The 288,358-nt window shown below is 44.9% G+C and overlaps 3 protein-coding genes and 2 long non-coding RNA genes across 9 annotated transcripts in view; 2 read left to right on the top strand and 3 right to left on the bottom strand.

The window, feature by feature from the left end:
* The window catches only part of CDH23 (cadherin related 23), a 402,434-nt gene extending 366,952 nt beyond the window's left edge, over positions 1-35,482 (bottom strand). The window contains exons 1-2 of the mRNA XM_082222023.1: positions 35,434-35,482; positions 12,382-12,453 (exon numbers count right to left, since the gene is read on the bottom strand). Coding sequence (XP_082078149.1) covers positions 12,382-12,448 — 67 coding nt within the window. The 5' untranslated portion in view covers positions 12,449-12,453; positions 35,434-35,482. The remainder of the gene's footprint in view (positions 1-12,381; positions 12,454-35,433) is intronic.
* Positions 35,483-54,334: 18,852 nt separating this feature from the next.
* Positions 54,335-271,072, bottom strand: UNC5B (unc-5 netrin receptor B). Of its 3 annotated transcripts, XR_014219592.1 has the most exons (18): positions 270,506-271,072; positions 156,381-156,602; positions 146,846-146,989; positions 144,289-144,392; positions 138,640-138,820; positions 137,632-137,799; positions 136,114-136,278; positions 131,272-131,304; positions 125,978-126,172; positions 125,015-125,404; positions 123,734-123,821; positions 122,243-122,411; positions 120,842-121,075; positions 116,719-116,868; positions 115,647-115,811; positions 114,520-114,698; positions 110,383-112,337; positions 54,335-54,506 (listed from the first exon to the last, which is right to left on the bottom strand). XR_014219592.1 is itself a non-coding variant. In XM_082222021.1 (17 exons), the coding sequence occupies exons 1-17, from the start codon at positions 270,600-270,602 to the stop codon at positions 112,172-112,174; spliced, it is 2,850 nt and encodes a 949-aa protein (XP_082078147.1). In that variant the 5' UTR covers positions 270,603-271,072; the 3' UTR covers positions 109,032-112,171. The 3 variants fall into 3 exon arrangements, 2 of the variants coding, with proteins under 2 accessions (XP_082078147.1, XP_082078148.1); XM_082222021.1 differs by lacking the exon at positions 54,335-54,506 and having other exon boundaries at positions 109,032-112,337; XM_082222022.1 differs by lacking the exons at positions 54,335-54,506; positions 131,272-131,304 and having other exon boundaries at positions 109,032-112,337.
* SLC29A3 (solute carrier family 29 member 3) lies at positions 64,220-97,186 on the bottom strand (the record flags this gene model as incomplete). 2 transcript variants are annotated; one of them, XM_082222100.1, is made up of 6 exons in its annotated part: positions 64,220-70,908; positions 72,716-72,878; positions 74,438-74,664; positions 79,252-79,334; positions 94,938-95,236; positions 97,087-97,186. In XM_082222100.1, coding segments are annotated over 6 exons (1,449 nt in total). In that variant the 3' UTR covers positions 64,220-70,232. The 2 variants fall into 2 exon arrangements, with proteins under 2 accessions (XP_082078226.1, XP_082078225.1); XM_082222099.1 differs by lacking the exon at positions 97,087-97,186 and having other exon boundaries at positions 94,938-95,288.
* LOC309532804 lies at positions 256,486-259,089 on the top strand. The gene is made up of 2 exons (XR_014220028.1): positions 256,486-256,912; positions 258,869-259,089. It is a non-coding gene; the product is annotated as an uncharacterized lncRNA (long non-coding RNA).
* Positions 269,305-279,570, top strand: LOC309532211. Of its 2 annotated transcripts, none has more exons than XR_014219655.1 (3): positions 269,305-269,761; positions 270,241-270,329; positions 279,212-279,570. It is a non-coding gene; the product is annotated as an uncharacterized lncRNA (long non-coding RNA). The 2 variants fall into 2 exon arrangements; XR_014219656.1 differs by lacking the exon at positions 269,305-269,761 and adding an exon at positions 270,054-270,093.
* Positions 279,571-288,358: the final 8,788 nt, after the last annotated feature.

Below are 288,358 nucleotides of genomic sequence, written 5' to 3'. Positions count from 1 at the left end.
GTTATGTGGTAAGAGATAGAGGGAGAATAAAGGACATATTATTATTATTATTTATTATTATTAATCAGCAGCATTGGGATTGGAAAAAGATGGGGAGCAGGGGGTGAAAACAAATCCTGCCACTGGAACGCCACCTTCCTTCAAGATATACTGTGGGCTTAACAGGTGGTGAAAGGCAATTGATAAAAGTGTCTGTCAGTAAAATAGTATCTTTATGGCAATGATCAACAATATTCACAACTTAAAATGCATAAGCATTTGAGCTGTGAGGAAGTTTTCATCCTCTTCCATGTTACTCAAGAAGTGAATTGAATTCTGTGAAACTTTACCATTTGGATTTAAGGCTTGGGAGTGGTCATTTTCCTTTTTTTATATAATTTTGTTTCTGAGTTTCAAAAGTTTACAAATGAATGCATACGTCGCTCAGCCTGGACACTGAGATCAAGCACTGAGGGCCTTCTGGTGGTTCCCTCACTGAGAGAAGTGAAGTTATAGGAACCAGGTAGAGGCGCCCACCCTTTGGAATACCCTCCCATAAAATGGCAAGGAAATAAGTAACTATACAACCTTTAGAAGACATCTGAAGGCAGCCCTGTTTAGGGAAGTTTTTAATGTCTGATGTTTTATCATGTTTTTAATATTCTGTTGGGAGCCACTCAGAGCGGTTGGGGAAACCCAGTCAGATGGGTAGCAACCAATAATCAATTTTTATTTTCATTTTCCAAATACACATTCATTTCACATTCACCTTCCCCTCCATCCCTCCATGGTTTCCCCCCATCATTTCTAAACATACTGCATTCTATACTTTATCTTTTCCACACCGTAATGGAAAACAGTGTGGGAAAGTGTGGGAGTGGACATTTTCCACCCTTCTCCCCTCTCCGCTAAACCTTCATATAAAACACCACTGGCTTATGAAAGTATTACTTAAAAAAAAAAAAATTTTTTTAAAGAATAACATTTATTATATATTAATTTTCATATGGTCAACCAGCTTGGCAGTCAGTTATGAGGTAAAAAAAAGTGGGATATAATAATAGTAATACATAACAGTGGCTCATCCTAATAAGGTACCCCCACCCCAACTTTTTTCTAATGGAGCAACATGGCCAAACTGATATTGTGAACAAAAGTGTGGTTCGTACAGATACCATATGGGAAGTCTCTGCAGATACCATATGGGAAGTCTCTGCAGAACTTGCAGTGATTGTCACGATGATTATGCTACAGAAGAGCCTTTCAGTTTCTTGAATAGCAGCATTCGGGGGTGGTGGGTGATGACTGTACTCCTGCCTCCTGAGTGGACGGTACCTGTGCCCATCTTTGAACAAATTCACCTTCATTTTATTCACTCTGCTCTTCATTCTCAGATTTCTATGGTGGCTCTTTTTTCCTAGAGAGCACACAGAGCTCATGGCAAAACGACCTGTCTGGAGACAGCCAGCAGCACAGATATCTATTATTGATGCTCCTGCAAGGCTAGGAGAGTGTTGCCAAACACATGTGTTCATCACAGGTTGCATTGTTTACTGCAGAGTGGTATTCAGCCACCTAATGCTATAAACTTCTCCAGCACCTAGGATTGCAATCCTACCAAAACTTTCTTGTTAATAAGGTTTGCCAAGTACATTGGGATTTTCTCCCAGTTAAGCATGCATAGTTTGGGACTCCATAGCGCAGCACCAATTGCTGTGTGGGTTGAACTAACAGTACAGATGCAGACGTACCTTGGATGAACTGTAATGGTCACCTTAAATTTGCCTCTTTTGGTTTGTTTTAGTAACAGGTCTAGATTTTTTTCTTTTTCTTTTTTTGTTGATCTAAATTCAAACTGAATTATGCAGTTGCTTGAATCAGACACTAGAGGGAAACAACACGATATGTTCAGTGGAACCTCGGAGCTGTAATTTCAGAAGAGGACTTGTTTAAGATAGTTGATTATTATTATTATTTTGCTTCCTTACTACACAACCCAATGCTTCCCAGCACTTTTCAAAAAGTCCCTCCCCAGTTGGAGGGTGGGGGTGGGGGTGGGGGTATGGGATCAGAGCTCTGTGCAACATGAAAATTCGCTCGTTGAGAATGCCACGCTTAATGGGGGGAATGCATTTAATTCTGGGACCTGTTTCATGTTGTTCTCTCGTTCAGCATCTAGAATGACAGCAGCAGCACAACCAATGCTGCACAGCTGGAAAAAACTCAATTTCTCCAGTTTTGGATCCCCCCCCCAACAGTCTGTTTGTACCCACCAAGCATGCTCAGTACTAATTGTTTTATATCTATTCCTACCCACCCCTTAATTTTTTGCACTTCTGCAAACCCTCTGGTTCCTTTGATCCTTCCGGTACCGTTTTGGCTACGTAAGGATCTACTAAAAAGGATGGAAACCAAACTAGTCCTGACCTATTTTCTGAATGTTTATTATTTTTACACCAACTACCCTTTTTTTAAAAAAAGCATAGGCCACATTTTTATTCATTTATCCCCATTAGAAACATCATTAACATTTTCCTTTTATAAATGTTGGCACAAGCAGATAGACTACTAGGAAGTTGATTAGCAATTAGTCCATTGCTGCATCTACAAATACTAGCCAATGCCCCCCACTTTGGTACACATTATGGTGTCATTCTGAAGGCGAGATGTTCAATTGCCCAATCTCCAGGCTTTAAAAAATAATAATAGTGTCTGGCTAGGCCTTTACCAAGTTTTAGTTTGCTCCTGAATGTGGAAACAACCACCACTTAAGGCTTGTTTTCAAAATGGGTGCCATTTTTTCCAGATGTTTCCAGCAATCTGGGTGTCTTGAACTATGAGTATATTAAACTTAAGTCATAGGAATGAATCTCAGTTTTGATGCTCAGCCAGTTAGTAAGCTCCTGTGCTGGCTCCTGGCACTTCTGAATTATGCTGGCTTGCTCCCTTCTTGGATATTCATTTATCCCAGTTTTGAACTTTTTGTTGTTGTTGTTGTTCCACCAGCTTTACCATCTCACTGCACCCCAAGGATAATGTCTTGTTGGGCCTGTAGCTGGTTCTATAATAAACTCAAGCTGCTGAACATAACCAGACATGGGCACAGAAAACTCTTTCATAAAACAACACCACATATAATTCTACTGTCCTCAACATACTAGCTTTCCCCAGACAGGGAGCTGTTGAGTACATGCCATTATTAAGTAACATGCTTATAGGAAAACTCCTATTAAAATCACTTGGCAGCAGCTGTCAATCTCCAACTACTTCTCATGCATACCAAAAAAATGCACCTGTAGCAGTGACTATAGGTGTGTGTTTGCATATGTGTTCCACTGCATACTGCCCTCAACTCATCTAGTTCTGTGTCACCCCCTTGGCACAGTCCCTGCCTTGGCTCAGCTGAGCTCAAATGAGGGATGAGTTTGAGCCAGTTCTCTAGGCTGAGATAGTGCAGGGCTTCACTCTGATTACTGCCCGTCCAACAACCACAGATCAAAGCCTAATGCAGGTGTGTTGCCTAGCAAATGTGCACATGTTGAACCCTAAGGCTGTATTTTGCGTGAACTTTTCCTAACCCCCTCCCTTTCAAGGCAGCAAAATGTTCCAAGAATACCGTAGCTGAGTAAGCCTGAAGGGGTTTGGTGTTTTTTTCCTTCCCCTTGCAAAGCCAGCCCGTCATGACTATCACCATAAATTGGTCTGCGTTCAAATATTCTCTTATATACACCGTATTGAAATCTAAGCACCTTAGCATTCAGGAGCTGGCAGAACAGTAACAATAATTCAAAGCATAATCTCATGGCTGTTTTTTTTTTTTAAAGTAATGCCAGTTCACTTTTCCAGAGGGTTAGACCATCATACAAAACTGGTTTATTTCCTTCAGCTTGGAAGCAAATGATGTTAAGATGCAGATTAGAGAGATGGAAAAGCATGAGACCGTGGGGGCAATATATTTACAAGACCAAAGAATAACACATTTCTGTGGCATGCTAAGTTTTGAAATCTTAGTTTAGAGCACCTGCCGATTACGATTACTGGATGCCCAAAGCACTATGAAACCTGCTGGGCAGCAGCTTTACTGAAAACTACCAGCCATATACAAAGCAGACTTTCGAATAACAAGGATTTTGTTGCAATACTTGATGTGCAGCCAGTTTTCCATGGGACAAATGACCTTCATTCTTGACAGCCACACTTTTCTCGATTAGCACAAAACCTGTGATATGTTAATGGCCGGATCTTCTTAAGCAGCCATTTTACAGTATTTGGTACAGCCCAGTTGCCAGGCTACCAAAAGCACACATGCTCCAGCTATGGGGTGTAGATTTCATTCCTATCTAGATCCCTGGAGGCAAGGGAAGGGCCCTAGCTCAGTGATACAGCACATGCAGAAGATTCCATGCTCAGTCCCTGCGCTGGGGGAAAACCTGTCTGAAGCCTTGGAAATCAACTTCCAGGCAATGTGCTTCATGGACTGACTATATAAGGCAGTGAGTTAGGCTGAGTGATATATAGTTTTCAACATTACGTTATATCACCAGCTAGACACTTCAATGTACTGATACATCACAATGGCTTAAATCAGGCATTCTAGAGGCATTGGCTGGTTTCATGGTTTCCCCCCACATTGTAATTTTTGCATAGCACACGCGCGCGTGCACACACACACACACATCATGTGAGAAACTCAGATATATAAACTAGGTGCCAAATGGCTTCTTAAACCAGCGTTATAGTCACCAACGCGAAATGCCTAGTTGCCATTAGGGGGGCCAGATGACTCGCAAGCCGTATTTTCCAACTTTTGGGTTCCTGAAATTTGTTCTGATTGTGCAGATAACATATCACAAATACAGTGGTGCCTCGCAAGACGGAAAACTCTCTAGACGAAAGGGTTTTCCGTTTTTGCGTTGCTTCGCTAGACAAATTTCCCTATGGGCTTGCTTCGCAAGACGAAAAAGTCTTGCGAGTCTTGCCATTTTTTTTCGCTTTCCCCCCCTTTTTCTAAGCTGCTAAGCCGCTAACAGCCTTTTAGCCGCTAAGCCGCTAAGCCTTTAATAGCCGCTAAACCGCTAAACCGCTAATAGCGTTAATCCACTAAGCCGCTAATAGGGTTGCTTCACAAGACAAAAAAACCGCTAGATGAAGAGACTCGTGGAACGGATTATTTTCGTCTTGCGAGGCACCACTGTAGAATTGTACAGGATGTGTTGCTAGTGTGTGAAAACAGGCAAGATCCAAGGATGCCCAAGCATGCATCTCCAGATGGTGGAGACATCAGACTCTATCCTGGCGTCTGGGCATCTTTACTTGATTGCAAGTGGCCGATATCTAAGGGCAAAATGCAGCTGGCGAATTTTGAATGCTGTTTGCAATATATTGCAGGTCAAAAATTATGAAACCAATATCATGATAGGGACTTCAAACTGGTTTTAGACGATATATGGATATATTGCCCAGCCCTACTCCTAAGCCACATTTCTATTCTTTGTCTCAATGAGCCCTTTGACATCTGAAGACAGCAGAGTTTGAAAGTCTTCCTACAAGGAACATATTTTTAAAAGCTACCTACTGGGGTGCTGTAATTTGGGAGGTGGGCTCTCTCTCACACACGCAAACATACACACCTGGGAGTTCACTAGTGCTAGGCTGTTAATGCCACCACATGGAAGTCTCTTGCCAGGTGGTGTTTTAGGCAGCTGCTGCTGCTGATCTTTTCAACACATTGTCGCTAACTTTAATGACTTGTTTTCTCCCCCCGCTCAGCAAATTACTATTTCAGGGGGATCAACAGCAGAGCAATAGAAGGAGAAAAAATGAGAAGCAGCCTCCTTTATCTGGCTGCCAGAATGCCATGAATTTTTAAGCATCCCAGTTGAAGACAGACACTTTATAGCTGAGACAGGGGTGTTATTTATTACAGGGCATATATTAAAAACTATTTGGGCTGGTAACATGAAGTCTGTTTGAAGCACGTGGGAAAGGGGTGCTGCTCTTTCCCATTTCTCCTCTCTCCTGATATGTTTCTCTGCTCTTATACAAGGCATTATCAGAGAAACTGTGACACTGGATAAATGGAGGCAACTTCTGATACTGCAAATGGAGTGTTCGGCTGCACTCCTTAGTTCATAGCTTCCCCCAGCATCCCCAGCTCACTTTGCAGCACCAGAAGTTGCCCTCGCCTTTATTCTGTGCTGCTAAGAAGCCAAAGCAGCTACAGATTCCTTCTCCAGTCAAGCACTAAGATAGTAAATAGTACAACTGGATAGGGTTCCCCCCCAACTCATGACTTGCATAGATTAAAAGGCATATACCTGGCTATGGCCAAGCTACTGCTGTGAAGATGAAAAAGAAGAGGAGGAGGAAGAAGAAGAAGGGACCCTAAAGCCTAGCATAAGATATGTGCCACTTCACTGGAGACTCAACTCTTGAGGTACTGAACTGAATCAGTGTGCATGCACAGCTTGGAAGAAAAGAAAAGATCTGTTTTGCTGCAGTTTATAGTGGGAAGGAAAATACAATAAGCTACACCAAACTGAAAACAGTCATCATTCATTCCTCCACTCCACTCCCCTCTCTCTCCCTCTCCCCCCCCACCACAGCTAGTGGTCTGTGGTCCTGCATTTCCAATATAGCAAGATTGCTATATAGCAAGAGTGCTATCATTGGAGTCCTGTCATGATGTGTACCCAACCAAGCTACTCGTTCTGTGTTTCAGAAGAGCATTCAGCATGGCAAGAACATCCCAAGAGAAGCCCTGCTGAATCATAGCAATGGCCCATCTATTTCAGCAACTCATTTCTCAGAGCGGCCAACTAGATGCCCCAAGAAAGTGTACAAGAAGGGCATGCAAACAACAGCGCTCTCCTATTTATTGCTCCCCAACAACTGGTTTTCAGTAGCATACTGCCTCTGAACCAGGAGGTTGCATCTGACCACCGTGGCAAATAGTTGCTGACAGACAAAATTCATGCACCTTCCTGTCTACTTATAGTCAGCTGCTCAGTGCAAGATTTCCAGGTCACCATCGCTATATAAAAGCAGTGAAGAAGCAGCTGCAGCCATTAAAAATAAATAAATCCAAAGACACAGTACCACGGACAGCGACAAAGAAATATTTGCCTGGCACTAAAAGGACCTCAAAGTTGGTGCCAGATGAGCTTCTCTGGGGAGTGCGTTCCAAGCGCAAGAGGCGGCAAGCAAGGCCCTCTCTCTCAGTCTCCACACCAAGTAGCAGAGGGTGGGGTAGAGTAGCAGTGCTTACCTGACCTCCTGATAGTGGAGTCACTGCTGATTACCAGAAAATAGAGTGGGAACAGCAGAGACCTCCAGCAGGTCTCAATGAACACGTCTCATTCTCCCAGGGTCAGATTCTACCAAATTCCCCATCTCTTTCCACTCCTCCCCACCAGACCTCTCTCTCCAAGATGTATCCACAAGGCTGATGAGTGACAGTCAGGTAAGCACCCCCACCCCAAGCCACCATTCACAACCATCCCACACCAGTCTGATCCCAAATGGCAAGAGGATCCAAGGGATTCTTCCTGAGCAAATGGTTTAGACAGGGTTATGTGAAGCCTTTTCTAGCTCTACAATATCCATTTTGAGACAGGGTGAACCATAGACCTGAAACATAGACAGTATGGCAGATGTGGCTGAATTGTACATTTCCATAAAGTCATTACAATTCTGGCAGCTTTATTTCCAATCTCTTTCCTAAGTACCCCTGGCATAGAATAGGCCATTTCCAAAAGCTACCATGCGCTGGATTGACGTTTTCATTGGGCTATCCACCATCTTCCCAAGATCTCTTTCCTGGTTAGCCAGTGCCAGCTCAGTTACTATTAGACAAGAAATGGTAAATGAGAAAATCAGAACATTTCTGATTCACACTGTTCATTTTTCATACAGATATGCCACCATAAGGCACTTTATGTGCAAAAAAAAAAAGAATAGATTTTATTGTATAATGGAAAATGCATGTTTCCCAGAATATGGTAAATAAATATAAATCTTCACACAAATGGATGATTTCGCAAGACACTTTCACTATGTGGAAAGCTCTCTTATTGGGGTTCTACTTCTCTAGCAGTGGCAATACCAACTAGCCTTTACTTCATTGTTGACAACTGCTAATTGGGTGACAGAGTTGTTCTGAATTTACTTACGCCTTATAGTGAGCCAGATCACGCCACCTTCATATCCAAGCAAAGAGTTTTCCCAGTTCCTACATTTGAAGTTAGGAATCTGAAGTCAACAACAATTGCCATCCTGGGACAATTATCACATTGCTCCCATTGCAGCTGGGAAAACCAGGAATCTTCTAGTTGTTACTAGATACAACAACTTCTGACCATTAATGCAATTGTATTGAAGTAACTAACACAAATAGCAGCTAAATCATCTCCAGAGAATCAAACTTTGAATTTCTTCCCTTAGTGTAAAGTTTGTTCTTAACTACAGAATTTTCCCACATGGGTGAGAAAGGATGATTAACTGAAGGGCATTAACTAGAGTTGTGCTCTTGTTGCTGTTGCTGTTATTTTAATCCTAAAAAGGTGGTACCTCAGGTTCCATACGCTTCAGTTTACAGACTCCGCTAACCCAGAAATAGTATCTCAGGTTAAGAACTTTGCCTCAGGCTGATAACAGAAATCACATGGTGGCGGTGCAGCGGCAGTGGGCAGCCCCATTAGCTAAAGTGGTACCTCAGGTTAAGAACAGTTTCAGGTTAAGAATGGACCTTCAGAATGAATTACCGTATTTTTCGCTCTATAACACGCACCTGACCATAACACGCACATCGTTTTTAGAGGAGGAAAACAAGGGAAAAAATATTCTGAATGAAACAGTGGACGTATCATTTTTGTGCTTCATGCTGTGGCCACAGACATGTGATCTGATGGTGAATTTGGGGTGACCCAATGCAAAAATCCTGAGAATCCCTGTGGATCCATGCTTTGTAACCACGTTTTTGCACCATTGCAGCCCCAGGCAACAGTGGGTGCGTGATTTTTTTGGGGGGGGGCAGGCTGTAGCCATGGACATGCTGTGTGCTCTGATGGTGAATTTGGGGTGACCCAATGCAAAGATCCTGAGGATCCATGTGGATCCATGCTTTGTAACCACATTTTAAGTGGGGAGGGAAGGAAAAACACAGAAGGCTAAGAATGCAGGAGAGGGCTATAACGTGAGGAAAGGAAGGCAAAAGTTTCCCCCCACCCACCCACACAAGCCAGCCAGCGTGTGCTCTCTCTCTCTCTCTCTCTCCCTCTTTAAATGGAAGAAAGCATATTTGAATGCTGTGTGTCTCCAAAAACAAAAAGCAGGAAGTCAAATCAGAATTTTAAGCCGAACCTGTAATCTCTCTTCCCTTCACAAACATTGTTCCTCCGGAGCAGGGAGAGGATAGAAGGACGGACGCTCTGCTTTCCCCTCTACTTGCCTGGAGGGGAGGGGCTTCCCCTGCTCTTTGTTCCGTTTGAGCAAACACAGTAACGAAACAGAGAGGGCGGGCAGTAAGACCCTGAGGCAGAATGCAGGAAAGCAACAGCTTCCTCTCTCACGGAGCTCCCTTCTCCCTGAAGCGCGGTTTGATTTTTGCCTCATTTTTCGGCTCCAGGGACCACACATTCGCTCCATAACACGTACAGACATTTCCCCTTCCTTTTTAGGAGAAAAAATCTGCGTGTTATAGAGCGAAAAATACGGTAAGTTCTTAACCTGAGGTACCACTGTATGGTGGTATGAACAAAATGGAAACCTTCTGAAAAATCCTGACAGGGGAGAATATCCATAAAATATTCAGGAGCAGTTGTTACCAACTTTACTTACCTCACGAAGTGGCCAAAGTCCCTTCCCCCCTTGCTTTTTCTATTTTATTTTATTTTATTCTTTTTAAGATGCAGGCTGCCTCTTTATGCCATTGCACTTCCCAGAATGCCTCGGGAGCATCAGCCTGCTGCGTCACATTGCTCTTAGGGCATTTAGGCAGGTGTGGCTTGTCGGAAGTGGCGTGGGGCTTCTCACAGGAGGGAGGGAAAAGCGCCAAGATCAGTGGAACAAAGAAGAGGCAGTCTCAGGTGCTTCCTAGAGCAAGATGCTTATTTAGCTCAGGACGCTTATTATTAGCTCAGCTTGTTTTGTCAGGAGGTGTGGACACTTGTAAACTTGCTGAAACTCAATAAAAACTTATTCTGTACAACTGATCTTTGAAAGCTTCAAAAAGGCTGTTATCTCTGCAACGAATAATCCTCCCACCACTTCCTGCACTTTCTGGCGAGAGCCAGTAAGGCAACCAACAAACCTCATCCATTAATTTCTCTCTCTCTCTCTCTCTCTCTCTCTCTCTCTGTGTGTGTGTGTTTGTGTGTGTGCGTTTAATTCAAAATTCCAGTAGTTCCACTGAAGGATGAATTCATACGGAGCCTTTTCTCACACATTAACCATATTAATCACTCAGCTGCCTGAATGTGGCAAAATGTTTCTCCTAGATCAGAGGTCGGCAACCCGCGGCTCCGGAGCCGCATGCGGCTCTTTTACACCTTTGCCGCGGCTCCGCAGATCCTTGGGGACCCTGAGCAGAAAAGCAGAAGCGCCAGAAAGAGGAGGGGGGTGGAGCTGGGCAGCCGAGCCGGAGAAGGGCTGCTGCTGCTGCTGCTGCTGCTTCTGCCGCCGGAGGGAAGTTCTGCCAGGCGGCTTCATGGCTCATAGCTTCCCCCGGGGTAGGACGGGCGGCGGCGGCAGTGAGGGGGAACGCTCTCCCAGGCCACGCTCTCCTCAGCCCCGCGCGAAGCACCTGAGGCGAGGGAGAGAGAGCGCGTGCGCGCTCGAGGGAAATGGCGGGACGGGGTGTGTGTGTGTGTGTGTGTGTGTGTGTGTGGTGTGGTGCTTCAGGATCCCTTTCCATGCCTTGCATCTCGGCCTCAGAGAGAAGTGGGGGAGCACGAGAGCAATTGCAGAGGGAGGGGGGGCTGTTAGGCACCGAAATCCTGCATGCGGGATTTCCCCCTTTCTCTCGTGCCTATGCAATTCCTGCCCTTCTCCCTCGAGATTTGCTGCAGAGACAAGCAAATGAAGAAGAAAGGGAAGAGTATTAGCTGACATGTCCCCGGATCCCATGGGAAGCACCACAGATTCCTTTGCTTACCAGCTATTTTTATTTTAAGTTGGCTTCAAACCTGTAATTGTGCAGCTGTATGTATGTATACATAAAGGTAAAGGTAAAGGTACCCCTGCCCGAACGGGCCAGTCTTGACAGACTGTGGGGTTTGTGCGCCCATCTCACATTTATTGGCCGGGGGCCAGCGCTGTCCGGGAACACTTCCGGGTCACGTGGCCAGCGTGACAAAGCTGCATCTGGCGAGCCAGAGCCGCACACGGAACGCCGTTTACCTTCCCGCTGGTAAGCGGTACCTATTTATCTACTTGCCCCCGGGGGTGCTTTCGAACTGCTAGGTGGGCAGGCGCTGGGACCGAACAGCGGGAGCGCACCCCGCCGCGGGGATTCGAACCGCCGACCTTTCGATCGGCAAGCCCTAGGCGTTGTATACATATACACATATAAATATTCATATCTCTTCCCTTTCACCTTCCTTTCACCCAGTTTCTCTGGCAGGTTTATAAATGCTGCTATGTAGAAATGATGAGAAAGTTGCACCAGCAGAAGGAATGGATATGTGCTGTTAGTAAAAAGAGAGGGAGTTGAACTGCAGGGAGGGACAGACACTTTTCTATGTACTAATTTGTATAATGCCCTCTATGCACACGGTGCTTTGCAAAAAATGGATATGAGAGGTACCATACCCCTCTTTGCTATCTGAAATAGACTCAGGGAAAAGAGAATGGGGGAAGGGGAAGAATGTGTGGTTATTTACATTTGGCTTGTTTTGCGGCTCCCAGTTTTTTTTTTCCCCTTCGGAAACGGGTCCAAGTGGCTCTTTTTGTCTTAAAGGTTGCAGACCCCTGTCCTAGATCATCAGCCAGGCACCATGCATGACCACAGAGTTCTAGAGTTGAAAGGGACCCAAGGGCCATCTAGTCCAACCCCCTGCAATGCAGGAATCTTTTGCCCAACGTGGGGCTTGAACCCATGACCCTGAAAAAAAGTGTCTCATGCTCTACCAATTTTGCTACTGCTGAACAGATTGAGTGAATTCTAGCATTATGGAAAGGAGAACTGAAAGTGAGACAACCTATTAAAGATTTTAAGATATAATAACCATCAGTGGAAAAACTTGTCCAGAGTATCACAGGCAGAAAAAAAGGCCTCAGATTCGGGCTAGTGAGGAAGTTAGCCAGGGATTACATCAACCCTTCTCTGGGAACCCACTGGTACTCAAGTAAGCAAAAAAGAAAGGGGAGAAGAAATAATAGTTGAGCAATGACCGAAAGACTTACCCAAGCAGACCCACTCCGAGAACAGAAGGGCAAGGAAAATGATCTTGGCAGAAAAGTGACACTCCATGGTTCCTAAAATAGGAGAACAGAGATCATTATCATTTCAGCCCTGCCTTATTTAATTAAATCAAAGTGCACTCATGCCATCAAGTGAAACTTAGGATCACACCTCGGAATGTATTGAGGCAGAAGAAAAATTGGACTCAAAAGTAGAGCACAAAATGCACATTAGTTATGTGGGGCAAGAGAAAGGCAAAACAGGACCCCCTTCCCCCCCCACAACTTTTCAATAAGATTTAGAATGAAGTATTGAAGTGCAAAGCCAGGCACTGATCCCAGTAGGTATGTTTACATGTGTGTACATCCTGCTTCCTTACCTGCCTCATGTTGCTGCATAAGAGGCATTGCAGCCATTACTCTTAAAACACACACACACACACACACACACACACACACACACTGCTGTGTCAGCAAGAGATATGTTTGCTGCTGAAAGGGGAATAAAAGCTTCTCACCCAACAACCAAATTTAGGGGATATGCACCAACCCACAGGGCAGTTCTCAAGAATCCATTAGAACACAGGGTAGAAATTGTTTGATTGAGGACCACTCTGTTATACACTGGAGTTTCATGATGGACTGTGGATGATAGCAAAATGTGCAAGGCATAGAACGCTGGCTGCTTTGGTAGCAAATATTGAAGAGTCTGAACTGATGCAGCTGTGAATAATGAATATTATAATTAAAATTGCATTTGCAGAAGAGTACAGCTAGCCTGGCTTCCAGCCTAGGCACAGACAGCACTGAAATTGTGCTTCCAGACTGTGTCAGTGATCTCCACCTAGAGATTGATAGGAGCAATCACACTTTATTAATCCTGTTAAATTGTTCTGAGGTCTTGAATACACAGATTATGAGGTGTAGGCAATGCAACCTTGCAGGATTACTCAAGTAGCTTTGCTTGTTCTCAATAGAAGTGGATAAATTGGTGGATGTCTTCCAGGGATCTTCCCTGCCTTTGTCTATTCATCCAGTTCAAGGTGTGTGTGAGGCCAGATAACAAAAGCACAAGCCTTACTAAATTCAATGAGCATTGAATAAACAGGAAGAAAAACCCATTCATTTCAATGGGGTTTGTGCAAAAGAAATCCTAGTGCACTGCACTCAGTAGAGGGTACATCATTAGTGCTAGCTGCTTCACAACCTGAGCACAGCTGTGATGTGCCGGGAAGAACATTAGCATGCAAAACAACACAAGCTTCCCACTATGGCTCCAGGAAAATCACAGGCATAGATTATTTGAGCACACATTTCCTTACACTGCTGGTGGTACAGGAGACAGAATGAATTATGGCAGCTCAATGTTTAGAAGCATCAAGTTGCCGTGGGTCTATGTTGTTTCCCCAACAATAAAAATCAGTCAAAAGCATCTCACTTCCAATAAAGAAAGAAAAGCAAGACTCGAAATCACAAGGAATTACTAGGTTTTTTGTTTTTGGTTTTTTTATTTTAAAAAATAGACTGAAATTATAATACAAGATCCATTTGGTAGACGTTGTGCCTATTATACACATACACTTATTCACTTACATAATATAGTTTTATTGAAACCATATGGTTTTATTTAATGGTCTGAGTCCCTCTTCCTGGTGTGGCCTCGACGTAGTTTTGTCATGAATCTGCACTCTCCATTTATACGTCCATATTACTGAATGGATGGGAAAGCATGACAAACTGGATGGGAAGGCATGACGAACAACTACTCATGCTTCACAAACTTCACATAATTCCCACCACCACCCCACATTCATTGATCTATTCTCCCCCTCCCCAGTTCTCTATATCCAATTGATACAACAATATTGGCATCAGCCATCACCATTTTGTTTTAGGGAATGGATTTTGTTAACATTGCGTACAGAACCAAGACCATCATGTTGTCTCTGGCTGTTATTTAGCACACCCTCCACACAATCGTAAAAATAGGGCATTAGTAAATAGATGTCTCTGTCACTTCCACAATGCTTTCAGATAGCATGGAGTTCTGTGTTGAACTCCTGTGGTTTAGGTCATTTTTATCTTACGGACCAGAAATTCCAGGCTCAAGCAGTTACCCAACAAATCGATTATTCACCCCAAATTCTAGTGTAACAGAGCTGCTCGTGAGTAAATGGGCTTCTGGGGAGCAGGGGCAATTAGTTGTCAGAACACTGGTCCTTGACAGAATCTGGGGCACCAGGCGACGTAAGCCCTCAGTTTAGGTCTCGTGGATGCTGGAACAACACAAGACTTTCTACTCCCAAGCTCTTATGAACAATCTTACATATTATGCTGTGCATTTTCACTGACTCATCATCCTACCCTGATTCTTGGACCATGCTTGCTTAGGCTTTATTGTGCTTTGACCCAGCTACACCTAGACCAATGCCATTGTGTTTCTGACCACAGGCTGCTGTTGAGAGTCCTGACACTGTCAGAGTACGAAAGGCAGACTCAACTTTGGATGCAAGAAACCATTTGGATGATAGAACTCTTCACCAAGGAGGTGCATTTGGTGCTCCAAAAAAAGCCAACTGTGTCTCCAGCACAGGAAGATGCTGAAAGCCCAGTCCTCAGTTACAGCTTGAAGGATTTGGAGAGAAAGGAAATCCCACTCTCCACCCTCGCCCCTTGGAGCATCCTTTAAAAGCAGTAAAAGCAGAAAAGCAATTTACATTATTTACAAAGACAGAACCAACAGCATCCCTTTTAGCCCTGCGTTGTCTATTCTAAACAAATTACTTACATTATGCAAGCAGTTCTTTAGAGTTGCTTGTGAATTCTGCGCTCATCAATGTTTCAGGTTTCCACCCAGGTGATGCTTCAATCTATAAAGCATCGTTCCTTTTTTTCTTTTTAATGGCATGGTGTTAGGAATGGGGATTGTTGGATGACATTTGTTATTACTGTGATTTCCCAAAACTATGGCAACAAGTCCTAAGAAACCTGAAATTAGGTACATGATGCCACAATAGCTTTAAGACTTTGTTCCCCACCCCGCAAGAAAGCACACCACAGCAACGGCACATACCCGAATGCTTTTGAATTGGGGGGTGTTGTCAAAAGTAGGTTATGATATGGCACACAGGGTGGGCAGGTCAGCTCTCCAAAGAAACAAGAAAAATCAGAAATTCAGCTTAAGCAAATGCAAGCCATTTATGTGAACTCAAGCAGCTTCATAGACCCCACTCCGCAAGTGGTATCTTTAGTCTGAATCTGAGATATTTACTAAATTCCGGAATAATATATTGAATTCCAAGGTTTCATAGCCCCTGCTCAGTCTTGGATATAAAGACACACTTGCCACCCATAAGATAGGTTTCCAATCCATATATATTTTTATTTATCATTTACAATTGCAATATTTTGACATAAAAATTGTATGCTGCTCATGTTACTACTGCGTCCTCCACCAGACGATGCCAATTACCAATTCAAAGGCCCGCTTGCCATGATGAAGTATTAAATCAGGCTAATCTGTCTTCTTTCTGACACCAAAAGGAAATAGTCTTCTTGTGGAACACTGTCAAATTGTTGTTGTTGTTTTTTGTTTTTTTTTACAATATGAGGGAGAAAGCGCAACATATGGTTAGGAAGCTATTATGAGATGATTCTAGCTTCAGGTTTTGCAATGACAGCCATCCGGGACAGTGTTTACAGAGGGTCTGACCAGAGAAGTTTAAAAGGCTTTAAAAGTAATTAAGCTGCCTCTCTTATTTTAAATGCTATTATTACTGAACCACCCATTTTTGAGATGGGTAAAAGACTTTTAGTTCATGCTGGATAATTCAGACAAAGATAGATAGATGATAGATAGATAGATAGATAGATAGATAGATGATAGATAGATAGATAGATGAATTTTGATCCCTGTACAAGGTGTGCTGTTACTACTAAGAAGTCCAGTAGAAGCCAGATAAACCCGGTATGTGAAATTTAAGTAATTCAACCAGTCACCTATGCAGGGGCAGCTTTTGTAATCCCCCCCATCCCTTATTACAGGGACACACTAGAATCAAAGGAGCCTTAACAAATGAGTGTGCCTTTAAATTTGCTGCTCCTCCAGTTAAAATAGACCCTTGCCAGTAAAAATGGGCTCAGACTGAGTAATAAAGTAAATCTATGGTAGATTAACCTATTTATTAAAGACGGCATGGAAATTATATGTGGACAAGGTCCTTCCTATGTATGGACTTCCCCCAACCTCTCCACTGTTGAGCATTGAGTTTACCATATACAGGATATAAAATTAAGGGAGAACTTAATTTCATGCCCATGTTATTATGGTGGGGGGGGGAACATGGTGGTGCAAGTTCACATCTGATGCACCACTAGTCTGAACCCATGCCTACTAATTGCCAGAGAGCATTCTGTTAGAGATTGTTTTACTTCTCGGTTGAATAGTGTAGCAAGGCCAGGATCAAGTATCAGTGTGACAAACTTTCTTCTGCAGAGATCAGTTTACCAATGTGTCCAATTACATCTAAGCCTCTGTTCTCTGCTTTCAGGTCTCTGCTACCAGATGTCAGCTCTCCTCTCAGGAAAATTCGGTCTCTTCAAGTAATAGAAACATGGCCATATAGAACACCCCTGGGGTTTTTTTAATACAGTCTTGGGTCAGCACATCTACCCGAGCCTGTGTAGGTCTGAGGATTGACCCACTGACTGTATTATTATGTTCCTTGCATGAGAACGATCAAGGTGATTGTAGATTACTAGTCTTAAATCTTTTATTACCACCTAAGGTTATATTAGCCACAATGGAAATCAGCAGTAATTCCAAAAGCCAAGGAATGGCTGATTTAAATTTACTTCATGCTTTGTAACATTTTAGTTAATGCTAATGAAGGTATTATAGTACTCTATGGTTACTTGGACCAACACAGCTACCTGTAATTTAAGGCAATACAGATTGTTTGGTAACTTGACCCATAACTGAATGTGGAGTAGGAAAATTATAGGGAATTTTGGAATGTTGTAATTATCTTACTTTTCCTTTATTGTAAATCCTGTTTCATGGTTCTTGCACATTTTGCACATTTATGCTAGATGCAGTATTTTACGCTAAAATGTTATGAATTGAGATTTAGGCTACAATCCTATGCATGTTTACTTGGAAAGAAGCTTCATTTAACTCAGACTTTCTTTTGAGTAAGCATAGATGGGATTGGGTTATTATAAGCATTTACTTATGTCTTTAACACTTTTTTAAAAAGAGATAGCTAAAATTGGAGAAAAATTGACACTTGTTTTATATTTATTATACATGGATAGAAACAAAATATTTTTGCAGTGTCAAGATTTTGAAAAAGTATCTCAAGACAAGAAATTTGGGGTGTAATTGGTTGTGTTGCTAAGATTTTGTGTCTTTTGTTGACATGTTACCTAGTTACCAACCATGATTTTCTACCTGCCTTAAAAGTAAGTAAATTTCAAAAGAAATTGAAACTAAGAGTCAGGAAAGACACTTTCATTTGGGTCTGAATGATACCCAAATCATAGTTCTTGGTAGTAACAAATTGCCATGCAGGGTAATCAGAAACAAAATTGATATTGATAAATAAGCTTTTCTTCCTCGCAGTAGGTGGTTTATTTTAATCTAATGAGTTTTGTATTTTCCGAGCCTTCATATTCCATGATGAAGAGCCGCCTGTACTGGAATTACGAAGTACTTTGAAATATTGTAATTTTATGGCTCATTTTGTAAGGACTCTTGGAAATGAGATTTGTTCCCAGTGAAGAATCTCACCTCCTACCCCCACCGCCCATAGTGATTAAAAACGGTCCCTTAATAAATATAGTTCACTGGCACTTCATATAGAGGATAAATATGATATTACAGAAGTATGACTACTATTCTGCAGCCATGGTGCCAAAAGCTATTACAGACTTGGAAATAGTCGCTCAGTAACTTTAAGGTGTTATTTGTGTGACAGAACTCTGCATTTAAGAAGCTTGGCACCTCCACTTCAAATGGATATCAGACATTTCTGTGTTGCAAAACGCCTGTCAGATACGCTGCCAGGTGAAATAGATAGTAGCTTTGGGCCAGATGAAACAATGGACCAGGTGGACTCAGTGTAAGGCAACTTCATGTTTGGCACAATGATCCTACAACTCCACAGGTGGTGTTACTTTTCTTGGGGAGTGTGCAGACTCCCACAAAGTTCCCAGCACCACCTTTTGGATTGCATATGCACACTGCCACTCTGGCTTCACTGAGTTGTGCATCTGCCTTATTGTCTACACTCTGAATGCAGTGATTCTCTCTCTCTCTCCTCTCTCTTTTTACCCCTAGGGCCCACTTGAGAGTACCGACAATGACTGAGGCCCTCCAATCACAAAATGGCCACACAGGAGATGACACTAATAACAAAATGGCAGCATACGGAGCCAGAGTTTACCATAACCAGATGGCAATTACTTGCACAATTTTATATTGTAATTTAACCCCTCTTTGGGAATTCTTTGCCACAGCAATTTCCATGGGTCAAGGAAATGGAGTTCCATAGTCCATTTTCCTCAAAGCTTAATGACTGACATAGTCTCTGGAGACATTGTGACTCAGCCTCCCCTTTCTCACCAGGATTTGCTGCACCAGAGGCTCTAAAGCAGGCTTTTTAAATTTTTCATTCCCCCTCCCCTGCACATGCTGCTCAAAATATTTTTGCTCATCTCCTGCCATTTCCTCTCTCCTCCTTTCACACTTGTACAGTGGTACCTTGGGTTACATACGCTTCAGGTTACAGACTCCGCTAACCCAGAAATATTACCTCGGGTTAAGAACTTTGCTTCAGGATGAGAACAGAAATCATGCAGCAGTGACGCAGCGGCAGCAGGAGGCCCCATTAGCTAAAGTGGTGCTTCAGGTTAAGAACCATTTCAGGTTAAGAACAGACCTCTGGAACGAATTAAGTACTTAACCTGAGGTACCACTGTATTCTGTTCCCCTCCGAACTGCCTCCTTCTCTCCTCCCTGCTTTTACATTCACTTCTTCCTCCTGTAACAGCTTTCTATTCCCATTTTCCATCTATTCTAGCCCCAGCTGTTTTTTGTTTTTATATTATTATTATTATTATTATTATTATTATTATTATTATTATTAATTTTACCTGACATTCAAAAGTTTCTCTGGCCCTTTCCCTTTAGAAAAGGAGGATCTCATTTTCTCTCCTCCCAACCCAAACTTCTGTTGTCTTCCGGATCATTTTATTTAGCATGTTGGGAGTTGCTGGTGCTACCAAGTTGGGGAAGCGAGGAAGCCCTGGATGATTCCTTGCCCACTGTTTGAGAAACACTCCTTTATTACAAAAGGAAGCCACCTTCCTAACACAAAAAGTCCACTCTTCTTTTCCCTTTATGGAACATTTTTAGGTTATAAGCAAAAATTCAGAGCGAAAAAGAAAATCCTATGAAACGGCATGTAATGGGGAAAAATGAGCAACGATGCATACTGCCTTACAAGTGCACTAATTTAGGGAAAAAATGTTCTGGTTTTGCTCTTGTAGTACTTTCCATGAATAAAGCCTCATTCAGTTGAAGTCAATGCTAACACTCCCATTGACTTCAAAGTGATAAGACTTTCCCTGCCACAATAGATTTGAGAGACTTCTGGTCAAAAAAGAAACCCCAAATCTATATAGGTTTTCAGGCAATGCAAGGAACATCAGCTTTTGTGTTGGGCTTATGAAAACAGATTTTGTAAGCCTCTGTGGGAACCCATCTTTTTAGGTCTAAAAGTCCTTAGTCCAATTCAATATATACATGTTGGGAATAGTGGCTGCCATGTTCCCTTTTAGCTATATATTCTTTGCTCAGACTCACAAAGGGAAACTAACTTCATAATGGTTTTGGAATAGCACAGGGTGGTTAAACAACCCATGAGTGATATCTGCCCCCAAGAGGATTCTGTGACCCTGCAAGACCCTTCCATAATTTGTCATTTTAATTTATTGTTATTATTATTATGAAAATGGCTGAGCCTATGGGTCCTCAGCTGTGATACTGTGGTGCCAAAAGGGTTTTCCACCTCATCTCCAAGGCAAATAAAATAAAATAAAAATCCATTTCTTTTACTTTACTTTTTTTTCTTACTAACTACATTCCCATACATTTCCAGCTGCGGTACTGTGATTCCAAAAGTTTTCCATGTTCCTCCGAACCCCCCACATTTGCCCACTTAACAAATACTAATTTTGGTTGGTTTTTGGTTGGTTAAGGGAGAGAGACCTCCTGCTGGCCATCAGGCAATGATGGCTCTTTCCACCTGCCTTGCCCAACCCTCCAGCTTCAGCAGTCTTCGTAGAAGATGGAGCCAGCTTGTTTCCTCCTGCTCCAGAGGGGAGGACCCGAAGGGCAAGAGCTATTCAACAGTGGAACAGACTCCCTTGGAAGGTTGAGGGCTCTCCCTCAGTGGAGGATTTTAAGCTGAAGTTGGGTGGCCAGCCGTCACAGATGCTTTTATTGTGATTCCTGCATTGCAGCTCTACTGCTCTATGACTCTATGAAATCCAAATTCTATGTTGCAGTCTATACACACACCAAGTATTAGCTGCATAGACAGGAAATACTTAATTCTTTCTCAGTGTCTAAATATTTTTAAATCAGGTTGATACTTGCATACCTTTTTGAAAAGAAAGTGGCACAGCTTTTTTTTTTTTACAGGAGCTTCTTCAAGGAGGTGAAAGACCACACGTTGACTTTAAAGGCGTGGGTGGGGGAGAGATACACAACAGCTTACCCTGGACAGCCTGAGCGATGAAAGCTCCACGTAAAATGTAATCTAAATCAAGAGGTTCCTTGCTGCTTTCGCACAAAGCTCACTTAACTCTTAGGGAGAGGCTCTTTGCTGCTGGAGGCTCTTCAAGGCTAATCAGGGTGATGGTCTGTCTGAAACAGGAACACCATGGGCATTCCATGGCTAATCAGCCACAGTCAAAATGAAATTGGGGGTTAGTGAAAAGGGACAACTGAGAAACCATCAAAAACTTAAAGTACCAAAGTCAGCATTGCTGGGATTCTTTGCAGCATATAGAGAGGCGTTTTAGCAAATAGAACAAATAGGTTCTGCAATTGCAATCAGGTAAATTTACATACAATGTGTGTGTCCTCTTTCCCACCCCAAACTCAGGAGGGAGAGTGTTGAGTCACAAAGATGCTGAAGGTATTGTGACCAGTGGAAGCAAAAAAAAGGGGAGCGGTTGGAAGTGGTGAAAAGCATATCAAATTAAGTGACCACTACAATGCCCCCCCCCCGTCCCAAAGTGAAAGCTAAAAATATAATCTGGAAAGGCAGCACTTCTGCAGGATTCTGCAGTAACATCCAGATTTTACTTTACAGGCTGTTTTCAAAACATGAAGGTGTGTGAATTCTTAGTGCGGCAGGCACGGTCATCAACAAGGCTGATGCCAACACTTTTTTCACTCCTTCACCACCTCATTCTTCAAAACCAGCCTGCCTCAGGCCCTGGCATGTCAGCTGCCTCCGTGCCAATGCATTGTCCTTCACCACCCTTACAATCAAAAGTCATGAGAAAAGTTGAAAACACTGGGGAGTTAGCTGCTGCTACGGCACAAGTATCAGCAAGGAGCCTCAGTGCATTTTGTTCCCAGAAGCAAAGGAGGTTAAGGGAAGAGATGGTTGCCATCCTTTAAGCATCAAGCACATTGTGTACCACAAGGTTGCTGTAGTAACATAAAAGGAGTGATGGACTGGAAAGGAGGCTGAACTCCAGACCATAGCATGGGAACTCTAAACTAGAAGGTAGGGCAGGTGAGAGATGTTACTTTGTGCCCCTTGTGAGACTCTGCTGCCCATTCAAAAACAATATTAAGTGTGTGTAGGGTTGTTGTTTTTGTTTTGGAGGGCAGTAATAGAAAAAAGAACTGAAAGTGTTTTGAGAAGTTGGAAGGAAACTGCAGAAAAATAATATAAAAGCAAAGAGTTAAAAACAGCAACAATCCAGAAGACAGAGAAAAGATGAAACAAAAAGGCAGGGGGAGCCAAAGCAATACGGAAGGAGGAAGTCTGAAAGCAGAACACATGCGGAAGAGACGGGTGTAAAAAAGATTTTAAGATGGGAAGGGGAAAACTAATTTACTCATTAAATTGCATAGTTAGAGATGTGAGCAAAAAAATGGTTCTGAAGTTTTTTTTGGTCCAATGTCCATCAGGGAAGCTCACTGTGAAAAATCTCAATAATTATTTATTGTCCATATTCCATGGCATACCTGCAGTCCCTTCCAGTCAATTGATCATCACACTTATTTCCAGTTACTTGATTAGTGCTCAGTAATAACCAGAATTTTAATGGCAGGTCATATTTTTGAGGCTGTTTGATGCCCCCAAACACCCCACAGCAACAAGCCACACATTAGAGCAAGTTGTGTCTCAAGGCAATTGGCTCTGTGGCTTGCAGCAATGAATTCAGCACTTCCAGTGGGGACAGCTCCTGTTGCAGTCCACTTTTTAAATCCGAGATGGGCAACGTTCACAACTTAATATTAATAGTTGCAAAACCTTCACACACAAGCAGACACATTTATAATTAGTCTTAATAAGAGTGCCTGCTTTACTCAATTAATGTGTCAGATCCACAGAGGTCATCCAAATACTCCCCACAGCTGATAAAGTATTGCATTATTTCTGTCAGTCCACCTGAAAATTTTCGTTCTCTCTACAGTTCTATGTCTTTCCTCTTTTCTAATAGCCTTCTTCAGCCCTCAATTCTTTCATTCATGAATCATTCAATTTTGACCAACCCTTTTACGGTAAGAGTAATTTCAGCTGTTGCATTTCCATAGCGTAACAGAATCCTGACTCACAGCTGGCATTTTTAACAACCAACTTCAACAATAAGGAGCCCAGCTAGACCACAGCCCTGTTCCTTAAGCTTACTTGTGACAGCCAGATATGCCATCTGAAACAGCTCAACTTTTCCCCTAGTAAGTGACAAATCAAAGAATACAAACTCTGAAAAGCTACCTCCCTTAAGCTTTTCAATTTCATGTTATTCATTCTTCAGATCACTCTGACATTTAGTTCCAAATTATAATGTGATTCAGATACCATCTGTGAAAAATATGAACCTCTTTTCTCAGGGAGTTTTCTTCTGACCAAATCACAGTGGTGTGTGCGTATTTGTGGCAACTGGGACAATGCCCCCTCAAGTTCAAACTCCTGGTGTATAGGGTTATATTCAACATAATAAATGGCTGGAGGACCACTGGGAGAAGATTTGGGGGCATGTGGGAGCTGAAGGGGGAAGGAGAGGAAGATGAGGTCTTTCTGCACTCGCAGAAGCCTACACAAAAAATTCTGAATTCTGACCATAGATTTTAAACAGTAAGTGAGTAGAAAGCCATCTGAGGCAGAGAGTTGGGCTGTGACTGGAGAGGTCCAAGTTCAAATCTCCATTCAGCCATGAGGGTCAGTGAATGACCTTTGGCTAGCCACCCACCCCCTCACCCTAAGTCCTCTCATAGGACTATTGTGAAGCTAGAATAGGAAAACTCCCATTGGCAATATCCTAAGCTCCTTAGAAAAAGGGCAGGATAGAACCATAAGTCGGGGAAACACTCAATGTTTGTTGAGGGTGAGAAAAAGGCAAATTGCAAACACGACATGGCTTTTACTACTTTTATTACTTTCTCCTTGGGTATAATCACAAACCTTTCCAGGATTCCCTTTGCAGCCCATGTGACTAACAAATTGCTTGAGAAGTATTACAAATAAGAATGGGTGCTCATGATTTCAGCAGTGTGGGGATCCTAAACTCTGAAAACTTGTTACACTGATTACCCAAATTAGTAATAAAAAAGTGACAAAAAGTTATTTTTATAATGACGAGTTTTGCGGCTCCCAGTTTTTTTTTCCTTCAGAAACGGGTCCAATTGGCTCTTTTTGTCTTAAAGGTTGCAGACCCCTGCCCTAGAGCTACTGAATTATTGAGGATGAAATTACTCTGGATCAATCAATTAAGAAAATATACAGGATGTGACTTTGTATCTGTAGCCCTGTTAACACAGGCTTTAGAACCTCTCTTACTTTTATTCTGTAGCAGTTACAATGCAATGTAAACAATTGTATCAGCTTGGTTTGAATTCTGCTCCTCAGCAGGTGCACACAGAGAGAGAGAGACTAGCTGCATATACCACTAGCAGTCCCACTTTGGGCTCCATTCGAATCTGCGGTGTTGTTTTTATTCTGCTCTTGTCCTCTCCTTAAATGTTCAGGAAACTTTAAGCAGGGCTTTTTCTTCCAGTACCACAGCAGTTAATCTAATATAGCCAGTAAATCACTCTGTTACTCTTAATCTTTTTATTCTGGTAAGTCACACTACCTCAGCTTGGCTGCTCTCTCTTATTTTTAACCTGTCAGTCTCTAGCTACAATTAAGTTTTCTACTATGAATAGAAGCCAGAGCAGCTGAGGTCTAAATCACATCTTTATTCCAGTGACAACACATGCTCTTTTTCCCCCTTTAAGGAGCAACTCTTTCTTTCTTTCTTTCTTTCTCTCTCTCTCTCTCTCTCTCTCTCTCTTCCTTTCTTTCTTCTTGCCTTGGGGAAGATCCACATGACAGGATCTACCTAATGCAACTATCTGCAAAAGCAAAAGTTGAAATCCCTGGTTCTCAGGCTCTCCCGCGTAATAGCCTCTAGCTCAGCAAATGTAAAAGGAGAGGGATTGTTGCCACATTCAGTAATGCTTAGAATCATTGAGTTCACTGGACGTTGCAGGTGATGAGCCTGTGGATCTGTAACCAGGCCTGTAAGCTTTTGTGATCCTTTGGCTGAGCCAATGACCACAAGGCAGATTTAGGCAGCTGCAGTCCAGGGCACTAAACACAGTTCCAGTCCCTGGTGACATCATCTGCTTGGACCTATGCCCTGCACCTGGCTAGAAATGAAGAGCCAATTACTTTCCATGTATCTCTCTGCTACTTCTGGAGTTTTATAGTAGCACAATGTACCACAACAGGTACTGCATGGTCGGAAGCAAGCCAACTTTTGAGACCATGGTTGTTGTGACCCCATGATAGGAACTTTCCCACATTTGCTGGATATGGGGGCCTCTACAATGCTATTTTCACATATACTGCCAACCTAGCAGTTCGAAAGCATGCCAGTGCAGGTAGATAGATAGGTACTACTGTGGCAGGAAGGTAAACAGTGTTTCCATGCGCTCTGGCTTCTGTCACGGTGTTCCGTTGCATCAGAAGCAGTTAAGTCATGCTGGCCACATGACCCAGAAAACTGTCTGCGAACAAACGCTGGCTCCCTCGGCCTGAAAGCGAGATGAGCGCTGCAACCCCATAGTCACCTTTGACTGGACTTAACTGTCCAGGGGTCCTTTACTTCCTTTATCTTTTTACCTATTTTCACATATAATGTGAAACTAGGTTTTGAACATTTTAGTAATTAGAACCCACGTGATGAATTAATGAAAACAGGGAAGGTATTCTGTTACACATGCAGAGATGTGTTGAGTAGCGACAGATGTACTTTTCAGCAGAAGAATGCCACAGTCTGTCTAGGGGCTATGATGAATCCTTCACACAGAAACCTGAATAAAACTTACCCAACCTATTCACTAGCAGAAGTTTACGCCATAAAGCATAAACCAAGCTATGTGTGCCATGAATAGCAGTGCAGTACCTACACTTCTGGAAGAGCCTCACAATTCAAGTGAATCAAACACATTGGTCAGAGGCGGCTTTTTCTACACTGTTTGTTCAACTGGTCAGCTATACAGCTTCACTAACTATTTTGCTTCTTTCAGTCTAACACCAAAGGGTATGAGCTTCTTTCTCAATCCAATACTCTGTCTAAGACCCTGAACAGAATGAGAGCCAAGGTGTAAGTTACCTTTCACCTGCTGAAAATGGCATGCCTGGGGTGACCTTACCACTGCACTGTAATGTTTACAATCTCATGCTGAATAGATAGATCTGTTCCCATCACAAATAAAGCACTGTGTTCCATAATATGGGGAGATAAGTATATATAGCACAATTAGAACTCCTGACCTGTATGGCACGTGTGTAAGACTAGCCATTTGTGCTATTTTTAGCCACCATTTTACTCTTTGTAGGCCCATTGAAATAAATCAGGGTTTCCCAAACTTGGGTCTCCAGGTGTTTTTTAGACTACAATTCCCATCATCCCTGACCACTGGACCTGTTAGCTAGGGATAATCGGAGTTGTAGTCCAAAGACAGCTGGAAACCCTGAAATAAATGAGCATGACTAAGTTAGGCCCATTAATTTCAGAGGGTCTACTCTGAGTAAAACTTACTTGACTACCACCCCATTTTTAAGAGCAATTATGTGGGCTTTCGTGCTTCATATCATACCAAAATCAGAAATCACTTTCTTTAAAATGTTAATTATAATAATAATGCTATAGCCATTTTTGTCATGTTAACATTGCTATAGCAATAATGATAGGGAAGAAGAAGAAAATGCCACACATTCTTTGTATACACTTTTGCAATATTATCTTGCACATATTCAAGACCAGGCCTTTAAACTTTACTAGAACTCCCTTACCGACCTCTCCAAATGAAATCAGAAATGGTGTCTCTTCCTTAAGTGTAGTGGGGTCAGAAGCACTAAAGATGATCGCCAAATCTCTTCGGTTTTGGGCATTTTAACATGATCTAAATGTACATCTTAACTCTACCTTTTGTGAGCTTTTTGGCATTATTCTATGAATAGAATTTTTTTAAAGGAAGATGTTTGCTAGCTGCGTCATGCATTGCAGCATCTGCTACCTATGCCTCTCATTGCAGGAGTTTATCTAAGAGGCTTGCTGGAAAACTAGGCACGAGAGAGAGAGAGAGAGAATGCAGGCTATTACACATTCACTGCCCACCAGTCTCTGTTAAGCTTGGATTCTAGTTATCTAGGCCAACCCGGCTGCTGCTTTGCAATGCTATGTAGTTATAGGCAATTTGGCCAACTGGCATATAGGCTCCCCCCTTGTGACAACAGAAACGTCCAAAAAAATCCCAGCTGTCTATATTATATGCAGGTGTGTGCCATTGCTTGAAGGGATGGCTAAGCAAGGGACTTATCACACTTGAACCTGTAGGGATTAAGTAGCAAAATATACTGCATTTGAGTGAAATGTGACCAAAAGAGAGCCTATTGACCATTCAATTGGATTTGAATGTGCCACAGTCCAAAAACTATGTTCACTGCTAATGCGCATTACCTTGCATGCTACAGATTTTCCAAACTGCTCCCTGGTATCCCTGCTGTCTACAAGTCATAAACCTGTGTGATGCGGGTACATCTTGTCGCAAAATCCTAATACAACTGTCATGCTGGAGTGATTTTACAAAACAACTCACATTCAAAGAAGGAAAGGATAAGATTGCTGTCTAATCATCTCCTTGAGCTAATCTTTACTTCATTTTTCTCTCCAGGAAGATCTCATAGAATGAGCTTATGACACTCAGTGAGAGATCCTGAGAGCCAGGGGAGCAGGCTAGGCATGACCAGACCTCATCTTGTTCCACTGAGTCAACATTCCAAGTACCTTTGAGGGGAGAAAAATGGCCTCATGCAATAGTAATAGCAGATTGATTATTCCATTACTGTCAGTGCCTAGGGGAAGAATTCCTCTACATTTTCTACTCTGCACCAGGAAGACTTGAAACATTCAGAGGAAGGGTTTCCTCATAAGGCCTTGGCAATCTCAGAACAGGCAAGGGGGGGGGGACCCCTTAAATTGCCTTCTTCCTGAAGGGAGAGAGGTATATGTGTGTTTTATGTCAAAACCAGCCTTGCAAATATGTATGCAAGAGTTACTAGTCCACAAGAATTTACAATATCCTGTCTATACATTTGTATGTTAGTAATTTGTGCCACACTGAAAACACTAAAGAAAGAAAAATAGTACACTTCCATTTGCATAGAAAATTCCTTGGCTGGTTACCTAGAGGAAATTTTTGCTCATCCCCTCCCCTTTCACTTGATGAAACCAAGCTATTTGTCTGATCAGCTATGTCCACCAGCACAGCTTATCACAAGTCTGGAGCGCTGGGATCTGACATGGTGTTTCAATGTCCACAGCTGGTCCCCACTTAGAAGTCCCTTAGAAGTCTCACCCACCCAGTTCAAAGCCACAAGGTGGTTATCAGTTCCGTATTCAAATGAGTGGTTCAAATGCAGCTCGAACAAGGAATTCAACAGAAAACAGGGTTTCAATCTGGGCATCAGCATTTATCAATTGACAAGGTAGCATGGGCAAATGATCTAGGGTGGTCTAAAGATTATGTTAGAATGCAGAGATGTTCTAATCCAAATTCCTAATTCATGCTCCATTCAAGTCTCTGAACTGAATGAGAAACTGAAACCAGTAAACCAACTCTAGGATTTGAAATTATATGAAATTATATGAAGAAATGATAACCATATCTGTCTTCTCCCTCTTACCTAGATATGCTGTACCTTCCTAGTGACAGACGTAGCATCCATACTCAAGACTGAATTTTTGCACTATCACACAGACTTGAATCAGGGTCTTTCCCCAACTTTGATGGTCTTAATCCAGTGGACTGGCCCTGCAGGTTTTCCCCATGAAATAACAAAATGGGAAAGTGTAAGAGATAGACCCATGTATTGCCTAGTGAAATGGTGCAACCAGGTAATTTTACACTTAGGACTATGGAAACACCATACGATTTTTTAAAAACCAGCTCAGGTTTGCAACTATTTGCAGAATCAAGACCCATGGAAGAGGATGCATGCTGCCTTGAGAATGTTTATGCACTAAGAACCATGAAAATTAGACAAAGGTACAACCAAACAGCAAGTATAGCATATAATAAATTCAGACAGGTAAATTAGAAAAGCCAACCAAAATGGAATTCCAATTCCATATAATAATTTGTACTACTGAGTGAGGGTCAAAGTGCACTGCTTTGCAGAAATGCTACACAAGCTACACACAGCCTCTCCCCTACCCCCAGTAACCAATAATACATCACACATTAAGGGGGGGATGTTTTCCTACACCATTTAGGGGGTACATCAGAAATCTACATATCCAGGAAGCTTGCTATTTTCAGCAAAAAGTATCACCCAAGCCATTATGGAACCCATGCCTCTTAACATCAAAATGCACTAACAGCCTCATACTCAACATATTCATTCAGAAGTACACCCTAATCTTATTTGGCTTGCTTCTTGGAAAGTGTGTTTAGGATTACAATCTCAAGAAAGCAACAACATTATTATTTAAGTGTCTGCTATGAGACTGGAAGGGTCAAAGCAGATTTGCAGGCAAGCGAAAACATCACCATTAGCACTATACCTTGCCAGGCAACAACCACAGCCCAACCTGGTTGCATATCAAGCTCTTAACTAAAGAAGGTTAAACACAACAGCAAGCAGGGAGATCCAGAACTCCCTCAAAGAAGAGGCTCTCTCTCTCGCATTGCCACCTCACCAATCCAACTGATCCAAAAGTTTTTCATGAGCACCACTTCAGGTCCACTTTCCACCTCTATTTTCTCACACTCCCCCAAAACATAATGAGAACGTGAGAGGGAAACCCTCTTTATTACCCATTCCCAAGGACTATATAACACCCAGGAAAGGTGGCAGGCAAGAAAACATCCTTCCGCTTTGTGAAAATCAGGACTTTGTTATCTGTGCCACAAAGCCCATTCCTACCTGCTTAAGAACTTGTTAAAATGTTAAAAGGCTAGTTCACTTCCAGTTCAAACCACCACTTTGCCTGCCATTTGTGGCATCTCTTCAACCATGCAAAGTAAGGCCGCTGACAGATGTTCTCCTTGAGGGAGATTAAGCTGAAAATCGAGCCTTCAGAGAGATCAAAGCAATGTTTACCTGCTTCTAACCCAAGTCCTCCTTCCCTTCACCGAACCCACTGCAGTTTTCAAATGAGCAGGTGGAAGAAGAGGCTGGGTAGCTACTGTAACTGGGAATGCTCTTTAAACAGGCTCTTCCCTGCCCCCTCCACCAGTGTGAAGCTGATTCCTAGTTCTATATTTGCAGTTCCTGGGACCCTATTTGATTCAAAGGTGCAGATGCTGGATGAATAAGTACTTCAGATCTGAATACCACATTCACCAGCCCTTTCATATCTTCCAAGCTTCCTTCATCACAAAGGATATAAGAGGGAGCACTTTGGGGAGCAGAGAGCATCAGCTGGTTGTGGCATGGCCTCCTTTGCTGGGCAGGTTCGTTTGCCTGTAATGCACAACTGAATACTAGCAAAGGCCAGTAAGTCAAAGCTGGTCCTTCTGAATTTTTTTTTCCTTTGTAAAGAAAAGGGGAAAAAAACATAGGAGATTGCTTCTGAGGAGAAAGGGTGCCAGTGCCCCCATTTGCCTAACCTATACAACAAAATCCCAGTTGATCTTTGGGGCTATGTATGCAGCTCAGGATCAAATAAGGATCTAGCAAAGAGGAACATCAGGCTCAGGTGGGTAAAACTCTCTTTCTCTATGAGCTGGGGAAATGGAGCGTGCACACAGGTAGGCATCCTTCTGCCACCTGTCAAGAAGATGCCCTTTTCTTTGCGTTTTATCTCTTTGCTTTGATAACTGCTTGGCTCAATCACTTAGGTTTCAATAAGTAGATGAAGGCGGGTGGGCAAAAGGATGTTGCTGGACATTGTTGGCGTCAGTGTGCAAAGCTACTAGCCGCCAGAAATACAATGGTTTTTAATCTAGAGGTATGTTGTGGAATATATAATGTATACTAATTCTGAGTCTAGGTCACCACTCCTGGCTGTGATTAAAACACCTACCACAGTTGTTCTCCATGCCTTACTTATTTTTATTATCTCTCCAACTTTTTTTTGGTTCTCTTTTATGTTCTCTCTAACTCCCCCCCCCCCCAATTTCATCCTTGCCTGAATAAAGTCTGTCTTTGGACACCACTAAAACAATAGCATGTGATCAAGAAAGAAGTATATTTGCCCTTCACCTAATTAACATTTAAATCAGATTCTGCAAAAGTGGGCATCTTTAAGTGGGGTATGAGCCATAACTCACATGAACAAGTTACTAAGTTCGTAGTTATGGCTGGTACAAAAAGCAGAAGAGCAACATAAATTAGTAAATTGTTCCTGCAGACAGTGCTTTTCTTTATAGAATATTAAGATAAGACAATTCTTGAACTATGCCCATCTACAACTCATCCACCTCATTGTGAAAAATACTCAAGCACTGAATACTTGCTGGCTCTCTCTTCTTCTTCCCATCCCTTGGCCAAGATGCCAATAAGTAGCCGGTCAGCTAAAAATAGTACAGGTTGCCTCCAGATCCCATCCCTTCCTGCTTTTAACACCTTTAACCCTGAATATATGCAGTTAAAGATGCCAAGAGGGGGAAAGGGAGAAGCTATGAATTAAAAAAAAGTACTTCATGTAGAGTGGAAAGAGAAACAAGAAAGAATAGGAGATCCCTGGAACAATTGCAGCAGGATACATTAATGTGTTAAAACACAGGGCAGCACTTTTGTGGCAGTGCATTGTTGCTTTTTTGGGTAGGGGTAGGAATCCACCCAGAGGATTCCCCAGGCTACATTTGAAAATAGACAGTGTCAGAGGGAGAAGGGTCAGAAGGAAACCCCTCTAGGTATAGGATGCCAGTACATACTGCAGCTTGTGCCACTTCCCTGCCCACCCCCTCAGTTGCTGGATCCCTGTAGTTACTTGAAGGAAAGACACTTTTCCACACACAGATTATAAGTGAATCAAATTGCAAATCAAATTAAGGCTGCAATCCTTGAGTACTCAAAGTTTCAACGGAGTCAATAGGACTTGCTTGGGAGAAAACACATTTAGAATGTGATCATTCATACGAAGCACTGTATAGCATCGTTTCTCTTTCATGTACCGTATTTTTCGCTCTATAACACGCACCCGACCATAACACGCACGTAGTTTTTAGAGGAGGAAAATCCGTAGGCATGCCACCCGTAGGAATTCCCTCCATAACACACACAGACTTACTTTCTAGGAGGAAAAAAGTGAGTGTTATGGTGCAAAAAATACGGTAATTTTTTCTAACATATGGGGGAAGGCATGTTACTCCCCAGCCCCCCCCCCCAATGAACTATGCTCTTCTTTGGTCATCACCCATGCAGAAAGTTTTTTTTCCTGGTTTACGTCAGACAAGATTACTTCACAAAATTACACTGAAACAATGGGAGGTGTGCTTCCAGTAAACTATGACTCATTCAGAACACAGGGTTTTTAGATGGGACCCATTCAACCAACCCCACCACAGAGGGAGAGCTTGCTCAATCATCTGCCCACCCTTGAGGACACTTGCTGAGTCTTACGTAGACCCTTCAAAAGGCAACACACGGGGGTTTTAAGTACAGGGTATTCCAAGTGATCCCCGCTGCTTGCAAAGTAAACCTAAGCACAGCTGCATAGGACATCTCTGGAGGGATGGGGCTTTATAGGTGAAGGAATTTGATAAGTCAGGAGGTGCTTGCTGGAAGAAAGTTAACATTTAGCTTCACATTCAAGGGATGGAGGTCCCTGCTTAGTCTGTCAAACAGCTTTGGACAGCCTGAATGTGCTGCTTTCTAGGACTAGGCTCAACAGCCTCCTTTGTGTTAAGGTTTTCATGCATTAGCACACTTATCTGGGGCTTTGGGGTATGACAAGAAAGTGGTTAGAAGAGCTGACTAACATTACTGTACAAAAGCTGCCTTGAACTATATGATGAAAGGCAGGGTATAGATATTCTAAACAGAGAAGCATTTCAGGTGTTGCAGCCCCCACCCCACTCTGATGCATCTGCCGAGTCAAGTTCCATGCTTTTAAAGAAGCTCTACATGTATGTAACAGTCACTGAAATTAAAAGAACTTAATGCCAAATAGGAGCAGTGCAATGTTAGATGCTGTTTGGGGAGTACGACTGCCAAACAGACGAGCACTTTAAAAAGGACTGCAGGCGACCTGAACACATTTAGTAAGGAATAAATCCCGCAGAATTCAGTCTGAGTAGTTTCCAAAAATGGGATTGCACTGCCCAGATGCAGTCGTATGGGCAGCCCCCAGACAGTGATTACTGGGTAAAACAACTTGTCAGCAAAATTGCATTCCCATCCAACAAGTGCGTCCAAAGTAGCGATCAGTGCATGTTTGTGTGCCTTCATTACCATGCAACCTGGTCATTCCAAAGGACTAAGGAAGCTTTGCTGGTTTGGAATATCTATATGATTAGGCAGCAGACACCGAGAGCTGCCCCACCTTCCTGCTTGGTGCCCTAGGTGGGCGTCAGGTGTCAGATTTCTATTAATTTGCCAGAGAAGCTCTGGGGGTTGCCAGCTCTTAATTGTCCTCCTGCCTGGTGTCTTTAACAGCTTAAACTTTCCCCAGCACTGAGCTGGAGTGGTAGGGAAAGCTTTGTTTTTATGTACTTATTTAGCCTTTTGCAAGGTACACGTAATTTCAAAAGCTCTGCAATAAAGGGAGGGGAGAGAACAGAAGTTGCCAGCCCTATACGCTCTCTATTATACACTTGGAGTCTAACTGATCTTCAAATTTCATGCTCCTTTTCACCGTATTTCCAAGCTCTCAGTGCAATTATACACACACTTACTGGGAGAAAGTCCTGTTTAATTCTAAGTAAATATGCACAAGGTAATGCTGTAAGTTGCCTTCATTGCAGAAACTACATCAGAACAGGTGGTCAAAGAGAAAAAAGCAACTGCGTCTGGGGAACCCAATCCTATAGATGTTTACTCAGAAGTAAGTCCTGGCGAGTTTAGTGGGGCTTTCTCCTAAGCAAGTATGCATAGGGTTGCAGCACCATCTATCATCTATCTATCTATGTAATCTATCATCTATAGCTGCTTAGATTGTCATTACAGTATTTTATGTTATGGCTTCTTTCACTGTTCATTTTTGCACGATTGGATTCAACACTCTTAGAGGCTGCATTTAAAAAGACACTTGAACATGCTCTTAGTATTAAAATTGCTCTTTTTTAAAAAAAGCAAAACCCTATTTTACTTTATTATTAAGGCTGATCCTATATTCCAATTTGTTTTAGTTCACTACACAGTTGTCATAGGGTTTTCCTACTGCATTTTGCTTGGCTGGGGTGGTTAGAAAAGTCAACTCAGAAGTATCATCAATAAAGAAGACCCTGGCAACACAATCCCATGCATGTTGACTCAGAAACAAGTCCCACTGTTTTCAGTGGTGCTTATTCCCTTGCAAGAGTGTTCAAGATGAAAACCCAAAGAGGAGGATGCTTCTCTCCTCCCCCCCCCCATTTTCTACCTGTCATCTGGTGGATAAAAGAGTAGCTAGCAAGCCTAGCCAGATCCTATGCATGTTTACTCAGAAGTAAGTCCTCGTGTTCTATGTGGCTTATGCGTAACTGCAAGAATCTTAGCACCATTACAGTGGTTCTGCACCCTCCTACTCAAGTCAGAAGAAAGACCCATTCATTCAGCTTGCTTCCCAGGTCCGTGGATACAGAATCGCAGCCTCAGAATATTTAAGGCTGGAATCCTAAGCACTCGTATCTTGAGGTGAGAACTTTCTGACAAGAAACACGCAGCGGGAGCAGCGCACCTTCTCAGCCCCCCTTCCGCCTTATCGACGCCTTCGGGGAAACACACAAACCCGGAGCGCGTGCGGGAGCTGCTTTTTACAAAACGATTTTTCTCCTTCACAAAAAACAAAACAAAACCCTGCTTAGAATTGCAACCTCTCTCTGTTCACCTGAGCTGCCGGCTTCTCTCGCTCAGCTGCCACCCGCCATAAACCTCTGGAACCAGGCAGGCTATATATATAAAAAACCCCCGACTAAAACCATTAAAGCGCTCCGAGTTCCGACGTCGCCAAGTTAACGGAAACCGGGAGCTGGGGCGGCGAAGGACTTTGCCAGCTCGGTCTTCGCGCGGAGCGTCCAAGAATCCAAGAAAGAAGAAGAAGAAGCGCCCCGCAAAGTTCCGGCGGAGAGAAAACGCGGGGGGGGGGCTCGAAACTTCGCCTTACCTGTGGGCGGCGGAGGGGGAGCGAGCGGTGCGCTTGCCCAGGCTGGCGTCGGCGAGGGAAGAGCCTGCGAAGGAATTCCTCTGGGCAGCCACAGCTCGCGGAGGGGAAGAGGGGGAGAGCGCGCGTCGTCGCCAAGTCACCTCCTGCCGTCCCTCGCTCGCCGACCTTCCCAGCCCAGCGCCGGCTCTGCCATGGCCCGCCGACCGTAATCCAGTCGCTTTCCTCGGCCGGGAGCCTCCTCCTGTGCCGCAGAGCGCCGCCTTCCCAACCTCGCGCTCCTCGCAGGAGTCCAGCAAAGGAGCGCGGGCGCCGCCTCTTTCTCCGGCTGCTGCTGCTGCTGCTGCTGCTGCTGTTGCTGCCCGGCGGCGCTTCGCTCGCCTGAGGAGCCGAGCAACTTTGGGCGCTTCCCCCTCCTGAGGGATGCGCGTGGTAGTTGGGGGGGGGGAGGGGCGCGGCAGCAGCAGCTCCCTCGAGGTTGGTGGCGGCGGGAGAGAAGAGGAGGAGGAGATATATACCCCAGCGCAAGCGCGCGCTCTCTCTTTCTCTCCTCCGCCCGCGGAAGCAGCCAGGAGTCGTCGGAGAAGCAGCAGCAGCAGCAGCAGCGCAGCTGGCGCGCGCGCGCGGACGGAGGAAGGAGCAGCACGAGCGGCCGCGGGCGAGCGGTGAAGATTTCAGCTGATGTCACGGGACCCGCTGCTTTGGCGACTCCGGCAATCCTTCCCTCCGCCCCCCCCCCCGCGGGAGAAGCCGGAGCGCACGAAAGCCACCGCGCGCTCCTCTGTGGCTGCGAAACGTCGCCGAGCACAGCTCACCACAGTCGGCTCGCTTTCGCGCGTCTGGTTTCAGAAAGGACGGGAGAAATTGGAAGGCATCCGCGTGCTTGAACTTCTTTGTAGGCGCGGGCCTTAAGCGCCCCCTTCCTGCTTTGGGGATCAGGGGCGGGACACAAATCCCCACAAAGGTGGAACCAAGGAATGCAGTGCGACCTTGCAGTTAGCGAAATCGGCCTCCCTCTTTTTTTCCTGACAAAGGTTGTGCACTCGAGTTGCCGACTTTTCTTTATACTGGTCCTGCTGAGCCTTCCTTAGCAAAATCATGCCCTGCAGAAATTCACCAGGTGACGCTCTCTCCGGCGTGGAAATAAAGTGATATGGTGGGGAGGCTCTATGTTCAGTCAGGTCCATGTCAAAAGCATGAGAACAGGGCCAGTAAGAGAGACAGACTGAATGCATCCAAACGGACAGCTTTCCCTATTGCTGCTTTCTTGGCATGGGGATGCAGCACCTGTTGAATTTCAGCCTGCCAAGCACCCCTGATTAAGAAGTATAGAGCCTCCATCGCGAAAAAATATAGCATGTACTAAAAAAACATAGCATGCACTCAAGCCTTCACGTTAGGCAGGTCTTGGACCAAGGATGTGTGAGGTAAAGGAGATAGGATCTCTGACCATGTGCAGAGTCCTTCTTTGCTACCAGTGAGTAACCACAGCTTTAATACACACATCTGGAATGCGGGGGACAAGGCCTGCAAACAAATTTGCAGTTCTCATTTTATAAATTAAACACAGCTTGATTCTTTTCCTGTGATAATGACTACACTGTGACTACTTGGTTTCTGTTCTTTCCTAATGTAAGAGTCCATTGACCTTTGAAAAACTATTTCTATTTTACCCCCTTTGCCTAAATTGCGCTGCGGAAAGAATCTCGGGTTATCTCCTCTGCTCTCCATTTGAATCTGTTTGAAAAGGATGCTCTGCTTAACTATTTGTCACTTGGGAGAACAACCATAGCTGTTCAGAATCATGGAACTTTCCCACACCATTACTTAAACAGGCTTTTCCCCTGGGATGCTCAGAAGATGAACTTATTTATTTTGTATGTGGTCTTGAAAAAGCCCTTACAAAATGTAAAGATTTAACACAAAGCAGCCATCAACAGCACTTTGAAAATTCATTAAATTGCAACCATTAAAACTATAGTAAACAATACAAGTCTGAAGGGCAGAAAATAAAACCTGTTTCACCTTCTGAACATCCTCAGGGGAAAAAATGGGTCAAAATTTCCAGAAAGCCTGGTGGGCTTCTCTAGGACAAGAAGAGAGAGTGCTGCAATTGAGAAAGACTTGCTCATGGCCAGCATCCTGAATTCAGTCAAGAAGAAACAAAATAAGGCAGCTTCTTAGTAGCTTTGTGACCTCCTTTAGTGGGTTCTGTGCGTGTTAGTGCTTGTTTTGACCTTTAAAGCCTTTGACCTATTGGCTCAGGACCACAATATGTCAAGGACTGCCCTCTCTCTGAGCCAGACCCTGCAGTCATCATCTGAGACCCTTCTTCATGTGCCTCCTCTATGAGAGTTTCAGAGGGTGGCAACACAAGAACAGGCCTTTTTTGCGGTGGCGCCCCATTTGTGGAATGCTCTCCACTGGGAGGTTTGCCTGTTGCCTTCATTTTGTATCTTAAGGCACCAGAGGAAAACATTCCTCTTCTCCCAGGCACTTCAGCTTATTAAACAATCTATGGCCTTTTAAACTTGGTGTGTGTGTTGTTTTTAATTGTTACAATGGTATGTGGTTTTATGTTGTAAACTGCCCTGTGATCCTTTCTAGTTTGTTTTGGTTTTTGTATTTACATTGTAAGATGCTCTGAGTTTACTTTTCATTTGTTTAAAAAAGTGACTAATGAGTGCAATAAATAATAACATACGGGGATCCTGATAAGGAAACAAAGATCTTCCTTTAAGTTATGTTTTTGCAAGGACTGGAGGCTGGTCCATTAGGACATATGGGGCAAGGTCAAGTCTTCCCTCAGCCAGACCCTACCTGTCTCTTCTCCCATTTACAACTAGCCCAGGGGATGGTCCTGGCTGTCAGGTTCCTTAGTCTCTCAGCATTGCCCTTGTAGGTCTCAACAGGAAGTAGGGTGGAGACAAAACAATAATTCATTGGCTCTGCCTATCATTGGCTCTGGCTATTGTTGTCTCACTGAGTTCCACCCTACCGGTCCTAATGGATAACAGCCACCACTGGCTTAAGGATATGAAAGGCTAGACTAAACCCAGCACTTGGTTTACTGTTTTTAACACCAGTGCCTTATGCTCTCTTCTGAAAATTAGATGGGTGGTGGCTACATGATGAACCAACTGAAGGTTCAGGACAACCTTCAAAGGTAACTCCACTGAATAGCCCAGCCTGAAGGTTACCAAACCATGAAACTCAATGGCATGCAACAACACAGTCACTTTAAATGGCTGTAGATGGAGAACCAACCTGCTTGAAGCCACTGCTGGCCACAGCTGCTGTCTGGGAATTCAAGAGCAATACTAAGTCCCACAGCAACTCCAGACTACATACCTGCTTTCAGGGATGGTCTAAGGGTAGCCAATGTGGTACCTTTCAGATATAGTTGAATTACAATTCCCATTATCCCTGGCATGTGGTCATGCTGATTAGCATTGATGGGAACTGCAGTACTTTTGGAGAGCACTGCATTGGCTGCCCCTGGTTTAACACCACCCAAAACAGGGAGACCAGTGACTCCTTGATGAAGCATAGCCCCTGCCATAGAAGGTTTGGAGGACATACCAGTCAGGCAGTAAGGCAAGAATGTTATTGTCTCTTTCAGAGAACAAGACAGCCACCCAGGTACAACCAAGCCTGGTGCCGTGTCGTAACTACACAGTCCACACCTGTTTTGTATGTATTCAGCTTCAGCTTATTCACCTTCATCTAGTCCAGCGGTTCTCAACCTGTGAGTCCCCAGATGTTATTGGACCACAACTCCCATCATCCCTGCTCAGCTGGGTTCCGACACCTCCCTGGAGCAAGGTGTCAGCTCAGAGCTGTCCAAGGTGCTGCAACCCCAGCTTGACCTACTACAGACTATGTTTAGGTCAGTGTTTCCCAACCGGTGTTCCGCGGCACACGAGTGTGCCGTGAGACGTTGCCTCGTGTGCCGCGAGATGCCTGGAGGGAGGCGGGCGAGTCGGGCGGCGAGAGGCGGGGCGGCGGCGGCGAGGAGAGGCCGCGCCTCCTGCTGCTGCCTGGCGCTCCTCGCAGCCGGCAGCGCTGCCTGGGCGCCTCCGCGCGACTCTGCCTCGCTGGGTTTGGTCTCCCAGCAGAGACGGGGCACACGCGCACCTCCCTCCCTCCCTCAGCCTGCGCGGAGGGAGAGCCAGAGAGAGGCATCGCTCCTGCGCGGCGGGAGAGGGAGCAGCCGGAGCGATGCCCCAAACGAAGGCATGGGACCGGAGGGGAAATCCTCTCCGAGGAGGATTGAGCGCAGCTGAGAGAAGCCTTTCGAGGAGCTGCCGTGTCCCCTGGAAACCCCCTTCCCAGCTCTGCCTGCCTGCCTGCCTGCCCAAAGCTTGGAGGTTCCCCGGCAAGGGGGAGGGAAAAAACTTTCACTTTTGTGCGTCCCTCCCGGCGTGACGCTGTGCGCTGACGTCACGGGGCGGGGCTTTAATGGTGGTGTGCCGCGAGATTTTTTTTCAGTAAACAGGTGTGCCGTTGCCCAAAAACGTTTGGGAAACACTGGTTTAGGTCAGCTCTGGTCTTGCTAGTTAGGGATGATGGGAGTTGTAGTCAACAACATCTGGGGACCCACAGGTTGAGAACCGCTGATCTAGTCCATCACTGCCTCCTGTCAAGGTTCAGAATTCCTACCGCTTCACCTGCTTCTGCATTGACAAGGGTGGAAGGTGGGGGGAGTACCAATCAACACACCAACAACGCTTCACCACAAATCTCTAGCCATCATCTTCCAGGGTGCTGGTGTTGAAGAAGCAGAGGGGGACGAGATAGAATCTTGCAAAACTTCATAAGACAAGTCCTAACAGGCAGAGCAGCATCTCCAGCGCTATCTTCTGGGACCCACCTTGCAAGTAGGTGTAGAACTGCTGCGATGCGGTGCCTCCTTTACTCAAACTAGCAAGGTGTCCCAGGAGGATACCCTGGCTGATAGTAATGTAAGCCACCAAGAGGTCCATGAGAACCAAGAAGATATGACTTCATGAGAGCGACCAAGTTTCCATTCAGAAGCCCAGAAGGAGCAGCACTGGTGCCTCCTGGGACGATGCAGGGGCAAGGCAGGGCAGCGTCGAGACTGGGGTGGCATGAAGATGTTGCTGCCAAGAAATCTCAGTTGGATTGTTACAAGCATATTATATTTAATGTATACGCAAGTTTCAGCAATGCACTTCTGTTGACAGACAGTCTCTCAGTGGTTCTTTTCTTTGCAACACACGCATTTGCAGAAGTTCTACAGCCCTTTTGTTTTGTTTTGTTTTAAAAATGGAGTTATTCACATGTCAAAATATAGTCAAAACCCACCTCCCATTCTCCTGACTCCCCCCTTCCTCGGTTGTGTCTGTCTCCATAAAATTAGCATGTATGTTTAAAAGCTGGTTTTCTCTCTGGTGGAACCTGGCATCCAAAATATTCTTTTAAAACTAATCAGGGCTGCTCGTTCTTTGGCTGATAGCTCCACACATAAAAGCCTTTAGAAAAGGCTTTTTTGGCAGCAGCATCAGCTGCTGTGGAAAACAATTGCCTGTTAGCGGAGAATTACCCCCACAATACTTAAACTACCAATTGTGCCTGGGCATAAAGTTCTCTTGGTTTTTATAGCACCGTCCTTTTATAGAACCACTATGATATTAAAAACAAATGAAAATGTTGGCTGAGCAATGTGGACTACATGAATCATACATGAATGTGGAACGGCTGCAACCGGCCAAGGCAGGCAGAGCGCTTGGCCCACCAGCTATGCTGTTAGAGGCACATGATGTGGCGGCACGGGTGCCATCCACGTCTTCCTTGCTCCCATTTGGGCACCTAGTGGCGCAGTTTCTATGGACAACGATTCCCCCCTCCCCTGAAACAGGCCTTTGTTTTGTCCTGCTTATTGCTAGCTGTTAAGAACTTGGCACCTGGCTTCCACGAAGGAAGACAACTATTAAATGTTAGCTGCACCTGTTTTGCTCCACGAATGCCACACACAGTAAAAGTTATTTCCTTCCAGGGGCATGAAAACAGTCGCTTCAGCTGATGCAGGGATCCAAATTTTCCTGCTCCTCATTTAGTGGCCAGTTTGCATCTTGCTGTAACTCAGAACGGCATCCTCTAAATTTTAGGTGTCTAAAACAAAGGCTTATAGGCTATGGACGTAACCATTTACTGATGGGTGTCTTATTACCTGTGCTTCCAGACAGACTTGCATGTTAGTTGCACCTTTCAAGACAAGGGTGGCTTGACTGCCATTATGCAGAAGAAGAAGAGGAGTTTGGATTTGATATCCTGCTTTATCACTACCCTAAGGAGTCTCAAAGCGGCTAACATTCTCCTTTCCCTTCCTCTCCCACAGCAAACACTCTGTGAGGTGAGTGGGGCTGAGAGACTTCAGAGAAGTGTGACTAGTCCAAGGTCACCCAGCAGCTGCATGTGGAAGAGCGGGGACGCAAACCCGGTTCACCAGATTACGAGTCCAGCGCTCAACCACTACACCACGCTGGCTCTCCAGTTTAGACTCCCTTGTACCCCTGGTAAGGAGCTGTATTGCCCCTGCCTCTGGTCCCTTCCACTCCTCCACAGATGCACCCAGAGGAGGCTATGTGCCTTGCCTGATTGCCTAGACTAATGGAGGAGCAGCCCGGGGAGCAGGCAGGCAGACAGGTTCCTAGCCACTCTGCCACACAGGTTTTTTGGCATCCCCTGGGCCTTGGCAGGGGGGGGGCAACCTATCCAACCCCCAGGTACACCCCTGCCATTATTGGTGGTTGCTACTGCCCCTTCTCCCCCTCCACAAGTCTCCTGACCTAGGAGTCACCAGGAGCCAGTCTATATGGTCATACTAGGCTTCTGAGACTCCATTAAGCGGTGATAAACCAATCCCCTCCCTGCATGCCAACTTCTATGTATAACATGGAGGAAGGGCAGGTTCTGTCACTCCTACCCAGAATAAAGTGAGAGTCCCTTGTCAGCTCTGAGTTTTCTGCCAAGCACAGAGAACTTGGGGGAAGCAGGTGAGGTCCCTCAGGTTGTGCTGGGCAATCCGGGAGAGGTGATTGCCATAAAGAGACTGGTGGCAACCTGACAGCTTCCGTGGATTCCCACCTACTCACCCATGTTGATACGATGCAAGCGAGAGCTGCTGTTGTCAGCAAGCCTCAGCTTGCCAGCATTTAAATGGCTAAATACAATTGCTGGAAAATAGCAGTTTCTGACTCATCGAAAGTGCAGCTACCCATCACATCTTTGTGTATCAGGACCAGTGCACTAACTGAATGGGGTCTGTGGTTTCACAGCCAGGCACATCATAAGATTCTTCCACACTTAGCCATGCCAGTTTACTATTGCACACTCTCCCCCTCTTTCCCATCTACTTATTACCAGAATCTGTGCGACACAGTCTCCAGTTCTAGAATGCACATGCCCAGCTATTGCTAGCTGTTCCTCCTTCCAAGCTTGCCCAACAAATTGTGCGAAGCAGTGGATATTGCTTTTGGTTGAGTCTGGTGAGAATAAGGCACTGAGGGAGATAAATGCTTCACACAGTCTGGAAAGGTATATATGCATGCATGCTCTTTGCACGTAAACCAGACATACAAAATGACAGAAAGGTCTGTAGTCCTATTCTTATGTTCATGTACTGAGCCACGACAAGTCTCCCAAAGCCTGTTGTCAGCACACGGGAAGTTGGCCGTATTGAGTAAACTACTATATAAAATAAAAATTAAAAAAATGTTCAATTTTCCCCATTTGTAGTTGTGGGCACATATGAACAGCAGTTTTGTAAGTTCTGTTCAGTTGGGTATTGGAGTACCCAAGCAGAGGAATGCAGAGATGCCCCAGGGAGAGGCAGGCAGGCACTTTTCCCCTGGCAGCATGGCCATACAGGAAGCCAGCATGTGGACTGCACTGCATTGCTAGTCCTTGGCCGCTACATGGATGAGGAAGGGGTCAGACTTTGCCAAAGCACGAACGGCATAGTTCGAAAGCAGTCAAGGGTTGCAGGAGGCCATATAACAGGGGCAGAGTATCTGCTTTCATGCAGAATGTCCCAGGCATCTCCAAAGGAGGCTGGGAGAGACTCCTGCCTGAAATCCTTGGAGAGCCGTTGCCCATTTGGTGTAGACAATACAGAGCTAGGCAGATCAATAATGGTCTGACTCTCTATAATGTAACTTCCTATGTCCCTGCAAGGAGGAGTGCAAGAAACATATACAACCTCCACAGGTAGTGAGTGGAAGCAACAAGGAAGTCAGTTAATAACTTCCTACCTCTAAGTCCTATAAAGTTATACATTTGTATTTTATGCATGCCACTGACAGAGGGGCACACACTTCCCATGTGAACTATAGCATTCAGAGCACTTTGGGTACCCCTGAAGTCTGTTTTTACCTGCTAGAAATCTTAGCTACCTTTCCATCTAATTTTAGATTCTGATTGTCTCTTGTCAAAATTTGAACCAGGAAGAAAAAGGAAACAAACCTGCTTCCTCCATTTTGACACAAATCCCAGGGATTTAGAGTAGCCATCAGCTCTGATAAAAGCCATTAATAAGGATGATACTGCCCATTAACAAGTACAGAAAAGTGAGAGATTCTACATAATGAAGGAACATGCTACCAAAACCTTTGTCAGAGACGCAGTCAGTAGTTGCCTGCTACTTGTTGCAGAAAGAAAATGGAAGGTGATAAGACTTGCATGCATCATTGGTATTAAGCAGAGGTGCAAAAATCCACCCTCCTTCCTAGGCTCTCAGTAGCAGGAGAACCTTATCACTGGTGCAATTAATGCTGCCTTTGGCTCATTTCTCTCCCTTGATAAAGTTGCTAGGTCCTTCTACACATTTATATTTAAAACAGGCATTGCTGGCTGACAGATCCTCAATTCCCACCCATTAAACTTGAGTGAATTTCAATATTTATGCAATGAGAGTCTAATATGCCCAGCCTAAGGCAAATATAATGAGGGTAGGAAGTGGCCAAGTTCCCTGGTGTGGTCTTAGCAATGTACTTCCATACTAATCCACTATAGCTCTGCTATTTAAGAGACATGTCCCTTTCCATAACTCTGGGCATTTTCTCATGTATGGCTTAAATTGCTTCTGAGCCTCTCTTGCACTATTTATGGGAACATGTGATTGGTAATGCAAAGCGGAATTGAGAAGGGAGGGAGGGGCCATAATAGAGCACATGCTCTGGATACCAAATCTCCAAAGTTCAAATCAATCCCTGGCCTCTCTGGCAAGCAGCCATAGACCCGGGAAATGCCCTAGCCCAAGATGTTGCATAGCTGCCATCGGTCAGCATGGGCAACTCTCGGCCAGATACCTCAATGGCAGGGCCGGTCCACCCTTGAGGCAAGTTGAAGTGACTGCCTCAGGCAGCAGACTCCAAAGGGGCAGCAGATCCTGATGTTGATCTTCCTCCTCCTCTTGTCCCTGATGCAAATCTTCCCTCACCACATCTTCCCTGGTGGGCGGGGGGGGGGGCACAATTTTGGAGTCTGCCTCAGGTGTCAAAATATATTTGGCCGGTCCTGATCAATGGTATAAATCAGCATAAAATTATTCACTTTATAAAACACTCCCCCCACAAAAAAGACCCCAAATGTTCATTTGTAGAGGTATATTCTTGCTTAGAGATTTTTATATCAACCATGCAAAGTGCTTTATTCCTTTGTTGTTATTTTTAAATGCTACTCTTCCTCCTTTTTTATGCTACCCTTCTTCCAAAGAATTCAAGGTGGTGCGCAGTTTACCCCTTCCATTTTATCATCACAACAACCCCGCCAAGTGGGACTGAGGGAGAGAGAGAAATAGATAATAGCCAAAGGTTACTCATGGATGGATAAGGATTACAACACGAGTGCGGATCCTGAACTGCATGCTGCCTTTGGTCTAATTTCATGAAAGCGGGGGGAACCCAAAGGGGGAGACAGAAGGGAAATACTGGCACGGGGCGGGGGAGGCAAAGTGATGGATAGGGTTGCCAAACGTCTGGAATTTCGTGGACATAGCTGGAATACGGCAGTTGGAAGCAGTGTCCAAGTGGAAATCGCTGAAATGACCGGACGTATGCCAGCCTATGTTGGAATTCTAGATTTTGTTGAATTTCCTTAAAAATAGCTCAACAATTTTTTGTCCAGATATTCACCTTATGGCAACCCTAGTGATGGAAGGAAGGGGGTGGGAACCCTCTGCAAGTGGGCAGAAATGAAGGAGGGAGGGAGAGAGAGGGGGGGGAGAGATGTTCCTCATCTCTGGATTACAAATTCCACATGTGAAATGCCTTCTGCGTCACACATGCTATTCCATGCCTGAATGCCCATGTGGCTTATCTGGAACAATTCAAGGCTTTACATGATGCTAAATGCACAAAAGATGGCAAGTGCATGTTTAGGTCCCCTACTCCCCAGAACATCTCCCAGAACATAACCACGTTAACCACGTTAATGTCACTATATTCCCTCCCTCTTCCCCCACCACACACAATGGACTGACACTAGTGGAATGAGAGGCAGGAAAACACAGAATATTGTTATATGTTGGGACACCGGTTCTGTTGGTTGAGGAAAGGAATGAAATGCATGGTTGCTATTTTCAGTAACAGTGGCATATTTAGTATAACTCCAGTTCCCACCAGCCCCAGGCAGCATGGCTAATTGTTGAGAATGATGGGCATGGCAGTACAACAGCTATGGGTTACTCATCTGTGCAGCATAACGTCTTGTTTGGCCTGTACTTAAGCCATGGGTGCCAATGGTCAGTGCGACACATTAATGAACTGAAATTATTGCACGTTACCACCATGCAAATGCTGACACTATACCAATCTTCTAAAACCAGAGTTTTGATGCTATGATTGACTTCAGATAGGGATTTGTTGCTGCAATTCCACCCCTCTGCTTTCCAGACACTATAATCTAGATTACAAAGTCACCTGCATTTTTAACAATATGGCAGTTTAAAATCTCTCCAGTAAATGCAGTCAACAAAACAGAGCTGAAAGAATCAATACATCAATTTATCAATTCATCAAGGAATTAATTTATGAGCCAAGATCAATTAGTTACAGTAGCCCATTTATCTCAATAGAAGATAACGGAATCCATTGATCTCAAAACTGTGCATAAGACGAACTAATTAGAAGCACCTCTGCCTAATCAGGATTCTTCAAGGTAGAGGCCTTCCCAAGAGTCAAGTGTGCCAATTCAGTTTGCCCGACACCCACAAGTCACACACTGACAATACCAAATACTCCAAATGAAGAGGTTGCTTTAGTTACTATGTGTGTCTCAAATTGACAAAATAAAATATAAACAGATAAAATCAATTCAAAGCAAATTTAAAACCATATAAAAAACAAAATTCCTAAAACGCTCAACCAACAGTACAATAGGACAGACAAGTGCTATCCCACTCCATGGTAGAGCATAACTTCTTAAATTTTTGGTAGATAAAAAGGCCTTAGCCTGGTGCTTAAAACGCAACAGTGATGGAGACAGGCATTTCACAGATGAGGAGCCATCACTGAAAAAAAGCCTGTTCTTATGCAGTCACTCTCTGCACTTCCCTTCAGTGAGGCACACAGAAAACTGTTTCTGATGAAGAAAGACCACAGCATCTGGACTACTAGTAGGATCAGACCAGGTCGTAGCGCTGTCCAGAAGGAGTGACTCACACAAAAGCTCTGCTCTGCTTAGTGCCTCTTTCTTGAAGCTCCTTCCAATGATGAATTGCTGTTAATGTGTTTCCACAAGGAAGGCAGTGTCTGCAGACATAGTTGCCCTCCAGGTGAGCTGCAACCACCAGATCCCCTGCTTTCACTTTTTTTAAGTACTTTTACCACTCAAGATATGAAGCACATATTTGTTTTGTGAAAACACGAGCCTGTTCCCGCCTCTCGGTGATTTTAGCCAATGAATGAAGTCATAGCAATGGCAGGCATTAAGAAAGCAGAGCTAGCCAATTCAACCAAAAGGTGCCTATAGTGAAAAATCTCTCTACACAAGGAATTGCTTGGTTCGTTTTAAGCCTCCCCTCCCCCCGGTCTACCTTAGCAGATAAGTGACTGCTGCCCTGTAGTGTAGCTGTGGATTTTAGCATAGCTGTGATTGGGAAGCAATGTACCAGCTCAAAAGCAAAAGGTAGCAATGAAGACAGGAGTTTGTGATAGCTCTAACTCAGGTCTTATTTCACATAAGAAAATAAAACAAAAGTTTCCTGAATTACTCTACTAATGAAAGTAGAGCCCACCAGTATTGTGCCCATATTGCAGGAGGCAAGTCTCAGAATGAGCAAGACTTGGTTTATACCATTCCTGTAAAGTAACACAGGGTATCTATACTGTTCACATTTTACTGGAGAGAGTGGGGAGTTGGAGTAATGTATGGCAACTCTGAGGTACAGTCCAATGCTATTATCCTGGCATGTTGTTATTTTTAGGGGAAAGCGGGGTGGGTGGTGGGGAAGCTGACTGTGAAGCTGATTATAGCAGTGGTGCAAGCAATTATGGACTGCAGAGGATAACAGGAGCGAAGGAAAGAATCAAAGATTTCAGCAGCGAGTGGGAAGATGTCAGGATGCCAGGCCTACTCACAAATGAACAGCAGGTCTACCCGCTGAGAACTGAGGGGCAGACCCAGAATACACGTTTCTCAGAGGCAAAGCTCAGTCACCAGACCTACTAGAAATCTACCTGTCCTCTCCTGCTGTTTATATATTTGGAGAGTCTCCCCTACCCCAGAAAAATTCCACAAAGAATGAAGTTCCTACCACTAAAAGCCTTCAAACTTTAAAGTTTCATGACCGCTGGACAGGTTGGGTTGACTTGCTGGCACTATCAGTAGTTTGCAGCACCACATGGACTTGGTGATAGTAAATGTCCCACTTGCCATTACAATGCTCATTCTACTAAAGAAAAATAGTGCAGACTCGCTACTGATCACAGTTCCAGGGCCACTGGATAGCAAGTGATAATTTTACTTACACAGCTGCGCTGGGCCAGGGCAGGGCAGAACAATTGTCACTACAACAGCAGCAGAGACACCCCACTGGTGTCTAAACCCCCCCCCCCCCAAATCTGGTGTGGTACATCAGATCATTGGTACAGCCAGTGTACGTGTAAGGTCTTAGTTTCAGTCCCTTGTATCTTCAAGGATTCTCTGGAGAGCCATTGCCGGACAGGGCATACAATACTGAGCTAGACAGACAATGGTCTACCTCTCTCTAAGCAGCTCCCTGTGGTCCCCATCAGCTCTGAAGATTCAGACCCTAACTTCCTGGTATCACTAAGAAGGGAGACACTTAAGCGGTGGAAGTTCATGAATTAGGCAAGGATATAGTCGATTGCACAAATCAAGAAAAGTACCGCTGGTCTCATGAACTGGGCAGGAAATAGACTTCGCACATTACTTAGGCAGCAGTATCTGCAATTTCATGAATCAAGCCATGTTTTAATGAATGAAGCAGTTTCACAAGTTCGTTGGTAACATGCACACAGTTCAAAACACAACCCTCTGACAGATCTGAAGGAGTAAGTTGTGTTTGCAGTCGGTTTCCAATTTCTCAGGGCCAAATGATAATTGTAGGGATGCAGTTAAGTGCATTTTTATTTTTATTATTAGGCAAGTAGCCAGGGGGAAGCCTGAACAACCTCTGAACAATGAGGGTGGGGAAATATTTGTCTACCAGAAGCAGATGAGGAATTTCTCTCTCTTCTCACTTTTTATTTCCACATACCAGGATTGTTGAAAGGTATCAGAGCCCCACCTCTCCCTCTGTGTAGTGTTGAACAAGACATGTTACCAAGTGCCAGAACTCTGAAGTGTGTCCAAGCCCATGTGGCTATAAAGGTAAAGGGACCTCTGACCATCAGGTCCAGTTGTGACCGACTCTGGGGTTGCGGTGCTCATCTCGCTTTATTGGCCAAGGGAGCCGCCGTTTGTCTGCAGACAGCTTCCAGGTCATGTGGCCAGCATGACTAAGCTGCTTCTGGTGATCCAGAGCAGCACATGGAAATGCCATTTACCTTCCCACCGGAGTGCTACCTATTTATCTACTTGCACTTTGATGTGCTTTCGAACTGCTAGGTTGGCAGGATCAGGGACCGAGCAATGGGAGCTCACCCCGTCACGGGGATTCGAACCGCTGACCTTCTGATTGGCAAGTCCTAGGCTCTGTGGTTTAACCCACAGCGCCACCCGCGTCCCTACCCAGTGTTCTTTTTTCAGTAAAAAAAGAAAAGAAAAAAGTGCTGCATTCATATTGGTAAAAGTGCCATGGGAGCAAGCAGAAAATGTCCACTACACCTGAGGATATCAGGCTAGCTTAGGAGACATGACCCACCCACCTCCATTCTCCAACACCTTGCCACTGCTCTCCGACTCCCTACAACATCTGCTGCCTGAGGCACTGGCCTTGCTTTGTCTAATGGTAGGGCTGGTCCAGTGTACAGGCTAATATATCAGGATAAATGTGTCAGGTTGGAGTCAAGCAGTTTGACAAGTATCATGCTAGCTATGTTTGCCTGTGAGTAAACTGATTTCAGCGGGACTTAGTTCCAAATAGGTACGCTTAGGAGAATTATAGCCTCTATCAATTGACAGTTCTACAATTTTTCTTTTTAGGGGGAAAAACCACTTTTGAAAATGTAGGCCTATTTATTTATTTTTGAGTGCTTTGGAATTCCTCCTGGTGGGTTTTTGAAAACTATTTACTCTCCTTCCTCCTTTAAATGAAAAAGAATAGGATCGCTTTGCACTGAGTATTGAAATGAGAGGTCTGGAGCTATGACTAATTATAGTAGGGTTCTCATAAACAGCACCTGTCAGCTCCAACTGTATTATCAAACTGTGATATCCCTATTGATTTTCACGAGCCAAATATTTGCCATGGCTCATTCTGAGAGGAGATTTGGGACTGAAGTAAATGGCTAGAGCACAGGTTCATTCCTTAAACAAGGGACTATTACTATCTTGTCCATAAGAATGGCCACATTGAACCCATAACCTAGGTCAGATACTTTAACCCTCCATATTGCCCTTGATTCAAGAAAGAAGATCTAACCCAGCATTACCAAAATGATGGGTGCTGCTTCCCAGTGATGATGCCTCATGTGAGCACAGCATCCATCCATTTATCCCATCTGATCTATCTCAATCTGATCAGAGCATCCAAATCATTTCTTGAAAGATGTAGATGCTCAGAGGAGAGCATCAACACCAAAACAAACCAGATGGACATGCAAGATGTATGGGTATATTTAATGCATCTGATTTTTATTTTTGGTTTTCCTCTTGCTGTGTCTGTGTCTGTGTGAAAAGGTCAAGGGGCCTCAGCAAAGAGGCCTAACACTTCTCTCTGCACCATGATCCTTTCAAAAAAATTCCCTCCCTCCCAAGCTGCTGTTTGCTGGGGGTGGAGGAGTTGCCACTGGCACCACACCCTCCATTCTTACTCTTGCATTCAAGCACATATCTGGAATGTTAAGCCCATGCAGGGTGAAATGAAGACACAAAGCTTCCTTGCCTGCTGGGTGATTAGTGGAAGGTGCCATTTTTTTAGCAATGGAAGCATAAGCAACAAGACAGGCTCCAATGAAGGAGTGGTACCTAGACAATTAGATGTGATGTGGATGTTGCCTGTATTGGCTTTAAAGGTTTTGCTGGCTTTATCTGTGTTTTAATTACATATTTATAATTTTTGTGGGCATCAGCTGTTTTATCATGCACACCACTTAGAGAGAGCTCTTTGATTAAGCAGTTCAAATATGTAGGAGTCTGTGTGGTTGTGGTTTTAGGTTAAGGGTATCTATCCTGGATTTGAGATGCCTATTTTTGTGTATCCTATCATAAAATATTAACAAGAGTATAACATTTTTTAGTGTTCAAAGCACTTTCCATACATTATCTCAGTACGCCTTATGGCAAGTCTGCTGTTCAGTATTATTATTCTCATATTCTGTGTGTATGTGTGAGTAAGAGGCAGGGAGGGAGATGATTTCTAGTATATTCATAGCTGAAATGTGAACCAGCGACTTCATGGCTCACACACTTACTCAGAACATTATACCAGCTCTAAGATGTAACTACTTTAATAATCCTTAAATATAAAGACCATGGTTTTTAAAGAGAGTTGCAGGTGATTAGGACAGAGACATTATCCCCTGTGTGGTGCATATTCATTTGGTTAAGTCCTCCTAGCACCACCTCTGGTCCAACAGGCTGTGCAGATTTTCAAAAGAGAAAAAAAAATCTGAAAATTTCTGAACAGAGATTGTAGTGGGGCGAATGTTTATATAACCCAGGCAACAGTGCTTCTGTCACAGCATCTTAAACTTGCTAAACTTGTCTCCATGTCAATGTTTTCCTTTTTTTAAGGGAAATTCCCTTATTCTGAATAGGATTCCTCACAAGAAAAAGGAAAAGTTGACAGCTATGCTTGTCTCTAGTCTACGTGAGTAATCCTCACAAGTAACAGACAAAAATATGAACTTTCATAGAGAGACAAAAACACAAACTTTCACAGAGTTTTCTGTTAAAGGTTCAGACACCAGGTCTGTGGGCTTAGGTGTGTGTTTGGCAGGGGGAGGGCAACTTTCAGTACTGAAGAGGTGGTTTCACTTTTTTTTGCCAAGTCCTCTCCCCAACTGTGTCTCTTTACTAAACCTTGAGCTGTATTACTTGTACACACTTCCTGGGGAAAAGATCCAACAGAAACAACGGGAGCTGCTTCTAAGGAAACAGGCATGGGATAGGAAATATTATAATAGCCAAAGCCCCCACCCCCTGTAGAATAAAAACAACCCAAACCACCTACTTTATAAACACCAGTTTGGCTGTAGAAGAATGAAAATGATGGTGATATGTTTGCACGTGGTTTACTTTTGGGTACCAAGCCTTTTGCTTTGTTCGGTGCTCCAGAGCTAATTCTAGTCACCCTTCCTATAAGTCTTGCCTAAGCTTCTCCGTTACAAGGCTTATTAGACCTTGAATTATGGAAGTGATGCCATAAAGCATCCCCTCAAGAGCAGCTGTCTGCAACAAGAGAGCTCTTCATTACACACAAGAGAAAGAATGATAAGGTTTGAAATTACTCTCTGGCTCATTCAGCCCACCCCTCACCCACCTCTGACTCTTTCCCTCCATTAATCCTGATGAAGCTATTTGGTGTGTGTGTTTAGCGGTCTCCTTTAAGGAGATGAAAAGCAAGGATGGGGAACAGAAATCTGGCATGGAAGCATCCCTTAAAAACACTGACGAGAACCATTGGCTCACCAAACTTCTCCAGATTCATCAAATGGGATGCCAAAGTTAAAACACATTAAGTTAATATCAGACTTCAATATTTCACCAACACTAGTTTCAGTTTTACTTGGAAGGGCATGGAAAGCTATATATCCCCAGACTTTTCAGTGGAGGAAATAGACACAAACTAGATCAGCTCAAATTGTCCTTTGCTGTCAGTTGCCTGTGATGGTGACAGACTCAGCAGCAAAGGGGAGGAGGTTACCCCACCTGCTTTATTCCCAGCAAAAAATAATGCAGGAAAGAGGAAGAGCACTCAGCCACAACTGAAAAGGCCCTGAAAGTAATTAATTTGGAGCAGGATTTTGAGGGAAATTAACTGCGGGCAAATGAATGGAAAAGGAACTGATTTGAGGGGTCTTCCGAGGTGGGGTGCAAAATCAGTTGAAGAATATATCTGGGGGCTTGGTTAGGAAATATGTTGGCTTGCCTTCTAGGTCATTTAAAATCTCTCCCCCCCCCCAATCTATACATATAAATTAGGAATTGCAGTTTTAATGTAAAGTTGTGCCCAATAGCCTGTTCCCTGTACCCTGCAACACCCTCAGGTCACAATCTTAAGTATATGCGTAAACAACTGTCCAGCTGACAGTAATGGCACTTTATAAGTAATTAGCTGGGATTGGGAGCTATCGAAAAAGCATGCAGCAAGCATTCTAAACTGGTATAGAGTCCAAGGTTTGGGGCAAAGCATGGCTGGTATGCATTCTGTTTACACTAAGTGGGAATAAAAATGTTCCGTTTTATAGATGTTTTCTTTTGGCGATGTAAAAACTCAAGGGGAATATCTTTCTCTGCATGCACAGTGGGACTTTATTCTTGCTCTCAACCTTCTGACAGCCTCAGAATTCCAGTAATTGCCAGAGCTAACATCATTCTTCATGCAGTAGTGCTCCAGAGGAGATGTCTAATGTTTCAACCATGAACGTCCTTCTCCTGCCCCAATTCCAGTTTCTCACACCTGGGATAACAGCACCTTTTGCTATCACTGAGGCCAATTTCGATAAATTAATTTGCACTGGACTGGATTGATTGGCTCATGAATGCAAAAATATCCGAATGTTATGGTTGACAGTGATCCTTTCACCCAATGTGAAATTAATTTCTAGGTCTATTACACACAACATTTGGGAGACCAATACTGGGTTTGTGCTCTGTATATGGGAAATTAGAACTGGCTGTGACCAAGACTGAAACATTCCACTTCAGTCATGGAGGGGCATGCTTTTCCTCAATAGTTATGCTATTTGCCTGTGCTGGAAAGCAGTGTGCTTATTTGATAGTAACAGTGTTAAAAAGCATTAACACTAAATCAACTATTATGGAACGGCAACGGCCTTTTCTATTTTTCCGCCCGAGATTAAGATATAGCATGCAGAGAGTCAAAATGCATTTGGTATCTTGCTATTCCAATTGCTGGGGATATTAACCAATTATCATGTCATACAGTACTGTGACTTAAGACACTTGCACCAAGTCACCTTCAATTCCTTCACTTTGCAAGAGACGCTTACATGTATTGGCTGCTCAGCATCAGCAGCTGTTAAAAAATTACAGTGGTACCTCAGGTTAAGTACTTAATTTGTTCTGGAGGTCTGTTCTTAACCTGAAACTGTTCTTAACCTGAAGCACCACTTTAGCTAATGGGGCCTCCTGCTGCTGCCGCGCCGCCGGAGCACGATTTCTGTTCTCATCCTGAAGCAAAGTTCTTAACCTGAAGCACTATTTCTGGGTTAGCGGAGTCTGTAACCTGAAGCGTATGTAACCTGAAGCGTATGTAACCCGAGGTACCACTGTACTAGGATTGAAAATTGCATGGAAGCCTTTCCCCTAAGCAGGAAGCTGTCTTATACCAGGGCATACTATTTGGTCATCTAACTCAATATTGCATATGTCTGTCAGCCGATCTTCACAGTCTCAGGCAGAGAGGTCTTTCCCTTTGTCTGGAACCTGATCTTTTTACCTGCAGATGCTAGGAATTGAATCTGGGGTGTCAAGAAGATACTCTGCCCCCGAGTCACAGGCACTGGCTACAGTTCTGCACTGATGAATGGTTCTCCTCTTTGAGGAGAGTCATTCAGAACTCCAAACATGAAGATCTGGACAGGACCAGCCTTACTACGAATCAAGGTGCAGCAGATTTCAAAAGGCCACCATGTCCCAGTCTCCAGTTTCTCTTGCAGGAATCTCAGCTAAAGCATCCACAAAAGATGGCCATCCAACCTCTGCTTAAAAATCTCCATGGAAGGAGAGTCCATCACCCTCCATGGGAGTCCGTTCCACTGTCGAACCGCTCTTCCTGTCAGAAAGTTCTTCCTGATTCCATGAACCCATCCCTGTACTTCTTTGCAACATATGCAGTTCAGCAGCTCAGAAGCTTTGGGAGAACTAGGACTAAATCAAGAAGATTGGAGACTGGATTTGGAGACCTGCCTCCTAAAAGTTTGCACTCTTAGTTTCTGAAGAGGTATTTGTCTTATCTGCATGGCAGGGCATTTTGATTTTTGAGAAATGGAGAAACAGCCTGCTCACCTGGAAATAACCCTCAGCCCAGAATATCTTTTCTCACCCTAGCAGTGAAAAACCCAGCAGGCTTGCTGGGTTCACGCACACCTTTTCAACCACTAAATAGCAAACACGGCAAAAGCAGGTAGAATTGTGGGAAACACTTCCATGCCCTTTAGTTCTTGCACCGTATCTTGTAGTCCTGTTGTTTAGTGTAGCTTAGGAAGGTTTGCATCAAGGCAAGCAATTGCTGCAAAGATGATTTCCATTTGGCGACAGCAGTTTGACAGCTAGTGACTCTTCTCATTATACATTTTGTGTGTGTGTGTGTTGTTTAAGGAGAATTGTTTGTGCACTTGCCTAAAACAATTCCTGGGGTGGTGGAGAATCTGAATGGAGGTAGGTTGTTTTTTTCAGCAACTTTGCAGACACAAATTATGATGTGAAAGTGGTTTCCTCCCAACAGGTGCTAGACCAGTCATGTGAGCACAAACTTACATGTATAGTTTATAGTCTTTTTGAATTATGGTATACAGCCTTGAGACTGATGCTGGAGGAAGACTGATGCTTAGAAACATTTTAATAAATGACACATGAGGACACTTTACCAAATTTTTGTGCAAGGGCTTCAAATACTTAATTTACCTTGCTTATCTGGACAGAATGGTCTGTAAATATTTCTGGGTTTTGCCATCTAGTTTTTGTGTTGTTGTGAAAGATGCACAGAAATATTTCATCTACCTATGCAACCAGAATAGTGGTTATTAAGACACTTGCAGAACAATTCTTTTCATGCTTACTCAGAAGTAATTCCCATGGCATTCAATGGCGTTTACTCCCAGGCGAATGGCACCTAGACTTGCTCTTGATGCATTACACCCAAAGGCCACAACCTGCATAGAGTTAGGAACCCTTAACGTATCTGATTTCAGCAGGCTTCAACATGCCACACTCTGCTTTGGACCATGATCCAGCACAAAACTGCCTCCACCAGCTCCTCTAGAGTAAGTGTAACCTGGAAGTGTGTTGGGAAATTATGCGGTCCCTTATTTTTCAGGATCAGTTAGTTCAGCCTTGGGAAAGCAGGCACACATCCATCTACTGAGCAAACTACAACAGCTATAATGTTCCATGTGAATGTACTCTTGGTCTGTGTTGTTAGCTCTCCCTAAAACGTAAAACTAAAATAAAATGTCACTTTCAGCCACTGTGTTAGAGCATGAGGAAGAAAAGATGGAAGAGGCTCAGTACAAAGCGCCACCTGGAGGCTTAATTCAAATTCCACACCTGACAAAGTGGAGTTGTGAAAACTTGTTCCATAATTGGTTTGTGGGTCTTTTAAGATGCCATAGGACTCACTGTCATTGTCCTCCCCAACCACAGAACCTTTAGCACCCCCACACAGCACAGTTTAATTTCATTCAGACCTTTGTAATCTCGTTGCTGCCCTCTTGATTTACACAGGAATGCTGGGCAAAGTCCACAACAAAACATCACAGTATTCATTATAGGAAGTGCTATCTATCACACATTATCTGTACAATAATAATTACTTTTCAGTGGATCACTAAGAAATTTTTCTTTTCTTTTCTCATAACAAATTGTATGGAGGGAGACAATCTCTCTTATAGGGTACAGTGGTACCTTGGGTTAAGAACTTAATTCGTTCTGGAGGTCCGTTCTTAACCTGAAACTGTTCTTTACCTGAGGTACCACATTAGCTAATGGGGCCTCCTGCTGCCGCCGCCGCGCAATTTCTGTTCTCATCCTGAAGCAAAGTTCTTAACCTGAAGTACTATTTCTGGGTTAGCAGAGTCTGTAACCTGAAGCATCTGTAACCTGAGGTACTACTGTATTATATTTTCTGAAAGATTTCTCCCTCGATGAAGAGCCACAGTTAGAATCATAGAATTGTAGAGTTGGAAGGGGCCCCAATGGTAATCCAGTCCAACCCTCTGCAATGCAGGCATCTCAGCTGAAGCCTCCGTGACAGATGGCCATCCAATCTCTGATTAAAATCCTCTAATGGAGGAAGAGTCCGCACCCTGCCAAACAACTCTTGAATTGGAATCTCCTTTCTTGTAACTTGAAGCCATTAGTTTGGGTCCTGCCCTCTGTGACAGCCCTAAGATATCTGAAGACGGCTGTCATATCTCTTCTCAGCCTCCTCTTCTCCAGACCAAACATACTCAAGTCCCTCAGCCGTTCCAGACCCAGAACCCTTGATCATCTTGGTTGTACTCTGGGCACTCCAAGTGTGGTCTGACCAAGGCAGAATTTAGTGCCACTATTACTTCTTTTGATCTGGACACTAGACTTCTATTGATGCAGCCTAGAATTACATTAGCTTTTTGTATTGCTGTTGCATCACACTGTTGACATGTTAAGCCTGTGGTCTGCTAAGGCCCCCAGATCCTTTTCACATGTAATACTGGCAACCCATTGTATATATTTTTGTAGCTGGTTATTCTTGCCTTAGTGTAGAACCTGGCATTTGTCCCTATTGAAATTCATCTTACTAGTTTTGGCCCAGTTCTCCAGTCTGTTAAGCTCATCTTGAGCCCTGATTCTGCCTTCTCCCAGTTTGGTGTCATCTGCAGATTGGATGAGCATTCCCTCAACTCCCCACATCCACACACCCATAGATGTTCAAAAAGCTCATGAGGGGGCTGTAGAGCCTTTAAGGCTAACTCTGGCCTCTGAAGGACATGTGCACCTTCACCAGCAACTTCCTTTGCTAACCTCAACCTACCAAGTTCCACAGATTTCATACATGAATAACCACCGGTTTCCTTGCATGCATCACATTCCCGCACATATACCTTGACCAAATCCCATTCACACACAAGAGCATATGCCAGCTAACATCATCACAACCACCTCAAGGCCTTGTAATTGTGGGTTCACCTCAGCAGTAATTTGTGTGCTTGTTTAATGATAAAAGCACTTACAGAGCATCCTTCATGGGTACCAATACCAGGGAGGAGCACACGATAGCACTGCTTTAGGAGGCCACATTCCCTTGTAGAGGTTCCTCAAGGAGCTGCTTACCAGTGGTGGACAGGGGTCCAGAGACACAGGCTCTGCTGAGTTTCTCCTTTGCAATCATAGTTTTTGTTTATGGCTGCCAAATTCAATCAGTTTGTCTCAGAGGAGCCATCTTCTCAAGATGACTGAGGGGGCCCGACCCGACATCCTGACGTTGCAAGATGTTTTGACGTCACATGTGCAATGTTGGGAGGAGCCAGGGGCGGAGCCAAACGCCCTCTGAACATTGAGGGGGCCTGGCTGAAAGTGCCATGGCCCCTAGGAGCTGGCGCCTATGGTTTGTTTGATAGGTAGCAAAAAACCCAACTTATATGGGTTGGGTGTTAGCCATCTTGGGGAGCTTTTTTAAAAAATAAAAAATGACTGGATGCAAAATCTGAAAATGCATTAGGAAATAAAGAGCTTGCACCCGTCTTGGGAGCATTAGCAAATATGCTTGCCCACCTGCAGACTGAGATGGTACAGTCCCCAGGGGAAAGTACCACACACAGAGAGAGACCTCTCCTTGAGTTAATTAATTGGTTTAGATTTTTATCCCACGCTCTCCCAGAGGCACAGGGTGTCTTTCAATTTGAAAGCCAATTCTAGAGAGGGAGATAGAAAGAAACAAGCACGGTGTTTTCAATTCTTAAAACATTTTTCCCCTTAGGAAAAATAAATACAAAACCTAACCACAGAAACAACCCATTGAGAACGTTGAAAAGAGACTGCTGGATCAGGCCCGTGGCCCTTTCATCGTCCAGCAAGCAGGGCCTGAGAGCCACAGCCCTCTCCTCCTATGCAGTTCCCAGAGATTGACACTCAGAGGCCTGCTACCTCCAGCAGAGGAAGGAGCACATCCCCACCACAAACAGCAGCCATTGGTTGCCTGATTCTGCAGGCATCCATCTAATCCCCTTTCAAAGCCATCTGAGTTGGCGGCACCACTACATCTGGCGAGAATGGCCCCCATCGTTGTGACTTATGGGCCGCATGAAGGAGTACTTTCTTTGGTCTGTGCCGAATATCCCAACATCCAGCTTCATCGAATGCCTATGGGTTCTAGCATTGAGGGGTGAGAAAGGAAACCTTTCTCTAGCCACTTTCTCCATATTGCGCATATTATGTATACCTCTATCATTCCCCCCTTGCTCGTCTTTTCTCTAAAGTCCCCAATAGCTCAGTTGGTTAGAGCGCAGTGCTGATAATGCTAAGGTTGCATTTTCAACCCCCGTATGGGGCAGCTGCATATTCCTGCATTGGAGGGGGTTGGACTAGACAATCCTCAGGGCCACTTTGAATGCTACGGTTTTATGAAATGTTGTATGCTCTCCGGCTGCTTGGTCATTTTGGCTGCCTTTTCCCAAAACTTTTCCAGCTCCGAAACACCCTTTCTGCTCACTCCCATTCCTTTCCCAACAGCTTTTGGTCCCTCACTCCAATCATCTGCTTCAACCCGCTCAGGGAAGGAGATCGACACCTCCTCATCTGTCCCTTCCACAGGAGTGACATGTGTCCCTTCCCTCCGAGCTCAAGAATTTGATTGAGAGCAGCACAGGAGCAGGTGAGAGCACAACAATTAAGCCATCAATCAGCCTGTGACAAGCAGGGAAGGCAACGGCTGCAAACAGTCTGAACACCAGTGTTTTTATTCTATGTCGCCTGGGGCACGAACGCACCGCAGATAGATAGATCATCATTTGTAAGGACAACATCTGGGGTGCCTCCCAGACTGCCAGTGTTTTGCAGGAGGGATTCAAACGCATGTTGCAGCTTAATGGTTTGAGTATTTCTAAGCGGATTAAAGCATTCTGTCGCCTTCGTGAGGCAAATTCGCTTTTAAAAACCTGCTTTTTGAAAACTGGACTTTTTGCGGTTTGGAAAGTGGTGGAGAAATGCTTTGACGGGCAAATGTGTGACCACTCTTCAAGTCAGACAGGATGGGTGTCCATTATTATGTAGCCTCTCTATAAACAAATCAGAATAAATGGTCGGTGAAGACTAGCCGTAGTCTCACGGTAAAGGTAAAGGGTAAAGGGTAAAGGGACCCCTAACCATTAGGTCCAGTTGTGGACGACTCTGCGGTTGCGGCGCTCATCTCGCTTTACAGGCCGAGGGAGCCGGCGTACAGCTTCCGGGTCATGTGGCCAGCATGACTAAGCCGCTTCTGGCGAACCAGAGCAGCGCACGGAAACGCCGTTTACCTTCCTGCCGGAGCGGTACCTATTTATCTACTTGCACTTTGATGTGCTTTTGAACTGCTAGGTTGGCAGGAGCAGGGACCGAGCAACGGGAGCTCACCCCGTTGCGGGGATTCGAACCTCTGACCTTCTGATCAGCAAGTCCTAGGCTCTGTGGTTTAACCCACAGCGCCACCCGCGTCCCAAGTAGTCTCACGGTACCACTGCAAAAGCTTAGTGCAAGCAAATCAAGAGGGATGCTGATCTGGTCCCCCGCAAGAATCCTTGGCCTTTGCACCATTAAAAGGGAGACATTAATGTTTGTCAGTTGCTTAAGCATTATGCAGATTAGTTAACACGCCCTGGCATGCCGGCTTGGCCCACTCTTGCAAAAACACAGTTATATCCTCCTTCGCATAACTGTGTGATAAATTAGGCAACTTCCGAAGAGCTTTGTTCCTTTTTTCCAATGTAGTCCAGCAGAGCAAAAGCTTGCCTAATCGGGTGCTACACTCCTTCACCATCTGTTTGGGAGCTAATTACGGATGCAAAAAAGAAACGTGCTTTACAATTGCACCCGTAAAAAAGCTGTAAATGATTTAGGCGCATGCATATGCTCCCTGCAGAATTCAGCATGCATCTGCGGCTCCTTCTCCTCACGTTACAGACACAAATCAAGGGGAAAGTACCCAATGCTGACTAGCAGAATGTCCCTTGGATAGCGATTCCCTCCCTCCCCCCCCCAAATCCGCTCCGACTTTCGTCTTCTTGGGAATGGTAAACAGGGCTGCCTTGAAACGATCCACTTGACTGCATTTTCTTCACTTTGCTTTTCAAAACCGTTCACCAGCATCGTGTAAACATTGCCCAAATCATTCCATGGAGCAGACAAAAGGAAACCAGAACCTGGAAGGCTGAAGGTGACTCTGCAGCTGGGCCAGCGAGATTTCAAAGCAGTTCCCTTCACACATCCTTATTCCCAAGGCTGGAGAAGATAAGCAACAACATAGCAAGCGCCTGCTGCCCAGGGACACCCCCCACCTGCCTCTTCATGCTCATGGAAGCAGTTGCAGTATCTGTTTTCTGCTAAAACAGGTGGGAATAACTCACCCTACAGCTACCAGAGTTAATAGCTATAAGGCTTATTGTTTAGGTTGGTCCTGCAAAGCTTCTGAATGCCCAGCTGAAGGGAACCCATCAGAAACAGACAATGACCACTAAGGGCTCAAAATCTTTGGTTCTCCCTGGTTGTCTGGGGTTGCTAAGAGAGGACACACCACCAACCACTGTCCCTACCATACTACAGGCCAGGACGGTTTAGACTTGGCTTGGTGGATCTCAAGATGCATGTTTGTGGATCACGTAGACACAATGTGATTCCCAACTCCTGGCTAAAGTGTGAGCAACTTTAGCCACAGAAGGACCCTTCCAAGAATCACGTTCATTGCATCTCCTGCAAATGAGTGGATTTGATAATGGTCGAATGGTACACAAATGCTGGCAGGCTCTGCCAAGTAATCGAGCAACTGAGGATGCTCCTGGATGATGTTGCAGGACTCCAACTCCCAACAGACCCAGCCAGCACGACTAATAATCAGAGACAATGGGAACTGTAGTCCAGCCTTGCCCAAGATGGGAGGGGCTTCCCCTTCCCCTTTATTGTCAGGCATGTTCATTAAGCCAGCACAACAGCAACATCATGCCAATCCCAGGCTAAAAACGTTTAGAAGGCAGGTGGAGAAAGAAAGATAGGGTTAAGCATGATACTCTAGACAAGCACTTCTAAATTCCATTGGTTTCAGTGGGGCTGTTAAACACATGCTTAAAACTCCTTCCACGGAAATTGGTGGGAACTGAAAAGTGATGGACTTTCATAGATGGATCATATTTGGGATAGCTCAGTCGGTAGAGCTCAAGACTCTCAATATCAGGGTCGTAGGAGGAAAAGTTGGGCAAAAGATTCCTGTATTGCAGGGGGCTGGGCTCGATGACCCTTGTGGTCCCTTCTAACTTTATGATTCTATGACATTCTAAGATATCCAAAGTACTTTGAAATGTTGTGATTTTGAGGTCAGGGTCACCAGCTATTATCTACTGGTTTGAAAGTGGCCACCAATATTCTTTCTTCCACCTTGAAACTGCAGATAGACCTTGGAAGGGGATACAAGCCTGTCGGTCTCACTAAAAACCAGCTTGTTGTGAGCCATATCAATAGTAGGTAAAGTTTAGTTCAAAGTCACTATTCTTAAACAGAATAATGTGAGTTAGATATTGCATCATTAAGCAGCATGAAAAGGAGGGAAGAGGGAGCACTGACAAGGAAATTTATGCTGCCGTTTCAGGATTCTAGCATCACAGATGTGGTCTGAAAGACTGATGCAAAAATAAAATCAGAATATTTAATTTTCTCTCACATCTCAGTGCAGGAAGGAATGAGACTTGAATGTTTTCTTTAAAAAGGTTAGCAGGCTTGAAGCCATCTTGAACTTTTTACCTTGCTCTTCTGAAGGCTAGAAATAAGTACATATTTCAAGCAAATCAAATGTTTGTGTACATTGCCACTCAGTAATTCATTTCCTCTAACAGCCTGTGGAGTCTCAGAGGCAAGTGTTAACTTCTCCACCCAGCCACCCCGTCTCAGACATTTAGCCTTAAGACCTTTTCACTCTTGCGCAACACTTTTCCTAAGATGTTCAGTTGGGAAAGGATGGCAGAGCTCCGATACCTTCAACAGAGAGGCAGAAGAGTTTTGGCAGCTGCTGTTTTGACTTGAAGAGATGGGAAAAGCTGTGCCAAGATGACTTCCTCATCTCTGCAAAAGATGCAGGAGCCTTGCCTGTCTTTGCGCCAGGTTGTCTTAACTTGCTTTGTTTCTCTTTCCATTATCTGCCACTTGCATTTTGTATGCAGAAGAATATTTCTGTGGACACAGCCATCAACTTCCTATTTGCTAATTATCTGATCTTATTTACAATATAAGATTCTACCCCAAAAAGGCCACTAAACACTCAAGTCTACCTCTCAATTTCATATTAAGAGCAGTTCTCTATGAGTGAGATTCGACCAGCCGCTAAGGTTAGTTTGGGAAGCAAATTCAATGCCTTGCTACAAGCACTTTCTACGAAAGTACCTTATTACTGTAAGACCTTTATCTAAGGGGAGATGAACTATCCAACCTTTTGGGGATCCAGGCTTGCTGTAAAAGACCTCTTTCTTTCATGTATAGTTGTAAAAACTGAATTTGTGACCTGGAAACAGTGACAGGCTGGAAATGCTCAGAAGTAATCCAGAAGGTTGCTGCTGTGTTGGGAACCCCAACATCTAGAAAGCCACGGGTTCATCGCCCCTGGGCAAAGCCTCTTGACAGAATAAGGCCAATGGACCTTCTTTAGAAGGAGTTCCATGGTTAAGTCTCTACTACAGAAAAGGTCCTGTTCTTAGTAGAGACTGCAGGCAGTGGGGTACAGAAATGGCTCTTGTGGTGGGGTGGAGTTGCCCTCCCAACACTGGTATTGACACAGATTACCTTGCTGGTGTGGCAGAAGATTGGAGGCAAGGGTGGGGCTTCCTAGGTGCATCAGTGGGAGTGCGAGATCAGGGTTGCACAGCAAACCAATCTCACTGCTGCCCTGCCCTGGTATGTTGCAGGAAGGATGGCTCGACCTCACCACTTGGGCTGTCACTGGGGATTCCCCTCGGGCGATGCCACCTGCAGTATTCTCACCATCTAAGTTTAATGCAGACCAGACACCAAAATACACCAGCACTTAAAAAAATAATAATTCTCTTTTATTAGTATTACTAAAATGACAAGGTTGTGTTTTGAAAAAATGCTGTTCGTTTAGGTTTGACTAGTTCACAAAGAGTGGCTTGCAGTAGATCCCAAAAGACATGATTTACAAGCATATAGTGTTAAGGAAAACCTGGGTGTTTCAAGACAGAAAGTGCAAGAGGAAGAGCTAGTGGATTTGGCTTGTGTTGGGATGGGAGTGCCCATCACCTGCCAGGGATTGGGGGCAGGAGCTAAAAAACCCACCAAACACTTTCAAACACACAGAGACATGTATTGGGATATCTGTTCCAATTAAACATTGCAAAATGTTTCCAGGGTTGAGAGAAGGCTCTGTGGTGTGCAGGTGCCAATGCTGTCAGCGTTGGACATAGCTGCCTTCTGTGGCAAACTCACAGGACCAGTTTGTTAAATCCAGGAGAGAAAATGATATACACTCACAGAACACGGTCAACACATTTCCAGGGTAAGCCAACAGCTTAAATGATGGTTACTTTGCACGCAGTCAAACAGAACTGTAGGTCAACCAACCATTTATCTAGTCTTCACCATCTGGAAAGGAAATATTTCTAGTGTTTTAATTTCCTGAAAGTAGTGCAGTCAAGAAGGAGAGTCAAAGCAGCTCTATTTTCAAGGAGACCGGGCAACCACAAATGCTTGTTGCTGGCACTGTCCTCATACACAGGTCTCAATGCAACAGGTTGTAGAGGAAAGTGGTTTTGGCCACTGCTTGAGGGCTCAATAAGAACACTGAACAGGTTTGCAGACAGTCACATACTTGACAACCAGTGATAAACAAAACTATCTCCAAACAGTTAAGGTTGGTGGCTTTTTTGCCTCTTTCAGACCACAAATAACTAGCAGAGTTATACATGGACTGGTGGACTACTAAGAAGAATAAAAGGCTTATGGGCTTGTGACTTGTGAACATCTGTAAATATTTGCTAGGCTGATGTTAAGAGTAACATCCTTACTGACGGTTGATGTTAAGTGTAAGTACTAGAGAGAGTATCTGCTACCTTATGCCACTGCTGCAGGGATCAGGTGATTCACTGAGCATTCATCCTCATTTGTTTGCAGGGAGATCAGACTGACACAGGCTATGTAATGTGCATTCGCCCTAGTTTGTTTGCAGGGAGGTTACACAGCATCATGTCATATCCCAAACTTTCCATTGCTTTTTCCTGTCACTTTCCCTACTGCAAAGGGAAGTGGGTCTGTAGGCAAGACCTCCCAAACAACAACAAATATTGCAACCTAGGCTTTGCTGGTATGTTACCGAACCCCACCTGAAAACAGTGACAGTGTGGAAGTGCTCATAAGTTCTTTAGCACTGGCTGAATCTGCCAAGGTGCCACCTTCAATGGTCCAATTAGATCTGAGCTATGCTCTCCAGGAATGATTCTACTGTAGCCACACCAGAAATTTGGGGGAGCTGGGAAGGGCAGAGAGAAACTAATGGAGAAAACACAGCTTTGGTCTTGTTTATATATTTCTCCACACACACAAACACACAGCTCATTCCAAAATGGATGAATGTAGGGATGCCTCTGAACCTTTTATCTGTGCTATTTTCCAAGTGGAAAAGCGAACGGGAAGTGTGAGACTAATCAAAGCCAGTCAGCCTGTGTCATAAATCCATGCAGCAAAGACCCAAGGATTTCCTAATGGAACAAGTATTCACTTATGATTTCCAGAGTTTACACAATGGCATATCACAAACCATAAAAGCTGCAGCCCCTCCATCACATGCCTAGTAAATTTTCTGCTCACATCTGGTTTCATATTTATTTCTAAATCACCTATAAAGCTATACTTTGTGTGCATTACTAGTGATCCCAAGCTAAACACCGAATGCACACTTAGGGTGCTCCATCCTCAGTTACTGCTGTCAATCATGTCAGTTTACTATCTACTAGCTCTGTTCTTTCTTAGATCTAGTAATAAAAACCAGCAGGAGGGTGTGTGTTTTTGGATTTTTTGTTTTAAAGCACAGCTATCAGATCTCTTGAAACAACAACAAGAACAACTTTCCTGCTCGTAACAGATGCCATCAAGCCCACATTCCCACACATGATGCGCGATATGGTCTTTGGTGACGAGGTCAGATTATTTTCCAATTAGCATTCTGTCAAGTGTTAAATAACGGAGCCACAGAGAGCTGCGCTTTTAAGTCCTTCTCTAATTCATCCCCCAGACAGACCTAGCATTTGACAAATCTGCCACATCTAAAGCTGTGCCAGTGGTTCAGTTAGTTGTACAAACCTTGGAATCACACCCCCTGGGAATCTCTCCGTCGTGACTGACACCCTGTTGTTCTTGTGCAAGCTGAAACTAATTCTATGGACCTTGCACAGGGGAGGGTCTTGGGGGTGGGGGTGGGGACTCACAGTGCTTTAACTACACATACCCACCAGAAAGAGGATGCTGACTTCATGACCAATGTCCTAACATTTAAAAGTTATGCCTGGCACCCTCCTCAGTCCTCTATTTGCTTCCCAGCTCCCTATATGGAAATCACTTGAAGGCATCACAACATCTTTTGAGCAGACACATCTTTGCCCCACCCCCATTGCACGTGCAATGAAACAGATGTGTGTGGATTCCTCACGAGGACCAGTACACACACACACAGGGTTTGGGGGGGCATGTAAATGTCATGCATGCAAGAAATTCTAAGATGTGAAGAAGCGCGAGACAGTGAAACCCAAAGCAAGTATTTTCCCTGCTTAACGCTTTCATCGGGTGCTTACGAGTTGCATCTTTGCCTGAAAAAATAACCCTCTACAACGGCACACTGCCCGAGTTCAAATGAGTACATACTTCATGATGTTGAGGTATTAGACACAATTTTGAAGCCTGCTGAATTGTGCAAAGTCTCCTTCTAGTCTTCCCTTTTGGCTTATACATAGATTGGTAACTGTAGTTTTGCTTTCTCCCTCTCAAAGCTCAATCCTATACATGTCTACTCAAAAGTAAATCCAGATATTTTCAGCAGAGCTTACTCCCAGCAGGCCTGTACATTCTAGAGGACCACAGCCTGAAGCTAAACCAACCAATGATGACTGTGATTAAGATAAACTTCAAGACATTGAGCCATGTCTGTTCTATTCTATAATGCCTTTCTTTTTGCCCAAACATTTCCAAAGCCATACTCTTCAAAAGCATCCAGTCCTTTTAGCTAAAGAAACAGTGTTCACCAGCATGGGAACATTATTGTGGTATTTAACCACTGGCACCCTGTTGTGTGCTTTGAAGAAAACTTAATAACCATTTGCATTACTACTTTATACAAGTAAAAGTTAGCACTGAATTCAGTTCCAAAAGGTGTAGATCAGGCTTCCTCAAACTCAGCCCTCCAGATGTTTTTGGCCTACAACTCCCATGATCCCTAGCTAGCATGCCCAGTGGTCGGGGATGATGGGAATTGTAGTCTCAAAAACACCTGGAGGGCTGAGTTTGAGGAAACCTGGTTTAGATCAAAGATGGGAAAAGCTCCTGATGTTGGACTACAACTCCCATCATCCCTCACCACTGGACATGCTAGCTGTGGCTGATGGTATTTGGAGTCCAATGACATCTGGAGCGCTACAGGCTCCCTCCCCATCCCTGGTTTAGATGGAGCAGGATTAACCTATCAGCTACTGAAAGATCCTACAGAATTACTCAGAGTTCAATGGGACTTACTCCCAGGTAAGAGGGTACAGTATTGCTCTCTCAAGTCAAAGTAAAGGGATGCTGTCAGATAATATATGACACAGCCAAGACCTTGCTTCTTCACCGGTTGAAATAAAAAGCATGGGCTGTAGCGGCACGTCACTTTTGTCAGCTGCCATGCCATCCCTCTGTCAAATTTTGTTTGGAACAATAAACCTGGCAAGCTGCATCTCAAAGGAAAAGGTGCAATGCAAGTGCTAGGATGCCTTTTCTTGTTGAAAGCATTTACTTGGAAACTCTAGTTAGGCTTTTCTTCCTTATTAACCATATGCCACGAACACCTTTCTGCGAGCCAGCATTTGCCGAGATAATGTAAAGGAAGAATTGGAGAGTGGGAAAGAGCCTGAAACAATCTCCTGCTTGCTAAATTCTTCCTCTACAAATGCCTACAGAGGCCATTCGCCTGTTCCCTTTTGAGCTTTCTTCCAGTTTCAAAACCTTTCACGTGGGGAAAATGGGTTAAACATGGCAGTGGGTTTTGATAGGTGGGGACATTAGGAGTTGTTGTCCTAAACACCTGTAGGTCACCAGGATTTTTAATTTTTTTTTTTTTTTTTTTACAAAAGCCAACCAGTCTGGGTAACAAAGGATTATTATTTTCCATAAGTCAAGCAGTCTGGGTGGGTAGAACTGTTAAAACACCTCTCCCCTACCAGTTTCCTTCCCTTGCATTTACTTTGCAAAGTAAGCCTCTTCCATTTCCATTAAAACGGCTGGTTCTGCCCTCAACAAAGCAAGCTCAATGATGCAGTGTCACCCCCCATCCTCATGACACAAGGAACAATGGCGTCCTGGACTAATCCTGCATACTTCAAAGCTTTTGCCAGTGCTCAGAATGTAAGAAGAGCTGCTGGATCAGGCCAATAGCCCATCTAGTCTAGCACCCTGTTCTCACTGTGGACAAACAGAAAAACCCATGGCATGCCCACAGACAGGAGCCCAGCACAAGAGCAGCACTCTCCCTTCTCGCAGCTTCCAACAACTGTCGTTCAGAAGCCTACTGCCTTCAGCAATGCAGCTAGAACATAACCATCGTGGCTATTAGCTGCTGATGGCCTTAACCCATGAATTTTAAGCTTGATTTCCCTGCTTTAAATGGGGATTTCAATAGCAGCCATGATTTGGGTGCATTCTGAGAAGCTGGGATTGAGAGTGCATAATGGCTCTAAGGCCCCAGGCAATTAATAACCACACCTCTACAAGTAGACTCGGTGACATGAGCAATTCTTACCCTCATTTTGGCTCTCCTGTGCTTTTTAAAGTTCTGGTCCCAGGGTGAGGAGTCCTTGCACTCTCGGTTTCTGGATAATCAAGGTTCCTTGGCATTTGCCCTTCACTCTAGGGACTTGGCTAGAAGCACATGTTGAATGTTGCTTAATGACACCCTCTTTTCACCTGGCATCATTCCATGATTTCCCCTTATTAAAAGCAGCTGCTGAGAATTCTTCCCACCTGGTATGTATATTTGCTATTTGCTCCCATAGCATGAATACAACAGAACCTACTCAAAAGGCATATCCCCCCCCCCTCCGCGGGTTTGCATAAGATGCCTCTCAAGAAACATGCAGCAAGTTAACTGCTCCTTCGGAGAGTTTTTCCATAACAATTGCTATTATTATTATTTTTAACAATTTGTAGATTTTCTGCAATAAAAAAAGTCAAGAGTCCAGGATTTAATTTCCAAGTATCCTTGGCAAAATGTAAGCGGTTCCTTTTCCCATTGATCCTCTAAGGCAAAATATGTACAAGTACCAAAAACATTACGAACAAACACACTGTTAAACATGACACAGGAAATGGGGAAAGTCTCAGCGACGCATGGTAAGCGTGTGAATTTGGCCCCTGTATTTTGTGATATGTTTCTAAGCATTTTCCCCGCTGCTACAGTCAAGAGAGTTCTGATCACCTCCTGAAAAACAAGGAAATGGTTGCTTTCTGAACATGATTGAAAAATAAAAATAAATAAAATCCTTCTACAGCTGTACCTTGGAAGTCGAACAGAAACTGTTCCGGAAGTCCATTCGACTTCCAAAATGTTCGAAAACCAAAGAGTGGCTTCTGATTGGCTGCAGGAAGATTCTGCAGCCAATTGGAAGCCGTGAAAGCCCCATCGGACATTCAGCTTCCAAAAATCATTTGAAAACCAGAACACTCACTTCCGGGTTTGTGGCATTTGGGAGCCAACATGTTCGAGAACTGAGCTGTCTGAAAACCAAGGTACAACTGCACCCCAAAGCTCAGGGGATGGACTTGAATCTTCCCCTTGCTTGCTTCTACATGAGGTGGACAGCAAGAACCGAGAAGACGGATCCCAAAGCCAGCCCCAACTGCAAGAACATCATCATCAATACTCCGGCTGCCTCTGACAGCTCTTTTGGTGTGACTTTGGGGCCATACATCATGGCTAATGTATTCAGGTAGCCGTTGCTGAATCCGAGCAACACTGTGAAGACCACCGGATAGGCATCCTGGGTGAAGAAGACCTTCGCGATGTGTTTCCGAGGTTGGAAGTTGCACAGCATGAAGACCGGCACGAAGAAAGTTCTCAGCAGAACCAGAGCCGGCAGCAACTTGCTCTTTGGTCCAGGGGCCTGGATCCAGACGGTGATCTGCCGTCCGCACCAGTCGGCAAAATTGTACAGAAGGAAACTAGTGAGGGGCGTGAAGTACTTGTCCGTCCACAAGCTCCCTGGGACCTTGTTGACAGACTCTATGCTGGATGAGATTGCAGGGAAGATGATGATAGAGATGAAGTAGACGTAGAAGACGCAGAAGCCCAGCACGCCCATCTCCTTTAGGATGGATCCCAAGGGAGGGATTCTTCCTCTCTGGTTTCTGTCTGGGGGAAGCAGGCTGGTGTTGCCTGTGGCTGTATCGCCATCCTCCAAATAGTCACTAGGCAAGACACATGGTGGCTGCGTGCCGCCCTGTCGCCTTTCCATATAGTACCTGAAATAAGAGAGGCACAGAAAAAAGGCTAGCGTCAGGAAGCCCAACAAAGATGGCAAAACTAGGGACTGAAACGGAAAGGAGATAATCATCAAAGATGACAACAGTGCCAGAAGCCACGGTTTGCATATGGTGCGATTCTTTGGCAGCAGCTGAAGGATCTCAGGTGGCACAACAAATCTCTGGGTTGCCACTGCTAGTCAGAGAAGACTAATACTTTGTTTGTGTTGTGAGTCATTTATTCAAGCTCCTGTAGCTTGGGGAGCGTATGAATGAGTCAGGAGTGTCTGAGCAGAGGCGACAAAAGAGGAGGCTGGTGGACCCTATTCCAACGAACCCTGTTATGGAGCAGCATGGAGAGGGGAGGGCTGGATGTATGGGAGATCTAGACAGCCACAGACCATCTCTTCTACATCAGCCCCCTGCCAGCATGGTCAATGGTAAGGGATGGTGGGACCCATAGCAGAGCAACATCTGGAGAGCACAACTTTGGCTGCCCCTGCTTTAAAGGCACATTTGCATTCCTATCCCTACTTTGCAAATCTGTGGTGAGGACTCAAGAGATAGTGGCCTGCCAAGCAAGACCAGAAATCTGACAACTTGTCCCCTAAGCCACTACAGCACCAGCTGACAGTGAGTCTCTGGGTGGCAACAGCACTACCTCCCTAGCTGTCAGGTGGCTGCCAGCAACTCCCATGTGGCTGGTTGCCCAGGAATATACAAAGACAAGGAAATGATTCTTACCATCCGCTTTTTATTCAGTATTCACAGAGAGGCTTTGGAACCCAGCCTCTTGGATAACGGTGTTGTCCCGAGTGAATCTCCACCCTGCCCCCATCTCTCCCACTTCCTCATTTGTCATCCCTACGGGTGCTGACAAGTGCCCTCTACCTTTGAGCTCTTTGCTCTCCTACATTCAAGGCTCGCCGGGTTCTGGGAGAGGGGAGTCTGGAATGCTTTGTAAAGACAGTGTATCTGTCATCTGTTGCCCCCCTCCCCCAGTGTTTCCTCTATCTCTTCCCTCTCTCCCATTATTTCCCAACTTTCCCCCTCATCTGCCTGAGCTGTGACCTCCCTTAAACCCCTCTTCCTCTTCTCTGGAAGAGTCAGGCTGGGGAGGTGGTCTCCACCATTCCTTCTCTGCCCAGTCCCTGATAAAAGCAGAGGAAGGGAGGCGATATAGACAGGAGCAATTCTGCAGAGGTCCGATAAGAATCCACATAAAGCTCCTCACTAAGTATCCTGCATCATAGGAGACTACCTCTAAGGCAACAACGGCCTTAATTGGTACCAGGAAATTAGCAGGCAATGGCTCACAAGCTTGTTATTTTCAACCTACAGCTAGAAAACACACTGGGACTGGCCTGCGTCACTTAAGCGAGAGCTACGAACCACAGTGATTTCAAGAAGTCTCGTAGCAACAGCGTGAATGCTAGATTCAGAAGCAGCTCTGCCACAAGGTTGATACAGCTTGCTGGCCCCGGGGCGTTAGGGTTAGAAGCCGCAGTCACCAGCACTATCTAAGTGGTTCATAGCTTCTCAAGCAACCGTGTGTGTGTGTGTGTGTGTGTGTGTGTGTGTGTGTGTGCACAGTGGTAAATCCCACAGTTCCTGTCTGGTTTTCTTTGCAATCAAATCAGGAAGTTCAGCTGGAGAGAGCAAACAGGGGGAAAGAGTCAGCACATTTCCCACTTAGGGCAGAAGGGGACCTCCACAAAAAGGCAGGAAGCATCGAGAGGAAGCTGTTTTGGAACTCAGCCACTAAGGCACACGCTGCGTGGCAACCGGATGGTCCAAGGGGATTTACCTGGAATACTCCAGCTTGGGAAGGATCAAGTACATCCCAATACACAGAATAACGAAGAGGTCTGCTGTCAGGAAGTAGGCCAAAGCACTGTCTGTAACATCAGGTGCCGCTGCCAGATCCACCACCAGTGCCACGGCGCTCACTGTTCCTCCCATGGCCTGACCTACATGGCGAGGAAAGAGGGCGAGGAAGGAGAACAAAAGTCAACGAACTGTGAAATAAGCCCTGGCCTATACTGCGTCTGCCAGAGCCATACACTTGCAGTGGGGAGTGGCTCTGAATCAGACAAGCTGGAAGTGGGGAAAGCAACAAAAGCAGTAATTAGGGAAGTTCGCAGTTCAGCTGCATTTGCTCTGCAGTGTTATCTAGCCAGAGATCCTGCGATTTTGGTTTGTTATGCTCACAACGGGTTTACCTTTGGCCACTTGTGTCCTGGCTCTTGTTAACTTGTGGGGTTTTTTCCCATCCCAAGACCCTCTTCTCACATGAATGTCTTGGATTAACAATGGTAACATCCCATTGTGAGGTTTGGGAAGGGTTAGCTTTTGTTTCGCAGCAAAACCACACAGAGAGACACACAAGTGTTGAAGGATTTCTGCATTTGAGCAATGACACTCTTGCAAAAATCATCAGATTCCCTTTCCCCCACAAAAAACAAAACAAAACATTTATGTCAAGATGGCTTCATGTAATTGTTTTTTTCACACACAAAAAAGCAAGTAAACCAACAGGGAAATGTCACCAAGAGACTCTCATCTGCAATGCTTAAAAACCACCCCCGTTTCCAGAAGGGCTAAAGCTTAAATTGTTTTGACTGAGACTGGATGAAAAATGTATGGGCACAATTCCACCCCGACTTGCAATTCTGCGAAATAGCGTTTCTGTGGTCTGGTGGGTAAAGCCTTTTGGCCTCCTGGTTTTGTTGCCAAATTGTTTCTTTTATGCAGGCATAGTGTGGCTTTCTTGATCTGCACTAAAAATAAAGATATGCTCCAGTACTCTGCAAATACTGGGAGGTTTCCAACAGGAGGTCTGGTGAAAGTCTGCACAGTGGGTCAACCCCCCTAATAACATTCTTTGCTACGGCCTAGGAAAAAAAAGAAAACCTGAAACCTCTGTATTGATTTTAGCATCTCTCTTCCCACCTCGTCTCTCTCAAAGCACATTTCCAGTGTTATCAACGTCTGCTAAACCTCGAGGGGCCTCATCATTCATAGCTGCAAACTTGGAACTCATCAGTTATGGAAATGAATGTTAATGCTGAATATGAAATGAGACAATGCAAAGTTTCATATTTTTTTCCCTGAGATATAAACAAACACAGAGCTGAATGCAGATGTTTTCTTTCCGTACGAAAAGTTAACTCCGTTTTCCCAAACTGAAATACTGCAAGGCTGGACCTCTGAGGAAGAAATAAGAACCAAGGAAAGAGGGTGGAGGGGGAAAATCCACATAAACCAGAGAGTCAGCTTGCTTAATCTGCTGAGCTTCCTTCGGAACTTCCGTCCGACAACACTGTGCGGTTCTTTATTTTCAAAAAGTCATCTTCTGTTAACTTCGTTCAGAGTGAATGCATCGTCATGGGACTAGGCGCTGCCAAAACCTCAAGCCTAAGAGACAGCACATGCATCCTGCCCACGAAGAAAATTAAAAGCAATTGGAGTAGCCCTGTCTCACAAACTACAGTTTCCAGCCGGGGGGATCACAGGGAGGAGACTTAACCTGAAATCAGAGCTTGGGAATTCCGCATGGGAAAGCTTCCCGTCAGGCCGAAGACGCTGCTGCTGAAGATGGTGGCAGCGCTGCTGGAGACAACCACGCAGACGATGGTGATGACGAAGAACCCCGAAGTCCAGGTGGAGGTGTCCACTTTCACCAGCACCGTGATCACCACCAAGGCAGCCAGCATGGTGACCAAGGAGGAGAGAATGCGCACGCTGACGGAGACCCTGGAGGAGAAAGGCAAGCGGGGTTATAGCATGTGGCTTCTGTGCAAGAAGAGCCCCTGCTCTTTTCCTTCTCTCCTCCTGACTGGGTGTTGCACAGCAGCACCAAACAGAAGGACACACGAGGTACAGGAGACGTCCCAGGCAATGAGGAGGTGGGGAAAGGCAGAGGGAAGGGGAGGCACGTTGCACAAATCAAGAGAGAATACCAGTGGCAGAGGCAGGAACCAAGGAGCCCTGTTCTGGCTTCTCACAGCTGGGTGTGCAATGCGCCGTCTCCCCTAAGAGCCAAGTGCTCAGTCTAAACACGTCAATTTGTGCAGAAACCTACATTAAGAGGCAAATTTGCCAGTTAGCATTGAGATGTTACAATGAAAGGGCATGTTGAGCAGGTTCCCCAAGGGAAAACAGGGCTTTTGAGATCTTTCCTACATCCAAAATCAAAACGAGGCCAAGTGCATACCTGAATAAGACTGCTAATCTGTCCCCCCACAACTATCTGCTATAAACAAATGGGCCCTGTGTTTAACGCTAAGCCTTCCAGCTCTTTTCCGGCTGAAAGTGCCACAAGAGGTGACTCGCCTTTGCACCCAAGCCAAGAGAAGCAGCAGGCATGACGCTACCCTTCTCACATCAGTGTTGCTGCTGCTGGTGGAATGGGGGCAGTGACAGCAGAAGCACAGGACTGGCTGCTCTGTGCACCCACACAGCCCCAACCTCACCCCGCCCCATTGCCACACCATCCAGGTACGCAGAAAGGACTCTGGTGCTGGGGCCCTCACCTTAAAAGGGCCATTTTATAGATCAGCCCAGGTTTGCTAGTAATTGCACACTCACTGGGGGCTTCAGCCAACCACAATTCCATGAGGAGCATACCTAGACAATGCACATGTTCACATTTCAAAGAGTACTCTTCAGCATCACCCTTAAAAAGATAATGTGTGATATGCTTCACTCCACCTGTTGCCTATCAGTTTGCATTTTCCCCATGTGAATCTGAAGAGGCTTCTTCGTAGAATTGAGATTCTTCATATAATTCTTTATAGAACTGTAGTTGGAAGGGACCCCATGGATCATCTAGTCAAACCCCCTGCAATGCAGGAGCTTGCAGCTGTCCCTCCCATACAGGGATTGAACCGGCAACCCTGGCGTTATCAGCACCACACTCTAACCAAGGTGTGGTGTAAAGTTAGAGGGTAAAGTATTTTTTTAAAAAAAACAGGCAGGGCCTGCCTCTTAAACAGGGCTGCAGCACAGGGTGAAATGGACCAGTAGCTTTGTTTCTGGGATAGACTTTGGCTTTTATTTACCTTAATTATGGAGCATCTTATTATTACAGCGCCTGAACGCAGTCTTTTTGTGCAGGAAATTCAACATTCTGTCTCACGACAAATGGAAACTTCCTTATTTTCCACACTGCTTTGTCGAGTTGAAAAGAGTTGCCTGTAGTTCTCTCTGGCTGACTCCAAATCTGATACTCTCTTTAATCGGCGTTTAGTTGCAAAAGGGGGAAAACATGGCATTTCCTCCAAACCTCCCACAATGCCTTGCTACAAGCACTGTCCACCAGCCGCCTAGTTATGCCTCCTGTTCGTAAGGAAGGCTGCTGATACGAGAGCCCTGGGGAGTCCTCCAATGACTTAAAGGAAGCCAGGTAACTAGAGAGATGAACCAGAGTATGTGCGGCTGCTCTCAACTAAAGTTGCAGAGATGGCTGAACCACTTACAAAGAACTTAAGGCAAAAATGGGTGGGTGAGGAGGGGCTTGGAACAATAAGCATCCCCCCCCATTTATATCAAATGTACAGATTCTACTTTTCTCGCATCAGTCTTTTCTTGATCTACTGTCTCTATAAACCCTGCCAAGTTGGAAATGCCCAACAGAAATCACAACAGCAACAGGCAGCAATAACAGGAATGAAGCCTTCCTGGGGAATACTGCAGCCTGGGGAATAGCAATCGCATGCTTATCACTACAAGATAATTAGCTGCCTGAACAGGGAGGTTACTTATTATAGACACTGAAGACTTGACTGGCTCCCTTTCAGCAGAGAGGGCAGGGAAGGAGAAAAAAAAAAAGGCAGAAAATGACCATGATTCTAGCAGCGGATGGGCATTCTATTTCTTTTTTAGGGATAAGAGGCTGCAGTTCAAACATCCTCTTGTGATATACATCCTCCTTTTAAGAGGCTCCAGATGGGATACGCTTCATGCCACGTCACTGAACAAGTTAGAGATGTTGTCTGCCTGGCTCAGGGACTCCCTGAGAAATGCAACCTGTTTGCATGCAACAGTTCCAGAAAGACACAATAAGGAAGCAGAATAGATTGGGCAAAAAGAAGCACCACTTCTTGCACACTGAACATGCTAGTTTCTTCCTCGCTCTCTTCTCCCCACCCCCCAAAAAATGTCACCTTCACCCACACAGTCAGGAAATCCATTTCAAAAGCATCATCATATTTTAGCCACGAGAGCAGATGCCCTTAACAAGGGTGGAGCACAGAGTAGTCATAAGTTACTCTCTGGAGGCAACTGAACTACAGGGAACCGATTTGCTCAGGAGTTTCCATAAATGCAAGCCAGCCTCATGTGTATTTATGACGCCGAAAACTTAGCATAATAAAACACTTATTGATTATGGATGTGCCACTCAGCAGAATCAACAATGTGCCAAAGATAAATGAATGCTACATTTAAAATGTAATGCATTAAGCACATAATGGCTTTTGCGAAATGGTTTTCCAACCTGGAGAATATTTAAGAAGAGAAGGAGGAGCAGGCGTTTCTATCTCTGGGTGCCCTTCCTTTTTTGCCTTCTGCTTCTTCCCACTTCCAAGGCATAATTTGGAAAACAACTACCGTCGCCACCCGTGTTTTCTGTATTCTGCAATAAAACAGCGGTAGCAATGCAGAACATTTGGGCATTAACATTCAGAGAGCTCCATTTAAGCAAACGAGAGCTTTCTCCACTGGAAGATTCTGGAGAACAAGTCTCAGACGTACAGCAGGTGCATTGCGCGGCCACCCTTGGGATTTTCAGTGGCTTTCCACAGTTTCATTGCTGGAGTGCGCAAAGGATAAGGAAGATGAAAAAGCATCAGCATCCCTAGAACATCACAGGCACAGAAACTACAGCTCTTGCTCGGCAGGGAGCTGAGGAGCTCCAGCACTGGAGTCCTAGTGCAAAGATTTTGACCCAGGAGGTGGGAAGAACTACACAGTGTTGTTTCTCCAGTTTTCTTGGCAGGGGGTGGTGGATATGAAAGAGGAATATCCCTCTATGCCAGACCAAACCCTGGCCTCTGTTTACTAGACACAAGAAAGTCCACATGCAAGAGAAGTAGGCCTGATGTAGAAAAAAGGAATCACAGGAAGTGGTCCCTCGAGGGAATGCAATGAGCGAGATGCAAGCTTCTAGGCTATGTGAGAATTTGAGGTTTTAAGTTTGAATAGAAGGGCAAAAGCCTTGAAACTTTATGTGCAAACCTCTGTCTGTCTGTGTGTCTGTCGCTCTAGCTCTCTTCCACACCCACACCTGTGAACAGATGCTGAATAGACTGTACTGCATTGGTGTCCAAACATTTTTCAAAGAGGGCCAGATGTGATGAAGCGAAGGGCTGTGAGGGCAGACCAAGGGGCCAACCAAGGTTGTTAACCTTTTCTTAGGACTGAAGTTGTTGTTGAGCTTTTTTTAGGATTTTACCCCAGGAAAAAAGCTGCCACAGGGGCTGGATTAGGTCCCCAAAATGGACGTTGGACATGCCTGCTGTACTGCGATTGTCTCATCCTGGGATAGCTTGGCTGTCTGCAATATCCTGATTTAGTGGCAGGGGGAGCTTTTAATTACTGTATTTTTTGCTCTATAAGACTCACTTTTTCCCTCCTAAAAAGTAAGGGGAAATGTGTGTGCGTCTTATAGAGCGAATGCAGGCTGCGCAGCTATCACAGAAGCCAGAACAGCAAGAGGGATTGCTGCTTTCACTGTGCAGCGATCCCTCTTGCTGTTCTGGCTTCTGAGATTCAGAATATTTTTTTCCTTGTTTTCCTCCTCCAAAAACTAGGTGCGTCTTGTGGTCTGGTGCATCTTACAGAGCGAAAAATACGGTACCTATCAGTGTGTAGTTAAAGTGTAATACGTGGCAATGGTCAGCTGTACGAGCTCATTGCTTGGATGCTGATCTGACCATTGAATACAATCTCAAGCTGCTAAACGTTTATCTTCCCTTCCCCTTGAATGCCGCTACCCTGGCTCTTCTTCTCTTCCTACATTAGGCTACAGGCACATCTGTTCAGGATGAAGTGGCAGACTTGGAAGTCTGCTAGCCTCCCACAACTGGCATCGCTTGAACAATTTCGGATACTGCCTGCCATCGTCATGGGACTAAATTACAAGATGTGACCGCTCTGAGAAGCTTCTCTGCTTCTCAGGGTTTTCTGCCTAAACCGATTTGCCCATCAAGCGTTTCTTGACTTGTAGCCCACTGCTGTGCTAACGCTACAGCCTTGGGGGTGGGGGGTGGAGGGAGAGGTGGCGTGGCCAGGATTGCACAGAGGGGAGAAAATGGTCATGCCTAATGCAGTTGCACTTACTTGTTGACTAGCAGGAAGTTCCCAATCAAGCACAGCACAGAAGGCACAGTGGAAGCCATGGAAATGTAGCTTTCAAAGAAGTCCTAAGGAAAGGAGGAAAAGTGTGTCAAAGAGGGTTGCAAAAACTATGCTTCGGAAAGAACAAAAAGACATGACACGGCTTGTCCCCGAGTCTCCCTGTCACAAGTCGCAGGCACAGCAGCCCAAGGTCACGGCTTCGCAGCGCCCTGAAGCTTGCAGGGCTGCAGACTTTGCAAAGCGATTAACCCCACACCACTCAAGGAGCATGTCTGCTATTGGGAACCTCAAGACACCCCTTGCTGCATTACTGGCCACTTCACAGTGTGAATCACATTGTGACCTTTTTCTTAGTTCTCATTAAGGAAGGTTAAAAACACAAGAGGGGGGGAAAGGGCTCCTCCTCCTTTTTCTTCTATGAATTGTGCCAGCAGTCAAGATACACAATGTGAACCCTTTAATCTCCACATGGGGGAAAATTCTCCGCCACAGAAGGCCTGTAATTTAAGACGAAGCCTTTTGCCTGCGATAAGAAATGGCTGTCCCATGTGAGGGCAAATGTGGCATTTTTTTATGCAAGAGATTTCATGGGAGAACAAGAAATGAAATGAGGCAGTGGGGACAGGAGTCAATGTTACTTGGAATCTCTGTGTTCATTCAGAATACGCAAAGTTTTAGCACTTAGGAAGGTAGGCTTTAAACCATGTGGGCAAATGCCTACAGAAATCCCATAGTATCTTGCCTGCCTGCCCTGCATCCACACTTGTGCCTCTGTTAGTAATTTGTGGCATGCTAAATTGCTGTTTAGGGGATGCGGGTGGCGCTGTGAGTTAAACCACAGAGCCTAGGGCTTGCCGATCAGAAGGTTGGCGGTTCGAATCCCCGCGACGGGATGAGCTCCCGTTGTTCAGTCCCAGCTCCTGCCAACCTAGCAGTTCGAAAGCACATCAAAGTGCAAGTAGATAAATAGGTACCACTCCAGTGGGAAGGTAAACGGCGTTTCCATGCACTGCCCTGGTTCGCCAGATGCAGCTTAGTCATGCTGGCCACATGACCCAGAAGCTGTACGCCGGCTCCCTTGGCCAATAAAGCGAGATGAGCGCCGCAACCCCAGAGTCGGTCACGACTGGACCTAACGGTCAGGGGTCCCTTTACCTTTGAATTGCTGTTTACAAAGACTACCCTGTCTACTCATTTGGAAGTGACCAGGCAAGGAAGCTTTTACAGCCTGGGAAAAAGTTACCTCTCCTCACTTTCTCAGTCTTCCAGTCTCCCACAAATTACTAATGTGGGAATGTGTGGATACAGGCAGGTTGGCAAACACTTTTATATGCTAGTAACTTGTGTGGACTTATTTATAGGAAGTGATTCAGCTGGCCTGCAAATCAAGACGGTCTTCTATTTTACTGCTGCTTAATTCTCCCAAACTTCTCTTCTCTCCCCGCAGACGAGAGAACAGAGAATCCCGACCAGAGCTCATCACCTCGATGTGAGCTTGTGTGCACAGAATAGGCTCTGGAAAATTCCAGACAAGCTGGGTGCATTGATCTCAATTGCATTTTCAAGATGTATTTTCTTTGATCTCCTGTATCAGCCCAATAAGCCTTCTAAATCAATGAAACTGAGGTTCATAATGAGATGGTGGTTGGAGAGAGAATGGCCCAGTATTACCCACAAGCTTCTCCAGCACAATGCAATAATTTCAGGCAAAAATACTGGATACTTAAATATATACGTATCTGTCTTTTTTCTAAAGGGGGGAAAATTGCCCAGTGGTGTTAGCAAAAAGTCTGCCCCGTGCTGCCAAGATGCTTTTGCAAAGTGGCTTTTTATTCAGCTTAAACTCGGCAGCAGAAGCAGCTGGGTTCCTGCTGGGCTAAAAAAGCAGTTCAAGCCCTGGGTGACGGAGCAAGGCACTAGAGCGTTACCTGGATCACAGGGCATGAAATTAGCAGCAGCCAGCAGGTTGGAGCCAAGAATAGCTTGCAGTTGTGAGCTCATCTTCAGATAGCCGAGACCTGCTTCTAACGAGTCTGTGCGGGGCCAACGAACTCTCCCCCCGCTTTGCTGCTCACTCATCACACCCCAACACCGAACGCCCGGACAGAAGCTGACTCCCAAAGCAAGCTGCTCTGCTGGAAATTTCAATAGCTGTGAAAGGGCAACCGCGCCCATCAGTTGCCCAGATTCACAGTTCTGTCGGCCGGATTTTGAATGATGGAACATCCCTGTTTTGTTTCATTAGCGCTTTTTAGGAGGTGATTATAGTCAAAGAGGCAGAGCTATGCATGCCAAGGTTTGTTATTGGCTACAGATTGTGGTTAGCAAGGAAAGAGCTAAACCATGAGTCTGGGTTCAGGCAGCACGTGAAGTCAAACCTTGGCTTAGCTCAATCTGGCATGGGAGTAGAAAAGGCCGGGGAGGAGCAAAATGTCTGCGAGCTTCTCTCCAGGAGACCACCCACTCATGTGGTCCTGGTTTAAGTCACAGTTTGGCTTACTGTGTCTTGAGACCCTGCTCTCTGGCTGCCAGTTTGTTTCCAGGCAGAATTCAAACAGCAGGTCTGGGTCTCTAGAGCACTGAATGACCTGGGATCAGAGTAACCAAAGGTCTGTCTGCTTCCATAATATGAACCTCCCTAACTGATGAGATCTCCGTTCTTCTGTGTGGACCTTGTGGTGGAAAGGTGGGGTATAAAATATTTGTGTATATATATATTAAAAAGTGGGAATCTTATTCTCCAAGGCTTCCAATATTTTATACGGGCACCACCCACATATTTCCTAGCTTATCTTTGCATCCTTGAAAACAAAAGAGCTTAAGATATAGTCAAGACTCCCAGCCGGGTGATTTCTGCACACCATGTTCTATATATTTCTGTTCTGGCATGGAATCGGGAAAGACACACAGCCCTGATCACAAGGCAGGCTTAGATAAAGCAGGCCTTGTGCAGGAGGAGGTTCATGGCTCAGTGAAAAGGACACATGCACTGAATGCAGATGGCCCCAGGTTCAAAACACAGTAACTCCAAGGCTGGAAACGTCCCCTATCGGAAACCCTAAAAAGCCACTAGCAGACAGTGCAGGCAATACTGATGGGCCCCTGACCTGATTTCGCAAAACAGCATCTTCCTATGAGACCCTGCTCCTATCAGATGCACCATGATATACAGATACCCACAGAACACCCAGCGTGCTATGTGCACCTGCCGGCGTCACCTTTGCATTTCCTGATTCCAAGGTGTATCCAGCATTAGCCTAAGATGCACCTGTTAAGCACCTGCAGTGTGCAACCACTGGCAGTGAGAAGAAGGGAGGGTAAAAAGAACTGACTCCATCACCCATGGTGACCAATTTAGCTTACTGTACAGGCTGAAGGAAGTTAAGGAAACACTATGCAAGGATGCCATATAGCTTGTTTGGATGCACTCCAACACCCAAGTCATGACACTCTCCGTAAAAGGCCAATGGTGATGTGATCTAAAGCTCAGGGGTTGTCTGACACCAGGTTAGGTTGGATGTCCCACCTTGTTTCCTGATCAAAGCTTTAATCTCCCTGTGCCTTGATTTCTTCCTCTTTGTAGAACTGCGGCATTCGCACCAGTTCCCCACAGTCATTTGTTATTAGGAGAAATTACTGACTGTGCTGCACCCTGAGAAACCACCAGATGGAAGGAACTATAATTAAACAGCAGACTGCAGGAGATTGCTCTGCTTTGCAGGGCCTGGTTCCAACTGGTGCTTAATTTTTAGAAGAGGAGACAGAGATGCCAGGGCTCCAGCCTCTCCAGAAGCATCATGACTTTTTGATCTGGAAGCCCTCCTTCCTAGCAATGCGCAGCCTGAGGGGGCTCTCTGCACTTTCTGTAGTGCTGAGGTTACTCCATGCCTGCTCAGAGATCGTTTCAATTATTCTTTTGCCACGCGTTTCAGGGCCGAGCGGTTCAGAGGATGGTTAGAGACATGGGAAAGCAAGTCCTCTGAGGAAAAGGTGAAGGAACTGAGGTCGCTTCCACATCATACACCTGGGAGGTGTAGTTTGTTATGGGTGCTGACCTCACAGAGCTACAATTCCCAGTACTAGTAACGAACTACAGACCCCAGGATTCTCCATGAATGTGGTAGAAGAATGCTTTAAATATATGGCAATAGATGTGACCCAGGTATATTTAGCTGGGTCAAGAGAAGACTAAGGGGGAGGGGGATGTGATAGCCCTCTTAAAATCCCCGAAGGACTGCCACACAGAGGGGAAAGCCTTGTCCCCTAGGTACCTCAGAGGATAGAACTAGATTTAAGCTGTTCAACTACGGTAGATTAGGAAAGACCTCTTGAGAGTAAGAGGAGTTGGGCAAGGGAACCAATTCCCTAGAGAGGTGCTGGGCTCCTCCTCACTGCAGGCCTTCTGGCAGAGGCCCGACAGTCATTTCTTGGGCATGTTCTAGCTCTGTATTTCCTGCACCCAGCGGAGGATTGAACCAGATACCTACAAGGCCCTCTCCAACTCTATGATCCCATAAGTGAGAGTGGAATGGCTGGTGAGCCATTAAGATCAGGCTCTAGTCTTGGACTCCTGGAAACGGGTTATCCGTGGCACCAAATCTGGGCTGCTATGTCAATACATTAAAAGGCAACAACAAAATCTTCTGTGACTTTACTAGGCCATTAGTGCAAGCCAGTGCTTTCTCAAATAATAGGTCAGGCCTCCCCAGCAGGCTGCCAAGGCTTCTTGCTGTGCAATCAACTTGGCATGTTGGACATATATGCACATTAGGCCCCTTTTGCTGGCGTTTCATTTTGCTTGCGCATATCTGGTAATAACACCGGTGTTATTAAAATTCCAGTGCAATGGCAATTCAGCTACAACCATTCTTCAAAGTGTAAGTGCCGAGAAATATTTAAAGCCTCCATTTTCCATTGTTCTTTAGGAAGAGCAGACTCCTTTGGCTTGATCATTCATCCACTTCGAGGCAAATCATGCAAAGCAGAGCAGAGAACAAAGCTATGGGCTCTGGTACAGGGAGTTACTGAAAGGGCAGGCTTCCAGACCAGAAAAAAAATGCATGACGTTAAATGTTCTTCGTGCATTCCACTCAAGAAAGCATAAGAAAACGCAAAGACTCAAATGACGTGCAGGTGAGAAAGTGACCCATCCCTAGTACAAAATAGAAGTTCATGGCATAACCCAAATTCTGCATAAAGAAAAGCCACATTGTGCACTATTGCATTTATTTTATTGCTTGTTGCACGCAGTGCATTCTGCTTCTCCTTAGACCAGGGATGCTGTCCAAATGTCTGCCGGCTCCAAACAGCATGGACCCCAATGCTGAGACTTGGAAGGTGCCATGTCATTCATTTTTGTAGTGCACTGAATCCCTCATCCCCAGTGTAGCAGAAAACTTATTCAGGAATAAATTCAGCTTCTGTGATTTACTAGACACCACACCCTTCATTTCCAAGTCTAACCTATAAGGTTTAGAAACTTATTTTTGTCACACACACACACACCCCTCAAAGGTTTTGGAGATGCTTAACTCTACCTCCAATGACACAACCTGCACTCAAAAGAGTGTTACCAGCAGCGGCATACATATACATGCAACACCTCCAACAAGTCCCACCAAAGTGCACAGTACACTTCTCTAGGGGGAAACGAGGCAACATGCCTCTTCCTGACTCTGCAAAGCGATCCTGTCTCTTGCATCAGCTAAAAACCTGTTCCTTCCAAATGTCAAAGGGCAGGAGAGGAGAATAAGGGGTTGTGTCACTGCTGACTTAGCTGTTTATGTCGCATGGATAAAGCATTTCGTTTTTCAGGGTTAGCAAGCCAGCACTTTCCATAAGCAATAAAATTCACTTAGTGGTTTCCTTAGCTCATACTTCTCCCAGTCCAGCCCCCTCAATGCCCTTGTTTAAAGTAGGCCATGTTGCAAGACTGGCTGTATTATGTAAACCTGAGGCCGGGGTTCCATATGTAACTTTCAGCAACAGCATTTCAGATACATGACCACATTTACTTCTTCCTGCGTATAGCCATAAAAGCTCCCACACAGAAATAAGTCAATTTTACAAAGATGCCACTTGGGAACATTAAAAACAACCAACCAAGTCCACTTGTGCTACTTTAGCTCATTCTCCAAGGCAAGCGTTATATATTCAAGATTGCACTAAAACCTAAAGACCTTTTCTGCACTGGTAAGAGTTGCCCTAAATGCAATAATAAACTAACAAACCTGACGTCAGCCGTGCTGATTCACGCTAGCCTGCTGATTTCAATGGGACTTTCTAAGCAAGAATAGTTAACATTGCAACCTGGGTTGCCTTTCAAAACAAAACAACTTTCCAAACTTAACACCTCAAATTCTAGGGGAATCATTAACCGCCTGACTCACTCATTATTTGCATATCTTAGCATTCTGAGACGGAAAGCATTTAGACACATCTCTGCTTGCAAGACAGTCACGGGTATATGTCACGCAACTCCCAGGCGAAACATATTCCCATCTCTCTCTTCTCAGGCAGCATGCTAAATCCTCCTCACGGTGCCACTTCAGACACTGCGCTCTCCTGACCTGAGAACAATGAAGTGGGTTTCTTAGAAAATACTGAACTGGAACACAAAAGAGGACCATTCTGCGATGTGAGGAATCTGCACAGAGTAATTGTCAGTTTGTGCTGGGAAATTTTTCTGACGTCCCAGCAAGTGATCTAAATCAACAAGCTTATTTTGCTTGCATTTAATAAACAAAGATACAGTGGTACCTCTGGTTACATACTTAATTCGTTCCGGAGGTCCGTTCTTAACCTGAAACTGTTCTTAACCTGAAGCACCACTTTAGCTAATGGGGCCTCCTGCTGCCGCCGCACCACTACTGTATGATTTCTGTTCTCATCCTGAAGCAAAGTTCTTAACCCGAGGTACTATTTCTGGGTTAGTGGAGTCTGTAACCTGAAGCGTATGTAACCTGAAGTGTATGTAACCCGAAGTACCACTGTACAAACTTTGAAACTGTCTCATCTTGCTCAATAGCTATTTGCAGCCAGCATCCATTCATTTTTACTAATGAACTTGTGAAATAGATCCCACCCCCCAGTGGGAAAAAAATTAAGCACTGGAATGTTTTCCAGAAACTGTTCAGTCGCATGTCACTGCTTGAGAAAGTATTGTGGAAAATGATACCACTTAAGTTTCTAATTCTCTCCCTTCCCAAGCCCCCCCCCCCCGCCCCATTTGCTGTTTTGTAGAAATGGAGCCCTATCTACTATGAGCCAATCAGTGTTTTCTCAATCTTGCTCCATGCAGCAAACATGGATTAGACTGAATTAGAAACCTCTCATCTTGGATATAATTTAGTTGGGGACTCAGATATGTGGTCCTCACATACAAACAACATTACGTAAGAAGAATTCTGCTACATCAGGCTAAAAGCCCATGAGTCCAGAATTCTGTTCTCAGTGGCTACCTTATCTTTCTCCTAAACAGTTCAGTCATTCCTCAGCTTATCTTAATGGCCCATTTGAAGTACTAGCCAAGAGATCCTTTTAGGACACCCAAATCAGAATCTAATCTTGTTTCTGGGGAGTTCTGCTGGAAATTAGGTATGGGGCAATGAGCTAAACATTACATATTAATTGAGCCGAGCTCCAGATAAAAATAAGTTTATCATCCATCTGAACCTAGGAATCAGGTCAGCTTGCCACAGGAAACCACGAGTGGTGAGGTCACCTGTCTTTTGGAAGAAATATAAACATGAAAAAGGTTGGGTTTATTTTGATGTGGTGGGAACCGTCTTCTCCTCTCTTTGCTGATGAAAGACTGTCTTCTTGCTGTGAGGTCACAGAATGGGAGAGTCAGAAGGGACCCTGAGGTCTAGGTCCAACCTCCTAAAATTCAGGAATCTCAACTAGATAATACAGTGGTGCCCCGCAAGACGAAATTAATTCGTTCCGCAAGTTTTGTTGTCTAGCGAATTTTTCGTCTTGCGAATCACGAAATCCCATAGGAATGCATTGAAAATCAATTAATGCGTTCCTATGGTCAAAAAAAGTCCAAACAAAGCCAAATTTGGTACAACAACAGTTTATTAACTGCTCTTTAAAGTCACACATACTGTAAAGAGCAGTTCAAAAATTGAAGGGAAAATAAATTAACTTTATAAACAAAACATGTCTTTGTTTTTAGACAAAGGAAACAAAGTCGCGAGACGTTTTCGTCTTGCGAAGCAAGCCCATAGGTGAAATTCGTCTTGCGAGGCAAATTGAAAACGGAAAAACCTTTTGTCTAGCGAGTTTTTTGTCTTGCGAGGCATTCGTCTTGCGAGGTACCACTGTACATGGCAGGTGGCCATCCAACCTCTCCTTAAAAACCTCAAATGGTGGCAAGTCCACCACCTTCTGACAGTCCATTTCACTGTCAGACAGCTCTTACAGTCTAAAAGTTTCCCCTGTTTAGTCGGAATCTCCTTTCCTGTAACCTGAAGCCATTGGTTCGGGTTCTGCACTCCGGAGCAGGAGAAAAGAAGCTTGCTCCAACTTCCATGTGATAGGTCTTTAGATATTTGAAGATGGCTATCATGTCTCCTCTCAGTCTCTCCTATTTTCCAGGCTAAGCATACCCAATTCCCTCAACCATTCCTCATAAGGCTTAGCTTCCAGACCTGTTATCATTTGTGTTGCCCTCCTCTGCACAAGGTTCAGCTTGTTGATATCCTTCTTAAATTGTGGTGCCCAGAACTGGACACAGTACTCCAGGTGTGGTCTGACCAAGGCAGAATAGAGCTTGATCAGCACACCACACTTCTGCTGATGCAACCTAGAATAGCATTAGCCTTCTCTTTTTTTTTTTTTGGCTGTTGTTCCAGACTGTTGACTCATGTGAAGCTTGTGGCGTACTAAGACCAGGGGTCAGCAAACTTTTTCAGCAGGGGGCCAGTCCACTGTCCCTCAGACCTTGTGGTGGGGCTGGACTATTTTTGGGGAGGGGAGGGGGAATGAACAGATTCCTATGCCCCACAAATAACCCAGAGATGCATTTTAAATAAAAGCACACATTCTACTCATGTAAAAACATGCTGATTCCTGGACTGTCCATGGGCTGGATTTAGAAGGTGATTGGGCCAGATCCGGCCCCCAGGCCTTAGTTTGCCTACCCATGACTAAGACCACCAGAGGAGGTCAGGCAGCTGGTGGGGTGGGTCTCTGAAAGACAGCATTGCTAGGGGAGCATTTTACCTCAGAGAAGAGGTGTCCAGGGTTTCCAAACATGAAGCGGCTGTGGAAAATAAATGTTCAGTCTCACTATTAAAATAAGTAAAGAGAAACAGGTTCAGAAAAGTGAAACCAGGTCAAAATTCACAGCGCCAAACCCTTCAGTGTCAGATCTTTCCTTGAGGGCACCAGGAGACAGCCTGCTAGTGATCAAATACTTCTCACCTAAAGTGTTACGCGATATCACAGGAGTGGCTATATTTGATGGCTCAGTACATTAATCCCTGCATATACCCCCACATCAGCTTGTTAAATCTTCACGGTGCTTTGTGACCCTTCACGACGAAGAACAAATATCCCCAAGTTGTTGTTATGTCATGGAGAGATTGATGCAGTGTCTAGAGTAGGTAAACAGCAGCGTTTCTAGGCTGAATGAGCTGACGTTAGACCACCATTTCTGCACTTTGTTGGACTAATGGCAATATAGCATCACTGCGGGGTTTCCTCACCCCCCTTTTCTGCGCAAAAGGTGTTTCCCAATTAGGGAAACACTTCCCAATACTGTGATGCATTTATAACTGTGGCCAAGTATATGTCAGGGTTCTATCCCAAACAGCATTACAACGAATACTTTCCCCTCACACCTAATGGTAAGGAGCTTCCAGAAGAGTCACTCTCTGCATCACTTCCACTATTACTGGTAAAGAAGTCAGAGTGTTGACATCTTCCTACATGTCCAAGTCAACGGGGTGGCAATGGTGAGAGGTGGGTTAATAGGTGGGCAGCTCAATGGGGCGAGTTGTCTTCGGACATCCATGTCACTCCTAGCTAGCACCAGCATGACGTATCAGAGTTGTTGCTTTGAAGTCAGCTAAGGCTGCAAGCTTTTTAGCTAGGCAATTAGAATAAGATCCACTATTTGACTATTGATTCAAAACCCTAAAATGTATTTTATATAATTGACTTTTAAATTTTTATTCTTTGTATATCGTATTGTTGTTTTATTGCTATGGCCGATGGCTGACACAAATAAAGATTCATTCATTCATTCATTCCCTCACTCCTGTTTTTGCCTCATATGCTACACCAGCTTTCGTAAATAAGCTCACAAAAGTTACTAGCCTGCAACTGTTTTAACTAGCTTGCTGGTGGTTGGGCAGAAGAAAGTTGGAGAATTCTGTCCCTCCTCTGGCAACCTGTTTGGGTTTCCATGCTGGGCCCACCGCTACCAGCAGCCCTCTCACTCACGTACTCCATGCACTTGCCTGAACTCAGGTCCTGGTCACCCGTAGCTAAGAGGCTAGTTCTTAAAGTCATGGCTGGGCTCCAGCAATTTACATGGGTGAAGCAAGAGTTGCAAAGCGAGAGCTGCTTGCATTTCTGCAAGTCCTACATCAAATGTAATAATCAAAATTGGTCGTTAGAGTATACCTCTTTAGTTCTTCTGTCTGTGTAAACCACTCCATGCCAGAAGCAGCCATGAAACAGAAGTGGTAGCACTTCTAAAGAGAGGAACTGAAATTATTTCCTAATTTTGCTGGTGGAAATGGTTGAGTTTGTAGGAATAATTGTATCTTTGTTTGTTTTTGCGAATGCATCGGTTGCAATAATTCAAGCCTATGTTCTCCGGGAAGGGGAATCACCAGCAAGAAAAGAAAGTACAACTCAAACTGATCATGCATGAAGTTTGCTGGATTGCCTTAGGCAAATCAAATCAGTCTCAGCTCCCTATTTGAAATACGGAGATAGCAACACCGGCCTTACAGGGCTGTTGCAAAGATTGCAGATAAAAGTACTTAATATTTATATTTCAAACCCTTCTTATTATGGTTTTATAACTGCTTTTAATGGTGGCTTCACTGCTGCTGATTTTTAGGGTTTAATGTCTCCACTGAGTTATCTTAAATGTTTTGAAGGTACAAACTAACAGAGCATTGGTACTCAAGTCTCACTGGTCTAATCTCAGAGCAAGATCTACTAGCTACAGATGCCACATAAGCAGAGGACCACTGGCCACTTCATACTGGAAACTCCGGTGAATCATTTTGTTCTGCAATCCACTTATATGTAAACTTGGCCAGCGAAGGCTTTGTCGAGAAAGTGAGGATTTTCAGTGGAGCAGCAAAATCAAGCATGTTAATTTTATTCGTGCTGGAATTTCAGAAACTTAACACTTCAAAACAGAACCTTGCATTAAAAACAAACAAACAAACATGGGAAGCCCAGTAAAATTTGAAGTTGCCCATCACATGAGATGTGCCAATGTTCTCTTGGGAGAAGTTACCTACTTTGCTAAAGAGAAATAAAAAATCCAAGGGAAGGAAAGCAACTAGCAATTAAGGAGGAAAACAACAGTGCGGGACCAAGATGCCTAGGTGGCTTCCTCCACTGGAGCGTTCGCATCAAAACGCCAATCCCGTGAATCAAGAAGCAACAAACTTCTAAGCTTGCACGCCAAGACAAGAGGCTCCCTGCTGCAGCCGGCAGCCTGTTCACACCTGCCAGTGTTTTGGAAAAAGCCATAAAGTACAGCAGGCAGCTTGCAGAATTCCAAACAGGTGCTAAGAGGGTTTTCACTTTGGAAAAGCTGGACTATAATGGGCACCTGTAGACTTCTACTGCCATGCCTGCCTCTCCACTTTTCAAACACCTGCACCATTGGGGTTGTGGCAGCACGGAATCCTGAAGGAGGCAGACCTAGGAGGGCCATACATTTCAAATTACTTGTCAGTAATTACTGTTGATTGCCCACTGTGCCCTCCCCTTTCCTGAGCCCTCTAAGCACGCAACAGCAAAACAGCAAAACTAATCTTGCAGATAACATAGGCATGTTAAGTCTCTCACTTCATGCTGGGCTATGAAGAGGAAATGCAAGCACTGTAGTTCCCACTTTCTCCAAAACCCAAGCCAAACTGAGACAACACACACACTGTCTTCTCCTGAGTTCTCTGCCATGGCAGAAGCACTGGGGACAAGCAGGGCTTCCCCTCCCATTATGCAAAGTGTTGACAAAGGCAAGAAGAAGCAAGAGTGTTTTTCACTGCTTCTTCTAACAATCTCCAGTGTCTGGAATTAAGCAAGGCAGGCCAGTGTTGGGAAGGTGGTGCTAGGCTTTGAGAACAAAACAGAAGTTTGTCTATATTTTGTATGGTTCATTTCAATTCATTGAATCGTAGAATTGGAAAGGACCCAAGGGCCATCTAGTCCAACCCCCTGCAATGCAGGAATCTTTTGCCCAACGTGGGGCTCAAACCCACGACCCGGAGATTAAAGGGTCTCAGGCTCTACCGACTGAGCTATCCCAGCAGTCACCATTACCGCATTCATAACAAAATTAATGCAACTGTTGCATGACAGCATGGGGTTGTCATTGTTTTGCATGACAGGCAAAATTCGCAAAGAATTAGAACCGATTCTCAAAGCACTAGGGAAAAACCTCTGGCACTGAAAGAGCATGTATTGGGTTTGCTGCTCACCGTATTTCATTGAACATACCCCTGGGATGTCCTATCGATGAACAGTCCCTCCTTCCCCTTTCTCACACTGATCCCTCGTGCAGAAACACCTGCACACAGACTATAAATAGCTAATATTTTCAAGTGACATTTCGATCAGAAAGCGGAGTAGGCCTTCCTGCTTTTGCAATTTAAGGCCCTATGTTTACTCTGTTCCCTCTGGGGTCCCCTTTGCGAGATCAAGGTTTATTTATTTATTTTACACTTTTCTCAATGTAGTGTTTCCAACAGCCAGCCATCATCGCTCAGCCTGCCCTATCAGAACTCTGTTTTAATCCTCACTATAGTACTTTGCAATCTGACAGATAGGCTGGTAAGCCTCTGTTAGAGCTTGATAGCACTTGCGAAAATTGGTTTTCCCAGACAGCTGGTGCAGCCCATTCTGCAGGACCTAGGCTTGTAGCAAATGCTGGAATCATCGTGACATTCAGAAAGGACTGGGGGAGAAGCTGCTGCTATGCAGTGGCAAGGCAACTTTTTCAACTTTGAAGGTTACAAGGGAAACAAGTGATAAGCCCAAAACACACAGCTAATTTGCAGGTGCCTTTTCCCCCTTTGCATAGAAAAGATCCATAGTGTGTTGAGAGGCCTGTGATATCTTGTTCTATTTTGCTAATTTTTGCAGAGGTTTGTCTCTTAAGGTATGCCTTCTCTTTTATATGCAGGCTCCTTTGGTGCAAAAGATCTGTAGATCCACCTCCAGGATCTCCATTTAGGGCTGGGAAGGACTCCTGCCTGAAACCCTGGAGAGCTTCTACCGCTCAGTGCATATGACAAGAAGCTAGATGGATCAAGTGGCCTCACACTGAATAAGGAAGCTTCCTATTTTTATGTTACTTACCCTAAAGTGAGAAATGAGACAAGCGTCAGGCAAAGTGGGGAAGACACGTGTGATTTTGGATGGAAACTGGCATTAAAGCCGAAACTTGCTAGGCAGTTCTAAAGTTAAGGCAAACATCTTGGAGGCTATGCCTGTAGCAAAAATAATTATATGGGGAACAGTTCTTGACATTCACTGGAGCTGCAGGAAGCATCTTAGCCTGCAACACCCTAGCAAATGCTCATTGGGTCCCGTGAGAGGTTACGGTGCTAAAACCATTTTAAAAAATTTTTTTTACTTCACAGGCAAGTGTAAACGCCATCCATCCATCCATTTCTCATGTAGTACCAGAGTGAACCAGTTCTGGTTTTCCCTGATAGGAGACAAGTAAATACTGAGTCCATGCTAGCCCTTTTTACTTGATAGTTAATCAAACCTCCAGAATGTCATTCCTTCATCCTACTATTTCTGAGTTACAGTTTATAAAACATGGCAAAAGTCTTGGGAGTAGTATGCACTGGGCTGCCAAGAGATGCAACCATAATCCCATCTGTACCTTTTCAAAAAGGTGAAAAATTCCTAACTTGAGCTGCAATACTGTGATGTGTGTGGATCTTTCATTGGACACTAAACAGCAGCAACAATTATGCAGCTAGACAATTGTCATGCTATGCGCATTACAGTCAAAGTCCCTATACACCTGTGAGATTAATGCCATGAGATGCTGGCAAGTTTCGAAAGCAGCGTATTCTGTGTTATCACACACAGCCAAGCCTCTTATTTAGAGGTTCTGCAATTCATCCCCTTCCTTATTCCTCACATACCTTTACAACTATATGAATTAGAATTTCCTATGCAATGATGGAAAAGTTTATCAAATTTCCAACAAAACTATTTAAAACTTTTAGGAGGCTGGCTAATTTATTTAAGGAATAAATTAAGCTGCCTAATTTATTTTAAGCACTAAATTGAACTGATTGACTCATAAGTTCCAGTGCTAGCTTTTTAGGAGCCCGGACAAGTACACTCTCAGGGTTTCCAACCTGCCCCCAGTTATGAAAACAGACTATGAGTCCATCAGAGCACCTGGATAACAAAGGCCTTGAGAGAAATTGTGAAAAAACATTTGCTGCTCCCCTTGTGAGAGAAGTGTGAAATAGTCTCATCTCCCTCCAGTCCCAGCCTAGCCTGAGTGGGGGTGGGGAGGGGGGGGGAGAGGGAAAACCACACATAAAAGATCAGAGTGGCAGCGAAATCCAAAAATTACTTATGCACTGTGTGATGAAGTACTTTCTTTTGTCTCTCATGAGTCCTGCAAATCATCAGTTTCACTTATCAAACCAACAGACGGTTGGAAGTACTGGGATCCAACTCAGCTTGCACTGAAGGCTGACATGTGCATGGAATAGAGGAGAGTGAGGAAAAACCCTTAAAGTTTCCTAGACTGCCCTTTCTGACCTAACCTGTGCTGACCTTCCCTCCGGTACTAGACTGATACCCTTAGGGTTGCTGACCTCATTTCCTACTTCCTTCTCCTTCATCCTCACCTTGGAAAAGGAGACATCTACTTTCGGATCTCTCTGCATGCAAGATGCAAACATAGCTTGAGACGCAACAGCAAGCATAGCTCACTGCATCTCCCAGGTTAGGCAGAACTAGGATCTTTCCTGGTAATAAACGGAGCTTTCTTATTTTCCTAAACTCAGAATCTTAGTGTGACTATATCCAGGGTAAAGTGTGCTCCTCCAATAGGGATTCAGTATTAAGTTTGACTTCTGCTGAGTGTTTTAACTCCAAATGCCAAAATACTTAGAAACCTGATTCCCACACTGGACAACCACATGCCTCTGAGAAGCCCACAAACAGGACCAATATAATGCAAGAGGGATGAAAAGAAGATGTCCGTATCTCTTTTCTTCACTGTCATATTTTCTAAACTAAAAAAGCCCCAAATGCTGGATTATGGACACCACGTGCACAACGTATTTGCAAAAACAAACCAGACCTCTCTTCCATAAGTGAAAGTCTTGTCCTCCATAAGGATTAAGACATAAAATCCATGCACTAAGCTCACAGATAAAGAGAAGGGTTAACACAGCCGAGTTACAACCTGAATTCCCAACACTTACGCGAACATCCGAAGTTCCCTGCTCTGCTGGAGAGATTTCTTCTGAGCAGTTCTGAAGTTTGTACATCCAGTAATTCTTTGCAGTGATGATGAAGTTCAAAGGCAAGAGAGAGCTAGTCCCCAGAAGGAAGAAAATAATGTAGGTGCCATTGAAGTGATCTTTAGGCTTGTGAAAACCGTGTCTGTTTCCCTCTGGCTCCTCGAACAGGGGTGTCTCTTCTTGGGTAGTGACATCCACCGGTTTGTACAAAGAGTTCGCACTGTGGTGGTAGTCATCTTGCTCCTCCAAATCAACAGCCACTTTTAGGATAAATTGAAGATGTGTGAAAGTTATGGTCACATAGCATGACATTGTCACTAGCCCTTTGACCCCTATAATAATACCAGTCTCTCTTACAGGGATATGGTACACTGAGAGAATGTGTACCTGAACACTTCAAGCGAGCTTATTAATGCTTATTAAGAAATACAACCCATCGGGTTGCCACAGAAAGCTGCAGCAACAGTTGCAAGCATCCCAAATAAATCTGTGTTAAAAGGACAAGAGTTCCTGAATTCAAAGAAACTCCTTCAGTGTTCCAGAACAGAAGTAGTTAGTGTAGTTAATGCATAATGGAACAGTGAGGCCCACTGCAGCCTAAACAGGTCTTTAGAAGGGCCTGTGCAAAATGTTCTTATTTAAAACAATGTTAAATATATTCTGAAATATTCACATGGTTTTCAAACAGTATTCATGGAGTTTGCTTTTACTTTACTGTATGAAATAGTTGAACTGCTAGCTGCCGTGAGTCTTCAGGGAAGGCAGGGTGGAAGTTTGTTTAAAAGTTTGTAAGAGAGAGAACAAAGTGAAGGCACAGCATCATGTGGAAGTAGTTACCTTAGAATTAAATTTTTGATCAAATGACTCTTGTTAAGTTTTTAAGCAATCTCCATTCTTCTAAGCCCTCCTGTCCAGGTCATCAAAACAAGAATTAATGGACTGGGGAGAGAATAGAAGAGGTTCCCTTTTGAAATATGTGGCTGAAGCATGTTATTCCTAGGGGAGCTGGGGAATATTTTGAGGCCAACCCAAGGTGAAGAGAAATGGCAAAATGACATCTTTCATTGGGCCAATCAGTCACTCACTAAGATGTGGAAGCTTTTTAGTTACACAAAAGCGCTTTGCCAGAAAGCAATCGATGCTTATTGTATGCTTGGTATGATTAAAAGAAAAATAAGATATGCCACATGGGCAAATAAACTCTGGGAGCCAATCCAGGAATTTCCTTTCCTTTCAAGAAAGGTGGGCTTTCACGGAAAGTCCCACCTACAATACAAACCTAGCTTCACTGCCTAAAAAATATGAATTATGGAAGACATCTGTAGGTCATCTCAGGACTTGGGTTTTGCAAAACACAGCATTCTTCACACTTTTGGCCTTTTGACACTTGAGAAACTTATTTTTTTTAGGCCCCACTCTATTCTTGCGACTGCAATTTGCTTTAAAACGTTTTAAATACTGTATTTTTAAATTGCTGTCACCTGCCTTGGGACCTTATGGTAAAGGGTGGATAAGAAATGGAATTAGTATCATTAATACTCTGCCCAAACCCTTTGGGTACTCAGCACCCCTGACCAGCCTAGGAGACTGGGCAGCTGAGGAAGAGGCTATTTGCTGTTCTCTCAGAAAACACGTTTTGGCCTGGCTTTGAGGGGGACCCACAAAATGCATGTTGGGTCCCCTCAAGCCTTACAAACCCTGATAGGCAACACTAAGAAAGCCAAAAGTAAAAAAAAAAAGGTCTTGGTGAAGCCTCTCCGTAGGAAAAATCCTGGTCCCCCCCCCCAAGTGGCAAGACTGCAAAGGTGCGTCTTGCGACCGGGAAGCTGCCCGGGCCCCCAACTCCAGGAGTGCGCGGCAGGAAATGCACTCTGCACATGCTCCGTGCTGCCGCCGGCAAACACCCCAACCTCGGATTTCACGGCGAGTTTCCGAGACCGAAACAAAGTGCGGCGGGAGGAGGAGCAAAGGCCGGAGGAAGAGGAGGAGAAGCAGGAGGCGGAAAAGGAGTCGCAGGTAGAGAGCAAAGGCGAAGAGAGGCGCAGCCGCAAAACCCCCGGCGGAAAGGCCCCCGTGGCCTGAGAGCCCCGCGGAAGAAGGCGCCACTTACTGTCGCCGGCCCTGCGCGCCTCCCCATCTGCTCTGAGCCGGGCCTTCCCCAAGCACAGGCTCCGCCGGCCCTCGCGCCAAAGCCACGCCCGCCGCCGCCGCCGCGCAGCGCCGCCTCCTCCGCTGCTCCCTCCTCCTCCTCCTCCTGCGCGGGGGCTTCTGCGAGGGTCGAGCAAGCGCTGCTCCCTTCATCCCCCTTTCATCTCCCCCGGAAGGGGTTCCTTAGCCCTTCTTGGAAATAGGCTAAAAAAATATTTATAATACTACTAATAATAAGCATTCCTTTTGTGCGCAATGGGCACAGGTCACGACTGCTGCCCTGATTCAAGAATCTCTATCTGGATCTAAGTATATCAGATCAATTCCCCCTAAAATATTTCAGGGCACCCCAAAATTGGTGGGCATGATATTGCCATTCAAATAGGGTGCGCGTGTGTGTGCACTGTGTCATGTGATCATACCTACCCCACCCCTGATTCATTTCCAAAGCTCCTTCCCCACTTTCCCTCACTGTACCTAACACTCAGTTCAGGAATCCCATGTATTTACAGTGAGACTTCCGGATATACGACGATATAATAATAATAATAATAATAATAATAATAATAATAATAATAATAATAATAATAATTAATAAATAATAGTTGTTATGTACTGAGTTGAATAGGATCCAAACTGCAGCAGTCTGATTGGTCCTAGAACAATAGGATCCTAATTGCAGCAGTCTGATTGGTCCTAGAACAATAGGATTCAGAATGCAGCAGTCTGATTGGTCCAAGAACAATGCAGCAGTATGATTGGTTGGCAGGAACCACCCAATCATGCTCCAGATATAAGTGAATCCACAACCTGATTGGCTTACAGTAGAATTCCAGAATTAACCAATCATGTGCAGCCCATTGTGTAAATAATGTATATAAAGCAGATACTTTGAGGGGACATTCATTCATTCCTCCTCACCACTATGAGCTGAATAAAGAGCATGAAATCACTTTGCGACTCAGAGTATATTTCAGTAGTAGTAGTAGTAGTACTAGTAGTAGTAGTAATAATAATAGTAGTAGTAGTAATAATAATAATAATAATAATAATAATAATAATAATAATAATAATGAAAGAGGGGTCCCGCAGATGCCTGGTGCCAGACTCCGCCTATAGATTCTTGGATGCTGGGGCTTGTTTTTCTGCCAGGCAAAAAGGCAGAGGGAGGTGATGGCCCTGCCATTAAGTGACCTACAAGACAAAATGTGATTTGAAACGCAGCAGGGGAAAATAAGCTCCCTGCGCTTTGGGCCACTACTGTGTAGATAGCCTTAGTGTCACCATTTACTGCAATCAGTGGACTCTTCCAATACAGGCAATGTCCTGCCTTCCCCAACTCCTTCCTCTTTAATCTTTAAGGATCTTAATAATTTCTGGACAACCTGCTGTGTAGGGTAATTCTTTACACATACTCTTACATTGAGCCAAAATGGGGTTATAGATGTTAAGAAGAAATGTTTGTTATGTTTTGTTTTAAACCTATTTCTCCAGTCTAGTCCCCTTGGAGGTGGTAAAACTACATCTAGGCCATTATCACTTCAGATTGAATTTTTTTTTTTAATCACTGCACATAGAAAATTAGCATCTCAAGGGAAAGGTTGGACTAGAACCTTTCTTCCTGAAATCCAATTTTCTGTCTAGAGAGGATTTCTTAAAAATGCTGTGCCTGCAGTCTGATATAGTACAACCCAGACAGGTTTGCTCTGTGAGAATTAGGCCTCAGTCCACACTTTTTTTAAAAATAGCTGTTTCTCTTCCTCTTTAGGATAATTTCCCCTCTGCCGGTCAAATGATCTGAATCAGCACTGTCAGGAGGTATTAATATTTGTTCTAGATGGGTTGCCCAGCTGTGGGTTGATGAGGCTCTCTAATGGTACAAAAAGAGGTTTTGTTCAAATCGTTGGGTGTTGATGGTGTTGGCCGCAGCCAATAAGAGGAAGATTGTGACTTGCGTCTTGCTTGCAAACACTCCTAGGCAGTTCACTTGGAAATAAGTTGTTCTGATGTAACGAGACTGACTCCAGATTCTTTACAGACAGAAATTAAGGTTACAAACCTGACATATGCTTAAACCTACTGGTTTAAATGGGCTTGGGCGCCCCCTAATCTTCCATGAGATAGGACTGAAAATGAATGAAATTTCATGGCATAGAGATGCAATGATGGGGAAAATTTCCCGTTTTAAGTTTCAAATACGAAAGCAGACTTAAGGTCGATAAAGGCACACACAAAGTTTGATTGCGATTGACAGCATATTTTTGTATGAGATGATTATACATACAAAACTGCAAAGCTTGGAAACCAATATACTGTATATAAATGCTCTGTATATATTGTATATAAATGCACTGTTCTTTTGGAATTCCCCGAAGCCAAATATATCTAAATAGGTTCAGATATATCTGTGTCATGGTTATTATTGTTTTTCATTGATAATTAGGTAGGATGTCACAGTGTCCTTCTAACATCTGGAGCGTACATGTTGGGTAGCCAACATGGTGCCCCTCCAGATGTTGTGGACTACAACTCCCATCATGTCTGGTCATTCTACATGCTGGCTGGAGCTAACAGGAGTTGTAGCCCAAAGCAAGGAGTGAGAGCCATAGCTCAGTGGTGGATCATCTTCTGTGTGCCAAAGGTTCCATGCTCATTCCCTAGCCCTGACAGTGAGTACCGATTAGATGGACTCAGTATAAGGTAGCTTCTTATCTTCTTTTTCCTATCTGGAAGACACCAGGGTAAGAGACTGGGAGAAAAAAGGAATACTCCCAGGTGAGAGCTGCGAGGGCACACCACTTTCTGTGTGAGACCAGGGTTACCTTTAAGAGAGGACTCTGCATTTTCTCTTTCTATGTTTTGTTTTTATTTAGATTAGTTTCCTTTAACGTGCTGCATTTTGAAATAGCTTTAATTAAATCTTATTTTTTAAAAGTCTGTGTGTGTTGGTAGATTCTAACACTGAAAGCATCTGTGAACGACAAATACCAACATCCTCTGTGCTGTACGCAAATGCATAGTGGATCAATACCTGTGTAGAAAGGGTATAACTTGCCCTTAGACGCCTCCTTCTTTGTTGAAGAGATATCAGAATGATTGCCCTCCAGAGCTAACAAAAATAACTCAGCAAGGCTGCAAATGGTTTTTGTTTTCCATCAAACAGACAAAAGAGAAACTTCTGCATGCCCCTAAAGCAGGTTACCAAATGGAGACATGCGTAAAATTAGAAGAAATCCATAAGAGCACAGTGGCTTTCTTCAACGGCATGGCCAACCCAGGCCACGAGAGCACCCCAGGAAGAGATTGCTCAGCCTGTCTTGGCCTGTAAGCCATCAGCTCAGAAGGGACAAGCTTGATATTTCCAAGCTGCTGTGGTCGATCATGTCAGAAAAGGCACTGTTGAAAAAGCGCCTCAGATCAGATTAGCACAAGAGACTGTGACAGCCTGCCAGGGTAAACAATACAATTAGGGTGGGTAGCGGGGAAAACCTGCATTTAGCCCAAGCTGTTCTGGTCCATCAAGTAAATATTACCCATTAAAAACTGCTTAGAAAGCCAAAAGCTGGATGTATTCAATCAGTAATACAGATTTGTCTGGTGGCCTGTAACAGCTTTTGCAGGCTTTCATACACTTGTAATATGTATTTTCCCACTGATAATTTGCTTTGGTTTCCCTCACATTCTTTTCCTTAGCCAGCTATGGCCACTGTTCACAAAGTGTCAGTGTCTTTTCAGTCTTACTACTGATTTTGATTCATTTTGGGCTACTTTGAAAAAACCTCAAAACTTCCTGGTTTCCCCCTCAGCAGATCACACACATTATAAGGCTGAAAGCCCATACAGAGGTTCGATAATCTGTGCTAAGGTTCTGCACACAGAATAATGTTTGCCTAAGCAAACCCTATTTAGATGAGTGGGACTTACTCCAAATCAGGTAACTTGTGTTTCTCCTGAGAGCTGCATTCCCTTGTGGTGAACAAGGCCAGAGACACTGCAAATTCTACATTTCTACAGTACATTTCTACACCCTGCCCATTCCTGCCTTTCATTCAGACAAGCAAGAGGTGTTATCAGGTCTTAAAGACACATTCCAGCCAGGCAAAAATTCTTGAGATACATAGCAGGGCCAGTGAGGGGCGTGGCCTAGAGAGAAGGGGGGTGGCCTGGGGAAGAGTGCTGAGGGCCAGATGGAGGTCTGCATTTGTCTCCCAGGGCCTGACGTTTGCCACCTGGTATACAGTGGTACCTTGCTTTACAACCATAATCTGTTCTGGACGTCCGTTTGTAAACCAAAACAGGCTGTAACCAAAGGCGCGCTTTCACCAATGGGGCCTCCAATGTTCGTAATCCCAAATAAATGGGTTGCAATCCAAAAAAAGGTTGCAAACCGGGACACGCACTTCCGGGTTTGACGGGTTTGTAATCCAAAATGTATGCAAACCAAGATGTATGCAAACCAAGGTACCACTGCATACTATAGGCAGGTTAATAGGATTGCAGCCAAAATGGACAGATGCAGTGGCGGTCTGCACGCCAGTAGTACAAAACCGGCTGCTTCACTTAAATAACAGAAACAGGACGTGTCATGTGTGAATGACCTTGCTGTACCTGTTAGAAGGCATGTAAAGGAAGCCACTCATGGTTAGTGTCAAATGCACCAATGAATGCATCAATGAACCCCCTCCCAGAAATCTAAAATGGCACCCCAGCATGCATCAGAGACTTGTTTCCTTCCCTTTTGCCCAAGGACGTTAGTTTACTGCCAAAGCCCCCTATTGCACACCCAGTTCTCTGCCAGAAGAAAACAGGCAAATGCCATCCATTATTGCAAATGGAATTTGGCTATTTGGTCTAATAGTTCAACCAAGCTTAATTCATTAGGTGCCATTCATCAAAAGCGGACAATCTTCTCTCTTCCTGCTTAGGCCTACATAAGATGTTGTGTTCTCACCATATAGTTCATAGTACAGTGGTGCCCCGCAAGACGAATGCCTCGCAAGATGGAAAACTCGCTAGACAAAAGGGTTTTCCGTTTTTGAGCTGCTTCGCAAGACGAATTTCCCTATGGGCTTGCTTCGCAAGACGAAAACGTCTTGCAAGTTTGTTTCCTTTTTCTTAACACCGTTAATACAGTTGCGACTTGACTTCGAGGAGCAACTCATAGAACGCAGTGTACATAGTAACCTTTTTGAGGTTTTTAAAGACTTTGGTGATTTTTGAAGCTTTTCCAAAACTTCTTTTGCAGCCATTTGGTAAGTTAAGCTTTTAAAACTTTTTTTGGGGGGTTTGGATTTTGGGTTGGGGTGTTTGGAATTCAAGGACTTGGTGTTGGGAAGGGATTTGCAAGAATCTGGAAGCTTGTTTTTTTTCTGCATTTTGATGATTTTTGTGACCATTGGGCCACTCTGCTGTTTTTTTAAAAAAATATCTGGATTTGAATTTCTGTGTGCTGGGTGGCTGGGGGAACAGTTGGGGAGGGGTTTGCAAGAATCTGGAAGCTTGTGGTTTTTTCCCTGCATTTTTATGATTTTCCGTGACCATTGGGCCACTCTGCTGTTTTTTTTAAAAAAAAATCTGGGTTTGAATTTTGAAATGCTCTTTACCGTATGTGTGACTTTAAAGAGCACTTAATAAACTCTTGTTGTACCAAATTTGGCTTTGTTTTGACTTTTTTTGACCATAGGTCAGTCCCGGGATCAGCGCAGCTCTGCGCGGCCACCGGGAGCCAGGGGCGAAGCCCCGCCCCGCTCCCAATGGCCGCGCAGAGCTCCCTGCAGTCCTGGGATCAGCGCAGCTCTGCGCGGCCATCGGGAGCAGGGCGCGAAGTCCCGCCCCGCTCCGGATGGCGGCGCAGAGCTGCCTGCCGTCCCGGGATCAGCGCACTTCTCCCCATCACCAGCCCCATAAGCTCGGGGGACAGCGGGGAGGCAGAGCGTGCCTTCCCACTGTTTCCCGACCTGGTTCTTCCAGCCCCGCACCTGGGGGGGGGAAATATTTTTTTTCTTTATTTCCCCCCCCCAAAAAAAAAACTAGGTGCGTCCTATGGGCCGGAGTGTCCTATGGGGCGCAAAATACGGTATCTGTCACACTTTGCCATGCTTGCATCGTATCATTAAATATTGGTGCTTAAGGGACATTTGGGTATTGCTGAAGATTTAGCCACTGACATTTTTAGCCACACTGTGGTCCGTTGAGATACCAAATTTTTTTTGGCATTTTATTGTTCGTGGTCTAGACCACCCCGGAGGCCCAGGGTCTGGGCCTCAGCAATTTTGTAGTCGCCTACATGCAGAAGGCCTCAGGTTCAGTCTCTGGCATCTCCAAAAAGGACTGGAGGAGACTCCTAAACTGCGGCCAGTCAGTATAGACAGTACCAGTCTGGATGCACCCATGGCATACTGATGGTATGTGGCAGCTTGATGCTGCTCTCTGCCTCCCCAGTATCTGCTGCCTGAGGCAGCTGCCCCACTCTACTGAATGGCAAGGCAGGTGCTGGGTAATGGTTCAGATAGTCCCCAGGATCCTGCCCTTAGTGCTAGTAGTTAAAAGCAGTGCCTATAGCAACTTGTGGCTCAGAGGTTGTGAACCTGTAGCCCCTGCTCCAAATGCAGACTCCGTAATGGAGGCTGCCCCTAAGCTGCTGGTGCAGTGGAAAAAAAGAGGCTTACATTGTTCTGTAAAGCAAAACAGGGTTGCTCAAGAAGACAATAACCTTCTTGAACCACCATTCCCTGGGAGCTAATTTGAACTTTCCCCAAGAGCTTGCTGTGATATCTTTAACACAAGATCATTGCACTTAATATTGCAATAGTTGTGGCCATCTCTGATACATTAAGGAAGCAAATATGCTTCTCAGCCTCTGTTAAGAAATGTCAGACCACACCTAATGTTAGCCAAAGTATTAAGCAGCTGGGTAATATAATAAATATTTAATAGATCTATGGCTGTGACTTCTGATCAAGCAGGAGCGATGGAGTTAGCCCCCTTCACCCTATCCCAGCATAATAAACTCACTGCAACTGATCAGTGGCGGAAGAGCAATGCTGCCACCTTATGGACCGCTTGCATAATGGCAAACTGCAAAGTGTTTCAACTGGATCCTCCCTGTTTTATGAATTAGAAGGGGAACACCATAGGAGCTGAAGATGATATAGTCCAGTATTCGTGTCCAACAATACTTATGAGAAAACAGTAAAGGAAATTTTAAATTGCCTTGATTGAAGCATAAGTAAGAATGCCAAAGGAGAGAAAAGAAGGAAAGTTAGTTGGATTTCAATAGTTAAGCCGGTTTTATTTATTTAGAGCTAAGCTGAAATTGCTCGGTTTTTTTAAGCAAACAATTTCACCAGTGCTGAAAAACAATGTGTACAAGCAGAGTTTATTAGGAAGTTCCCTATTTGCAAAGTCTAGCTGATTTCAGGAGAGGGAGAGGACTTGCACACTATCAGAATTCATAGTTTGTCTTTCCCTGCCTCCTGGAAAATCAAAATGGAAAAGTACTCAGAACAGTTCTAATAATGCTATTAAAAAACTGCAGCCTTGAGGAAGTACCACTGCAATCCTGAGGTGACTTCATTGGAAACTACCTGTGAGAACGTTGGCTTCTGGGTAACTATGGCTTAGCTGATAATTATATTGAACACCAACAATATGATAGATGACCACTGAGGCTGTTTAGGTGCTAATATTTCCCTCTACCTAAACATATGGCTCCGGGGCTGGATCCCTCAGCCTACCTGTCAGCACTAAAAGTGCCACCCAAGTCCCAAATCTTACCTGTGTAGCAGAGAGCTTTCTTTTTTCTTTTATTTTGACAAAGTATTAAAAATAAATAAATAATAAAAATATGCACCCCACCCCCGAGACCATTCCATTGTAACTATCCAACCTCCCAAAATTTCAACACCTTTTGCGATGGTTTTGACCCCTTTCCATTTTAGCAGAACAAATTCTACAGACACCTTCCATATCTCCTCAAAATCATTTCTCCTGCATATTCCCCATCTTACCTTAATCGCACATGTTAATTTATTAGGGAGCTTTCCACTGAGAGCTAAACTAACGAGTCACACACAGTTGGTTTTAATTTTAAACTTTTTATTAGACTAGGAAATATAATTTATTGCATAAAAATTAATTTGTTACAATAGGAATGCTAAACCTTATTTACAGTTCTTAGTTTACAGAATAAACAGACACGTGTTTTGAGGATGCTTCCGGACCCCTCCCCCCACCAAAAAAACCCCCACCTGGACGTATAAATATGAAAACAGAATGGAGAGCAAGAGAATGAAGGACACTCTTGAGGGGAGAAAGGAAACCGTGGTTTGCTTTCACCCAAACGATGGCATAGGCTGCCCATGCCACAAAGCTCAGTGTGACCACAGAGAGCACCTTAAGAGACAGTGGGGGAGGGAGAAAGAGAGGCACAACCCTTCTTTGTGTGAGCACAGGGTGCTTTCCAGGCAAAAGGGCTCCCTGCTTGGTCAACATACACTCTTCTGAACAAGAAGCAAAGAGAAAGAGGGTGAACTCTGCACACTTCCTGACGCTGCTCCCTATTGCACACCCATGGATCCCTAATCTGTTATATAGTACTGATCTCTCTCTGTCACCCACCCACCCACACCAGATTTCTACTTCTGAATTCTCTCTCTTACACACCTGAATGCACATATCTGTACATCCAGTATCCCATTCACACAAAAGCAGTGAGTAAAGACTAGAGCAGGTTGGCCTCTTAACAGATCACTCTCTCACCACCAGCTCCCTCAATTTATATGGCAGGCCCACCCATGAGACCATGTGAGATGACTGCCTCAGGCAGTAAGACCCACAGGGGCAGCAGATCCTGATGTAGATCTTTATTCCTCCCCCTGTTCCTGATGTAGATCTTCATTCACTCCTTCTCCCCTGGCAAAGAGGGGGATATCTTTTTGTGGTTTGTCTCAGGTGCCAAAATGTCTTAGGCCAATATGAATTTACATCACTATGTGTACAACTGAGTTTCATATATCTTCAACTTCTGCACCCAGCCACACGATCGCATTGGCTTGCGGAAGATACACAGTAAGCAGGAGCTAAGCACATTCACCCCAGATATGCGTTAAAGGTCTTAAGGTACATTCAGACATATAGAGGAAGTGGCCTGCTTGCATGAACTGGTCTCTGGATTAATGCAGGGATATGCTCAGGCGACTGAGAAAATTGTGAATGGGCGGAAACCTTCACAGATTCCATGTGGCCACGTGACCAAAGCAAAACAGGGACAACAACAGAACATGAGAAGCAATATTGGGTGGGGGGTGGAGATGCACAGAGAGAGATGCACGCACTTTTAACACGCTCTGCTCCTGGAATCTAAAGGCAGGTAATTTTAAAACTTATCAGCCTATTTCTACAGAAAGTAGTAACGTTCACTTACTTAGCTAAACAATTCAAAGCCTAAGTGTCTAATTGTGTTTCCAGCCTGAACCTTTAACTTAATTGACTAAATGCAATTCTTAAACAAATCACTCTGAGATCAGGTTAAAGACTGGAGCCTTCTTTTTAAATTTCTCACAAATTCCTAATATAATCTCCCTTACGGCCTCACCTTTATAAGTGGAATGTGTAGATGAATTTATTCTATTCAATTTATCAGCAAGCAGTTCAGTCATATAATATATAATATTCCAGCTAGCTGAAAATGTTACAAAAAAATCTATCGTGCTCTCATCTGATGCCGTGTTGAAGGAAAGCAATGCCTGCAGCTCTCCCCAAATACCTTGTGGTTAAATGATTACAGTATCTATTTTTGATTGAGGATTGATTTTCTTTTCTTTTACTGCCACACAGGAAACAAGCACTAATAACTTCGCTCTAAAACAAACAAACACACAAAACAAAAAAAGCCCAGATGCAATTCTCAGAAAGTTCATCATTTGGTTCCAAAAATCTGGATATTTTTCCAGATTTGTATATTGCATGAGAGATCCCTGACAACTACGATGTGAGAAAGAAGAAAGTATGCCCTACCAATGGGTATATAAACTATACGAGAGAGTTACGGACCCTGCATCAAGCAGGTCTAGTCCTTTAAAAATATTTGTCAGGTACAAATAAAGATACCCATGGTCTCCAAATCCATGGTCACTAGAAGCGCCATCAAAACCCGCAAATACTGACATGATCTATCTTGTATAGATTGCACCATACTCTTGAGAGACCTGAGCTGCAACAGGCACGTTGCTTTGGTGTAAAAGAATTTGAAGAAGCGTATAGTTTGGACTAGGAGGTTCTGTGCACCTGAACCCTACAAATGACACAAATTCACAAAACATCCCAAAAGGTTAGAGAACAGGGCTGCAGAGCTAGCGAAAGTGACTTTTTGCCTGAGGAAGAGAATGAGTGAAGAAAACTTCACACCTTGAAAACAGGCCCTGCGTTTGCAGCGCTTCACAAAACACATACACACACACACCACCCTCCTCCATGGATTTGCCTTCTGTGTAAATGTCCAGGCTCCAAGCAACAAAAATGTCTTTTTGAATTAAGAGTCCACGTTTAGCATTCTATTTGTTTTCTTACTGTAAGTGACCTCTAAACATTGGGGCTATATATTCTGGTTAAGCAGGCATTGCCTGCAAACTATTTGCAGTCTCTGGGTTCCTGTATGAAATGTTTACTGTCATTACAGGAACACGAGGCAGCAACTAGCTTTCGGCGCCTTCCTTGGGCACGTAGATAAAAAATTGCATCCTGAGAAACGACTGCAGCGATGGGGAAGCTGCTGTTTTCATATGTTGTTTGGCCCTCTGTGCCAGGATAGGCAAAGGTCAGGGACCATGAGAGTCCAGCCACATCTGGAGGGTCACAGCTCCCCCTTCCTTGAACTACTGGTTGTCAAGCTGCCACATAAAGACATAACGTTCCAATCACGTTCCCGCTCCCTGAGTAGGTGTGCCATTCAATTTTTTGTTTGTCTTCAGCACTTGTCTTTCCCCAAGAGCATGCTACCGTTTAAGGAGAATGAGGTAATTGCGAGGGTCTTCTGGTGCAAGACTTGCTATGTCGTGCCATGTCTTTAAAGTTATTGCCTACGAACGTGTCCTCGTGGGAAGGAAGAAGAGTTAGGAATGAAAGGATCAGCATGAAGAGGCAGTACTGCTCTTGGTGCCATGCTATGCTTTATGGAAGAAGACAATCTTTTTAAGAGGTAGTGACTATAAGAAAAATACCCTGCAACTACACAGTGCTTGCAACAACCTGAAGAATAACGGATAACCAAAGGCCAATGCAAATAGAAATATGTACATATATAAATATATACGAAAGTAAGGTAATACGGGTGCATTTGCATTAGAATTTTACTGCTGGAACTACCCTTATACTGCAAGGTTTGTATCCCTTAATCTTGGTTCTGTACCAAATCTAATTTTCTCATGGTGGAAAGATCTGGCAAAATAGAATAGGCAGCAATGGCAAAACAGACCTACATTCCTACTGCCAGCTCAAAAAGCTGCTCCCTATTAGTTGTAATTCATATCCGAGTACACTGCAGACGTCTAGCAAACACTGCCAGCTGCTTTCTCCTGGGATAATGAGGGCTAGAAACCTCATTGAAAGGAAAGTATGAAGAACTACCTGAACTGGGCACTGTGTGCGCAGCAGCTGCAAATCTTTAAAAATACAGTGGTGCCCCGCAAGACGAATGCCTCGCAAGACAAAAAACTCGCTAGACGAAAGGTTTTTTCATTCGCGATTTGCCTCGCAAGACGAATTCTCCTATGGGCTTGCTTCGCAAGACGAAAACGTCTTGCGACTTTGTTAAACCGTTTAAACCGTGCTTCGCAAGAAGAAAAATTCGCTAGACAGCAAAAATTGCGGAACGAATTAATTTCGTCTTGCGGGGCACCACTGTATTTCCTGCTAAGAGGAAACGAACTTCTGCTGCATTTCCACCTAAGATCTTGTTGCCATACATTTAACAAGGTTTTTTTTTATCATTACGCCTGGTGGCTGAGTTTATTAATAACTTATTTCAATCTGGGGCTATTCAAACAATATCCTTTCCTCTTTTCAGTAAGCTATCACATACAAGGGAGCCATTTGCATTGCTCACAAATACTCATTTAACGTTTTTGCTGTTGTGTAATTTACTTCTCTTCTAATAGAACGCCTGCGATATAGAGAAAAAGGTAAGGCACTGCAAAGCATTACCGAAAGAAACAAAAATTATCACAACGCCACCCATTATTAGCTTTGAGTCCTTGTGGAATTCTGTAGCTAAACTGTCTGGAATGAGAGTCACCTATAACAAGCTCAGAGATTCCAAATCTCTCTCCTTCCTCCCCCCCCCCTCACACACAAACACACATGGGTGGGCTAACCACATACATTATTCCAACATGATAATATGACACTGTGGCTTCTAATCTTCAAGCAAATGTTCCCTCCTTCGATCATGAGGTCTAGGAACAAAAGAGAAAAGTGTGAAGAATTTAAAACTCAAGTGGCCTGGTGTGCACGTCACATCAAACTATAGTTAAAATAAACTATGGTTTAATGTAAATGAGTCAAAGTGTTCTCATGCTGCTGAAATTGCTGGCACTTTGCTCTTCTTCTCTGCCAGCAAGCCAACCACTGTCTGGCTTGTCATATCATCCAAACCTGGGACCACGGTTTGTTTCCCTCCTAGCAAATCACAGGCAGAAACCAAGATTTGTTCTTGGTGTACCTCTTGTGACTTGTTTGGGGGCAAGCAAACCATTATCCTGGGTTCCTATGTCAAAATTCAGACTGTGGCTTGTTTCTTGGCTATGTGGTGGTAGAAACAGCAGGGGTAGAACCAAGTGCCCACAATTTTAGCAGTGTAGGCTTGTTCACATTTAACTACGGCTGAATGTGGCATGCAAACCAGGTCTTTGAGATACTCCTGTGTAGCGGCTGAAACATTTTTCTCAGATTTTTTTTTAATGCCACTCGAAACACAGCTCAAAACAACACTGGTGGGAAGTTTCTGCTCCTCCAGTTTGAACCGTCACCATTAACATTTCTTATTCCTCTCAAAGAACTACACATTAGGGGTATCTTTATTCAGTCCTGGATCCTGTCCTGGTCCTATCACTCAAAAACAGTGGGACTTTTGCTCATGCTTTCAAAAATTCAAAATGGATGTGATGCAGACACTTGCGGATAACTTTACCCACGAGTGGAAGCGGTAGCACACATTCATCTCACCTAGCAGGTGTCATTTGCTTGATGCCTATTCAGACACTGCAGGGAAGTTAGTACTACCTTAAACAGATACTATCTTTCCTACGAAGAAACCTGGAAATAAAGTGCCTCCTATTAGGAACAGGTCTCAGGATGAGGCTCAGAACGCACAAGTTGTCTGCAGCTGGTTCTGGGGCATATGAGAACAATGGCGGACATTCCCCAAGGAAGTGCCCGTGCGCACTAAGAGCTGTTTGACAGAGGAGCGAACTCCCTTGAAAGATGGTGGACTCTCCTTTCTTGGAGGTTATTAAGCAGAGATTGGATGGATATCCATCACGAATGCTTTAGTTGAGATTCCTGCACTGCAGGCTAGATAACCCTTGGAGTCCCAACTCTATGATTCTATAATTTCATGACCTGGATATGGCATTATGTGGTGGAATCCCACCCAAAATTAGTGACAGATTGGACACACCCTTGATTGCTAAGCCTTCACCATCTCAGTTGGGATTTTTGAACTCCAGCTTCCTGGGCTGCATAGCATAGCAAGAGCCCTTGTCTCAACCCAACCCTTGGCCAAAAGTCATTCTGAGCAGAAGAAAACCTTTTACACATTCCTCAGTGGAGCTCCCTTGATTCTGGCCTGAGACTTGTTCCTGTACTAACTGGACTTCGTTCTACTGGAATGGCCCACACACGAGGACAAGTAGGTTATGCAAAGCAAGAGTGGCTCCAAACACAACTGAGACAAGACCAGGAGCAAATACAAGTAGATATTTGGTCAGGCATATCTGGGCACTTCACCAGATTCTGAGGTGGGCCAGAAAGAGTGTGAGGGGTTTGTATTGGTCTGTCAAGAAAGCTCCCCAAGAAATTTCTCTCAGCTTCTTTTCCAGAAACAGGTTAGTTCTCCTGTGAGTGAATTTTCAGACTTATTCCCATTCAGTCTGCTATAGTCAGAGAAAGAGATGCAAGCAAAATGTTAAAGAGAAGAAAAAGTTTTCCCTTTAAGACACATGTGAGGCTCAGGTCAAATCATCAATCCTACCTGATCAAATTTCATAGGTTACCACATTAATTGATATTGTTTAATTTTCACTAAAACATCATTGTGTTTTCTCTCTCCCTCTCCCTTTCTCTGAGTGTCATGATACTCTTGCTCTCACATACATGAAAGATTCTTATTGAATTTTTAAAAAGGATGCATCCAAAGATCTGGATAATAAATTACTTGCGTTTCCTAAGAAACTGTTTTCCTTTTTTTTCCTTTTCCATTTTTTAAATGTGTCTTAAAGCTGTTTGAAGCTTTTGACAGGAGTAAGCAGTCTTTTCTAGATTGTACTCGACTCTTCAAAGCATAAATTGCCAGCAAAGAAGAAATAAAGGGAGAACAAGGCAGGGAATGGGAAGAGGACAGGAAAAGAAAAACAAAACAAAACAAAACAACCCCAACCCAGATTCTTAGCAGCCCTCAGAAGCCACACGAGGCAGCAGAAGCTGAGGAGACCACAACTGCCACAGGCTGTGGTCACGGAGAGCAATGATACATTGCTTTTGTGCCCCGGTTCAAAGGCTTTGAGGAGAAGGAGGAAAGGAGTCTTTAACACTTGGATTGCTTGTAAACTGCGCAATATGGATCTCTAAGGCTGATTGTGATTTGAGGAGGGAGGAGTGCGAGAAGGGAGAAGGAACCCCATTCCAATCTCTTCAGAGTTACGCTACAGCTCTGCTTCTTCCTTGCAGCCCTTTCCCCATCAGTTCCCAAAAGGGCTGCTCCCGCCATTTTCTCTCCCTCTCTCACTCCACCTTCCGCTCGGCCATTGCCAGAAGTCTTCTCGAGAGCTGCATCAGCAGTCCCCCTCTGTTGCCATGACAACCAGCATCTCGCTCTTGCCCATCTCTTCCAAGGCACTGGCCAGTGTATTAAGATCCCCATCATCTTGGTGCTGGGCTTCCCATAAGTCCAGGATGACTCCTGTTGGGCTGGCTTTGGTGGCAAAGAAATTCAGATACCTGCGCAGGAAAGAAAACAAATGAGAGAGGGAAAGAGATGGTTGGCGTCAGTGTTTTCCCATTAGATCTCTGTGATATCACGGGGCTCATAATAAAACTTCTTGATGTATTCCCACACGTGAGTTTACAGATCCCATGAAAGCACATAAGGCAGGGATGTTGGGATTCCCATTAGCTCCAGCCAGCAGTCCATCAGCATCTAGAGAGCCACAGGTCCCCATCCCTGAACTAAGGGCTAGGCCTTTATGATGACTGGGTATGACCAGTGGAGGGACGACGACACAAATTCAGAACAGGACTTGAGGGGGAAACAGAGATGAAGTGCTTGATTTTGGTGAAGCAGCTCCTACCAAGTCTAAAGCATAACATGTAAACTCACACTTTTAAAAAGCTGTTTGGAGCAAGGTAGAGCACGGCATGATTGTCATTCACCTAAGGACACTGGCCAGAACACGGCTGAAGGAGGGATATTATGTACTTCTTTCTGAGTGGATAGCTCAGTTGGTAGAGGATGATACTCTTAGTCTCAGGGTTGTGGATTCAAGCCTCATGTTGGAGGGGAAAAAATCCTGCAGTGCAGGTTGTGATCCCTTCCAACTCTATGATCTGTGATTCTAAAATTAGGCACAACGCTTTTTTAAATAAAAAGAAAAGACAAACCTTTAGAGGAGCCTGGAATATACACGAGGAAACCAGGGGTCAGCAGGGTGGGGAAAAATAGATCTGCTACAAATTTTTACTGACATAGAGGAGCCCAGGGTTTCTGCTGACCTAGTTTCTTTGACCTTTTCTGTGATGGTACCCCAAGGGCCCCCGATATCTTTAAACCAAGGCCAATGACACTGACAAAGGCTCCACAGGAAAGCCGCTCAGCAAATGAAGGCTGCTGCTTTAACAGAAAATGGATTCTCTAAGTTGCAACAGTATGGAACTTACTGCTCATAGTGACCAGGGTGAAGCCAAGTGCCTTACCTAGGGGTCACTATGAGCAGTAAGTTCCATACTGTTGCAACTTAGAGAATCCATTTTCTCTACATGGTATAGAAGCCCTTGGCTTGGCAGCGGCTTCCCAGCTCCTACATCTTATTCTGGGGAACCTCCAACTGGCACCCTTTTCACTGTTTGAATGAAATATACATCCATGACAATGTTTCAGCAACTGCTCAGAACACCAGCAGACACCAGTCATTCAGGGAACTGGCAAGGCACCCAACTGTTTGGGCACACAACAAGTTCTATTTTATTTTCTTTCTGCTCTGAGCACCTGGGCCTGAAGACAAATGAGTGAATCAACCTGGGTGGCTTTCCTAAGAGAGTGGCTGGGCTCTGCCTCCCCAGCCAGAGACAGCAATGTTTCTGAATACTACTTGCTGGAAACCACAGCAGGGGAGAGTTGCTCCTGTGCTTGCTGTTTTCTCTCAGGCATCTGGTTGGCCACTGTGAGAACAGGATGCTAGATGGGCCATTGGCCCGATCTAGCTGGCCCTTCTTATGTTCTTCTATCCTGCCTGCTGGAAAACTCTTCTATATTTTTAGTAAAAGGTACCCCTGACCATTAGGTCCAGTTGCGGACGACTCTGGGTTTGTGTGCTCATCTTGCTCTATAAGCCGAGGGAGCCGGGGTTTGTATGTAGACAGCTTCTGGGTCATGTGGCCAGCATGACTAAGCCACTTCTGGTGAACCAGAGCAATGCACGGAAATGCTGTTTATCTTCCTGCCAGAGCGGTACCTATTTATGTACTTGCACTTTGACATGCTTTCGAACTGCTAGGTGGGCAGGAGCAGGGACCGAACAACGGGAGCTCACCCCATCGCGGGGATTCGAACCACCGACCTTCTGATTGGCAAACCCTAGGCTCTGTGGCTTAGACCACAGAGCCACCCACATCCCCTATATTTTTAGTAGGGCAGGAAAAAGGTTCCCCTTCTTACAGATATTCAATACAGGGAGCATTTGGCTGATAGTTAATGTTTAATGTTATTTATGTTTGCTGTTTTATGAGGTTTTCCCTCTCTCTTCTAATGTATTGCACTATTCATTGTCTTGAGCAAGGATTTTGATCCAAGAGGCAGCCCACAGATATCAGAATAAAGAATTAAATAAGTGCAAGCAAGCAGCTCCTTTGGCTCTTGTGTTTCCTGCAAGGATGGCTGATGGCAAAGCGCTGAAACAAAACCCACCGGTCCATGGAAAGTTTCTGAGCAAGGAGCCGCCAGTCGTTTCCTCTGGAGTTGGGGGCATCAAGGCTGTTGCAGATTTTCTGTCGTATCGACAGAGGGATCTTGAAGGCATACGGCCCCAGCTGAGTCGTCAGGGCACTGCCAGGATAGGAACGCAAGGCATCAAAGGAGTTGGAGTTCTGGAAAACAAAAAAGGGCGTAGGCTCTGGCATCTGTCAGATTTAGAGGCAATTTTTTTTTTACTAATTAAGCAAATAAGTTATAAGCTGCCTTTTAGGGCCCAATTCCCCTCCCCAATGTGTTGTAACAAAATGGCAAATATACAACATACAGATAATTAGGCAACCCGGCATGAATGGATGGTCAGAAATAGAAACAATGGGAAAGAGAAGGGTAAATATCATGCCTTTAAAATGTGTATCATTGACTTGCATAGTGGCATCACATTCTTCTGCTTCACTGAACCCAGAGAAAAATCACCCTTCGGATATCAACATGCATGCTTGAACAATAGCGGGTATTGGAGGGTCAGAGCATGTAACCAGGACAGAAGAATTAGGTTGTTTGCAGACTGTTGTTATTTTGTGGCTGGGATTCAGTGGCAAAATCACACTGTGCAATTAAAATAGTATCGGCAGTCTTGTTCTCTTGTGCAAAAGACCCCCTCCCCACAACTGAACTTTCTGTAGTAAGGGAAGTGATGGGAAAATTGAATAACGACTGCTTTATGCAACACTGTATAACCTCCCTGCAAACAAATCAAAATGAATGTTCCATAAGCAGCGGATGCCATATGGCTTCCTCACAAGTGGAAGGAAGGTTGCATTTTCCTGGGTAGGAAACTTAAAATGTGTGAGATAATAGGTTCTGCTCTACATATTCCTGCAGACTACAGTGCCACATCCATGTCAGAGAAAGCAGGCAAGAAGAATGTGGCCTTCCTTAGCAAGTTCTAGGAGTGAGCAATGGCTCACAATGTGTGTCAGGGAAGATTTTGCCAGTTAATTCTAGCCAATAGCTCAGAGAGGCCACTGGGATTCCTGTTAAATTTTATTCTGCTCCACTTGTCTTCTACCAACCAACCACACAGCCTGCTTGCTTCTGCAGCCTGGACCCCCTTGGCTCACCTCTCCAAGGGTAATGTGCAGCTGAAATATCTGCCCTTCTCCTTCCACTTGCCGGACACAAATCTTGCAGGTAAGTTCTGTGGAAGCTGGGCTGTGTCTCTCCAGAGTGAAGGTGCAGTGCAGTGCCCTCTGGCTGCCACTCCAGATGTGATAGAAGGGGATTTCCTGCAGCAAATAGTAATAACAATAAATTATTAATAAATAATAATAATAATAATGACATGTCAGCACACACTGGGATGCCATCACACTGGAAATGTGCCAGTTGGTCACTGTGGCAATGGAACAAGTCTACACAACCAGAAGAGGTCTGCATGCCTTTTGGTCCTTCAAGTGAAACGCAGCCCACCAGCCAGCTCCTCAACAAAGCACTGATGCATCAACAAACCAGTTCCAGGCTGGTGGGGAGAAAATGGATTAAGGCACTCCTGGTGGGCTGCATTTGTTTGGCTCGATGGTTCTTAAGTTACAGCCTTCAAGTCCTGCTTGTGGGTTTCATGCAAGCATGACTTCTGGTCCGGCACAGCAGGAGTCTTTCTATTCTCTTAAGATGTTCAGGCCTGTTCTGGAAAGCATTGTTGCTTAGTTACAATGATGTGTGCGTGTTTATGCAAAGAGGTCTGGCTGAGATGTTTGTGTTTGTGTGTGTTTGTGTGGAAGGCGCTGTGGTCTATAGGTGCTATTCATATCTTTTGTAGGACTCCTAAGCACAGTGCACCGAGGGATGGGCCCATTTAGGGTCTTCCATTCATAGGATAATTTGGGTCTCACACCTGCATGAGTTGGGTACCACAGGAGACTGGAGAAATGAAAGGACGCCCAACCTTCTGGTGGAAATCATGAAGTAAGGATGTGGGAGAGGACAGAGCAGTCACAAAGTCTTTCTAAGGTATATGAAATGTATCTTCCCCAAAAGCCAGTGACATAATTCTCTTGTGGTACCATTTCACCAAGGATAAATCTGCAGATGAAATATTCTGGAAGAGAACAGTGATGAACAAAAGCAGTTTTGCTGGTGGTCTCATCGAGGCACTCCCTCTGTTGTTGGTATGCTGGCAACCCAGCCACTCACCTGGTACTTGGCCAGGAGTTTGCTCCTCCAAAGTGAATGAGGGATATCATGGATGGAGAGGCGCAAGTTGTGATAACTGTCCTTAAACAGCAGGGGCTTGGGCTCTTCTAACAGGTAGCCACCAAGAGTCCTTTCTAATTCAAGTACTTCCTGTGAGACAAGAGGGGAGGGGAGGAGAGGAAGGACAGATGTGAGGCCCAAGGACAAATGATGGCAATTTAACCAGTGAGCATCTTCTATGCTCCCAGATTGTCATATGCTGCCAGATGGGGCACTGATAAGTCTCTATTTTGCACAGCAGCTCCTGAAGCAGAATTGCTCCTGGTCAGACACTGTATCTCTTCCTTTATCACATTTACCTTTACCACCATCACTGCCACCAGGGCTGCTTGACATGAAGGGGAGAAAATATCACAGGCACTTTAAGCTGCAATACTAAATAGCACAGGCAACTCATTCTGAAAGGAAGCGACTAGGTTCTCTCTGTTTCCAGGCCGCTTGCTGGTGGTGGCTCAAGCACTGGATTCCCCGACACTCATAGGTCTAATGCAGTTTACTGGTCATTTGTGGCACAACCCCAGATGTATCTTTCTGGCCATGGGAGCTGGACTTTGCCAGCATCTGGGCTTGGGTGCCTGGAAGCACCTCGTGCTTTCCTTGTGAACATCTCCTCTGCATCCCTCTAGACACTGTCAGTTGGAATTAGATGTAACATTGATTCAACCCAATGTACCGCTATTCCTTTGACTAGTGTCGTAACAGGTTGCGACTGATTGGTGCTATAATTCAAGCCAATCAACCAGAAAAAAAAATCCCATCTGGAAACTCATACTCTTTTGACTTAAGTCATATACTCATCTCCGTTTTGGAATTCCAGTATTTCCCCCCTGTATAGTTTTCTGCAGCGATCCAGTATTTCAGCAGACAAACCAGCTCAACAATCCTTTCAGCCCTCACAATGACATCTTGGGGGGAAAACAGCAACCCTCTACTTCCTGACAATAAACATGACAATGTGAGAAGCAGAAACGCAGAGTCTTCTTCCCTATGATTCACTGGTCATATCCTAAATCAAAACCTCAAAAAGCTGATTTCTAGAGTCCTCTTCTGGCTCTTTCAGTGTATGAAGAGAAGCTAGACACCAAGGTTAAAAACACACAATGCGGCAAGATCGGAAACACCAGCTTGATCACTGGAACTAATCACTCTTGTAGGATGAGGGCAGATGGAGATTTATACTTCATTAAGAATGATGGGTCGCTTTCATTAGTCATGTAAAGCAGCGCTACTATTATTGATAGGCTTTGGAAATAACCTGAAAAATAGATATTTTTCAGATTGAGAGTAAGCAGGCAGTTTTCCAGTGGGTCTTTAATCCCTCATATTTTAACTCTAATTGCAAGACAAGCCTTCATATGAAAAATAATGGGTAAGCCTCTAAGGCCTGCAGAATTTCTGACCCACTGTCAGAGCCAGGCAATGTCATGCCTGAACCCAGAGATGCTGTCCTGATGAGCAAGTGAAGGCCAAAGGCCCAGATCCTAGTACCTACAGGCTTTGTACTGCCTGCCAATCTGCAGGCTTTGTACTGCCTGCCAATCATAATGGGGAGCGTGAGCATATTGCACACCCTTGTCTGGTTGTGTGGGTGAGGAGGGCTCTGAATGTGCACAGCATGCTAACATGAAGGCTTCCTTGGAAATAAGCCCCACTGTGTTCAGTGTCTAAGAGTGCAGAGAGATCATTTGCCATAGCAGCAATTGTAGGGGGCGGGGGGAAGCCCTTGTGTTTTCTCTTCAAAACAGGGCATAGAACAGTCTCCTTCAGACACCCTTCCTTTCCCTCCGGGGACCTCCATTTAAAGCAAGGAGGCTGGTCTCTGAGGAATGGGTTAAGGGAACCTATTACTGAAACCAAACTGCAGGTCACTTTTCACGGCATTGCATCAGGCAGTTTTGCTCCCCAGAGCAACCCTTTTCCAAGTTGCATCGCACACTCCTTTGACTACCAGCACGGCCATTTTGGGCAGCAGCAGTCCAAAGTAACAACAAATGGGGAAGTCGGACAAGTAGTGGTGAACATGCAACTTCTGTGCAGTTTTTCCTACCCTCTCTGAGGTATGGCCCCAGGCATAGTCCCAGAGCAGGAAAACAAAGAGGTTGACATTTCCGTTAGCTGAAGCTTTATTCCTAGACACTTAAGAGGTACAGATTCCAAAAAGGTAGGTCATGTTAGGTCTGGTTCCTCAATGCCCTAGTGATGACTTGAATGCAAGGATGATACTATAGTACCAAAGCAAAGAATTTTCACACCACCTCAAACGCAACGCTTCTGAGTGGAGACAGTTCACATGTTCAGTTGCATGTCCCCAAGTGTATAGTCAGCACAGAGAAATCAAATGAATAAGGCTTTAGTCTGCCGCAGCAAAGAATTCCAACAGAGAATTAAAGATGAGCACACTTTTATTGTGAATTTAGTTTAATGTCTATGACAGCTTTTTTAAAGGTACCGTAGGATGTTCAGAGCAAATCTAGGCGTAAAATATAAAATAGGAAACTGCCGTATATGAATCAAACCACTGATTTAATCTAGCTCAGTACTGTATGCCCTGACGAGCAGCAAATCTCTAAGGTTTCAGAGAGTGATCTCTCCAAGCTCTGCCTGGAGACATCTGGGACCTTCTGCTTGAAAAGGATGCACCTACCATTGAGCTACGGCTACTACCATCATTCCAGGGAATTTCAAGAAACAAGGGTGGTTCAGACGTGTATGTATATCACTTAATGGCTTGCAGATGGATGCCTTAATAGCTCTCAGTGAAAAATACTGCTCTCAAAGAGCTATGGAAGCCTGGTCTACAATACTTATTTGGTGATGGCTATTTCACTTATGCAAGGCGCCACTTAACTGCATTACTGTCATCGAGTGGTGATTTCACCCTTAGACGTGCCAAAGGAGAAAAGTGCTTCTAGGAACCCTTTGTTGTTGACAACTCTGGAGCATACTAGAAACATGATGGGTGTAGCCAGGGCAATTGATGCTTAATTGGCCACAGGTCACCTTGTCTTTGCTGAAAAAAAGACTATAAAAAAATGGTGCTGATTGCATCGCTGCCTCATGTATGACCCTCAGTAGCCTATTCCTTTGAATGCAGTTGGTTGTAATTGGTTTTAATTTCTGAAAATTAAATTGCTTTAATTCACCCTGGGACCTGCTGGTGAATAACAGGTAGTAAATTTAGCAGAAATAATAATAATAATAATAATAATAATAATAATAATAATAATGATGATGATAAGAAGAAGAAGAAGAAGAAGAATACAAAAAAAGAAACATGATTTTTTTTTTAGTAAGTCTATGCCAAAGTCTCAGCTAAAGTGGAGTGATCACTGTGAATGTTAGGATGAGTGAATCAACATTCAGTGTCATGAAGGAAAACGCCTGGGAGATTTTCTTATTGGGGCCGTGGAGTGCAATCTAAAGTCAGATGCAGTTTGCATTCAAACCTATCAAATTTGCACCTCCCAAAATAATATATGAACTGAAATGCAGGCTTTCTTCAAGATTTGCACTTAACCGAGTTCTGTGCTGCACTTCTCCAACCAAACGATGTTTACAAAAATGCACATGTTAAGAGAAAGCATGCATAAAAACGAACATATTAATAAAAATTGGCATACAAAGATGCATTACATTAGGGGAAATGGCTTCCAAAAAAAAAAGTATATATAAAAATGTGCTTATAAGGAGAAACTCACACTGCTAGAGAAATGCGGAGAACTGAATTTAAGATTGGTAAAATTGATCTATTTATGAAATTTCTATGCTGCCCTTTGTCTGAGGATCACAGGGCAGTTTACCATTCAAATAAATAAAACTGAAATGAGGAACCGAGAGAACTGAAACGGACATATTCCATTTCAACCCTACAAGAATCCCGCCGAATTTTTAAGTTAGCTTCCAAATAGCTACTGGGATCACGGAGACTGTTCAGAATGGAAAGTTTTCCCATCAGAAAAAAACCTTACCTGCCTGATGAATGGTTTAATTGAGTAGCCAGAAAGAAGGAGGAGTGCAAGTCAAGTGCAAAGAAATGCAAGAGGGGCAAACTGAGCAATGTTACCTTCAGGGCATCCGGTGTGTCTTCCAGGCAGTATACTTTGACATTGTATTCCAGCGAAGTACAAAGGGTGGGGGCAAAGATGGCGAGCTGGAGTCTCTTGATGGCCGACCGGGAGTAGGACTCTCCCACGAGGACGTACGTCCCAAGCTGGTCCAGCAGAACATGGCAGCACTTAGGTTCCAACTGGCAGTAGCAGGGCGTGTTTAAAGTCTCTTCATCCAGAGTTACAACTTCCTAAAGGAGAAGAAAGGGGTGGGCAGAGCAAAAAAACAGAAGTAAATTTCTTCCTGGTGCCTACTTCCATTGGCTGGAGGCCAGTTGGTTAGCATGTCAGATTTTTATTGTCTGTATTCAATGTCCATTGCAACGTAACTCAGAAAAACAAAAACTATCCAAGAGTAAGTTAAACAAAAATAATAATTCAGAAATACAAGTTGTCAAAATTTTAAATAGTAAAAGTCCCCAAATCATTTACATAAAAAAGAAAGAAATCCCATTGGGCAGTCAACACTGTTTTGGGTCAAAAGACAGTGACTTTCTTGCTGCTGGTGCACATGAACCAAGCTGAAATTATTATTCAATAGATTTATCTGTCTGTTTACTAGCACCAGGGTTGAGGGTGCTCTGTTTAACAAGAAGAAAAACTACACTATGGTCACCTAAATTCTGCAATTCAAGGAAACTGAATCCTGCAGCTTGCATAAACTATGCCATTAAGCAAGATTGTTTATGGCTCTTTGGTCCCCCTCCCCACAATCTGTTCTGCAACGTTATTATTTAACATTTTCTGAAATCATTTTGCCCAATTTACTCTGCTATTGTCACTCATGGCAAGGAGGCGAAGAGTTACATAGGGCACTAAAGTCGTGCTCTCTTGACGACTGGAAATCCATTGCTCATGTGAGTTCATCAGGCCTTTTCCCCACATTTTCAAGTATATTTTCACAACCATAAGGGTTAACATATTTTTTTTGTGTGTGTGTGTGAATGGTGTGATTCTAAGCTAGTTGAATTCTGTGGCTGGTACAACATTCCAGGCTGCAGCTTTTCAGCAGAACTGCCATCACATACACACAACCCTGATTTATAATACTTCCAGGAGGGCAGCAATGCAATACCTGCAAGGTCTCACCTGCCTTGCATAAATCTGCTGCTGCACTGGCATATATTAGCTTTTTATCGACTTTAAAAATGCTGCTATCCTGACTTTTCACTTCTGCGTTGTGAGGGGTGGACGAGAAAAAACAACAACAGAAACTTATCTATCTCCTTACCTTAAAATGCTTTATAACTGATAAATAACCATACATTTTTAAGTAACTGGCTTGACCCACAGATTGCATGCGGTGCCTTCACCAACGAAACAGTTGATTCTGTTCCCAAATCATTATGCTGTCTTACCTCCCAGTTTCCTTGGTGGGACTGGGTTTTCAGTTGCAGCATCCAGTCTGGGGAACTGACTTCTGCACAGTGGGGGACGGTGAGGATGACAGGGCGGCATAAGAGGAGCCCGGTGGGGCCACAGGTCACCATGGGGCTCAGCACTGTCTGCGTACCTTCGGATGGAAAGCTAGAGAGGGCAAGGAGAAGAAAGCTAAGTTGTCTCCAGTGACATGAAGGAAGTCAAAGAACTGGGCTGTGGCATCTGTTATCTGCGCCTCAGAGGAAATGGGATGGCTTGAATGAAATGGAGAATGGCTTGAATCTAACCTGACGAAAGCAATATTTGCTGAATAAAGCCCCTGAATGCAGTCTGGCTAAATATTAAATTAGTTAGAATTATCCACCTGCCACAATCTCCCCTCCCTTTAACTTCAATGGGGTTTTAAGCAACCAAATGGTGTCCTGGATTGCTGCCCTTGACACATAAAGAAGAAATACTAGGAATATTTGGTGTTATGTTGAAGGGGATGCCAGAAAAACCAGGACTTATGGTTCACATGTGGTGGCGGTGTAATTATGTACTTTTTGTGTGTGTGTGGCAAAGGGTGTTTAAGGAGATAACAGAAATCACTCGGTTGAAGCTGATCGAAAGTCCAGAGGTAGCATTACTATCAATTTACGATGGGGTGGAAGGTTCACAGGCTATGAAGGACTTGCTCACAATTTTATTGACAGCTGCACAAGTTATTATAGCTAGGAAGTGGAAGGGGCAAGGTGAATATAAAATGGAAGAATGGCATAAAGAGGTGTGGGATACACTATTAATGACAAATTAACATGTGCTATTAAGGTAAGATGGGGAATGTGCAGTAGAAATGATTTTGAGGGTATTTGTAGAATTTGTACTGTTAAAACGGAAAGGGGCCAAACCATCGCAAGAGGTGTTGAAATTTTGGGAGGTTGGATAGTTACAATGGAATGGTCTCGGGGGTGGGTGCACATTTTTATTCTTATTTATTTATTTTTATTACTTTGTCAAAATAAAAAAATAAAATAAAAAAGAAGAAATACTAATGGTAAGTTGAGTGCAGGCAGAAGAGAAAATTAAAGGCCTTGGCTAAGATCCAAAGTAATACGCCCAAGGTGGATTTGGGTTGGATCCTGACTTACAGCAGAATCCTAACTGTGTCTACGTTGCTCTCTATGAAATCAATGAAATGCTTAAGTTGGTCATGACTATCATGACACAGTGACTTCAATCAGACGTTAGGTGCAATCAGTGGAGTCTGGATGCAAGTTTGTAATGTTTCTTGAACGAAACACAGTTTGCTGAAATCAAGGGGACTAACAAAAGCAGACTGTGGAATGAATGGGAGTGGGGTGGGGAGTGGGGAACATCTTACACTGGGCACGCTCAAGCCTTTGACCATGCCTAAAGCAGCTCTCCTGGATAACCTCTGATAATGCAGGCCAGATTGAAAAACACAGCACGTTTTCTGCTTTACTTACAGGGTGTTTTCTGCTTTGTTGATCATCAGGTACATTTCGTAGAATTTCCCTTGAGGAATTGCTCCGTGTGGCACCAAGAGACTCACCCCTATGGACCAGAAAGGGGTGGTGGATGAAAAGAGAATGAATAAAGGGTTTTACTAGATTTAAAAATGATACAACCCTCAGCTCTGCAGTACATCTTCCCTTCTCTCTGATCTCTCTTTCCCCAAGTCAGTATATTAGGCCGCAGGCACAGAGCTAATGAGAAGATGCAGTGGACTCACACTGCATCACCAGCAACCCTCTGCAAAGCTCCCAAGCAAGCTCATCACCTGGTTTCTCACCCATTACCTCGAAAGCTGTGCCTAATTATTCCAAAAAGAAAAGATGGCATCTCTGGACATTGTTTTAGTAACTGTCAATACAGTATATCACTGTATTGGTGCCCATTATCTGTTTCTGCCCAGACGATACCTGGGGAAGGTGCCCCTCTCACCCACTCTGGTTTTATTTAGCACCAGAGCTAAACCAAGAAGCTGCTTCTAGCAGTGTTCATTATGTGTTCCTTTTCGCTCCCTCTGCAAGAAAACCCATGGCACAGAAAGAGATGAGCCATCCCACAGCAGATGAGGCCCACAGTCAGGGATCTTCCCCTTGTAATAATTTAAGATGATTGAAAATTCCCAACCATTGCTCCCTGGAAGAACATCTAAGTGAACAGGAAGCCTCATTCCTGAACGACTGCTTGAGGTCAATAATAGCCTGGATGGGGGTGAATAACTTGAAACTCAATATAGGCAAAGATGGAGATGCTTGTGGTATGTGGACTATTGATTGCAATAAATATCTCTGCTCTACATGGAATGACACAAACACCCCTACAGGAGCAGGTTCAGTGTTTAGAGGATACTAATGGATCTGGGCCTCTTTCTGGAATTCTAGGTGATGGCAATGCTTTTTACCAGTTGTGCCCCTTTCTAAAGTGCCTGGCATGAACAAGTGGAGAGGCAACAGAGTGTGGTGCTCTAGGACAGATTTATATCCCTTTAAGGTTCTCCACTCACCAGTGAGGGGGAGAAACCTGGAAGAGACGGTCACAACTAGCGAGTACATAGGAGCTCACCTGGGTTCCGACACCTCCCTGGAGCAAGGTGTCAGCTCAGAGCTGTCCAAGGTGCTGCAACCCCAGCTTGACCTACTACAGACTATGCTTAGGTCAGCCTGCCCATAACCTCTTGGTTCAATAGACTCTCAGATAAAGTCAGGACAGTAGAAATTTCCCTTCATGCTGACATTTACCTGTGCCAGGGATGGTGAGCCTTCCTCCCAGGCAGCCGAACGTCCCAGTGGCGCTGTTCCCAGGCTCCCGAGGCAGAGTCAAGAGCTGCTGAGAGCCCATGGTCTTGTTCCTTAGGTTCATGAAGTGATTATCCCTGAGGTTCTCCCCTGGGAAGGTGCCTGAGGGCATGACTCCCAGCAGGTCTGTCCCCTCATGCATCCCAGGTGAGGATGATGTTGTGGAGGAATTGTACACTTTGATCTTGAGGTTAGGGAGCGGGTCAAGCAAGGGAGAGTTGGTCATGGGGATCTTGTCAGAGGAATCTTGCAAGGCATACATGGGGCCGCGGTACACGCCGGCATTGGCTGTCAGGTCGGGCTGCATTGAAGGGTGCAGCAATTGGGGGGTGTCTGCAAAAGAGAAGGTGGAAAATGCTTAATGGTATGTTTCTCATAGAAGGAAATAGACACAGACAGCACAGCTACTCCTTGAAAGCTTGTCTGAATGGTTAAAAACAAACTTTAACATACACCAGAAAACATGCAGGGAGATTTTATTCCAAAGCGTGGGCCTCCACTTGCAATCTGAACGGCTTACAGTTCTACCACCTCCTCCTGTTGGATAATGTGTCAGATTTTGACAAATGCCTGCAGGCTAGCTGATGTAGCTTTCTTCTGATTTTAAGCCACTTTCTTCTATTTATTTATTTATTTGAAACTTCTACAGTTTATTTCACACTTTCCATCTTGTTTAGTCTCACAAATGATTTAGTTAATTGAGAAAAAAGAAAGCACCCAGAGTGTTCCAGGCTAGCCAGGATTTGAACCCAGATTGCCTTGGACCAAGTCCACCCCTTTCTCCACAATGGGTTCTAGCGGCCTTCAGTTCAAATGCTTGGTTGTATCTGTTTTCTCCTTCTGCCTTGTGAGGTTCAAGGACGTACGAAAATGGATGTGAACCTTGTGAGTAAGCTGGGGTCTTACCATGTCTGGAGGTCTTGAAATTGACTGGGTGGAAGCCTCCTGTCAGAGCAGCGGAAGAGTCTGTTATGTCAGTGTCGAAGTCCCGGCAGCTACGCCTGTACACAACCACCCCGACAGCCATCAGGATAACAATGAACACAAAGATGGCAACCACAACACCAGCGTACAAGGCCACGTCACCGGTAGCCTCCAGTACTAGAGGGAAGAGAAAGATTAAAACAGAAATTGAAAAAAGAATTGCCACTTTCTGCTTGCTTCTTTATTTAAATGATGTTAGGATGCCTTTCAGAAATATTATCATGATGGGTACAACAAAGGCATGACTCTTCCATTCGGAATTCAAAACCAAAATGTTCTACCACATTTCCACCACCTATTCTGATTCCTCCCCCCTCTGTCTCAGGATTTTTGGAAAGGCAAGGAGGAAACAACAGAAAGTCCAGCTGAAGAGAACTTAGAAACAAAAGACAGAGATTGCCTTAATGTCTGAAGCCCTCTGGCCCTCAGGTTTTCCTTCAGTGAGTCTAGTTAGGAAAAGTTTGCTCAGGCAAGTCTTTGCTTTGAGGGACTTTTCATGCGACTGCCACTCAGGAATGTTATCTGTTAGTAGCATGTTCCCTACTGTCATTCTTTACAGCAAGGGTTGGACACACACACAAACCACCAAATGCCTTTCTCTTTAGGTTACGGAGATCCAAGCTGGAAGCTTGACTGATTTGTAAATGGAATACAACACTGGGACAAAAGTTATGATGACACCATAGAATTGTAAAGTTGGAAGGGACCCCAAGGGTCATCTAGCCCAACCCCCTGCAATGCAGGAAACTTTTGCCCAATGTGGGGCTCGAACCCACGGCACTGAGATTAAGAGTCTCATGCTCTACCAACTGAGCTATACCAGCTACAATAACCACAAGTCCTTTTTTTTCCTTTTTGAATTGCTGTGTTGGGCAAGCGGTGGGAAAATTGGGCTCCCTCCCAGACAAAGGCAAGCTTATTTTGGTGGTCTGGAGAGGAGAAGATAGGCAGAAGCCAGAAGGAAAAAAAGGTTAACAGCAAAGAGGGAATGGCAGGAAGCAAGAGCCATGGGCTTGCAAAGCTATAATCTGCTGTTCAGGAAAGAAATTTAGAGAAATTTATGGTATCCAGAGTCAGGAGCCAATGAGGAGAATAATTTTAATTGCATTACTCCTTAGACCATACTAGCACAAAGCAAAACAGGAGCCCCTGAACTAGGATGGGGCAATGGGGGGGGGTGCAATAAGGTTTATGGATCTTTGACTCAGTGATAAGGGAAATGATCACCAGCCACAAGGCTGCTGTTTCAAGATCAGCAAGCCTTAATAATAATAATAATAATAATAATAATAATAATAATAATAATAATAATAATTTTTATTTATACCCCGCCCTCCCCAGCCAAGGCCAGGCTCAGGGAGGCTATATTAATGCAATATTCTTAATGTACACCTGCCTATGCTTTAAATGACCTAGTCAGAAAACCTTGGACAACCTTGGCACAGTCGTGGACCCCTAATTAACATTGCCTCTGGAGCTATCTATTTATACATGATGCGTGCTGTGACTCCTTGGTCTCCCTTGGTGCGCAGAAAAGAGGACCGTGATAAAAGTCATCTACCTTGAACTTCTATAAATGTGCATACGCCTGAGGAAAAAACACCAACACTGCCGCTCTATGAGACTGGATGCACAGAGATGATCAACCGAGTCAATCTCTCCTGTAGGTTCGTTTTGGTAGCAAACAGGTCCTAGATTGCTCTGGACAACAAGGGACCATCAGCTCCTGAGTGGCTGAGCTCGCAAATGATGTTTGCTGCCTAGTGCTTTCCCCCTGCCCCCAACCTCTACTAACTATGTTGAGTTTCATCTTTAAGATCTCCTTGGCTTTATAAAGTTTATTTATGTCAAAAATGCTGGGCCTTGGATTCAACACTTCCAAAGTTCTGCAGATCAATTTGTTCAAACATGCCCAGGAAGACGTTTTTTTGGGCAGGGGGGTTGGCCACATAAGACTATAGAAATAACTGAAGCCTCATCCCATCACTGCCTCCAAAAGAAATGCTGTATGGATTTGCTAATAAAAGAGCATGACTTTTTTTCTTTAACATGCAATGTTTAGCTTATTTTTTTAAGTTGCTGCTTTGTTAACAGTGTTTTATAGATTGTAATTGTTCCACTAATGCTTTGTTAATTATTCTGTATGATTCATGTTGTATTTGTGATGTTCTATTCTGTTCTGTCATGATACTGATTATTTGTAAGCCGCTTTGGGATTCATTTGAATGGAAAGAGGCATAGAAATATATTCAATCAAATCGAGAATTACTCCAGATATGCCAAGAGACTGGCATTTACAATGATCTCCTCCCTCCACCCCTGTCTTTGATTTAACTGTTTCCCTCTTCTCCAAGCTCCCCCCATTACCGTGCCCTGTTGTCACAGGTTCCTTCTTTCTGAAGGGGACTATGTGGAACTGAATCAAGGTGTTTCCCCCCCCCCTCAAATACACATACACATATTGTATCACATTTTACATTTATACTTGCTTTTAAGGAGTTGTTGATTTTTTTAAAAAATTGTGATTATATCTGGACTATGGTCAGGGGTCCCTTTACTTTTACATGTATGATTGTGTGTGATCCCCTGGGAATTTCTTTCCTGAGGGTACTACCAGAAAAGGCACAAGGAAGAAATAACGGGGAATTTACAGGCTTTGAAGTATCCAATCAGTGCCATTTCCCAATCTATAGGGATTGCTAGAGTAGACAGAGGAATGTTCCATGCCAAGCTTCCATCATTGCTTGCTACAGAAGTAATTTCCCTCCCTCTGACTAGAAGGTGAAATACAACAGCAAGGAATACTGCTAAAATAGTTCAGGGCTTGGGAGGGTTGACTCCCATGCTAATGTTATTTATTAAGGTGTCACCATCAATATGCATGGCACTTCAGAGCAGGAGCAGGAGCAACAGGGAGCCCCAGGGAGCTTGCAGCCTCAAGTTTGACAATGGAAATAAAACAGAAGGGAGGCAACAGGCAAGGGATTTGCGTGACCAAGGCATGGAGGCTAAGGAGTTGAGATGCATAGGCTTGGCAAGAATAGTTTTGAAATAGCTTTAGAATTAAAGGGGGGTGGCGAGGTAGGATAGGGCATTCTGGGAGGTCATTGTGGGCATACGGAGAAGCAAGGGAGACTGAGCAAAGGTCCTTTAAAACAGCAAGAGAATTTTTAGGTGGCAGAGAACAGCAGAATTGGAAGAGTAGCAATTACTCTGCCACCTTTATCCTCCCTTTATTTGATTTTCAGTCTGCATTACAGAAGATAAGCTATCACTGATGAAGCTAATAAATATTCTGCACTGGATGCTACTCATGCAGAAACAGCTCTGCCTCCTATGCTTCAGGTTCACAGACATTATCACGTTTTATTGCCACGCAGTGCAGCAACTGATGGCACACTGCCGCAAGGAAAGGGGAGGGATGCACAACAAGGATACCCCCATCTCTGGCAAAATGAAAACAAAAACAAAACAAAACAACGTCACCGCTATAGCCCTATGTCAAGGAGTTACAGAAACGTCAACAAGTTACTTGAGGGTGAGAGAGAAAGAAAGCTGGGAGGGGAAGAACAATGCTTGCACTGAGCAAAAAACGAAAGCAAGGCGTTTCTCTTTCTCGCTCTTGCAGATGGATGAACTATAGCTTTAATTTCCATTGAAACTTTACACTGAATTTAGTCAAGGGAATAACAGGTGTTGGTGGAGTATAGTTTTTGATTTTATACAAAGAACTTTTATACAGAGAACTGATATTTTCATCATCTTCATCACCACCATTATTAATTCATTCCCACGACCCAAAATATTGTGTGTGTATGTGATATCCTAAGGTATACTGGGAGAGCTGTAATAATAGGTCAAGGCAAAACTGAGCAAAACAAAAATAAGAATGGCCTAATATTTATTTTCCTACAGTGGCACGTGGCTGTCAGCCATCCCAGTGCGTTTGCCGCTGCTATCCACAACACTAGAAGCAGGTTTGTTTTACTGGGAGCAATTGGGTAGAAAATGGCCAGCACGTTTTCTATTATATCTCTGTAAACAAAAAGGCTAGAGAGCTTTCTTTAAAAATAGAAAAAAGCAAGCAAGCTGATATGTTCAGGGAAGGAGTCCAGAACATCACATGCATCTCCTTCCTTCTGGAGGCTACAAAGCTTTATTACAGTGTTTCCCAACCTTTTTTGGCCAACGGCACACCTGTTTAATGAAAAAAATCTCGCGGCACACCACCATTACAGCCCCGTGACGTCAGCGCGCAGCGTCACGCCGGGAGGGATGCACGAAAGTGAAAGTTTTCAATTTTTTCCCCTCCCCCTTGCCGGGGAACCTCCAAGCTTTGGGGGGGGGGAGGAGGCAGCAGAGCGAGGGACTGAGGGACGGCGGCAGCTGAGGCGGCGGCGGCTGTTGTGGTGCTGGCGGCGATAGCGGGCGGAGGAGGGGGCGGCGGCGGGGCCGAGGTGGTCGGCGGCGGCGGGGGTGGCGGCGGCGGGTGGAGCAGGAGGGCAGCCGAGGCTGGTGAGGGAGTAGGGTTGCCCGGGGCTTGAGGAGCCGTCACCGGGAGTTGCTGCTGCTGTTGTTGCTGCTGCTGCCCGGACATGCCGGCCTCCTCCTCGTCCGCTGTCTCGTGCTCCTCCCTTTTGCACGCGCTGCCCCGCCGCCGCCCCATTGGCTGGGTCCTGTCAGCTGATCCTGTGTTATTTCCTGTGTGTGTGTGTGTGAGGGGAGAATGGAGAGAGAAACCTCGGCACCACCACCGCGGAGCCGCCCCCGGCTCGACGCGGATCCTCGCCGCCGCCGCCTCTCACCGCCCGACTCGCCCGCCTCCCTGCCACGGCACACCAGCCAATGTCTCACGGCACACTAGTGTGCCGCGGAACACCGGTTGGGAAACACTGCTTTATTATTTAAACCAGCACTGAACTAAAAACCACCACAGTATCTTTCCTACTGAATTGGAAATAAACCTGGTTTGATTCTAGTTTCTAAAACAAACCCAGTTTGCTTTTCAAGGTCCACCAGGCCTAACAATGTCTACATTCCCCCTCCCACTGGCTTCAGCTCCCTTGAGGCTGCTAGAGTCACACAGAGATGGTCCTCCAGGAATGTTTTAATACTGAGGTAGGGCAAATGTTCATGTATAGCAGACAAACCCGAACCAAACCAAAAGCTTAAATGTACAACAAATGAAAGAAAATGGCTATGAAATGGAGACTTACGGTGACTTTTGGGCTCGCTTACAAATCTTTTATCTGTCGGGGAAAACAAAGTTCAAAAACAAAGGTTGAAAAATGAGAATGGCAACAATGAAGATGGTAACAAAAGAAAACAAAGGGCAATTTAGCAGCTCTGGCAAACTGAGGACTTAAGGGTATGGTGAAAACGTAAGCACAATGGAACAATTTGTACTGAAGTTACATGCAAGACAAAGCTACGTAAACTGCAGTTGGAAGGGAGGAGGAGGAGGCTGGCATATTCACTCCATAAGCAGCACCTCTCAAATATCTGCACTGCTGTATCTGCCCACAGTATCAGGAGGGTGCCTGTGAAATGTAAAACCAACATCATGGTCTGGGATGCTGTGCTAACAGCAAGAGTCCATCTGGTCCAGCGGCCTGTTTCTTAGGATGGTTAGCCAGCTGCCTCCAGCAAGCCTGTAAGCAGGGCACAATGGTGATAGCCGTCTCCTGTGGTTGCTCCCCCCAACCACTGGTATTCATTGCCATACTTCCCATAACCATGGAAGCCCCCCACAGCTATGTGGCCAGTTGGTATGAACCACCCAACTGCACTACTATTGGTTCTTCACAATATGTGACCCACCAGTCCTCTCAGGCACAATCCTAGAACCAGTGCTTTTTCTGGGGGGACGCATACCCCTAAACATTTTGTGAATCTTTGTACTTTTGTCCATTTACTGTATTTATTCTACCCAATTTGAACTATAAAATGGTGATTTTCTTGAGTCAAAATGAGAGTACCCCTAAACATTTTTTTAGAAAAAAAAGCACTGCCTACAACTCATCTGGACAGAAGCAATGAGCTGCCATGTTTCTCAACTGTCCTGTCCTCTGTTAGCAGCAGTTAGTTACCCCAGTCACCACCAAAAACACCCCCTACCCTCCCAATCAACATAAGAAAGTGCTAGAAGAAGCAGTGACATCTAATTTATTTTCCGGTGGGGGAGCCATGCTTGTCTGTTGCAGTGAAACCCAACAGTGTTGTAGGACGTTAAGGACGAGCACATATATTACGGCGTAAGCCTTGAATGGTGCACTCCAGAGGTCAATGGACTCCAACTCCCATCATCTCCAACTCCTGACATTGCCTACTGCCAGGAATGATGGGAGTTGTAATCCACCAACACCTGAAAAGCACCACGTTGACTGGCAGAAGCTTTCATGGGCCTGTGTCCACATCATCAGATGAATGAAGTACAGTCCTTTTTTCTTTTCTTTTTAAAAAAAGTTTAGGGGATACTCTCATTTTCCTACTCCTACTGAAATACTGTCCCTCAATGAGGTCAAACTTAGAGTCACAAAATGTTTAGGGGTATACGTACCCCTGCGTCCCCCCAGAAAAAAAGCACTGATGAAGTATATGGTGATCCCAAAGTGGCAGGGACACATATATGGTTGGGATGGTGGAGGAGGAAGAGAGGAATGAGGGAGGCAAAATGCTAAAGAAGAAGAACAGACTAACTCCAATTCATCTTAAAGTTCTTCAAACTTGCTACATGTTGAACGTTCCCACACACTGGAAAGGTACTGATCCTTGTTAGGCAATGGGGAGGTACACAGAGCACAGTGTTCCTTGCCTCTCGGTGTGTTGCTGCTTGGTTTTCTTCTCAGTACCATTTGCCTGTTTAAGTGTTAACAGCCAGCAGCAGGCTGCCATGGTGCGCAGTTTGACTGTGCCTGCAAACTGCACCCGACCTCGGCTGTCATGATGCCTTAATTTTCCCCAGCAGTGAGCTTCTCCAGAGCCAGCAGCTACTGGAGGGAGGGGGAGATGCTTTTTCCCTTTTTCAAAAAATAAATTGCGTCTCTGTACAGGACACCCCCTCATCTCTGCTATCTGCCAACATGGATCAATCCAGTGATTCCATTTAAGATGACACACATACATTCTCATGCAGCAGCGGCATGAGGTTAGAATTATAGCATTGGGGGGGGGGTGAGCAGATTGCGGTGGGAGGACAGAATTCAGGCAGCAATATAAATTCGGGCAAAATAACGAGCCAGGAAGGTATCACAACGGAAATCAACATGACTACAGCAGGTGGCAGCACTGTCACAATTTTTTATTTTTTTTTAAAAAGCAGGGCTGCTCTTGTAGCAAAGTTTGCTTTTCTGCTCATTCAGGCAATTTATTTTGATGCTCTAAGCAGGCTTCTTCAATCTCGGCCCTCTAGATGTTTTGAGACTACAATTCCCAGCATCCCTGACCACTGGTCCTGCTAGCTAGGGATCATGGGAGTTGTAGGCCGAAAACATCTGGAGGGGCGAGTTTGAGGAAGCCTGCTCTAGAGAGATGTAAATACAGCAATTCTCCCCAGCCTTGCCTCAAGTTTAGAGTGAAAGGGTTAAAACCAAACATCTTCTGCCTCCTGCCTTCCTGTGACCACCCAACGAGCTTCAGATACTGGCTGAGCTACTGTGATGTCATGGAATGTTCATTAATGTACAAGCAGACTGGATTGAAGGTGTCGACAAGAGAATACTGGCAAAGCAACGTGCTTTCCTGAGCTGTCAATTATCCTAAAGGGCTGCAGGACAAGAGCTGTATTCTGTTGGCAAAATGACTCAGGCAAAGGTCCTTTGCAGGCTGCAGGACCGTTGAGCTAGAGAGCAGGTCACGTGGGGGTAGGGAAGAGGCTGATTGTTGTCATGTAGAGCCAAGGAAAATTAAATCTGCACTTGTCTAAATATATTTTTCTTCATTATTGCTTCTTGGCTTCTGGGGCTTAGTCCTAGCACTGAAAGTAACTTCTGTAGCCTGAGAGATCTGGATCAAGTTTAAGCCAGGTGTTCATGAAAAGCAAAAATCCCACTGAGATACCATCAGCACCCATTTCTTTGGGGGATCAAATTGTTGAAGAAAATTCACTGGATTGCTTTCCCCAACACTAAGACAACTGATGGATTTCTGAAGGAAATGTCAATGAAATATAAGATTTCTCCCTCATTTCAAAGGGAAATGACACTATCCACAATTGCTTTACCCTGCCCACCGTGTTCTCCTTTCTCATATGAAGAGGAGACCCCATTCCACTTCTCATAGTTTCACTCTTTGAGCTCTGCAGGTAGCAGAGGGATTCTGCCATCATGGGTTCTGAATGACAGTTCGTCCACCTTCTTCAGAAGATTCACATTCAAGATTAGGACTCAAACCTCATTAAGGAAAGGCTGGCATTTCACCCACTAACCTTACCATACACTTCTCAAAATAGTTCTCTTGATCTGTCTATCTATCTATCTATCTATCTATCTATCTATCTATCTATCTATCTACAAAGGCAGCCAGCAGTTCATACAGATAATCCTTCTACAGTGGTGCCTCGCAAGACGAAATTAATTCGTTCTGCGAGTTTTTACATCTTGCGAATTTTTCGTCTTGCGAAGCACGGTTTTAACGGTATTAGCGGTTTTAAGAAAAAGGAAACAAACTCGCAAGACGTTTTCGTCTTGCGAAGCAAGCCCAGTGGGAAATTCGTCTTGCGAAGCAACTCAAAAAACGAAAAACTCTTTCGTCTTGCGAGCTTTTCGTCTTGCGAGGTACCACTGTAACTGAAATATTCTGCTCTTCTGAATGACCTACATATCCTTTGAGTAATACAGGTGTCTACGTCAATCAGCAGTCTCAAGTCGACTGTTGGCTGGGCAGCAGCACAACTGGAACCCATTCAGGTGGGCTACAAGGATCTGTAGCCCATTACTCAGAAGTAGCTTGCACCTCAGTTGGGTTTGCTCGCCACTATGCCCTAGCATGCTGTCTCCATGTACCTCCAAGACTTGAAACCATTTACCTAGAAGGCTGATACCAACCAGAGGCAGAGGCAATGGGATGATCTACACATTACAGAGTGTCAAATGCAGGTTTGCTATGGAGTGTGCACTCAACAGGGAGTGAAAAATAATCACAGTTCTGTGACAAGTGTACCCAGTAATTATGTGTGCAACAATATGTTTGATCACATCCATACATCTTCGGTACGGAAGAAATATTTAAGAAATAAAGTTTATGGAAGGGAAGTTTTGTGTCTTTTCCTCCTCTCAGCAGCCCCTCTTGGTACTCCCTTCAACATGGTTCAAAAGGGAGCCCCAAGAGAGGCTTTCTGTGGGTCTCAGGTAACCACATTGGGGCAGAGCAGAGAGGAAACTTCCATTCCTTAAATGATCTTAAGTTAACTTAAGTTTCAAACTTCTGAATTTAGGTGGCCAGAGAACTTCATTGGGACTGGTAACAGATTTGGGTAAGGAGCTGAAAGGATGCAGCCAGTGTTCTCCCCCTGCCATATATAAGTTGGCAAAAACAAACCCCTGTGTTGCAATGAGAACCAATCACAGAAACAAAGACACAACAAGTAGGCTAATAACTGTTAGAGCATATGCAATAGAATAATGATATCATTCAAAAAGTAGGAATAAATCTATTAGAGTTCATATATACAAGGTAACAGACTAGTGGCACAGAAGGTCTTCTGTTGAAACCTTTGAATAACCATTGTGAGATTGACCTTTGATGCCTATCTTGAATGCATGGTCTACCACTAGTCTGTTACACCTCTAATAGTAATATATCTAATAGTAATAGTAATATATCACCTCTAATAGATTTATTCCTACTTTTTGAATGATATCATTACTCTATTATATATGCTCTAACAGTTATTAGCCTATGTGTTGTGTCTTTATTTCTGTGATAACTTTGCAACAGAAGTTTGTCACTGGGTCTTACATGCCCACCTGCAGAGCTTTTTCAGTACAACTGAAAAACCTGCCTCCCTTCTGTCTTCCCTTTCCCCTCTGCTTCTTATTAGGCACAGCAAATCGACTCACTTTGCATACAGAGCCCATCGGTGCAGTTTTTGGAGTCAAGCAGCACTCCGCTGCAGTCTTTGCCTCCATTCCTGGGCGAAGGGGCTGTGCATTCTCTGCTCCTCCAGTGCGTGCATTCTGTGCTGCAGGCTGACCACTTGCTCCATTCCGTCCAAGCTCCGTCTACTGCATTTCGGGAGGGAAAAGACAGTCAGGGACTAATCCATCACCAGAATCACCACCATAAAGGAAGGAAACTAATTAGAGACGCACAGGCAGAAGGGGGGGGGGCAGGGAGAGAGGAAACAATTTCTTGTAGGACTAGCTTACTAAATCCTGAAAAAAAACAGAATGCTGGGATGCCCTTGTGAAATCACCTACTGGCACCACCGGCCCCAAACCAAAAAGTAAAGTGATACTGGCTGGAAGGCAAGATCTGACTTAAAACACTGCAACCTTCCAACACAGGAAGCTATTCCTCATCGAAAACATGCACTATCTCCCACACGTAAGTGTTTTTACACCAAAATTTTGTTGTATTTTAAGTGTGCCTTAACGTGACGCATACTGATACAAGCAACTATTTTCAGGCGTGCATCTACAGTTAGAATTTCTATGCTGTGTTTTAGCAGTCCGCTGAACAAGCCTGCAATGTAGATCAGTATCATTACCCCCATAATGCAGCCGGTGAGCTGAGGCAAAAGACTGTGGCTTGTTAAAGGTCACCTACCAAAAAAATCAGGCGACATCTTGAAAGCTGTAGGTTCTAACTACTACAGCAGCTTCCTCTTTTTTAAAGCACCACCTGCTTTCTTGCCACAGCTGTCAGTTGTCATCCCAACCAAGCATAAAATGTAATTAAAAAAAACCTAAACTAAATGGAACAGATTTGACTAGCACATGCATTCCCAAATCTGCCTTTCTTAAGGTTCCAGCCTCCCATCATCATGTGTATGATTATTACTTTTCTGCTTTCTTTTGAAGTCTAAAAAGAGCAGCCAGACACAAAAGTGCATTGAATTCTCACAAAACAACCCGCTTCTTTATTGTTTATCCTGTTTCGTCCCTCCAGGCCGCAAGTGTTAAGAGCATTGTTATTTTCCTCAATTCCTTGCAATAACACATCTTGCTGCTAGCAGATGCTGTGATGTTAGCAGTTCTTCCTGTAAATTATGAGTCTCACTTCAGTTGTGACTCAACATAAATATCATTGCACTATAATGTACACAGAACTTTCGTACAAAATGGAATATTGGATGGCTTTCCCCAAACCCTTGATATTTAAAGGTAGTTCTAAATAAAGAATGAGCTGTTTTAATAAATGACATTTGGAAACTGGTGGATTGTTTTCTAAAGCAGTTATGGCTCCCAAATGCTCTGCTGCCTGGCTCCTGCTGCTTGAGATACTCTAACGCTCCGTACAGGGTACTGAGTCTAAGTCAAATGGCTACAGCAAGCTTTGCCACCAGATTCTGTGCTATACAAACAGAAACAGCTCACTGTGCAGAGTCCAGGAGTGGCTGTCCGAGATGCCCTTACCTGGGCACATAGTGCTGCAGGAGATCTTCTGCAAGGACTGTCCATCGCAAACAGAGCCACCGTTGAGAGGCGCAGGATTGGTGCAGGTCCGGGTGCGCTTTTGCCATCCACGACCACAGCGGTTGCTGCATGGGGACCATTCTGACCAAGTAGACCAGCCGCCATTCACTATGAGCAGGGAAGAGAAGCAAAGGATGTTAAAAACCATGAAAGAGCAGACAAGTGAGGCTATCTCCTCAATACCAACCTAGCTGACTTCTTTCTCCTGTAGCCACTTCTAGTGTTACAGCTGCCCACACGAAATATGCTGGGAAACACCCACATTGTGTTGGATTCCTGTGGCAGATGTAACATTCAATAAGTCCTCACCACCATGGCTGTCCCAATCATGCCAGTGTTGCACAGTCTTGGTGGAAGCTGGCACCAGACTGGACACTCTCCATGTGCAGTTACCACAAGAGGGAAGCCCAAATGCTACATCTTCTCCACCACCAATCAATAATAATAAAATATACCTTTGTAAGAACACATCTATTAAGGAATATCTGCAAAATTGTAGCACCTATGCATCAGAGACTGCACTGGTTGTCAATTAACTGTTCAAGGTGTTAACTATTGGCACTAAAAGCCCTGAACAGCTTGGGGCCTTACAATGAAGCAACCTATAACTTGTAAAAAATCAATCAATCAATTGATGGGGAAACTGCAGAGGTAGGGACTCTTACAACAACGGCAACTTATTATTTATACCCCACCCATCTGGCTGGGTTTCCCCAGCCACTCTGGGGGGCTTCCAACAAAATATTAATATACAATTGCAAGTGCTATTAAATTCAGTGGGACTTCCTTTTGAACAAATATGGTTAGAGGATCAGGTTGTTATTTGCATTCAATGCGGATGTTTACATACTGCATGAACCAAGTATTTAATTATACATGCACACACATCTTCTCCTTATCCACCATGTGAATAAGCCCCCTAACCTGCCGAAAGCAAAAAGTCTGTACCATAGACAATGACGGTGGCTGTGGTGCTCCTCCGTTTGGCGACAATGTTCTTGGCCACACAGGTGTAGTTGGCAGTGTCAGAAAGTCTGGCTTGCTTGATGATGAGGTTATGGTCAATGGTTATCAAGAAGTTGGTATCTTGGGCAGTGTCAACCACATCATCATTCCTCAGCCACTCCACCTAGAGAGAGCCACGGGGGGGGGGGGGGGGAGAAAAACAGGGAGGAAAGGAATAGGGAAAGAAGGTGTTGGGACAGGTTAAAAAAAAATGAAGGAAGGAAGGAAGGAAGGAGGAAGAGGGAGCCACTGTTAACTACTGTAACACACACAATACATGCAACGTGTGATCTTCATTCCAAAGCCAGATCTATAACATTTTTTAATAAAAAAGGTTATAGGCTTCCCCAGCAAGCCACGGGACTTTGTCATCCAGAGCCTGGAATTCTGTTGGATAACCCTCCAGGGGTGGAGTCAAACTGCAGGAGAATCACAGCACCTGCTGTGGCCGCAGAGACTGCTAATTCGTAACTGCTGCCTCCTGTGTTGTTTTTGCTGCATTAGCAGCACCGAAGCAACCTCTCCAGGAAGCAAGCCTGGGCAGTGTGTATGGAGGTAGCGGGCTGCCAAGATTACAAGACCCCCCCTCCCACTCTAGGCCTCACTGATGTAGTCCAAAAGAAAGCAGAGCAAAATTTGCCACAGGTACCCATGACAGAAAACTCCACTGGGTTCCTGTGGCATTTATACATTTGCCCACTTGCCTTGCACTGGTACATGCAATATCCTACGTAGAAGTAATACTGAGTAAGCATAAACAGGCCTTATTTATGAAGTATCCTGAATCTTGTGACGTTCAACCCATTTTTTTTAATAATAAACAACCCTGCCTGTCACCCCAGGAGGCCCTAGTACCATAATGCACCTGGGCTTTGCTCATTGTTCGAGAAAGGACAGACTTTCTTACAGAGAACCTTTCTATTTTTAATTTTGTTCCCATCTGCCACACCAGCTGGATGTGGAATGGCCCAGTTCAACCACCTCACTGTTTTGTTAGCAAAAAACACACACAAGGCCAGACAAATCACAGATTAATTTCTTACATTTGTATCCTGCCCCAAGTTGCTGAGACCAACAGTTTTAGCCCGACAACAACTCTGAAAAGTAAGTTACGCTCTGAGAGTGTGAGGCTGAAGGCTTCAAGCCTCGTCCACACAGGCAACAAAGTGAAATGGGAACGAGATGGTAGAATCCTTAAGTGATAGACTAGACTGCACCATTTTGGGCTGAAAGTGGTGTTTTGCCATTTCAGCAAAAAACACAAAACCTTGCACATAGAAAACTAGCTCTGAAGGGGCTGGACTAGGATATGCTAGCATCCCCCCTCCCGTTTCTAAAACTTGCCAAACAGGGTTGTTGTTAAAACATATGTGTGCACTCAAAACTAGTACAGTATTTTGCACCTGCAGCCTGAAGTAGAAATATCCATTCTGCCTCCTCATTCACCTGCATGCATGGACCAGGCCTCTTGGTCTTCTAGAGGCAGAAACCAGGTGCTACCCTACAGGACACTATGGTCTACCTGCCCTTAGCTTGGATTGACCTGTCTCTCCATCGGCACTCAGTCGCCAGGTATATGAATGTGTGTGCTTAACTGCCTGCACTCCATCTAGACTGAGCATCTTTACACCCCAGGCACCTAACGTTAGCTGCACAGCCATATGATGCTATGTTGGCAGCGGTGGCGGCATTACCCTGCCACTGCAGTCACTAGTCGCTGGAAGCTTCCTGTGGTAGCAGCAACAGCAGAAAATTTATGTCCCTGGGATGGTGCCACACACCCAAACAACTGCTCTGGTATGCGTGTTCATAAAGTGCCAGCAGGGAGGTGGCACTGCCCTCTGTTTGAAAGCATGCTGCACAACACCTGCAGAACCAGCAGATTTGGGGGCAGCTGTTTGCTACCACTTCTGTGATGCTCCCCATGGGCTGCCTGAAGATGCTGCCTCACTCTGCCTTGTGACAAGGCTGCGACACCCTGAGAGCCTCACGGAAGGGAGCCAGGGGCTGGAATTTCCCCAAACGCAAGCTAATATTCCAGCCGTTACACCAGTTGGGCCGTTTACACGGGAAGCACCGGGTCACGGGGTGTCAAAGGCTAAAGATGACCCCTGTGCGAAGCTCTGCCACTGTCAGGGGAATTCCAGGAATGTTGATACGTCCTAATTCTAATTGCTCTCCCCCTCACTGGAAAACAATTCGTTCTGTGTTTTCGTTGCTAAATCCTGCGAGGAGTTAATGGCTGATCAGCCCATGCGGGAGGGAGGGAAGGCAGGGCTGAACAGGTGTTGAGGTTAAGTACATTATTAGGTGTCAGAATAACAGATCCGCTGCCTAAAATAAACACTTCTGCTGAATAATGAAAGCAGACGGCCTTGGTGCGAGGCTATCCATCACGGCCCCGATCCGGCTCCGGGAGCCGACTCATTTACCTCATGCACACTTTTTTTCTCCTGGCTGTAAACTGGCAATCTGCTAAGGTGCCAACACTCCCAGCTGGAATTTTATGGCAGTTGCTTGGAAGAAGCAGGCAGATGTGTGTGTGTGTGTGTGTGTGTGTGTGCTTCTGAGGTGTGCATAGTGGGGAGAGGGTGGCTGGAAGTAACAGCTCCCCGTGATTTATTAATGGGCTGCAATGGGAAAAATTGCATCCTTGCCTACAATTATTCACATTCACGGTGTGCCTTCAGGGAAGGCGCAGATGTGCCCAGCTGTAGGAGGAAGGCAGGAAGTTTCTGGTTACCAACTGCCAGCAAATTTGGAGAGTGGTTGGTTGGTTGGTGGGTGGGTGGGGGACAGATATCTCAGCAACCACAATATATAAAACAAGTCTGCATGTCTGAGTTAGAATAACACCCTAAAATTGAAAAAGGAAAAAAAGCAGGAGACAGATATTTCAGGAGGCTTTTAAACATTTATTCCAGCATCTGTCTTATGGAAAAGTAATACATTTAATGGGAGGGCAGCAATCACCATTGGAGGCAATGCTACAGCCCTAGCTCATGAATCTCAAAGCATTCTGCCAGAACAAGCCTGGTAGGAAAAGATATATATCACTGTCAGGGAAAGTGCTCTAAGTCTCCAGGTGCAATCTCAAACCTGGGTCCTTTTGAGAGCTGGTCTTGCTTAGCAGCCATCTCTTTCCAAGCAGACCATGGACCTCCTGGGCACAAGTATTTATTTGTGACAGCTCCCTGTCACTCTTCCTGCCCCCAAGTAACTTCCCCTGCTTTCTTGCCTAAAGGTTTTGGGTGATTTCAGTTGGCCATTCACCACGTGATTTTATGCATGTTAAGTTGCACAGCATCTTCACCACCATCTAAGAAAACTTGGCAAGAAGGGGCAGGGTGATTTTTTGCCACTCCCTTGATTGTGTCTGATCAGGTGCAGAAGTGTGGTAAAGTTCTCCTCACCACCTAATAGGATACAGAGGGATGGCTTATTGAGGGGCTATGTCAGGTGTGGGGAACCCATTTGACCCTCCAGATGTTGCTGAACTCCAGCTCCCATTAGGCCCAGCAAGCATGGCCAATGATTATGGAAGTTGTAGTTCGGCGACACCTGGTGGGCCAAAATTTCCCAACACCTGGGTTATGTGTTGATAAATGAACTCACACTTTAGACTCCATTTCAAGATGTACCCACTGTTGTGGCTGCTTCCTCAGTTAGTCTACAGCAACCTTTGTCAACATAGTCCCCCCCCCAATGTTTTGTAGTACAACTCACTGCATCTCTAGATAGCATGGCTGCCCAAACCATCCATGGATCATCAACATCTCTAGATGTTGCCCTTTTGTCCGTTGCGGGAATATTTGTCCCCATCATCGGTTTGCACCTACAGTTTGTTTGTTTATTTATTGCATTCTTTCCTGCCCTTCTTCCAAGGAGTTTGGGTCAGCCTTCATAGTTCTCCCCTATATTTCATCCTCAGAACAACCCTCTGAGATACATTAGCAGAGAGAGTTGCCGAGGGTCACACATTGAGGTTTGTGGCTGTGTAAGGATGCAGGTCTCACCTGCCCTAGTTCGACTGTTTATACAGTCTCTCTCTCTCTCTCTCTCTCTCTCTCTCTCTCTCTCTCTCTCTCTCTCTGCTGTGGGCCTGAACTATAATTGTGGCAGCCAGCTTTCTGCTCTGCTCTGAGAGGCTTGCAGTGTATCTTCTCTCTGCTTGTTGAGCACTGTGATCCGGTTGCGCATGTTGATGAGGTGGAGGGCCTGATCTGCTGGATGGATGCTTCCACCTTGCAGCGGGAGGTTGGGAACAGGATGATATTTGGGTGCTTTCCAGCTCTGCGTCTATGCCCTAGCCTGATAGCGGTACTGTAAAATAAAATGAGGCTAAGAAGAGTTATCTTCTGTGGCTTTTTGCATGAGCAGCCTTATCCTAATGGGTATTAGCAGCGTCACACACTAATCCGTGTACTTCTTGGCAGCTCTGGCTATGTGCCCAGTCCACAGCTAGCACCACCAGTTTTGAGGAGATACATGGTGCCAAGCTGAAGCAACCTCTTCAGAAACAAGATTCGTCTGCCTGCCTCGCCGCAACCCTCACTGAAGAGATCAGAGCTGTCTACAAGGGCAATTCCTGATCAGAAGCCATGATGAGCAGCAGAAATGCCAGGCCATAGTTGTTGTTGCTATTATGTTTTGGTTTATTTTTTACAAAGCGGAATAAAGCTCACTCCACCAAGCTTCCTCCCCTTAGGAGAGACAAATATGTCACCAAAGCCTTGAAAACTGTGTGTAGGGAGTGCAAGCGAGAAGAGAATTGCAGCTGCCTGACCTCCATGTGACATGGATAAAACTGTCCAAAGTAACAGGGTATAAGAAATAGGGCCACCACTGAGGTTGGTGGCGACGGGGGTGGTGGTGGTGTAAAACAAATAAATCCAAGCTCAATGGCAGGAGTGCACTGGAAGGGTAAGATTCCTTTCTGCAGCTCAAAAAACTGGCTGACTAATGGAAGCTTAGTATTTTCACAACCAGGCAGTTGAAACAGGTTTGAGAACTCAAGCTTAGGCTTCTTCTGGGACCTGCGTGGGCCCAACTAAAGAAATACAGAAAGCAAAGAAAAATTAAAGCACCTGTTTTCCCCCTAAGGGTGTGTGGGGGTGGGTGGGTGTCAAAATGGCTAAAGTGTACAGTTCTCTAAATGGGGAACATCCCCAAAAGCCACGTAGCCTGGGCAGTGCAACCCTACACAGGCTTACTTGTGTAATGGTACTTTCTTTTGAGTAAACAACGCCCTACGCCTAGGACTGAAGTGTCAGTCTATTTTCTGCTAAGCAGGTACCTACAATGAGCCAAAGTGAAGGGAGACAGTTCACATTTATGGGCAGAGGAAGGAATTAAACAAGTATAGAATGTTCTCTTTTTCAGTGATCTGAGATAAACCCTGCACATCCCTTGGCACATGGGAAAGTGCTGCATGTGCGCTTTAATAACAGTGATGCTAATCACCACGCAGAAACACAACATGAGCATGCGTCGCCTTGTGGGAATAATCGCAATTCAGTCCCGCAGGCTCCTCCCAGCTGGCGGCTGCTGCCACCAACGCAACCCCCCCCCCCAGTGGCCTGCCTTGCTTACCTCGGCTGTTGGCACTCCTTCAGGAGGGCGGCACTGCAGAAGCACTTCGTGATCCAGAGGAACTTCCTTCCCCAAGGGCTCCTGGTCAAAATTCTTCCTCAGGTCTACGAATGGGAAACAAAACAAGCACCAGGCATCAGTCCAGGACTCACTTGCAGAGCTCAGTTGCCTTGTCATACCAGCTGAGAGAGGGCGGCATGTCAAGAGCTCAGCATGAACTTAGGCTGGGTACGCACCAGAGATTTAACGCACATTTTTCTCCCCTGCCCACAACCCTAGGAACTGCAGTTTACACTTTAACAGAGCTACAACTGCAAGCGCCCTTAACCAACTACGGTTCTCAGGCTTCTTTGGTGGGAGAAATCTGCTAAATGAGGTTCCTTATTTAGCAAGGCTGCCAATTCTTACCGAAATGAAGATGTGGAGATTTGTGGGGAAATGCACTGCTTAAAAGTCCTCGTGGTGCCATTCCGTTGGTCTCACGGGTTATCTCAATAAGGGTTTTCAGAAGCACTCAGATGATCCCATCGAGGTAGTTAAAGGAGGGATGGACATGCAGAGTTTGTATTTTACACTCACTCAGATATATTTACTTGGTGGTAAGCCACTTCTGCTTCCAAAGATGTATGGGCTTGCAATCAAATGGGTGAAACAGTTGAGAGAGGACAAGGTTTCAGAGCCCTGCATAGCTGTTCTCCATAAAATGTAGGACATGATATTTTTGTGTGTCTGCTCAGGGCCTGCCCTACCATTAGGTGGTGATGAGCTGCTTCAAGCGGTAGAATCTGGGTGGGTGGGTAGCAGTGGTGAAGTGCTGGACAACAGTGTTATGTCTGCTGTACATCATGCCTTCCAATATCTAACTAATCTAACCCAAATGCTGAAGTAGGAGACAACTACAAGTCCAGCTGGCTTTAGTATACGGTGTGCAAAGAGGAGATCACTTTGTGCTTGCTTCAGATGGCAAAATTACTTGATCTGCCTCTGCCTCTACTAACTCTACTCCCAAACAAAATATCTCAGTTCCCTACTATTCCTTCCCCGTGCATTAAAACCTTTGCTAAAATGTTCTGAATTCTGTACATCAACATTAGAGAATGATTGTATCGCTTGCAGCCACAGGGAACAGGAATATATTAGCAATATTAAGCGGCTTTTCTTAATACTTGAATATTGCATCAGTTTCAAAGAACTTTGTGTGCTTAACTAAACTGTATCACAAGTAAACAAGCCCCAGTATTAACCAGTAGGTGGCACTAAAACCCACCTAATTTCTCTCAAGCAGTTTTCACAAACTGTTCCAATGAAAATAAATGCTGTCCAAAGTAATTATTTTTGAGGATGATTACAATGATGACAATGATGATAATTTGCTGTCTTGTTTTATGAACAAGACTTGATCATTGTAGATCTTATCACAGCATGATCTGCTGGAACGAGAAAGTTCACTGGCTAGCATCCCTCAAACAACCACTGCTTCTAGAACTGCATATTGCAAGTTTATAGTGCCTGTTCGCACAAATTTATAATCCTTGCATTTCTAATCCTTGAGAATACATTTATTTTTATTTTTTTGTAGCATGGGAAGGGAGCCATGTAGAAAATAAAGCCACATATTTTGAAACTAGTGTGGAGTGCCCGGATATATAAGCACTGCATATTTTTTAGAAATAAAAATAACATTGTGCCATTTGTGAGATTGGATGTGCCACACCAAAAAATGGGTGGAGTCAACCCAAAGTCATGTTTAGTCCACCATCTTGATGCAAAATGACACCTGGCATCTGAACATTAACAAAAATTGCCACTCCCACTACAGGTGCCATCATGCCAAAATTGGAGATGATGTATTGAAAAGCAGCCAAATCTATTCTGTGCTGAAAGACAGGGGAAGTCATGCCAAAGGGACATTGCGGTCTGCCAGCTTGATTAAAAATGGCAGTGAGTGTCCAAATGTCAATGAAGAGCACTGCTCCCACCTCAAGAACTCTCGCGTCAAGTTTGGCAATATTTTTCCAAGCGGCATCCGAACATAAAGACAACAAACTTCCCCTGACATCAAAATACCTTGCCTCCATCCTCGATTATTAAACACACAGTAAGGCCTAATCTTTGCCATTCTGATCCCACCGTCAAGGGCTCTCATTTTCTTCCATGAGAATGGGGTCATAAATATATGAACATATGTGAAAAGCCCACTGAAATCCTTAAATCAAACAATCCAATAAACTATGATGAAATGAATTCTCTTTTGTCTTGTTCTGCTCATTAAAACAAATAACCCACAACCCTCACAAAGGAAAATGTAACATAAAATTATCCTTTCCAACAAAGGGTATCCCTCCTTCTTTCTCTTACACACACACTCACACCCCAACATGCCCAAAATGTATAGAGCGGCTCACATTTGAGCAAACGTGAACTGCTTACAATGTGGCTCTTGGGGGGGTATTCTGTCCATCTTTGTCCCTACATACAAATAGACTAAGTACCTGGGAGAAGTGCACAGTATGAAAAATACCTGTATGAAGGAAGGTTAAACACACTCAAGACCTACATGCTATCCTGACGTAAGCTCTTCGGCTTTTGGTGGTCCCAGCAGAGCTCCATGCCACACACTGGCACCAGTAGTCTTCTAAGCCAAAGAGTTCTTCCACTTGCTGACGAGAGACTTCAATCTGGACTTCTCTTACAAGGAGCCCTGGAAGAAGAGAAAACAAGGAGGAGGGTTAATGATGAGAGCCGGGGGGGGGATGAGAAGCTAGGACAGTAGACTCTCCTTCCTTGGAGGTTTCAAAGCAGAGCTTGGATGGCCATGGGCCATGGATGCTTTAGCTGAGATTCTTGCATTGCAGAGGGTTGGACTCGATGACCCTTGGGCCCCTTCCAACTCTATGATTTTATGATATGGGAGGATATAGAAAGAAACAACTGCATGGAAGTGAGAAATGCATACACAGGGCTGAAGCAAGGGTAGAAGGGGAAATGGTGGTCCTACACACCAGAAAGAAGGCATGGTTGAGTATAACATCCATGGTTTCCTCACTACCTACGAAAAGAGCTTCAATTGATTTCATGATAGCACTTGTCAAATATCTGAAGAGCTGTCCTGCAGAAAATGAAGCAGATTCCCCCCCTGTTGCTTTCAAGCTCCCCGCCTTGCATGAGACTTGACTTGTGCAATTACATATGGTTGGAATTAGGGTTGAATCACCATCACACAAGTCAAACAGGTGAGGGTTTACCGTAATGTAGAAGGCAGCTCCCTGTCTCTCTTTTGGGCTAGGTAGCAGATTTGGCAGGGTTGCCTCATGCGGCACTTCCTTGGGGTTGTAGGGTTGGAAGCAGAAGGTGTTGGAGGAGAGAGTTGTGTGTCCCCTCTGGCTCTGTGTCCCCTAAGATGGCCTGTTGCCCTCCAGTGGAGGATGCTGACCCACAGCTAGTGTTGAAGTAAGATTCAACTGTCAGTATGGTGGAATGCGAGTTTGGGCGCCATCTTGTCTTTTGCCTCAGGCAACAAAATGTCTTGAGCTGGTCCTGCCTCTTCCAGACAACGGCCAAAGATTCAGGAGCCCTTTCTCACTTTTTCATCTTTTACCTCCACCCCAACCGCCCACAGAGTGCTTCTTAAAATTAAGTTTGAATACCTGCTTTGCTTGAAGATTGCCCAAGGTTTAATTCCCAGAATCTCTGGCTAGGGGGCTGGGGAAGAGACTTCAATCTCAAACCCTGGAGACCTGCTGCCAGGCCATGTAGATGAGAGTGAGCTAGATGAACCAATGGTCTGACTTCAGTATAAAGCAGATCTCAATGTCCACATATACTTTCTTTAATTGGCTAGGGGGCATGTACAGTCCAGGACAAAAGCCTAATATCTTGATGGGGCTTTGCCCCCCTTTTAAGCTATCTACAGTTGGTACACAGTTTTCTTGGCCCTGCTAGGCCACATAAGGGGAGGGGGATCTGGTACTTTCATGTTATAGGGAAGATAAACTTCTACCAACCCAAGGGATAAAGTAGGGCAATAATGGTTGCTATGTCTGTCTGTCTGTCTCTCTGTGTGTTTGTGTGTGAAAAGAGGCAGTTGCAAAAAGAAAGAAGTGGAAGGAGGCGAGAATTTTAGACGATTAAGAACTGAGTACCAACAGGCTGAGCAAATGAAATATGTTTTGAAAGAAGCAGCTCCTCAAGTCATAAGGGAGTCTGTTTCTGGTCAAATGAACTTCCCATCGAGGGCAGAACTCTAGAGTCACCCAAGGGTGATAACTCTGATAGAGCCATTATCAACATTCAGCTGTTTTACGAAAGAGCCGCTATTACTACTGGCTAAGATATACCCCATTACTCCTCCTGTTTTAGTGCAACCTTAATCGCTTCACCGTCGCATTAAAAATCACAGCCTCAATTCAGCAAGGCACATAAGCATGTGCTTTAATCTTATTGCCTTAATATAGTAAAACCTCGCTGCCAATTGTCTACAAATGAAGAGCAGAGTGGATTCAGCAGCAGCTGAAGCAACTGCTTCTCTTGCCTTTCCCATTATGACAATTGTATTTCATTTGCTTATAAAACACACACACACACACACACAAAAACGGTGGTACTAAAGACATGCAACGTGAACTGAAGATGTTTATGCCCTCAATAAAGATGGCTGCTACTTTAATGAACATGGTAGGTAGAGACAGATAAAGGATTTGAGCCTGTTGTGGCTGACATTTCCAACTGCTTTCTGTGGGTCTGGGAAGCTGCCATCTTATTAATAAGAATAGGTCTCAGAAGCCTCTTTCTTTATACTTTAAGGCATCTGCTCAAATTCTAAACTACCAGGACTGACCCGTTCTATAAATAAATGGTATATTTGCACCATGACCTTCAAATCACTTCTGTTTTTCAAACCCAAACTTAATTACCTGTAGTGTTCATAAGCTGAAGGGTGACCATGCTTGAATTGTTATATCCATGGACAAAGTTTGTTTACCACAAACCCTTTCTGGTGCTCTTCCCTGGTTTTCTCACCAAAGAATATTGCAAATTGTAGCCTGCATGCATTAGTCTGTTCAGAGATCACTGAACACTCCTCACTGAATTCCCCGGGAAGAGGGCATGTCTGTTATAGCCTGGTGCTGCTACTGAGAATCAACGTCTGGAGATCTGGACCCTCTTCACCAAACTACAATTCCCAGAATTCTCTTGAAAGACAAGATTGCTTGTTAAACCCATTTAAATCTGCAGGATATATTCATAGTGTTCTCTCATTCTCTTCTTAGACTCAGCAACTAGCCCAAGTCCCAGCTTTTGGAAGAAAGTACTTGGGAAGCCTTTACCTTTACCTTGGGAAGCCTGGGCTCAAATCCCCATTCAGTCATGAAGTTCACTGGGTGATGTGGGACCAGTCACTATAGGGTTGTTGTGAGGATAAAATGGGAGTAGGGAAACCATGTATGTCATCTTGGAGGAACAGCTGGGCACAAATGTAATGAATGATGGAGGGGGAAACAGATTTATGGGCAGGGATAGAGGCAGGCAGGCAGTGGATAGGAAGTGGATCCTCAGAGGAAGCAAATAATAGTTAGGTAAGCTGAGAATGTGAGCAGCATGGGAAAGATACAGACAATCGTTTCTCATCTAGGCCGTCCACTGCCAGTCCTGCAGCTTATATGCCTCCCACATTGTTTTTTGACCTCTCTGGGATGCAAGCCTGGGCAGTGCATATGGAAGTCCTGGGCTGCCCAAACGACAAGACCTTGTTGATGTGGTCCAAAGGAAAGCAGAGTGATATGTCTGGCACCAGCTGGGCTGTAGGAGTTGCCAGAAGGAGGCATACAAAGTGCCACCCAACCATCTTAGGGATGCTGCCAGCTCGTCAACTGGAGAGTGGCAAATGGGTCAGTTTCAACTGATCTCTGACAAGAACACACTCTTGTGTGCTATTTGCACTAATAACGCATGCGTTTTTATTCATGCTTTGTCCTAATAGATGCATTTCTGTACACATTGCTTGGCTGGAGAACTGTGTTGCAAAATTTTGAGAAGCGTGCATTTTGAAGAAGGGTGGCAGCATTTCAGTCTGAGTAATGTTTAAACCACAGAGGCTAGGACTTGCCGATCAGAAGGTTGGCGGTTCGAATCCCTGTGATGGGGTTAGCTCCTGTTGCTCGGTCCCTGCTCCTGCCAACCTAGCAGTTTGAAAGCACACCAAAGTGCAAGTAGATAAATAGGTACCGCTCTGGTGGGAAGGTAAACTGTGTTTCCATGTGCTGCTCTGGTTTGCCAGAAGCGGCTTAGTCATGCTGGCCACATGACCCGGAAGCTGTACGCCGTCTCCCTCGGCCAATAAAGCGAGATGAGTGCCGCAACCCCAGAGTCGGCCACGACTGGACCTAATGGTCAGGGGTCCCTTTACCTTTACCTTTAATGTTTGGGAAACGGCAAGTTATGCAGGTTCACCTATAAATGCGGACAGAATTTAAATTCCCCTCCTTCCCTACCTGCAACCCGAGGACAAGACTTACTTATTTTTTTGACAATTAAGTGCTTCTTGAGTTCTGAATGTAAAGTAGAAATGGTATGATTGTGTGTGTGTGGCTCCCTACACCAAATCCTTTGAGAAGGATGGAATGGTAGTCAGTTAAAATATTTAAGAAATATTAATTCCTCCAACTTTCTCCTTTGCTGTACAGTGCCTGTGGATCACATCCTAACATGTCTCGCTCCTTTCGCTGGTGTGATGGCAGCGCAGGCGGGATGGCAGGAATGTGTGGCAAGTGGTCTCCTGGGACATTAAAGCCTCTTGCCCGCCTGTTGCAAATCCATTTGCTATTCATGCTGGCAACCTCAATCCTAATTAAATAATTTAGCCCTCGAAGGCATTTAATGTGGACTTTTTGCGTGAGTTCAACAGTGCAGCGCGGACTTGTTTAATGGAAGCTTTAATTACAGTTATATATTCATTTAAAATTGTTTTACAAAGAGAGATTGCACTGAGCAAATGGGAGAGCGAGAGAGAGAGAGAAAAAGAGAGAAAGGGGAAGAAAAGAAATATTTTCTGCCTGTTAATAATATACATTGCAACCACTTCTTGCTAATGAAAAAGAAGATGATGGGAGCCCAAGTCATACCATGGCTTTTTCAATACATACATACATACATACATACATACATACATACATACATACCCAATATAGGCAACCTCTTGCAAGATCCCTATCAGCATGACTAAGACTGGCTCAGTTCATACATAATACTACAGTTTGTTCTTGGCGTACCACTCATGATTTTTTGGGGGGTGAGACAAACCATAAACTTGGTTTCATACACAACACTAAGCCAAACCATGGCTTTTTGCTCTGGGTAATATGGGAACAGTAGGACTGAGGTGGGGGGGGGATTCTCATGCTGGGTACCCCATGCTTGCTCATTCATGCAAAACCACTGGTTGTTGGTGGGTTGGGACCCACTACAGTGGCCTGATCTAAGGTGGGTCACAACAGCAGCATCACCACCATGCAAACATATGGCAAAGGACAATCAACAAATGGGTCCCTCAAATGCATTTTTGGGCCCTGGCTCTGAAAGGATTGGGACTACTATGCTATGACAGTTTCCACAGTTAACAGGGGGGGTGTAGGGTAGGAGTCCTTGCTTACAGAGAACCAAATATTTTAAACCTCTGGTCCCACTACCCACTGCTATCCCAGAACCTCTTCCCCCCATGTTGGCCACTGCTGCTAATATACCTGCCACCACTGCTCTGCTTTTTTAAAATTTCAGCGTGGGTACATGCATTTGCAAGGTGCCACTTCAATACACAAAGAGGGCAGAACTCTAACAATTAAAGTACAGCACGCATAGAAGACCATTTTGTTTGATGCTTGCACGAACTTAGAAATAAAGGTGATGGCAGCTGATGTGCCAACGAAGGAGGATGCCCAATACTGAGTCTGAATGTTGCTACATCTAGCTCAGTGATGTCCACATGGACCGGCAGGATTCTTTCCCAGCCCTGTTTGGCGACGCCGGAGCCTGAACCTGGGACTGTTTGCCTGCAAGGTACGGGCTCCGCTGCTGAGCTACAGCACCTCCCAAACAAAAGGGTTGGGGAGCAGGAGTGAGGAAAAGCAAGAAGGCACCACAAGGATGAAGGATCATGTAATGGAATTAGCAACACCTCTCTGAAATTGCCAAGATGGCCACACCTGTTTAATCAAGCCTGTCCCCATGCACAGTCCTGGCAAGCATGCACACTCAGCAGTATCAGACATCTACCAATAAGTGCAACCAGCCACCCTCTCAGTCTCCTCCGCAAGTTGGCTGTTGGTACTTGTTTGCCATTTCCAAAATGGATCTTATCTAGGGCAACAGGGCAGGTTATATTTGCATCTTCAGCACAGCGCCCAGGTTCCATTGCTGAGAAGTAATGGGGGTGGGAAGCAGCTAAATGTGAAGCTGACTGTGTAGGTAGGTGAAGCTTTTTTGATATGTCAAAAGCCATCCTTCATTTCTAAGGGTGCAGGGATTGCTCATTGCTCACAGAAACTATCCTCTGACCAGAAAACATAGGCTGCGAAATCAGCCCTCAGAGATGATTTCATGAGATTTGAATTATGGTGGTGCAGGTCACACACTTTTCTGAACTGGTCATAAGTTGACTCTGTTTCTGACGTGTGTAAATTCAGTGCTTGGCCACAACGAACTGATCAGGCCTAGGTTGTCAAAGTGTCATCAGTACCCACACTAAGCACCTCAGAAGATTTACCATGTGCTATTACACTGCTGAAGCAATTAGCATACTAAGGAGCTTCTCTTACATTCTAAAGGAGCAGAAAATGCCCTCAGGTGGAAACCATACAATGAGCGACCTTGTAATGAGTTCTTGGAGTGAAACTGACAAGAGTAGTTTTAATGGGCAGAAGTTATAATGCTATTTATAAGTAGTTGGCACTGTATTAAAATCCATCCCAGATTATGCCACCCATTTAGCTACCTCTGTTGTTTAGAATATTTCCTCACTTAACAAAATGACCCAAACCCTAAAAACCTCACCTGGACCATTTTGTTTACAGGTCTGGCCCTTCTACTAGTGACTCCCTTTTCACAATGGATCTCGAAGACTCTTCCTCCATGACTGAGGAAAATCTAGAGAAGTGCTCTAAGCAGAACATGACTTAGGATCAAGCTGGGCTGAATATTCCCCTCTTTTGTGGAACCACTTGTCCACAATAATGGGGGGGGGGCATATTAAGCAACTTTAAGACGGGGTTGGGGAGAGAGAGGCAGGTGAATGTTAAGATATTTTCAGACCTGTTTTTAAACATGAGATGGCTGAGGGGTTATCAGCTGAAGTGGTGACAAGTGTTTTTTGTTACAAGAGAAAAGGCGAAGATTTTTGAAAGCTAAGATTAAATATTACTTAACATTTGCTCCATCGCCTGAAGTCAGAGAAAAATAGTACTTCAGCCCTGGATCGGTATGGAACAACTACTTAAACTGAGGCCTACCAGAATCTTTCACATCTGCCTAACCATGTCTAGTTTGCCCGTGTGTGTGGAAAGAGAGAGAGAGAGAGAGAGAGAGAGAGAGAGAGAGAGAGAGAAAGAAAGAAAGAAAGAAAGAAAGAAAGAAAGAAAGAAAGAAAGAAAGAAAGAAAGAGAAAGAGATCTCTCTCTCTAGATTTTAGTATGCTAGAATTGATCAGAAAAGTTGGTATGAAGATATAGACAATACAGGATCCCTTACTGTATTTCAAAAAGTATCAGAACATAAGACTGGCAATCCTGGATCAGATCAAAGGCCCACCTCGTCACATCATGTTTCTGGCAGTGGAAAGTCAGGTCCCTCTGGGAAGCCCACAAGCAGGTTACAGGGACAGTCAGTGCTAGTTTGGGGGTAAGCCAATTCCATGCACATATAGCCCATTTCCAGGGTTGTGCTAGGACTTCATGACTTAAATGATGAAGCTTGGTACTGGGACATCGCCTGATGAGCTTGTTTCAAACAAGACTAAGACGCAATTTCTCATGGCACTGATCAGGTGTGGGCACAATACCCTTGAACTGAATTTGAACCAGTGCGAGTTATCTGAGGATCTGTCTGTCACAAAGCCAAGGAGACCCGATTCTATGAAGTTCAATCGCAGCAAGACTTCTAACGTCCTGAGGCAACAATCTATAAATCATTCACTTTGGTGGGCTAGCCCCATTCAAGTTCACAACAGAAGGCTGCTGGAGGATGGCTGTAAAATCCTTGAAAATCCCCAGCAGCATCTCTGCATAAAACTGAACTTTCAGTCTGGATTCTTGTGGGGAACCTACTGCTAACCTCTTGCCACGGTAAAAATTGACTACGCTTCCCTACTGCTTGCTTTCTTGTTCTTAGCAAGTTTCTGATCCATGACAGAATTTTACCAACCCTTGCTTTTAAGATTATATGGTTTTCTTAAGAACCTCTTGTGAAACACTTTACTGGAAAATCTAATGAAAATATGCCTAAACAGTAGTTATTAAATACTAGCATGAATTTGCACGTTAAGAGTGGGACTTTGTTTCTTCCACCACAGACATGTTGATACAATTCGCCCTAATAGGATGTTGAAATTAATTACACCGTGATTCAGTGTTATCAAGGGCTTATCTAAACAATCGGGTGTAGTACATTACTACTACTCTGGCTTGCAGACATTTTACCTCCAGGAAAACCTTTCTATATCAGTCTGCTTTCAGAGAACCATGTGAACTGCAGACAATTCTGGGGGTTCCCTTTAGAGAGAGAGAGCTGGCCAGGCCAGTTCATGAGCTGAGTGTGTCCCCTAGAACAGTATCTGTCAATCTTTTCAGACCTGGGACCCACCTTTAACCCCAACAAACAATTGCAGATCCATCTGTGTCTATGTCTACATCTATCTCTCACTCCACATATTTCTATGGTGGTAGAGTTGCTCTGTGGTTTAACCGACAACGCCACCCACCACAGAGCCTAGGGCTTGTTGATCTGAAGGTTGGTGGTTCAAATCCCCGAGATGGGGTGAGCTCCTGTTGCTCGGTCCCAGCTCCTGCCAACCTAGCAGTTCGAAAGCATGTCAAGTGCAAGTAGATAAATAGGTACTGCTGTGGTGGGAAGGTAAACGGCGTTTTCATGCGCTGCTCTGGTTCGCCAGAAGCGGCTTAATCATGCTGGCCACATGACCTGGAAGCTGTACGCCGGCTCCCTCGGCCAATAAAGTGAGATGAACGCTGCAACCCTAGAGTTGTCCGCGACTGGACCTAATGGTCAGGGGTTCCTTTACCTTTACCTTTAGAGTTGCTCTGCTTTTGTGCTGTTCTACTTTAGATCAGGCTATGACCCAATGGCAGGTCTTGACCCACCAGCTGAAGACCACTACCCTGAAACACATCCAACATTATCAGGTGGCTGCTCATTTCATGGGGCAACACTGGTGCACAAGCTGATTGTCAGAAAGGCTTGGCCACCATGTCTGGTCTCCTCACTGAAGAACCTCTGCTGAGCTTTCATATAGACAGGAGTTTAAAGAGAGAGAAAAATCACTTGCTTTGGCCCAGTGCTCTTCCTCTGACCAAGCATCCCAGAACTGCTCCGAATGAAAGACAGGCTAGGAGAACTTTTGTCAGTTTTAATTCTCAGCTATCAAAAGAAGGCAAGTCAACGTATTTTTTTAAAAAAATATATTATATAACATATGGGGACGTGCTCTGCAGCATATGCCTCAATGGAGAAATAAAAATCTAAGATATAAAATATCATGCTTGAAGGGTAGAAAAGAAGAGAAGAGCTGACACATAGAGCCGGCCCAGGATATTTTGGTGTCTGAGGTGAAGGTATCTTTCTTCAGTACTGGCAAAGGAACAGTGCTCTCCTCTGCACCTGAAGGCAGCAGGCTAATCTAGGGGGCTAATTTAGGCTGGCTTATGGTGTAGGCAGGCCCTGTGGCAAACACAGTTCTGTCCTCTAACTTCCGCACTGCCACTCCCTGATCTCCAAAATGTGCTGTCTGAGGCAGCTGCCTAACTCTACCTAGTAGTAGGTCTGGTCCCAGATGGGCCTGAGAGATGGTTCGATCCTCTAAGCCTTCTCACCTGTAATTTCGTCCAAGCTCTCTGTGGTGATGTGATCATTCTGGTTCACCCACTCGCCGTTGCACTTGAAGTAAATCTGGGTGGCAGGGTTGGCTCTGCAGATCAGTTCCACTGGCTTGTTCTTCACAATGTAGGCATCTTGTGGCTCCAGTAGGAAATGGGGAAGGGACTCTGCAGGGGCTGATGGGAAGGAATCTGGAAGCACCTCTCCATACTCAATCCCTGCAATGAAAGAGGAGAAATGTGAGAAATTTAGCTCCACGTGCTTCAAGCAGCAATGCAGACCTCATAACCCGACATCAGTTCTTGGCTTTGAAAGAACGGTGTCTGATGGACAACAACCTGAATTTCATAACTTTTTGACTCCTTGTCAGTTGCAGCTTCCTTTATTCTTACCCCCACTTCGTAACTTAATATATTTGCATAGTCATTGGCCCAATTCAGATATATATACCGTGGTTTGAAAGCAAGGACTGTAGTCACTACCGTTTCCTGGTTTGGGATTCTTGCATTAAGGCATTCAAGGGATAAGAAAGGGAGGATAGAGAGTGCAAACACAACTATTGTTCTCAGTGCAATGCTGCATGGTTTATTGGGTCAAGAATATCATATCAGAACCAGTTCATTGTCACTTCCTTTCTCTAGGGACACCAATCCTTAACAGAGATGCAAGCAAGGAAGCATACTTATTAGTGGGACAATTTCTACAGAACCATCAGAGCGTACTATTTGAAGACCCATTTACATATGCTTGCTCATAACTAAATCCCATGGACTTCAATATAGGTTACTCATGGGCAAGTCATGAAAGCTACTATAACACTGTGGGAAAGAGATAGAATCTGGAAGTCTCTGGTTCTGCCATGGACCATATAGATGGCTTCAGACAAGACACTATTGCTCAGCCACCTTCCTCCTCCAATCAACAGTATGAGGATACCACCTTGCAGGATTAATGAGATATAAAGTATTTGGATGTCCTAAAGCACAGGTGGACAATCCAGAGCTATGGGGGTCAACTTTATTTTAGGTAACCCCCGATGTCCTTCTGTATCTGCCCTGGTAACTAGTTAAAGAACAGAAAACATAAAGTAGGGGTAAATGGACAGTTCTCAAAAAGGACATGGGTTCCTCCAAAGATCAGTGCTGGAACCTGTGGGGATTTTTTAAGTTCTTCATAAATGATGTAGAGTTATGAGTGAGCAGTGATAGTGCAAAGTTTGCTGATGACACCAATCTGTTTAGGGTGGTAAGAACAAAAACAGGTTGTGAAGTGCTCCAAAACGATCTCTCAAAACTGCGTAAACGTGCATTAAAATGGCAACTACTATTCAGCAAAAGCACAGTGTGCACTAGGGCAAAATTAAAATAAAACCCCAATGTCATATATATGTTTATGAGATATGAACTTGTGGTGCCTGACCAGGAAAGGGAGCAGATCGATAGCTTGATTGAAATGTTGACCCATCGCTGGCATGCGGCCCGTGTCAGATTACCCCTGAGAGAATGAGATCTTCAACAAAAGAAAAAGTTGCCTGCCCCTTTCCTAAAGCATCATACAGATGCTAAACATATTACTGCCAAATGGAGGTAGGATTGCATCCTTCATGTGTTACAGCCACATGGCAGGGATCTTGACTGCACTCCAGTCACTTAGCAATACAGTGAGAGTTGCATGATAAAACTGGAGCCAGACTGGCAAGCCCTGGGAGACAGAGGACACCCAAGTCTGGGTGCTTCGCTCCTGGCTTTGAGCCCTGAGGAGATATATGTACTCAGACTCTTGGGAAAGGGCAGCTGCATACACAGAAGAGAGTATGTAGGGGGAGATACATAATGTGTTTTCTGTTGGGGGAAAGACTCCAGGGGATATTCCTCTGAGATGGGCAGCCCTGAAGGATGAAGAGTGGGGAAAAGCCTCTTAAGTATAGAATATAGGACAGAATATAAGTAATAAGCATTTCATATTCAGAGAACATTCTCCACTAGCCTGTAGCAATTTTGAAAGGGATTACAACACAGATCGACCCTGCCTGCCAACTGCACCATATTTCTCTCTCTCTCTCTCTCTCTCTCTCTCTCTCTCTCTCTCTCACACACACACACACACACACACACACACACACACGGTAGGCACTGTGTGCTGCTATTAAACCCTCTGAGTACTGGCAGAGCTAAGGCAAGCATGGTGTTCCTATGATGTTTCATGATTCAAGCATGCTTTGTGTCCAGCCTGCTTGGCACTCCCAAGGGTCTTCCTGGGCACTGCAGGATAAAGACCAAAAGTAAACAAATAGTTGCAACGAAGCAAAAATATAGGCAGTCTTGGGGATGAGCTTCCAAGTTACAAAGAAGAAATGAGGTCTTGGATAATATATTGCCTTCAGCTGCTGGGTCATGCCACACAATTGAGCTGCACAATCATTCTCTCTCTCTCTCTCTCTCTCTCTCTCTCTCTCTCTCCCTCCCTCCCTCCCTCCCACACACACCTTTTTAAAAGGGGGGTTTATTATTAAGTAAAGAAAGAATTAAGTAAAGAAAGAAGAGAAAGTCAGAAAGGCAAGAATGGAAGAAAGAGAGCAGGAGAGAAGGAGAAGAAAGATGGGCATATATTGTAATAGCTGAAAAGTGGATCCCATGCTACAGATTGAACTTGTGAGATTGGACTAAAGGGAAATGCTTTTGGAGTAGGGTTGCCATATTTTGAAGAGCAAAAAAGAGGACACATTTGCCAATTTCTGCTTTTAACTATGGATCTCTATGACGACTCTTGTTTTACACACCCATGAAAAGGAGGACCTGCCCTGGAAAAGAGGACACATGGTAACCCTACAACCCAAATGAAGTACCAGCCAATCTTGAGATTGTCCACAAATCACCAGGGCCTGCCATTTTGAGTCCTTTAGAAAACAAACCCCGAAGGGAAATAGGCCCAAGGAAGCCAGATGCCAGAGATGTATCCTGGGGGGGGGGGGAAATCAGCCTGTGAAAATACACACACACAAACAAACACACACACATGGCTGGCCATTTAAAATCCATTTAGGAAAATTGACTTTCCATTTCCATTTTAACACAGCACTAGGGAAAGCAGTAGGACATTTGTCATAATCCATTAACTGCTCTTTTGGAAACAACGAATTAAACTCCAGGCTAATCTCTCGTTCTCTCTCATGCTCCCTGGTTTCTTTGCTGCTGCTGCTGCCAGGCATCCCCTTCCTAATTTCATTTGCAGGTCTGTAATTTTCTCAGCACCCGACCAATTGCACAGGGATGCAGAGTGTAATTAGGGCACACAATGTCCTCCTGGCGAGCCCTTGTGAGCCTTTGCACAGCTGCAGCCCAAAGCAGTTCGCCGGGTACCCAGGAGCATCCCAGAGCGGAACGGAGGAGGCAGGAAGTTGCAGGGCAGGCAAGATGATGGTTTTGTGATGAATGGGCCTTTCTGGAGCTAAAATTGAAAAAGGCTCAAGTCCAAGATGATCATTTGGAATAAAATGCCCTGCAGTGTAGGTCCCATAGCTTAAAGACAGCAGAGTGGTGATTACAGATTGTTCTCTCTGACCGCCTGTTGTTTGAGCTTTGAATAAAAACCATTCACACACAAACAAAAACAAAGACCACCCCCAAAACAGAAGAGAATGCCCTTAGCAGAGGAAATAACTAGCATTCAAGTTTGACAAAAGCCAAATTCTCTGGTCCAATGATAACAAGCATTTGGAGATGGGGAAGACATGTTAAGTTGTGAAGGTTTTGTTATAAATAAGGTGCCCCCCCCAAAAAAAAATTGCTTGTGAATATTCTGGCTCAAAGCAGCCTGTACTGCCATATCTCAAATATTTCCCAAGATATCATTTTGTTTAGTCATTTAGTCGTGACCGACTCTTCGTGAGCCCATGGACTAGAGCACGCCAGGCTCTGCAACCACAACTATCTAATAGCTGTATTTGGCAATTCGGCCTCAGACAATAAAATGGAACCAGATGGTGACGGAAATCCCAGGGTCTGGTCTGAAGGCATGGGAGTCTACCACCTTGCTGAAGCTAAGCAGGTCCAGGTCTGGTTAGGTCCTGGATGGGAGCCACATGTACACCACCTTGGGGACCATGGTGGATGAAAGGCAGGATATAACTGTGATAAAATACAATAATAAATAAACGTCCTCTGGCCCAGGGGAAAAGAGGAAAAAGTGGTTGTGGTCATCAAAGCAAGGGAACTCCGTAAGTGACTCTTGGCATATGTGGTTTCAGACATGCCACAGGCACCTATCAGGAAGTGGTGGTTGTGGGGAAAAGTCTCAGGGCCAACCCCAGAGACTGGTAACATACCTAAGCCTATGCGCCATCTCCCTGACTGCACCACGGAAACACAGATAAGGCCCATAAATATTGATTGCTCTCCACTCTGCCTCTCCTTCATCTGCCTGAGGAAAAAGGCATTTATGCTCTATGCCTGAGCTGCAGGCTGTTTTTATGACTTTGTTTTACAGCTATAATGCCACGATCATTTATAAAGCAGGTTTGTATATAAAGAATGTAAACATTAGAAATCCATTAGTCTCTTAAAGTGCGTCTGGCAAAGTTCTTCTCCCCCAAGTCACTCCTCTCCCTCCGCCCCTTTGGTAATCTCCACGTCCTCTCTCAGGCTGGGCTGAGGGGAATTTCAAAAGATTACAAGTACTTAAAGATATATTATCCCTGGCCAGGGTTGTAACACAGGCCTGAAGCTACCAATTAAGTTTTCTCGTTGCTGTTTGCTTGTGCTGATGTGTTTCTGTTGTTGGAGTTTTTATGTTGTTGCTGGCATGTGTGTGTGCGCGCGCGCACATAGCATCCAATTTAAAGCCCAGGATAGAGGACTAACCACACAGCCCTTTGCAAAGGAAAAATGCCAGCACCTCTGCCATGGAAGAGACATCTTGAAGGAGAGCACAATTCATCTTCCAGCTCCTGACATTCCTTCATTGTCAGCCTCTAACTCAGGGCACCTGAGCTCATGCTGAAAGATGCCCCTCAGCTAAAGGGATGTCCCTTATTCCTGAACATGACAGCTCCATTGGACATAATGGATGCCCCGTATTTCAGAAGCGCCTTGCTCAATACATGGCACTTCGCAGAGCAAACTCTTTGCTGCTTTTCTCAGTGTTAGCTGCTGTATTGGTGCCAGAGAACAAGGCTCGCAGAGCCTGGAATGTCAGGATGTGTCAGGATGGTGCTGGGGGCTGCTGTCGAAAACAGCAGCAACACCTTCCCACCCCATGTTAACATCTGGGTTACTCAATGCATGTTGCAACATCGTGGTGCTATAAATTTCCCTGAGTCTGTATCAGACAATCAATGAAGAGCAGACAACGCTTGCAGCATTGCAGTGTCATGACCCTAGATGTTATGGGACTGAGGAGAAGGAACCGCAGGGCTGCACCTCCACAACTTCTGTAATCTCTAGTTCTTGCCTGAGGTGGCACATTTTACTTACAGGGTTCAAAATGTTTGCACGAAACTTTGGAGTTACAATGAATTCACACTTTCTGCCCTCCAGATATTGTGGAACTAAGAATCTCAACAGCCCCAGCAAACAGGAGCAGTGGGCAGGGATGATGGAAGTGATGGCCTGGGTGAGGTTGACTTAGATGCTCAGATTGTGGGAGGGGAAGAGGGAAAGATGGATACTGCACTGCTAGACAGATGAAGTTTGAAAGAGAAGAATCCTACATTTACTACTATTTATAAAACATATAAGGTTAAGCTTTTACTACAACAGGGTGCTACAGAACTATAAGAACATAGAGCAAGTCATACACTCCTCACCTTTGCACTAACTAATGTTTAAAATTCAAGGTCTGGAATCATAAAAAGGAGTGCATTTAATTAGTCTGGGTTTCTTGCAGCTTCATAGCACCTCACTATTTTGGGACACTCGATCTGCCAATGCTATCATGAATGTCCACAGGACAACACCTCAGGTTGGTATGCAGCGCTCAAAAGCCTACTTTCCCCCAGCAAAATAGTTTAACAATACTGGGTAACTGCCCACACTCTCTGTTTTATAGGTATAATAATCATAGGCTTAATCTGCATTGGCACTGACAAGGTAATTTTTTTAAAATGTATACAAACTCAACTACTCTAGAATTCTGGATGTCTGAATTGTTTTTTTTATTAGGGAGCAATCACTTCTCCACTAGGCAGCGCAGCATCAAAGGCTTAAAAATTAACCAAGAAGTTCCTTCTATAGACAAGGGATGTTTCACTCTAGGCTTCTCTTTGGCTAATCAGCTTTTCTAAATGTCAGTAATTACTATGAATTCTTTCACTGGCTAAGGAAATCAGCCCTGAGTGCTCACTGGAAGGACAGATCCTGAAGCAGAGGCTCCAGTACTTTGGCCACCTCATGAGAAGAGAAGACTCTCTGGAAAAGACCCTGATGTTGGGAAAGATGGAGGGCACAAGGAGAAGGGGACAACAAAGGAGGAAATGGATGGACAGTGTTCTTGAAGCTACCAGCATGAGTTTGACCAAACTGTGGGAGGCAGTAGAAGACAGGAGTGCCTGGCGTACTCTGGTCCATGGGGTCACGAAGAGTCGGACACAACTAAACGACTAAACAACAGCAACACACTGAAAGGAAGGAGCAAGCTGGTTTCTCACAAACAAATGAGCAGAACAGTGCCTCCATATTTTGCCATATATATTGGGTTCTACAAGGGCTAAATGCTTCTGAAAGAAAGAAAGAAAGAAAGAAAGAAAGAAAGAAAGAAAGAAAGAAAGAAAACGTAATCTAGAGACTATAGTTTATGGTGTTTGTGTGGGCTGTTCCTTCTTGCACCTATTCCTTGACAGTCATGAATACTCTCCTGAGACCTGTGGAAGAGAGGAGGCCCATTTGCAAACAAGAGTTTGTTCACATAGCTACCAGGGAAAAAATGTAGAATTTTCCTTAAATACTTTTATCTCCAAGGCCTGACGTCTTCAAAATGTAACAGCTTCCTGCATGTTGATGCTACCCCACAAAAGGACTAAAACTAGCACACACTGCCATGTCATATGGCTGCAGAAAGTCACTTGAAATAGCCTGCTCACTTGTTTTGCCTAGCAGGAAAAGAAAAAAAGAAGTAGGTGACAGACTACTCCACTTTTGCACAAGGCAATAAGAACAGCCTCCTGCGGGGGTATGTCAAATGCTCACTATTAATCTAAAGGAAATCAAGGCCATTTTCTTTAGCCAACTAGACACTTGCTGCTTCTTTGCTGATTATAATTAAGGCTATCTGGTCATCAGAAGTTGGGGTTCTGTGCTCTCTTTCTTTTTCGAATGGAGAAAATCACAGATGAGTCAGAGCTTAATTTGGAGAAAATTGTGGGCTTGTGGGTTCATTCCCAATTATGGTTTTCCTTCCCCCTTGGTGATCTGGATCCTTCTCTTAACATTTCTATCTGTCCAAAACTCCCTTTGGACCACAGGAAGGGAGAGAAAGCTCCTAAATAGGGATTGATAAGAATCTAGAATGGTTCCCCAGAAAGCATAGCATGGCCTCTTAGGATAAGGTATCATCTCTGCTCTGGGATGAGCACCAGACTTCTAAAGTGAGAACATAAAAGAGGATCAGACTCACTTATGGAGGACAAGGCTATCAATGTCTACTGAACATGGCATCTAGGTTCCACTCCACTGTTGGAAATCATATGCCTATGTTACACTAGTTGCTGGAACTCACAAGTGGGGAGAGCGGCGTTGCACTGAGGTTGTGCTTTGGGGCTTCCTATAGGTATCTGTCAGAACGGGAGGCTGTACCAAATGGGTCTTTGGGCTCTTCTCATGTGCCAATGCTATTAGCCCTTCACGCCCTTGCTCAGTTCAAAGCAAAGCTATTAAAAATCACTGCCAAACAGGGCAGTCAGCTCCCCAGGCTTTTTCGTTTAAAAACGTGCCCCTGTTAAAACAAAATAATAATTGGCTGCTGCTCAGGACCTTAAGCTGGCCAAAGGTTATCGAGGAGGCAGCAATGGTTGCCTTTTTTCTTCAAACAGAACAAAACAAACAACTAAAACACTAAATACTGCCTGGTCCAATAATGCTGTGTAAAACAGATGAAGCGCTAGATGGATAATAGAGCTGACAACGGGGGCAAGGGGGGGGGAATTGCCTCTGCCTTGCAGGTTGTGCAAGCTGGTGTTCAAGTGGATCACGGGCGGGGGGAGAGAAAGAGATGTTGGGCTAGAGAACGAAGGATGTTTTTTGGGGGGGAGAGGTGGGGGGAAGTTACACGCAGAGCACATTTATCATAAGTAATCAAAACAGTCTTTCAGACCCCTCGTTCCCAACCCTTGCTCATTCCAGCCTGACCACCCACCGCATGGGAAACCTCTTGCATATTCTCGACTCAGCTGATGCTCTCAGTGGGGGGAAAACCCCATTTATTATTTTGGAGTTGGGGGGGAGGGTTGCAACGCACACAAAACAGCCTCTTTCTCTTTCACACAAGTTGCATTGTAGGCAAAGGGATTGATGGTCTTGGCTTTTCTTCATGGGGGTGGGGGGAGAAAAAACAAAAAGCAATCTCTGTTAAGGAGGCCTTGCATGAAGGAAAAAATAAAACAAAATCCAGTATCAAAGAAAAGCTGATGGTGTGGGGTTTTATTTTTTTTGGGGGGGAGCAGTTGTCACAGTGGGCGACCCCTTATGAAAAGATGGAATCCGTCTCTCCCACCAACAGCAGATAGTTTATGGGTCCCATTCAGCAACCTGTTATTTTCAGCTGGTTTAGCAGGGAACATACCATTGCCCCATGCCTTTTAAAATAGCATGGAGGAGGAGAAGAGAGATTGTCAGAAGGAGTGGGGGAAAGGATGGCAAAACAGAAACGAAACAAAAAGCAGGGCAGGTGCAGGGCACCCAGACCACACCTGCACAGCTTGCAACCTAACAAGTCAAAGTGAGCCTATTAGTCACGTTTGCCCATAGCCCTACAAAGCCCTTGCCTGCTACCTGCTGGGAACTACAAAAGCAGGGATGTGGTCAAGTTCCTAGTCCGGCACAAGGCATAGCTGGTGGGTTGTGAGTTGGGTAGGCCAGGTCTGAAGCTGCATAGAGCAGAATCCGCAGTGCAGTGTTGGAGGAAGCGCAGAAATTTCTCACGAGAAAAAGATTTAAGGAACGCAGCAACAATGAAAAGATATTGGGGCTGGGGGGAGGAGATGTAGTCTGCACTGTAATCAATTGCAATTTCAACCTGAATTCATCCAAAGGATCGTCCTTTTAATCTTTCCATGAATCTGGCCCCCACATTGTCCCTCGACCAATGTGTGCACAGACACACATACATATATGCGCTGAGATATACTTTCACACAAACACACAGAGGGCTAGAATGCTGCCCTCCTGCTTGTGTTGCTCTCCTTGTGCTCTATTCCACGGCAATTGAGGTTGCAAAGAACATGCCTGGAGAATGAGAGAGATTCTCTCTCTCACACACACACACACCAAGCACTCCCTGTGCTTTTTCAGACGCACACCATAAAACTATTTGAGGCGACACACACTATCAAGTATTGTAGACCACAAAGGGCTGCGCTCATTCAGAGCGCTTCTGTCCTGATCTGAAGAAGTCACCGCAACATTCTGTAATTTCAGTCAGATAACCAAGAAAGTAATGTCTGCCTTGTCATCGTTCAGCCCTTGGAACTCTCTCTCTCTCTGTCTCCCCACACCCTCAAAATGGTGTAACTGCGTAAACACATAAATATGTCCTGAATCAACGACACCAAGAGTGAAGGGCAAAGTCCTGCAAGGACACAAGCCTGTGGCAGTCAGGGAAGCTGACTGTGGGTCACCTCATGACAGTGCAGTTCTGGGAGAATAAAAACACGTCCTTACCTCTATCAGGGCAATTCTGTGTTCTCAGGCTTAACTTTATGTTTTGTTTATTTAATTTATAAGTCGCTTTGCCTCTAAACATTTAATTTTTTTCCTGTTTCATAAAATGTATACACTACTTGATTGTAAAAAAAAATCCTCAAAGCAGTTTACAACGTCCCCCCAATAAAATGGGGGGGGGGGAATCACAGCCATACTTTGAAACATGCGAAAGCTAAAATACTAAAACAGATTAAAATTACCTTAACATTCTAAGCATCTGGAGACAGTTGGTAGAGCATGAGACTCTTATTCTTTGGGTCTTGGGTTTGAGTCCCATGTTGGGCAAAAGATTCCTGCATTGCAGGGGGTTGGTCTAAATCAGGCATCCCCAACCTTTGGCCCTCCAGATGTTTTGGACTACAATTCCCATCATCCCTGACCACTGGTCTATTTAGCTAGGGATCATGGGAGTTGTAGGCCAAAACATCTGGAGGGCCGCAGGTTGGGGATGCCAGGTCTAGATCAGTGTTTCCCAAACTTGGGTCTCCAGCTGTGTTTGGATTAGAACTCCCATCATCCCTAGCTAGCAGGACCAGAGGTCAGAGACGATGGGAACTGTAGTCCAAAAAACCCTGTTTGGGAAACACTGGTCTAGATGGACCTTGGGATATCTTCCAACTCTACAATTCTAAGTTTCTATGGGAAGGCTTGTCTAAACAATAATGTTTTTAGCAGGCACCAGAGAGAGTACTGTGAAGGTGACCTGCTTGATGTCAATAGGCAAGGGGTTCCAAAGTGTAGGTGCTACCACACAATGAGACACAGAGCAGGTAGTCTGTGTCACCTGCAGAAGTGCCAATTCCACCAACGTTCATAGTGGACGCATGTGGGTTAAAGCAACCTCATAGGTAAACTGCTTCCAAGTTGTTGAGGGCTTTATATGCTAATAGTAACACCTTTAATTTGACCCAGTAGCCAGGTGGCAACCCGTGTAGTTCTCTGAGCACAGGTGCTGCATGCTGGCAAGGCTTCACTCCTGTTAGCAATTGTACTGCAGCATTCTTGTGTTCCTATTGGACCTCCTTCCCTCCCTGGGCCACACTACAGTGGTACCTCGGGTTAAGTACTTAATTCGTTCTGGAGGTCCGTACTTAACCTGAAACTGTTCTTAACCTGAAGCACCACTTTAGCTAATGGGGCCTCCTCCTGCTGCTGTGCCACCGCCACGCGATTTCTGTTCTCATCCTGAAGCAAAGTTCTTAACCCGAGGTACTATTTCTGGGTTAGCGAAGTCTGTAACCTGAAGCGTATGTAACCTGAAGCGTCTGTAACCCGAGGTACCACTGTACTCACTTGCCCTGCTTCAAACCTGTAGTATTTCTGCCTGCCTGGAATGTGTCTTTGAATTCTGACAATGCCTCCTGCTTGCCTGGATGAAAGTTAGAGAGAAGAGTGCATGAGTCTTTATAGTCACCTTCATAGAGACTAAAGGTGACATTTATATTTGTTGCTCACCCCTTTTAGCCTCTAGCCCCACCCAGCCCTCAGAAAGTTGCCCCCAGGTAGCTCTGCTGGCAGCGCTCATCCATTCGCTGGAGAGATAAATGGACTTCCCTAGCAAGAGAACAACTTATAGGGTTAGCTAATGAACGCTAAATGCCGAATAGCGGGCTAAGCAGAAACGAAAGCACCGTGTTTGAACAACCTCTGACTCGAAGCAAATGCAGAGTTTAGAAGGAAAGACAAGTGGAACCAGGTTCCTACCCTATTTGAACTCGGTGGGATTTTCCTACTTAAATCCCGAGTGCAAAAACACAGCAGATCTATTTCTCAGCAACTGTCAGAAAAAAGACCCCTACACCACAGCCATGGGCCCCCTCTTCTCATTGTGCCGAAATAAAGCAACACCATGTGCTAGGGTTAATAACTTGAGTTTCCAAGATAATAAACCGTTCCGCTGAGTCAAAAGAAATTGTTCCCTCTCCTTGTCTTCCTTCAGGACTAGAACAATGACTGCCTAACATGACTAGGGCTTAATAATGTATGGGACTTAATAATGCACGACTCGGCAGACACCCTGCGATCGTGCTATTGAGCTCTTTTTCAGGCATCACCAGAAAGTGGATTCATGTGGCTTCCTATCTCCCAACTTTGAAAAGCCGCGGAAAAAGGGAGAAGTCTTTTTTTTTTTTTTAACCTTTGCTTGAATTTTTGGCGTCATTTCTTTGCAGATTAATAACGGGGTTAGGAGGGGAGAGGTGATAAAATAAGAATTAAAAAAACCAGAAAGTTATATTCTTCTCCCCCAACTCACCAAATCTTTCCACACTGGCTCGCTCTCATCACACGCACAGCTATTGAGCGAAAGCTAAACGATGACAAAAGGCCCTCTGTAGCTGTGAAGTGCTGATTGTTTTGCCCTACACTGTGTTTTTGCATGGCTAGCATCCATGGGTCAGGGCCTCCATCCCCCTTTCGCCTGGCCCTATTCAGCACATGGGACAATTCCCTCAGCAAGGGGTGTCATAGAAAAGAAAAGAGAGAGATAGAGAAAGCGGGGCATCTCCTTCAGGGGTGCTGACGGGTGGAGAAAGGAAATGAAAGAGAAAGAGAGAAAGAGAGAGAGAGAGAGAGCGCAACAGATGAGAAGCAGGGAGCCAGGAGTGAGGGAAGGAGAAAGTAGCTCAATACATGACACGTATCAAAAGACAACACAGCTCAGAGCTTTCTTCTACTTCTGGTGATTTGGGAGCTTTCTCTGTGACGACAAGCCCCTTCTTGCCTCACTAACATGTTCAGCGACCAGCTCTAAAGGACAAAAAGTGCAACACTCCCTTCCGCCAGATTACCTCCTCTGCACACTCCCATGCTTTCTCCTCTTTGCAATGGTTTCGACTTCACCATCACCCTGGTGCCATGAGCTTTCCAGGATGGGATGGAGAAACGCAACGCCGCCAGACACAATGCACTGCAAAACCAATACCAGACTGAGATGGAGCAAGAAGCAGGCTTGAGAAATAGTCCTGTCTCCGGTCTTCCCAGAATCAGTTTCTTAAGGTACCTACCCTTTGCGAAAGAAAGAAACTGGGAGCGCTGGAGGAAGGCTAACAAGTGCTTTTGCCCAGAACTGGGCAATGAGCTTTGCGTATTATGCAAATCACTTGCTAATAATGCAAACTGGGCACATTCATTGTTGCGCTGCCTACCAGTTGCTTTGTGTCTGCTCTTGGCAACCACCTCAAAAAGTTGGAGAAGGGTTCAGAGGAAGCATCTCATTCACCTGCCTAGTGGCTCCTGCCAGGATCTGCTTAGGCATTCTTCTCTGACAACAGTGAAGTGTTTGGGGGAGAGATGCAGCCAGACGATGTGTCCCATTGTCTCTGATGCGGTTGCTCCTGTATCACATGGGTATATACCCAATTAATGGGCAACTAGCAGTTACATGCCTGTGTGCTCAGAAGCAGGAGCAGGCTTGTTTTGACAGGGCACAACACAGCTTTCACATTTTTTGCTCCTATCTCCAAATCTGCAAGAGCTTTTATTTTAAGTGCATACTGAGACTCTGGGCCAGATAGCGTCCCAGATAGGCGGTACAACGCAAGCAAAATGTGGTGATTTGGGTCACATGGCAACCCTAGACATAGACAAGCATGAGCCCCCTTTCAGCAGATAACAAAGCAGTCAGTAATATAGTCACATAACAAGGAAGTTCGACTTAATTTTTTTGTTGCGGTCAAGTCCACTGTAGAGTTTACTTCTCCTTGACTTGGTCCCCTCTAAGCAGCATGTTATGGAGCTAGTCACTTCTGTGCCATCACTCTCTCAGCAGTTTGTGAAAGATGCCCTAGGTTTCCAGTAATACCTAGGACTCTCAAGACAATATAAATCTCAGAGAAAGATTGCCGCTCAGTGGGAGAGCATCTGCTTTGATTGCAGAAGGACCCAGCTTTGGTCCTCAGCATCTCTAGGCACAGCTGAAAGACACTCCTGAATAAAATTCTGGGAAGTTGCTGCCAGGTACTGTAGACCAGCCTTTCCGAAACTTGGGTCTCCAGCTGTCTTTGGACTACAACTCCCATCATACCTAGCTGGCGGGACAAGTGGTCATGGATGATGGGAATTGTAGTCCAAAGAAACAGCTGGAGACCCAAGTTTGGGAAACCTTGGTTTAGATTATACTGAGCCAGATGGCCTGACTGCATATAAGGCAAACCCCTTTGTTCCTATGATCAAGCTGTCATAAATGGGAGGCCGTGTCCTACATTCTTTTTCTGTTAGCGCTTTTCTTTTTGTTACAGCGTCTTGCTAACGAAGGATAGCTACAGAAGACAATGCTGCTAGGTCAGAAGACCATTCCTTAGCAGGGTGGGCAGGACAGAAAGGGAACTGAAAGAAGGGAAAGCCACTCTTCCTCCTCCCCACCCCACCCTCTTCCAGAGAGTCGCTTTTTTTCTCAGACTTGAAGCAGGAAAATGGTTAGTGCACAGCATATTTGATGGGATGCATTATTACACATTTTAATCTGATGTTCTTGATCCGGATTATTCCACAACATCTGTTTCCCAGTGACTTATTTGCAGATGTCTGCAGCTAGCTCTCTCGACTTGTAAAAGACGGAAGACGTAGAATGTAACAATGGGATAGAATGGATTTTTTTTTAAAAAAAGAAGAACCCAACAACAACAACAACACTGTTTAAAAATAAAGGCACCGACGTAAAGTATTTCTCCTCACTCAAATCCTTGGCCTATCTGTGGTACTATATTTATAGTAACTGTCACCTAGCCACAAGCCATATATCTGCAGAAGAGGCATTAAAAATCCCCTCTCCTGCAATTGTTTCCCATCAGAATGTCAGAGCATTAGTAACCAAAAGACTGGGAGTATTAGTAAGCATTAGAGACCAAGATGGGTGCTGGGGAGAATAAACAACACTCACTCCTCCATTCCTATGTACACAGCTTACATATACAAAGCACCCACAGGTCACATCCGTACCATACATTTAAACACACATTTAAAGCACTAGGCTTTGCTCAAAGAATCCCGAGAACCACAGCCTATTCCTCGCAGAGCTATAGTTCCCAACACCCTTAACAGTTCCCATATTTTCTGGCATGGGGGGCGGAGAGCCAAGTGCTTTAAACATGTGTTTAAATGTGCTGGAAATGTATTGTGTGGATGTGACCACAGAGAGAGCTGGGGTTCTGAGAATGCACCTAGCAGTCAAGGTAGGATGGAATTGCAGATTATAAACACACACATGCCATTTTCACTGGCAAGTAGAATAGAATAGAATAGAATAGAATAGAATAGAATAGAATAGAATAGAATAGAATAGAATAGAAGTGTCCCTGTTCTCTCCATAAAATTCTGTTCAATTTACCCCATGTTCAGGTGCCATTATGATTTACATTTGCTCACTCCTTTCAGTGGCAGCAGAAACATTCACCAGAATGCTGCTTTTTACAAAGGGGAAGGATTGGCAGAGTAGCTCCTTATTCCATCTAGCAGGCTGCCTGCTAAGGCCTTACATGCACCAAACTCGTAAGTTTGGGTTTCTGTGCCATGCTGGGGTCAGGGATGGTGCTACACATCATTCCCTCTATACCAGCAACTCGAAACCTGCTCAGTTATTATAAAGGCACAGGCAACAGGGGAGCCCAACTGAGCTGGTACTCTGGGGTAATATCTAAAGTGACATAATTTCAGGCTTGGGGGATCTCACCATGTTGACGTTACAGGGAAATGGTGTGGAAAGCAGAAGCTGGAGCTGGGCATTCCAACTGGAACTTGAAACCAGCAAGTAGAAACTGCCATTTGGCCCAATAACAGAAGTGTAAGACCTATTGCTCCCTGGGCATGCTATGTGTGAATGCAACTGATGTTTGAAAACATGTGTCCCAAGGAGGTGCATTGCATCCAATAGCCAGGGTTGGCTGCAGCTTCCTGCCATGCTTGCTGCTGTATACTGTGTGAATTGGCTCCATAAGCATCATCCTGGGGTTGGCAGGCACCCCAGAATGCATTTTTTTTCCACAGTGCATGCTGAAGGAAAGTCTGCAGCACAACTCTCACCTGTTCCCCTATGCTTCCTCTAGAAGAAACATATAAACAGGCTCATTTGTGGATTATTGCCTGCTGCCATACGTTTCACAGCTCGAGCAAATTATAGTGGGGAAACCACCCATTTCATGTCCCCTGCCTTCTCCGAGCTAAGCCATTGTCTCCGAGGGAGACAGAGACAGATAGAGCCTTCCTTATGACATCGCCTGGTGTTGCCACCACCATCATAACACAAAGAGACACTTTGCTGTGGAAAATAAAGGCACACTGTTCAGTGGGACTTGGGTTACAGGTCCAGATTAGCAGCATGGACTCAATACCAAAAGGGAGACCGCAGGGAGTCAAAGGAAGTAGGAACTGGAGTCTTTTGTATGCATATTTTGGGATGTTGCTCCAGACAACAGAGCCAAGGAATCCCATCAGGACCAGACCACACCCACAACTCTGCCAGTGTTCTCCAGGCTCCAGTTTTTCCCCACGGAGTTGCACACAACAAAACTGTGTGGTGGGAAGCGCATGTGTATTGCTAAAGCAAACTGTGCCATATCGAAAAATGGAATTTCCAAGAGCATAAAAGCACAGGCTTGTCATGCAAACTTTCCAAGGGCATCCTGCTTCCACACTGGGATAACGTACACCTGTTTCTTCATGCCAGCATGAACTCTGTCTGCTGACTACTCTGTCTGCTATTGCTTTGTGGAGGCTAGGGATTGAGGATAAATTTTATGCATTCAAAGCCAAAGCCAAATCTATCAAATCTGCAGGTTTCTGAAGCAATATGTAAACTGAAAATGGCTGTTCTTCGAACTTCACACTGATCTGAATTTAGCAACCGCTTTGGGTTTCTTTTTCTTTCTTTCTTTCTTTCTTTTTTATAGGGATGCAGTGTATAACTTTTATGAAATAGATAATAGTTAAAGACACAGTGTTTACCAAAAAGAATATATCTGAGGAAAGTATGCACAAAAACCAAACTGCATGCAAAAATGTGTTTATTAGGCGAAAGTTACGCTAAAATGCTGAGGAATTTTCATGATGATTTTAAAACAAGCAAATAAACGAACGACTGCAAATTGCTGCAAAATGTAGAGAACTGAATTTATGACTACCTTTCCCCATGTTTTCCACTCCATATTACCCCCCATAGCTTTCCTTTCTTTGGGGGGTTTCAAATGTGTGTATTTTCTCCGACATTTGAAATTGCACAGAGGGAGAAAACCCAAGCGGGTGATTTGGAGCATGGGAATAGCAGGGCACCTGTTTCCTCACCTCCCTTGCTAGAAGTGGCTGTTTCCTCTTCGACAATGGCCATTTAGCTACCAGTAGATGCATTTGTCCAGTGTGGGATTCAGAAACAGAATACAAACCAAAGTGATCCTAACTATGGTTGCCACACGCCGAAGGGAGAGGAACAGCCTGGTGCCTTTAATAGAAGCTTGACGTGCCGGAATTAGTAAGTGCAGCTTTTTTTTCTTCATGGCACAAACCTGCTGTTTGTTGCAGTTACTAAAGCAGGAAGCTGAGAAGTCCCCAGCTTTGACATATTTGCTTTTGGTGCTGCCCACTCCACCCAGCGCTGGAAATCCAGAGCGCAAGTTCCCAGCCTCCATGCGGAGCAAGGGTGATGTTGCCTACAGGTCTGATTTTAGGACCCCCTCTCTGCATTAAAGCCCCCTGCCTCCCATCATCTTCAGATTGTGTTAGAAACAGTAGCTAATTAATGCAGGCATCCCCATTCATCCCTCACCTTCCTCACAGGGGTGTTTTGAGGCTTAATTAATGTTTGTTCAGTGCTTTGAAATCCTCAGATGAAAGGCCTTATAGAATTGCAAAGTGGTGTTGTTAGACTCTGCTAACCCGCAATGTTCCCTGCCCCGTAGGCAACACCTATTATGATGCCATCCTGCTGAGACATGGCAGCGTGAAGTGGCTCCTGGGAAATTTTCTGAAGCTGAGCCCACAGCTGCTGGGAGATTTTATTTTTCAAACACACACAGAGAGAAGAGAGAGAATGCATGTGTGTATATAACATGCCAATAGGCAGCATATATAAAATGTTTATGGACATTTTCCTTGTTTATCGGTATAAGTTGTTGTTTTTTAATCGTATCCATACTTTGGAAACCCTGAATGCAAAACTGAGCTGTGTGAAGCTGCCTGCACACCATACAATGGGAGTGTTTGAGAGAGAGAATGCGTGCGTGCAAAAGCAAGGAGGCAATGTGTGTGGCATTTGGAAGATAAAGAAATTATTTCTTTAAGAAGAAATTGGAACTTTTAGGATAGGATGCCAGCTCTACAAACATTTTAAGAGACAGGGTGCCTCAAGAATGTTGCACACTAAAGGGGCAACTTGGCTTGGCTGTAAACTAAAGGGTGGAAATCAAAACTCAGCATGATGGCATTATTTTTTGTGCTTTTTGGCTGGGCACGGCCTCATCAAACTTTGACCACTGCCGGGCTGCGTCTTTCAGCTTCTATCTTTCTCATGCTGTTGCCTTAAGGGTGACTGCGAACTGTATCTATGCAACTCAAACTCAGAAGATACAGGCAGAGATTTATGTGCTTCTCAAAAGCAACTTGCCAGGAGGCCTTAAGCTGCTGTTGTTGAAACTGAAAGAAGAGAATTGGTCAAGGAATTGAGCTTTGGGAGTTGCAAGCAGACCACTACCTTGCATAGACTTGCAAAGCCCCATGCGTCAGTGTTGCCCAAAGTTGCAAAATCTCAACAAAAAAATTTTTTTTGACCTCTTTTTAAAGGAATTTCACCAAAATATACACTTCCGACATGGGTTGCCATACATCCAGATTTTCCTGGACATTTCAGCATTTTCACCCAGACACTGTTTCTGACCAAATCCTAGGAATGTCCGGAAAATTCTGGATGTATGCCAACCCTACCTGCCATCATGTCTGATTCCAGCAACAACGGTGTACTTCGCAGTGTCATCTGTAAGGAAACCTCAATGTATAAGCTTTGGGTGACTGGGCCACCCAGTTGTGTGTGCGCCATGATTGCACAGAGCCGCTGCATGCAATCAGGGCCCTTCACACAGCTGCCTTTTACAGACCACTGCAGAGGAGCAGTTGTGACATTGGGGGGTGAGGCAGTCAGCCCTGCTCCTGTCCTACACATGAGTAACACGTGCCTCAGGCTCGAGAGACTTGAAGCCAGAAAGTGTTTGCAGTTATTGGTAGCATAAACGTGAGCTGAGCATGCTTTAACATCAATCTCTATAAGTTGCATCGTAGCAGAATAAAGGAGGCGCTTACAAAAGTTTATTGCATTTGCAACTCTCCTGTGCCTCATTAGATTTCGTATTATTATACATCCATGATAATGCTTTGTTTGTTTGTTTGCTTTTAATTACTTTGCCCTTCGTGATTTGCACCAACGCATACATTTAAATGGGCAAGAATAAACGCTTTTGGTCAAATGTTGTAACGCACGCTTATTGACCTACTTTTTCATGCACCTCTGGGCGAGAGTCAACTCGGTTTACTCAGAGTAGACCCATTGAAATTAGTGGACTCAACTTAAGTCATGTCCATTAATTTCACCATGTCTCTTCTGAATAAAACTTAAGTTGAATACCACCTTCTGTTTCTGCTTCGTGGTTGGGTCACACATAGAATTTTTGCCTGCAAAAGGTATCCTTGAACTATGCTCTCTGTAGCCTTCAGGGTTCTGTCAGCGTTAGGGTGTGGTTTGGCAAGAATCCTTTTGCTACATGGTCTGGCGCCACTGAAGTGTTGCTAGCAGCGGAGCTCATGGAGCTATTCTTAGTTCTCACAGCCAGGGAGTATAAATAATGAGGGGAAGGTTTATTGATCTTCAGAAGAGCTTTGAGTGTCAAGAGGAACTTGAAGTGTAACTAAGAGTTTCAGTCCCTGATTGGAAAGAGAGTAGACAAGGAGGAGGAGGAGGAGGAATGGGAGTGGCAAGCACTGAGATCCCATCAAGATGCTATGCAGGTGTCATGAGGCTTGAAATGCAAGAGAGGAAGCGCCATAGCAAAGTTAAACTCCACAGATGTGCCTCTTCATGCAAAGTATAACTGTTTTGCATTGGACTGAATTTCCTTAGATTCTGACCCAACTGACAGGAGATGTGTGAATACAGCCCCTGAATGGTCCGAAATACTTTTGTTGCACTCTGTGGCAACAACAACAAAACCCTCCAGACTTTTCGCAGTTAGGAAAGTGACAGGGAAATGCATTTTTTTAAAAATGGGATAAATGACCGATTAATAGGCAAAAGTACAACCTCTACACAAGCAAATCGAGATGAGCGCTCATTTTCGTATAACCTCCCTGCAAACAAATCAGAACAAATGCTCCCTAAAAACCAGATATTGTACAGCCTCTGCATAAGCAAAACAGGACAAGTGCTCGATAAACATGGCATCTGGAGGAGGTGCCAAGTGGTGTGATGTCATCAGACATTGCCCAGCCCTGCTTCATTGGCTGCCACTTGCAGGTGGATGGAAAATGCTAATGCAGTGACATCATGTAATGTACCTGTTTCAAGCATGCATCAGGAGGGTTCACACAGAGTCATCTATGCACTGAAAAGAGCACAGGGCAGGACTGCACTATCTAGTATTGCCCACCACGGTTTGCAGTAACTCTGCTCCCTGTTGCATGGCTGCTCCTGGGTTAAACCCTCCTAATGTGAGGAAGTGGGGCTATAACATTAGCACAGCGTTAAGGTATTTAAAGGCAAAAATGCACTCTTTTGTTAAAGGTGCCACTGGCCCAGAGGAGGAGCTGCTAACAACCTTGGTGCTGTATAAGTAATGGCTTAAAGGTAAAGGTAAAGGTACCCCTGCCCGAGCGGGCCAGTCTTGACAGACTCTGGGGTTTGTGCGCCCATCTCACATCTATAGGCCGGGGGCCAGCGCTGTCCGGAGACACTTCCGGGTCACGTGGCCAGCGTGACAAAGCTGCATCTGGCGAGCCAGCGCAGCACACGGAACGCCGTTTACCTTCCCGCTGGTAAGCGGTACCTATTTATCTACTTGCACCCGGGGGTGCTTTCGAACTGCTAGGTTGGCAGGCGCTGGGACCGAGCAGCGGGAGCGCACCCCGCCGCGGGGATTCGAACCGCCGACCTCTCGATCGGCAAGCCCTAGGCGCTGAGGCTTTTACCCACAGCGCCACCCGCGCCCCAAGTAATGGCTTACTTCTGGGTAAATTCAGAGAAGCCTCTTCTATTTTCAAAAGCAAATGCAGGCATCAGGGGAAACCTGAAATCGAAGAACTGGCGTTTTACAACTAACTTTAAGAAGATTTTTTTTATTTAAAAAATGCAAAGTATAATATGCATATTTAGTAGAGCAGGTACAGTGCAGTGGTTAAGATGACTGGGGACTGACATGTACCTGCTTCAGTCTTACCTCAGCCACAAACTGACCAACTGGTAAGCCTCTCAACTCTCTGGGGATAGTACTAGCATACTATAGGATGCAGGTGGTGCTGTGGTCTAAACCACTGAGCCTCTTGGGCTTGCTGATCAGAAGGTCACCAGTTCGAATCCCTGCAGTGGGGGTGAGCTCCTGTTGCTCTGTCTTGAAAGCATGCCAGTGCAAGTAGATAAATAGGTACCATTGCAGTGGGAAGGTAAATGGCGTTTCCGTGTGCTCTGGTTTCCATCACCATGTTCCATTGCGCTAGAAGCACTTTAGTTATGCTACATGACATGGAAAGCTGTCTGTGGACAAATGCCAGTTCCCTTGGCCTGAAAGTGAGATGAGCACCAAAACCCAATAGTGGCCTTTGACTGGTCTTAACTGTCCAGGGGTCTTTTACCTTTTTTATTTTTAACCTTAGTACTAGCATACCATGCAAGGCTTTAGTAAGGACATCTGAGAAAATGGATAGAAGTGCTTTGAACACATGACAAGTGCTATAAAAAATAGATTTTTTTAAAAAAGTGCTATAAATATGCTAGTGAACAATGAATCATTTCTTGAAGTAGGATGCTGGAATATTTACTTCCTCGATTCTGCAAGTTCACTTTTTGCAAGAAATGTGCATGACAGCTCACCCAGTTGCCAGTTTTAATTTTAACAGCATTTAATATGCACAACCGAGGAGTGAAACAATACCTATTTAAACAATAGGTGCAGAAATGTTATGTTAAGAGACTCGCCGCGGTAAACTGTGAAAATACATAATGAAACAGAGTAAGCCAGAGTTGGCTGTGAAAATACACAAAGTAAACATTCTCAAACCAATGAATCCCACTCACATTTCCTATTCATTCAGTTTTAAACAATGCGGTAATATGTTCCTTGCAGAGGATTAATTACGTTACCTGTCATACATTTCCCTGATTTTCTATAGCCCTTTCCCTTTATGTTTGCCTTTGCAAGCTGATGCAATTGGCGTTTACTGGTAAAAGTAAAAAGTTAGAACTTCTCTTGTTGTTGTTATGGAAGAGGGATATTAGTGTATATATTTTAGTGCTGGCAATTTTCCTCTTTGAAATAAACACCTAGCAGATCTTGGAAATAGAAGGCAGACACGTAAGTACTCTGAAGGTGTGTCCACAACCATCTTATTTGGGGGCGGGGGGCTTTAGAGTTGTAGTGGTGTTTTTAAAACAAACAATGAAAGAGTTTTCATTTACAACACTTTGCACAGAATGAGAGAACCCCCCCCCCCAAAGAGCCAAAGAGAGCCCAAGTTACTTCCTCCTAGCATAGCATCACTAGTTATACCAGGGGAAAACAACATGTACCCAATTGTGCATGAATGATGGTGAGCCTGTCCTTTTTGGTACACTTCCCAATGCATATATCTGGACAAAAACTAGGCACCAGGAGTGGCCATTCACAAATCATGAGGCATGTCTTATTGTCGTTTTCTCTGAGGGAGAGGGCCGGGAGAGTGTGAAATTGCCATATGACCATCACAATGGAGAGTTTTCCCATTGGCCTGGGAAAGCGTTATCTGCTATGAATCCATGCTCTTATATTCACCATCATTTAATACTTGTTAAGTATTCATAACTGGCCGACATCGAAACACATTGCAGGTGCTGTCCTCCCCAGGAAGAGACCACAACAGTGGAAGAAGGAGCAACGAAGCTCCACTGTGGTTGGTTCCCATCTTGAATGACCCAGAAGCAATCTGGCCAGGGCTGATAGGCCTGCTATAAGAGAGGCACAATGAGATAAACTCCCTGCTTTTTCGTAAGTTGTAGTTGCGAAGAAAAGCTCAAGTGACCTGGCTTACTCTTTCTTTTACTTACGGCATTTCCACACACACACACACCCCACTGGGTGGTATTCAACTAGATTTTACTCAGAGTAAACCCGCTGAAATGAATGAACATGGCTAAGTTAGGTCCATTAATTTCAATGGGTCATACCCATTGTTGAATATCACCCACTGGGGAAAATAGATTCCATCTTCCTCCTCCACTTGCCAAGTCAAAAACATGAAGCTGTGAATATTCCCCCAACAGCAAGTGTTGCAATTTAATACCAACTGGCCTGCTCAGGTGACTCCACCTTTAAACTTTGATCTGGCTGCAAACCTGTTGGCATCTATGGTATGGATTTAAGCAGCCTTAATGCAGGCAGGATTGCTGCCTTTGTTGAACACCCTTTCAAATCGTTCAGGCCGCCCCTGAGAATGTTGACTCCTAAAAGCCCCATAGATTTCAAGAGGAGTTATTAGGGAGTTATTAGCCAGAGTTTATTTCACCAATGCAGCCTATGAAGCCAATATACCCCGCTTCAGTCGTGGTAGAATTCAGCGATGGTTCTGTGTCTACTTGCACCCCACCCCCCGAGTATGTGTGCCATCTCTCGCACACGAATCAGAAGCCATCCCAGTTCAAGAACGACTTGGCACAACTGTTGTCCTAAGGACTGGGAAGAGAGAACACCTCTCATTAGCAAGGCTGAAGTGGTTATAAAGCCGCCTCGCAACAGTAGATCACAAAGCAACAGAGCAACAAACCAGCCAATTCCTCTCTCTGTCCTGTGACTCCAGCTCTGCGGGAAGGTTGGGAAGCGAAAGATGCTAGGGGTTCGTTTTTCTGCCAGACTTGCATTTGGAAAGTCAAGCAGGGTGAGAAGTGGGTGAGGAGGCACGGTAAAGGAAAGGGCAGCAACTGGCAGGTTTGTTGGTGTGCCTTTCTTATCCTCCTGATAAAAATCAAGTTCTGCCAAAGACATGACAGCAATCTCTGAATGGGCAAAAGGGCCCAGGACAGACCTGTGTGTGTGTGTGTGTGAGAGAGAGAGAGAGAGAGAGGGGTGGGTGGCGCTTGACCCCGTTCATTGATGACAAGGAGCTGCAAAAGGCTGATGCAAGTTGGAAACAGTCGATGAAACCGAGACACAGAGGATATAATGGGGCCCTGTCAGCGGCCTCCTGGGACGGCTGCTGTTACTTACTAGCTGCTGTTTGCAGCTTGCTGATGTAATCCCTGGTCCTCATTAACTCAGTGCGCGGAGTACATTAACCTCTTTTTCTAAAGTGAGGAGTGGAAGGGCAGAGAAGGGGGGGTGCGCGCGGCAGTGACAACAGTGTCCTACTAGGGTAAACAGACAGGCCTGTATGACAACCGGGGTGGGGGGGTTGGGAACAGGAGAGTCACTGGAAGTTTGGCTGCCAGTCAGAACCACATGTGTACTGCAACTGGTAAGTTCTCAATGGAAGAGAATTAACAGGAGGGAAGGATGTGTGGGGGACAGGGGCAGAAGAGAATTGTTGCAAAAATGCTTGCAGAGTCATGGCTGACAGCGCATAAGAAGGTGTGTTTGTGTGTGTTGAAGGAGCTGTGCTTAGATCGCCCTGCATACATATTTATACCACACTTGTCACCATAGCACCTGAAATACCTTGGTGTATATAAATGTGTGTGCACATGTTGCACCAATTCCCAATGCTCATGAGGCCTCCATATTTAACAGGAAGGCAGCAGGGAAGGAGATAAGCTGGAAGCTGGGTTGAGTGTATTTCTGATGGCAGTCATCTCTCCTTTTAAGCTTTCGTAAAAGGAAGGTGGGAAAAAACGTTCCAACGAGACGTTGCCCTGCATGAATGTACTTTCGAGACCGCAGCACAAAGAGAACTGTATCGTTTTCTGTGGCATCAACAAATTGAGTTACGCTGGGGTGAATCAGGGATGAATCAAGGCAGAACCACATGTATTTAAAACTGGCCTTCAAAGTCTGTGGCCAGAGACTGGTGCCACAGAACAGATCTACAGACGTCTAGCAGGCCTAATAAGTAGGCCCTGTATGTCTCTGCATGATCTGACGAATCCAATAAAAAGATGTCACAGCTTCGCTTCACAACTGGCGTGGGGGACAAGAAGATGCACCTTTTGTTTTCTGGATGCCCTCATCTTCTCTCAGCCATGAAGGTGAATTCCCATAACCACACGGCAACTTTTCTCAGTCGCCCTACAGTGAGATCCAATGGAAACGGGTTGTCTGCAAAGAGCTCAAATGGCTTTATTTCCACTGCGTAATAAGACTTTTAAACTGGATATCAGAATGCCGTATTACATTCAAACATGTTGGCCCACAGGCCACAGAGAGCAGGCAAAAATTGCACAGCAAGGGGGTGGAAATGTCATGTGAATCAGCTGCAAAAATATATAAAATAAAATAGCAACTTCACCAGGCAGTTTTGTTGTTGGAATTGCTACTGTGGGCAGAGTCGTGCAGAGAGAGTGGGGGATTTTTAGTGGACTCCTCTTCCTTCTAGCCCAAGAATCAAAAGAACCCCATTACATCAATTAGTTGCAATGCCTTTGCTTTCAAGGCTTTCCAGAGCTTCAGGGAATATTACTGGAGGTGTTCCATGTCTCAGGAAAGAATGCACAGGCAATCCTTCCCAGTAGACAGGGGTGGGAGCAATGAGAAACTTCAGGTAGTGCTATTTCTTTCTAAAACAGTTGCCATTGTTTATGTAGCCTGATCAATGCACACATAATTGACACAACACCATTAGGGTTAGAACAGTCTTACCCAAACCTGGTGGCCTCCAGATGTTTTGACTACAACTCCCATCAGCCCCAGTATTATAAGTTGTAGTCCAAAAACATACGGAGAGCATCAGGTTGAGACGAAGGCTGCTTTAGAGAGTAACATAAAGCTCCAGTTCGAAGAAGCTTACAACCTAAGTTTCCATTTGTAGTGGGATAAGAGAATCAACCTTGCTCCATACCAACCCGCATAGCTTTTTATAGTGGGTTCATCCAAACAATTTCCCCAAATGGCTTACAAAAATAGGGAGACGCTGAATTAGTTCATTGGTCTGTCTAGTTCAGTACAGTCTATACCAAGGGGTGGCCAATACGGAAACCTCCAGAAGTTGGATTGCAACTCCCAAAAGCCTCAGCAATTGTGGCCAATGGGCAGGGATGATGGGAGTTGTAGTCCAACAACTCCTGAAGAACCACAGGTTCTCCATCACTGTCATAAGCCTGGCCTTATAAGCTGCCCGATGTAGATTTGCGTGAATTGAAGTCTGCAGAGCACCTTAAGGATTCTACATCTGTGCAACAATAGCTATTTCTTTATTCAGGTTTCCCCCCTTCCTGCAGGCACTTCTGCATCAACAGTATCTACTCAGAAGCGGTAGTTATGGGAAATACAACTGCCAGGTCACACAGCGAAACTAGCAGGTAGGATCTTGCACAATTCAGCCACTCAAAGTAAAATGTTTCAGCTTCGCTGAGATTAAACATTCTGAAATTTCACTCTCTCAAGCACATGTGTTCGTCATTTTGTAAAAGCTAGATAGAGCCACACAGAAGTGACTTTGTTCATAAATGTGGGTTTGCAGATAAATACATGATATCATAAGCCTCAGATACTATTACATACTCTCCAGAAATATCACATTTCCTTATCTTCAAGGCTAACTCACTCAGTATCCTGAATAATGTCCAAGAGGGTTTTGTGTGTTGTTGTTTTTTTAAAGAAAACAACACCATATTTGATTTAAGGATGAAACACTACCCCAGAACACTGTTCCTTACACATTGGCTAGTTTTGTGTCCATCAGTTGCCTTTCTCCTGTGTTGCATTTCTTTTCTTGTCAATGGCTGATTCTTCTAGCTATCTAACAAGTTCCCGGGTATATTAACAACTTGGGTCCAGGGTACCTCAAGGACTGCCTAATCCCTTGTATCCTTACCTGAGGTCTTTAGGGAGGAGAGACTCAAATGCATGGCTACTAGAAGAAGAAGAGGAGTTTGGATTTGATATCCAGCTTTATCACTACCCTAAGGAGTCTCAAAGCGGCTAACAGTCTCCTTCCCCCTCCTCCCCCAGAACAAACACTCTGTGAGGTGAGTGAGGCTGAGAGACTTCAGACTCTAGCCCAAGGTCACCCAGCAGCTGCATGTGGAGGAGTGGGGAATCAAGCCTGGTTCACCGGATTATGAGTCCACCACTCTTGACCACTACACCACATCTGATCCTTCCATGAGAATCTGCGTGGCACCATCCAGTACGACGGCTCATCCTTGGACACCTTCCCTCCAAAGAATGGAGGGAAGTACCCATCAGGAGCCATGTGTGTGCCCCATTTCATGGCAACCCTTCCAGTTGAGGTTAGACAGGCTCTCTTCCCATCCTCAAAGCAGGAATCTCTCCCCCAACCTCTTAGCCGTGGCTAGAAGATCAGCAGCATTATAACTGCAATGGGCAACTGCTCAATGGTAGAACACCAAAGCTCTGCATGCAGAAGGTCCAAGGGTCTGGTCCCTGGTGGCTAACAAGGCTCCTGCCTAAAGCCCTAGGGGGCCATTGCTAATGGCCTGATCTGGTGGAAGGCATCTTCCTGTGATCCTACATTTATATTGGGGTGGGACACAGGGTATTTTATTTCATCCTACCTCCTATCTTCTTTCAAATACTTTCCCTAAAATATTTGAGGAAACATTTTCTTCTTCTCCTGTACCTTGCTGACATCAAATAATATGACCGTAATAGCAATGAAATAATCCTAAGCAGCTGTTGCTAGGCTTTCCCCTCTTTGCTCTGGGTCATTTGGGGCCCACCACAGCTACAAGTGTGGGGTGATGTGAACCAACACTCCCCTAAGGCAGAGCTTTCCAAACCTTTTGTGTTGGTGACAGACTTTTTGGACATGCATCATTTTACAACACAGTAATTCAGTTTAACTAGCAAACCGGAGGTTAAGCTAACCCCTTTCCAGCTCCGGGAGGAGCGTGGGGAGCGTTCGCACAACACACCTACACACTGCAGCCAACACACTAACGTGTCGCAACACACAGTTTGGAAAGCTCTGCACTAAGGTTTTCTTGGCAGTCTATTTGGAGCTGATTAGAGCAGCAAAGGGTCCCAAGGACACCTAGTTATTCCATGGCTAAACTGGAATTTGAGTGCACATGAAGGTCAACGCTGGATCTCCATTTCAGGCATTATCCAACTTGTGCAGAAACCTCATTGGGCTGTCTTTGGTTTCTCAATAGTGCAAGAGGCCTTTCGCACCAACTCATTCCACTATGGCACCTTGATAATGCACTAGTGACAATTTGCCCACACTGTAGCTTGAGGAAACTGCAAACGGAGAGCTCCTGTCTGAACCCCATGCTTTTCTTTATTTAGGGTTGCCATATTTCAAACGGTGAAAATCCAGACAGAAAAGTTGTTGGGTGTTGGGGGTTTTTTTGGGGGGGGCACTGCCGACATGGGCTGCCATACACCTGGATTTCCATGGATATTTTACTGATTTCCGCCTGGACACCGCTGCCAACTGCAGTATTCCAGATATGTCCAGGAAGTTCCAGACGTATGACAACCCTACTTTTATTCCTTTCCTTTCATGCTGGGCTCTAAGAAAACTATGGTTGCTGTTAGTGGCCTTTCTGTTGATGGAGAACTTACTCTGGGATACATTATTTTCACCAGTGTGGAGAGTCATCTCACAGCTGGAAAGTGTATGTTCTCAATAACATCTGAAAGGCTTTCCCTTTCCTTTAGCCCATGCTTTGGGGACTCTGGGGGCTTTGCTATTTGATACATATTTGCTATTTAACTTCCCGTGTTACTGAAGAAGACTCAGGAATAAGAACTCTAGGGTACGGTACTCTGAGAGATCACGGTAAAAGGATCTATTACCATCACAGTATGTTCCAAATTTGCCACATTGCAAGTTCCCTGCTGAAATATGGTCTCAGCAGAAAACATGGGCATGTGTGTAGATAGTTTGCCAGTAATAAATGTGCTCAGGATTTGTTTTTTTTCTATGATCCAGTTGGCTGAGAACTGAGGGAATACTCACCTCCTTTTTTTCAGTAGATGATCCTCTGGCTTTTGAGACCCAAGAGCAACAGATCCCTTCCCTTTGCCCTCGCCTGCCTCCCCCCTCCCCGCAGCTCTCCCTCCCTGCAGCAGACAAATGCTGTAATTACACAGCATTCCTTCCAGGCTCCGGTAATGAGGGGGTGCTTTGAGCCAGCAGTAATTATACAGTTTTAAAATAAGCAGATTCTTCTCCAAGCAAAATTAAAAGTCTGCAGACGGACTCCCTTGCTGTGCACCTTTATTAAACAGGGACTGAGATGCAGAGGAGGAAAAAAATAGAAAAGGGAAGTCTATACAAAGAGTGAGGGGGAGAAGCGGGGGTGGGGGTGGGGTGGGGGAGAAACTTTCATCAGCCAAGCAGGGTGGGATTTGGGGCTTAGCAATGCCGGCTTGTGTGGTGGCCTCTGTTATTTTATTGGGTTGAGCTCTCCCCATCTCACTTACTTTTAAGAGTTTAATGCTGAGCTAAGCGAAGTGTAGATAATAAGAATTGCAGTGGAGCTTGGGGGGGGGGTTGTCTTATCCCCTCCTCACTTGCAACAGGCTTTTGTGCATGTAAACACTGTGCTAACTGAGGAATGCGGTGGAAATGTCTCCCAAGAAAGAGGCTAACACAACCTAACACATGCTAAGACACACACACACATACAACATGATTCACTCTAAGTACTGTCAAGGACACACTCCCTGCTCAATAGAAAGTAAAGGTAAAGGGTAAAGGGGACCCCTGACCATTAGGTCCAGTCATGGCCGACTCTGGGGTTGCGGCGCTCATCTTGCTTTATTGGCCGAGGGAGCCAGCGTACAGCTTCTAGGTCATGTGGCAGCATGACCAAGCCGCTTCTGGTGAACCAGAGCAGCACACGGAAACACCGTTTACCTTCCCGCCAGAGCAGTACCTATTTATCTACTTGCTCTTTGACGTGCTTTCAAACTGCTAGGTTGGCAGGAGCAGGGACCGAGCAATAGGAGCTCACCCCGTTGCGAGGATTTGAACCACCAACCTTCTGATCAGCAAGTCCTAGGCTCTGTGGTTTAACCCACAGAGCCACCCGCATCCCAATGGTAAAAAAGTGAGAGGTTTGATTCTGAGGCATTAGCAGTTCTCCTCCTTTCCCAGCCCTGATGCCTACTCATTTCACATCTCTGCATTAATATCTTTGAGTCCCCCTCCTGCTGTGATTTTCTAAAAACAAACACCTCCTTTAGCAATTCAAATGGCACCTTCCAATCTCCAGCTGCTCCATTTTCTAGAAACTCTTTCATCGTCGTCCCCATCATTCTCCTTTCCCGCAAGTGGTGTATTAAGTTTCACTGAAGTATGAACCAGCCCAGTAACCAGCTTTCCTCCCACACCCAGCTTCTATATTATCCATTTCCTCAGCTCTCCTCTTTGTACACTTGCCTCCCATCCTTCCCTGCACTGCTTTCTGGATTTCTCAGGTGTGCCTTCAGGTAAATTGTAAGTCAAATGCAACACACAGGGGAGGGAATTCTGCTTCCTGCCAAGACTTCTCCCATGATGCCACTCTTACAGAATCAAGGGAGCGAAAGAGAGAGAGAGCAATAATTACAGGCAGCTGAGAGGAGATGGAAACCATGACTTGCAAAAGGAGGTAGTATTCATATTTACATATGCACAGTAACACAGTTAAAAGCTTTTTCTATGTGATGAGCAAAAACAGCCTCTTCTTACATGAACAGCCCAAACAGTAGTTAAATAAAACACGCCATGGCTTAATCCCTTTCACTGCAGCATTGCCCTGCTGAATTGTAGGAACTTGGACTGCTCCAGATTATACAGCGTGGGGGCCGCAGCCAAATATTTCTCTGTAATAGTAGCCATCGTAAGACAGTAGATTAAGCTTGGATTCCAAGCATGTTGTAAAACTCTCCAGCTGCCTTGAATGCCCATACGGAACAAGAGTAATAAACATGGCAGAAATACTACTGCTGTTATTAATCAGCACAGAACATTTGTGCAGTTCTCGGTACACAGTAAAGAAGGCTGCCCAGAGATCTCTCCTCTCTGACTCCCTCTCCTCCTTGACGTTCCAGCTTTTCTAAACAAGTCAGTCTAGCAAGCATCTGTGTCCGAGGTTTTAGGAACAAAATAAAAATAGGGAAACAGGAAAAAAAACAAGGTAGGTTGATGAGATTGATCCTGGCTTTCAAGACCCAGTAGTAATGGGAAATGTGCAAAGGTAGGGAGAAAAGTCTTGCAGAGATCGTTTATCTAAATTATAAGCTGGGCTGTTCAAGATGGCCCTATGAGTCATCATCCCTGGTCAAGGTGAAATTGGAGTAAGCTGGCACCAGGATTGATTGGTCAAAAACCTACAGAAGTTGGGGAGATGATGGAGCTGCAGAGTCTTCTTTCCAGAATTCTACAGAGCTAGTCAAAGGAATACCTACAGCTCCCGAACTCTTACAAAGTGTGGTTTTCGACCCAAAACCTAGATCAGTGTTCTTCAACTTCAATCCCCAGAAGCTGCTGGGACTACAATTCCTATCTTCACTGACAACTAGCTAAGATGGCTGGGGATGATGGGAGTAGTAGCCTAACAACATCTGGATACCCAAGGTTGAAAAACACTGGTCCAGACTATATAAACCAGGAAAAGGTGGACTTTTCTTACAGGATCTACCTTTGCTTTTTGCAAAACAAAAAACAAAAAACCCCACAACAAGCAGTTTCTGGTGGAAAAGATGTAAACACAATTAAGGAATTATGAGCCCATAGACTAGGTGTTTTTTTGTGTGTGTGTGTGTGTGTGTTTTGTTTGCTTAACTTTTTCATTTCTTTCCCATGTGATGTGTACAAGTAAATCACTGATATCCAGTGCGGGAAAGTTATGCAATGAGCATATAGCTGTAAATGCTTTTATGGAAGCAAACATATACTGTTGATATTTTTTTTATTAACTCTGTTTTATCTTATGCTCTTCAGCATTTTATCTTATGCTCTTCAGGCTGGTTTTTCCGGCTGGGTTGTTATGGCGGTCTGCTAACATAAAAATAAACTTTCATGTGACGTTGTGGTTTACTTCTCCCACATACAGGGTTTGCCCACAAAGTTTCTCAGCATGGGAAGTTTGAAATGTTGTACATATACAGATAGCTTGGGGCAAAAAAGAGAGTTTAATATGAGAATAAACAATTCTTGTTGGTGCAAGTAAGACACATGAGCAGGTGTGTCCAGAAAAAAAAGGCAGATGTAAGAAAGTCTGGCTCGGGAACCAAAAGCGAAGGGATTGCAATATCCAGCTCTCAAACGGTGGAAGGTCTTTCTCCTACATGTGACCAATTTAAGCCTAGAGTCTGACCTTGTTTTGATTTCATCCTGGGCAGGAAGAATAAGCAGTGGCTGTCTGAGAGCCTTTTGTGTTAATGAAAGGGGTATATTGATTACGTATCATCCGCTGTGCCCTTTTATCTCACCTTCCCCCTCCCCGGCAAGCCATTAGCTATTAACCTCTCCAGTAGCAAAGAAGTACCTCTGCATCCCCCCCCGCCCACCCACCACAACCCAATTGCTGTAGTTCTAGCCAACTTTCCCATGACGCTCTTCTGCAAACATCAACGTGGGGCTTTAAAGATACCGGGATAGGGGGTTGCTCCCAGAAATAGCATACACCTGTACCTTTCACACTCATAATAAAGAACGCAACATGGTTATGAATGGCCAAAGAGGGTATACACCTCTCTTGGTCCTCACCTACAAAGCAATCAAAGTGGACAGAGAGATTAACATTGCAACTCCTAACCATGCCTACTCAGAGACAAGTCCCCATTGAACTCAAACTGGTTTTACTTCTGAACAGAAAAGCAAAGGATTCCGCTCTGCCAATACTGAGCAGAGCTATATGATAGCACCGCTTCCTTTCATTTGCCTTTGCTTTTGAAGCAGTCTAGGCATAAACATTTACCAATCCGTAGCACTGATTAAACAGGAAGCACTGTCCAACTGATGTGATCAACTAAGCATGAGTTGAATATCTGTGGGCAACCAAAACAGGGATCCTACAGCAGGGCATGATTACTGGCGCAATCATCTTATTAGAGTCAGAAAAACTCTATAACGGTATTGACCAAAACCCCAATTGAAACCCTGTACCATGGCAATTAAAATTCCTCCAAGAAACCTGAATTGCAATGACTTTTATATCATCGTGCAAATCTGAAGCAAACTTGGTTTTATTTACATGGTTTATTTTGCAATTTTTACTATTTACTTGAACTGGCACTAAAGCCCTGCTTCAATCATGGGAAATATTACTCCACTATCCTGCTGGCTTCTGGGGTTTCAGCAGAACTGTAGAGTTGGAAGGGACCATGAGGTTCATCTAGTCTAACCATCCGCAGTGCGGTAATCTATTTGCTCCATGTGGGGCTCGAACACACAACCTTGAGATTAAGAGTCTCAGGATCTATTCACTGAGCTATCATCATCCTGGAAAAGCAGTATGGAGACGTGCAAGTGGCCTCACCCCCATTCTCCCATTCACCCAGTTGCTCTGAATTCCTGAAGATCGTGTCTGTGATTGTACTAAGTGAATGTCCTGCAGCAGTATGGACAATTCCCACAAACCTAGAGTGGGTGCTTTTAGAGAAGGGGTGGCTAACCTGTAGCCCTGCAGTTTCAAACTCCCAGCAGCCCCAGCCAGCATGACCAACGATGAGCAGCAACTGTAGCCTAAGATCTGGTCAGCCATCCCTGATTTACTGCCGGGTAAGGTTACCAGATAGGGATGCGGGTGGCGCTGTGGGTTAAACCACAGAGCCTAGGACTTGCCAATCAGAAGGTTGGTGGTTCGAATCCCTGCGACGGGGTGAGCTCCTGTTGCTCAGTCCCTGCTCCTGCCAACCTAGCAGTTTGAAAGCATGTCAAAGTGCAAGTAGATAAATAGGTACCGCGGGAAGGTAAACGGCGTTTCCGTGCGCTGCTCTGGTTTGCCAGAAGCGGCTTGGTCATGCTGGCCACATGACCCGGAAGCTGTATGCCGGCTCCCTCGGCCAATAAAGTGAGATGAGCGCCGCAACCCCAGAGTCAGTCACGACCAGACCTAATGCTCAGGGGTCCCTTTACCTTTACGGTTACCAGATATAAATGCTCAACTCTACAATGCTGGAATTATTGTTCTGTTTTTAAGGATGGACTGGGGAAGACAAAGGCAAAATATGCACCAAAATCTGAAGCCTTTGGAGCCTCTTGTTATTTCTGGTGCTCAACTTCTCTCTCTTGGGAATGAACCCAATGACCAGCTTGCATTATGCATTCTGTCATTGCAGACCTTTTTGCAGCCCATGCCCACACTACAGCTGCCACATCTTACGGCAGCTGTCAGGGGTGGCCCCAGCTGTTTTGGCACTTGAGGCGAAACACAAAATGGCCCACACGACCCTGCCAGGGAGGAAGGGATGAGTGAAATATACATCATGAACAAGCAGGGGAGTGAAATCAACCTTACCTAATGGTTGAAGTGGGAATCAAAAGTTGTTGTATGTGGAGGAGCCTGTTCTAAATCATGCTAGGTGGGTGTAGAGCCCAGAAGGCAGCCTCCACCATTTCATCCCTAGGGGTGGGAGGAGTCTTGTAATGCCTCCTATTCACCAAGAGAACACTATAGAGGTGGCCGTGGGGCGGTGGCTTCTGAGGAGGCAGCAGATCTCACCTTCAAGGAGCATGCGGCAGCAGGCAATGCATTCCTTGGAAGCTGGATCTGCTGCCTCTATGGATCCCGCCGCCCGAAGCAGTTGCTTCACCTTGCCTCATGGGCAAGCTAGCCCTGACAGCTGTGGAACTGGATAAAATATGCTGGTCTTATAAACTCTCCAGCCTTGCTGCCATCCATAGGCACTGAAGTGCCTCCAAGCATATATTCCCAGTGCCTACTGTTTAACATCCTGAAGTGACATGCTAGGTTCTATGAGATACAAGAATTGGCAAACGGCATCCCTAGCAAGACTCTTGAGAGGAATCTTGGCAGGAATTGGAAGATGACTGCATAGCCGAGAGACCATATAATGGTCTTGCCGCTACTTTAAAAAAAAAACCTCCCAACTCTTCTTTGGACTGGAATCGACTTCACCTTGCAACTTTGTCCTTCCAAGCTTCTATGTGCCAAGCCAAAATAATATCCAACTGGGGATCCCCCCCAACCTCCTCCTACCTACAGCTTTGACCTTCATTGTTCCAGGGCTTCCAAGCTAGACTGAAGGACAATGACAACACAATAAACTGAAGAACTCAAATATATGTTTCCCCAAAGATTTGCGGGGGTGGGGTGGGGAGAACGGAAACCAGAAACTTATTCAGCATGTGATTTCTTTTTACCAAGCAAGTAAGATGCTTTCCTGTGATGAGCAAACAAGATACAGCAGTTTTGAGCAATCCCCAAAGGACCTTTTTCTTGGCTGATCCCAGCTTGTTGGTGCATCCATCTGTATAACACATGTTTAATACCTTGTATTTTCTTGCGCTTTCTTCACGTGTTGAAATTACACAAGCACTTTTTTTTGCCACATTAGGAACATGAATCAGATCGCAAATCCATGTAGCTCAGTATCAACTACACCAGATGTAGCAAACCTTGTGTCCTCCATATGTTGTGGCCTACAATTCCCATCAGCCCCAGTTCACATGGCCGGTGGCCAGAGAGGTATAGTTAGATGTGGCTAGTGTCCATTAGGACGGCAGGGCAGAAGTCAGGGAGACCAACAGCAGTTGGTCAGAGTCAACAAATGGAAGAACCAACTAATTTAATTTTGCCCCCATCTTCTACCCTGCCGAGTTCTACAAGGGTGACATTGAGACTAAGAAGGTGAAGCTGACAAGCAGTGCCACCCTCTGTGGTTGGTGGGGGGCATGTAAGGATCAGTGTATACCAACCTGGGTGGTTTTAAGGATGAATTCATGGAAGGTGGGGTTATCAGTGGCTACTAGTCACAATGGCTATGTTCTACCTCCACTTTCTGAGGACCAGCTGCTGAGAATCTTTAAGTGAGGAGAGAGCTGTTGCTCTTAGGTCCAGATGCAGACTTCCCTCAGGCATCTGTGAGAACAGGACATGGGACTAGATGTGCTGATGTCTGATCCAACAGAGCTCATCTTATGTCTACAGTTCCCTATAGCACCCAAAATGGGGAACGGTGGCTTCATGTTGGGTTTATAAACCAGGATTAAACTGTGCTTTCAGAGACTGGTTAGTCAACTGACATTAATCTGCAGTTCCCCAGTTTGGATGTAATGGGAAGCTGTGGCTTAGACTCCAGAATCACAGGACCGAAGTCAATGTGTGATAGGGAGGAGCAAGAACCCCGGCACCCTCTCTCAGGACTGCGAATGACCCTGTGGGTTAATCTAGTGAAAATATTCCTCTATAGTTCCATATTGACACACTGGGAGCTAATAAATGTGATAAAGGAATGCATTTCATCTCCCATCCTACCTCCAAGGAGCTCACGAAAGTTAACAGATTTTAGCCTAAGTGTTCCACAAACTAGATTAGATTCAGAATGTTACTTGTCGTTGTTATTAAATTTATATACTGCTTACACCTCAAAATGGTTTTTTTAAAAACACCTGAAGTCAGCCCTGAATAGAGAATTTTTTAGTGTTTGATGTTTTATTGTGCTTAATGTTTTTATCTGTTGGAAGCCACCCAGTCAGATGGACGGAATAATAATAATAATAATAATAATAATAATAATAGGAAGTGTATGAACCTGCCATTCAATCCTGACTTCATGGTTTTAGAATAAAGTTGCTGTGTTTTGGGGGCAGAAGGGAACTCCAATTTCTTTTCATCTCCTCTTCACTTTCCCAACTATATCCCTCCCTCCCTCCCACTTTTACCTTTCATGTTTTCTGCTGTCATCCAACACGCCTTGATGGGAATTATCTCCTCATGGCTCTGTGCAGCTTGCCCATTATAACATAAATATACATCTGGATGGCACCAGTGGGGAATAAAAGACATCAATAAATCACAGCAATTCTATATTTCCTCCACCACCACTATTGATAACATGAGCAACTGCACTGATAGCAAAAGAAGGTTTATCCCTGTAGGTGCTCTTCTGCAGCCCAGCTCTCTGGTGTGGAATAAATGGAACACGTGACACTGGGCAGCACGACAGTCTGCTAACTCTGCTGATTTTAACAGCTACCTCTAACACAGTGTTTCCTAAACCTCTTTCAGCCAAGCTGTCCTTCCCCACCCCTTTCCAAAATTAACAACAGAGGCACACTTCACTCTTGCAGGTTTTACTTTTAGGACACATAGGGGAAAGAAATTATCCTCCATCAGAGAAGCAACCCCTTATGTTTATGTACGCATTGCTGTTCTGGAGCTATCTCCTGAATTGAAGGTGTGCAGTCCAGATCAGCAACTCATGCAGAGAGGCAGCTCCCCTAGAGGACAGACGAGTCTGCTCATCTGAAGCGACTGAGTTATTTCATCCCACCTGATGCTGACATGTAACAGAATAATCTGTTTGCATGCACTGCCATGCACAGGATCTGACTTTCAGCACATTTCACCCAGTGCTTGAAAAAAATAATCAATGTTTACCCTGCCAGACAAAACATTCTAGCCTTCATATCATTCTGTGTGGATGCACACGACCAGCTCACCACAGGTTCTTCCAGATTTTATCCTGTGGTTACCATGTGCCTAACTGATGTGTGAACAGGCCCTGAAAGGGGCATAAATGTGACAGTGATGATGCAGCATTCTTTCTACATATTATTAAACAGAGAAGATTGTCCAGTACATAACAAATGCTTTTGCAGAGTTTCATGCTGCACCTCCCATCTTTCATGGAAGTCCCCTTGTTTCTCAGTCCTTCATAACTGGTCAATGGGATCAATCAGTTCTGATGGATTTATGTGCCAAGAAAGAAAAGAAGGAAGGAAGGAAGGAAGGAAGGAAGGAAGGAAGGAAGGAAGGAAACTGCTTGGCAGGTGCTAAACCTCCTAAGGTGCTGTTCCTAGTGGACATTTTTTCAGGCCTACCTGTAAACATTTAGTAACAATCTTTGAGGATGGCTTATGCTGAATGACTTAACCCAGGGGTCGGGGTTTTTCAGCAGGGGCCACCTTGTGGGGGGCTAGAATATTTTTTTTTTGGGGGGGGGAATGAATGAGGGACAATGAGCTCCAGAGGGGGACTACTTCAAAAGGGCTCCAGAGAGGGGCTGCTTTAAATGGTGGCCGCATGAGGGGGCTCTCAGCCAACCACGGCTCCTGTGTCTTGCGAGCAGCAGGGGCTAGTGGCGGCGGTAGGGGGACGATGAGCGGCGCGCAAAAGGGCTCCAGAGAGGGGCTGGCACCAACAAAGCCCAGCCCCCTTCCTCCTCTAGGCAGGGTGGGGAGAATTCAGGAGGAGGGAGGGAGGAGGCGCCATTGCGGTCTATGGGGGGGGGGGGGATGGCACAGCCTGAACGATCAGAATCAGATTCACGCCGAAGCACCCGGCAATTCCTGGACTGTCCGTAAGCCAGATCCAGAAGGCAATTGGGCCGGATCCGGCCCCTGGGCCTTAGTTTGCTGACCCATGACTTAACTGGTATTCAGTGCTGGTGAGACTCAAACAAGCTAAGAGGGAAACTCAGCTGAAATTGAAATGGTTCAAATTTCAAGGTTGACTCATGGAGTTCGAATATTAAAAAGACACAGAATTCAGCACAGTTGGCACAGTTCTAGTTTAAATGACAATACAGGCTTCTGAAAACTGAGCATTTAAAAAGAAAGCCCACAATGTCAAGGTGACCCCACCCTCATCTTTCCTGATGTAGGTGCAATACTCCCAGGCTATCATTTAGAAATTAAGAACTAGCTGTTACGTTATAATATGCTGACAATGTTAATATTTGGTCTATATCACATGTACTAGCAGAATATTTTCTTTGGCATATATATATATATATATATATATATATATATATATATGAAATTTTTTATTTAAAAAAAACTAAAATGAATCAGGAGGCAGCCACATTAATCCCACAAGTTCCAGGAGACATAATGTAAACCACGGCTAAAATTGGTGCAGATGTAATCTTTAATCACGCTTAAGGCTGCAGGGAAAAGGATGGGGAGGGATTAATATGCGAGAGGGCGAAGAACGTATGACCCCGAGGACCACCCCCAAGCTGTTGAATCACGGCCTGCCCTGGACCCCCCTCTGACTGAAACAGGGGTGGTTAATCTGTGGTCTTCTCAATGCTCCTGGTCTCCAACGTCCATCAGCTCCAGCCAGAATACCCAATAGCCAAAAGTGACAGGGGATGGGAGTCCCAAGAACTGTAGAGTTGGAAGGGACCCCGAGGGTCATCTAGTCCAACCCCCGCAATGCAGGAATCTCAACTACATGACAGATGGCCATTCAACCTCTGCTTACAAGCCTCCAAGGAAAGAGAGTCCACCAGTCCGGGAGCAATACATTGACCGAATTACTGTGCAGTCTATAAACATGTGCATTACTTTTCCTGGAACTACTGTGTTTCCCATGTTATACCACTGTTCCTTAGAAATTTTCTGAACAGCAGAGTATTCTAAATAGCAGAATGCTTATCCTGCTTATCACCCACCTCCCCCTCTGGGCACTCAGTTACACACACACACACACACACCCCTGACTCTGGGGCTGGCTTCATCCCCTTCTCTTGGCTACCCCATACATTCTGCCGAAAAAGCTGGTTTCTGAGAGAGCCCAGTTGCACCTGCCGCTGGAAATCTCATGCCTTGCTGTTATTGATGTTTTCTGTTTGTTTGCAAGACAGAGGAAGCGGATGAGAAAACCCAAGCGTTTCAAAAGGAAAGGAAATCGACATTGAAAACCTGACCCCTTGCCTCCCCTTCCATGCCCATTCACTAGGAGCCAGTCACATCCTCCGATTCTCCCGTGTTTGGTGGGAAACCTTGCAGATCTCTCCCCACCATCCCCTCCGTTCCCGCTGCTGTCACACTGCGTTGCCTGGATCCTGCTAAGTTTCCTCTGGGAGTTTCCTCAAATTGTTCAGGTTGGGTTTGCGGTAGGCGACTCTCCCCTCCACTCCTTCTCACCCTCCCTGGGAGCAGCTGGGCGATACGTGGCGTCTATGCTTTCACCATGTATTATTAACACTTACAAACAGGATCTGACTCCAGGCAGTGCTTGTGCCACTGGATTACTTCCTAATCCAAGCAGTAAAGGGATACCCCTGTCTGCTTGCCCTATTTTATTATTATTTTTGACAGAGGAAGCTGGTGTGTTTTAATTGGTGATTTTCCAAATGACTGCCTCTATTCCTAGCCTGCAAAAGAAACATGCCTCTTTAACCAGTATCAATAACCCTGGGTCCGGCTGCAATCCTAACCCCAATTTACCTCAGGTTGAACCCAGCTGAATTAAACAGGATTTACTTCTGAGTAAAACATGGTTAGGATTGCACTGTTATTGCTCTCTTGAGTTTTCCTTCAGGAAAACAAACAACAACACACACACACCTTTTTCCCCCCTCCAAAATACCTTACACTTTTCCTCTGTCGATTCTTTTTCAGTATTCCCTAAACTATTTCTGGTATCTATGAAACTATTTCTTCTTTTAAAGTAGCTTTTTCCCTGAGCTTTTATGAAACACATTTCCACTTCGACTTTTTGAAAAGAGCTGCAACGGATATTGCCACAATGTGAAATGACAGCAACCACAATGAGGATTGTGATGATGATGATGATGATGATGATGATGATGATAATAATAATAATAATAATAATAATAATAATAATAATAATAATAATAAATAAAAATAAATAATCTCCACTGTGGATTGGGAAGGGGAGGGAAGACAGTGATATTCCTGGGAGAAATTAGGCAGTGAGAACCAGGAACCTGCAGACAGCATCCCCAGCTGCAAAAGAGAAGCATGTGCCAACAAGACAAGAGCGTACACACACACACACACACACACACACACACACACACCCTATCACTGCACCATGAAAAATGTCATCTCCATTTGTATATTGCAGCACAGGGTGTTTGGGGTGTCATTCAATATGAGGCAGCACCAGAAGCAGATAACACCCCCCCAGCTATTCATTTTATGGGGCAAAGCTACTGTGTAGCCTCGATGTGAAACTATAATCCAGTTCACATAAGATTCTCATGCGTGCTTACGGAGGATAAGGCTATCCCACATGGATTTGCACTGCTTGTGAAACACACACACATACCAATCCATTCTTCAAGGAATTTAAGATGAATTATGCCCTGAAAGGTATGGCACCGCTGCCACCACAATGTGCAGGAGTTCTAGCAAGTACAGTGGTACCTCGGGTTACAGACACTTCAGGCTACAGACTCTGCTAACCCAGAAATAGTACCTGGGGTTAAGAACTTCGCTTTCGGATGAGAACAGAAATCGTGTGCTGGCAGCGGGAGGCCCCATTAGCTAAAGTGGTACCTCAGGTTAAGAATAGTTTCCGGTTAAGAACGGACCTCCAGAACAAATTAAGTTCTTAACCCGAGGTACCACTGTATATGGAAGTGCCATGCATCACCACTGCCACGAACTCCTGTGGAATTATTAAACACGCCTGCCCTTGAACCATAGCACCAAATAATCTCCACGTGCAAATACAAGAGCAGCAAAGTTCCTGCCGGTACCGATCAGCCATGCAAAATGCATCTTCCACCATCCATCGCCACCACCCCGCCGGGGGCTGTAATAGTGTTCTTTAATAGAGCACTCTGTACATAAAACAGCAGGAGCCCTTTTACTTCCTAGAGGTGCACTGTAGGTAATGAAGCTTTTGGAACCCCATGCCTGCTGGGCTCAAATCTATGCCAGCTCTGAGGAATGACACTCCAGAGAGTGACTGAGGACAGGAAATGCAGGCTCTGGCTTTCATCCATGTCATTGCAAGGAATGAACATGATGGCATGACCATGTTGCACTTGCGCCCAATAATTCTTCTGCACACCCACCCACCCACCCACCCTTGTTCTCAATCAGGTTTCTACACTCTGATGCTTAAATGCTTCCAAGCTTATAAAACATGAAGTAGCGCTGGCTATTGTAATATAACATAATGGCAGCAATCACAGCTTGGGGAACGTGAGTTAAGAGGTTTCTGAAGGGCCCATCAAGCTGGCGAGGTTGCTATTTTCACACTACGCACAAGGTTACCAGGAAAAACAAAAGCAGGCCTGCTCTGGCCTTCTCAGGAGCCTAGCATAACACGAAAGCAACCTTCCTCCAACTCCCTTAGGAGTGCACAGAGAACAGGGGAGATGGGGTGAGATTTCTCCCACCCCACTGGGAAACTGGGAGATTGCAGGAGTGTGGTGCAAAGGTGGGGAAGGGTGCTGGGACACCTGGAAGGGATAAATAAATGTCCTCTCTCCCTACTATCTTTCACTGGGTAAGGGACTCACTGATGGATCTTACACGATGCCCCCCACCCCCCCAAAAAGAATCCTGGAACCAGCCTTTCAGTTTCATAAAGGCAGAACAACATACTCCAAAGCCAAGGACTGAGAAGCCAGCAGATTCCTGGACAGTTTGGGCACAATCAAGGCTTTCCTTTTCCTTGGCAGTTTGAGTGTTATTCGGCTTCCCAGCCCATGGTAATAAAGCCAGCATTTGGAAACCTACATGATCAGGAGATACATAGCCATACCTTCAGCAGAGACTGAAGTAACATAAAATAAAATACACACAGTAAAAGGGGAAGCAAAGCTGCCTGTTTGCTGCAACCGGTCTCACTGGCCGACGCCTGCATTTGGAGCCTTTTACGTTACTGTTGCAGATATTGCCTGCACCAAGGGAAGAAAACCAGGCTGCCAAGCTGGCTTCTGCCCATCGTTACTCCACGTTGCATCAGTAGCTACACCTCCCAGAAGGGACCGTTTCACGCTACCAAAACCACACAAGTCTGGTCCAAGGGATTTACTAAAGGGTGCAGATTCCCGTTTCAAATATTGCGACTGTATACAAAGTGGAATGGGGTGTGTGTGAAGGATACAGGTGAGAGGTGGCAGAATTGTGGGGGAATAGAATGGATATCTACCTCATGGCATAAACTGGTGCAGAAACATCCAAACCTTTTATCTAGGGTTCCATCCCAAGAGCTTCTTAGCATCACAGAGCAATTGCAAGGTATATGGCACATGCCCTTCCCACTAAACACACCAACATTTTTATTGTGTTCTGCATGAGTTTACTGCTGCTCCATGAAATCTGCATGCTATATGTTATGTACTGAGTTGAATAGGATCCAAAATGCAGCAATCTGATTGGTCCTACAACAATAGGCTTCAGAATGCAGCAGTCTGATTGGTCCTAGAAAAATAGGATCCACAATGCAGCAGTCTGATTGGTCCACAGGAGCCACCCAATCCAGCTCCAGGTGGAAGTGAATCCGCAACCTGATTGGCCTACAGGAGAATCCCAGAATTAGGGATCACGTGGGGCCCATTCTGTAAATAATGTATATAAAGCAGACATTCTGGGGGGAAATTCCATTCCTCCTCACCACTGTGAGCTGAATAAAGAGCATGAAATCCACTTTTACTATACTAGCAGAGGGTGCACGGGCATCTTAATTTGACATGGCAAGTTAGCAGTTGTCCATGATGGGTGGGGTTGCATCTATGATGCGACATTAGCGAAGAGCAAGGCCGAACATTTTTTCATCTTGGATACAGATAAGGGGGAAGCAGGTATGAACTAATTAGAGAACACTTTGATTAAATGAACACCCCCCATGTTTTGTAATTATTATTTTTAAATGAGAAGGCCAGGCTTCCCATTTGAATCTTGGAGCATTGCTAAGCCATCTGTCTGCATTTATCCAAGGCGCTGCTGACTCAGTGCCTGCCACTCTTGATGCTTCCCGTTATCTGCCTGCCTACCCAGCTTCACTTACACGAGTCAAAATTAAAACGGGTAAGTGTCCCAGAATGAAAAGGAGGAAAGACAAGCCTGATGACAGACGCATTCCTACATACAAGCCTTATCTGGTGCTTGCATCCTCTCCCCCAGTATGCATGATGTCCTTCCCATTAGCACTTAATAATAATAATAATCCAGAGGTGGAAGTGTGGGGTGGAGGAGGAAGGGGTGGAGAATGGGAAGAACAAAACGTAGAGATGCCAGATGTCCCGTAATGCATTGGGCCAGATAACTTGGCAAAAGCAACAAGAAGAAAACAAAAAAAAGGGGAGGATGGTAGATCCTAGTCCAAGAGAGAGAATAGCATCCTTGTATTGCAGTCTGTGGGTACCTAGCAGTTCGAAAGCACATCAAAATGCAAGTAGATAAATAGGTACCACTCTGGCGGGAAGGTAAACGGCGTTTCCGTGCGCTGCTCTGGTTCACAAGAAGCGGCATAGTCATGCTGGCCACATGACCCGGAAGCTGTACGAGGCTCCCTCGGCCAATAAAGCAAGATGAGCGCCGCAACCCCAGAGTCGGCCACGACTGGACCTATGGGTCAGGGGTCCCTTTACCTTTTTTAATGCAGTCTGTGGGTACATCTATGCATTACTTGACCATCTGTTCTGATAGGGTGGCACAGGGAATCTGTGCTACTGGACAACAACATACCGTCATTCCAGACCACTGGCCATTTTGGCTAGAGGATGATGAGAGCTGGAGTCCAACAACATCGGGAGGTCCACAGTTTCCCCATCCCTGCAAACTAGATATGCGAAAGTGTTTTTCCAACCTAGCCTTCTCCTTGACATGCTAGTTTTCTGAAAGTGAGGACTGATTTTATTTTATTTTTTGTATGGAGCAGGGATGGCTGGTTCTGGCAATTTCTAGTCCATGTAAATTTTGCATCGTAAGTTCTGTTCCTGCATTAAACTGCATTTTAAAAAATCCAAACAGAAAATAATATTTAAATACTTGTCTATCTCAATTTATTAGTTTCAAACTTAATTTATCCTAAAATATGTGGGTTAGGATGTTAAACACATGCCTGCATATGTTTTTGAATGGAGAACTGTATTGCAGACAAATGTGAAACCCAAAGGATAATTGTGCTTCAGTCTGCAGATTAGGAGGTGGAGATCATGCCAGCTTGCCTTGGAATTCACAGAAAAGTATTTTCTCAAGCATCCCCAATGTAGAGGAGCATGGGGAAGCATGTGAGCTCCCACCCGCCTGAAGTGACTTACATTTCACACTTGGGGCAAAGGTTTTGCAGAATTTTTAATAGCCACTCAAGCATTATTGATTCAATAGTGGGGGTTGTTGTTTTGTTTGTTACTATGGTATGCATTTATGTGTTTTTATATTGTACGCAACCCCGTGATCCTCAGATGCAGGTTAGTATAAAAATTTAATAAATAAGTAAATTTCAAATGCAACAAAATTGCATACATATCTGATTTGTTTTTTTACCACCTTCAGATCAAAGTGATCATGATAAGTTGATCAACAACTTGTTATGATTTTATTTTATTTTCAGAACTATAAACAAACTGGAAAGTGATCACTTTTGCAGTAAAGTATCAGGAAGAGCAGAAATGGGGCTTGTAGAATAGGTTCAGGTATTTATCATTGAAGAGCTAAAAAATACCTGGGACACGGTCCAGACAACCTTCCCCCACCTTGATATTTTCCAAATCCTTCAGCCTACAATGTCCAGCAGTTCCAGCCAACATGGGCAGGGATGGTGGAGTTTATGCATTTTCAAACATTTTTGGTAACTGCATCTACGCACATCATTTAGTTGAGAACTGAAAACGGTAATACAGTTGTACCTCGGAAGTCGAATGGAATCTGTTCTGGAAGTTTGTTCGACTTTCAAAATGTTCGGAAGCCAAGGTGCGGCTTCTGATTGGCTGCAGGAAGGTCCTGCAGCCAATCAAAACCCATGGAACCCGAGTCGGACGTTCAGGTTCCAAAGAACATTCGCAAACCAGAACACTAACTTCTGGGTTTGTAGTGTTTGGGAGCCAAAACGTTTGACTCGCAAGGCGTTCGACTTCTGTTGTACGACTGTACACTCATTCTCCTAAAATACAGAATGCTGTGATTTAACTTTCTCAGGCTCATGTCTCTGGATTCAGTTTTAGCTCCCACGTGAATTCAGGCATGTGTGTGCCCCTTCTCTAACAGGAAACCTAATTTGGACCAGTCTGCCTGCTCAGATTACACCCTGTGCCTGCGAGTACGACAATAATGAAAAGCCAGCAATGGTTGTCATTTTCTAGTGGACATTAGCCATTAAAAGCTAATAAAAGGTGATTTGCCAAGCTAAATCTGCCTCCATAGAGACAGAAGTCTCTGTAGCAATGAAATAATGGGTGACTGGCAAGTCATGAAATTGGGTGTTAGTCCGTGACAGCGAGGAGCCTGTCAAACTAGGACTTCATCTCACAATCATTCATATAGTGAAGAAGTCAGGTTAGGAACTAGATAACATAGATGATTTTTTTAACACAAGTTAGCAAAATCTCTCCAAAGGAAAAGGAAAATTGACCCTGGCACTGGAGAACTCAGGAGAAGCAACATTTTGATTTGGTTTCATTCACAATGGCTGCAATTTCCAGCAAGCTGACATGTCTGCGCAATGCAACAGGATCTAACCGAGGGCAATTTTCTGATGTTCTATTCCATGCCAAACCTCGGTCTAAATCAGTTTTCCAAGCCTGGGCACTTTAAAAAAAAGCAGTGGATAAATGGGGACAAATCAACCAAGATGGATGCAGGGATATACAAAGTACCAAAAGAATCAATCTGCTCAAACAATGTTCTGATCTTTTTCTCTTTTTTTAACTGCCTGCTGCCCTAAGAACTAGAAATATATTTTTGGAAGTAAAAATAAAAGTGGAGGTTTTTCCAAAGCCCAACTTTGTGCCAGACACATGGGATGGATGTTTGTGGCCCAGTTCGGAACCTGCAAAGTTATCCCTGCTGAGCATCCCAGTGGAAGTGGTCGCAGGGAGGAAGCAATGTCTGACTCAGAATGACCACACTGATGGGTGTTTGGAAGACTCAGTATGGAAAACATTATAGCATCTGAAAGAGGCCTATGAACCAGACAGTTCAACTCCTGCCCCAAGGCAGGATACCCTCTATTTAAAGCAGCCATCTAACATTTACGGCCTCCCCCTGTTAAAGCCCACAATGGCCGATATTTGCTTTCTTCAGCATGGCACCCTTTGAAGCCTATAACTCTGCCGATCTGTTTTGAGACGGAACGCAAATGGCACCACAGAAACCTCATCCTATTTTAGCAGCCTCTCAAGGAATACACAAGGCCCCATTTCCTCTGTTAATGCTATAATCTGACTGTGGCTGTATGACATCGTATTGATGGCTCTTGATCCAGAATGCTGGGTTTTATTGGAAGCATAAATGCTGATTGGCTGGAGCTGAGGTTTATTTTGTGTGTGTGGCGATGAAACTATTACTGCTGGAGCTGAAAGCAGGGCCAGCACCATGACAAAATGGCCCAAGTCATAGGTTGTATATATACGTATATATTTATTACAGGCACACAAAGCTTCTATCAAAGGCCAAGTCAGTGCCAGTTCTGTCTGCATCATCTAAAACTGTTTGCAGCAAGAATATACCTATATATCAAAACACACATGCATAGCACCCCTTTGAAATATCATAGCCACAATTTTCCAGGCACATAATGCCCTATAGAAAGGAAATTCGGGGTGACTGTACACACAGACAAATAAGAAGTAGGAATGAGAATGGTCCTCAGTGTGCATGTGTGATCCCATTGTTTGGTTTATTCCCCCCCCCCCCCCGTTACAGTATTAGACACCTTTCTGCTAAATAAGCTTTTAAAGGGACTTACAAAAAACAATACAAAATATACATGCTCCTCCCATGTTAATTAACTTGGGCTCACGTTGCTACTTTTCAGAGGCCTCAGGAGGAGCAACCAGCTGTTCAAGGAGTGCCCTGACTTCCTAGCTCTTTTGGAAGGTGGCAGAACCCAGAGAGTCACTTGCAGTCTCTTCAGCTGCCTGAGGTTGAATGCCTGGCCATTAAACAGTCATGGAAGAGAAGCGCACATCGTCCTCAAATAAATAGTTCTCAGCTGCAGATGAGAAGAGACAGACTGGCAACCACTCTGGAATCTAATGAGCACGAACGAAATCACTTCACTGCTGATAACACAAGCAAGCAATTATATTAATGAACAAACCAAAAAGCCAGCCCCGACCTCCTGTGGTTTACACGGCACCGGAATCAGCTGTGTGTCACAAGCTGCATCGAGTAAGTCCCTGTCACACTCACAAAAAAACATTTCTGTTTATGGTTCCGTTTCCCAGTGTGCACGTCTCCTCTCCTCTGCTGACCTGCTTCTGTTCTATTCCATCTCCAGCTTTTCTTCTTCAGCTGATCTTCCAATTGTCTTCAACAGACCTCTTCTCCCTTTACGTTTTCATAACACACGTCCTACGATCTCCCATGAACATGCATTGTGTACCTCTTCATGTAAGAACATTCTGGATCCCTCGTAGATCAGACCAAAGGCCTATTTAGTTCTGCATCTTGTTCTCACAGTGGCCTATAAGATGCCTACAGGAAGCCCAAAATTAGAGCTTGAGTGCAACAGTGCCCAACAACTGCCTCTAATAACTTCCTTGACTTTGCTTGTTAACCATGCTGCCTTTTTCTTGGCCCCACAGAGACCTTTCCTGATCAGTGGTATACATTCCAGCTGAGTTTCAATAACTGTGGTTTTGAACAAGCATTCTGGAGATATAATACATGTCATCCTGGTAGTCAGTTCTAATGAGACCTTCCCCAATAATTACTTTCGGAGGTGGGACACCTTTACCCCAGTAAAGGTGTTTTCCACATCTCTCACATGGCCAAAGACTCTGTGGATTCGTTTGTTGGCCCCATTAGATGTTACTTCCTAGATGCCTCTTGTTCTATTGGCATTCCATCTTTTTCCATATTGGCATTCCACCTGAGGTCACCTTTTTCTGCAGGCTTCTCTCGCAATCCCTTTTGCAATTCACCAAGCTCCTCCAATGAACATCCATCAGTCGCCTTGCCCCTTTGCAGGCCATTCTGTACCATCTCCAGCTGCCTCTCTGCACTTTCCTCTCTGGTTCTTCTGCACAACTCAGTTTTAATTGTGTCGTATATTAGTTTGCCTGTTTTATTGACCCATTAGCTGTCCTGGGAACAGCAGTGCTGAAGGGCAGCATGTACATTTAATGCATAAAAAAACCCTGGCCTCTCCAAACTCTGACCCACCTCTGCAGCATCCAGCTGTCAGTGTGGGGATGAAACACCTCAATATGCCACCCACATGTAAAATCTACTGCATATAGGCCAGGAAAAGATCTGGTAATCAGCTCCCTCATTTTGGCCTATACAGATTGGATTTTGCAAGCAAGGCCACGTTTGAATGTGCTGCCCCCCTCCATGTTGGTAGCACGGATTGTGGAAGTGGGTCCAGTGTGCTGGTTAGGTGGGGGTGGGGTGCTTGTGATCCCCAACACACGATAGGTCCAATCAGGGTAAAGCACCATCCAATTCATCTCTGTTATATAAACAGAAGGATATACAGAGTTAAGTACTTAATTTGTTCCGGCGGTCCATTCTTAACCTGAAACTGTTCTTAACCTGAAGCACCACTTTAGCTAATGGGGCTTCCCGATGCTGCTGTGCCGCCGGAGCACGATTTCCGTTCTCATCCTGAAGCAAAGTTCTTAACCCGAGGTAATATTTCTGGGTTAGCGGAGTCTGTAACCTGAAGCCTATGTAACCTGAAGCGTATGTAACCCGAGGTACCACTGTACACAAAAGAATGCACAATCAGTTTCCTTGTTGTTAGCATAGAAACAAGGAGCCTGCAACAAGCAAGGACCTCATGTGCCCTGTGGAGACATTAAAGTTCTGAGGCTGAGTTTACACAAGGCCTGTACATGTGTTCTTCCTACCCCTGAAAGGGTGCCACTGTTTCCATGCTTAAAAAGCAGAGACCAAGACCCAGCTCTTGGCCAAGATTAGATAAGACAAGGGCATCCATTCAACTCATTGTTTTCTGTAAAGCTCACTGAAGAGCAAGGCACTCATATTTACACAGCAAAGGAGGGTGGGCCAAGATTGGGGTCAACAACACAGAACGCAATTTTCCCTACCTTATAGAAACAACTTAACATATAGGGATGTTTTTGCTTCCATTGCTAACCAAACTTTAAATCTCCAAATACAATTGGGATAGTATAGGACAAGGTTTGCTAACCTGGTGCCCTCCGGATGTTTTCGACTACAACTCCCATCATCTGGAGGGTGCAAGGCTGCTGAAGGCTGGTATAAAAGAATCAAGTCCAGTTCTCCAGTGAGAATTTGGTTGGCTTTCAATCCAGGCCTTTCCCCCAAGTACTTGAAAAGCTGCCATCTTTCTATGTGAAGATGAAGATAAGACTACTAGTCTGTTTTCTCTCCCACTGCCCCAACACACACACTTTCCCACTCCTCCTCTGCTGCTGCCGCTGCATGGAAAGAGCTTCTACAGGCAATTAGAGGAATCTCAAGTAAGACAGTGTCAAAAGCAGGCAGGCTTCCACTACATTACAGCTATAGAGTTGCTGTGGCAGAGATAGCAGATGACACACAGGCGGACAGGATGTCAAACAAGGACACTGCCCAGAATGAGGCTTCCTAAGAGCTATTTACCAAAAGCACAGGAGCCTCTGGGAGGCATTGGCAAAAGCAGTACCTGGAAGGCAGTTCTTAAAGGAGCAGCTTCAAGATTAGGATCCTCAGAATGAAAGAGGCAGGCATCCTCACCAGGGACCTGGAGAAGAGAGACACTGCTTCTTCAAATCTCACCTTCCCAGGCTAAAGTATCTTCACTGGATAGATTAACTTTATCCTAATCTGTTCAAGGGTCAGACAGGATGATAACACTGGCACAGTATCTGTGCCCTCAAGTGCAGGGTTTGGTGGTTGTTGTTCTTTTTTTTTTAAAAAAAAAACAACAACCTCAAATTGCCAGCACAAGTCCCGTGATCCGAATCAGGAACACAGTCCCACTAGGGTTCAGCGAATCAGTCCATTTCAGCTTCTGCCCATTTCTCGTTTTTGCAGTCTGAAGTTCGGTTCCCCACATACCCATGCCAATCTGAGAATTTGGTTTTTAAAAAGAAAGAAAGAAAAGAAGTCCTTGCGAAAATTCACCATACCTTTTGCAATTACCCCCAAATAATGCATTTTTGCATGATAGTGAAAACATGATTATTATTTTTTAATGGTCACTTTACCCAATTGACACACATTACTTGGCAATGTAGAATTGCATTGCAAAATTCAGAGAACTGCAAATTTTGAAGGATGGCTGTGTTTTGGTTGTATCGTGTGTGTTTTTATGGAACTATGAATGAAGTAGGTTGCCTTTAAAGATGAACTGAATTGAATTTCTCACACATCCCTATCTCCCCTACTGAGGCACTGATCTAAACCAGGCCTCTCACAATGGCAAATCAAGAGCGGAAGGGGGTGGAACCCTGAAGAACTTGTGTACCTTTAGCATCTCTTTACTGGTTTTATTTATTTTATTTTACTCCCAATAAAACCTGTTACCCGCTTTTCAAAATCCAAGATTTTATCCAAGGTGGCTTACAACATCTGGTAGCTATTGTTGATGGGACACTGTAGCATTATGGCAGAAAACCCCCTCATCTCTACACACAAAGGCCAAGGTATCCACCTTCAATCTGAAAGCAGACACTTTCCTCTGAAAAAACATACCCAGACCCAGAACTTCTTACTGTGAAAATTTAAACACCAAGAAAAGGCTTGCCACATGAAACTTCAGCTATCCTTGTTGGGCTGCCCTGCGAGAAAAGGAACGTGGAGGAGTTCTTCCATAAAGCAGGGGTTGGGGAATCTTTGGCCCTCCAAATGTTGGCCCATCTATCATTCCTGGCTATGGGCCATGATGGCTGGGGCAAACCACACCTGCTGAAATCTCTTCCACACAACCACATCTTTTTCACCTGATGACCCTTACCTGTAGTTCAAGCAAAACTAGATTGGATGGGCCTAGCAGACCACTGAAGCCTCCACCTTCACTGCGATTTAGATTCCTTTTTTTAAAAAAAAATACTGAAGAGGCAATAAATATCCTCTTCTTTGCTGCCCCTACTGCCAAGAGAATGATCTCAAGGCCTGCAGTGTGCTGATTAACAGGATGCGGTTGTCAGAATTTGCACATGAAATAGGCAGGTCGAGAAAGATGGGCTGCAGGCTTTCTAAAGGAAAAGTTGAGAAGGGGCCTTTTCTGTGCGGCACAGTTGAAAGAGCAGGCGACTGACGGCACGACACAGAACTTGAGAATATGAGTGTGAGAGAGTCAAGGGCTCTTCTGTGTTTCATTATTCTCCATGCACCCATTCGTGGAAGCAATAAGAATGCAACTGTGCATTTGCGTGGCACTGAGGACATGCAGCCCTGCACATGCTTTTTGATGCACAGGCTGGCGTGCATGTGCATGCGGCCGAGTGCCTATCTGTCTCGCTCTCTCTGTGTGTGCTTTAAAAAGCTATGAAGGTGTAAAGAAATGGATCATATTCCAGGAAAATGCACAGCAGTGTGGCTTCTGCCAGTCCACTGGGGCCCATTATACTAACAGCGTGTCCATTCAGTCTGATATATAAATTACTAATGTAAATTAATGGATAATTGAAGCCCTTTAGTCCTAAATATTTAAATAATTTAATGGGCAATTAAGAGAGGGGAGGGCAGGAGCAAGGGAGAAAGAGAATCTTTAACTCCATAAGTAGGAGATGCTGTCTTGGGGTTGGAGGAGAGAAAAACAGCTGTCGCATTTCTTGAACGGATCCTGTCTGTTGGCATGCTGATTGCTAGTTCTGGAAAAAGCATCTTGCACCAGGGTTGGAATTTTAAAAAATAAAATAAAATAAAAATATTTAGGAGCTATTCAGTGACACCACACCGAAAATAAAACTGTATGCTTTTCCTAGGCACCACCAGCAGAGTTTTAGAAGCCTACACAACCAGATACAGTGGTGCCCCGCAAGACGAATGCCTCGCAAGACGAAAAACCCGCTAGACGAAAGGGTTTTCCGTTTTTCGATGCACTTCGCAAGACGAATTTCCCTATGGGCTTGCTTCGCAAAACGAAAAAGTCTTGCGAGTCTTGCGATTTTTTTCTGCTTTCCCCCCTTTTCGAAGCTGCTAAGCCGCTAATAGCCTTTTAGCCGCTAAGCCGCTAAGCCTTTAATAGCCGCTAAACCGCTAATAGCACTAATCTGCTAAGCCGCTAATAGGGTTGCTTCACAAGACGAAAAAACCGCTAGACGAAGAGACTCGCAGAACAGATTATTTTCATCTTGCGAGGCACCACTGTAGTCGGGGTTTGTTTCTCTTGTGAATAATATTCCGCTCCCTCTGAATAATAGTAAAGATTCCATCCTGCATACAGAGAGAGGTTTGGCAGGTGCAACTTTCCTCACAACAGCAGCAGGATGCCGTGAGAAGATTCACCTGTGGCATTACCCTCCCTCTTCCTGCTTACATTGGAAGGTCTTTAAGAAATGGGAACTCTTTCTGGGACGGATCCAGTCCTCATTACACTTACTGCAGCTCTGTTCGCAGAACACATTTTTCATGTTGTTTGCTCCTTTTTATTATATTTTCCCCCACCTCCCTGTAATCTGCATCTAAATCAAAATAAATAGGCGGCAAATCATATTCAAAGCGCTACTGTGACTTGCGATTCATTTTCTGTATCATCCGCCCCCCCCTTCTGTTCACCACACACAAAAACGCACACATTCACTACCATGCTATGAGCATACAGCGGTCTGTTTTGAGCACTGTTAACCAAGCCATTCATTCATTCATTCAGAATATTCTAATGTCCTGGGCACATTTTTGTATACATAAGGCAGTGCTAGATACTGTACATGCTCATAACTGCACAACTACATAATTATAAATTATGAGTGTGTGTGTGGGGGGGGAGGTGTTTGTATAATATCAATCCACAGACCTCAAAGTGCTCTTTAAAGGGAGGAAATTTTGGTGAATGTGCATTCGTTTTGCACACACATACACGTGGGCTGGTCACGTACTTTCTAAAACTAAACCTGTCTCTATGAGGCTGCCATAATTTCAGAATTTGTTCCCAAAGATACAGCTCTTAAAACCCTGGGACACCCACAAAAGGACAAAAAGAAGCCCTGTGTTACCTTGACACTGAGTGAACAACAAGGCACTGTGTCTCTTTGTGCATTTCATACGCACCTGCACACCAACACAGATCGCTGCAATAGACGTGTCTTCGCTACCTACCTACCTATAGACCATGGGTAGGCAAACTAAGGCAAACTAAGGCCCGTGGGCCAGATTCGGCCCAATCGCCTTCTCATTCTGGCCTGTGGACGGTCCAGGAATCAGCATGTTTTTACATGAGTAGAATGTGCCCTTTTATTTAAAATACATCTCTGGGTTATTTGTGGTGCATAGGAATTCGTTCATCCCCCCAAAAATATATATATTTATATAGTCTGGCCCCCCACAATGTCTGAGGGACAGTGGACCAGCCCCCTGCTGAAAAAGTTTGCTGACCCCTGCTATAGACAAACACAGGCACGCACACACCCCTTGCCTGTCACTACGAATGGTATTTTCCCAGTAAACAACAACTAAAGCTTTTGTTGACTAATTAACTAGTTAATGCTTACTAATAATAATGCACAGGCATGTGCCATTGGGGGGGGGTGGCAGTGGTAGGATGCAGCAAAGTTGCTAAAGTTTCTGCAAACTCTGCTGTGAGTTTTTCGTTTGAGAAACGCTGCACTACGCCATTCCCAGCCTTTGACGGATGGCTGGAAGAGATCACAGCAAAGGCCTGGTGACACAATAAGAAAACATGTAATGGTGTTGTGGGGGGGGAGAACAGAAGACATTTAACAAAAGCAGGAGGAAAAGAAACAATAGTTCTTCAATAGCATACAATAGTGAATAGAGTTCAGATTGCATCCTGAACAACCTCCCTTGGGGAAAGGATTATAAAAGAAGTCACCCCCCTCGCTTTTTGTTTTTGTTGTTATTTTTTCTTTATTTGTAGTCCAAAGCAAACATGTTCATTTTTATATTCTAAAAAGGCTAAATGTGGAGGAGCCAGACAGGAAGCGAAAACCATATGGGAAACATCTGGCGCTGCTTTGCTGCAAGACATACAAGAGCAGTAGTTCTTGAGATACCTGCTGTTGTCTCTACAAATTAGGCAGGGAAACAGTATTGTCAAATGTTTGGTGTCCCTCGTCCCCCTCTCCCCTCCTTACTTTACTTTCTCTGAAAATGCTGCTTTACACAAGGCCCGTGGCTAATTTCCCTTTTTCTTTTTCAACAGGGACTATCCATGCTTGGCAGGGGGTTGGACTCGATGGCCCTTGTGGTCTATTCCAACTCTATGATTCTATATCCTAAGCTAAAGAGCAGAGCAATTTCCAAGAGAGCCCTGGAAGTGTACAAGGTTTCCCTTCCCATACTCTCCCCCCCAAAAAAAAAGCTCTCATTTTGCTGCACTAAACTGGAAAGCCTACTGGGCTATAAACACACACTTGCCTGCACCTGCAGAAACATTTTCATGCACAAATCAACAGCAGAGGTGAATGGCAACATCACTCCCCCCCCTCCCCGCCATATTGCTGCGGGAGCCAACGACAATGGATCCATTTTCCCCACCTCTAAAATAACTCATCCCAGCAACAGCCCACAGGAGACGAGAATGAAAGACATAGGGTATATCTGTAGCAACCAGAGGGACCCCTCAGGACGCTTCAGGCAATAGCGACAGCTCGGCGGTGGCCCAGCTGAGAGAGGCAAGCCACATGCATCGCCTTGACAAGCAGCCTTAAAATCATTGCAATGGTGCAGGTAATGGGATACAAGAAACATATGTGCCTCTGCGATAAACTGAGACAGCTCTAACTATGGCTTCTGAAGAACGCAAGGTTCGCACATGGCCTTTGTATTAGCACAATTTGTGCGCACCCATGAACGCAGGGCAAAGCACCTCAGTATTCTGTTTCCGTCATTCTCTAATGTGAGGCATACAAGGAACTGAGGAAACAGGAAGGAAGAGAAAGAAGGGCCAGGATGCATTTTGTATCCCCACTTTCATTAATTCCCACCGTGGTTCTTCTGTTCACATGCGACTGCAGCTGTGCGGGATTGGTTTTCCCTGGGGTGTCACAGAATCATAGAGTTGGAAGGGACCATGCGGGTTATCCAGTTCAACTCCCTGCAATGCAGGAATCTTTTGCCCAACGTGGGGCTCAAACCCACCACCCCGAGTCTCAGGCTCTACCGACTGAGCTATGCAAAGCAAAGCAATACTACAGCAGCTGTGGCTGGAATGAATTGCAAGAATCTTCCCTGCTTGCAGGGCCGTAGCTAGGGGATCGCGGGGTGGGCCCTGGCCAGGGGTGCAGACAATTGGGGGTGCAAAATTGGCTTAAAATATGTCCATAAATATAAATATTGATTATTGCCTCACAAGAAATGGTTTTAAATAGAGGGTGAATTGAATGGGTGGATGGGGGTGGGGTGTTGGAGGATAGGCAGAAGGAAAAGCTAATTTGTCTGTGGCTAAGGGATGCAATCTGCCAGGGGCACAAGATCACCTAGCTACAGCTCTGCCTTCTTGATCGCCACTCAGTCAGGAGGAAGAGTAACAACTGAGGGGAGAGAGATGCAAACAATTGGTTCCCACCAGCATGGTCCCAATATTCACATACATTCTACAGCACTGCGGAGCCGTACAACAAGGAAGGCAGAGCCTCTGTGTGTGTTTGTGTCTGAAGGAGGAACAAACTTCAGTTAGCATGTTAGGTAAACACATGGGGGGGCACCCAGGGACAGGTGTGCTGGCTCCACTCACACATCACTGTTCTGGTTGTCTCCCATCGTGTGGAGGATAACCACATGCAAGTGGGGACTGCCCTGTAATCACAGAGGTGTCTCACACTTCGCCAGGTCCCCTTCATTGGTTGGAAGGTGTCTGGAATGGGGAGCAGAGCTAGCGCACCAATCTCTGTAACTCCCCATCATGCACTCCCTGAAGATGCCAACAGAATGCCTGAAGCTGCTCTCAATTATGTGCAGAGCTACCACCCTCCTCGAAAACATCTCAGACAACAGACCCTGAAGACACAGGAAAATTGCTATTGGATGGGAGAGGAAGTGCCACAAGGGGAGCACCAACTTTTTAGGGAACAAGAAGGGGCGGGAAATCAGGCCTGCATACCCCCAAATTCCCACCAGAGTAGGATTCCTCTCCAGAATAAGCCTAATTTGCAGAGGCCTTAAGTCTCTTAAGTTGCCTCAGAAATCCTCCCTTCCCACGCAGCTACTCTCCTGGAATTTCTCTTTCAAAACTGTCCCCCATATGACCTTAATTTCTTAAGCTGTCCCTCAGTATTATCCTCACAGAATCCCATATTCTCCCTGATGAGCAGCCGGTTTGCCTGCAGCTGTGACTAATGGCTAATTGAGATGATTGTGCGGCCTGCCAAACCAGTAGCAAAGTGGTCTCCAGCCAACTACTGTTCTCCCCGCAGAGATCCAGGGAAGGGAGCAGCCTGGAAAAGACAGAGAGGAGGGAATCAAAGGGCACCTGTAGCACTGCGGTGGGGGAGGTGGGAAGGATCCAGTACCCGGCAGGTTTAGTCACCCAGTAGAACAACTGCCTGTGTTTAAGCTCAGAATTGGCCATCTTTCATTCCGTGGCACTGCAGTGACTCCACTTTGGAGCTCTGACGTTGTATACCCTCCACACCCTAGTAGGGCGTGTTGGATTTTTCAACACTCCAGTTCCAAAAAATGAGGGTTGGTAAGGAAAATGTGTGTGAAATTGCATAGACATCACTACAAACGATTGCCAGACTGTGGACAGAATGAGAATTAATTGCCTTTTCCTGCTGTTTGGCTCTGGCTCCAGAGAAACTGCACATACCCTCCAACATTTCTCTGATGAAAATAGGGGTGTCCAGTGCTATTTTTCTAGAAAAAGAGGTGCTGGAACTCACCATAAACACCTCCCTCGTTCTCTTAGAATGGCAATGGTGCCCACCTGAGATGTGCCGGAACTGAGTTCCAGTGAGTTCCTGCTGAAAAAAGCCCTGCCAATAACTTTTGAAAGGCAACATGTCCGATTCCACACCCTCCAACATTTCTCTGATGAAAATAGGGGCGTCCTAAGGAAAAGCGGGACATTCTGGGATCAAAACAGAAACCAGGACAGCTTCTATAAATGTGGGGTGTCCCTGGAAAATAGGGACACTTGGAAGGTCTAACTGCGCTCACTTCATGCTTCATAGTATAAAACTTCCATATTTCACACCTTCGTTGTGCTTTCAAAATCTTGAATTGTCAAACACTGTGCCATCAGGTTACTCTCCATAAAAGTCCTTAGCCCAGGGCAGGCAATGGCCACTTGGAAAGCTCTCTCCCAGACTGTCAGAACAACCAGCAAGTGGAAGTCAAGAGTTGGCTTGATGTCCCCTCTACTTTGCCTGCCCCCGACATCCTTCTTTGGAGGAGAAGATCCTGACCAGAAGGTCCGGGGGCAGAGCTTTAGGGTTTTGTTTGTTTTGCTAATCTCCATTAGCTCTTAACATTTAGACACACCATCAGAAATCTCTGGCTGCTGTGGAGATTACGGACCTGATTCTTGGGCCTGTTCCCAGCGGACAAAGCATCCAGCAAGCTGGTTTATCCGGCTGGCAGAGGATTCCCTTTCAGTAAGGGGAATCCCCAGGTGGCAGCCAGCCAGCTTACTGTCAGCGTTCAGAACATACGAGCTGCTCCACAGAGAGCGAGAGCCGAGATGGCCAAGTTGCCTTCAAAACAGGGGCCAATCTGTTCTCCTCAAGACTCAGGTTCCGAGACAAAGTCTACTGAGTTGTTTCACAATTCGAACCATGACGTAAAGCCAGGCTTGCCTCGTGTGAAGCCTCACAAATACACTTTATTTCCTACAGGAAGACATAACCCATTTATTCAAGTCAAGTCACAGGTCTGAAGTAGTTCTCAGGGCCTGGGGATTAGCAGCAACTGAAATCAACTGGGCCAGAATCTAGAATGGGGATAGCTGACATGGCATCCTCTCAAAGTTGCTGGACTACAACTACCATCATCCTTGGCCTTTGCCCATGCTGACAGGGGCTGATGGGAGTTTGAGTCCAACAACATCCGGAAGGCCACAGGTTCCCCATACCTAATCTAGAGAACCATTCCTGCCGCGCAGTCCTATTGACAATGGAAATGTATGTTATTATGTCCATGATGTCACTGACAAAATTACACACACACAATCTATCCAGTAGAAAGTAATAGGAAAGACCCTGGAGAGCTACTTTCAGTCAGAACATGACATCCACATCATATGTTTAAAGCATATGGCTCCCCCCAAAGAACTCTGGGAGTTGTGGTTTACTATTCACAGAGCTACCATTCCCAATACCCTTAAAAAAACCTACAGTTCCCATGATTCTTTTGGGGGGAAAGCTATGCACTTTAAATGCATGGTGTGGATGTGGCCAAAGCCCAGGTGGCCAAAGAGTCTGAACTGGTGGAAAACAGTTTCCGGTAGTAACAAGCAGTGTATAGACAACTGAGGCCAAGGACAGTGAGTGCAGCAGAGCAGCACAGAGGAGAATGGCACTGAAACAAACCTAACCCTGTTTGCAATGAGTGCAGGGGCAAGTTTCTGACAATTTTGAAAGTGAACAACGGGCCAAAGAAAGTAATGGGCCAAGCTGCCTACCCATGTATGTTGTTTCTTAACGTGTGTGGTGCATGATCACTGCTTGTGGCTTATGAGCACATCCCAATTATACAATCTGAGGCAAAGGAGAAAGTGGGGGATTTGTAATGCACTCTTTGCTTCGTTTAAATTGGAAACCAAATTACAAACAATTCAGCAGACAGATCGAACAAAGGACGAGATTATTTCAAATCAGCCTTGTTGGATCAATTCCCTAAAAGCATTTTAGAAATGAACCCCCCACCCCCATATCTATTTTCTGAAGTGGGAGAGGTTTTCCACTCCCTCTTAAATCTGGTAATTAGGGCTCTGCATTCCCTAACAGCGAAGGGGTTCTCTCTCTCCAGCTCCTTCAGCCACAGCTCTGCTGGACCCAACAGGTGTCAAACTGATAGCAGCTCTCCCGGACAACGGAACATCTGGTGTCCTGCTGTTCATTTGTTAATGCCTTGCATATGTGTGAGGGCAATGGCTACTTTAGGCTTCTGTTTACATTACTCAGAGTATTAGCACTGCAGGCTAGCTGGCAAGCTCTTCTAAGACAAAAGAGGTTTTATAGCTCTCTCCAAATCTTAGCAGCTGGCAAATCTGGGGGGAAATGCACATCATCAGACTCTCTGGCTGTATACACACCATACATTAAAAGCACCCCTCTCAAAAGAACCCTGGGAACTGTAGTTTGTCCCCTCACAGAGCTACCATTCCCAGCTCTCTTAAGAAACTACAAATCCATGGTTTCTTGGGGGGGGGTGCTTTAAGAAAACTGCATTGCAGATTGATTCTGTACACAATGGGAGAGGGGTATAACCCACACCTGACCCATAATGTTGTGAGTATGCTACAAGTACCACTTTGTTCTTCATTCACCTGGGCCATGCAATGGAACAAAAAGGCATGGACAATCTAATCAAGGGGATCATTTTCAAATGCATATGTAGTAACCTCATGCACTAGTTGGGGCGGCAGAACCTAGACTGAAAGAGGAATGTTGAGGGTGAGCATGAAATAATAATAATAATAATAATAATAATAATAATAATAATAATAATAATAATAATGTATTTATACCCCGCCCATCTGGCTGGGCTTCCCCAGCCACTCTAGGCGGCTTCCAACAGAATATTAAAATACAATAATCTATTAAACATTAAAAGCTTCCCTAAACAGGGCTGCCTTCAGATGTCTTCTAAAAGTCTGGTAGTTGTTTTTCTCTTTGACATCTGGTGGGAGGGCGTTCCACAGGGCGGGTGCCACTACTGAGAAGGCCCTCTGCCTGGTTCCCTGTAACTTGGCTTCTCCAAGTGAGGGAACCGCCAGAAGGCCCTTGGCGCTGGACCTCAGTGTCCGGCAGAACGATGGGGGTAGAGGCGCTCCTTCAGGTATACTGTACTGAGGCCGTTTCTAGCTTTAGATTCTAGCTTTAGAAAAACCACACATTTTCACTACAAATGAGCTAGTGTGTATGTACACAAGAAAGGATTTTTTTTGGGGGGGAGGGGCAGAATGAAGAAAGAGCTGCACCAGACTACAAATCAGAGAAGGAGGTTTAGCAAAACACAACAAATTGAAACAGTGACTGCTAACACACTACGGAGAGAACAGATGGATTACTGATGCTTTTAAAGACTTAAAGACCAGAATTTTCCAGGAGAAACTGGAGGGAGTGGATAGAGCACCATGTGAATGGGATTTCAATGTCTAAAGTCTGCAGGCACTTTGCAAATCCCTGCCTAAATATATGCATTTTATTTTTTTCCTCTAAAATGAAATGCCAAGCTGATTATAAAGAACAATGCAAGCCAGGAGACGGAGGCTGTTTCTTTTTAGCTCCATTGTAGAGAACCTTTCAATTTATTAGGTCACACATGTCTGTCAACGCACAATGGAAACGACCTCCACAGGAAGTGGTGCGAGCTCCTGGGACATGTAAAGCTAGCTGGGACAAAGCGCTAGAACAAATGTCTAATCCCACCAGAGGTAATGGAGACTCTCTAACAGGTCTTTTCTGATCCACCCTTTGCCACCCTTTCAAAAATACAGGCTTGTGGTCAGCGGTCCCTACAAAGTCACGGAAGGAAAAAGTTTGACTCGATTGACAAGTTGGAAGCTTAGTTAGAAGCCGGTTCTGACAAAACATTTCCACGATGGGAGTATTTCTGGGTCGATTCTTTTGGAAGAATTAACATCATGTTGCAAACTGAAAATCCACATGGATTGGGGCGGTGAGAATAGCTGAATACTATGTTTTCCAGCACTTGTTTATGGGATCTTTCCTGGGGTCAGTGTGTGTGTGGAGAAATCTATGTAGCCTGATATATTAAAAATAACTATCTAAATCCCACTGCCTGGGAGTTTTATAACAAAAGGAGTCTTAAGACCCAATCCCCCCACCCCCACCACCTGAAATTATTATTATTATTATTATTATTATTATTATTATTATTAATTTATATACCGCCCTATTTATTACACTTATATGCCACCTTTTTCTTCCAAAGATCTCAATGTGGTGTACGTGGTTCTCCTCCTCCCCATTTCATCTTCATGCCAACCCTGTGAAGTAGGTTAGGCTAAGAGATGGTGACTCACCCAAGGTCACCCAATGAATTTCATGGCTGAGTGGCGATTCAAACCCTGCTCTCCCAGGTCCTAGATCAACACTCTAACCCTTTTGCCACAGTGGCTCTCACTGTAGCATATTAGCAGTTTGAAAATCTTGTCTTGATTTGGGAGGGTATGCACAAGAAATAGTTTTCAACTATGTGAACAGTTTTAGCAGAACAACCCACGATTCATTATCCCAGGCTTTTTAATGTTTTGTTTTAACATGCTGTAACCAAATTATGACTTACTTTGATTCTTGAGTTTTATCTTAGTTTTCACAGCTGCCTTGGAAACATGAAGGGCAGAAGAGAAATATTTTAAATACAGTAAAGTGTTCTTTCCCTGTGGTTGCAAGATTGCATGGGAAGCTGCTGCAACTACAAAATCCCAACTTTATACAGAAGCCTACAGACCTAGTCCTTGTGATCATTTTTGATCACCAGGGGAAAACTTAAGACTTCCAGAGGCCCATTTCTGCACGGGTGCGGAAATATTAAAGAAGCAACACCTCTCTATTTCTTGTCACTGCACACCTGTTGCCATTGCAGAAAGAACAAACTAAAGTCCTGAACTCTGTGCAGTTAAGAAACTGGCCCCTTTTTACAGCCGTTTGCCAATTTCAGCATCCCAATTCAACAGTTGCCTTCTGCTTGTACTCCAATGTCCCTTTCTGTGGACCACTCCTGAGTTGTTGTCTTTTGCCTTTTTAAACCTGCTTCTTTTTGCAGGTAACAGCAGAGAGAGGAAGCGCCAGAACAGCTGTGCGAAGCAATCACTGCTGGCCTTCCTGGGGGAAAGTGTGCATGCATACACATGGGAGGAGGGAACCACGCAGCAGAAACCCCATCTCAGAGCACATCATCCTTAATTAAGTCATTTTACCTTTCCATTGCCGTGCATAAAATCAGTCTCTCTCCCCCTCCTCTTTCAGGTTAATAAAACAAGAGAAGCTTCAACTTATTTAGTTAGTTATTTTAATGTGATGCACATGATGGCCATTATTTGCTTTAGTGAGGCAGAGGACTTAATTGTGGGTACCTGAGCTTCCTGTTGCAGCACTTCTGTCTTGTCACCTCAGGAATACCATTACATCCAAGGAGTCACCCTGGCTTCCTTCACATCATTCTTTCAACATTTTCTACAGCCTAAATTGGCCTAGGATCTGGCTCTGAATGGCCTTGTGGCTGCTCACCTAGCACTGTTCATTATCTGCAAGTCAAATCGGTTGCCACCTAGACATTCCCCCCCCCCCAATTCCATGAAGCCTAGACACGTTATAGATGATTATGGATTCTCTCTCCCATAGCACTAGGACTTGGAGATGTCTGATGAACAGTAGAAGATGCGGCACAGACAAAAAGGATCTACTTCTTCACACAGTGAATATCTAAATCAGAGAATTCAGTTCCACAGGAGGTAGTGATGGACACCAACTTTAACAGAGGGCTAGACAACGCGGGTGGCGCTGTGGGCTAAAGCCTCAGCGCCTAGGGCTTGCCGATCGACAGGTCGGCGGTTCGAATCCCCGCGGCGGGGTGCGCTCCCGCTGCTCGGTCCCAGCGCCTGCCCACCTAGCAGTTCGAAAGCACCCCCGGGGGCAAGTAGATAAATAGGTACCGCTTACCAGCGGGAAGGTAAACGGCGTTCCGTGTGCGGCTCTGGCTCGCCAGAGCAGCGTTGTCACGCTGGCCACGTGACCCGGAAGTGTCTCCGGACAGCGCTGGCCCCCGGCCAATAGATGTGAGATGGGCGCACAAACCCCAGAGTCTGTCAAGACTGGCCCGTTCGGGCAGGGGTACCTTTACCTTTACCTTTAGACAATTTCATAGGAATTAAGGCTATCAATGGCTACCAGCCATGAAGGCACTGTTGTACCTCCACTGCTGGAGGCAGCATGCAGTTGCAGCAAATCACAGATGGGGAAGAGTGTTATTGCACTCAGGTCTAACGTTCAGGCTTCCTCTAGGCAACTGGTTGGCCACTGTGAGAGAGCAGGATGCTAGGCTAGATGGATCCTTGGGTTTGATCCAGCAGGCTCTTATATATTCTGGGGTGCACACTCAGATCAGAAGGAGCACTCCTCGGGCCTTGTTGAGCCTTGCCTCTGTCTTGCTCGAACTCAAAAGAGTGTGGCTTAGGAAGAATGGGAGTGCTTGGCAAGCTCTCTTCCCAGGAAAACCTGTCCATCATGCCAGCTATTCTCATTCAGCTACCCCTGCTATAAACCTCCAAGGCTGCCCAGGATTTATCAGAACACAGTTGGCAAATCGTAATTTTGTGGGCAATTACTCAGCAAAACCTGGAGTGATCATCTACACCTGTCCCTCCAGCTGCACATTTATCGCACCCTGCATTGCACACACAACCGCTTGCCAAGGGGCGAGAAGAATTTTAACACTCCACTGGTCCTCAGCATTTCTGATCTGGAGTGGAAGTCTGGTAAAAATTCTCCTTGTCACTTGGCATTTTTATCTCTTGGCACACAGCTGTCTATATTCATCCATCTTGTTTTGCATTTCTAGCATAGGGCAGATTGCTTTCAATGTCTCTTGAACACTTGGCCTTGCCTACGCCCAAAATCTACCCAAATCACCATCTGGCCACATGTCGTGTGGCTAATTAGTTACACTTTGGTCACATAATTTTGAGTTGTAGCCACTCCATCGTGAGCCAATCCAGGATCCAATGACTATAGCGTGGGAGGAGCCTTAAAATCTCTCCACGGGAAGCAGAGGAACTTCATTGCAAGATACCTGTAAATAATTAACCATTAAGTAGACAGGAAGATAATACCGCTTTGGCAAAACGTACAGACAGGCGGCAAGACAGAGCCCCACGGGAAGTTTTCCTTCGTCGCAAACACTTTATCAGTCTTCCTTATTTATCCGAATGGTTCCCTAATTTCCATATGTCAGAAAGTTATGAGCAGCAGAGCCAAGTTATTAGTAATAAACTTAATAATGCGCCGTGATGCCAGGATTCTGTGCCCTTCCTTTTGGTTCCCACCTCTCCTTGCACAGAATAAGTAAGTGAAGGCTGCCTGTCGTAATTACTTACAAGACCGTAAAAACCCTAAACAGATTCGGAAATCAAGTTCCCATTAAATGTTCCATCTTCTCAGCCTCTTCATCCCCCAGCTTCTCCCCCTGCTTGCTTGCATACATATAACCCAGAGCTCCAAACTCACTGTAATTAGGAAGAACTAATCTAATTTCAGTTTCTAGTATCCTTTATCACTCTAACACAGGCACTAAAAACTTTATTAAGAAAGCCAAAGCCATCATTACAGAGTGTAGGGAGGCAACAGCAGCCATAGAAATTTCTGAACCGATCACGAGGAGGAAAGGAACGGCGATAGGTAGGTGATGTTTCAATAGGCAATCTCTTTTAATTCAGCATGCAAGCACAACACTCACTGCGGCGGCAATCGTTACTTGCGAGTAAAGTCCACAGAAACATGCTCAGCATTGGGCTGCATGGTTGAAACCATATTGATTACATAGACAACTAATGAATCGTTACTGTAGGGCTGTAGGGCTGCAACCCAATCTAAAACGGGGTCTGGCTGCAATGACACTGCTATTTTTTGTGTTTTAATAAAAAGAGAAAGGAGAGGGAGGGAAAGTGAATGATAGATCTATTATTCCCCCCTATATTTGCAAACATGATAATTTTATGTGCAGACATGTTTGGCAGGAGAACATGGAACAACCACAAACCAGGAGGGTTTTCCTGCCTACAAGGCAGGAAAGAATCCCAAGTTGTGCGGGGGGGGGGGGTCAACAATTGCTCCTTATACAAGAGGCCTCAATCTCACAGAGAAAAGCATCCTGGAAACAAGTGCCACTCGGTTGCTTAACCTCAAGGACAGCCTGTCCCTTGAGCTAGTTGTTCTCTGCAAAGAAACCTCAGACCTTGCTCCTGCAGAGAGAAACATTAAGTACTATCCCTTAGCAATGCTTCAAGCCTATCTGGATTTCAGTACTCAGTGAAGCTTCAGATCATTGTGACTAAAAGTGTCAGTGCTAGAAGCTGCATCACAGAGTCATTACATGTTACAGACAAAGAAGTTGTGGCCCTTCATACAGATGGAAGTGGAAATGTAAACTGGAAGGGGGTGGTTGGGTCTTTATTGATAGATACAGCCAGTAACAAATATCCATTTTCCCTTTCTCCATTGGGAAGAGCTGGGCCTTTGAACAGCCTACTTGCCAAGAGCCAGGTCAGTGTTGCTTCCCATTTTTCAGATGGGGAACTGAAGATTAAGGGTTCAGACACTGATGTAACTCAAAATTAGTTCATAAGATTAATCTACTACACTGTTGCCCAGCTTTGGGTTCCCAGATGTTGTTCAACTGCAACTCCCATAATCCATGAGTCTGGGGGGAACTGTAGTCCAGCAAGATATGGGGACCCAAGGTTGAAGAACACAGATCTAAGTAGGTACATAATTCTCAAATGTACGACTAGCCCTGACTTTTGGTGAAACAAACTTTTAATTTTTTTTGCAATTCAAACCGAGATTAATTGTGAGTTATATTTCCTGTACTTGTGTGATGTGTATGGTGGGCAGGATTCAGCCGCCAAATTCTACCACCTTTGTGCATGCTTGCCTGTTTTCTGCTGTCTGAACGAAATTCAAAATGTACCATTTGCAAGGCATATGGAATGGTTTTACTTTAACCCTTTAGCCTTCTCAACAGCATCAGCAACATACAGATTCCTGCAATGAATAAACAGGCCTTTTTGTTGCTGACGTTCGGTCTGCTTCAGTAACCACTGCCTCCACCCATTGCTCCTGCTCCATGCGTATCAACTATTGTAAATAAAGCACATGTGATACCAGCCAGAAAAAGGATGTGCCATGATCGTATTATGACTGCCAAAATATTCTTAACATGCACTTTGGTGATGCTCAAATGCAGAGTTAGTTTGAAATTTTGTAGTAAAACAAGGGAATGAACTTTTTGTCCCAGTTGGACTTGTAACTTGACAAGGAAGTTGCTAATGATGACGGGGTCATCACTCGTCAAGAGAGATATTTTGTGGGGCTTTAGACAAGCAGCAACCCATCCATGGCAGTGGTGGAGCTCAACCGCAGCATCTGCTAGGTCCAAGTACCTCTCTCCATCCACTTGGCCTTGAAGGAAGATGCTACGGTTTTTTCCAGGATGCAGAGGCACCTAAAGCCCAGGGCCAAGGCAAAACTGCTGCTAAGGAGAAACATTTACGATCTTCTGAGCCGGAGCCTGCTGACAGCTTAATGACCATTTTGTTTTTCAAGCAGTGCTTTTATATTTACGACCTAAAAGGGGAGAGATATGTGGAGGCAGGCAATCAGAAGGCCATCAGCCCTTTGCTCCTGACCCACTGCTGTCCAACTGCATCCAACAGCAGCTCCAGGAAGTCATAAAAAACGATTTTGTTTCCATTTCCCCCCCAAACTTATTTTTTGGGGGGAGGGGGCAGGAGGAGATGGGGAGGACAGAGGGACTGTATATCTTGAATATTCATCCCAGGAAACAGTATCAAATATTAATGCCAGGAAGCGTCACAGGAAAGCACACCGGAAACCAGAGACCATGTATGTTTGCAGTCTGTCTCAGAGGAAGGTGTCCTGCCATAACACATAAGTTTTTCCCTACTATTTGGACAGAACGTAAGTTGTTTTCAAGAGGGATAAAAGGAGTAGTCTTTGACATGGGCTTGCAAGATGGGCTTGCAACAATGCTCTGCAGCCTAGGGTAAACTTGAAGGCCTCATTGGTGACTTTGGTGCTAAAAAGAAATATTCTTTCTGGGCAATAAGCAACAACATGGTGGGCAAATCAATAGGATTTAAGCTTTCTATATATATAAAAAAGCTTGGCCTCCAAATGAGTGAACTTAATAACTTGGGGGATTTTTTTTTTTTTAGGTGGTTGGTTGCAGAGTCTCATTCTGAGGATGCTCATCAAATAACGTTCCATTTAAAATATTCACATGTTGGGACATCTGTGTGAAACAGGCACCATGCGCTACAAACCCTCCAACTCCATAAATGCAATGTCCAGTCTTCATAAATGCTTCAGATAGGAAAAAGTTTATTTCACAGTAGGACATTATATTATAATTATGATTGATGCACAAAGTAACATTGTTTCTTTATTTCATATATATATATATATATATATGCAGGTTTTGGTGTCTTCGGGTGTCTTCCCGTGTAAGAGTCGGGGTGTCTGTGCGACGTTTCGACGAGGTCTCACTCGTCATCTTCAGGCTGGTGCTTTCGGCTTCTTGTTACTGGAACAGAGCTCTGTTCCAGTAACAAGAAGCCGAAAGCACCAGCCTGAAGATGACGAGTGAGACCTCGTCGAAACGTCGCACAGACACCCCGACTCTTACACGGGAAGACACCCGAAGACACCAAAACCTGCATTCCTATACCCGTGAAAATCTACGAAAGCATATATATATATATATATATATATATATATATATATATGCCACTTGGTTGTAAAAACAAACACGCAGACAAACTCAAAGTGTGTTTACAAAAGGATAAAACAATAAAATTGATGAAAAATTCACAGCCGCACTTGAAAACATACAAAAGTTAAAATAACTAAAAATGGATTAAAAATACCTCAACATAAGCAAAAGAGAAGGGAAAACCCTATCCCAAAGGAGCTTACAACCTCAAGTTAAACAATACAGACAACAACAGGAGAGAGGAAGAGGAGATGAGGATAAAGAAGGGATGAAAAAGAACAATTGTGTGCAGACCACATCACTTATTTAAGAACTTCAACGGTTATGGGCTCCCACAAAGAATCTTGGGAACTATCATTTGTTAAGAGGTGCTGACAACTGGAAGGAGATACCTCACAAAGCTACAGTTCCCAGAAGACAATTCCCAGCTCCTAGGACTCTTCAAGGAAAGCCATGGATGTAAATGTGCTTTAATTGCTTGGTGTGAGTGTGACCAAGTTGTGGATGAAGATGACTAAAAGGATGGAGAGTGGTCAAAGAAGTAGGCTTTGGGGATCAAAGGGAAAGAGAAAGAGCTGGCACCATGACTGTGTACTGGAAGCAGGTGTTCTAGGCCTAAAGGACAGGGAGGGAGAACGGGTCCAACCATTTAAGACCACCAGAGATTTGTAGCTGACGGTGGTAGGGCGAGTGGGGAGCAACAGTCATGGGGCAAAGATATGACATGAAAAGCTTTGAACTGAATGGCCAAAAGAGCTTTCTGTTGCTTGAAGAGGAATATGTGAGAGTCAGTATAGCAGGGATGGCACACTTACAGCCTTCTGGGTGTTGCTGGGTTCTAGCTTCCATCATCCCTGACCACTGGCTATACTAGCTGGGGCTGATGGGGAGCTGGAGTGCAAACATTTGTAGGGTCACCAGATCCTCATCCCTGTTAGTACAGGGGGCTTGAGGAGGTGTGGTACCCCCATTGTCTGAGAAGCCCAGAGGTACAAGTGATTGTGGCAAACAGTAAACAATAGGGATACCCTCAAAACCTGCTGCCCCCTCCAAACTTAGGCTACTGCCACACACTTTTGCTAGCAGGTTCTTTTGTGCACCAGCGGAACGGTGGCAATTTAAGCAAAAATATATATTCATCTTCACTACATAGGTACTTTGCAAAACTGCTTCAAGGCTTCGCTGGATGGAGCTGTATTGCAGGTGGAATAAGAAACTGAAAGAAGCTCAAGGCATTCTTTTTATCAAGGGTTACATAAATATTCATTTAAAGCAAAGAACGCTTAAGAATCAAAAATGAACAAACATTAAAACGGCATGCCCAGCATTTCTTTGCTACGACAACAACAACGTGGCTTCGAGACAATTTCCCGAATGTCACAGAGGTTTTCTCTGGGAAGCAAATTGCAACCATTAGAGGTGGGGTGGGCAGAGGGAAAATATCCTCCTCTCCCTTAGCTTGCGTTGTCGGTAGTCCGGGTGCAGGAGATGAAGACAGATGGCCTTCAAACACCCACGCTTCCCAAGATCCAGTGTGCCTACAAAGTGCTTCCATTGGTCCTCTTACCCGCCCACAAGGATTTGGAAATCTGAGCTGGATTTTGTCCATCTGCCACATCAAGAAGGGGCCAGGCTGAAAAGGGACAACACGCGATACCCAACCCACAAAGGCTCTTTCAGGGGAAAGGCAGTACAGCACACCCAGCCTTCACTAGAACATGGGGAGAGCACACCAACCCACAGTTGAAGGGGCGAACTGCATAGAGTTTAGAGCGCAGCTTGATGGCCGAGAGCTAAAATCTGAATAAGCAAGGTGTGGGGAAAATATTTCTACTGGAGCTTTTAAGGATTCATGCCACCCATTCCCACCTTTTCATCAAGAGATCGACATGCAGAGAGAGACTTAACAATAAATAATTTGACACTATTTCTTAAGCTATGCATGGGGCGGGGGGTAGAGATGGGGCTGTGACAACAACGGTTCAGATCATTCCTTGCAAGTTCCAATATTTACCATTGCAATGAAGTACTTGGAGCTGGAAAAGCATTCTGGTTATTAATATGCAAATTAGCAGCGGTGAGCGGTGGGTTGGGGGGGGGAGAGAAAGGCTCCCTTTGCTGCAGGGAACAGAACTGTATGGGCTTTAAATAGCACAGCACAGTTAATGGGTCAGGACTCTGCGCACAGCCAGGGCAAGGCCAGGGAAGGGCCTGCCAGCCTGGCTCAGCACTTTGCCCTACAGCAGATGATGCAGTGAAAATATATACAGACTGGCCTGGACTTGCAGCCTCTGTGCCTGGTGTTTATTTACCCAGCATGAATATGCGATTGCGTTTTACAACTCCTGGAAGCTGAATTACAATGTATTTAAAAACCAGCTCCACCTTGGCTTTGGTTAGAATGGCACTCTCTTCCTTGCCGGCAGTGCTAGCCCTGAATTTGGGGGGGGGGGGACAGGGGTTGGGAAAGATGCATGTTTTATGTGGTCTTTGAGAGGGAAATCTCAGGGGTGCTGGGCTCCTCTGGCTGCTGCCGGACTCTAGCACCCATCATCCTGAGCCACTGGTTGCGGATGATGAGAGGTGGAGCTCAGCCTCACTTGGAGAGTAATAGTTTTTGCAACTCTGACTTCGAAAGAACCATGAACAAAGAGAACAGACAGTATCGGGCTGGACTGACCAACAGTCTGACTCAACAAAAGACTCCTGTGTTCACACTATTCTCTCTCACACACAAAGAGAGAAAGAAAAGCCTCAGAGAAAGCCTAAATATTACATTGCTGGCTTCGTTTATTTTGGTCCGACTTCAAGAGAACCAAACCAAACCCACAAAACTGCAAACTGGTTTGAGCAGCTTTCACCACATTGTTGAGATTCGCCATTTGGAAGCCCCATGAGCAAGTGAGCAACTATTGCCTGTACAATCCTCTCTCCCTCTCGACTTCCCTGCTGCAACAACCTTGCATTCGCTCGCCAGGCTTTCCTCTCTGAGATTTACACCAAGCAATGGGGTGGGGTGGGGGTGGGGGTACCCAAAAGGCCCCTCTCGGCCCGACAGATCTGAAGTCCCTGCACTGACGGCAAGCAGCCCAGCAGCTGTCTCTCATTAGCACGTTGGTTTCCTCAGTTCCATCATGGAAGAAACGGCTCAGCAGAAGAAAACTGGACAGTGTTACACTTTTCTTCTGCCTTCATTCCACGACTTAATTTGATGAGGGAGGGGGAATGCTTCAAGGGACGTCTTTCGTGCTTAATAAAGGCATTCATCCCACCTAGGCCTTCCCCAGGATTGCTGCCCTCTCATTCCACCCCGTTTCGATCACCGCTGGTGAAGCCGGTTAAAACTGCTCCTTCTAACAGAGGTGAACTCCCCGCCCCTCACCACAGTAGTGGCATTAATACATCCCAGTAGGGTTTTGTCCTGCCCCAGCGAGCAGAGCAGACAGGCCATGGGGGGGGGGGGAGAGACTGGCTGTGGCTGTGGGCCTGAAGAATGCCTTCCTTCTCTCTTTATCTGTTGCCTCGGGCTCTTCTACCAGGGCGTCTGCAGATAATCAAGGAGCAGATTTGAAACCCAGGCGCCAGACAGGATCTTTATCTCCCTGTAAAGAGGAATTGGATCAAGGCAACAAGTACAACTCTCTCTCTCTCTCTTTTTTCAGAAGGAGAAACACACCCTCCAAACAAACAAAATGTAATAGGAGGAGGAGATGGAGGAGGGAAGCTGCTTTCTCAGTGGGTGAACATAGCCAAAGCTGTTCATGCTACTGGATAGGGAAATCAAAGGGGGGGGGGGCACTTAGCAAAGTTACCAGAGGTGGGCCAATATGGCAATTGCAGCAGCAAGGCTTCCTTCCATAACTCCACTCGCGCAGTATGGAGGGTTCTGCTGTAGGAAGCATATTACAACCAAGTAGTCTCCACTCAACAATTCCCCTACACTTCTCCCAAATCAAATGGATTCAGTTTCCTAATTAGGCATATCCCAATGCAAATGGCTTGTGGTACCAGTTTAATTAAACTGAACGGCAATTTGTTGGCAATATATATTCTGCACATATAAGTCCACTCTCCCACAAGGTCTTCTGCCTTGTCCCTGAGGGTTTTCTCTTTATTTCCATCATCTCCCGGTCTTCATAAGGTTTGCAGGGACATACATTGCACAAGTCCCAGTGCCTAAACATCCAAGGTTGCACAGGGAGCATCGTGAATCCCAAGTAATGCATCTGGTCACAGTATAAAATTCCCTGGACTCTTTGAGCAGCTATTTTGCTACCTCGAAGAGGTGTCCCTCCAGTATTCCAGATGTCAAAAGGTGTCCCTGCAGTACTGAGCCCAGTTGGTAGAGCATGAGACTCTTAATCTCAAGGTCATGGGTTCGAGACCCTGTAGGGCAAAATATTCTTGCTGCAGGGAGTTGGATTAGATTCTCCTCGTGGTCCCTTCCAACTCAACAGTTCTGTGATAGGAAGCTGCCTTTCACTGGTCCACCTAGCTCAGTAATGTTTCCACTGACAGACAATGGCTCTCCAGGGCAGCAGTCTCTCCCAGTCCTACCTGGAGATGCTGGGGATTGAACCTGGGACATTCTGCATGAAAAACAGGTGTCCTGCTCCTTTGCTATGGCCTTTCCCCATGGCCTTGATGCACCATTCAGACACCAAACTCCCGCCTTCGTGCACCAAGCTTTACTCAAGCTTCTTCCTTTTAAATAGGTAAGTAAATTAAATCATCCAAGGTTTGTGTAGAAATGGGACAGACAGACTTACGGACACATGTGAAACTGGCATGGACTAGAAACAGGTGGAGCCATCCCTACTCCTGCATAAACATGCCCTGGGTGCCCTGTTGGAGATGGAGTAAATTAAACAGGTTTAAGGTGTCTGAGGGTAGAGAGGGAAGTTAAACAATCTGGGAAACTCAGCAGCTCGATGGAAGAGCACATGCTTTGCCTTTAGAAAGTTGTGTGTTCAGTCTCCCAGCATCTCCAGATAAGGATGGAAAAGACTGCCTGAAACCCTGAAGAGATGCTGCCAGCCAGCGTAGGCCAAAGGGTAAAGCATCCTTTTTCAGCTTGTGGACCACTTACCTTCATGGTTAATGATAGCGGTGGGCGGGGACAGTGGCAAAAGCTGGTGGAGCATCAGATGAGACTCTTGGTTTAGGCAGTAAGCTACATACAGTTGCAGTCTATAGGACAGGTAATAATGATAATACTGGTAATAGTTGACTTTGACTAGTGGGACCAAGCCAAAGAGTTGGAGGTGGCGCTGTAGAGTTGGGGGCTTTCTTCCCATTCCAAATTGTAAGCGCAAGGTGAGGTGGGGACCTTCTGGTCAGGACTGTGGGGGTGGCAAAGGGTTAAACCTCTCCTGCCCACTGTGCCTTGGTCCCCATATAATTCAGGGTACCCTGTGCTAGATTTTGGTTGAAGAAAATCCCAGTACTCAAAGGCAAACTATGACACTCCAGCATAGTGCTAGGCTAGATGGACCAGCAGTGTGATACTCTGCAGAAACTTCCCACGCTCCTTCTGAGTCCCTGGCTTGGTGTGTTTAATGCAGAGACGGCAGAGGCAGAAATGAAGAGCTGGAAGTATTCTGGCAGAGGAGTACGTGACTAAGTTCAGAGGTAGAAAACCTCATCGACTGGTTCAGAGACTCGCATGCCTGTACATGCCCAATGGGTGTGAATTAGGAAACTGAGCATTTTTGGATGTATGCAAAGTCACGTGAAACGAGGGCAAGGAACATCCAGAATCTCATATTAATGCTCTATGCAAACACTTTTGCAGAGAGAGTGTAAAATTCTAAACAATTTCTGCAGCTTAACCTTTTTGGCACCTCAATTCAAACCCAATTTATACATGGAGCGAGAAAAGTCAGAGACACTTTTTTTTTTAATAACAAACTGGAAAATATGCGATGATTATTACTTTTAATTAGAAAGTGAGACCTTTAACCAGCTTTGCAGGAGCCCATCACTCTAACACATACAGAGTGTATTTATGCAGGTGATTCATTCATTTCCAGTGCTATGCAGAGGTATTTAGATACGCTGCTCCTGTTAACAAGACTATCTGTTGCCCAGTCCCAATTTGTGTTAGCAAATGACTGTGCAACAAATCTATGTGTTGTTGGGTTTTTTAAAAAAAAACAACACACACACACACAAAAGAAGCCAATAGACATGTTAGTGGATTTCATGCAAATCATTCTTTTAAAAAATGATTTAAAAAGAAAAAAAAAGGTTCTTATCTGTGCTTTGGGACTCAAAGGGATTTTGCATTCAATTAAAGGGGAATTTGCTGAAAGAATGGAAGGATGATGAAATTTGGCAACTTCAGATATACTCAGCATAGCAGGTGCTTCAGTAATGCTTTAGGTATGCAGCTAGTATATATAAATTGGAGAAAAGGGTGGGGGGAGAAAGTAGCCTGTTTTTGAAAACATTTCCTTTTTTTGAAACTAAACTCCAGTGAATTAAAGGAAGATGGAATCTTACTGCAGGATAAAAGGAAATTCCAGGGATTGAAAATAAAAGGTTTTCTTAAATGCACAAAGGTATAATGCTGGAAGGCCACAAATTGAGAAGTCCTTTATATAGGACCATACTCAACTTTCCACAGTGCTAGACAGACAGAAGAAAACAAACAAGATAAAAATGGACCAGTAGGTTCTTAGGCACACCTCAGTGAAATATGCTTTCTTGGCTAAATGCACTCCACTGAACACTCCTTATAAATTGAATTCTGGAAAAGGAAGTTAATATCCTATAAATAGCATCATAATCATCAGCCTACTACTACTATTATTTTCATTATTCATTCATCACCACGTATTCAAAAATGGTGATCTACAACAGGAGTCACAAATTGCACTCAGTTATATCTACAAGCGGTGGGACGTGGGTGGCGCTGTGGGTTAAACCACAGAGCCTAGGACTTGCCGATCAGAGGGTCGGCAGTTCGAATCCCCGCGACGAAGTGAGCTCCTGTTGCTCAATCCCAGCTCCTGCCAACCTAGCATTTCGAAAGCACGTCAAGTGCAAGTAGATAAATAGGTACTGCTCTGGCAGGAAGGTAAACGGCGTTTCCGTGTGCTGCTCTGGTTCGCCAGAAGTGGCTTAGTCATGCTGGCCACATGACCCGGACGCTGTACGCCAGCTCCCTTGGCCAATAAAGCGAGATGAGCGCTGCAACCCCAGAGTCGGTCACGACTGGACCTAATGGTCAGGGGTCCCTTTACCTTTACCTATATCTACAAGCAGGGCCCGTTTCTTATTACAGAACAGCATGGTTGGTGGTATCCCTGCATCTTGTAAGAACATAAGAAGAGCTCGCTAGATCAGGCCAGTAGCCCACCTAGTCCAGCATCCTATTCTCACAGCAGTCAACCAAGATGCCTGTGGGAAACCCTGCAAGCAGGACGTGAGCACAAGAGCACGGTTCACTCCTTGTTTCCAGCAGCTGCTATTCAAAAGCATCACTGCCTCCAACTGTGGTCATCACCTTCATGGTCCATGGAGGAAGAGCAAAGCCTCCATTGTGGGTAGCAGCCACTGATAGCCTATACGCTGTGCGAATTTGTCCAAACCTCTTTTGAAGCCATCCAAGTGGGTGGCCCATCACTGTTCCCTGTGGGAATGAGTTTCACAGGTTAACCACATGCTGCATGAAGATGTACTCTCTTTTATCCGTTTGGAATTTCCCAATGTTCAGCTTCTTCAGTTTAGGTATTCTTTTTTTTGTTTTTTTAAAAAAAGATATTTATTAAAGTTTCAACATATTACAAAAATAAGAAAAAAGAGAGAGAAGAAAAAAAGGGAAAAAAACAAAATGAAAATACAAGGTAAAAACAGTTAAAAACAGATCAGTCTTTCCATATCTTGTCCTTCATTTGCTTGTTTCCCTGACCTCCTCACACCTCCTTTTTTTGTATTCCAGTTCAATTAGTTAATTCAGCAAATCCTTCCCCTCTTTGATTTTATCTTAATCTTTTATCTTAATATATTTTAACTTTAGATTATCACCTGTTAACAATCCATTTTTACATATTCCTTTATAACATTGCTGCTAAAAACCACTTAACTTCAATCCAACATCATTCTAACATTCATTAATTTTACAATATTTCTGTAGATAGTCTTTAAATTTCTTCCAATCTTCTTCCACCGACTCTTCTCCCTGGTTTCGGATTCTGCCAGTCATTTCCGCCAATTCCATATAGTCCATCACCTTCATCTGCCATTCTTCCAGAGTGGGTAAATCTTGTGTCTTCCAGTACTTTGCAATAAGTATTCTTGCTGCTGTTGTAGCATACATAAAGAAAGTTCTATCCTTCTTTAACACCAATTGGCCAACCATGCCCAGGAGTAAGACCTCTGGTTTCTTCAGGAAGGTATATTTAAATACCTTTTTCATTTCATTATAAATCATCAGTTTAGGTATTCTGAGAGAGAAGCTTTGAATCTATCCATTCTGTCCAGTCTACTCTCTCAAGAAACTACAAGCATGCAGATTCCCAAACTGTGGGCTGGGGGCCCCAGGAGCGTATTTGTAACTAGTGAGGCTGAAATGCACCATTAAAATTGTGTGCCACTCATTTGGAGTTTAAGTCCACTGGAGTGGAAAGGCCCTGTGCAGAACTGATTCTACCATGCTACTGGCACCCTGCAATGGCATCCCCAATGGAAGAGGGATGAGCCAAGAGCCCTTGGCGTGGCCCAGGGTATGCCAAGACACACAGAAGACACACTCAGCTACCGCGAAAGGAGAGGTCAAAATGCTGGATACAGTATTAGCTGGGTTACCCTTTGGTGGCACAAACGATCACCATTGTTCTCTAGAAGATGATCAAGAAAATAGGATTTTATTTTCCTGAGTGTAGGAATAAGATCCGCACCCCAAGTTTTAATCGGGGGGCGGGGGTGCCCTTGGTTTGGGAAATGCTGACCTAGCTTTTCATCAGATGCCACTGTAGCTTCTTAGCTATGTCTTAAGATCATTTAACATCCCCAATTAAACCCGTTTTGCTAATTGCCATTTGTCCCAATTCTCTGCACTAACGTGAGCTAAAATAATGGTTGGGGGGCAGGGAGCCAAACAAACAGACAAGAAGTCAGCAGGGCACAATGGGCCTGCAGTGATTTTGTTTCTGACTTATTTATTGAAATGCGATTTACAGATTAACTTTCTTTGCTCGGCATTTATTATCTTTCCAGCAGCCTTGAAAATGGGAGCTGCAGGCACTTCAGTTAATGAAATAAAAGGCTGCTTTGTTTCTGCAGAAACATTATTTTGTACCAATGCCCAACGAACCGCAACAGCTATCACTCTGGTCTCCCATGGAGAGAGAGTCAGGTGTGTGTGCCAAGTCCCTCTGATGCACTGTTTCAGTTACCTCTAAAATAACACCAACAGGTGTTCTTACTTGGGCTTTTTGTGTTAAACAAATAGGCCAAATATGCTTAATTTTCTCTATCTTGTCTTCTTGGACGAACATTTCAAGACTCACTTTCTTGTCTCCTTTACTCTGCCCTTCCCATCTTCCACTGCTGCATTTTTAATGCTATTTTTTTTTTAAAAAAATGCCTTGTTTTTAATAAATCTTTGGTATTAGACATTTGGAAAAAACAATGCAAGCATCACTAAAGAGTATGAAAGCTTTCGTCATCATAAGCAATGTAGGTTCTCGACACTATTCCACATCAGGTGATTTTGCCATCAGCCTGAATAAGAATGCACCTAGCTAGGCTCGAAGAATTTTGTCAATGAAGCACAGCATAGCTACACACACACATTCTCAACAGGCAGAGTAATCCAAACTGCTTCAGCATGGCAACTCATGCCAGCTGTGGAAAGGAAGGTGGGGAGGCCAACTGGGTTTGATCCCTGTACCAATTTCAGGATGGTGCAGCAATCAGGTCTTCTGCTGGCTGGTACCAGCTGTAAGAACAGTCTAGGATTCACTGGCTCCCAGGCTTGCTCAGGCTCACTGGAAGACCCAATTTGGGGGTTTCCACTGGGCACTGCCAACAGAGATACCAATGGCAGGCCTTCCACTTGCCCATTCCACATGTAGAGGGGGTAGTTCTGTACTGGCAGAGCAAAGCAAGCCACTGGAGCCAGAAAAAGCGAGCGGAAGGATGCCTCTGTCCAATCCAAACTATCGACAGCCTGGCATATAAGAGGGGTTTGGATTGCAGCCCAAATTCCCCACCATAGGGAAAAAAGCAAACTTAAAAAAAAAATTCACAGCAGGAAACATGGAGGAAGGGAAGTCAGCTGAAACTGGAGACACTGCCACCCCCAAACCCCTTTTGCAAGAAGAAGTGTTTTCCAAGTGCATCCGACTTCTTGGGCTGAAGCCAATATTGTTTGCCACTTCAAAGAGTTTGAAAAGGAGACGGCACATGATGTTGAACTTTTGCGGACTATGTGTATCTCCCCCAAACTTTAAATTATACCTTTAGGCTTTGGGAAGCTCTGAAATCCCATTTCAGCCCAGAGTATGTGTTTTGGGAGAGCACTTGTTGTTCATTTACTGCTCTAGTTTCCCATTAACAATTTCAGATTGCAATTCTATCTTATCACTGGCGTTCCTATAATCAGGCCAGTGAAAAGGGGAGACCGATTTTCTCAGTAATTCCACAATGAACATCCATTCCTACCCTTTCTTCCCCGCCATTTCCTGGGCTTTAAGTAACAATTTTGTTTTGTCATTACTTCTCCATTTACCATAACTAGGCAAGCTACAGGGTTTTGGTGCCTTTTGTGTCCTGTCCCTACCAGCCTCTCTGCCTTTTCCATGCAATTTCAGCCAACAGCCATTGTTCTAAACACACACACACACAAAAGTCTAAGAGGTTTATATCGTGCTTTTCTTCCTCTGTCTCATTTCTGGAGTTATTTTTGGTCTAAACAAATCAAATCGGATTCTTCGCTGTTGTTTAAGAAATAACAGTGCTGGGTTTTTCTATGTCTTTATCTGCAGTATTAAGCCAAGTGAGAGAGGAAGGTTCAATGTTGGATGGGCCCATTTCTTTTCCCTTTTGAGTTCCTCTCAAGTATTTGTACACTGTGTTCCACGAATGCTTTACCAAGTCTTGCTTGCAAAACTGCTGAAATCAAAAAGTGTGTTGGTCATGAATGGTCCAAAAAAAAAAAGAAGGGGGGGAAAGAGGGAGACTCAATTTTCCATCGCTGTCCTTCCAGTGGTCCCAAGCAATTGAGAGGTTGTTTACAACAAGCCTGTACAAGCAACTATTCCATGGAAGCGGTGGCGTAGCGTGGGGGGTGCAGGGGGGGCCGGCCGCACCGGGCGCAACATCTGGGGGTTAGGGGGCACAAATCCACGGGTTAGGGGGCGCAAATCCATGGGTTAGGGGGCACAAATTACTTGCCTTGCCCCGGGTGCTGACAACCCACGCTACGCCACTGCATGGAAGCTCAGTGACACTTGCTTCTGAGTCGGAAGGGTCACAACTGAAAGGTAGCCGGACTTGCCATTTCATAAGCTGCAGCCAGTTAAGGGCAATTTGGAATTGCTGGTAGGAGACTGCTATTGTTTTTGTAGAATATCTTCAACCACAAGAACAAACAACCTTTTGTACTTATAAATTTGTGCCCCAGGCGCTTTTGCAAAGAAAGCACAATGTGTTAGCATAGTGAGCAGGGAAGAGCCTTTAGTCCCATAACAGTGAAAGGAGGGAGACTTGGCTCGTGGTCTTTGCTGAGAGAATAGGATTGTCACAAGTTACACATGAGCATCCCTCCAGCTATCCTTGTGCTGGGAGACGATGGAATAGCACAGTTTAAGCTCCAATGAATCTGCTATACGGTCTGCTTTACCAAGAAGCTACATGAAAGGCTCTCTCGTGCCATGGATTCTGGAGACAGCTCTTGCTTCTGCACCTTCAGGTCAACAGCTGTGTGCTCATGACATTTAGAGCAGTTCCAGTCCACAGCACATAGAAATAAATCACTGGAGGAAATGACAGTCTTGACTTATAGTTGTCTAGAGCAGTCTTCCCCAATCTGGTGCCCTCCGGACATTTTGGACGACAACACCTTTCAGCCTTGTCTGTTGGCCATGCTGATGAGAGTTGGAGTCCAAAGCATCTCAGCTGTACCTGGTTGAGAAAAAGCCTGATCTAGAGGATGAAGCCTCATTTCTGCCGGTAGTGTAGGTGCAGAGGCTACATTGACCATCTGGGAGAGAACACAAAAGAGTCATGAAAGAGCCATGGAAGTTGGGTTAGGAAGCAGAAGGCTGCCTTTGTAAGAGTTTTTGTGTTGGAAAAAGGTACTGCATTTGAGATGTTTTGAATGTTTGAGAAGGATCTGCCTCAAGAAGTCCCAGCTATCTCCTCATAACTAAAACCACCTCTGGAGAGCAGATGACAGTATTGTTGGAAGCTTTAAAGGGGGGTCGGGGTGGGGTCAGGGTCTCCATGGCTGTTGCCTGAAGACAGAAAAAAACCTAGAAGAAGTAAAAAAACAAAACCCTGAGAAATGTATCCCTCTTCAGAGAAGACTCAGTGTGAGCAAACAATCCATTTTTAAAGAGCCAGCAGAAAAGGTGGGCAAATTACCTGGAGTGAGAAGACAGCAGGATCAAGATAACTCATAAGGAACTCTCTCTCTGCTAAACAGAGATGGTGAACAGAAAGCTGAGATCCTAACCTTGCAGTGGTGGTTTCTAAAATCTCCAGATTGCAATTCTGGGTTGTGCCCTCAAACACATTCCAGACTGTGTGACCAAATATTTATTTGTTTTCTTTATTATAACTGGCATCTTCATACCTGGTGTTGCTCAGAAATTATGAGAGCATCCACACCCCTCCCCCAAAATCTGTGCAGTTATAAAACCAGCAGTGAAAATCAGTGCAGTTATGAAATCAGTCATTAAAACCAGTGCAGCTTCGAAAGGTTTGCAATTCAAAACTGCGTCCAGATGTGTTCAAACATCGATTAAAGCCTGCTCCTTGGTCTCAGGAACAATCATGCAAAGATTTGGCTCTGATATCGTAAGAGGTGTCCAAATGCATAGTGAACAGCCAAACAAACTTTCCAAAATATACAGCAAATTACATTTATACCCCACATTTCTTCCAAGGAGCTTCTCATGTCATCCTCACAACAACCCTGTGAAGCAAGTTAGGCTGAGAAATGATGATGTTGGGCCCAAGGTCAGCCAGTGGGCCATAGCTAGTGAGCTTAATGACTGATTGGGGATGAAAATCCTTGTCCCCCATGTCCTAGCCTAACACTCTAGCCCAGGCATAGGCAAACTAGACCCTCCAGATGTTTTTGGGACTACAACTCCCATCATCCCTGGCTAACAGGACCGGTGGTCAGGGATAATGGGAATTGCAGTCTCAAAAACATATGGAGGGCTGAGTTTGCCTATGCCTGCTATAGCACACTTGGAGGAGGAGAACACCCAGGTTGCTGTGCTACCACCTGGGTTGCTGGAGCAGCTCGCTTGAAAGAAACACAGCAGACTCTGAGACACCCAGGGGAAAAAGAAATAGCTCTTATACTGTAGTAATCTAGTTTCCTCTTTAACAGGCAGAAGAAGTAAAGATATGGTTGATGTTATACACCCTTGGCTTGAAAGCGGTGTGGCAAGTTGTCCAATCATAATTGGTTTCTTGTTTTTCAGGGGGCAATTAGGTCAGTGAGATGGGGGTGCAGGAAATCCTCACTCTCAATGAGCCTAGACCCTGGGTGGCCCAAGAGTTACATTCAGTGCAATATGAAACAGCGCACAATTAACTGAATCAGATTCTCCCTTAAGAACCATTGTTTACTTTGTGGCGGCAATAGGAAGATCCTCTAAGGAAGAGGTCATATACAACAAGATTCTGTTTCGTGTGATGTTTCCGTTTTCGGCAGTAATCGCAGCAGCAGCAGCGAGAGGCAGTAAAGATTTTTTATGTACTGAAAGAATTCTTCGCTCGCCCCGTCCTGAAGTCTTTGGGAAAGTAACAAGCGGAACAAATTTAACAGCCACCAACCAGTATTATCACCGTTATTCTCCAAATGCAAAGAAAGCATACCTCTGTGGAAAGCAAAAGGGAATAAGACAGGACTTGGTTTCATTTGCCAGCGGTTTTATGTTCATGCTGATTTCTTTCTAAACAGGCGTCCATGAAATTTAACTGCACCCCAAATGACATCAAATGTTTCTGGCAACACAAGCATAATTCTTTCCAACCTTACCTAATGTTTTTCAGCTTGCAAGTTGCTGGGGGTTTTTTTTGTGTGTGTTTTTTGTTCCCATTTCTGTCCAAGGGTAGTGCTGGGGAGGCAGAACAGGGGACTACAATTCTTGCTTCTACGCAAAAGGCACTGACCAACACAAAAATGAATGTTTATTACGGTAGCTATCCTACTTCAAAGCTCTACAGGTTTTGTCGTTGCTCACAACACCCCAGAATTATTCCATTCTATTTTGTTAACTGTTCCCCACCCTCTTTAAATTTGGGTCCAAATTCACTCTTGGTTTTCTCACTGCCTGAAGTGGGAAGAATCAGAACAAGCTCTTTACAGAAATCAACACAGCCAGAAATCTCAGCTTTAAAACACCTTGAGGTCGGCTCTCAAGAGTTACTGGCTCTCTCCCCTCCTCGTGGCTACACGCCATGCACTAAATAAATAGTATTTTAGCATTCTTTCCTTTAGACTTCATAACCTGGCATTCTTCTTAAAGAAGGTTTCTCAAAGAGTTGTAGAGCACGACCATTAACATGTCATCTGAACCAGACGATAAGCTTACAATTTAAAAGAATCTGATATACTCAGTTTTGTACTATAAGCAAGGACACTAAGTATTCTGCAGTAGAAATTTTGCTATCTCAGCACACAAACTCTTAAATTGTTTCTCCTTTCTCATATACGTATTAGGTATAAACATTATTTAAAGGGCTGGTTTTCTGCAAGTGCACACTCCAGTACATTTGAGACAGGTTAGTTTTTGAGATAGGTTAGTCTCCAAAACTGGTGGTCCTGAAAGGTCTGCCAAAGGTCCGAGACACCTGTGCTCTCTGCTCTGTCATAAGGCTATGATACAAGTAATCCTAGAAATCAAAAGGACCAAGGCCCCCATCCATTTTTCTAGAGTAAAATGGGAATTAGGTCAGTTGAGAGCTGTGTCTTCAATCACACCTATAAAAGTGATGGATCTGAAAAATGTGGTTGCCTTATACAGTGGTACCTTGGGTTAAGTACTTAATTTGTTCTGGAGGTCCATTCTTAACCTGAAACTGTTCTTAACCTGAAGAATCACTTTAGCTAATGGGGCCTCCTGCTGCCGCCGCATGATTTCTCTTCTCATCCTGAAGCGAAATTCTTAACCTGAAGCACTATTTCTGGGTTAGCGGAGTCTGTAATCTGAAGTGTATGTAACCTGAAGCATATGTAACCCAAGGTACCACTGTTCTCAAGCCAGACCACTGAGGCATCTAGCCCAATTGCTTTGCAAAAATATATATAGGGGGGAATCATACTAAAATGCTGGTGAATTTTCATGAGAACTCTAACTTTAATTCCTGCCCCCCCCCCAACTGATATGGGAATGTGGAGAATTGAATTTAAGACTGGAAAAACCAGAAATGGAAAGGGTCAGATTCATCCATCCTTATCCAGGATCCTTTTAACAATGGGAAGGAATCATACCTGGAGCTTTCAGAATACAGGCATGTGCTCCACATCCCTGAACTATGACCCTTCCCATTTTGGGGTGTGTGTGTGTGTGTGTGAGAGAGAGAGAGAGAGAGAGAGAGCGCGCGCGCTTTGGTGTCCAAAGCTAGACGACTGGAACCAGTCCATTGAAAAAATGCTGAAAATTACCTAGAGAGGTGGAGGACTGGATGACAATGCCGTAGTTGAAAACTAAATTCTATAGAGGTTGACAACACCCAGGTAGGTGTGTACAAGATTGCAGCCTAAATGTGGCAGCTTTGGTTTAAATATAGAATGAGATCATGAAAGGCAAGACAAGTTAGACAAAAGAATAATTTCCTAGAATTATCAGAACAGAGTGAAAAATTAGTCAAGCCTAGAAAAACATTTATGGATTTCTGTGACAAATACATGAGGGAAGGGAGGAGAAGCTATGAATGCCTGGTGTTGAAACATGGGTGGCATCCTTATTTGAACTACAGGAGAGACACACTGCAGCAGGTGCAACTTCTCAGCACAAACTGTGATTTTCTGGATCAGATGAATGGCCCTGAATAATTCTGACGGAAGTTTACATGACAAAAGCCTAATTCAAGAGACCCTCTGGCAGAACACTACTCTGATGATCCATTAACCACTCATACTTCCACAGAGATGCTAAAAAGAGATCATTTCATTGTATTACTTTCCCCTTCTTCGGTAGTAAGCCACTGAATATTGCTGAGCGTCAGGAGCAAGCCAGCAGTAAATCACACCGTTCACGCTGGAGATAACTCTTTATTAGCAAAAACACAATATGCACAGAGTAGGCGGAATGTCAGGTCTAATGGGCACAGCAGCTCATCCTCAGTAGGTCAGTTGCTGAGACCTCACCTCTCCACAGCCATCAAAGTTCCCTCCTCTCCAGGGCTTTTCCCAAGCAATCAGAGATTCTGCATGCATGAACCTCCCCTCTGCCCTTTTCATGCCTCTTCTGGTTCTGGGAGACCAGAGGGGAGAGGAGCTCATCACAGCAGGAAAGGGAGACACCCTTGACTCTTCACCAGCCTGACTCATCTCTGCCTCTTGACCTACCTCCTTCTTTACTCCTGCTTCAGCTTCTGCCTCTGATTCTAGACTTCTCTCTGCCACAGACTCTCCCAGCTCACGAAGCCCTGTTACCCTTCAGCTTCCAATACCACCTCTTCCCAATCTTTTCCCTGTGACCAGTCATCGTTGTCCCACCACCACTCCCCAGGCCTCTTCCCTTGGGGGTTCCCCAGCTGGTTCCTCCCACCATTCCTCTGCATCCAGCCAGTCCATGACACCAAGGCGCTTCAGGGTGTGCGGGCTCCCCAGTTCAGCTCAACTCCTACCCTGCTTCACCTAAGACAAATCCAAAACCCCTCCAGGCAACGTCCTCCACTTCTTCTTCATGGGATTCATGCAAACCCCTGAACACTCTTGACTTATTAGGTCATATTATGTCCCACCAAGCGCCAGTCCTGTTCTGCTGAGACTGTTCTGCTCCTGGCCACCTGCATCCCCTGTACTGATAAATGCAAAACCTGCATCAACTGATGTGTTAACACTTGATAACCAATGGGGATTCCTACTACAGGTTTGAATCTAAGTCATGGTGCACTTGTGAATGCACGCTGAAAAATGTATTTACCTCCTTTTTTAAAAAAGGTATGATATGCAGGCTGTACTCTGATTCATATTAACAGCTGGAACAGTATACGCAGCAGAGTGGTTATTCTGTATTAAAATTAACCTAATAACTTTCTCAGCATTTTTTCTTTCCAGTTTCCCTCCACTTAGTATCGACAACACATTATTTTTTGTTGTACTTAGTATTGGCAATATTTTGATTGCACATGCCTTCAGAAATGACAGGGGCTGCAGCACATCCATCAATATTTATGGTTACTTTTACAATAACCCAACATAAAGCAATGGAGCGCCATTGATCTTTTACCTATAAGTGGGTCTAAGAAGTGTATGTTGTACGGCTTCCAAGGATGGAAGATTCTTTCCACCGCACCCACATGATCCATGTCGTAAGTGGCAGTGTTTACTAAAAAATAAATAAATTCTTGCATGATTCAAACGTTTTCTTTCCTTCGATATTACTACTGTTTTATTTGAACATTTTGAACTCTAGTTTCGAGCAGAGTGTCTTTGCCTCATCCTGAGTTTCCTTTCTAGAGCCAGAAAGCAAAGCTTCAAAGCCTGGTGTGGCTTCCAGGTATGTTGACAACCCCAGTATCTTACACATTACAGAGCAATTCTAAACAGGTTTACTCAGAAGCAAGCTCCTAGTAAGAATGCTGGGAACTGCAGCCTTGGTGCATTAAAAAAATATTATGAACAATGGAGAGACTGTCTGCTTTTGCACATAACGATAAGCCAGACTTTGTGACTTACTGTGGTTTACTGTGAATGAGCTGTGTGTGCTTGAGTGCATGCTGCTTGAGTGCTACAGCTTCACTCTTCCTCTGGTGCAAGCAGGAGAAACAAGCCAGGAATCCTTGGATTCCCCTTTACATCTGAACTAACAATCATGGTTGTTGCCGCAACCAGCAAACCAACAACAAAGCATGGCCAAGGTTGGCTAACCACCATGCTTCATTAAGGGTAAACAAATTCACGGCACCTAGCTTGGAAGCAACAGAACTCAAATTGCCCTGGTTTGTTTATCCTGATTATACCAGGGGCATGAAGTGGGAGCAACGGGTCAGCATACACCAGCATGCTGTTTCTTTAAAGTAAAGTCTAGCTTACCATCAAGAGCTGCTAATAAAGAGAATACCTCTGATGCACGTGGAACGTTTTCACCAAACGCGCCAGCCACTCTTGAAAACCAATGGTGGGCAAGGAGGGAGCTGCTCACAAAGAAGCTGTCGAGATTATTCAAGCGTCCTTTATTCACCTATCCAGATCATGGCTGACCCTGTGCCTCTTTCACTTGCTGCTTACAGGAGGAGCTTTCTTGAACAGAACAGCATGTTCCTTGCTTCAGTGGCTCTCAAGTGGAGACTTTAGTCTTGCCATTATGAGAGCTTTGGCAGTGGGTCACTAGGTTGCCAACAAAGGTTGCGGAGATGAGAGAGACTTACGTCTCTTAAACTAGGACAGACTCCCTCCCTCTTCCTTTGGGGCTGGAGTATGTAATGGCAGAGGATGGGGGTGAGGAGGAAGAGAATCAGAGTGATTCTGACTAGGAGCCCTGTTCCAAAATAATTTAATAGCTGCGCCAAGAATGCACAACTATTTAGTGGGATCCAGCACGGCAAGGCAAATGCAATAAGCAGTTATGCAACAAAGGAGGCAGGCAGGGCTAACAGGCTATGAGGGGCTTCCTTCGGTAACCTATTGCTCAGAATAAAAAGCAGCAGGGATGCCTGGCATTTAAAGAGGGAGAATGGGAGGTGGGCTGCTGCTTTAGAACGCTGGGCTCTCTGGCTGCAAAAGGTCCTGGCCAGAAATTTACGTCCGCTGGCTTGAAGGCCTCTACCTCTCCACCCTGGCTCCATCCAGCTGTCCTGTGGCCAGCTGGAGCCAGCACCTGTCTCCATAGTACCTAACAAGCCATCCCAGTTTGCTCGAGTCCCAAGTTTCTCCAAAGATACCAGTATTTCCGTGTGACATACTTAACAACTGCAACACGTTGGAATATAAAAATGCATACATTGCTAAATATATCATGGCTCAGGGTAGCCTGGGCATGCAAGTCTAGCTAAGCAGCAGGAAGTGTCTCATTTTCTTTCCCTCTTTTAAACTGTGCAAGCAGAGCCTTGTGGGAGCCCTCTTTGCATCCCATCTTCGAGTCTATGTACACACCGATATATTTCTTCCCCGCGAAAATCATACACTCATCTCCTTATATCACTCTCCAAAGGCATAAGACAGACTGAGGCAGAATTAGATGGAGAGGCTGGCAGTAAAACTCCTCAGCTGAGACTACTAAGTGGTCTTGGCTATTGCATGGAGGGGTCATTAACAGCCAAGCTGGAAAGACTGCATTCCCTTACAGCTAGTACATAAATACTAATGAAAACAGACCCAATATGTCATTTGTATATACAGAAACAAGGACAGGCTAAGTGAATACCAGATGAAATACCTGACAGGCCAACATCTGCCCTGAACACTGAACTCCAGCTATTTACAAGTTCGCTAATATATTACTTTTTAAAAAATGTATGTGTACTTGTAGTTCTTGGGGGGAGGGAATAAAAGGCCCTGACCAATACCAATCTAGGACACAGATCGATCTCCCGAACTACCACCTGTAGAAGTTATATAACGATAGGAGGTTAAAGACTGCTATCTGCAATATTTGGACATTCAAGATATACAGAAGTGTAGGTTTTCATTTATTTACAGACTCACAAAGTGCAAGAAGCAACTGCTCAGAGTGCAGTCACTGCAACAATCTCTGCTTTCATATGCACAATTAAGGCCTGTATCCAGCACTGCTGTTCCACTAGTGCAGCAGGCTCCCACTTGCGCAATGGAATTTCCCCCTCCTTACTTCTGCAGCTCCCCTTGCACCCTCAAAATCTGATCCAAAGAGCTGATTTTGAGAACTCTTGGGAAGACAAAAGGAAGACGTCCTGTTGCACATACTCTGCTCATGAAGCACTGGGTAAAACTCCAAGGCTTCTTTTTAAATTTCTCTAAAGCCTTTTTGACTGAATTATTTTAATTACTGCCTGCTGGTCATATTCTGGTGTTGCCCTGTTACTTTAATTGTATTATTGTTGGTATAATAATAATAATAATAATAATTTATTTGTACCCCACCCATCTGACTGGATTGCCCCAATCACTCTGGGCGGCTTCCAGCACATATAAAAACATAGTAAAAAATTAAACCTTTTAAAAGCTTCCCTATACAGGGCTGCCTTCAGATGTTTCCTAAACGTTATATAATGACTCATCTGCTTAACATCTAATGGGAGAGCATTCCACAGAGTGGGCGCCACTACCGTTAATATTTTTTTTATACTTATATATTTTATACTTTTTTTCTGTGCACCACTCTGCTGCTTTATAATGTGTTTTATAAATATTTTAAAATAAATAAAACAGAAGAATTCAAAGCCAAGAAGCCTCCAGAGAGCTTTGACGTGCAAAATTTTCGTAGAACTAAACGACAGCCTATATTACAGTAGGCATATCCTTAAGCTGTACAATTACATCACTGCTGCATCATCGCTCAGATGTTACGCAGAGTGAAGTTAGCAACAACCTCCATTCCATTCCAGGCTTCTCTCCACTGCAGCTGTAACATGTAGCATTGGCCATTGGCCCATCCTGGTATCTGGCGTGGAGACATTCTGTGCTCATGATATTGGTAGTACTTCTGGTTGACAGGCAGCAAACACTGGCATGGAAAAATCATCAGTGCCCAGCACTGGAATGACAGGATGGCCAGCCCAGCACTGTACGGTAAGTTATGACCACAGCAGGTGGCGTTAAGCTATCCTGCCTATTCCCAAGCATCTGTGGTTGTATCTGCAGCACAGCCAAGCCAGCTGGGGGGGGGGACAGGGTGTGATGAAGGCTGGGTTAAAAGCATTTAAACAAACACGCTTAACCTGGCTACTTTTATTTTGGTGAAAAAGTGGCCTAGTGCAATTTAATGCCCAATGCTGGTTTACTGCTGAAAACTGCCCCATATTCTACTTACCCTTAAAGGGGCACTTTCAGAATCAAGCAACAAAAAACAGTACGGGACCCTAATCTGGACACACAAACATGAATGTTTTTACTACAAAATAGAAGCAGCCAGGTGAGAGCCAGCTGACATGCAAAAGTGAGGTGCAAATAGTCAATTAAGCTACACTGTATCTGGCAGTTGGAGAGAGGGGAGACTAAACAAATATTCCCCAAAGCAATTCATGATATACATATGAAAATCAACAAAACTTGCATAAGGCCACAATAAAGGACCAAACCCCAAAACAAGCATATCCAACCCACTTCCCAATGATCTGCTCCTTCCCAGATGTAGTGGTTCGAGAGTCGGATATAGATGCAACCAACCAGGAAACAGAAACAGGAAAGAGAAGATTGAAAGTGAGCTTAGGGAAGGGAACTGTGGCTAAAGCAGGGCAGCAGTTCCAAGTCTCTTATCCAACTAAGTCTAAAAATCACATCTAGATCCAAATCCAGGGTACCCCCATCTGAATTAAATATATTTATTTTATTTGTAGGTCAAATGAAAGTCCTCTGTTCCAAGTCCTGCTGTTGGGACTTTCTTAGGCATTCAGCGTTATGATTATACATTTAGCTACCAGGGCAGCTTTAAAATAGTATATTCTTCATCATATTCTGGGAGGCCCTAAACTGTGGGGATATGGCTCAGGATAAGGTGGTTGAAATGCAGAATTAGGTTAAGCTTAGGTCTGCTGCTGTGAGGCGGACTTCAGTGCTGACAATCATTTTCTAAAATCGTATTTGAACCTGAAATGTATTGGTCAATTGATTCAGCGGCTGAGTGGCAAAAAAAGAGCTCTCTGGTCCTGTTAGACTAGAGTATCATGTCACAGCATCAACTAAAGGCTACAAGTCAGTTCCCCCTTTGTGGGCAGGAATCCGGGTCCTTGCAGCAACCCTGAAGTGGGCAGAGTATTGCAGCAGGAACCCCGGCTGTGTCACGCCCCCTGGCCAGCCAATCGGGTTTGCCGGGAGTGTGGCTACGACAGCTAAAATTGTGGCACGGCCAGGTAAACAGCCTCTTTTGCCTCCATTCTTGGGATTTTGCTGCTTGCCTCCGAACTTGGCTGCATTGCTGCTGCTCGCTTTTGCTTCTGATGACCAAGAAGAGGAAAAGTATTTGCATTGCCTCACTTTACCCACACAGTGGTATTTTTGCACCTTGTTAAGAGAAGTATCTTCAAAAGCATGTGTGAACATCTTAGCCATCCCTTAGTCTTCTCTCATGGGACTTCAGCCATCTTCTTGCAAACTCCATCTTTTTGCAAACTCATCTTCTTGCAAACTTCAAAATCGTACACACAATTGCACAGATAAGCAGTAGTTTGAAAGGCTTAGAGGCAATTTCCAGCCTTTAAAAGTTAGTCACACCGCATGACCCATGGAATCATGGTTTTGTTTACACTGCAGCTTGGAAATCTTTCACCAAGAGGGGCATGCTGACAAGCTTAAAACATATGTCCCTTGATAAGACATAACAAACAGACATTGCTGTGTAACACTCATGGACAACATCCATACTACTTTGACATGCTATGGCTTTGGTCCTTTATCGTTTAGAATGAGACAGAGATCAATTCTGGGATGCCAAAAGGACTGGGAGCCCATGAGGGGCCAGCACAGAGGAGGACCCAGGAACCAAAAGCTGCCAAGTGAAAGCTGCCAGGGTAAATGAATGACCTGGGTACCATAGCTGCTTGCTGGGGATAGGGAAGAAAACTGGTACCTAATTTACACTTGCTCCAAAAAATATGCAACCCATGACCTATGAAATCCAAACTTCTCTGAATGTTGTGGCAGGAGTTTTCCAACCGAAAAATGTGTATTAGAGGAATTTGTATTAGAGGGAATTGTTTGTTAAATTGCATACAGAAATGCATTAGAGAAAACTGCTTGCAAAAATGTATATATAAGGGGGGGGAAATACTAACTAAAATGTTTCTAAATTTCCATGAGGACTTTTTTAAAAAGCAAGCAAGCAAGCAAGCAAACAAACACACAAACAAACAAACAAACAAACAAACAAACAGAAAGCTGAAGTGAAAAGATGATAAATGGATGAAGAGAAAAAATGAGAAGCTGGACATGACAGATTTATCTAGCCTTAATAGCTACAGTTCCAGACTGTTCTGAAGTCGCTACAGAATTTCATATGACTGTCTAAATTCTCTCACTTAGAATATCCCTAAGTCTCATGGTATTAATAGTTAGGGAATAAACTGATCACCCAGAAAGGTTATATTTTTAGTGTGCACTACATGTATATTAGAGACAGTGTGGTATAGCGAGTAGAGCAAATTACAGTGTCTGCTTAACTGAGAAGTTGCCTTGGGCAAGCCACAGCGTTACTGGGAGGAAAAAATTAAACAACCTCAGGCGTGATGGCATGGAAGAAAGGTGGGATATAAATGTGACAGGATGCATGATTTATTCAAGAGTGAATGAGGAGAGTAACCCAAAAATGCCAAGTGGTGAATAGGATGAAATCAGCAACTACCTTCAGACCAGCTCCCAATAGTAGATCATATGCCCACATTAGTGAACCCACCATCCAAATAGGAGTTAATTAGCATGCTAATTGGGAGCTTTAGCAAAGCGTGGTCTACCTCCTAACCCTACAGGTTGTCCCTCTTTGGGAAGTTTGTACAAAGGCTTGCTTGTGTTACAACCCCCCCCCCAACAGCTTGAGGGACACAATCTGCTACTTTCACAGGGCCAGGTACGCACTGTCCAGTTGTTTGCCTGAAGCACACATTCTGGTTTGTCACTGCCATTAACTTCACCAAGTAACCAATATTTTACAGCGAGCAGATTGCCATAGCCAACACTTGAGCAATCTTGCAACCCAGAGTATGTGTTGGCGGACAGGCTGGTATTCTCTCTACACACCTCTTCAAGGCTGTTTGTACGAAAACAAGCCGCCACATCTGCTGCCTAAGCCAATATTGTCTCCCCTGTTTTGTCAGTGTATGCTGGAGCTTAGTCAGGTTTAAAGTGCAATGGCCATGTGGATTTTGATTACGTTTGAACCCTACATACCTCCAAAGAGTGCAAAGTTGTATGCATGGGATTATCCCTTTGCATTCACACACTGGGCCTGTTAACTGTGTTAGCAGCTTGTGACCTGGAGAAACAGCTTTCTTCTTCTTCTTCTTCTTCTTCTTCTTCTTCTTCTTCTTCTTCTTCTTTACAGTTTGCAACTGCAGTGGGAGACAGTGCAGTGAGAGTGCCTCCTACCTAGTGCTTACTCCCTGGTTCTTCTCCCCACCTTTTTCCTTTGACTTCCCAGCAAGTGAGACACTCAAAAATGCCCTAGAGCAGGTAGCATGGTGAGTGGCGGAACTGGTTCTCCAAGCTGCAACATGGCAGCCATACCTGTGAAGTGGATTAGGCACAGCGAGCAATGGCGACTTGCCCAAGGCCACCTGGTGAGCTTCCTAGACGAGCAGGTAACTCAGCTTTAGAGCTGGCTCACATATAGTTTCAAAATCCCACACCTGAAACTGAATTTAAGAGCACATGCACAGGTTCCACCTCACACCCAGATGAATGGACTGAACCAGGGTATCCCAAACTTGGGTCTCCAGATGTTTTTGGACTACAATTCCCATCATCCCTAGCCACTGGTCCTGCTAGCTAGGGATGATGGGAGTTGTAGTCCAACAGCAGCTGGAGACCCAAGTTTGCGAAACCCTGGACCTAGATCCTTAGAGTGATCAGGTGAGAATACAAATGCCCCATAGGTTTGCTTATTTACAAGGTGGCACCAAATTCCATTCGCAGGTCATCTTTCTTGATCTAGTCTTTCCACAGCAGTTGCAACATCTTGGCTTATCTTGCCGACACTGGTGGCTGCCATTCGACACAATGGAATGACTGTCTTGGTACAGAACAAAGTCGCAGGATCTCTGACTCCCGCTTTGATAACAAAACAAAAAATCCTTGGCTCGACCAAGTGTTTATTTGCCCACCCATCCCAATCACCTGCACCCTGAAGTTTAGTACAATACTGCATTGAAGTCAGCAGTAGGTGGGAGAGGCAAACATTTTTATGACATCAGCGCCTTTAGTTTTCTGTATTGTTTGGAGACAATAATGTTCACCAAACATGGCCGTGTTCAGTTATTCGTCGGGAATAATGAAATCATGAGAAAAAAGCTCTCTCCCTGATCCCACCACCACCGCTACCTCATTTGGTTCCAAGAAGTGTCAAATGGAAGACCAAAAGGAAGAAAAAAGATGGAACAGAACTAGGTCAAATCAAATGAGAGGATAATTGGGGACAAGTGGAAAGGTGAACAATTGTTGCAAAGCTGAGTCAGTCACAAGCCCAGCACAGGGCGGGCAGGCAAGCTCAATATTGAGAGAGGGGGAGAAAGGGAGGGAGGGAATGCATACAGCTACAACGTTTAAGCATGCTTATAGAATCATAGAGTTGGATGGGATTCTGAGCGTCCAACGCCTATAATGCAGGGATCTCAAAAGAGGGCCATTCAACTTCCAATGGAAGAGAGTCCCCCACCTCATATCCACTGATCCATGCCTTTTACGATCAGAAAGTTCTTCCTGATGTTTAGAGAGCCAGTGTGGTGTAGTGGTTAAGAGCGGTGGACTCGTAATCTGGGGAACCGGGTTCGCGTCCCCGCTCCTCCACATGCAGCTGCTGGGTGACCTTGGGCCAGTCACACTTCTCTGAAGTCTCTCAGCCCCACTCACCTCACGGAGTGTTTGTTGTGGGGGAGGAAGGGAAAGGAGAATGTTAGCCGCTTTGAGACTCCTTAAAGGGAGTGAAAGACGGGATATCAAATCCAAACTCTTCTTCTTCTTCTTCTTCTTCTTCTTCTTCTAGTTGGAATCTCCCTTCTTGTAACTTGAAGTCGTTGGCTTGGGTCTTAGCCTCCGAAGCATTAGAAAACAAGCTTGCTACAATTCCAGGAGACTTGTAGCCAACCCAAAAAACCCAACCATGTTTGGAATATAAAACAAAATTTGATGTTGCTTGAAATATTCCGATGACAAGGGGTGTGGGGGTGTAGGTGGTGACCAAGTGAGAGAAATTAACAGGACTCACGTTTGGCACCTGACATCCTAGGTGTGAAAGCATGTTGCTTGGGACCTGAACACTGAGCCCAAATGCTTTATTTATTTTCACTTCAAGAACAATTATCTTGTGAACATCTTTAGCTCCTGTCATTGGGTGCTGGTTATGGAACGCTGCAGCCCCTATGCCCACCCCCAAAGGAGTAAGCCCAATTGAACATATGGATTGTTTGCTGTCAAGTACAAGAGTGGGCTGACAATCTTTTAATATATATATATATTTAGATTCAGTCTAACGTACCCCTTTCGTATACCTAGCTTTCTTCTGGGGTGACAACCACCTCCTAATCTATTAAGTATTCCACCTGCCAGATTCTGTTCTCAGATACAGAGTTCTACTTGAGCTCATGTGTTAACTGGCAACAATCAGAAAATGTTTGTGCTTTGATCACACCTTTCACCATACTTCTTATTAAATTATGGTGCAATATAATAGGTCAATTCTTGAGTAAGACCAAAACCTATGTATAATCCCGCCCCTTATGTGCAATAAGTATCAATTGATTATAAAATTACCTTTCTGGACAAATTGCTAATCTTATAATTTATAACTTTCTGATCAAATTATATAAAACATCTCACTATAGTAAACTCCAATGTGGACTATTCTTCAGATTTTTTCCTGAATATCACTTTACGGGAGGGATCGGGGTCATTTTTTAAAAAATATGTCATCCTTAAATGATTTCCCAAAATTTTTTTAACTTCCTTTAATGAATAACCAAGTTAATAAAGGAAATCAACTAACTATAATTGATTATCACCAGTAAATACTGGAAAGTTCTTGAATCAACATCTCTCTCTCGTATGAGAAAGTTATCAACCCTTAAAAACAGATTAAGGGAATCCTGTGGGATAGCTCAGTCGGTAGAGCATGAGTCTCTTTAACTAAGGGCCGTGGGTTCAAGCCCCACTTTGGGCAAAAGGATTCATGCAAAAGGTCCTCTCCAACTCTATGATACTCATCTATTACAATGTAAATGCAGTGTTCCTTGCACACACACACACATCATTAAAGAGAGATGAATAGCACAATCCTAACCATGCCTACTCCTAAGTAAATTCCACTGAATTCAACTCTCAGGCAAGTGGGACTAGGATTGCAGCCTCAGTTAATGAAACAATACTTTCCTACCCATAAATGGCATATATCTTTGTCTAAATACTGCTGTAGGGTTATGCTTTGAAAGACTCGTGGCAAATAAAGAGGCCTACTTCTCAGGAACTACAATTCACTTAAACCATTGTGAGATCTTTTGCCCACATCACCTCTCACTGAAGAGTGGTGTGTGTGTGTGTGAACATTTCCCCTGTCTCCATCTCAGCCCTGTGCCTGTGTCGGATTATTATTGTGCTGGATTCCGGAGGTCTCGCCTTCTCCTCTTTTCGTGGCCTCAGCACCAAAGAAAAAGAGAACTCGCCCTGGAGGCAGATGGGTCTAATAAGCATTAAACTTCTCCAAATGAGATTTTTCACGCTCTTTCACAAGGAAACAATCCCCTCAGTTTTGGTATTCATCAAATGCATGTGAGAAGAGGAACAGGGAAGAAAAGGATCCTTGACACATACATGCGCGCAAACACACTAAGAAAATAAAATAAAAAAACATACACCCCCCACCTCACCGCCCCGGAACACCTTCTGCCCTGGAAACCTGGCTCTTTGTTCCTGGAAGGATGGGGTGGTTTTTTTGTAATGGCCTTCCCTTCTGAGGGGGCTGATTTTTCTCTCCCAGCTCCTCCAGAGGGCTTGCTGCCATTAACATGCACACTCTGCTTTTAAGAACCGAACAACTAGCGTGAAAGTCAGCAGAGGAATCTTCCTGCAAGGGAGCCTTTGGAGAATGGAGTGGGGTGTTACCATCTGCAGAAGACAACCGATCATTTCCCACAGCAGGTTTTGCTCTGGATGGAAATGCCACCATTCATCCCAGAACAATGCATTCCCCCCAAAAAAACACACACACAACAACAACAGCTGGCCTGTTGGGTCGAAGCCTTCCCCAATCATGGATAATACAAAGGACAGGAGCACGGTGGCCCAGTTTTAAGAAGAAAAAAAACTTAGTTGGGGAGGAGAATGAACCCTCCCCTTCTCCACAGCTTGCCTTCCCCACAGTCCATTGTCTCTGACCTCTGCCAGGCTCCTTTCCAGCATCAGAGGCAAGATCAGAAACGGGTGGAGATGAATGTCATTCTAGTGATGGACTCTGAAAAAGAAAGCTGCACTACAGGGGAGATTTTAGATAAACTCTGGTCTGCACATCCTTTCTACACTTAAAGGCATTCCCCACCTGTTACTTTATATGGAAAGTGGCAAGCCTAGCTTGATACCAGGTGTGGTGAACCTGAGACCTTCCAGATGTTGTTGAATTCCAGTTTCCACCATGGCCAATGGGGTTTTCATATTGCATTTTGATGTTGTGAACTGCCCTGAGAGGGCCACAGAGTTCTCCACCATTTCCAACCAGTAAGTACTTAATGTCTCACTCTGTACCTTTGAGAAACCAATGGAAACGCTTCCTGTTTCATTGATTATATATAGTTTTTCTTTTGCTTGGCCTGCATCAGAGATCAGGCTCTAAGCAGCAGAGATGGGGGAAGAACTTCTTCCTTTCTTTTATACCTCTGCAGGTTTGATATTTGCTGACAAAAGAAGCAGAACTTGTCCTGGAAGAGACAGGGACAGCGCAGATGTGCTGTCAAACTTATTTCACAGCTTACAGAGTCATACATGCCAGAGGCATTTCAGATTTTTATAGCTAATATGCAGCTCGTTGTGCTACTTTTAAATATGTTTCAATCCACAAATCCTGCTGCCATCCAAAGTTTGAGCCCACCCACCTTACTGGAAAAAAACACCAGGGTTTAACTCTACTGTTCCAGTGGGTGGAATAAATTCAGTTGCCTGTCGGAGGGAGGAGAGGAGTGGGTTCAAAGTTCTGGTCTTTCTACGAATGCATACATAAGTTAAATATATTACCCCAACTGTGCTCACTGCATTTAACTAGCTGTCCCAGTGGTTTCCCGGGATATTAGCTGAGGATGCAGCAATATGGCAATCTGTCTTTGCGGTCTCCTCCCAAGTATTCTGTTCACCCTGCTTCTCAATGTACACCTGGCCAATTGGCCCTGACTTGGGGGACAGGCTACGTCACAAGTTCCCTTGCTTCCAGTGGCTTAACTGCTGTGATGTCATGAAAGGACCAACCAGGTAGGAGATTGAGGACTGTGAACATTCAATGAATTAACATGAGAATTTTAAAAATCTGGATTTCAATATTCAGAACCAAAGGTCTTATTATACATGCCTTCAGGTATCCGCAGATTCCTTTATAACAAAAACCCATCTCAAACTTATGAGGTTCTCAGAGTAGTTTTTCATGTTCTTTGTGAACAAATAATGTTTGCATTTTGCGTTCTGGCTTTCCAAAATGCACTTTAATAGTTCCTTCAATATTGAAAAGGTAGCATAAGAAGAGGAACAATAATTCCCATAGCTTAAGTAGGTTCACTGCAGGCCTATCAGAACATGATTTGGCAAAAGGAGATTGGCCTCTATTTAGAAAAGGGTCAGGGAGTGTTTTTTGTTTTTTCAAAAGCCTGCCAGTGATAAATAAAATAGGCTTCCCCAAAGAAAGAACACCCAGGAAACTAAAGTGACCAAACAGGATAGGATAGTGTGGATTCCCAGACTATAATATCAGTCTCACAGGACATTTGTCACAGTTAATGAGAGGGTGTGGATTTCCGAGGGTCAAAAATAATGGGATACCAAAATGGACAAGATTGTGCAAGGAAACATTTTAATACTCACATAAAACTTGCCCTTTCTTCCTAGTTCTCTGTTATTGAACTTGCCCAAACCCTGATTCTCTTTTGCCTAGCTTACAGACTTTCCCCCCATTCTGCCCGGGGGGGGGGGGGAATCCCACTAACGATCTCAGCCACTTTTTTCAGTCCTGCATATGGGATACCAAGTCATGTCTTTGGTAAAGGATGCAAAATCTCACCCAACCTGGCCTCCTTGTACAGCTAAATACACCCCCCCCCCAAGACTGACTCTGTACAAGGTGGTAGTGTTGGCAGCAGAAGGGCTGGGGGTGAGCATGCAATAAAAATCCCTTTGGACACCTTTGTAATGAATGATGCTAATCATAGGGAGGGGAGGTGACCTCACAGGAGGGGGTGTGTACCCTAAAACACCTGTTGGGGCAAGAAGCCGATCTGTCACGCAGGAAACTCGCCTGGCCTAACAGCACAGGGCGTGGGGTTCCGGAGGAGAGTAGCGAAGGCAGAAGAGAACAAGGGAAGGAATTTTAAAAGGCTTGCCGCGGCAGACGACGAAAAAAAGCACAGAGGATTAAAGTGACTCAGTAACATAGGGCGATATGGGACAGCCTGCAACAAACCCAGAATTAAAGGCTTAGTTTTATTCCTCCTCCCCCTGCTTCTTCCTCCACTGCACTTATACCACCCACCCCCGAGTTTAATCTTTTAGCTTCGCACTAGATCTTTAGGCCATAACATTAAGTGCTAGTGCACTAGTCCTCTTCAGCGGCAGGTCTTTGCCCGGCGCCCGTGCCCACGCATGCCCGGAATCCCCAAATGGAAGGGAAGGAGCTGCAACATATGGCTGGGGGAGAAGAGGTGGGAGACTTGTGTGTCGGCTGCTACCATGACCTATATCACAGCCAAGCAAGCTTTCCCCGTGTCTGGGTTAGCCAAGTCCTGCAAGAGCCGCAGAGGCAGGAGCAGTGCCAAAGGGAACCCGGATATTCCAGCAGCACCAGAGGTTGGCAGCAGTCCCTGGGTCAAGTGTGCTTTGTGCCCAGCCTCACCAGAACCAGTTGGGAAAACAGCGAGTCCTACAAAGCCCAAACTCCCTGCACCCAAAGCGATGATGGGTACTGTCATATTATATTTTATCATCTCAGGTAAGCAGCATCCCTGGCAGTTCTGCGTATTCCAGAGGCTAAAATATAAGGTCACTTCACTTCCTTCCCCTCCAAGTTATGGTCCATGGATATGTTTTACCCCTAAGGCATCTTTGATGGTTGTGGGCATCTTTAATCCCAAAAAGCGAAGAGAAAGGTGGGGGAGAAATACTAGAGGGGAAATGTCCAAATTAATGTATTTTGCCTTACCTTTTTTAAATATCTAAATTTTCTCTTTGCCCCCTCAAGTTCAGTTAAAGACCAGACAAGCCACCAGTCAGCAGAAGCCTAGTTCCGGCCATGTCAATGCAAATTACATTATTCATATGAAAATATTGCAGGTGAGATATGCAGGTGAAAGCTAGGGCTGCAACTTTGGCTAGTTGGCCTCTGGTGCCTTTGGCATGTTGATTTCTCGGTTTCTGCATCTCAGTGCCCTTAAAAGCCTGCATCTGCTGAACCTCTGCCATTCAAACAGCTGCTACAAAGCATAGGAGATCCAGGAGCAGGGGAGGGGATACATTAAGGCAGCACCCTAAGTAGGAAACAGTGCTTGAAAAGCTTATCTTCCCATATTATGAATAGGAGATCCCCTCTTAAACCAAACCCTAAATTTCTACAGCGCAAAGTAAAAAAAGCAAGGCCTCGTGGAGTTCATTGCAGGTGAGGGAATTTACAGAAGTCAGCGAGAACCACGAAGGGTGGGGAACTGCTTGGAAAACTTTATAATGATACTGAATTTTAAAAGCCAAAACTGAAAAGGGGACCTTTGGTCCCATTCCATCCACCTTCCTTTACTGCTGCATGTTCTCCTCCTGTGCTTTTATTTTATGGTTGTGGTCGGAATTTCCTGTCTCCTCTTTTTGCAGAAACTCAAGTGTGTGTGTGTGTGTGTGTGTGTGTGTGTGTGTGTTCTCCCTTGTGAGGGGTGTCAGTTTAATCATGGTGGAACCTAGAAAAGCCCTTGGGGAAAACAACCTTTTTTGGGGACACAAAACACAGGTTTTCATTAGCAATCAAATCAATGTGATAGCTCGGCCTTAAACAGGCAGAGTGAACAGAAATCAAGGTCTAGCAAGGAGGGTAGGGGAGAAGGGGAGAGAGAGAGAGAGAGAGAGAGAGAGAGAGAGAGAGAGAGAGAGAGAGACTCCTGCTTGCTCAATACCAATACTTCATTTCTGAAAAAAATGCCACTTTCAAAGTGCAACCCTCAACCTAAAAAGAAGCTGCCATCCCCTGGGGCTATACAAGTTCATTATTTTTTGTTTATGTTCATGTGTAATAAAACAGTTGTTGCCATCATGTTCAAAGCGAATGAGATACGTGAAACAGAGAAGGTGACATCTTTGAATGGGCTAACTTCTGTTGGCGATTGCAGCATCCATGCTGCTGTGTTCCTCAATGGCCCTTTGTTTAATGAAGAGTTCCATTGAACTAGAAAGCTTGCATACTCCTGCACACAGAAACACACACAAAACCAGCCCAATAAAAACTTGGCCTTAACAGTCTTATGCTGCCTGTTTTATGTGTGTGTGCGTTTGCCTTTTAGATTATGCGGTAGAGAATGACACAAGGAAATCCTATAATTGAAGATCAGAGCATAACATACTGTTAACACTAAATAATTAGTGAGGAGGAGCAGATTATAAAGAGGTGTGGTCATATGTAGGGAGGGGGTGGTGGCAAGACTATCTTTTCACACTAACATTTTACAAATTGTTTATGTAAGCACCCCACTCCCTTTGGATTAACATTTCTTGAAAGCAAGATTGGCGTCAAATCAAGTGGTGAAAGATAAAATGGTAGTTGTTTCCATACCAGGAGAGCTAACAGGAATAGAGAGCAGGAATGGTTCTGCAACAATTTTTGCAGTTGCCTGGAGCACCACTAATTTAACCCAGCATCCTTTAATACCAGGATGAAATAGTAATTCGCTACTTTAAAAAAAATCACCAGGCAGCGCATCATCATCATCATCCCACACTACTCCAAAGTTACAAGGATTGCACCACCAGATCTTAGAGGGAACAGAAATCTGCAAGTGTGCAATTCTGTGTGGTGCAAAGGAGTCTGCTTGGGAAGATGGGGCAGTGAGTGTCAAGAGGCAGAAAAAGCCTTGCAGAGTGTAACAAACTAGTGTTTGCTGATCCTCACTGAATTAAATCCACAGTGCTAAAGAGATGCTAATGAAGTCTCTTTTGTTTCAAGGAGGTTGGGGGGGGGGCAGAGAGAGGAATGTGCTGGGTTGCCAGTGATTCCCAAATGCTGTTCTATGGGAGTAAAGAAAATAGGCAAACAAAGTGAAAGATAGATAAGAGAAGGCAGACAAGGCATGTGGGGGAGGGGGGGAGACAAGAGGGAAAGAGGACTGTGATTTATGTCTCCACTTCAGCAAATGTTTTCACTAACATTAGCATTGCTAAAGCCTAAAGGATGTAAGTGAATAAGAAACAGCAGGAACCTGTGGCTTTATGGCACTAACATCTGCTCTAATGAACTCCTTGCAGACTATGTGCAGCCCTCTCCATCAGTGCCTCCATGCTCAGGGCTTCCTGCCAGTTCTCCAGACAGACTTCCAGCAAATCATGGAACCCAAATAATAGCAGTGTGGAAGGACCCTCCTGCTTAAAGGCATCAGCCCACCCAGTAAGCCAGGGAGACATTAAAATACAGAAGTGCTTGTGCCATATTGTTTCTAAAGACTACATGGGAACGGCTGTTGGGTTGAAATAAAAAACGCTCAACTTTTTCCCCCTCTCACTTTTAAACCATATTTCTAGCCATCCTTGCTGTGGGGTCAGGCGAATCGGAACTGCAATGTTTGAGCGTGTGTCCTTCAAATATCTGCTTCTCTCAACACCTCCAGTCATTATTCTTTACCAACTCAGCCCATGCAATCCATTTATCCTTTTGCAGCAAGCAGCATTGTTCCTTTCCTCCACCCACCCCAAAAGGGACCAAGGATCAGTGCCTACTCAAATGTCAGGTTCAGAATAAAGCCCTGAAACTGAGTAGCAAGTTTATCCATGTCCATTGAATCGAGTACAAGATAATCATTAGTAGGACCCTAACTGATAAGGAATCAGATCTCAATAATCTCCTCTGGATATGCTGAGACAAACCACTGCTAAGCTAGTGTCCTTCATAAAGCATTGTTCTAATCAAAAACGAATGTTGGGGTTCGTCCATTAAAGAAGTCACCATCTGCAAGAATGCCTGACCTATTACAGTCTAACAGAATGATTCCTGTGAGCCACTGGCTGCTTGTTCTGTAATACTGAAGAGAGTAGGTCTCCATCCAGTCAACCCTTGACAAACAAATTAATAAGACCATCTCTGAGGATTCATCTGCCGAAGCAATGTCATCTGATGGACCAGGTATACTCAAAATTACTTAAGAGCTGATCTATATATAGATCAGTTGTAAGTAGTCTTGAGTATACCTAGTCCGCATACGCATAGGGATTAGCATCCTTGTGTTTCATTTCACACACATACATAGCTATATTGTTTGGCACAAATCGCTACATATATGGGAGCTATCATAGCACAGTGAATTTCCTTGCACATGACATGCTCCATGGCAACATTATTTGCTAGTAGAGATAGGAAAACTCATTATGAGCAAGCTGCCCTAAATACTGTCAGGAGATACCAATTCCCAGGGTATGTGTTCAAGAGCTAGAGAAGCTCCTCCCCACCCTTGCTTTTCTCTAGTCTTAAAATGATTACATTGATTAGTTTCGCCAACTATGTCATGGACACAATAATGTGTGTCTCTGCAGCCAACAGAGTGAAGTGGCAGGAATGAATTGCTTCATTCCCTTGACCAGGGATGAGGAACTTGTGGTCCTCCAGATGCTGTTGGACTCTAGCTCATATCGTTTACTAGACAGCACTGTGAATGGCCAGGGATGATGGGCGTTGGAAGTCCAACAGACTCTCTGGAGGGCAACCATATTGGCACAAAGTACAAGAATAAAAACACAAGATAATGCATAAAATGTATAAGTTGTTGGAACGAATGCCCTTAATAAAGGTTCATTAAGTCAGAGGTAATTCAAGTTACAATGTTTAAGACAGCATACTGTTTGTCTAAAAGGATACAAGCATGGAAAAATACAATCAAAATGATACCAAAAGTTAGCTTTCCAACAAGAACACCCCACATTTTTAACCTTATGAAAATAAGAGTGAGTTCCATGTCTACAACTGGTTGTATTTTGTCTTGAAAATTATTATTCCAGGAATTTATAAACAAGGCCCCTTTTCAACAAAACAGTTAATCTGTTTCTTTAGACAGCAATTTGAGAAGTTAAGTCAATTTTCTTGATAATGCCATTCCCCAATTTCTTTTTATCCAGTCTGAAAGTGTTGGAACTGTGTAGATTTCCAGTATGTCACTACATAGCTTTTATCAGTGGTTAATTCCAGATCCACTGTCTCCATTATATTAAGATCAGTTCTTAGTGCAGATAGATAACCACCATAAGCTGTGCTTGTAGCAAGACTTACAAAAGGCTGATTTATGATGGATTTTACCCACCCTTAGCAGGTATGGTAATGAATACTCCAAGATTCTTGAGAGTCTGATGTTCAAGTCACACCTCAGCCATATTTTGAGAGTCATCAACCACCATCCTTGGTTCCCAGCTTGTAAAATGGGAGTAATAATGATTTCCTGCATAGGTTTATGGTGAGGGAAAAGCATAATAACGTGTATAAAGAACTCACCAAACTGAAACAAGTACCAGTGATTCCAAATATGGAACTATAGGGCATGAACAAATGAATCATGGAAGTCTCAAGGATGGTAAAAAGAGGCTTTGGCGCCTCAGATACAAAACCCTGCAAGCCAGGGCTGTCTGGGGATGTGTTGGCCATCCATCTTCAAATGCCAGTGAAGGATCCTGGGGCAAACATTTCTGATTCCACGCTGCTTTACCAGTGTCCCAGATATTGCTGTCACAGCTCCCAAGCAACTAGTTGAGTTTCGTGTGCAGTCACCAAGTCAGCCCTACTGCCAAAGCCACCTAGTGCAAGGGTGGAGAACTCTTGGCCCTCGAAGATGTTAATGAACTACAGTTCCCATCAGCCCCAGCCAGCATGGTCGAACGCCAGGGATGATATGAGTTGTAGTTTAGCAACATCTGGAGGGCCAAAGATTCCTCACATCTGATCCAGCCAGATGCAAGTTTCGCCTTTCAAAATAATCTATAGCTGGTGGCACAAAGACAAGCAGAATCTGTGCATCATTATTAATTAGTAGCAATGTATTATTATTACCGTTGTTGTGGTTAGAGCACGTTCCCAGAAGTGGTGAACAAGGAGAAAGTGGGCACATCTCCAGCAGCAACACATACCAGTGTGCAAGGAGTACTTTAAAGTTCTGACAATTATGGTATATAAGAAACTGTTTTATACTAAGTCAGACCCATTGCTCCATCTAGCTCAGCAGTCTACCCTGATGGACAACAGCTCTCAAAGGTTTCAGGCAGTGGACATTCCCAGCTCCACCTGGAGACACTGGTGATCAGACCTTGGACTTCTCTGAAGGCAAAGCATATGCTTCAGCACAAAGTTGCAGCCTTTGCCTAAGAAGTTCCCTTCTTGGGCCATTTCTGACCACGCAGGTCATTCTGGTTTCCTTTGCTGACATGACGGCAACATGAAGGGAGAGGCATCCCTGCTGGATTCACATGGATGGACCTAGGGTGCACTAAGAGGAGATTCCCTCACCAGTTAGTTAGAAATGAAGCTGGGAGTAGACCGTGGTAGGTTCCTTCCCTAGCCACTTGCTCACATGCTGATCTCTTTGCCCTGGGTTGCAGCACACTGCACCAACTTTCAAAACAAGCTGGTGATGTAGGGTGAAAAACAGCAAGTTCCTAAAAAGAAAGCTGTATCTGAAGTCACAAAAACAAGTTACCTCTTACTGCCATTTCAGCCCCAGCTCCCCTCTCCACACACACACCCCCAATTCCTCCTCAAGCAAGCCTTTTTTCCCCATTTTATTTTTAAGCCCACTGCACCAGCCCATATGTTCATCAAACACAAACAAGAGTACTGCTTTGTAATCAGCCATCGCAGGTTCACACTTCCTTTGGCAAGAGCATGTGCACTGCTAGTCACATTCACAGCAGCATCCCATCCCAGATTTTAACAGCTGCTCAGGCAGCCCACATGGCAGTTGCCAAGGTGGGGAGGGTGTGATGGGAGGGGAAGGCGAGAGAAGGCAAAAACATACCCAAGAGAGGCTGTGATCCTTGCACTGGGCTGCTTCGCATGCCACTTTTAATAAGAAACAAACATGTAATCTAATCAAACATGCAATCAAATCAGCAGCATGGCAGAATGGCCAGGGACTCAACTCAAGCACAAATCATATCCCAGGAGGTGAACCCCAAAGACTTCCCTGCTTCTAAACAGCATCCTGCCACACTACAGGCAAGACAAAGCCTAGGAGCCACCAAGCTTGGAAATCTGAAGTTTAAACACAGTGTTTGGGTAATAATACATATACATGTGTCCAAGGGATCAGACAACTTGACTACATCCCTGGGGTTTGTAGGTCTGAATCTCAAAGGGGTAGGGTCACATCACACAGGAGCCCAGCTGTTTGTTAATGGAAGTTGAGACCCCTTGTGTCAAGATGTTAATGAGACCCTTAGGTGGTAATTATTATTATGCTTTCTTGTTTGGCCTGATTTGTCTTCATGATTTATTTAATCTTTTTGTGGTTTTATAAATTTATATGTTGCCCAAGAGCCAAAGTATCTCACACTAGTTACAAAGTTGCTATGGTAAGTTATCAGTCTTCCTAGACTAGCTTTCCTTTCCAACTATCCTCTGCTGATATTGCTCCTAGCTATTCCTTATATAGTACCAGGCATGGAGAATCCATGAACCTCCATCTGACAATAGGTAGGGATGAAGGAATTTAGAGTCCAACATCACCTGTAAGGCCACAGGTGCGTCATTCCTGTTATATAACTTTCAAATCCACATCTCAAATCAAAAGAAGGTTACCATCTCCCCCCCTCTTCTAACAGCTGTGTAACAAGTGAAAATGCAGTTGGCACAGCTTACTCCATCCTGATATTTCCATGGCAGGGAAAACACTTTTGCTTGTCCCATAATTTCTGGAGGCATATAACCTCTGCCAGGAGAAAGGTGGCCGCCCAAATTTCACATCAGAATAACCCTATACAGCATTATTATTATTATTATTATTATTATTATTATTATTATTATGAAAGTGCCATTGACTTTTGCAACTTTAAGTACTCCCAAAGAAAGTCATTAACTTTTAAAACAGTCCCCTCCAGTTACTTGTCTCTCCAATTTCTTCCTACACAGAGAGAAGGATACCAATACTTCAATAACAGGCTCCTCACATGGAAAAATTATTTTCTGGTATCATCCTTAATAACAATTTATGGAGTGGATTCAGTTGTCAGCAAGTAAGGTAGCGATTTGGATGGACCGCCATGTTTGCAAGCTTAAAGCTACAGGAAACCAAGGAACTTCTTGCACACACAAAAACAGCATCCGAGGGGCAGACCAAACTAGGATCCCTTCGGTGTTCAGTCATTAAATGCTCAGCTTGTCCACTGAAGTAGTACACATGATTCCCCGGCATGTGTAAATCAGCCTCAAGACCCTGAACCTTATCCTTTTCGTACTCTGCACAGTACCTATCCCTATACTGACAAGCAGACGTAAGTAAAAACAATAGAACCAGCAGCATCGTGCCCCCAATGAGTGCTACAGACGTATACAAAAGTGAACAGTCCAGACCTATTAGCTCTTTTAAGTTCAACCAGCCAAGAAAGCAATTATCTCTTTGGTATCTCTACTGTCCCCTGCTTTCCTTACTAGGAAATGGCAGGAAGGAAGATAATTTTAGGATTAATCATTTCAGTAGCAACGGACTGCAAACTACAGGAGCTGAATTGGTAGCCGTGAACATTAAACATGGGAGGGAAAGATTCAGCAGTTGCCAGTTACTATTTCCACACTCTGGTGCACACCCAGTTTTGGGATAATACCTGTGCTGAAAGCATTTCCTAAGCAAAGCATGATATATAGCTAAAAATAAAACAAAACCATCCTTCCCATTACAACAAGAAGACAGACGATAGGAAGCTAGGAATGTGGAGCTGGGGGGGGGGACGCTGCTGATTGAGGCATGTCCTATAAGCTTTTCCTGAACTTTTAATTGCACTGTAAAAAAAAAATTGAATGCCTCCCTTCAACATGCTTGCAAGGCATGCTTGCTGCAAGACGCTTTTGGCATTGATCAAACAAACGCCACAGGCATGCCTGGTGACACATCCCCACACCTAGTGCATTACGCAGGCCCCCTCCAGCTTTACAAGGTGGAAAGAAAATGACCAGTTAAGTTAAAGAGGCTTCAAAGTCTTTTTAAAAGGAAAGCTTACAAGCAGACTTGCCTGTCACTGCCTGCCGGGGCACTCCAAGCCCCTAACAGTTTATAGCGATGATCTTTCCCAAACTCTGCAGCCATCAAACTTTATGGTTTCCTGACTTCTGAGATGCGCAGCTAAAGACATCTCTTTATAACTGCACTTAAAAGGGGGGGGGATGTCTCACCGGCATCTCCATGTCTCCCCTGCTGGAGCTTGACAATGGATATATGGGACAGTATCCTGGCTAAGAAGAAGGGAATTGGTCTGAAGCCATGAAAGAGTGCTTTATCTCCAGTGCTCTGCTTATTAATCCCAGACATGCATAAAGGTAAAGGGACCCCTGACCATTAGGTCCAGTCGTGGCCGACTCTGGGGTTGCGGCACTCATCTTGCTTTATTGGCCAAGGGAGCCAGTGTACAGCTTCCGGGTCATGTGGCCAGCATGACTAAGCCGCTTCTGGTGAACCAGAGCAGCGTACGGAAACGCCGTTTACCTTCCCGCCGGAGCGGTACCTATTTATCTACTTGCACTTTGATGTGCTTTCGAACTGCTAGGTTGGCAAGTACTAGGCTCTGTGGGTTAACCCACAGTGCAAGCAGGAAGAAAGAGAGAGAGAGAGAGAGAGAGAGAGAGAGAGAGAGAGAGCATTCTGCATGTGCTTCAGGAGCTCTGTTAGTAAAGTCACAGGGCTCAGCTGTGACACTGAAACTAGGTTCTCAGGTCATGTCTCGGCTGAAATAATAACTCTCCCCAACAGCGAGAAAGCTGGTGACGTTAGGAAAAAAGGTGTATGTGTCACCCCACCCCAATGCATGAATTTATGTGGGTGAGGCATGCTCTTTGGTTACAGCATGGAGTCACAATTGCACACCAGTTTGGAGTAGTGGAACCTCGAGTCCAGAGGTCAAATGTGGCCCAAGTCTCTCTCTATAGAACAGGCATCCCCAAACTTGGCCCTCCAGCTGTTTTGGGACTACAACTCCCATCATCCCTAGCTAACAGGACCAATGGTCAGAGGTGATGGGAGTTGTAGTCCCAAAACAGCTGGAGGGCTAAGTTTGGGGATGCCTGCTATAGAATCTTCCTGAGGTGGGATAGCTCAGTCTGTAGAACGTGACACTCTTAATCTTAGGGCAAAAGATTCCTGCGGTGCAGGGAATTGGGAATAGATGAGTCTCATGGTCCCTTTCCAACTCTTCAGCTCTATGAGTCTATAATTCTTTTCTCCCCACTCCTAACCCATCACCAGTCCTTCCTTGTGCCCTGAGTGCCTTTGCCTGGCTGGAATGTATCCTTGAACCGTGACGATGCCTCTTGCCTGCCTGGACAGAGGACAGACAGTGGTGTGTGTGTTTGTGTGGAGAAAATAATGCACCCTACCCTGCTCTGCCCACTTTTGCTCCTGGCTTCATGGCTGAGTTGGGATTCAAACCCTGGTCTCACAGGTCGTAGTCCAACACTCTAACCATTACGCAACCACTATGCATGCAGCCTTCTGAAGTTTGCCCAGAAGGGAATACAGTATGGCTCTTGGATGGGAAAAGGCTGCCCCACCCTTGGTGTAAAGGGTTTAAGCTTCCATATCACATGCTCACCATTACAGTTTCTCTTGGCTGCAGAAGGAAAACTGCTGGAAAAGGCTAAGGAGACCTACAAGCCTGTCCCTACATATTAGTTCACAAACTTGGAGGGAGAGCAGCATGGGGCGGATATAATTCAAGTCAGTGTTTGACGCAATGGCAGGGAACCAAAAGGTCTGCAATTAAAAGGTAATTCTCCGAGTTGAGATGATTATTACCTTCACTCATCCCATCATCCCCACAGTACGGAGCCCCCGCGCCTGAACTTTTAAGCCGCACTTCCAGCTATCATGGTTATTAAATGAAAGAATGGAATCCTCAACAGGGTTATCATTTGCTCAGCTAGCAAAAGAGAACATCAATAAGATTCAAATGCAGCGCAAAGCTGGAAGTAACAGCGGGGCCAGCTAACAGCTTCACTCCTATCCTCAGCTGGCTACCAAACTACACACACACACACACACACACACACACACACCACCCTCCCTCCCCGCTGCTGCCTATCTCTAAACCATCGCATTCAATGCAATACAAATTTGCTATAAATATTATTATTTTTGCAAGATGACAGTTCCTACTTCAAACCAGGGTCTCAACATATTTTCATTGCACTCTCAAACCTTCCTTTATTCCAGCAGATGTTCAGAATGCTTAAGGAATGCAAAACAGTGCCCCTGCTTTGGAAAATTCTGCTCCTTTGGTTGAGTCCTCTTTAATTTTGTAGCAAAGCATATCTATAAATGTACTCTCTGAGAAGCCCTTCAAGCAGCGCTCCTATTTCACATTCCAGAATCCCTTTAAACAATGTCCTCTGTTCACTATAGGCTCTTTCTCCCCTATCATTAACTGCAACTTCAAAATACATCTTTAAAGCACCAGACTCTGAGCAAATTATAATTTGATTCTGGTTAATTACAAGCAAGCTCTTTGGAATGAGAGCATACTGCACCCTAAAAACAATGCACTCAGTGTACTTATTAGTAGCTGCGCAACATACGGAGTTGCTATTAGCAATTATGAGCATTCTGATCCATCATCAGCTTTCACCCAAATCATCGGATACCAGGTTCTAAGGTTTTGGTTTTGCATTGAAAGGGCCACCCAAAATAAATCTTTGGTTTTATTTTTTAAAAAAACTCTTAGTTCAAATAGCACTGTCCTTTACAAATCTACACAGCCCCTGCTGAGTTTCAGGAGGACTTGCGGCAAGCAAGGATTACAGATCTCTGTCAAAACAGCCAGAGATAAACAGGAAAACATAAAGGTGCGTGGATCAGTTCACCCTGTCAGGCCTGGAATGCAGCAGGGGTCTGCTATGACAGACCCTAAAGCAAAAGGATATTAAAAGAGGATGGAGTACATGAAAACAAGTATCAGTCCAACAGAATATATTTAGGCCACAACTCTCCAGCCAAACCAACTGAACAGGAGACTCTTCCCAGGGAAGGCGGTGAGTGTGTTTTTCCAAGCAGAAATCTCTCCCTAATAAACACATGATTACGGCTGCACAGACCACAGAAATACTTAAGAATCCTGAAGAAAGACAGAAACCCACATTACCCTCCTCAAACCAGCTCAGATATCTTAAAACTTCAAGGGTGAGCCCCAAACACACATGCAGACCCCCTTGCAGTTTCTTGTTAGAGCCTATTTTGACAATTAGAAAGATTCTTCTTCTTTGACCTTTCAGCTTTATCCTGGAGAGAGAAAACCAGCCCGATAATCACTCTACACTTGACTCCCCCTTCCTAAATGCGCTACATAGATGTCCTGTTGAACTCTGTGGAACTTGTCTCCAAATAAGCTGGCCAGGAAGATAACCAACACCTCGCTCTGGCTTCCTCCTGCTGCAACAGATTACTACAACATATCCTAAAGTGATATGTGGAAACAGACAATCAACAGGACTTACTCCCCGATATAACCTATTTCAGATAGCAGCTTAACAGCACAAACACTATGGTGTTAAATTGGAAGCAAGCCCCACTGAGTTCAAAAAGACTTCCTGCTCAAGCGAAAGGGTGCATTAGGGATGGAGTCTAAAACAGTAAGGCTGTGGAAGAGAGTTCATGCAGGAGTCGCCTCAAATTAGCAACCTGGTTTGAAGTAGGTGATTTACTTTGAATTGCAGTCTCTCAGGCCAGCAACTTACTCAGATGCCACTCAGGGAGGGGCGGTTACATCCCAGTCAGTTAGTTCCTGTTGCAGGAGAGAATCCAGATTGCTTTTGCACAGATTTGATTTTTTTAAAGCATTGCTTTCCAAGGGGTAATTCATGCACAGTGACTATTCAATACAGATAGTCTCTGAAAGAGTCAGGCACATTGCTTCAGGGCTCTGACAATTTACTTTTTTAAAACGTTCAGATTTCCACCATGGGCACTCATGACAAAGATTCAGAGCAGTATCACCCACTTCTGCTTGAATTACGAGTGGAGTCATCAACCCCCATCACCTGGCAAAAAGTATAAGAGTTATTGCTGTCAATTAACCAGGAACCTGGATTTCAGGGGAATTGTGTGCAGTTACTTGCATATATATAACAGATAAGCGCATTTACTCAGGTGCAAGTGTAGGTTCCATGGGGTTTACTCCCAGGTAAGTGCACACTGGCTGCCAACCTAACGCCACAAACTTATGCACACATGAATCACGACCCTACAGAACTCACTCCTCCGAAGTGTGAATCCCAACGCTGCCTTCCTCGGAGTAAGTGAAACGAGTAGGCTTTATTCCCGAGTTAACCGTACACAGAGGACGAGCATCCTTCGCATGCACCTGCCCCGAGAGCGGGGATCCTGCGTCCCCCTTCCGAAGCAAACCCTTTTTTTGCAAGGTGAGCTGGGTTATATATTCACTTTTCTGGGAGGCAAGAAGAAGAAAGAAAAATCTTTCCTAAGGAAGGTTGGAAAACGCTCCTCCGAGGAAAAGCTGCGCCCTGAGCACCACGGCGGCTACTTCCGAGCATGGGGGGGGGGCTGTGTTTGGGAACGATTCCCGATGCACTTGTGGAAAACTCTCCTCTTTGGGTGCCCCTGACTCAGGCAGCACCACGACGACTTCTTTCCTCTGACCTTCCCCGTCCCTCAGACCGAGGCAACCGCGCCTCTCCGCCACCCTCTCTTCAAAACAGCGGGGGGAACCGTCCCGTCGTCCCAGCAGCGCGGGGTAAACTCGGCCCGCCGAGGCCCCCGCCCTCCCCCGCTACCGCTTACTAGCAACGTTGTTTGGGGTGTTCGATTACCAAAAGAGGGGTGGGGGAGAGCGAGAGAGAGCGCAAAGCAATTATTTTCGTTTCTTTACCCCCCCCCCAAGTAATCCAGCTCCCCTTCTCGACGACGCCGGAATAAGCGCGGGCAGAAGAATCCATACGCACAAGCGGCAAAGTGGGAAACGGGCTCGAGGTAGGGGGGGGGTGTTTGAAAGTCTAATGTAACTTTTAGGAAGCGGATGGGAAACCAGGAGAGGATACAAGTCTCTCTCCACCTCAGCAAAGTCCTGAAGAGACGAAGCAGCGCTACCCGCCTCCCCCCCCCCCCTCAGCCCCGCTGGCGTTCCCACGAGCCGCGCCGAGTCTTACCTGCGTGGCAAAGCCTCAGGTTGCCGATGCCCCCCAGCAGCAGGAGCAGGACGATCCCGCCGGGGCCAGAAACTCCCCGGCTCCAGGCAGGAGCCATCGCTGGGCGCGGACGAGGCTGCCGCGTCTGCCGCTCTCCTGCGCCTCCTCCTGCGCCGCCGCCTCCTCGCCCTCTCCAGAGGCGCCCTCCTCTTCTGCTTCTTCCCTCGGCAGCCCTTCCAAAGCTCCAGCCTCCCCGCCCGGCGCCCCAAGACTGCCCTGCTCCCGCCGCCTCTCGCAGCCACGCTGTGGGGACGGGGGGCCGCGCGACTCTTCCTCTGCCCACAGCCGGGAAAGGGGAGACCCGCCGCCGCGCGAGGAAGAGGGTCGCCGGTGCCGCCGAGCCGCTCCTGCGGTGCCAGGCTGGGCAGCTCCTCCCCGCTCTCCAAGTTGGTAGGAGCGGCGCTCAGAGGGGCAGCCACGGCTGCTGCTGCTGCGGGGCTCTCATCGCCGGAGGCTCCTGTCGCTGCTGCTGCTGCTGCTGCTGCCGGCGCGGCGCTGCTCCTCGCATCCTCCCCGCGTCCAGCCTCCTCCGACAGTGCCAAGGTGTCCCGCGCGCAGGGGAGCCCAGCCGCGAGAAGGGGACGGGCTGGCAGGAGGAGGAGGAGGAGGGAGAGGAGGAGGGCTCCGCGGGAGGGGGCGGGCGACAGCCGCAGCGACAGCCGGAGCCGGGCGAAGGAAGGGGGGCGCCAGGGAGCGAGCGACGGCCCACAGGCCGCGCAGAAAACACGGCGGCGGCGGCTGGAGCTGGAGCCTCTCCAGACGAGTTGGCGGAAGCCCGGAAGACGGACGAGCAGCAGCCCGATCTCGTGCACGTGTGTACCCAGAAGTTTCAGGCTGCTTTTCTCGCTCTTTGTAAACCGCTGTGGGGTTTTTAAGGTGCATAAATGTTATGAAATGGACGGATACGCGCTGCCTTGGTTGAAGAGCATTTCCCTTAACGCACGACATTCTTGCAGTCCAACACTTTCCCCCACTTTTAAGTTATTTCTGCAGCAAAGCTCCGGCGCCGTGGACCATAAACCACCGGCTCAGAGTCACTCGGGACACGGGTAATGTTTGGATTTGGCGCGTCAAAAGAGGTTCTCCGAAGGGTGGCGATTGGCGAGCCTCTCCACTGCGCCTGGGAAGCAATAGGTCCCGTTGGTACCTAAGGAATGGCTCCGTGTGCCAGGCTCTTCCCCTTCACCCTCCTCACAGGTAAGAGATCCAATTGAAAGTCAATTTCACTTCCAAGCATAGGTTGAGGATTTTGGTACTGTTAGTTTGGCCACTATCCTTCTGCACCTTCACTTGACTAGCTTTTCCTATTATCAACTCTGGTGCTAAGGTAAAAGAGAACTTATTCCCAGGTAAATTTAAGATGTGGGCTGTGAAGGTGACAACATGGAGATGGAATTACGATTTTTACCTTTGCATTCCTCCTCCCTGACTGAAATCACTGATTTTTTTTAAAAAAAACATTAAGGAAGCAGTGCCGATAATTCGTCCTGTGTAATATGAGGCAATGGTTTCCAAAAAATGTGATCCCTGGGCCAAATAGCTCAGTTGGTAGAGCATGGAACTCTTAATCTAAAGATCATGGGTTGGAGCCCCATACTGGGCAAAAGATTGGTGCATTGCAGAGGGTTGGATTAGATCAGTGTTTCCCAACCGGTGTTCCGCGGCACACTACTGTGCCGTGAGACATTGGCTGGTGTGCCGTGGGAGGGAGGCGGGCGAGTCGGGCAGTGAGAGGCGGCGGCGGCGAGGATCCGTGTCGAGCCGGGGGCGGCTCCGCGGTGGTGGTGCCGAGCGGCGGGGCAGCGCGTGCAAAAGGGAGGAGCGCGAGACAGCGGAGGAGGAGGAGGCCGGCATGTCCGGGCAGCAGCAGCAACAACAGCAGCAGCAACTCCCGGCGACGGCTCCTCAAGCCCCGCCGCCGCCCCCTCCTCCGCCCGCTATCGCCGCCACCACCACAACAGCCGCCGCCGCCTCAGTTGCCGCCGTCCCTCAGTCCCTCGCTCTGCTGCCTCCTCCCACCCCCAAAGCTTGGAGGTTCCCCGGCAAGGGGGAGGGAAAAAACTTTCACTTTCGTGCGTCCCTCCCGGCGTGACGCTGCGCGCTGACGTCACGGGGCTGTAATGGTGGTGTGCCGCGAGATTTTTTTCCTTAAACAGGTGTGCCGTTGCCCAAAAAAGGTTGGGAAACACTGGATTAGATGACCCTCATGATCCCTTCCAACTCTACAATTCTATGAATTCAATGATATACAAGTGTCTGGTACAGTTTCAAGGGGACCTTGAAACTATGCTGCAAACAAATGTTTCTTTGAATTTTCCACCACATGCTAAAGAGACAAGCCACTTTCCAGTTCCAACTTTATAGAGTGGTTTGTCTCTTCAGCTGTGCAAGTGACTGTACAGCCTTAAACTTCATTGATGCAACTCAATAACCCTGTGATGGTAAACACACTGAAAACTCTCCCTGATGTCAGCAATCCTTATTTCTAAGCAAACATAGGATTTCATTGCACACGGGTGCTATTGTCATTTGCCGTACACTTTATGAGCGGGTGGGTCGTAGAATCATAGAATTGTAGGGTTGGAAGGGACCATGAGAATCATCTAGTCAAACCCCCTGCAATGCAGGAATATTTTGCCTAACTTGAGGCTCAAACCCACAACCCTGAGATTAAGAGTATTGTGCTCTTCCAGTTGAGCTATCCCAGCTCCTGTCACTTCTGTTCTATGTACAGCACCTAACACAAGGATGGGGACAGGACCGTCTTAAGTATATTCAGCACCATGGTGCAAAGCTCCCTCCGGCGCCCAGCCCCTTGTTTCCCAGAGTTGTTTTTTATATATATATAATAATATTTATTAGTTTTCCAACAAATTGAACACAACACTACAAAAAACCAAAAAAGAAAAAACATACAATAATACAATACAATACAAAAAAACAAACAAACTGCAAAACACTAACATACAACTAGCAAAACAAAACAAAAACCACTTAAAACACAGTCCAATTTCAATATCTTATCTTTCTTTCACTAATTTCCACGACTCCCTCACACCTTCCTTTTTGTATTCCACTTCTATTAATTATTTCACCAATTCCTTTCCATCTTCCTCTGTTTTCTATCCTATAATTGTCTTAACACATTCTAACTTTATTTTTCCCTTTAATGCTCTAATAATCTATTTATACTTAATTCCTTATAACATTTCTACTAAAGCCATATAACTTCATTCCAACATCTTTCTAACATTCATTAATTTTACAGTATTTCTGTAAATAGTCTTTAAACTTTTTCCAGTCTTCTTCCACCGACTCTTCTCCCTGGTCTCGGATTCTGCCAGTCATTTCCGCCAATTCCATGTAGTCCATCAACTTCATCTGCCATTCTTCCTGGGTGGGTAAATCTTGTGTCTTCCAATATTTCGCAATGAGTATTCTTGCTGCTGTTGTTGCATACATAAAAAAAGATCTATCCTTCTTTAACACCAATTGGCCGACCATGCCCAGGAGAAAGGCCTCCGGTTTCTTAAGAGTTTTTTTAGGGAGGACGGCGCTGCCAGCGGGGCTGGAGGAGGCAGGCAGCAGCTGGAGGGCGGCTCCTCCAGTGGGGAAGAGGCAGAGGCTGGACGCGGCACCTCCCGGCTCAGCTGGCCACTTCGTGCCACGGTGGCCACGGCAGACTGAGGCTCCGGGCGTGGCGCTGCTTTGATGCGGCATGGCGAGGGCAGCGAGCTGATGTTGGGAAGCACCGCGTCCAGCCTCCGCCTCTTCCCTGGCGCCCTCCAGAACCTGGTGCCCTGGTGCCCCGCTCCACTAGCCTCTATGGGTAAGATGCCCCTGGATGGGGAACCTGCCCGTTGGTCATGCTGAGTGGAGCAGATAGGAGTTGGACTGCAACAGCAACAGAGGCACACAGCCCTCCACCCCTGATCTAGTATGCAGATGCTAAAATAAACATGAAATACTAGTCATTGTTCTTTGGCTTCACTGTACCAGTCTTCTTGAGGGCTGATCTATACATAACCTGAGCAACTGCTTCCACATGTGGCAATTTTCGACTATCTGTATAACATGTAATAGGAACTACTACCTACATTTAAGAACAAACAAACAGTGCAAGAAGTTTTTACGTCACTGCTGGGTGTACCGAGAAGAGTATGTCACTGGTGTGGAAACTTTTCTGGGTCATCGGGAGTTGTTGCCATGTGAGGAATGCTGTTGAACCACAGGGAAAATAGCTACTGCACAGATCAGGTACTATGTAGATCCGCCCTGCGATAATGACACAATCCTTAAATCAGTGAGACTTGTTTTTAAATGAAGTTGTAATCTTAAGCAAGTCAAGAAGGAAGTCACACCAACAGACCTAGCTGTGCTTAGAAGGGCAGCTTTTTTGTGCCTTTTGCTGCTGGAAACTGATAGGGTCAGGACAGAACTCTGTGTAACCTGGGAGCCTGCATGGTTTTCCTAGCGGCAGAAGTGGCTGTACCATTCTACCTCTTCTGTATGGAAGGCCTGTTTTTTATTAAAGAAGGGCAGGCCTACAAAATTAACTGCCTGCAGGGGACTGCTAACAGGGCTGCCTCACACAGGGCACATTTCCTTCAGCAATCTTAACGGCTGCATGCAGAAAAGCACCAGAAAATGTTCTTTGTTTGTCATATGTGGAAAAGGAGACAAGAGGACTATCTCAACCCATTAATGTTCAATATCCCTAAATAAACATTCCCCTCCTTCCCCTTCCCTTCTCAAAGATGAATTATGAGTACAGGGCTGAAAGTGTACACTTCGCTGGCTGCCCCCCCCATTCCCTGCTCCTTTTCTGGATGTTGGGCACCCCTCCCCCTCCATCCCAAGCAAGTGTGCGTGCTAAGGAAGGGGGATGCAGAGACCACAGAGGTCTCAAATGTCCAGGAAGCATCGCTGGTCTTTCTGATTTTTGTTTTGTCTGTGACAGATGAAAGCAGGCAAGATTAGCCTTAGAGGGGTGAATAAAGAAATAACCCCCTTCCTACCTCTCCACAGCACTGTTAACCCCCCCCCCAAAAAAAAAAACAGCAGCACCTGATAATCTCAAAGAGATAAGGAGAAAAGATGGACTGTTTGCACTCTGCTGACGGTTTTTAATGTGTCTTTCCTCCTGTCTAGAAAAAAAGGAATTATTGCATTTTTACAAAATGGGATTTGGACAGTGGAAGAGGCAACTCCACTCTCCACAGCTCTGCGCACACTTTTCCCACCTACTTCTGATGGTGGGTGGGTCAGAAAAGCATACAGCCTGCTCCATAATGTCCATTTGTTTCACCTATATATAACCCACTCTGTTTCCAGGAAGCTCAGGGCCAATCTATGTGGAAGATCCTCAAGAATGGTCTGTCTTGAAATGCAGCTACATGAAGGAGAGAGTGCCAGCAATTTTGGTCACAGTCTTGGCAGTGGTGTTGGTGTGTGTGTGTGTGATTTTATCCTTCCACTATGGCGCTTTCTCAAACACCTCCTCCCCAGCCCTCAAGCTGCAGTTAGCTTGCTGTTTATTTATTTGTTTGTTTGTTGCTTTCCTAGTCCACCTTTTTCTCCAAGGAGCTCACGGTGGTATACATGGTTCTCCTCATTTAATCTCCGCAAGAACCTTGTGAAGTAAAGTAGGCCGAGTAGCAGTGACTAGGCCAAGGCTTCATGGCCATCTGGAGATTGGAACCCTGGTCTCCCAGGTCTTAGTCTGACACTTTAACCACTACACCACACTGGCTCTGTGGGCTGCAGATTCCACTCTTTTATTAGCTCAGTCACATTGGCAACCCTCCCAGATGCATTTCAGTAAGATAGACTGAGAGGTCCAATCATGGATTTACTGCATGAAGCTTACTTTGGCTCACACAAGGCTCCCGTGGTCTCTCACTCGGGCAATGACCATGGCCACCATTTGCTTAAGAACAGCATGCACCAGTGCATTCTGGGTTGGCATTTGGGGCAAGGGTCTGTGGCCCTGTGCAGTAGAATGAACAGGAGGACCCCCAAACACAGCTTACCATTGAAAAGAGTGAAACAATATACATTCCTATCTAAACAAGTGGAGTCCTTCAGACCATCAAGTCCAGAGGCTTAAATTACCTTTATGCACCTTTCATGGATTGGTTGGATGCAGAGGAATGGTGGGAGGAACTAGCTGGGGAACCCCCAAGGGAAGAAGGCTCAGAGTCCAGGGATTGGGGGTGGGACAACAGTGAGAGGTCAGAGGGAGAAGACAGGGAAGAGGAGGTGGCAGAAGCTGAAGGGGTAACAGAGCTTAGTGATCTGGGAGAGTTTGTGGCAGAGAGGAATCCAGCTGCCATTACCCCTGGTAAAGACCATGCTGGCTGAGGCTAATGGGAACTTGAGTCCAATAACATCTGGGGGGCACTGTGTTGCCCATCCCTGCTTGACTATAGCTGACAATGAAATGTTTAGCCAGAAATTCACTTCCAAGGAGGGAGGGAGGCAGGGGGGAGAGAAACACACAACTCTATCAGCATAAAGTATGCAAGCTACCAACTCTCTTTCACTGCCCTGTCCTGAGATTTAGTAGTGACCAACTGGACTAGAGGCTTGCACTTCGTTGGGAGACAAGGGGGTCTTCAGATATGAGTTCCACCATCAAGTTCTCAACTCCACCACAAGCACATTTCTCTCATGTGATCAATGAGAAGTTATTCAGTGGCTGAGTCCTTGTTGCCCAATGACTAGTATTCAGCCATGAACAGCAGCAGCTAGAAGTCTGTCCTCCCCACCAAAAAGAGGGAGTCAATAATGAGCAACTTCACAGGGTTGTTTTCAGTTGACCAATCAGGGGTGGGAATCTCAGCCCAAAGGACACTTCAAGGGAAAACTTCAGCAATGTGACGGTGGTGGGCGGGGTCAGAAGCAAAAGTGGGCGGAGCCCTGGATGAGCCACGTTGGACATTCCAGCCATGCAAAAGGGCAGAGGTTGCTGCCCCCAGCCTCCATCTCCCTACCCTCCTCCAAAGCAAACGAAGCACTATCACAGTTCAAGAATACTCAGTCCAAGAGCAGAGGAAGATGAGCAGGTGCAGTCTGGAAGCACATGGGCTGGGAGAGCCCTGAGGGGCAGACAGAGAGGCCCGGAGGTCTGTATTCGGTCTCCAGGTTTCTCACCCCTGCAATAAGGCAAGCGTAGCACTGCGCAACGCTGAAGGTCCATGCAACCATATGAGTGAAGATAACCATATAATAATAATCTGGCAGGTGCAGCAACCACACCTGCCAGACGTCTCTGTTTTAATAGCCCCGTGATGATTAAAGAGGCCCTAGAATGCTTCAGGCCAGGAGAGCAGAGTTATCAGATCTGCACCGCCTAGGCCTCCTCCTCCGGGCACCAAAGATTGCACCGAGGCACCTTTCTTCCTGGGTGGCTGTATGACTTTAGTGGCTGGCAAGGGGATCACAACCATCCAGCTCTTTTGTTACGTGCAATCCAATGCCTTTCCTTGATATCCCTTCAGGCTTGACTATGGCTGCTTTTGAGCTGGCGCCAATGGGGCAAGCGGAAAGGGAAGCAGGCAAGCAGTCACTTGGCGATGTTGCTTTTTGACAGTCCAATTCATAGAGCGCTTCCACTCCCCACTCCTCTGTGCAGTCTTTGTGGATGGGGGGAACACCTTTCATTGTGTTGCTCAGGAAAACAACACCCTGCACCGACCTTGTGAAATTGAATCACCATCACCAGCATTATTTGTATACCTTTATGTGCTCAAATGGGACGCGGCTGGCGCTGTGGGTTAAACCACAGAGCCTAGGACTTGCTGATCAGAAGGTGAGCTCCCGTTGCTCGGTCCCTACTCCTGACAACCTCACAGTTCGAAAGCATGTCAAAGTGCCAGTAGATAAATAGGTACCACTTCAGCGGGAAGGTAAACAGCGTTTCTGTGCACTGCTCTGGTTCGCCAGAAGCAGCTTAGTCATGCTGGCCACATGACCCGGAAGCTGTACGCTGGCTCCCTCGGCCAATAAAGCGAGATGAGCGCCGCAACCCCAGAGTCGGTCACGACTGGTCAGGGGTCCCTTTACCTTTACCATGCGCGCAAATGTCATAGCAAGTTACAGTTGGGATGGGGAACCTGTGACCCTTCAGAGGTTGCTGCACTAAGTGTCCCTGGTCATTGGCCATGCTGGCTGGGGCTGATGGGAGTTGGAGTCCAGCAACATTTGAAGGATTCCTCAACCCAGCCTTACAACAAGCCTGCAAGGTATATATTCACTTGGAAACCCATGTTAGTTTGTTGCAGAAAACATCTGACAAAAGAGTCCCATGGCACCTTAAACACTAATTTTATTATGGCGTAAGCTTTAATGGACTAGACTCCGCTTCACAGATACAAGATGGTGTGGCTGCTGTTACATGCTGACAGCTTGCTTGTAGGAGCCACAGGTGAGAGCTGAGGGTGGGGACCAAAGGTGGACCAACTACCCCAGAAGGAGCATGATGTGTTCCCCACCAGAGGTACTACCCCTCCCCTAACACCCCAAACATTATAAAGTTCCAGTAAAATCTTTCCACAACTTCGGTACCAGTCTAACACCTGGAAAAGATGTAAACTGTCTTCATGCTGGCCCATACAAGGAAAAGAGCAACGTTAGCATCTAAGGCTCAGATTGCCTTTTTCTCAGGTGCTGTTTCTCGAACTTCTGAGCTATACCCTAGGGAAGAGAAAAGAAGGCACCTTCCACTGCCCCAAGGCTTTCCACTTGACTCCAGCACTGATCCTTCACATACTGTATATGAAGAATGGCAGCAGAGCACACTCTGAAGCTTGAGGGAGACTGGTATAGTTTGGTCTCTGAAGTAACAGCTATATGTTATGGTAGGTACATACCAAATCTGACCACCTTTATTCTTTTATGTGTGGGGAAATGCAGCCACGGCCCCCATGGCAGGAATATGCTCCTGATACAGCACTAGTTTCCTGCAGAAAGTCCTCCACCTGTCCCCAGATGTGCTGGTTATTGCAAACAGCACATTGAGGTGCAAGTAGCAGCCAGGCAGGGGGCAATTTGCACCAGGAAACTGGTGTGAGTTTCTCCATTCTAGATCAGGAGCACATTCTGGAGCAGGGCCCACAGCTTTTTTTTTCATGAAATGAAAAATGCCATTTTTAAAAAAATCATTATGAAATCTAAACCTAAATTGCTTCTATAAAAAAGGCACACCCACCACCATCCTGAAATGGAGCATCCTCTTAATCAAATTTATTCAAAATCTCCTTCGTACACCAGATTTGTTTCTTTGCTTAATGCCTGAGATCAAGGCTGTTGTGAGCAACAAACCAGGCTTTAAAATTGAATGTACGTATTATTTTGGCCCTCTTTTTTCAATCATGTCATGGTTCCCAAAGTGGAGTTCACTCAAAATACTTTAATAATGCAAATAGAATTCCAAGCAGAAAGACAGCATGAGGCCAGCATGATGAGCCTGGCACCAAAGATGGCCAAACATTAGCCACCAAAAGCCTCTCTGAATGTAAAGGCAATGGGGTGGGCTTATTTCTGGTTCTGTCACACAGAGCTAAGAAGCAAATAGAGAAGTTCAGGGGCCAGCACTGAAAAGGTCAGTTCAGTTGTAGCCACTACTTAATAGAAGGCCTTCCTAATCAGAAGCCTCTTATCCCTATATCTTGGTCTTCCTGAAAGTTCATCTGGAGCAGGGTTTCCCAACCTTGGGTTGCTAGCTGTTGTCAGACTACAACTCCCATCATCCCTAGCTAGCAGGATCAGTGGTCAGGGATGATGAGAATTGTAGTCCCAAAACAGCTGTAGACCAAAGTTTGGGAAATCCTGATGACTTTAAAAGCAGGAACTTCACTGCTAGACTACATTCCTGACTGCTGGGCCATGCTGACTGGGGCTGAGGAGAGTTGGAAACCAACAACTTCTGTTTCTTGCCCCTGCTTTACAGGAAAACGTAACTACCGTATTTTTCGCTCTATAACACGCACCCGGCCATAACACGCACATAGTTTTTAGAGGAGGAAAACAAGAAAAAAAATATTCTAAACGAAACAGCGGATGTATAATTTTTGTGGTTCATGCTGTGGCCACAGACATGTGATCTGACGGTGAGTTTGGGGTAGCCCAATGCAAAAATCCTGAGGATCCATGTGGATCCATGCTTTGTAACCACGTTTTTGCACCACTGCGGCCCCAGGCAACAGTGGGTGCGTGATTTTTGGGGGGCAAGACGTAGCCATGGACATGCTATGTGATCTGATGGTGAATTTGGGGTGACCCAGTGCAAAAATCCTGAGGATCCATGTGGATCCGTGCTTTGTAACCATGTTTTAAGTGGGGAGGGAAGGAAAAGCACTCAAGGGACAAGGGACACGCGTGGGGTGTGTGGAGAAGGATGCTGCTAATAATGCAGAAGAGGGGTTTAAGGGGAGAAGAAGCACGCGTGGGGTGGGTGGAGAAGGATGCTGCTAATAATGAAGAAGAGGGGTATAAGGGGAGAAGGCTCCTCTCCTCTCCCGCTTTGCTCCTTTAAAGCAAGCAGGCACTCTGTCCCTCTCTCCTCCCCACTCAGAAGCTCTTCTCCCGCTTTGCTGTTTCAAAGCAAGCCACGGAGGAGGGAAGGAAGGGGAACCATGGATCCTCTGCTCACGACTGCAGCAGATCCCCCCCCCCGCCACCCGCAGGCATTCGCTCCATAACACGCACAGACATTTCCCCTTACTTTCTAGGAGGAAAAAAGTGAGTGTTATGGTGCAAAAAATACGGTAATCGCTGTGACAATGGCTGACTGGACAAACGTCACTCTGAAATGCTGAAAGCTATCATAATGCTAGAAACAAATGCTGAAGGTTCTACGATTCCCATTTTTAAACAAAACCCTTGGCTACTTTACAGATTGAAAGATACTACTGCCATGAGCACCCACAGGAGTTTTTCTAGGGGGTGGGGGAAGTAAAACACTGAAAATGGGGAGCAGGCTGATCTCTCAGGGGGAAAAAATGAGAATAGTGCCTGTACGTTTTGTCTCATATTTCAGGTTCTACAAACGACAGAAATAAACTTTTTTTAAAAAAAGCTTCCTGCCCCCCCATGGGTGCCCATGATTCTCCCTAAATCTTGCTCAGATTCATTTTTTTAAAAAAATCCTATACACTATTAACAATCTCATTCTGCAAGTGTGGATCTTTACGTAGCCCAAACAGCACCATTTATGTATAAGAAGGAGGGATCAGGAGGTGGAATGCCAAGGTCTGCAGAAGTAAAAATAAAATAAAATAAACCAGCTCAGTTGGTTAGAGTGTGATGCTGATAACGGAAAGGTTGCAGGTTTGATCCCCATATGGGACCCCTGCATATTCCTGCATTGCAGGGGGTTGGACGATCCTCAGAAAACTTGTGGGGAGGGGAAGACCTCAAAACATGCCAGCGAGGACTGAGCATGCTCATTGGCCATAGAATGCTGAGTGATGAGGCCAAGGAAGAACACTGGGAGGTATGGAATGGAATGGAGTATTGGAGTGAGGGGAGAGACATGGCAGACTTCCTGGAACTACAGAGCAACATGTTGTTGCAGATCCTGCTTTCTTGTTAAAATCCCTTTTCTGCATTCTTAACAGCAAAACCCTCTTTCTATCCTCTGCCCAGTATTTCATGCTGCTGCAACGTTATGCAACGCAGTGGCGTAGCGCGGGGGGTGCAGGGGGGCCCGGCCGCACCGAGCGCAACATCTGAGGGTTAGGGTTAGGGGGCGCAAATCCACGGGTTAGGGGGCGCAAATTACTTGCCTTGCCCCGGGTGCTGACAACCCACGCTACGCCACTGATGCAACGTACAGATTTTCCAGCGCTTTAGAAATAAACATCTTCCCTCCTGTTTAAATTCTAGCTCCATAACATTTTGTTCTGATTGCATATGGGGTGGAAGTCGTTAGATTAGTTAACTGCCTAGAAACTCCCGGCGTCGATGGCTAGTTTGGCATCGCCGCTTCTCATTCATTGCTGTGTTGCAACAGGGGTGGGTGGGGCGGAATTCCAGCTCCCTTTTAAGCTTTTTGCTTTCCTCCGGGTTCTTTCCTGACACAGTTATTAACGAAACACAGAAAACAATGATGGACCTGAATGATCAATGGAGCGTGCAGGGCCAGCAGCCCCCCCTTACACACACACACACACACACACACACACACACACACACACACCGTGCTTTCTGTACTGTGCTACTTCAGTTTAGGCCGGCCTCAACTGCAGGAACAACGGAATTTACTGCTCAGTTAAAAATAAAGGGGATGGGGTGGGTAATTCGACAGAGGAAATAAATGCCGCTTTAAAGCTCCAGTTTCTCCCAAACTGTCCTACGGCAGTAAAACAAGTGAGCACAAGGGGGCGCTGTGCAACCTTAGCCTCAGCCAGGCTAGGGACACAGCAGCAGCTGCAGCAGCAGCAGCAGCACCCACAACCAGCGTCTAATTAAGATCTCTTGTTACAAAACGCACACTTGCTTCCTGGTGACCTCGGAGGAAAGTCAGGGGGTGGCTTGGCCGCGTAACCCTCAGATGCCCAGCAACGAAAGTCTTAATCAGCAGCAAGGCCAAGGCTTGGGATGAGGCTGCGGTCAAGCAGCGGCTCACGCTGTCAGGCTCCTAGGACGTGCGAGGAACACCAGCAGCCCGGAAGCAAAGGGTGTGAATGAGAGCCTGGGATTTGGGCAACGGGGAATCGGCCCATCAACAGGAGACATGGAAAAGCACTCCTAACACCCCACAGGTTTGCTTCCAGTTCCTCTTTTAAGAGCCTCGGTTTGGCTAGGACATGCCCTGGGGAGATGGCAGAAAGATGGTGCTCCCCCCACTACAGAACATTAATTTATTGCTTCATCCTCATGTATGCCTAGCAAAGTGCTTATGAAGGGGAAACACAATTGGTGGTGCGGTTTTTGGTTGTTTTTTTTTTTAACACATTAGACCACATCCGTCTCTCTCTCTCCCCCCCTCCTTTCCTGTCATTAGTTGATGTTAGCACCAATGGATTAGGGAACGGGCCATTAATTCTCCCAAGTTTTGAACATCCTGGCAGTTAAGCAAACAGAAGAGCCAAATCAGATGCACGAGGATGTAAGCAAGCCCAGTCTGTTTGCTCAGAAGCAAGCCCTTCCAAGTTCACTGGGACTCAACTCTCCAGTTGGTTTGCTAGGACTACACTTTGTATTTTCGGGTGCTATCACAGCACCCAACTGCAACTCTTCCACAGTTACCCCAAGGCCTTTTCTGAGACAGATCTCTCATGCCAAGAGACCGGGTAGCACAGATTGTAGGGCAGGGCTGCCAAATTACTGCTCCCTTTTTTCCTGCACCGGAGGATAAGTCCCTTCAGACCTGCCTGGCTCCTTTTTAGAATGCAATAAATACAGAGAATATTTCTTTCAAGGTTTCCTTTTAGGCCGCCCGGAATAAATGTCTCTGGTTGCTTCCATTCTCACAACCACGTGCGGCGGATAATAAACACAATCTGTAGCCTGCTTTCAAGCCCACTCTCCAGAAGTTAGTGTCCCTCAACACACTTGAACCATGCACTTGTCCTTTGGTAAAGATGAGAGTTTTGCACTCTCCCGATGAATATATAAATGGGGAGAGGCTTCACAATCCAGTTATGCTCTGTGTCATTTATTCTGAGCATATTAATTGTTCGCGTTCATAAAAGCCCAACAGAGAATTAGACTCTTTTTAATGGCTCTCTGAAAGACTGAAAAAAAAGAAAAGCCAGTTCTTTAATTGCTCTCTAGCAACACCAGCCCTGTTATTAGGCAGAGGAAGGCAGCTGCCTCACGCAGCAGGTGTTGAGGGTGGGAAGTGTCAACAGGTGTTGAAGGTCAGACCTGTGTGTGCCATTGGGTCTGCTCTGCATCACCCAGGTTCAGGTGAGCCTTGAGATGCTGCCCTGTCACCAGCTTCTATATGTGAACTGGATGGGGGAATGCGATCTTGTCCTTCATCTTAGCCAGCAAAAGGACTTGGACTGGCTTTGTTCTTTAGCCATCATGAATGGAGGGGGAGTATATTTTTGTTTATTGATTTAGCAATAATATTTACCACACACGCACACACAACTTGTTATAGAATAATATATGCTATTAGATATATAGAGGATAATGATCTATTATTATGCTATTATGAATTAAAAGTAATTTCTGCATCACCTTTTACACGTGTGCCAAGGCAACTTGCAAGCATATCAGAAACACAGCTAAAGTAGTTCTAAAAACACTACAGAAATAACCTTATGTTCATTCTGTTTTGTTTCTGTTTTGTTTTTTTTAAAGCTAAGGCAGAGATATTTTCTTCCAGCTGCTCTTATTTCTGGAAAGTAGAGATAGCGGGAACCTGCTGTTCCATAGAACCCCACTGAAAGCCCTGTTTTGAGTGACTGTGGAATGGCCTTCTGATATTTTGGGCGCTTGCTGAATAAACCACTTGCAGAATGTAGTGGTTCATGTGCAATGTGAAGGATAAGGTGGTCCCCCAAGCAACCTGACCTTGAGCTGTATAAGGCCTTAAATGTTAGTGAGAAAAACCTTGAACTTGGCCTAGTAGCGGATCGGCAGCCTCGGCGAATGCTGCAAACAAGCTGCTATATGCAACCTAGCAGTTGCGTTCTGCAGCCTCTGAACCACCCTCAAGGGTAGCCCTAGATAGGGCATATTTCAATGATCCAAGCTTGAGATTACCAGTGCATGGACAACTGTGGTGAAGCTAACCCAATCCAGGAACAACCATGTGTTAAAACGGAAGGGGGAAATAGTTTTCCAAGTGTTTCTTCAAGGCTAATTCTCTCTCTCTCTCTCTCTCTCTCTCTCTCTCTCTCTCTCTCACACACACACACACACACACACGTACGTCCTTTCTAGTCTTTTGTAAGATGGGAATGGCTGTGCTTTTGCCCCTCCATCTTTTTGTATGTTTTGGATGCATAGATTGGATCCCCCAATATGTTTATCAGAGGATAAATAAAACAAATTAGCACAGCCGTTCCCTTGTTACTGTATATCATATTATTATACTATACTATACTGTATTGGATTGGATTGGATTTCCATACTGAATATTTGGTCTGTATGTGCAGTGGGGGTTGGTCAGCAGTTACCTGTTTAAAGAAACGTGAGGCACCTTGAGAGGATTCATATTATCATTGGGAATGATGGGAGTTGTAGTCTAACAACTTATGGAGGGCCGAAGGCTCCCCAGCCCTGGTATAAAATATTGCAAGTAGTGAAGTAGTTTCGTGCGTATAAAACGCTACAATAATGAATAGCAAAGATGAAGTACAACGCAATTAATAAAATGATACCCAAATTACCCAGTTATAATGTCCTTAGCTATAATAAATTTGTTGTAAATAAAGTGGCCTTTAAGGCTGTAGTTGCCTTGAAATTAGATGGGCTTTGCTAAACTAAATGCAATAAACTGTAATGGCGATTCTCTGATATCATCAACTGTAATGGTTATTCTCCCATATAACATGCAATAAGTAAAAAAGATCCATTCGCTTTGATACAGGCCAGGGTATTTGTCTAGATATATTTTAGCTTTGTTCCTTTCCGTGTTCCTGTTGTGATGACCTCCAGTCTGAACAATTTATGACTGACAATAATACTCAGTTTAAAAATCTGCTGTGAGACTGAAGTCCAACTGTGATGAAATCCACCTCAACAGGAAGTCTCTGCAATTGCCTGTTTCAGCTGATATTATAAGCATTCAAGTGGAGGGGAGGGGAGAGAAATAATGGACACTCCAGACAAAAATATCCATAGTGCAATCACAGATTGCCTTTATATAACATTGGTAAATCTCAATACATTGGCATGTGCAGCAACCTTCAACCAGTTTCTTAAAAAAACCAAAAACCACCAACCAACAATTTTGTCACGTTTCATTGATTTTCTTTTAAGTGGAATGGTATATTCCACTCCTCATTTTTTAAAAGTGAATCTGAATAGGAAGGCAGATCAGGAGAAATCTCTACTGCTGGCATGATTCAGATCTTGAAAAGTTCAGTTTAAAAAAGGAACTAGTTCAAGTTCAACACGTCTCAACAGCAAGTAATTCCAATTCACATTCATCCCTTTACAAAATGAATGAGTTCAATTCATGTTCAGTTCACAGTTCTATTCAGTTCATCCAAACGATCCTTGGCCATTCCCCCCCCCCCCAAGTTTTCAGGGCTTTTATGTGCTTCAAAATCTTAGTCCAGAGATGAAAGTTGGACCATTGAAATGAGTGCTCAGACTCTTAAGAAACAATGATACCTACTCTCTGGAAAACAACAACAATCTATTGTCTATTTCAAGACTGGGTATGCACAGCACCTTGTGGTCCTTCTGTAACATGCTTTGGTTCACCCAAGCTTCTCATTTTGAAGCTTTTAAATCAATGGGTTATCTTTTAAAAAATGGCTGTTTCCTCATTTTCTATGATTAAGTCAATTTAATGCACCTGCTTTGTCTGCTTTCTGATGCTCTAAGACAGTGTTTCTCAAACTTGGGTCACTAGCAGTTGATGGACCATCATCCCTAGCTCGCAGGACCAGTAGTCAGGGATGATCAGATTTGCAGTCCAGCAACAACTGGAGAACCAAGTCTGAGAAACACTGCATCTAAGAGCATTACAAAAAAAGGAAAATTGCACTATGCCTATTTATCTTTCTGCAAGAGATGCATCTTGCTTTCTGTGCAAGCTATTGCTGTACTAGACATCTCTTAGCCTGCTCACTCTCTGCATGAGTCTTTTTATGTCTTTCCTCACACTTTATGCAATGCTGCATAAACCAACAATGCTCTGAAATCCACAACAAAATCAGACCAGAATAAATCCATATTTTTTTTAAAAAAAACCATGAGAATAAAAAGCAGCTGGAAGGTTTCAAGGACATCCATTGTTTGATTCAAAGCTGGGGCAATGAGTTCTTCATCACTGTTGAATGGAATACTTGGCTTCTTTGGAATTAAGTAAAGTATACTTAGCCTGGAGACAGAAGATAGTTTCTGAGAGAACCGCTTCCCATGAAGCAAAAGCAGGATGCGTATGGACACCACTGGCAATGATTCCTCTTTCAACCCAGCTCTGTGAAGGAAGGGCAGGGGAGTGGGGAAGCAATCATCTTCAGCTATAGTTGCGTAGAATCATAGGCTGCTTGAGTGAGACATACCAAAACCAGCCCCCAGCAGGAAAGAGCGATCCTTCACATTTCAACTGCTGAATCATATTACCCATATCTTGTGTCACAAGCAACACCACACTGCACCATGCCAAAGGTGCCTGCAATGCAATGTTTCATGTTGAGGGTTAGAAAGCGTAAACAAGGCAAGGAGGGCTGTGAAACAACCAAATATATGACAACAAGACTCTCGGACTTGCTCTGGCTGCACAGAGCTCCCTCCCAGCTTCTAACCATGAAACCTTTTGCCCTTCAGATCCTTGAAAATAAGAATAGTGACCAAAGAGATTGACTGAAAGAGAATCATGAGGAAAACATCTTCCCAACGAAGCTATAACAAGTAGCTAAACGCAGCATTGGGGGGTCGAAGAGCTGCAATCCCATTGGCCATGAAGAATCGCCCATCCTATCTAATCCTCTCTCAATGGTGCAGCAGAAAAAGGGAGGGTTTTTTTGGAAATCTGCATGCATGATAGCACCACAGCACATTTTAATCTGCCCATGACAAGTCTGTTTTCTTGTCAACCACAGTGCCGTGATACCACTCCTAAAGCACTGCTTTGCTGGTAGGCTAGCGTGAGTGTGGTGACTCGCAAGGCTATGA

This window comes from Podarcis vaucheri, assembly GCF_965113315.1.
Source record: "Podarcis vaucheri genome assembly, chromosome: 5".
Lineage (NCBI taxonomy): Eukaryota > Metazoa > Chordata > Lepidosauria > Squamata > Lacertidae > Podarcis > Podarcis vaucheri.
This window is presented reverse-complemented; position numbering and strand designations above follow the sequence as displayed.

What these genes read in the sequence shown, in the direction of transcription:
- UNC5B (XM_082222021.1), bottom strand. Translation starts at nt 270,602, where the DNA reads ATGGCTCCTGCCTGGAGCCGGGGAGTTTCTGGCCCCGGCGGGATCGTC. An exon ending in CTGCAGCACTATGTGCCCAG is followed by an intron (nt 136,279 to 137,631) that starts GTAAGGGCATCT and finishes CCCGAAATGCAG; the next exon opens with TAGACGGAGCTTGGACGGAA. An exon ending in CCCACCAAGGAAACTGGGAG is followed by an intron (nt 121,076 to 122,242) that starts GTAAGACAGCAT and finishes CTTCTCCTTTAG; the next exon opens with GAAGTTGTAACTCTGGATGA.